The sequence below is a fragment of the Erpetoichthys calabaricus genome, chromosome 6, assembly GCF_900747795.2.
Source record: "Erpetoichthys calabaricus chromosome 6, fErpCal1.3, whole genome shotgun sequence".
Lineage (NCBI taxonomy): Eukaryota > Metazoa > Chordata > Cladistia > Polypteriformes > Polypteridae > Erpetoichthys > Erpetoichthys calabaricus.
The window spans coordinates 11,158,798-11,447,155 of NC_041399.2; the positions used below are offsets into that span (position 1 = coordinate 11,158,798).

At 41.5% G+C, this 288,358-nt stretch overlaps 3 protein-coding genes across 8 annotated transcripts; 2 read left to right on the forward strand and 1 right to left on the reverse strand.

Moving 5' to 3' along the window:
* Positions 1-21,759: 21,759 nt before the first annotated feature.
* LOC114653206 (inositol monophosphatase 1-like) lies at positions 21,760-63,632 on the forward strand. 3 transcript variants are annotated; one of them, XM_051929300.1, is made up of 9 exons: positions 21,760-21,869; positions 26,450-26,537; positions 39,324-39,457; positions 48,707-48,811; positions 56,421-56,466; positions 56,928-57,036; positions 59,737-59,845; positions 63,208-63,359; positions 63,460-63,632. In XM_051929300.1, the coding sequence occupies exons 2-9, from the start codon at positions 26,475-26,477 to the stop codon at positions 63,588-63,590; spliced, it is 849 nt and encodes a 282-aa protein (XP_051785260.1). In that variant the 5' UTR covers positions 21,760-21,869; positions 26,450-26,474; the 3' UTR covers positions 63,591-63,632. The 3 variants fall into 3 exon arrangements, with proteins under 3 accessions (XP_051785260.1, XP_028659225.2, XP_028659224.2); XM_028803392.2 differs by having other exon boundaries at positions 21,786-21,805; positions 26,451-26,537; XM_028803391.2 differs by lacking the exon at positions 21,760-21,869 and adding an exon at positions 21,972-22,101 and having other exon boundaries at positions 26,451-26,537.
* Positions 63,633-70,095: 6,463 nt separating this feature from the next.
* Positions 70,096-118,797, forward strand: impa1 (inositol monophosphatase 1). Its single transcript, XM_028803395.2, has 9 exons — positions 70,096-70,326; positions 79,977-80,057; positions 83,669-83,802; positions 84,487-84,591; positions 86,444-86,489; positions 91,583-91,691; positions 98,005-98,113; positions 105,224-105,375; positions 118,403-118,797. Exons 2-9 carry the CDS (start codon positions 79,995-79,997, stop codon positions 118,516-118,518), a joined length of 834 nt encoding a protein of 277 aa, XP_028659228.1. The 5' UTR covers positions 70,096-70,326; positions 79,977-79,994; the 3' UTR covers positions 118,519-118,797.
* On the reverse strand, positions 118,658-195,855 carry LOC114653207 (E3 ubiquitin-protein ligase RNF31-like). 4 transcript variants are annotated; one of them, XM_028803393.2, is made up of 18 exons: positions 195,698-195,850; positions 180,837-180,918; positions 177,777-177,842; positions 168,295-168,458; positions 162,224-162,341; positions 161,305-161,415; positions 151,097-151,188; positions 148,888-149,082; positions 144,876-145,052; positions 140,557-140,655; positions 138,461-138,550; positions 138,263-138,377; positions 135,826-135,944; positions 130,195-130,308; positions 130,043-130,097; positions 122,590-122,686; positions 120,378-120,537; positions 118,658-119,119 (listed from the first exon to the last, which is right to left on the reverse strand). In XM_028803393.2, the coding sequence occupies exons 1-18, from the start codon at positions 195,740-195,742 to the stop codon at positions 119,042-119,044; spliced, it is 1,977 nt and encodes a 658-aa protein (XP_028659226.1). In that variant the 5' UTR covers positions 195,743-195,850; the 3' UTR covers positions 118,658-119,041. The 4 variants fall into 4 exon arrangements, with proteins under 4 accessions (XP_028659226.1, XP_051785215.1, XP_051785216.1 ...); XM_051929255.1 differs by lacking the exons at positions 168,295-168,458; positions 195,698-195,850 and having other exon boundaries at positions 180,837-180,856; XM_051929254.1 differs by lacking the exons at positions 118,658-119,119; positions 120,378-120,537; positions 122,590-122,686 and adding an exon at positions 124,581-124,817 and having other exon boundaries at positions 195,698-195,855.
* Positions 195,856-288,358: the final 92,503 nt, after the last annotated feature.

Consider the following 288,358-nt stretch of genomic DNA (forward strand, 5'->3'; position numbering starts at 1 on the left):
TTCCAGAAGCTCTCTACAGCGTATTCATCGTCATGCATCGTCATGCTTACAAAGTTCAATTGAGTCAAGAACTGAAGCCTACTGATCACGCACAGCAAAGAGAGTTCGTTGAATTGATTTTGGAACAACAAGTGAATGCCGATTTTTCGAACAAAATCATCTTCAGCGATGAGGCTCATTTTCATTTTGATGGCTTCGTTAATCGTAAAAATTGTTGCATTTGGGGTTCAGAAAATCCATGAGTGATTGTTTGAAGTCTAAGGTTTATGCCATCAAGCCCACGACCACCCACACCTTGAAGGAGGAAATTGAGCGCTGTATCAACGAAATTCAGCCACATTTATGAAAAACGGTCATGGAAAATTTCGACAAAAGAGTGCGTATGTGCCAGCAAAGCCGTGGAGGCCATTTACCCGATATGCTATTCCATACATAACCTTATACTGTATACTTTATGAATCAATTAAAAATGTACAATTTTTAATTAAAAACCTGTGTTCTCTATCAAAACTACTTCTTGCGTGAATTTTGGGACACCCTCCCTATTTGGATTTCTCTTTGTTATAAAAGGAAATCCTGAGACAAGACGAGACGATTTCCAAGAGATTTTTTCCAAGTCCCGCGAGACGAGGGATGAGACTTTGGCCATGAGATTTTTTCAAGTCCCGCCCTCCTCTCAACCATTTTTTCAACCACGCCCACGGTCCTCTCACCTCTCATTCGTGTGAATGCTTTTGTCAGACACAGTTCCTGTTCTCTCAGCTCTTATAAATTTTTACGTTTTCCTCACTTTAAGTTCCCAATTAAAGAAGACGTCATATGTCCAAATCTTGTTGAAGAATTTCATCCTGAAGGGTTATCAACAGAAGAAATGAGTACACGGGCAATCCTAGCACAGAGAAACAATTAAGTTAAACAAATTAACGCGAAAATTGTCGATCGGTTACACAGCAAATTGGCTAAATGCGTATGAATAGACTTTGCTGAAACAGTTGGTGGTGATGGTGCGGAAGATGAAAACACCAACTTACAATATCACGAAGGATATCTACAACCGTTAACACCGTCCGGTCTTCCTCCGCATGAATTACTGTTGAAAGAAGGACGTATCCAAGAAAGGTAATGCAGTACATCTTCAGGGGATAACATTAGACACCAAAGGAGATCTTGATATGCCATTCGGATTAAAATGTTAACAGTTTCCCGTTAGAAGAGCTTTTGCAAAGACAATTAACAAATCACAGGGACAAACATTTGAAAAAGTTGGTATATTTATTAGAGAGAAAGAAACGATATTCAATCACGGGCACTTATATGTTACGTTGTCACGATGAAAGTCCAAACACGGAATCAAAATTCAATACGATATTGATGAAAATTTAATTCAAAAAAATGTTTTTACTGAAGTTTTACAGTAAAAGTGTAAGTTTAAAAAGTATTTGCGTGTTAATTTCAAAGCCAAACAGAAAGAAATTGTATAACGCAATGAATAACCTTAACGCAACATGAAGCATAATTGACTTTCAAAATATTACGTTTTACTATTTTTTAATATGGTTAATTACTCACTGTAATGTACAATAGTTCTATTATGCATAAGTAACAATTCCCTTGAAAATAAAAATCTGTTTAAATTGTACATCCGCATCCCCATATGTGAGCGGCAGAACTGCAAAGAGGCTAGCGTGTAGCGCAGGCCCAAGGGTTGGTGAGCGAAGCGAGCAGGGGGCAGAACCCCTCGGGTTTTTATAAATTTGCAAATCTTTCTGAAAGCACGTTTCCACTTTGTCATTATGGGATACTGGGTATAGACTGATGGGCAATTGTATCCACTTAAAATTAAACCTACAACACAATAAAGTGTATAGAAAGTGAAGGCTTTCTGAATTCACTGTAGCTTACGTTTAAAGCAACAGCAGTGTTGTGGGTTTGATTTTCACGTCTGGATGCTTGTAATAAGAGGTCTGTGGTGAAGCGTGATTTAAATCAATAATCGAGTCCTGGAGCTTGTAGGTTTCTAAGCAGGTGCCACTCTGAGGTTGATTGGGGTGTTTGGCTGATTGCACATTCACATGCCAATGCGAGCAGGTCAGTCAAGTGCTTCATTCACACCTCAGAGTAGGTGGACGGCAGCTCCTGTACCTAATCAGGCAGTTCTGTATATACAGTGGTGTGAAAAACTATTTGCCCCCTTCCTGATTTCTTATTCTTTTGCATGTTTGTCACACAAAATGTTTCTGATCATCAAACACATTTAACCATTAGTCAAATATAACACAAGTAAACACAAAATGCAGTTTTTAAATGACGGTTTTTATTATTTAGGGAGAAAAAAAAATCCAAACCTACATGGCCCTGTGTGAAAAAGTAATTGCCCCCTGAACCTAATAACTGGTTGGGCCACCCTTAGCAGCAATAACTGCAATCAAGCGTTTGCGATAACTTGCAATGAGTCTTTTACAGCACTCTGGAGGAATTTTGGCCCACTCATCTTGGCAAAATTGTTGTAATTGAGCTTTATTTGAGGGTTTTCTAGCATGAACCGCCTTTTTAAGGTCATGCCATAGCATCTCAATTGGATTCAGGTCAGGACTTTGACTAGGCCACTCCAAAGTCTTCATTTTGTTTTTCTTCAGCCATTCAGAGGTGGATTTGCTGGTGTGTTTTGGGTCATTGTCCTGTTGCAGCACCCAAGATCGCTTCAGCTTGAGTTGACGAACAGATGGCCGGACATTCTCCTTCAGGATTTTTTGGTAGACAGTAGAATTCATGGTTCCATCTATCACAGCAAGCCTTCCAGGTCCTGAAGCAGCAAAACAACCCCAGACCATCACACTACCACCACCATATTTTACTGTTGGTATGATGTTCTTTTTCTGAAATGCTGTGTTCCTTTTACGCCAGATGTAACGGGAGTGGTGGCTCTGAGGCTAGTGATCTGCACTGGCAATCGGAAGGTTGCCGGTTCGAATCCCGTAAATGCCAATAGAGACTCTGCTCTGTTGGGCCCTTAAGCAAGGCCCTTAACCTGCAATTGCTGAGCGCTTTGAGTAGTGAGAAAAGCGCTATATAAATGCAAAGAATTATTAATTATTATTATTTGCCTTCCAAAAAGTTCAACTTTTGTCTCATCAGTCCACAAGGTATTTTCCCAAAAGTCTTGGCAATCATTGAGATGTTTCTTAGCAAAATTGAGACGAGCCCTAATGTTCTTTTTGTTTAACAGTGGTTTGCGTCTTGGAAATCTGCCATGCAGGCCATTTTTGCCCAGTCTCTTTCTTATGGTGGAGTCATGAACACTGACCTTAATTGAGGCAAGTGAGGCCTGCAGTTCTTTAGACGTTGTCCTGGGGTCTTTTGTGACCTCTCGGATGAGTCGTCTCTGCGCTCTTGGGGTAATTTTGGTCGGCCGGCCACTCCTGGGAAGGTTCACCACTGTTCCATGTTTTTGCCATTTGTGGATAATGGCTCTCACTGTGGTTCGCTGGAGTCCCAAAGCTTTAGAAATGGCTTTATAACCTTTACCAGATTGATAGATCTCAGTTACTTCTATTCTCATTTGTTCCTGAATTTCTTTGGATCTTGGCATGATGTCTAGCTTTTGAGGTGCTTTTGGTCTACTTCTCTGTGTCAGGCAGCTCCTATTTAAGTGATTTCTTGATTGAAACAGGTGTGGCAGTAATCAGGCCTGGGGGTGGCTACGGAAATTGAACTCAGGTGTGATACACCACAGTTAGGTTATTTTTTAACAAGGGGGCAATTACTTTTTCACACAGGGCCATGTAGGTTTGGATTTTTTTTCTCCCTAAATAATAAACACCATCATTTAAAAACTGCATTTTGTGTTTACTTGTGTTATATTTGACTAATGGTTAAATGTGTTTGATGATCAGAAACATTTTGTGTGACAAACATGCAAAAGAATAAGAAATCAGGAAGGGGGCAAATAGTTTTTCACACCACTGTAAGGAGCTTGTGGGGCAGAGAAGGGAGATCAAAAATGAAAAGAGTGAGGAAGAGAGAAACAACTGAATGGAGGTTAAGGAAGGGGAAAGAGGCAGAAGGGTGTGGAGCCAGGTGGTCATTGTATACCCCAAGTTATGAACAGAATCAGTGACAAAGGGCAGCCCTGGCAGAGTCCAACTCTCACCGGAAATGGGTTCGACCTACTGCCGGCAATGCGGACCAAACTCTGACACCGGTTGTACAGGGACCGAACAGCCCTTATCTGGGGGTCCGATACCCCATACTCCCAGGGCACCCCCCCACAGGATTCCCCAAGGGACACGGTCGAACGCCTTTTCCAAGTCCACAAAACACATGTAGACTGGTTGGGCGAACTCCCATGCACCCTCCAGGACTCTGCCAAGGGTGTAGAGCTGTTCCACGACTAGGATGATTACATTATATTATATGTATATTATATTTCAGGATGTCTTTCACCTTACACTCCAAGTCGTAACCTTAGATCTTCAAATGAGGGTCTGTTTCGAATTCCAAGTGGTAAACTTAAAAGAAGTGGTGAGGCGGCCTTCTGCTGTTATGCACCTCAAATTTGGAATAGCTGACCGATAGAAATTCACCAGGCTAATACGGTGGAGCACTTTAAAAAAACTGCTGAAAACACATTACTCTAACATGGCTTTCTCATAGCTTCATTTTAGTTTAATCCTGATGCTCTGTATAGTCAATTAATTATCATTATTATTCATGGTGGCTCCAAAATCCATACTAACCCCTAATTTCTCTGCTGTTCATTTCTGTGGTGTTGATCTGCACCACCACCACCTGATCAGGGCATCGTGATGTCCCTCCATTGATGGATTAAAGGCCAGAGGACCACATGACCATCATCATCAAGTTCTTCCATGAGTGATTGAGGTCATTGATGATAGGTAGAATGCCCAGAGGGGGCTGGGTGGTCTCGTGGCCTCGGAACCCCTGCAGATTTTATTTTTTTTCTCAAGCCCTCTGGAGTTTTTTTGTTTTTTCTGTCCTCCCTGGCCATTGGACCTTACTTTTATTCTATGTTAATTACTGTTCCCTTATTTTATTCTTATTTATTTTGTCTTTTTTTCTCTTTCTTCATCATGTAAAGCACTTTGAGCGACATCATTTGTATGAAAATGTGCTATAAAAATAAATGTTGTTGTTGTTGTTCCTCTAGAGTGCCTCTTTCTCTTTACATGATTTGGCTCAAAAACTAATCAGCACATCGTCATCTCATAACAAGTGTCACACACGTGCAAGTAGGAGACAGCTAAAGGGTCTGAATAATGGTAATAAAACATCCGACCAGGGGGCGGCGGAGTGCGCTGACTGTCTTTCTCAGTTCCCTACAGACCTTTCCCTGGAAATCCTGCAAGGTTCCGCCGCCTCAGATGACATCACTTCCGGAGCCTGGCCCCTTTGCTGACATCACTTCCAAAGCCAGTCCCTTTGCTGACATCATTTCCGGAGCCGGCCCCTTTGCTGACATCACTTCCAAAGCCAGCCCCTTTGCTGACATCACTTCCAAAGCCGGTCCCTTTGCTGACGTCACTTCTGAAGCCGGCCCCTTTGCTGATGTCACTTCAGGAGCCGACCCCTTTGCTGACATCACTTCTGATGCCGGTCCCTTTGCTGACATCACTTCCGAAGCCAGTCCCTTTGCTGACATCACTTCCGGAGCCGGCCCCTTTGCTGACATCACTTCTGAAGCCAGCCCCTTTGCTGATGTCACTTCAGGAGCCGACCCCTTTGCTGACATCACTTCTGATGCCGGCCCCTTTGCTGACATCATTTCCGGAGCCGGCCCCTTTGCTGACATCACTTCCAAAGCCAGCCCCTTTGCTGACATCATTTCCGGAGCCGGACCCTTTGCTGACATCACTTCCAAAGCCGGTCCCTTTGCTGACGTCACTTCTGAAGCCGGCCCCTTTGCTGACGTCACTTCTGAAGCCGACCCCTTTGCTGACATCACTTCTGATGCCGGCCCCTTTGCTGACATCACTTCCAAAGCCGGTCCCTTTGCTGACGTCACTTCTGAAGCCGGCCCCTTTGCTGATGTCACTTCAGGAGCCGACCCCTTTGCTGACATCACTTCTGATGCCGACCCCTTTGCTGACGTCACTTCCGAAGCCAGTCCCTTTGCTGACATCATTTCCGGAGCCGGACCCTTTGCTGACATCACTTCCAAAGCCAGCCCCTTTGCTGACATCACTTCCGAAGCCAGTCCCTTTGCTGACATCACTTCCAAAGCCGGTCCCTTTGCTGACGTCACTTCTGAAGCCGGTCCCTTTGCTGACGTCACTTCTGATGCCGGCCCCTTTGCTGACATCACTTCCGAAGCCAGTCCCTTTGCTGACATCACTTCCGGAGCCGGCCCCTTTGCTGACATCACTTCTGAAGCCAGCCCCTTTGCTGATGTCACTTCTGGTTCCAGCCATTTTGATGACATCATTTCGTCTACGGGCCTTTAAAGCCTCCATCTTTGTCTATTGTAATCAGTTCTGTTGTGGACTCTGTTCTATGCACATTGTGCTTAAAAAACGTAAACTTTTGCAGCTGGGAAACCAATATACGGGTGGCTGCCCCAAATGTTTATGATGTCTATGGTGTATTATTGTCACACAGGCTTAAGTTTCAAGTTTGGTATTTTTCCGTCCAGCCATTTTAGCTCTAGACTGTCATCAAAAAACTGTGAAACACAGACACACAAACACAGACACACCCATCATCGAAATATGGATGCTTTTGGTATCAGGGGACTGAAAACCGAAGATTGAACTTTTTGACGAATCTAAAGCTTTCGCTCCTCCCCCCATAGACAATAGGTTATGGTCGGGGAGGGTGCAAAGCAAAAATACAGAAAAATCTTCGTAGGCTTTGTCAGACTTCTAGTTTTCAACATTCATTTCATATGCTGTTCTAAACTGGCCAATCAGAAACATTGGGGAGTCTGTCGCTGTCTTTTATTTTTTTTTCCAGGCTGGTATCAGCTCGTGTTTTGTTCTGGCAGTAGGTTTGCTTCCTAATTTGTTACAGTTACAATAAACACGAGAGACTGTTAGTCCTGTTGAGAAGTGAAATGCGGCTAATATGATATTGTCAAATCAACGATAATCCTGTCAGCAAAGTCTCGCACCTGTCAGAAATACTTCATTTGCATCTTGTTAAACTGACAGCATATTCACAGCAGAATGAAATGAAAAGCAGCTCTTAACTTGGACCGTAATGCATTTTCACATTGTAAGCCTATTACAGAGAGGGCTTTTATATTATTAAAAGCAGTTAAATGCTGATGACATTGATGATCTGAAACGTGTCTTGATCTGATTTACGGATGAAAAAACTCACTCAACACTGCAAGCTGTACTTGGAAGTGTGACCATTAATCGCAACACAGCATTAACAAGTCAGGTCACGTTGGGGAGCATACACTGGTGCAGCACGTCGCCTCACCCACCACACGACAAAACAGCTCGGGGTCCTGGTGGTTGGCAAAACCCCCCGGCAGACATGCAGTCCCATCCCACCACCTCCAGAAATGACCATCTAGCTTTTTTTTTGATCTGTCCTCCCTGGCCATCGGACCTCACTTTTATTCTATGTTAATTAGTATTGCCTAATTTTATTTTTATATTTTGTCTTTTTTCTCTTTCTTCATCCTGTAAAGCACTTTGAGCTACATCATTTGTATGAAAATGTACTATAGAAATAAATATTGTTGTTGTTGTTGTTGCCGCGGCCTTGGCCTGGTCCAGCCACTCAGCATTGAGGATCCTGTGATCCAGATCACCCTCGGGGAATCGTGTCACATGGCTGTAGTGCCGTAACTAATGCTCCTTCACAATGCAGGGAACGTGCCTCATTACGGACTCCTTGAGCAACCACTTGTTCTATGCAAAGTCAAACATTAGGGAAAATGTCCACAAGGCAGTTGTCAAGCACCTCCAAAAGAGATTTTGTTTCCGCATTTCTGTTAATTTGTTGGACAGACACTGTGTGTTCTTCATCTTGGATATTTATTCCATAAAACTAAACAAAGCTGTTTGAAAAACCTTGATAGTTGTGTTTTGCCATGCTAGAAATAATCTGTCAGAATAAGAAACTATCTCTTGGTGTTCGTCGAAAATACTCAATTAAGTATACTCTTTCCAGTGAATTCACAAGCATATAATATTAGATTAGACACCCTACCTTTTACCGTAGCAGATCAGTTTAAATACCTACGGGTAAATATCACAAGTAAACATAAAGCTCTTTATCAACAAAATTTTGCCGTCTGTATGGAAAAAATTAAGCAAGACTTGCATAGATGGTCAACCCTTCATCTCACTCTAGCTGGAAGAATTAACATTGTTAAGATGAATATCCTTTCTAAACTTCTTTTTTATTTCAAACCACTCCAATATATATCCATAAATCGTTTTTTAAGCAATTAGATTCAACTATAACCTCATTCATTTGGAACTCAAAACACCCACGTATTCGAAGAGCGACCCTACAGAGACCTCAGGCAGAAGGTGGCATGGCTTTACCTAATTTTCAGTTTTATTACTGGGCAGCAAACATACAAGCCATAAAAACCTGGACACAAATAAATGAACATACACAGGCTTGGTCTGCAATAGAAGTAAAATCCTGTAGTACTTCTTTATACTCCCTGCTCTGCGCTCCAATAAATGCAAGTTATCGCAAATATACTAATAACCCAATTGTGCTTTACTCACTCAGAATATGGAACCAAATTAGAAAGCATTATAAGATGGAAAATCTTTCATCTGTGGCACCTCTGCAAGAGAACCACCTCTTTCAACCCTCGCAAACATATCCAGTTTTTAATATCTGGAAAAGATTTGAGATTAAATTGCTCAGAGATCTTTATATAGACAATATCTTTGCATCCTTTGAACAATTATGTTCCAAATTTAACCTCCCAGCTACACATTTCTTTTACTATCTTCAAATTAGAAACTTTGTTAAACAGAAACTGCCTGATTTTCCTCATCTTGTACCCTCCACCATGCTGGAAAAAATACTGCTCAATTTCAAGGAATTAGACACCATTTCCAAATTATATAAAATCTTATTAGAGTCCCTTCCTTTCAAAGATCCAAGAGGACAATGGGGAAAAGATCTCTTAATTAATATATCAGAAAAGGAGTGGAAGGTAGCAATGCAGAGAATTCACTCGAGTTCTATATGCGCAAAGCATAGAATTATTCAACTAAAAATTATATATCGAGCTCATCTGTCTCGTTTAAAACTGTCCAAAATGTTTGCAGGGCAAGATCCAACCTGTGAACACTGCAATCAAGCTCCAGCCTCACTGGGTCACATGTTCTGGGCCTGCACCAAATTAACATCATTTTGGACCAAAATTTTTAAGTGCCTTTCAGACAGCCTTGGGGTCACAATCCCTCCTAACCCATTAACAGCTGTGTTTGGTGTTCTTCCAGATGGACTTGAAGTGGAGAAGGACAAGCAAACGGTGATTGCATTCACTACACTTTTGGCACGCAGACTTATTTTGTTAAATTGGAAGAATCCTAATTCTCCTCTTATAAGTCAGTGGGAAACCGATGTTTTATATTATTTGAAATTGGAAAAAATCAAATTCTCAGTTAGAGGATCTGTACAGATTTTTTTCAAAACCTGGCAGGATCTAATCAATGATATTTTAGAATAAGAAGAAATAATTATTTCCGCATTTCTTTTCCTTCTCCATTTATTTATTTATATATATATATATATTTTTTTTTCCTTTTTTTTTTTTGTTTATTTTTGCTCTATTTAAAAGCCCTACGGTGGCACAGTGGGTAGCGCTGCTGCCTCGCAGTTGGGAGACCTGGGGACCTGGGTTCACTTCCCGGGTCCTCCCTGCGTGGAGTTTGCATGTTCTCCCCGTGTCTGCGTGGGTTTCCTCCGGGCGCTCCGGTTTCCTCCCACAGTCCAAAGACATGCAGGTTAGGTGGATTGGCGATTCTAAATTGTCCCTAGTGTGTGCTTGGTGTGTTTGTGTGTGTCCTGCGGTGGGTTGGCACTGTGGACACTTTTTGTGACTGAAGACAGAGAAGAAAATTAAAATTAGTCAAAACCTTTTATTAATACATACCAGGCAAGGGTAAAATGTCAGAGAAACACAGTCCCAGGACACCGCGCTTCATCTGCCTCGAGCGCAGATGTCCTTGTTCTTTTATACCTTTCTAATCTCCTGATCGTTGACCATGTAAGCAAAAAATAGCATCCTGACTCATTGTACTTTTCCAGTTTTTGTAAAGTCATTACCCTAAAGGTATATTTTCTTGTCACACACATCATCAAAAGAAACTTCCAGAAAGTATACATGCTTTTTGTCACGTACGCAAAACACAAACAAGTTTCATCATTCTGTCCTATTTTCTATACACACATACATTTTGTTCAATTACATCTTTTTATGTTTTCACACTCCTCCCTTTTTGAACAAAAATGATGTGGGCAATATAATTCTATCTTGAAATGGTTGATGAAGGGGAAGGGGAAAAAGAAGTGGAAGAAGCTATATGAGACATGCGCTCATCATGTAGCACATATGCCCTTTCCATAGAGGCGGTAAAGTACTTAGATATTATATAGCGAAACAAAGGGATAATACAACAACCAACCAGGAGGAGGAGACAAAATGTCACAACCAAAGAAATAAAAACAGATCTTATCCATTGTCCCCAGGATCCGAAGGAGGATGCAAACCACTGATCCCAGGGATTTGTAATGCCAGAATTAGTGGAAAGTTCTTTAGAGAGAAAGCAGTGAGGCCTGCCAATGCACGAGTTATTGATCCATCTGGCGCGGTATTATTTGGAATATATGTACAACAAGCATCACCAAACATAGCACAGACACCTCCCTTTTCGGCAAGTAACATTTCCAAGGCTAGACGATTTTGCCAAGTCATCAGAGAAGTACGATCAAGCTGTTCATGTATGCCTTCAATAGCGTCTTTGGTGAAGTTAAGGAAACGTTGCTGGTTATAATAAAGATAATTAATCCAGTCTACATTCTTATTAATAGTAATTTGGGGTATGATAGATTCAAAACCGGCTGCGACTTGATTCCTAGCTTTAAATCTGTCTGGGACACCCCTAGGGACTCCAATAGCATCTATGTATACTCCAGGGCCATGTAAGGAGAGGGAGGTAAGGATAACTAATTGGATTGGAGCACAGGTACCAGACCAATTAGGGGGAAAGGTGGCAAATAATTTGGACCTACGACACATCCACCAAATATCTGATCTAGGAGTGGTTTGGGAGAGAAGAAAGAAAGACAGAACGGTGTTCAGAGAAAAGGTAACCTGAAAAGTTTGAGAACAGAAAGAAAATGGTAATTCTCCTACCCATGTCGTTCCATAAGATTTGAAACATGTATAATTTCCTTCGTGAGTTTGAAACATAGGGGTATCCATGTGACGGGTGGGGGAAAAAAGAATAGATAGATTAGAACACTTTGAACTAGAGAGGGGTTTCTTGGAAGTAGTGAATAAATACAGAAGGCAGGGCAACCCCACGGGGTCAGAAATGTTAGATAATGGAAAAGGGACTGTAGCTAAATGGGGACGGGCTGCAGCGCACGCATAACAATGAGAACGATTAACTTGCTTAGCTGAATAGAGAACCCACTGCAACCATCTATTCTGATCCCCATAACCAGTTTTCTACTGAAAAAATGGATGAAAAGGTGGAAATATTCATAATCTTAACAGGAGAAAAATCTGAACCAAAAGTTGGGGAGATGGGTGTGTGTGCCAGAGAATGAGGGGTGTTAGTAACAGGATTGTCAATCTTAATTAGAAATCTCCCCAAAGGGTCTGTTCCAGATACATATACCCCTAATACATAAATACCTGAGTTACAATGGTTGTCAGCACATTCATGAGAGGCATGTCCTTTTATGATAGAAAACCGATTTTTCAAACCGTATTTTTGGGCCTCAAAAGGTTGATAACCCCAGTCCTCAGTTCCAGTGTTAGCAAAAACCCATTGCCAGTTGTCGCAGTCACTTCCCCTCATACACACGTATTTGTCAGATCCGGTCCACTAGGCTTGTCGACCAGTCCCACAGTTGATAATAGAGCAGAAATCAAACTGCACTGATGTGGTAATTCCCAACGGGAAAGTCAAGGTGACCAGGGCAGTAGACAATTGAAAAGAAAAGCATAGTAGCACAGCAATCAAGGGTGCCATCTCTTGCAATTGTGAGGCGTGAATCCCGGCAGGCAGTCCTTCAACTTTCACGGCGTGTGGTGTGGATAGAAGAATTTGGAATGGTCCTCTCCACCTAGGCTGATGCCAGTGTTTCCTCCGAGTATCTCGAACCAGGATCCAGGTGCCCAAAGGAATTGGTAAATCCTTGGAAAGGGGGCTAGTCCTCCAGGTTTGAGTAACCTGCCGGTGGATTTCCTTCAACGAGGTTCGCAAACCTGCAAGACTAGAGAGAAAATCATTGGGAGAAAAGGTTTGTTAGTGTGTTTATGAGTCCAGACTCCATCAGAGAGGGACCCTTCTTTGGACCATTTTCTCCTTTCGATATCCGTGGCTGCATTCTGTAAAGAAATAATTTGATTATCAGGGTCCTGGTCATTTCTCTGTTGGAATAAAGAAATTGGTGTGTTATTATATGCAGCCTCTTTAGCAAAGTGGTCAGCTAATTCATTCCCTTTGCTAGCAGGATCCTGTTTTCCTGTGTGAGCTTGACATTTAACAATCGCTAGCTCCGATGGTTTGGTTATAACTTCTAAAAGGGATTCGATCAATTTCTGATGTTGGATGGGTTTGCCAGTACTGGTCTTAAGTTGTGCTTAAAGGTTATTTATGCAACATACTTAAACGCGTCTTTTCCTTCATGCTTATTATTAACAAGGAAAACATACGTGCTGGAACCTTTATTCGTATCAAGTGTGCTGACCACTGCGTCACCATGCTCTTCCTTTATAGTACCTAAAATACACAACTTCCATTCATATCACAATTTAGACACACATTCATATCACAATTAGACACACATTCATATCACAATTAGACACATTCCGCTTATCGCCAAAAAACTTGTCTCCCTTCTCATGTATTATTAAAAGAGCATTTTCCCTTCAAACTTGATCAGGGTTTAAAAGGAAAAATACTTTTGTATATTTACAAGCCTTAAACAAAAGTGGAGACAATTCATTTGCGCTAAACCAATTACACAAATCGATAATTATCTTTTTCAGTTTTTAGTTAGAGCTCTCCAGGACTGGTCTTAAATTCCCTTAGTTTCCATAGTGTTCCATGATCATGGCAGACTCCAAAAGCATACCTGGAATCTGTATAAATTGTTACGATCTTCCCTTCGGACAGCTGACATGCTTGAGTGAGTGCTACGAGTTCAGCTGTTTTGTGCACTTAGCTTGATGAAATTTGATTTGCTTCCAGCAGGCGGTCCCCTTGGACCACTGCGTAACTGGTTGAGGGTGCTCCATTTTTTCAATTGTAACATTTGACAAAGTACAGAGTACATTCTGATACTCATAGGGATCCCTTTTAATACACTCTATAACACACAAAATCACCCAAAGCATTTTCAACACACTTCACCCCAGTATTATTCTATATTTACACTATATTTGGAAACAATGCAGCAAAGGAAACAGAAACAAATGGACTCTTAACTCAATACACACGTCACAAGAAAAAAGAAAAGGACAGAAGAAATTTCATGAGAACTACATCCGTGCTTGCTAATACAGCTTCTGTTGTTGCAGCCACAGCACGAAGACACGGAGGAAATGCTGCGGCCACTGGATCCAGTTTTGTTTTAGAAAAAATAAGTCACCGGTCTTTGTTTATCTCCATGTTGTTGCATCAGTACTGAATTCATAAATCCCTGCTTTTCGTCCACGAACAAAGTGAATGGACGAGAATGATCAGGCAAACCTAGCGCGGGCGCAGATAAAAGAGTAGCTTTGAGGTTACAGAGCCTTCTCAGCCAGTTGTTGCAACGGCTGTGCTCTTTCAGTAAAATTTAGAACCCACTGTCTGTAGTAGCCCAGAATACCTAAAACAGACATAACCTGTTGTTTTGTTTAGCTGCAGCTTAACCTTAGAAACTTTATGGCCATTTTCCCACAGAAACAGCAACAATTTCTGGGTGTCTATTGTACAATTTTCTTCCGTCGCGATTTCCATCTACATACTGTTTTCCGGCCAAACGCCGTTTAAATTTACTACTTCCGGCCAGACGCCGTCCAAATTTTTGGGCAAGAGCTTAACCAGAAACACAAAGGGCTTCTCTGTATCCCTGAGGCATGACGGTCCATGTCCATCGGCGGTACCGCGTTTGACGAGATCGGGATGTACGGCGGAGATGCCAGCCTCTGCTTCGGGAGACAAAGGATATTGGGCACGGTGCGGGCGGAAGGAGGATTTCGGGTGGATCACCAGAGGCTCACAGTGGGCTATCCTTTGAAACACTACTTTAGTTATTAAATGGTCAGGAGTATCAAAAATACCCGGAGTAATTTGTAACCAGTCTGTTCTTTCAAGGCATTTTTCCACCCATGGCCCTGTTTTCTCCCATTTAACAGTGTGAGATTTAGCGAAGGAAAAAATATGAGGCACTATGCCGCCAAGATAATATATGTGCTGTGAGCATGTAAGATGAACAGAAGCAGCTGCCTTTGTGGATGAAATAAAAACACAGTAGATGTGAAGGGTTTCGGGGCAAGTACCAGAAGTAAGGAAAGATTCTAGCCAGGTGGTGTCTACTTCTATAGGGAAGTATTGGGCAGTACAGTGTAAAATGTCAGGGGCCTGTAAATTGGGAAAAAGACAAGGGGAAAAAGAGTGTAGGGCTTTGAGGAGAATGATGTGTGGGGAAATATCTAAAGTCCATGCTGCAAAAGAGGGTTTGGGATAAGGGGTAATTTGACACAACAACTTGGGGGTTGAACAGAAAAAACAAAGCTGATTCAAACTTGAAAAAGGTGAGGTTGTCCAGAAGCAGTAAGCACAGTAACAGTTTCGTTCGAAGCAGGGACCTTTGCCAGCTAGCGAGTAGATCAAGTGGCACCAGTGTCGATTAAGAAAACAGTCTCAGTGCCATCAACGAACAATGTCAGTAAAGGATCAGTCTCTGAATTATGAGTGAGCAAAGGTAGTTGAAAAGAGTGGCTGGAGGTCCCAGCGTTTTCCTATGGCCAGTATTGTTAGTCAGGGGTGTCAGAGGAAACAGATGGAATAAGGGGAGGTGGGGGCTGTTGCTGTCTGTGAGGGCACTCCCGACGAAAATGTCCAGTTTCACCACAGGCGTAGCAAGAGAAGGAATTAGCATTGGAATTAAAGGGAGAGGGAATAAAAGGATTCTTAGTGTGGTCAACAGGAGGAGCTCTAAAACCACCTCGTCCTCTTCCTCGTCCTCGTCCCCTTCCTCTAAAGCCATATCCTCGACCTTGGTCAGGAGCATTCCTGGTATAATAGTTCATCTGTGCTGCCAATAATTTGGCATGAGAGTTCGATTCGGCCTGTTCAGCATGTCGTTTGACTTCATCAAACGTGGCACTTTCCCACTCAATACAGGAAGTGCAGACCTTGTTTTGTATATCAAAGCGCAAACCGGAAACAAAAGGTGGAACTGCAGCTCGGGTGCGGTCATCAGCATTTCCCAAGCCCGAGTGATTAGCCATCAGGTCTTGAATCCTATGTGCCCATTCATCAACTGTTTCGTCTCTCTTTTGTTTTGCAGCAGAAATAAATTCGCCTTCTCCACCTATCCCCTGTCCTCGAGTTAAAGCTGGGTTCCATACCCATGGAATGTCATTGCGGACACCCCTGCTAACAGTGGCCCATGTGGTCCCAAACTTTCGACGAAGTACCTGGGTCCATTCAGCAGCATTAGGCTTATACATGCTATCTAATTGATCAAGTTGTTCAACAAATTTTAGTCCTCCTACTTCCTTTGGATCTGGAAGTGTATTCACGACATCTTTTAGTTCTTGGATGTCCCAATTCCGATTTATCATAACTGTTGTGGGATTTTGGGGTCCAGCTGGATGGGCAGGGTTATAATGGGGATTGGGAACTTCTATTAAAGGGCAAGTAAGTGAAGGATTAGAGGAGAAAAAAGTTGGAGCTGGTCTGTGAGTGGAGGTTTGACTTCGAGTGCATTTGGAGACGGGGGTTTGTCTAGTACAGGGTGGGTCATCACGATGGGTTGAGGGGTCATAGTGATCTGTGCCTGGGGAATCATCAGGGGAAACTTCTGCTAGTTGTAGTGCAGGGGGGGGGCAATCGGAATGGGGAATAGAGGAGGGGATAATAGAGGTGTCTGAGGTCGGTTCTGAGGAGGGGAAAAAAATAATAGGATAAATCTAAACCTGTCTTCTTTTCTATAAATTTTCTAGGAGACCCATTTTTACGGGGCGTCTGTTGATCCTCCGAAAATAATCCCTCCAGCACTAATGATTTTGATCCCCCTGTGCGGCGATTAACAGGCTTACTGTTATAAGTTCCCATTTTGTTCCCTTGCCCTCCCGGGTTCTGTATTTAATTTTCCAACTATATACTGATTCGCCTAATCCCTTGTACGTATGAATCAGCAAGGCATTAAGTGTGCCACTCACTAAACCTAAACTGTTCCCTTCTTAGTTCCAAGGGGAGACACCTAACTATCAACTGATCCAGTTCCCAGGAGAACACGGTTTTGTTGCTTCTTCCGTATGTAGATTTATTTATTCCTTCCTAACAGCAATCCTGCAATCTGTGCTCTTTTCGGTTTATATTTCCATACCACCCCGTTACTCGTCCCGTTAGCCTGTCCGCTCACATCCCTGGATTCCAGCTCAGGTGACTTCGTGTCCGATTCGGTTCAAGTCTCCATCACCTTAAGCAACCCGTTGAGATATGAGTATGACTAGACGGTCAACAGGAAACTCGCCCTCCCGTTATTTAGAAAATAAAAAATATTCGGAAATCCCCCGGTGCTTACCCCAGCCTGGAAGTGTGCAAGCTCTGTCTGGAAATCCGTTCAGTCACCGTGGATGTAGCAAAGAGGAGACCAGGGGCTCCTCACGCAAGAACTGTTTCAGGACAGGGCAGTCCTAACTTTTGCCGGAGCTGCATGCTCTGCTGCCGGATATCTCAAGTTAACGGCAGTCCGCTGTTAAGACGGATCACTGAAATGGTCTCGCCGGAGGAGTCGACCGGCCGTCTCTTGCCCCACGTCCGGGCGCCAAAACTGTGGACACTTTTTGTGACTGAAGACAGAGAAGAAAATTAAAATTAGTCAAAACCTTTTATTAATACATACCAGGCAAGGGTAAAATGTCAGAGAAACACAGTCCCAGGACACCGCGCTTCATCTGCCTCGAGCGCAGATGTCCTTGTTCTTTTATACCTTTCTAATCTCCTGATCGTTGACCATGTAAGCAAAAAATAGCATCCTGACTCATTGTACTTTTCCAGTTTTTGTAAAGTCATTACCCTAAAGGTATATTTTCTTGTCACACACATCATCAAAAGAAACTTCCAGAAAGTATACATGCTTTTTGTCACGTACGCAAAACACAAACAAGTTTCATCATTCTGTCCTATTTTCTATACACACATACATTTTGTTCAATTACATCTTTTTATGTTTTCACAGCACCCTGCCCGGGATTGGTTCCTGCCTTGTGCCCTGTGTTGGCTGGGATTGGCTCCAGCAGACCCCCATGACCCTGTGTTCAGATTTAACGGGTTGGAAAATGGATGGATGGATAAAAAGCCCTAAGCAATTCTCCTTTGGCCATGCTCTCCTTCTCAAGGGTGGGGTTTGACTTGTCTTCAATTCTTTTTTGTATTAATTGATCTATTTGTATGGAATGATTACAATAAAATTAATAAATAAAATTGAAAAAAATACTCAATTAAAATAACTTCAGGTTCTGTTAACTGTCTAATGACTACTACCAATCAGGTTACACATATGCCATAACACCACCTTATGTATTTATTTATGTATGCAGTAGTAGGTTGTTGTGCCGTGTCAGCCATTATGGATGTAGTGAGAAGTCAGGCAAAATACCCTTTTATAGGCTGACTAAAAAGATTACAATATGTGAGCTTCAAGGCAACTCAGGCCTCTTCTTCAAGCAAGATGTAAGTTTAGGGGTCTGAAGAAGAGGACTGAGTTACCGCTAAAGCTTGCATATTGTAATCTTTTCAGTTAGCCAATAAAAGGTGTCATTTTGCTTGACTTCTCACTTTAATTATATATTTATGTATGTATGTATGCATTGAAAATTCAGTAAAGCAAAGGGATTTGACATTCTACTTCAGAGCCTAAGGTATGATAAAACGAAATTTAAAATTTCATATATAATAAACTGATTGGCGGGGCCTATGACCAATTAGGCTGTGTCGTGGTGAGACATTAGCGTCAAGCACTGCGCCACTATACCATTCTTGTTTGGCACTGGATTTAGCCGACAAAGAACTGATAAATTCCTAGAGAGTACATCCCATGCTGGAACTCACCTGCTATGTCACGTGTTTCCTGTTGGTCCGCTAACACCCTGCCACATAGACATAGAATTACTAGACGCCTCATGACCAGCAGCATCGTACATCAACGTCGCCGCCATATTGCGAGTGGCACTGCTGTGGAGTGAAGTAATGGATAAAGATGCCTCACGCATGTGCTGCTTGGGATTGTACAAACCGCTGTACGCTCCAAACCACATCACAGGGATTACATTTCATAGGTAAAGCTGAACAATTGTTTTGGTTATATTTGGCCATTAGAAAATCCCGTTTTATAATCTTAACTTTAGCTACGCCAGGCTAAGCTAGCAAAGCTATGCATTTATGTGCTCAAGTGAGCCTCCAAACAACGTTTTGGCTTAACGTATTTTGTCACTAACTATGTAGATTGTTGTTAGCTGTTAACATTTCTCAAATTTTGAAGGTTTCCCAAAGAAATCCACCTCAGGAAGCAGTGGGAGGTAGTAGCCCTTAGATGGGATTTTGAGAAAGCTGTCCTGTGATGTGTGCCATGCTAGCTTGGTAACAGATGCTGTACCGGCATCATATGATCAAAGCTACCACTCGCTCACATTAAAAAAAGAAAGGAGGTTTGGTGATTCCTTCTGAGAGTCCAGTCAAGGTGGTCAAATTAGCTGAGCGTGTTATCCGACAGTTGACATTAGGACAAGCTGTCAGTGGATCTTTGATTAATCAGTTTGTTCGGGCTGAGATTGGTTCAGATGTGTTTGTTCTCAAGGAGCTCATTGAGGAAACACAGTTTGAAATTGACAACCATCATTTTATGCTCATGTCTTTAGTTGTGTCTGTCTTCCACAAACTAAGGCTGCACCATATTGCCAGACTGGATACTCTCAAATTACAGAGTGGCAACACACGGAAAAAGCTATAAGACGATCTGTTTCATGGATTTTAGATCCTGTCCTGTATATATTTAAGTAACCACATTGTGTGTGTGAGAGAGAGAGAGAGAGAGGAATGAGTGAAATGTTTTTAGAAATTATTAAGCAATTTTGTATACAATAACATTGTTTCTTTTTGTCATTGAGTGTATCATTTCACAGTTAAAAGAAAGACAAACAAAGATAACTGGCAGTAACAGTACAAAATTCACAATTGGTATGTCAGTTTGAAAAGATAAGTTTTGAGGGCAGTTTTAAAATGTGTTATTGAATCAAGCTGACGGATATGAGACAGAAGAGAATTCCCGAGTTGAGGAGCACAATGAGAGACGCTCGAGCTCCCATAGCACTGAGTCTGATGTGCGGTACAGAAAGTCGAGCTGCAGATGAGGATCTAAGTGAGCGAGAGGAGTGTAAGTCTGGAGGAGATCAGTGAGCTTTAAACGTTAAGAGCGGTATTGTGTATTGTATTCTGTAGTTAACAGGGAGCCAGTGAAGTTGAGAGAGAATCGGTGTAATATGTTCAGTGGATTTAGAACAGCAGGTTATTATCCTGGCAGCAGAATTTTGAAGAAGTTGTAAGTGATGGATAAGTTTTTGTGGGATATCAGATAGAATAGCATTACAGTAATCTATACGTGAGGTGACTAGAGCATTAACCGATACTTCAGTACTGTGTTGCGTAAGAACAGGACAAAGTCTAGAAATGTTTCAGAGATGGAAGATGGCAGTCTGAGAAATGTTACTTACATGGGAGGAATTATTTAATAATAATAATAATTATTATTATTATTTAATAATTGTCATTATTAGTGTATAAATGGATATAAATAATTGCATTTAATAATTATTTATATTTTTATTTTTATATTTTATATTATTTCATAATATATATTTATAATATTTATATGTATTTATATAATTATATATAAATACATTTATTTATTATTTCTTTATATATTTATATTTATATGAAATAATAATAATATTTATCCAGATGGAGTATCGCCACGACTGTTGAAGGCCTGTGCGCTGGAGCTGGGGAGTCCTCTTCAACCTGAGCCTGGAACAGGGGAGAGTCCCGAGGCTTTGGAAAACATCTTGCATCACCCCAGTCCCAAAGGTATCTTGTCCTAGTGAGCTGAATGACTTCAAGCCTGTCGCTCTGATGTCACATGCGATGAAGACCATGGAGCGGCTGCTGCTTCACCACCTGAGACCACAGGTCCGCCACGCCCTCGAACCCTCTGCAGTTCGCATATCAGAAGAAGGTGGGAGTGGAGGATGCCATCATCTATATGCTACACCGATCCCTCTCCCACTTGGACAGAGGCAGTGGTGCTGTAAGAATTATGTTTCTGGACTTCTCCAGCGCCTTCAACACCATCCAACCTCTGCTCCTTAGGGACAAGCTGACAGAGATGGGAGTAGATTCATACCTGGTGGCATGGATCGTGGACTATCTTACAGACAGACCTCAGTATGTGTGTCTTGGGAACTTCAGGTCTGACATTGTGGTCAGCAACACAAGAGCACCACACGGGACTGTACTTTCTCCGGTCCTGTTCAGCCTATATACATCAGACTTCTAATAGAGAATCCACTGCATCCACTAAACAGGATCATCTCCAGACAGAGGAGCAGCTTCAGAGACAGACTGCTGTCACCGTCCTGCTCCACTGACAGACTGAGGAGATCGTTCCTCCACCACACTATGTGACTCTTCAGTTCCACCCGGGGTAGTAAACGTTAACATTATACAAAGTTATTGTCTGTTTTACCTGCATTTTTATTACTCTTTAATTTAATATTGTTTTTTGTATCAGTATGATGCTGCTGGAGTATGTGAATTCCCCTTCGGATTAATAAAGTATCTATCTATCTATCTATCTATCTATCTATCTATCTATCTATCTATCTATCTATCTATCTATCTATCTATCTATCTATCTATCTATCTATCTATCTATCTATCTATCTGTCTCATTTAAACGATTCGCCAAAATCTGTTGTATATAAACAATACTGTTTTAAACGTTATTGTTTTTTCATCAGAAAACCCGGTTTCCACGTTTACCAGTAAGTTTAAATGGCACTTTTGCCACTCGCAATATGGCGTACGCGCTGACGTATCGTGTCGACTGGGCAACACAGTGAAGCGGCGTCTATCTATATACAGTATGTCTCTGCCCTGCCGTGCCGGCTCGCTGCTGTTCGCTGGGTGTCGCTGTCTGTCTCTCACTACCCGATCTATCGAGGAGCGACACCGCCGTTCGCAGCTATCCGCGTGCAGGTAGGCGGGTCTTACGACGATGCGCGTGCACACGGCATACCGGCGTCCGCCTTTCGTGTGGTTGACGAGCTTGCTGGGCACCGCTGCTTCGGGTGAGTCCGGCGAGTATCGAGTGACGCTGGCGTGTGAACGTCGACCTGCCGCTGCTTGTCATCGGATAACACATTGTCAGAATAACTGGCCAGAAGGTGTCAGTGTGTCGCCCTTTTCTCCTTGCTGTTCCTGTCACACGTTGTCTCTATCCGGTTTATTCCGCTATCCAATAACACTTAGTTAAGGTCAATTGGTATTTCTAAATAAGTGTCGTGTCGAGTGCACGCACCCTGCCAAATTACACGAGTACGCTAGTGTTATCCAAATAAAAGGTTATTATCGAATCTTTCGTAAGGTATGTAAGTACTATTGATTTATCCTTTAATACTACTGTATTAGGATAGGCAGTAGCGATCGTAAGAGCGCATTAATTTGTATTGTTCGTGTAACTTGATGCTTGCCTACGGGATAGTTAGTGAGTCAGCACCTGCGTATAGGGAGAGAGTGGCGAGGTCTGCCAGTGAACAGCGGCTAGTGATCTCAGTCAACACTCTTTTCATGTGTAGCTTGTAGTTGGGGTGACGAGGCTGCCCATCAACATCCGAACCGCTGACACCCTCAGTGTGTTTAAGAAGCGATTGAAACCCCTGCTTACAGTTCTGTGAATATCTGTCAAATTGTTACTGAATGTTGTTAATTTTAAAATTTTTGTTATGCTAGATTTAGCTTTAGTTCTGGTGATTAACCCTTGTTCAAACCAGTCCCTAGACTGATGAGACTTGATTAAGTTGACCTCCTTATTCCTTGCATCAGGAATGGGCTGGAGGAGGAGTATAGGGACCTAATCAATGACTTTGTTAAATGGTGCGACTCAAACCACCTACAACTGAACACCAGCAAAACCAAGGAGCTGGTGGTGGATTTTAGGAGGCCCAGACCCCTCATGGACCCCGTGATCATGAAAGGTGACTGTGTGCAGATGGTGCAGACCTATAAATATCTGGGTGTGCAGCTGGATGATAAATTGGACTGGACTGCCAATACTGATGCGCTGTGCAAGAAAGGACAGAGCTGGTTATACTTCCTTAGAAGGCTGGCGTCCTTCAACATCTGCAATAAGATGCTGCAGATGTTCTATCAGACAGTTGTGGCGAGCGCCCTCTTCTACGCGGTGGTGTGCTGGGGAGGCAGCATTAAGTATAAAGACGCCTCACGCCTGGAGAAACTGGTGAGGAAGGCAGGCTCTATTGTTGGCATGGAGCTGGACAGTTTAACATCTGTGGCAGAGCGACGGGCGCTCAGCAGGCTCCTATCAGTTATGGAGAATCCACTGCATCCACTGAACAGAATCATCTCCAAACAGAGGAGATGCTTCAGCGAGAGACTGCTGTCACCGTCCTGCTCCACTGACAGACTGAGGAGATCGTTCCTCCCCCAAACTATGCGACTCTTCAATTCCACCCGGGGGGGGGGGGGGGGGGGAGTGTAAACGTTAACATTATACAAAGTTATTGTCTGTTTTTCACCTGCATTATTATCATTCTTTAATTTAATATTGTTTATTGTATCAGTATGCTGCTGCTGGAGAATGTGAATTTCCCATCGGGATTAATAAAGTATCTATCTATCTATCTATCTATCTATCTATCTATCTATCTATCTATCTATCTATCTATCTATCTATCTATCTATCTATCTATCTATCTATCTATCTATCCTTTGCAAGGCGCTTTGGATCAATGTGTCTACTAAGTAGATGTGTTAAAGTATTCAGTGTTAGGTGATATTATTTCTCTGCAGCTGTAACAGGATTTTAGGATGTCACCCCAGCTGACGTAACCTCCCCTTCCCCCCTCCAGACTGACAGATTTTTTCTGCTGTCACCTACTAACAGTGAATTTCCCCTTGGGATTAATAAAGTATCTATCTAACGTGTACATAATGCCCTAGAAATTTAATGACTGTAGCTAAACCACTGACAGTTTTAGGTAGGGGGAATTAAGTTTGCAAAACACTTGACAGTTAATAACAACAACAACATTTATTCCTATTGCAGAGTTTTTCATACAAAGCATGGAGCTCAAAGTGCCTTAGAACATGTTACAGAAATAGTTACACGCAAGGAAAAACACATTAAATTTGGATAATAATAATGCGTACATAATTTACAAAAGATAAATAAATAATGCACACTTAAAGCTTATTCAGTTTGTTTGGGTTGAAATAAGCTATGGGAATAAACGTTAGAAAACATGAGGAGCTCTCTGCCATTTTCATTTTGTAAAAGTAGCTCTCAGGGGAAATAAGGTTGGAGAGCCCTGATCTATGGTATACTTGTAATACGGTTGTCTGGAATACGTGTGTGTGTCACTGTGAGTTTGCACCTTTCCCCATTCCTGATAATGGTGGAATGGCTGAATGTGTAAGGCCAGCCAATGGTACATGGGGAGGGGAGCACATGACTTGGAGGCCCAAAGAGGCTGTAAGGGGAGGAGCCAATGGTATATAAATGGGTGGCGGGAAAAAGGTGAGGAAAGAGAAGAGAGCGAAGAGCCAAAGGAGAATAAGACGCCATAAAAGGATGAGGCAAGAGGGGAAGCTATTCACCCCTCATGGAAAACGTTAGGGAACCCAGGTTTATTTCAGGACAAATTATTTTTCTTTTCTGGTGAATGAGGTGAGGCCCTCCCTGCGTGGAGTTTGCATGTTCTCCCCGTGTCTGCGTGGGTTTCCTCCGGGCACTCCGGTTTCCTCCCACAGTCCAAAGACATGCAGGTTCGGTGGATTGGCGATTCTACATTGGCCCTAGTGTGTGCTTGGTGTGTTTGTGTGTGTCCTGCGGTGGACTGGCGCCCTGCCCGGGATTGGTTCCTGCCTTATGCCCTGTGTTGGCTGGGATTAGCTCCTGCAGACCCCCGTGACCCTGTGTTCGGATTCAGCGGGTTGGAAAATGGATGGATGGATGGAATTAAGTTTATGCAAAGAGTCAATATTTGCAGTGCTGGCCCTTCTTTCTTTTTGAAGACCTCTGCCATTCACCCTGGCATGCTGTCTGTCCATCAACTTCTGGGCCTAATCCTGACTCATGGCAGCCCATTCTTGCATCATCGATGCTTGGAGTTTGTCGGAATTGGTGGGTTTTTGTTTGCCCACCTGCCTCTTGTTCACTACAAGTTCTCAATGGGATTAAGGTCTGGAGAGTTTCCTGGCCATGGACCCCAAATTTCAACATTGTGTTCTCCGAGTCACTTAGTTGTCACTTTTGCCTTATGGCCCGGTGCTCCATCATGCTGGAAAAGGCATTGTGGGTCACCAAACTCTTTTTGGATGGTTGGGAGAAGTTGCTCCCGCTGGATGTTTTGGTGCCATTCTTTATTCATGGCTGTGTTGTTTGGCCAAATTGTGAGTGAGCCCACTGCCTTGGCTGAGAAGCAACCCCATGTGACATGAATGGTCTCACTGTTGGCATGACACAGGACTGATGGTAGTGCCGCTCATCTTTTCTTATTTCCGGATGCCCCAAACAATCAGAAAGGGGATTCATCAGAGAACATGACTCGACCCCAGCAGTCCAATCCCAGAATATCAGTCTGTCCCTGATGTTTTTCTTGGCTTCTTTCCTGCCTTTCTTGACGCCCACCAGGCCATCCTCCAAAAGTCTTCACCTCCCTCACACCTGCCTTCTGCCATTCCTGAGTAAGCTCTGCCCTGCCGGTGGTGTCCCAGTCCCCCCATGAATCAACTTTAGGAGACGGTCCCAATGCTTGCTGGACTTTCTTAAGCCTTCTTCACAACAGCAGTGGAAATGGATTTTTTGGGATTAACTTCATTTTCATGGCAATGGGGGATTTTGCAATTAATTGCAATTCGTTTGACCACTCTTCAGAACATTCTGGTGTATATGCAAATTGCCATCATAAAAACTGAGGCAGCACAATTTGTGAAAGTTTAATATTTGTGTCATTCTCAAAACTTTTGCCCCGACTGTGTGCTAACACAGTAAAGCTCAAAAATCACAATGATAGATATTTATTTTTCAATTCTTGGTAACATCCCGTCCTTTGAACACCTGACCACAAGAGGCTCCAGAAGAGGTGTACGTCTACTGTAGTTTCTGCCCATGGATCTCACTAAGTCCTGCAAACTTCTTTGGTCTTCTACTTCACTTTAGGAGTTTGTTCTTCTCCATTAGGCTTCTTGAGTTCTCCGTCTTTTTCTTATGACTTGCCCGGTGCTTCTGGCTTTTGCCTAAGGGGAAGACAGGCCAATATGCTACAATACCACAGATGATGCTGTATGCATCTATGGTATTAGAGCACTGGTGTCAAGTGCCAAAATGGTTTCTTTTCTTTTTAGGCAGCTTGCAATTCTTAAAAGGACAGCTCACCGTGGACACGTTAGGTGGAATTCATTTTGTGACTTTGCAGGCTTGCCATTTTTATAGGCTTCCCTGCAGGTAGCTCTGAAGCTGCTCATGTGCATGATGGAATGCCAGCTTGAACTTTTGGTATCCCTGGTTGGTAAACCTTTGTCAGCTCTGTTACAGAATAGTCACTGAAAGTAGCAGTTGCTGAAGATAAATGTCAGAAGCCTCAAGGGTCCCACAAGAACTGAGCCCATGTGTGTTTCTCTTAATTGAACTGGGAAGAACTTTATAAGCACATCAAAAGTAAAAAAAATAAATAAAAATGTTCTTTCTTATAGGATCTTTGAAAAGAATACACAGAGATGGCTGATCCCTGGCAAGAATGCATGGATGTTGGCATTGAGATTGCTAGAAATGCAGGAGCAGTAAGTCAATGTTAATGTTTGTCTTTCTAAATTTCTTTGTGGTGCTGGTGATTTTCAAGTGTGGAATTTTCATGGTCTCCCCTTCACTTCATGCAGGGTTTTTATTTGTGTACACAGAGTTGGGTAAAATCCTTACTTGCATATCTTAAAGCACACACCACACGTAACCACTCTCCAGCGCCTTATCGGTGAGTAGTACTGCCTTACCTTGGTGCTTCTGTCTTCCTTATTCAGAGACTTTCCTTTATGTGAAATAACTACCAGCTTCTCAAAGTTTGAATTCAACTCAAGTGTCAAGAGGTTTTTTTTATTGTCATCCTGTCCATACACCATATTGCAGCATACAGTGTCACAAAATATTTGTTCCCCAGGACCGCAGTGCAATATATACATAAACACAGGACAGGTAAATAACTTATAGATAGATAAATAAATAATAGGTAACTGAACAGATAGAGAGATGTCCAAGTTATTACTCTCTCTCTCTCTCTCTCTCTCTCTCTCTCTCTCTATATATATATATATATATATATATACAGTGGTGTGAAAAACTATTTGCCCCCTTCCTGATTTCTTATTCTTTTGCATGTTTGTCACACAAAATGTTTCTGATCATCAAACACATTTAACCATTAGTCAAATATAACACAAGTAAACACAAAATGCAGTTTTTAAATGATGGTGTTTATTATTTAGGGGAGAAAAAAAATCCAAACCTACATGGCCCTGTGTGAAAAAGTAATTGCCGCCCTTGTTAAAAAATAACCTAACTGTGGTGTATCACACCTGAGTTCAATTTCCGTAGCCACCCCCAGGCCTGATTACTGCCACACCTGTTTCAATCAAGAAATCACTTAAATAGGAGCTGCCTGACACAGAGAAGTAGACCAAAAGCACCTCAAAAGCTAGACATCATGCCAAGATCCAAAGAAATTCAGGAACAAATGAGAACAGAAGTAATTGAGATCTATCAGTCTGGTAAAGGTTATAAAGCCATTTCTAAAGCTTTGGGACTCCAGCAAACCACAGTGAGAGCCATTATCCACAAATGGCAAAAACATGGAACAGTGGTGAACCTTCCCAGGAGTGCCGGCCGACCAAAATTACCCCAAGAGCGCAGAGACGACTCATCCGAGAGGTCACAAAAGACCCCAGGACAACGTCTAAAGAACTGCAGGCCTCACTTGCCTCAATTAAGGTCAGTGTTCACGACTCCACCATAAGAAAGAGACTGGGCAAAAACGGCCTGCATGGCAGATTTCCAAGACGCAAACCACTGTTAAGCAAAAAGAACATTAGGGCTCGTCTCAATTTTGCTAAGAAACATCTCAATGATTGCCAAGACGTTTTGGGAAAATACCTTGTGGACTGATGAGTCAAAAGTTGAACTTTTTGGAAGGCAAATGTCCCGTTACATCTGGCGTAAAAGGAACACAGCATTTCAGAAAAAAGAACATCATACCAACAGTAAAATATGGTGGTGGTAGTGTGATGGTCTGGGGTTGTTTTGCTGCTTCAGGACCTGGAAGGCTTGCTGTGATAGATGGAACCATGAATTCTACTGTCTAACCAAAAAATCCTGAAGGAGAATGTCCGGCCATCTGTTCGTCAACTCAAGCTGAAGCGATCTTGGGTGCTGCAACAGGACAATGACCCAAACACACCAGCAAATCCACCTCTGAATGGCTGAAGAAAAACAAAATGAAGACTTTGGAGTGGCCTAGTCAAAGTCCTGACCTGAATCCAATTGAGATGCTATGGCATGACCTTAAAAAGGTGGTTCATGCTAGAAAACCCTCAAATAAAAGCTGAATTACAACAATTTTGCAAAGATGAGTGGGCCAGAATTCCTCCAGAGCACTGTAAAAGACTCATTGCAAGTTATCGCAAACGCTTGATTGCAGTTATTGCTGCTAAGGGTGGCCCAACCAGTTATTAGGTTCAGGGGGCAATTACTTTTTCACACAGGCCATGTAGGTTTGGATTTTTTTTTCTCCCTAAATAATAAAAACCACCATTACAAACTGCATTTTGTGTTTACTTGTGTTATATTTGACTAATGGTTAAATGTTGTTGATGATCAGAAACATTTTGTGTGACAAACATGCAAAAGAATAAGAAATCAGGAAGGGGGCAAATAGTTTTTCACACCACTGTATATATATAAAAAATCCAACGTCTGTTTGTCTGTCTGGCCACTTTTCACGAGAGAATGGGTTTAGATCGGGTTTTTTCCTGTAATTTGCTTGGTCAGTATAACGGCCCACCTGTCTACTGTCAATAACCCTGACGGCCTGAATAATGGACTATGCCCAGCTGTAATGCTGCGCTGTTCTACTCTCTAAATCTTCCTCTCCACTGCCATAGAGGCATATTCCCGAAAGGCCACTACATTTATCTGGAAGCATGTTGGCATATACTGTATATATATATACTGTATATATATATACAGTTAGGTCCATAAATATTTGGACAGAGACAACTTTGTTCTAATTTTGGTTCTGTACATTAACACAATGAATTTTAAATGAAACAACTCAGATGCAGTTGAAGTGCAGACTTTCATTCAGTGGGATGAACAAAACGATTGCATAAAAATGTGAGACCACTAAAGCATTTGTTTAACACAATCCCTTCATTTCAGGGGCTCAAAAGTAATTGGACAAATTAAATAACTGGAAATCAAAAGTTCATTTCTAATACTTGGTTGAAAACCCTTTGCTGGCAATGACAGCCTGAAGTCTTGAACTCTTGGACATCACCAGATGTTGGGTTTCCTCCTTTTTAATGCTCTGCCAGGCCTTTACTGCAGCGGCTTTCAGTTGCTGTTTGTTTGTGGGCCTTTCTGTCTGAAGTTTAGTCTTCAACAAGTGACATGCCTGCTCAATTGGGTTAAGATCAGGTGACTGACTTGGCCACTTCTTTGCTTTAATAAACTCCTGGGTTGCTTTGGCTGTATGTTTTGGGTCATTGTCCATCTGTATCATGAAACGCCGCCCAATCAATTTGACTGCTGTATTTAGCTGGATTTGAGCAGACAGTATGTCTCTCTGAACACCTCACAATTCATTCGGCTGCTTCTGTCCTGTGTCACATCATCAATAAACACGAGTGTCCCAGTGCCACTGGCAGCCATGAACGCCCAAGCCATCACACTGCCTCCACCGTGTTTTACAGATGATGTGGTATGCTTTGGATAATGAGCTGTTCCACACCTTCTCCATACTTTTTTCTTGCCATCATTCTGGTAGAGGTTGATCTTGGTTTCATCTGTCCAAAGAATGTTTTTTCCAGAACTGTGCTGGCTTTTTTAGATGTTCTTTAGCAAAGTCCAATCTAGCCTTTTTATTCTTGAGGCTTATGAGTGGCTTGCACCTTGCAGTGCACTCTCTGGATTTACTTTCATGCAGTCTTCTCTTTATGGTGGACTTGGATATCGATACGCCTACTCCATGGAGAGTGGTGTTCACTTGGTTGGCTGTCGTGAAGGGGTTTCTCTTCACCATGGAAATGATTCTGCGATCATCCACCACTGTTGTCTTCCGTGGACGTCCAGGTCTTTTTGCGTTGCTGAGTTCACCAGTGCTTGCTTTCTTTCTCAGGATGTACCAATGTGCCACTCATAATATTGTAGCAATTTCTCAGAAGGGTTTTTTCTGTTTTCGCAGCTTAAGGATGGCTTCTTTCACCTGCAAGGAGAGCTCCTTTGACTGCATGTTGTCTGTTCACAGCAAAATCTTCCACATGCAAGCACCACACCTCAAATCAACTCCAGGCCTTTTATCTGCTTAACTGATAATGACATAACGACGGACTTGCCCACACCTGCCCATGAAATAGCCTTTGAGTCAATTGTCTAATTACTTTTGAGCCCCTGAAATGAAGGGATTGTGTTAAATAAATGCTTTAGTAGCCTCACATTTTTATGTAATCGTTTTGTTCACCCCACTGAATTAAAGCTGAAAGTCTGCACTTCAACTGCATCTGAGTTGTTTCATTTAAAATTCATTGTGGTAACGTACAGAACCAAAATTAGAAAAAAGTTGTCTCTGTCCAAATATTTATGGACCTAACTGTATATATATTGTGGACACTGGGGGCATTGTTGCCCCGTGAAACCCAACAGACAGATACTCTGGACACAAGTTTCAAAACACCAAGAAGATTTTTAATCTTTTTCTTCACTATAGTGCCTCCAAAGCACCACATCCACAATGCACATAGTAATCAACACAATACGTTTCCTCCTCTCCTCCCAGCAAGCTCTGTCACACTCCCTCCCAACTTCAGCTCGCTTGCTGGGTCTCCACCAGTCCTTTATATAGTCCTTGACCCGGAAGTGCTTCTGTCCTTCCGTCCCCATGACTTGGGAGAACTTCTGGGCTATATGGGAAACAAAAATCCTGTGTCTCCCTGCAGAGCCACCTGGCGGCACCCATGGTGCCCAGCCAGAACACCCCTCTACACTATATCCAGGGGGAGCAGTCATGGACACTGCAATACCCCCCCTGAACACTAGATAGCCTCCCCCATGGGGTGGAGCAGTGCCTCGGTTTCCCACTGGGCTCCCTGGGAATTGGAGTTGGGTGCAGCCCTGTTGGGTCCTGCAGGCACCGTGGGGGGGTGCTGTGTTTGGGACTCCTGAGCCCTTGTAGGCAGCATATACATCACACCCGGAAGTGCAGCCGGAACTCGGTGATCAAGCACCTGGAGCACATCCGGGTGAACTATAAAAGGAGCCAGCGACCACCACTCAGGGCCAGAGTCGGGTGGAGGAGGACAAGGTTACCTGGGAGGAGTGGTGGTGCCAGAGAGAGAAGAGTGCTTGGTGATACTTGGTGTGCTTTATTTGGGACTGTGTATTGCCTGTGGGACACGGGGAAGACATGCGCCCACAGGGGAAGAAAATAAAATAGTTTTTGTTTATTTTACACGTGCCTCCCGTGTCCAATCTGTGTCGGGTCGGGCGCTATACAGCGTCCATTCTTACAATATATAGGGTGTGTCAAAATTATGTTAACACTTGAATGGTGGAAACAATTTATTCACAAAACATACTTCATATGTGTCAGATAATAATTCATTAATAATAATTCATTACATTTATATAGCGCTTTTCTCAGTACTCAAAGCGCTGTCCACACAGGGAGGAACCGGGAAGCGAACCCACAATCTTCCACAGTCTCCTTACTGCAAAGCAGCAGCACTACCACTGCAACACCTGAGATGATTTAAGGAATGTCTCAACCTGTTTGCCATCATGTTCAACACATGTAAGCATATGTGGCACATAAATTGTCCACAAAAAATGTATATAAGTACGAGGGGCGTTCAGATATAAACAGGAATTTTTGAGCTGCACATTATTTATTGAATACAGTGAAATGACTTACAGTACACACTATTTTTCTATGTTGTCTCCTGCCACTGCAATCCACTCTATCTATCTATCTATCTATCTATCTATCTATCTATCTATCTATCTATCTATCTATCTATCTATCTATCTATCTATCTATCTATCTATCTATCTATCTATCTATCTATCTATCTATCTATCTATCTATCTATCTTATAGTACCTTTCATATTTATCTATCTATCTATTATATAGTGCCTTTTCTATCTATCTATCTATCTATCTATCTATCTATCTATCTATCTATCTATCTATCTATCTATCTATCTATCTATCTATCTATCTATCTATCTATCTTATAGTACCTTTCTTATCTATCTATCTATCTATCTATCTATCTATCTATCTATCTATCTATCTATCTATCTATCTATCTATCTATCTATCTATCTATCTATCATCTATCTATCTATCTATTCTTTCTATCTATCTATCTATCTATCTATCTAGTCTTTTCACTGCATGATGACCTATTCTTGCACAGCATCAATAACCTCCTCATTTGGCTTGAATTTCATCCCTCCTAAAAATTCCTTAAGTGGACCGAAGACATGATAGTCCCTCTCTGAATGACTTGTACCAATCATACATTGTAGACTGAGAGAGACACTCATCCCCAAACTGATTTTTAAGTCTGGAATAAATCTGAGATGGAATGACTCCTTCATTTGTCAAAAGTTTAATAATAATGAGCTGCACAACACTACTGTGTACCTCCTGCTCCGACATATTGATTACAACTGACAAGAAGGGGGGAAAGAGCAGCTAGCACCAGTAAGGACAACTTCAAACATGCATGTGTTTGTGCAATGAGTCATGTCTACCTTGCACTCTTTATAAGATCAGAGCATGAAAAGTCCTGTTTATAATTGAATGCCCCTTATATATACATAGCAGTACCATTAATGTTAACATCATTTTCACTCACCCTGTATATATACATACAAGGTATTTTATTTTCATTCAACTTCAACAATTTGAACTACAGTGAACCCTCGTGTATCACGGTTAATCCGTTCCAGACTCTACCGCGATAAATGAATTTTTGCGAAGTAGGATTCTTTATTTATAAATCAAATATTTTCGCAGTTAGAGTATAGAAAAACTGTTTACGACCTTCTAAATACGTTTTTTAACATTATTAGAGCCCTCTAGACATGAAATAACACCCTTTAGTCACCATTACACTCGTATTACCCAATATATTAGACAAAATAAGAGAAAATAAGACATATTAGACGTTACAAATATCATATTATTATTATTGTACTGTACATTTAATTACACACACACACAGTTCTTACACACAACCACTAACCTATGAAGGCACGAGCTCAGTAGGAGAGTCTTCAGGTGGTGCAGTATCTTCAGCAGGTGCGTCGTTGTCTTCTTCCGCTGAAGGAGTACTAGGAGTAGGCAGTGGATGTCTGGGTGTGCGGCTGAAGAACATCTTGATAGGCAGTTGCTGGCGCTGTCTTTTCATATGCGTGAGGAGGCTTTTGTAGGGTATTGCCATCTTTGATCATATCCAAGAGTTTCACCTTCTCCTGGATGGTAAGCATCTTCATCCGGTACTTAGTTTCATTGTCAGAAGGCTTAGAAAAAGCAACACGTTTAGGAGCCATCGTGGGGCTTAGATAAAAGTTCTCAGAAAGCACATGCGTAGTGACGTAAGCGTGTATGAGAAAAAATCGCGATAGAGTGAAGCCGCGAAAGTCGAAGCGTGATATAGCGAAGGATCACTGTATATTGATAAGTCCATTGCGTAAAAACCAAATGAATGTCCAGATTTTAAGGCAAACAAAATAGGACAAACACTGCGGGGACTAAATACTTTCTCAAAGCACTGTATGTGACAGTGCAGGATGGCTAAAGACTCTTTGTATTTCTGTTTGCTTTTCTGTTTGCGTTATTCATGTCTGGAACAGAAGGCAACTGTGTGCCAGTAATATATTAAGCTGGCTTCCCCACCATTTGTAGTAGTCCTTTCAGTTGTGCCCTGAATAAGCACTGAAATAGAACGTGATGTGGCTCATTGATGTCACTGATGAGGTCAACACCAGTTTTTGGAACCCTTTCTTTGGCTGAAAATTAAGAAATTGAAGATTAGTTTGTCCTTTAAAATTCTGAGCAATTAGTACTAAAGAGTGGTTCTTTTGTCTAAGTTTTGCACCAATGGGGCCATGACTTTAGGACATTAGAGCAATTTAGATGAGAACAGGCCATTCAGCCCTATAAAGGTTGCCAGTCCTATCCACTTAATTCTTCTAAAGTAATGACTTTTGAAGGTCCCTGAAGTCCTACCGTCTACCATACTACTTGGTCACTCATTCCATGCGTCTGTGGTTCTCAGTGTGAAGCAAAACTTTTTAATATTTGTGCGAAAGGTCCCCTTAACAAGCTTCCAACTGTGTTTCAATGTTCTTGATGAATTCCTAGTAGTGTTGATCCACTGACAAGTGGCAGACATACAGTGCTCAGCATACATAAGTACACCCCCTTTCAAAATTAAGATTTTTTTTTATTCATTTCTCAGTGAACACCAGAACAAATAGCAGAATTTTGACAAAATTGAATATTTATTAAATATTTATTTTATTAACAACATAAACTCTTGGTCAACAACATCATTAGGTTCAGAAAATAATTCATTTTATTCAAATGAGGTGTTGTAAAAATTAATTCACCCTACAACAAATTCCACCAAATCTAATTTTTTATATGGCCTCCATGATTTTTAAGAACAGTACCAATTTTTCTAGACATCTGTCTTTCTCTATTCTTCAGATCCTGGATGCTGGATGGAGAGTGATGCTCAACCTGTCTTTTGAAACTGACCAAGTATTTGGCACCCATCCTTGTTTATTCTGTATTTAACAAAAATAAGACTTTGCTTTAGAGTTTGAATTCAACAAAATATTTCAAATAATAACGCAAAAGTAAATGGCATGGACAGAAATGATGGGACCCTTAATCTAATACTGTATTTACTTGCACAACCTTTAGAGTTTGTAATCACTACACACAAGCGATTCCTGGAGTTCTCTATGAGACTTCTGCAAACTGTCCACAGGTCGTTCGGCCCACTCGTCCTGAACAAACTGCTCCAGCTCGGTCAGCTTTGAAGGGGTCTTCTCCAGACTGTATGTTTCAGTTCTTTCCATCGATGTTCAGTAGGATTCAAATTAGGGCCCATAGAAGGCCACATCAAAATAGTGCAATGTTTTGTTCTTTGCCATTCTTGGGTGATTTCATCTGTGTGTTTTGGCTCGTTAACCTGTTGAGGTTCTTGGCACTGGGCAGGATGTAACATTATCAACGCATGCTCCCAGCCTCTCTCTCTCTGTCTTGCTGAACACTCAGGTATTGGAGTAGGCAACTGAAGAAGGTCAGACGAGTACCAGAGCAAAGAAATAGGGATCTGGTAAAAGTTAGTAAACTGCAGTTTAACTTCATACCCTTGTAAAGACACAGTAGACTTGATCTTAGTTGTGAGAAATATGCAGACAAGCTGTCTTAACATATTTTTAAATGTTATGAAGGTGTCTGAAAGCGTGCTGGTGTGGGTGTGGATGATTCTTAAGTGTTTGCATTGATACCAGTCTCTGTGGAAGACTGGTCAGGACAGCAGTTGATGATAATGATGAATGTGCAGTGAAAATAATGCTTCATCAGGAATGGGGCTCGACTCTGTTGGTATTTGCTACAGTGGTGGTGGTGAAAACCAGAGAATTGTTTCAGGGACTACAGGTGGGCGGCACGGTGGCGCAGTGGGGTAGCGCTGCTGCATCGCAGTTGGGAGACCTGTGGACCTGGGTTTGATTCCCGGGTACTCCCTGCGTGGAGTTTGCATGTTCTCCCCCGTGTCTGCGTGGGTTTCCGCCGTGCGCTCCTGTTTTCTCCCACAGTCCAAAGACATGCAGGTTAGGTGGATTGGCGATTCTAAATTGGCCCTAGTTGGTGCTTGGTGTGTTTGTGTGTGTCCTGCGGTGGGTTGGGCACCCTGCCCGGGATTGGTTCCTGCCTTGTGCCCTGTGTTGGCTGGGATTGGCTCCAGCAGACCCCTGTGACCCTGTGTTCGGATTCAGCGGGTTGGAAGATGGATGGATGGGTGGACTACAGGTGGCAGCTCATTTATCTTCATGATCTTGTGGGAGTAAACTGAGCAAGTGGTAAGGAGACCAGGGTAAAGCGGTACATCGGGTAAGCTGAATTTTGTGTTTCTATTTAACAGAATCAAGTTATGTATTTTAGTACATTCTTGTTTATCATGGAAGGACCCCTTACACCCCTCACATGGACTTTTCACACTTCTGCCATCCAAGAGAAGATACTGCAGCATCACAGCTAGATCTGCCAGGCTGCAGGAGAGTTTTTTACCCCCAAGCTGTCAGACTCCTTAACACCATGCTGCCCCCTGGGATCTTCCACACGGCCTCCACCACCTTTAAAAACAGAACTTTTATACATGTGAGCCACTGTCCTGTAAAGACGAGTGTGCAGGTAGAAAAGAACTGAAGATCTCATACTGACCTTTAAGGATTTTGCACACTGCACTTTGACATTCTTTGATATCCTTCTGCTGTGAAACATTCTGACCTGCCATTGTTTACACGTCTTAAACAACTATTATCATACACTGATCATTTCTGTATTATCTATATCTATTATTTATTTATTATAGTACATATTTATTGACTATATGTATCTGGATTGCATAATACCATACATTGCATCAATGTTCATATTGCTTACTACACGTTAATATTGCTGATACTTCTTTGTCTTGTCTTTGCACAATGTCTTGTTTGTGTTTTAATTTTAAATTTTTAATTTTTATTCTATTTTTAATTTAATTTAAATTTTTTATTTGCACTTCGTGTTGTTACACTGTGGACCCTGAGCTTCACAATTTCGTCTATCTGTATACTTGTACAGTCATATGAAAAAGTTTGGGATCCCCTCTCAGCCTGCATAATAATTGACTCTCCTTAAACAATAAAGATAACAGTGGTATGTCTTTCATTTCCTAGGAACATCTGAGTACTGCGGTGTTTTCCGAACAAAGATTTTTAGTGACGCAGTATTTAGTTGTATGAAATTAAATCAAATGTGAAAAACTGGCTGTGCACAAATGTGGGTCCCTTGTCATTGTGCTGATTGAATGCCTGTCACTGCTCAATGCTGATTGGTTGGATGAGGTCATTAAGCCTTGAACTTCATAGACCAGTGTGTCCAATCATGAGATATAAAGGGGATTTAAGGTGGTCAATTACAAGTTGTGCTTCCCTCCCCTTTGACTCTCCTCTGAAGAGTGACAGCATGGGGACCCTCAAAGCAACTCTCAAAAGATCTGAAAACAAAGATTGTTGAGTCTCATGGTCTAGGGCAGGGGTCCTCAATCACGGTCCTGGAAGGCCGCAGTGGTTGCAGGTTTTTGCTCCAAACCAGTTGCTTAATGAGAAGCACTTATTGCTCAAGTAACACTCCTGCATCACTTTAGTTGTCTCGCTAGAATTTGAACCCTTACTGCTTATTTTAGTCTTAAACAGCTGTATTCTTGGTTTTTAATTGCTCCTAATTAGCAATAACAATGCAAATGACAAAAGAGACAAGCATTTCTCCATTGAGCTTGTTTCCATTTACACCTTTGTGTTTTTATCATGCACTGTTTGATTTAATTAAATACTTGGAAGGAAAGCCTTCAAATCATTTGGATGATATCCTTAGAAAGGGGAAGAAAATCTAGGATATGAGAATGACCTGACACAGCAGAGTTAAAACACTAACAAGCCATGAAATTAAATTATTGGCAAGATTGCTTTCTAATTAAGCAATTGGGTTAGAACAAAAACCTGCAGCCACTGCGGCCCTCCATGACTGTGATTGAGGACCCCTGGTTTAGGGGAAGTCTACAAAAAGCTATCTCAGAGGTTTAAACTGTCAGTTTCAACTGTAAGGAATGGAATAAGGAAATGGAAGGCCACAGGCACAGTTGCTGTTAAACCCAGCAGGTCTGGCAGGCCAACAAAAATACTGGCGTGGCATATGAGCAGGATTGTGAGAATGGTGACAGACAACCCACAGATCACCTCCAAAGACCTGCAAGAACATCTTGCTACAGATGGTGTATCTGTACATCGTTCTACAATTCAGCACAACTTGCACAAAGAACATCTGTATGGCAGGGTGATGAGAAAGAAGCCCTTTCTGCACTCGCGTCACAAACAGTCACTTGTTGTATGCCAATGCTCATTTAGACAAGCCAGATTCATTTTGGAACAAAGTGTTTTTTACTGATGAGACAAAAATGGAGTTATTTGGTCAGAACAAAAAGAGCTTTTCATGGTGGAAAAAGAACACCGCATTCCAAGAAAATCACCTGCTACCTACTGTCAAATTTGGTGGAGGTTCCATCATGCTGTGGGGCTTTGTGGCTAATTCAGGGACTGGGGCCCTTGTTAAAGTTGAGGGTCAGATGAATTCAACCCAATATCAACAAATTCTTCAGGATAATGTTCAAGTATCAGTCACAAAGTTGAAGTTACGCAGGGGTTGGATATTCCAACAAGACAATGACTCAAAACACAGTTTGAAATCTACAAAGGCATTCATGCAGAGGGAGAAGTACAATGTTCTGGAATGGCTGCCACAGTCCACTGACTTGAATATCATCGAAAATCTATGGGATGATTTGAAGCAGGCTGTCCATCAAATTGAACTGAACTGGAGAGATTTTGTATGAAGAATGTTCAGAAATACCTCCATCCAGAATCCAGACACTCATCAGAGGCCAAAAGGAGGCTCAACTAAGTATTGATGTCATATCTCTGTTGGGTACCCACATTTATGCACCTGTTTAATTTTGTTATGATGCATATTGCATACTGTATTTTCTGTTAATCCAATAAACTTGTCACTGCTGAAATCCTACTGTTTCCATAAGGCATGTCAGATATTAAAAGGAAGTTGCTACTTTGAAAGCTCAAGCCAATGATAAACAAAAATCCAAAGAATTAAGAGGGGTTCCCAAACTTTTTCATATGACTGTATATGGCTGAGATGACAATAAAGTTCACTTTGACTTTGAGGTTGGAGAGTGATCACATGTTGCATGTTGTTCGGTTGCGCAAGTAAGAATTTCAGTGTACTCTATACACGTGACTATGCTAGTACTTATACTGCTGCTGCTGCTGCTATTGAAGGTGAAAACAATGAAGTTTAAGGAAATGATTCCAATGTCATTACGGAAGGACTGGAGGTGTGATTCATTAATGTTTTAAAAGTTATTTCGAGCTGTCTTTAATGTGCGAGGTGAAGTAAGTGCATTTTAAAATTGATTTTGTTTTTTTCTGAATTGAATTGCAGCTAATCTGTGAAGCCCTAAGAAATGAAGTATCTTTTATGACAAAATCCTCCCCTGTGGACCTTGTAACTGAGACTGATAGAAAAGTTGAAGCAATGATTATTTCTTCAATAAAGAAGAAATTTGAAACGCACAGGTTTGTCGCTAAAATTCCTTTTTGTATTGTTACCAAATTAGCAACCTTAATTTTATGTTGCAACTTTATATGGTGAACATCATACCAAAATGCTCAACAATTACTGAGATTTATTTAATGGACATCTTATTGGAGGCCACCTAAGCAGCATCAGGTAGGACCCCTTTTTACCAGCAGAACAGCCTCAGTTCTTTGAGACGTGCATTAAGAAGCTGCTGGAAAAATGTTTTAAGGATTCTGGTCTATACATATGGAGGAGTATTTTAGATAAAAGTAGATAAATAAATAAGCACCCATCTCTCTATTATATAAAAAAAACCTACAACAAGACAAGACTTTTTTGAAGAGATTTTTTCAAGTCCCGCGAGATGAGACTTTTGCCATGACATTTTTTCAAGTCACTCCCTCCTCTCAACCATTTTCAAACAAGACCACGGTCCTCTCACCTCTCATTCGTGGGAATGCTTTTGACAGACACAGTTCCCGCTCTCTCAGCTCTTATAAATTTTAACGTTTTCCTCACTTAAAGTTCCCAATTAAAGAAGATGTCCAAATCTTATTGAAGAATTTCATCACAAAGGGTTATCAACAGAAAAATATTCCAAAAATTTCGATTGGTTTCACGGCAAATTGGTTAAATGCGTATCAATAGACTATGCAAAAACATTTGGTGATGATCATGTGGAAGATGAAAACAACAACTTACAGTATCCTGAAGAATATCTACAACTGTTAACACTGTCTGGTCTTCCACCACACGAATTACTGCAGAAAGAAGGATATATCCAAGAAAGGTAATATAGTACATCTTCCGTGGATAACATTAGACAACAAAGGAGATCTTGATATGCCTTTCGTATTAAAACGTTAACAGTTTCCCTTTAGAATAGCTTTTGTGAAGACAATTAAGAAATCTCAGAGCCAAACATTCGATAAAGTCATTTTATTTAATAGAGAGAAAGAAACGAAATTCAGTCATGGGCAGTTATACGTTGCGTTGTCACGATGAAAGGCCAAACACAGAATCACAATTCAATGCAATATTGACGAAAATTTAATTCAAAAAAATTTTTTTACTGAAGTTTTACAGCAAAAGTGTAAGTTTAAAAAGTATTTGCGTGTTAATCTCAAGGCCAAACAGAACGAAATCGTATTATGCACCGAATAACTCTAACACAACATGAAACATAATTTACTTTCAAATTATTACATTTTACTATTTTTGAATATGGTTAATTACTTGCTGTAATGTAAAATAGTTCTATTATGCATATGTAACAATTCCCATGAAAATAACAATGTGTTTAAATTGTACTTCCGCATCACCATACGCAAGCAACAGAACCGCAAAGAGGCTAGAGCATAGTGTGGGCTTGGGGGTTGGCAAGCAAAGCAAGTAGGGGTCAAAGCCCCTTAGTATAAATAAATGAATTGTGAAATGTGACAATCTATATATATATATAATATATATATATATATATATATATATATATTCTAAAAAGATATCTCCTGTTCTGGAAAGCAAAATGCAAGTCTACGATACGTGATAATCTCGAAAGACATTTTAAAGACCCGCGACACCAAGGAGACTTGCCACGGTGTGTCTCGCGGGGACCGTAAACATGAGACTTGGTGCCAAGAGATTGTCCCAGGGCCGAAGCAAAAAGGACAGCGGCTGTACAGGCTTTAAAAAGCGCGACAGCTGCTATCCCAACCGAACGCAAGCAGCGTTATACATCCTGTAAGAAAGAATTCAGCCACGCCCGCGGCCAGAAATAAAAGACAGGCATTGCTTTTACAACGTCATGCGAGACCAGGAATCGAGCCATCATTTAAAACAAGTCAACAGACCTCTAGGCTAGCAGTTGTTGGGCTGCTTTTGGCAGGCAAGCATCATGTGCTCCGAGCTCTTAAAACAACGACATGCGACAGGCAGAAGAGGCAGATAGCAAGCAGCAAAAAGACAGCAAATGATCCAAAGGCATATCCTTAGCGTACGTTCAGCCACAACACCCTTCACAACACGAGCAGTATTATACGTCTGGAAAGGAAGAGATGTAACCTCACGCGGGGCAGGAAATAAAGAAACAAGTATTGTTTTTACAAAAGTTTATAAAGTAAAAGTGAAAATAATGCATATGTAACAATTCACAAGAAAATAACATTCTCTTTAAATTGTAGATTGCCTGCCTAAGGTAAAGTCATCCCTGATGAATGGGGACGTGGGAATGAGGGGTCCTTTCATCGGATCAGCGCTATTTCAGATGTGGAATGGCAAAATGGGGGAGACAGCTTGATGAATGAGGTCTCCAGGACTTAAAACAAATCCAAATCATATTATGTGATATCATCCATCCATCCATTTTCCAACCCGCTGAATCCGAACACAGGGTCACGGGGGTCTGCTGGAGCCAATCCCAGCCAACACAGGGCACAAGGCAGGAACCAATCCTGGGCAGGGTGCCAACCCACCGCAGGACACACACAAACACACCCACACACCAAGCACACACTAGGGCCAATTTAGAATCGCCAATCCACCTAACCTGCATGTCTTTGGACTGTGGGAGGAAACCGGAGCGCCTGGAGGAAACCCACGCAGACACGGGGAGAACATGCAAACTCCACACAGGGAGGACCCGGGAATCGAACCCAGGTCCCCAGATCTCCCAACTGCGAGGCAGCAGCGCTACCCACTGCGCCACCGTGCCGCCCAATGTGATATCATCTAATGTGAAATTCTACTCCGTACTTCTAGAATTTTTATTTTTATGCTGTATTGAGGATTTATTCTGTTGTATGTATTGTACTGTACGGCTCAGAATTAAAAGACAATGAGTAAAATGACAAAGTAGAACTTCATAAAGACGTTTACAAACATTGACGCTAAACACATGCAGAGCAGGTTAGAGACTATGAAACCAGTGAAATTAGAAAGGCTCAAAAAAAAAAAAACGACGCTATACACATGTGGGGAAAGTTAAAGGATATGAGAGTAGGAAAATTAGAAAATTTAAAAAAAGAAAGTAAAGATCGCAGTAGTGCAAACAAACAAACTGCCTCGTTTAACTATGCACCAGTCTAACTTTGGTTTTGCACAATAATTACTACACTATTGCACCTTAACACTTAATTCTACGTTATTCACATAATTTTACTTCTTTACTATGTTCTACTATACTGTTATCTTTCAGTCTATGACTTTTTGTTAATTTAACTGATATTCTTCTAACTTTGCACAGTTTTTGATAAGCGGATCAGGATGCATTTCACTGCGTGTTGTCCTGTATAACTATGCGTGTGACAAATAAAGAATCTTGAGAATTTCAAAAACGGAGTTTACCGCACATGCATTTATTGGTTACTTTGTTAATGTATATATATTTATCTGTCTGCTTATTTAAAAAGCTACATTTACCCCAGGAGTCAAAAACGTTCTGTCTATCCCTTGTACAAAAACCTAGAGAAAAGCTGGGGTATCACCTTGGTAACCCCATGTACTTTTGGAACTGTGAGAGGAAAATAGCACGACTTTACAGACAGGAGTCCAATGCAGAACTCTACTTACTTTTTTACTTTGTAAAAAAAAAATTATTAAATGCTGATGATGTCGATCGTTTTGTCTGTGCTGAAATTCCAAACAGAGAAACCTGTCCTGACCTCATTAAAAAGATTCAGCATAATTGGGACTCGCAAGATTACAAATATTGTGTTTACAGAAGTTCTGAAATAAAAGTGAAACTAATGAAATAGCAACAATTCAAAGAAAAAAAAATCTTAAAAGTGTGTATCCGGAAAACCAAACACGGGGGTTGGCGAGCTAAGCAAGCAGGGGGCAAAGCCCCCTAGTATGTATGTATATATATATATATATATATATTGTGGAATGCATACCCCCGGTCACAGACAGACAGACACCAGAATGTCCAAAACACACTTCTTTTATTTCTTTCCGCACCACAATGCCTTCCTCATCACACTCTTTCTTCTTTCTCTTTCTCTTTCTCTTTCTCACCGCCTCTCCCCTCCTCACAAGCTTCGTCTCCTTCCTCCCAACTCTGGCTCCTCTTCTGGAGGGAGGCGGTCCCTTATATACTGACCCGGATGAGCTCCAGGTGCTCCCCTTGATGACACTTCCTGGTGTGGCGGAAGAGTCCAGAGGGTCCCTGGAAGCACTCCGGGTGCTCCTGGGAATTCTTCCGGCAGCACTTCCTGGTGTGGCGGAAGTGCTGCCATCTGGGACTTCACAACTGTCTGGGCGCCCCCTGGTGGTGACCACGTCCTCCGGTAGGGATAAATGTCCGATGTCCGGTCCAGTGGCCCATAAGCAAACCCGGGCGGCTGCCCCCCTTGTGCCCCAGGGCAAGTATTGTCCATCACGGGGGACCATCCAGGCGTCCCGGCTGGGTAGGGTCCTCATCCATCTGGGACACTGCCCCAGCACCAGCTGAAGCCCGTACGGCAAAGCGGCCTGTCCCGCGAGGGCTATGTGTTTCCCATGGCGGCGTACCGGCATACCATCGTCCACGGTCCGGTCCTGCAAAAAATGACACAAAGGAGGCAGAGACGTCGTCCCGACTCCGCCTACTGGCGTACGGACAACGTCTCCACAAATGACCGGCCCCATGGCACTTGTAACATCAGCGGCCCCCTTGCCTTTCCGGTGCCCCTCCGGACTTGAAAACAAGACGGGAACGCCCGTGCCTGTTTCTCCTCAGTTTGGTTTGGGACTACTCTCCACCGCCGTGGAGAGAGCTCTCTCACCACCTGCGAGCTCTCCGGACCCCGAGTCTTCCTGTCGGGAGACCCCCCCTTCTTTCTCCGGGGCCTCCCGTTACTCTGGGGTGCTACAACAGCCTGGATCCCCTTATGGGACAAAGGGGGACCCTTTGCTGTTTGCACTCCTCTCGATCGAGTTCCGAGCACTACGGCTTCTTGGAGCGGGGCGGTTTGGGTGCCGACACATACAAGCTGGCACCGTCCCCCCGTCTCTTCTCCGGCTACTCGCCTAGTACTCGTTCCCCGATCTACTGTGGGACGCCCTGCTGTTCGACTCCGGTCACTAACGTCACGGGTCCCTTCGCTAGGGCTTCCCCTTTCCTTTACGGTGCCAGTAATAGTTACCGGCACCGCATCAACACTCTGGCTGGAGAATCCCACGGTGTACTTACCTCCCCACTGCTTTATGGTCGTCAGGGAAGCCTCCGTTTTCTTCTCCAGCCCGTCGATCACCTCTCGCATCAAGCACAGGACCTGAAACAGCGACTGTACGGGCCGAAGGGCTTCCTCCAGCTCTCGTACAGCCGCCAGCAAAACCAAAACATCAGCCGGCACGGAACTTACAGTTTGTTCAGTTTTCCCGTCCGGCTGGGAGCCATAGAGCTCCTGCGCCTGCTCAGTTGGGCCTTCGACCGTCCCAGGATTGACATTCGTTAGTCCCGCCTTCGAACACTCACTGGCGGGTACACAACACACTCCGTCCAACTCTGTGCCTGTCTCTGGGAGGGACTTCCGGTCCTCCAACGCTCCCTCCACCCTATGAGTGGACTCGGTCAGGGAAGAGTCTTCCGGGCAGCTTCCGCCCCGCAGCCCTTCTGCAGTTAGCAGTGGATCCTCTTCGTCTCCTGTCGCCGTCTCTCCATCGCTCCATGGGTCGGCGTGCTTCGGCCACAGACGCGGATCCGGGCACTCCCCTGCTAAAAAGCAAGACCAGGAGACCGCAGGGTAAGCCCCGCCAAGTGTATCGTCGGCATACGCAAGGCTTACCTCCCGAATCCCGTCTGTTTGAGCGTGCAGTGGCTGCGTGGCCTCTTCCATTGCTCCGCCGACCCGTGCATCCGCGACGACGATGCGGGGTACAGGCGTCGCTGCCTTCAGGGCGTTTTTGCCCTTCTTCCTCCCCATTGTGCTGGCCGTCCGGTCCTCGGCAAGCCTTTTCAAGAGTTGTAGGCCCAGGAATGCGTGCCGCGGTAGACGTGTGTCTTCGTCCGCTGTGCGGGCAGCCTCCACAAAATTATTTTTCGAAAACGGGGTCCCCTCCTTTTAGCAGGAGGAGGGCCCCACGTTGGGCGCCATTGTGGAATGCATACCCCCGGTCACAGACAGACAGACACCAGAATGTCCAAAACACACTTCTTTTATTTCTTTCCGCACCACAATGCCTTCCTCCTCACACTCTTTCTTCTTTCTCTTTCTCTTTCTCTTTCTCTTTCTCACCGCCTCTCCCCTCCTCACAAGCTTCGTCTCCTTCCTCCCAACTCTGGCTCCTCTTCTGGAGGGAGGCGGTCCCTTATATACTGACCCGGATGAGCTCCAGGTGCTCCCCTTGATGACACTTCCTGGTGTGGCGGAAGAGTCCAGAGGGTCCCTGGAAGCAGTCCGGGTGCTCCTGGGAATTCTTCCGGCAGCACTTCCTGGTGTGGCGGAAGTGCTGCCATCTGGGACTTCACAACTGTCTGGGCGCCCCCTGGTGGTGACCACATCCTCCGGTAGGGATAAATGTCCGATGTCCGGTCCAGTGGCCCATAAGCAAACCCGGGCTACTGCCCCCTTGTGCCCCAGGGCAAGTATTGTCCATCACGGGGATCATCCAGGCGTCCCGGCTGGGTAGGGTCCTCATCCATCTGGGACAATATATATTTATATATATATATATATATATAAAATAGGATGAATGCCTGTCTGCATGTTCCCTGTACACTCATATACCCTTTGAGCAATCTGGACCAAATTTGGCATAGTTTCTCTCCAGGGTCATACGGACAAGGTAGACTAGAATGGAACCTAAGTTTTTCACTGTGGGGGTCCCATTGAGCTTTTATTTTTCGTTTATGTTACGGTTTGCATACCAACACCACCTGCTGGCTCAGAGCAAGTATTACAATCTTACACCCTATGACCGACCAGGACCAGATTTTGCATAGTTGCCACTCTACAGCCATACGGACTACTTTGCAACCCAAACTTTTGACCCCAGGTTTTCCAGTGGGGTATATTCCCCTTCGTCCTACAGTTTGCACACCAGTCCATCCTGTTGACTCACAGCAAGTAAAATATCCAAATGGACTGAAGTCAGACTAGCACACAAAATGTCCAGAGCTTAACATTACTTACCCGGAAATGTTTCTTCTCTCTAGTATAATATAAAAAGGAGCATTGCGTGCTTTTACAGGGAGATGTTGGGTGAGGCTTGATGGGGATTGGAAGTGCAGCACAACACAAAAAAGAGTCAAAAGCTTGTCATTTATTTCTGCTTTGTTGGCTTTTCTACATAATCTAAGCACTATGAACTGTCCAGTTTGAAATAAGAGGATGAGTCAGACATGACAGTGTTCATTGCTATAACCCAACAAGGAGTTACTGCAATTCTGGAATCCAGTTGGACCCAAAATGAACAAATTCTTGATTCATGAGAGAAGAGACATTAACAGAGAGGTAGTGTGGATGATGTCCGGGACAGCTAGCAATAACAACAAGGTCTCCATTTAAAAAACACATACATCTTTACAATTTATCATTAACCCATTATGCAAATATATCTTAGCAATAACACATTGTTCAGCTAGTAAATAAATAAAACACAATATTTAAATGTGTCATAAAACTTGTTTTCTTTCTTTCTTTCTTTCTTTCTTTCTTTCTTTCTTTCTTTCTTTCTTTCTTTCTTTCTTTCTTTCTTTCTTTCTTTCTTTCTTTCTTTCTTTCTGTGACACAGCATGAAGCATGAAGCATGCAATGAAAACAGAACGATCATTTTAACTCATCAAAGTTGATATGGTGAGCAGTAGTGAGTACTGTTTTTTGACTGGTGAATTGTTGGTGCTCAAAGTTGTGACTGTGAAAGAAAATGTTGTCCAGAATTACTGCTCTAATTCAAGAAGCTCTGAGTTCATCCTCAGGAGTCTGCATCTGAATATATACAGTATATATTATTTTACAACTATACATGCAAGATAAATGACTTGCTCAGTGTGAATTAAACCTTGGAGACCCGCCACTGCCTTGTCCTGTGTGGTTCACATGTGTCTGCATTCAGAGCACACTTAAATTTGACATCTCCCATTTTTATTATCCGTATCCTTTATATGCTATTTGAGGTGACAGTGGGCGTCACAGCCTGTCCTCTTTTGAACCGACCCTTGGAGTGCACATTAGGCCATCACAGTGCATACAAGAAAACGCCCACCAGCACAGACACACTGGGATGATTAAGAGATGCCTGATATACCATATATAAGGGTGGAGTGCCCTCTCAGGGTTGGTAGCGAGATGCTGCCCCAAGTGGAGGAGTTCAAGTATCTCGGGGTCTTGTTCACGAGTGAGGGAAGAATGGAGCGTGAGATCGACAGGCGGATCGGTGCGGCGTCCGCAGTAATGCGGGCGCTGCATCGGTCTGTCGTGGTGAAAAAGGAGCTGAGCCGTAAGGCAAAGCTCTCAATTTACCAGTAGATCTATGTTCCTACCCTCAAATATGGTCATGAGCTATGGGTAGTGACCGAAAGAACGAGATCGCAAATACAAGCGACTGAAATGAGTTTCCTCCGCAGGGTGTCTGGGCTTTCCCTTAAAGATAGGGTGAGAAGCTCAGTCATCCGTGAGGGGCTCAGAGTAGAGCCGCTGCTCCTCCGCATCGAGAGGAGTCAGATGAGGTGGCTCGGGCATCTGATCAGGATGCCTCCTGGACGCCTCCCTGGTGAGGTGTTCCGGGCATGTCTAACCAGGAGGAGGCCCCGGGGAAGACCCAGGACAAGCTGGAGGGACTATGTCTCTCGACTGGCCTGGGAACGCCTTGGGATTCTCCCGGAAGAGCTAGAAGAAGTGGCCGGGGAGAGGGAAGTCTGGGCATCTCTGCTCAAACTGCTGCCCCCGCGACCCGACCTCGGATAAGCGGGAGAGGATGGATGGATGGATGATATACCACTAAATTATGAGAGTAATTTGAAATATGCAAGTTAGAGGCTGTCCACAACACACTTGTTTTCATACAATACTTACAAAAAGCAAATTTTTGAAAAATGTTACTCCTCCATTTTTGTGTGGGTTTCAGTTGGTTCATTACCTTAATGTGTTAATGCGTTTCAAAATTTTAATGAGCTGGAACTTTTTATCTCACTATGTGGTTACAAAAATATTTTTAACATGTCCAGATGCTGCTTTGCATTGCACTGAACTCTATGTCAAACCTTCACATTCAAGTAATCACCACAAAAAAAGTCACCGAAAAGCACGCTGAATCAATGCCTGTTTTAGTTTTATTGCAGAAGAATCGGTTGCTGCTGGGGAATCCAGCTTACTGACTGACGAGCCTACCTGGATAATTGATCCAATAGATGGGACTACAAACTTTGTGCACAGGTTTGTTTAATATTTACTTATGTCTTGCATGTTTTGTAAGTAGTTTTCTATGAAATCATCGGCTCATTACAAGTAACTGACTGGATGTCAAATAGTGGAGTGAGGGTTAAACCAACAATTTTCATTCTCTCCTTCACTACTACCTGCAGGTGGGTTGAAAGTGTGTGCCATAACTGTGCCTGCCTCTTTCATCCTTTACAGTGTTGTTACCAGCCCAGCACATCATAGTGTAGAAATTCGCACTTGCCATCACAAAGTTTTAGGACATGTGAAGGGCGTCACTACCCACATTAAAGGAGCATAGTTTCCTAAAAGAAAAGAGTGTGCTGTCCCCCTTTTTATATAGTTGTTCTGTGGTACTAGACCACTCCAGGCTGTCATTGACCTGAACCCCCAGGTACTTGCAGCAGTACACCACCTCTACATCTACTCCCTGAATAATGACAAGCATAGAAGCTCTTCATTGTGGCAAAAGTCAAAAACTGGTTTCTTGGTCTTGCTGATATTAAATTGCAGACCATTAATTTTGCACCGAGAAACAACCTTTACCTGATTCCTCTCCTCTGTCTTATCCCCCTTGTCAAGTCACCCCCATAAGTGCAGAATCATCTGAGAATTTCTAGAGGTGACCTGACCTGCTGTTATATTTGTGGTCTGGGGAGCACAGTGTGAAGACAAAAGCAGACAGGCCTGTTCCTTGTGGTGCTCCTTTGTTGCTCTCATGGTCCTTTTAGAGAGAGGTGGAGGTAGAGTTTCTTTATATTTTGCCTTTTTGTGCAGAGTGTCCACTGTGTCAGCTGGTCAACTAATCACATTCAGGAATCAAGAACTCCATGTGTATATCCTGTGGACAACAGCCCGGACACAGATAGACAGACACCGAAGGTTTAAGCAACACACACGCTTTATTCATATTTCACTATTTACAAGTATCACGCACAACCCAGTGCCCCTGCACCACACACCCTCAAGTCCAGGCCTCTCACAATGCCTCTCTCTTCACCGCCTCCACTCCTCTCCTCCGAGCTACGTCCACTTCCACCCGACTCCAGCTATTGAATGGAGGGAGGCGGCCCCTTTCATGTTCACCCGGACGTGCTCCAGGTGCCTCCCAATGAACTTCTGCCAGCACTTCCTGGTGTGGCGGAAGTGCCAGCTGAGCACCTGGATGCACTCCGGGTGTCCTTTGTATTCCTTCCACCAGCACCTCCGGGTGTGGCGGAAGTGCTGATGTCCAGGACTCTTCAGGCTTTCAGGCCCCTATAGGGTTGACCTTCCATGCTCTGTTCCCGTGGTCCCCATACCAACCATGGCGGCTGCCCCCTCGTGGTCCGGAGGAGGCTTCCAGTCCTTCCGGGCGTCCCGACTGGGTACCTCCCCCAGCTGCTCACCACAATCCTTAAACTTCTGATACTGCTTTTTTACTGTTTTATTTGCTTTTGTATCTGTTCTCTGAATTTAATAACACCTAACTGTCTCCACTTAATGTGTTGTCATATACACATGCCTAAGTCAAATGTAGATATATACTTCACAACAACAACAATATTTATTTCTATAGCACATTTTCATACAAATGATGGAGCTCAATGTGCTTTACATAATGAAGAAAGAGAAAAAAAGACAAAATAAATAAGAAAATAGAATTGGGAAACACTAATTAACATACAGTAGAATAAAAGTAAGGTCCAATGGCCAGGGAGGACAGAAAAAACAAGATGGCTGGAGAAAAATATAAAATCTGCTGGGGTTCCGAGGCCACAAGACCACCCAGCCCCCTCCAGGCATTCTACTTAACATCAATGACCTCAATCAGTCCTCATTGTATTCAGGGTTCACATGGAAGAACTTGATGATGACGGTCATGTGGACTTCTGGTCTTTAATCCATCAATTTAATCCATCAACATATGGAAATTAGTTCTGGTTGTTCTCTTGCCATCTTTATGTATACGGTTTTTAATTAGAAAACAATATGAACCTGTTTCTGATATGAGTGAAGGTTTGTTCTGCTCTGTAGTGTTTAAATTTTGTTTAACAATGCCCAGGTTGATTTTCTATTTAGTATGTGTAAATTTATTAGAAATGGCATCCTTATTCATTTTCACAAAGTTTGCTGCCACAGTTTTTATGAAGGCAATTTGCATTGACTCCAGAATGTTCTGAAGAGGGATCAGATGAGTTGCAATTACAGTCGACCCTTGACATACGACCGGCCTGACATGCGAACAACTTGCTTTACGACCAAAATTTTTGTTTTGAATTACGACCAACATCTTGCGTTACGACCCGAATGCGGTCAAGTGTATCTGCTTGTGCGATTGTAAACAAACAGCCGAGAGCGTTTGTAAGGGTCAGTCGGAGCCCAGATACATGTGTTTGTGGATGTAATTTCGGTCAGTGCAGTGATTTATATAATTTATTTCGATAATTGCTAAGGAAGGAAGCGAAGGTAACGAAGGTAAAGAAAGCGATCACAATCGAAACGAAGAAGGAAATTGTGTGGAAATATATGAGAGTGGCGTTCGTGTGACCGATCTCACTAATATGTACAGCATGTCGAAATCCACCATCTCGACAATTTTACAAAGAAAAGATTTGTATAAGGAGGCTCCTTCTAAACAATAACCACCTTCCATTTCATTCTCCTCCTCCTTCCTTCCTGCAAGCCAAAGATGTCAACTTAAATGGTGAGTATAGTATGAAATTGTTGTTTCTGGTAGGCTAGGCACTTTTTATAACTTTTTGGTTAGTACATTAGAAAGATTATTGGTGTTTTTGGTAAATTATGCACATTATACAACCCTTTTGTATTAAAAAAAGTTAAAGTGTTGCTGTGGGAGGTTCAGAACACATTAAGGGCATTTCCATTATTTCTTATGGGAAAAATAGTCTTGACTTACAACCAACTTGAGTTACAACCTCGCAAACGAATTGAGTTTGTAAGTCAAGGGTCCACTGTAATTGTAAAGTCCCTCTTTGCCATGAAGAAGAACTTAATCCCAAAAAACCCATTTCCACTGCTTTGCACAAAAAGGGCTTCGCAGCCAAGGAAATTGCTGCTAGTAAGATTGCACATAAATCAACCATTTATCTGATCATCAAGAACTTCAAGGAGAGGTTCAATTGTTGTGAGGAAGACTTCAGGGTACCCAAGAAAGTCCAGCAAGCGCCAGGACCGTCTCCTAAAGTTGATTCAGCTGCGGGCACCACCAGTGCAGAGCTTGCTCAGGATTGGCAGCAGGCAGGTGTGAGTGAGTGGCCTGGTGGGTGTCAGGAAGGGCACCAAAGAAGTCAACAAAACATCAGGGACAGACTGATATTCTGCAGAAGGTACAGGGATTGGACTGCTGGGGTCAAGTCATTTTCTCTGATGAATCCCCTTTTACGATTGTGTGGGGCATCTAGAAAAAAGAAAAGGTGAGCGGCGCTACCATCAGTCCTGTGTCATGCCAACAGTAAAGGATCCTGAGACTATTCATGTCATGTGGGGTTGCTTCTCAGCCAAGGCAGTGGACTTACTCACAGTTTGCCCTAAGAACACTGCCATGAATAAAGAATTAGACCAACACATCCTCTGAGAGTAACTTCTCCCAACCATCCATGAACAGTTTGGTGACCATCAGCGCCTTTTCCAGCATGATAGAGCACCAGGCCATAAGGCAAAAGTGACAACTAAGTGGCTCGGGGAACAAAACATCAAAATTTGGGGTCTATTGGCAGGAAACTCCCCAGACCTTTAATCCCATTGAGAACTTATAGTCAATCCTCAAGAGGCGAGTGGGCAAACAAAATCCACCAATTCTGACAAACTCCAAGCATTGATTATGCAAGAATGGGCTGCTGCCATCAGTCAGGATTTGGCCCAGAAGTTGATTGACAGACGGCATGCCAGGGTGAATTGCAGAGGTCTTGACAAAGAAGGGCCAACTCTGCAAATATGGACTCTTTGCATAAACTTCATGTCATTGTCAATAAAAACCTTTGAAACTTCGGAAATGCTTGTAATTCTACTTCAGTATACCACAGAAACATCTGACAAAAAGATCTAAAATCACTGAAGCAGCAGATTTTGTGAAAACTAATACTTGTGTCATTCTCAAAACTTTTGGCCACAACTGTAAATGTATGATAAGGTGCTGCAGTCATATGAAAAAGTTTGGGAACCCCTCTCAGCCTGCATAATAATTGACTATCCTTTCAACCAAAAAGATAGTGGTATGTCTTTCATTTCCTAGGAACATCTGAGTACTGCGGTGTTTTCCGAACAAAAATTTTTAGTGCAGCAGTATTTAATTGTATGAAATTAAATCAAATGTGAAAAACTGGCTGTACAAAAATGTTGGTCTCCTTGTCATTGTGCTGATTTGAATGCCTGTCGCTGCTCAATGCTGATTACTTACAACACCAAATTGGTGTGATGAGCTCGTTAAGCCTTGAACTTCATAGACAGGTGTGTCTATCATGAGATATAAAGGGATTTAAGGTGGTCAATTGCAAGTTGTGCTTCCTTCCCTTTGACTCTCCTCTGAAGAGTGACAACATGGGATCCTCAAAGCAACTCTCCAAAGATCTAAAAACAAAGATTGTTCAGTCTCCTGGTTTAGGGGAAGGCTACAAAAAGCCATCTCAGAGGTTTAAACTGTCAGTTTCAACTGTAAGGAATGGAATCAGGAAATGGAAGGCCACAGGCACAGTTGCTGTTAAACCCAGCAGGTCTGGCAGGCCAAGAAAAATACATGAGTGGCATATGCGCAGGATTGTGAGAATGGTGACAGACAACCCACAGATCACCTCCAAAGACCTGCAAGAACATCTTGCTGCAGATGGTGTATCTGTACATCGTTCTACAATTCAGCGCAATTTGCACAAAGAGAACATCTGCATGGCAGGGTGATGAGAAAGAAGCCCTTTCTGCACTCACGCCACAAACAGAGTCGCTTGTTGTATGCCAATGCTCATTTAGACAAGCCAGATTCATTTTGGGACAAAGTGCTTTGGACTGATGAGACAAAAATGTAGTTGTTTGGTCAGAACAAAAAGCGCTTTGCATGGTGGAAGAAGAACACCGCATTCCAAGAAAAACACCTGCTACCTACTGTCAAATTTGGTGGAGGTTCCATCATGCTGTGGGGCTGTGTGGCTAGTTCAGGGACTGGGGCCCTTGTTAAAGTCGAGGGTCAGATGAATTCTACCCAATATCAACAAATTCTTCAGGATAATGTTCACGCATCAGTCATACAGTTGAAGTTACACAGGGGTTGGATATTCCAACAAGACAATGACCCAAACACAGTTGGAAATCTACAAAGGCATTCATGCAGAGGGAGAAGTACAATGTTCTGGAATGGCCGTCACAGTCCTCTGACTTGAATATCATCAAACGTCTATGGGATGATTTGAAGCAGGCTGTCCATGCTCGGCAGCCATCAAATTGACATGAACTGGAGAGATTTTGTATGAAGAATGGTCAGAAATACCTCCATCCAGAATCCAGAAACTCATCAGAGGCTATAGGAGGACAGTGTCTAGAGGCTGTTAGATTTGCAAAAGGAGGCTCAACTAAGTATTGATGTCATATCTCTGTTAGGGTGCCCAGATTTATGCACCTGTCTAATTTTGTTATGATGCATATTGCATATTTTCTGTTAATCCAATAAACTTAATGTCACTGCTGAAATCCTACTGTGTCCATAAGGCATGTCAGATATTAAAAGGAAGTTGCTACTTTGAAAGCTCAACCAATGATAAACAAAAATCCAAAGAATTAAGAGGGGTTCCTAAACTTTTTCATATGACTGTATATAAATAAAGTTATTATTATGTAAATAGGAAATCTTACTCGATCTGTCCTGTCAGGTACACAAAACATAGTAAAGATCACCCATATACAATATGACAAAACAAGTGGAAGACAGTACAAATACACTACAAACGTTAAGTCAAGTAGCTTTACTGTCGTATCATCTAAAAAAAAAGGAGACAGGACTGTTGCTTACATTCGTATCAGAGATGCAGTCCTCAAGTCTGCCAGACAAATAGTCTTTTATCCAGAACACCAATGGCTCATCCACCTGCTTATCTCTGAGCTTACACTTAACAGGGATGGCTGAATAGCATTGATGGGACAGGAAAAATCAACAAGCATTATCTTCACAATGCTGCCAGGCTTTGCCCAGCTGGTACCAAGCCTTGTGAAACAGACAGATAATCACATCTTCCACTCCAGTCTTTGTCTGATAGGCAAATTTCAGTGGGTCCAGGTAGCCTACCACAGGAGGACTTATATGGTCCAGGACCTCTGGTCTGTAGTCATCAGTTGAAGAGGTACCTTCTTGCTTTGGAACATGAACAATTCAAGATGTTTTCCACATCAGCAACACTTTTTCCAGCCTTTCCAGTGACAGATTGAACAAGCAACAGAAGACACCACAAAGTTGGTTAGCATAGGCCTAAACTACCCAGAGACTGACTCCGTTCGATCCTGTAGCTTTTCCTGTGAGTCCTGTATGGACTCATCAGTAGCTATAGCAGTTTCTGTGAACATTTGGGGCATGGAAGAGCGTGCAATCATGCTAATGGAGAAATAGCATTGTGATTGTTTTTTTACTTCTACAATTGGAGCTCTACCAGGTGTGGACCACCAGGGGGCATACCAGCCACCCTACCCGACACAGACTGGCAGACACAAGTTGTCACACAGCACACATGTTTATTTATATTTGGGGAGTGCTTTATCCTGCTCCCCACAGCACTTTTTCTTTCCTTTCCTTTCCTCTTCTCTTCTCTTCTCTTCCACCTCCACTCATCCTGGCAAGCTTCGTCTATTTCCACCCGCCTCTAGCTCCTGGAGTAGTGGCTGCTGGTTCCTTTTATAAGGCACCCAGAAGTGCTCCAGGTGCTCATTGACCCAGTTCTGGCAGCTCTTCCAGGTGTGGCAGAAATGCTGCAATTAAGGGCTCAGCAGCTCTCTAGGCACCCCCTGGTGGTGGCCATGGGCCCTAACAGGGTTGAACTTCCATGCTTCAAACCCGTGGTACCATCGCACTCCAGAGAGGCTGCCCTCTAGTGCTTTGGGGGAGGCAATGCTGTGGAAACACTCCTTTCCATGGTCCTTCTAATGCAGAGGCGCCCCGGCCGTCCACCACACACGTTTGAGTCACAGAGTTAGTGAGTTAGTGTTGAAGTGAGCGACCAACGTTCTAATATTCACTCCATTACCTTATGTTTTTGCCTATATTTCCTACCCAGTGCAAACATGTAGCATGTGCAGATATTATTTTTAAATACTGCTTTAATTTTTAGCATGAATCAATGCCATTGAGTTGCTAAGAGGTATTGAGTATTCAGTAATGCCACTGACATGGCAGGAACGGCTCTGCAGTTCATACGGCAGTTTTTTAAAGTTCTTGCTCCTTAGCTGGATAATTGTAGAATCACTGTAGTTTTTATGTTATCATTTTATAAATCTAGAAAGCAATATCTCTTGTTTAATGCTATTTGATACCTGGCAACTGTACCAGCTGAAATGACATTTATCTTGACACAGTTCACTTTTCCATCAAGTAACATATTTTCTATTGTCAATTTTATTTATTTTTTTCTTTCAGATTCCCATTTGTGGCAGTATCCATTGGCTTTGCTGTCAAAAAAGAGGTAATTTTATTCTCACAAGATGCCCATGCAATGGTGACAATGACACACATTAATGTGGTAGCTTCAAAGCACACAAGCATTTTTTTTCCTTTATATAATGTGCCTTGAAAAGTATTCAGTCCCTTGATTACTTTTATAATTATACTGCATAAATCCTGCAATTAAATTTTGTTCTCTCTGATATATGCCATTTAGTCAGTTATTTTCTAACCTACTTAGTCCTGAGGAGGTGCTGAGGCCTATCTGGGTGCATGGCAGGAACAAACCCTGGACAGGGATCAGTCCATCGCAGAGCGGACACAGAAACACACGCACCTCTTTGCACCATTGTGGAAATGAATGATTTTATCATTTTTATTGTGCCTTTGCTATCAGACCAAAGCAGTTGTGTATGTGTTTGGGGTCATTTACAGAATGATTTAACTTGTCCATTCATTTAATTGTCACATTTTTCTTTTCAGTTGGAGTTTGGAATCATTTATAGCTGCCTTGAAGATAAAATGTACACTGCAGGAAAAGGCAAAGGGGCCTTTTGTAATGGAGTGCAACTGAAAGTCTCAGAGCAAGAAGGTGGGTCACAAAAGAAGATGCTTTCTACTAGATTGAGTCAGCATTATGAAAGTAATCAGCATTTTCAAAGGTGCATGCCATGTTGGGTCACCTACACCCTTTTCTACAAGTACGGTTTGTAAAGCTGCTTTTCAAGTTCAGGTTTATTCTTACTTGCATGTCTCCTCGGAACAATGATATGAGTATAGTATCAACAAAAAGACACACGCAAATCAAAAGGATAAGTAGATAGAGTGAAACATATACTATTTATACAATATATACCCTATATTCTATACAGGTGCTGGTCATAAAATTAGAATATCATGACAAAGTTGATTTATTTCAGTAATTCCATTCAAAAAGTGAAACTTGTATATTAGATTCCTTCATTACACACAGACTGATGTATTTCAAATGTTTATTTCTTTTAATGTTGATGATTATAACTGACAACTAATGAAAGTCCCAAATTCAGTATCTCGGAAAATTAGAATATTGTGAAAAGGTTCAATATTGAAGACACCTGGTGCCACACTGTAATCAGCTAATTAACTCAAAACACCTGCAAAAGCCTTTAAATGGTCTCTCAGTCGAGTTCTGTAGGCTACACAATCACGGGGAAGACTGCTGACTTGACAGTTGTCCAAAAGACGACCATTGACACCTTGCACAAGGAGGGCAAGACACAAAAGGTCACTGCTAAAGAGGCTGGCTGTTCACAGAGCTCTGTGTCCAAGCACATTAATAGAGAGGCGAAGGGAAGGACAAGATGTGGTAGAAAAAAGTGGACAAGCAATAGGGATAACCGCACCCTGGAGAGGATTGTGAAACAAAACCCATTGAAAAATGTGGGGGAGATTCACAAAGAGTGGACTGCAGCTGGAGTCAGTGCTTCAAGAACCACCACACACAGACGTATGCAAGACATGGGTTTCAGCTGTCGCATTCCTTGTGTCAAGCCACTCTTGAACAAGAGACAGCATCAGAAGCGTCTCGCCTTTGGACTGCTGCTGAGTGGTCCAAAGTTATGTTCTCTGATGAAAGTAAATTTTGCATTTCCTTTGGAAATCAAGGTCCCAGATTCTGGAGGAAGAGAGGAGAGGCACAGAATCCACGTTGCATGAGGTCCAGTGTAAAGTTTCCACAGTCAGTGATGGTTTGGGGTGCCATGTCATCTGCTGGTGTTGGTCCATTGTGTTTTCTGAGGTCCAAGGTCAACGCAGCCGTCTACCAGGAAGTTTTAGGGCACTTCATACTTCCTGCTGCTGACGAACTTTATGGAGATGCAGATTTCATTTTCCAACAGGACCTGGCACCTGCACACAGTGCCAAAGCTACCAGTACCTAGTTTAAGGACCATGGTATCCCTGTTCTTGATTGGCCAGCAAACTCGCCTGACCTTAACCCCATAGAAAATCTATGGGGTCTTGTGAAGAGAAAGATGCAATACGCCAGACCCAACAATTCAGAAGAGCTGAAGGCCACTATCAGAGCAACATGGGCTCTCATAACACCTGAGCAGTGCCACAGACTGATCGACTCCATGCCACGCCGCATTGCTGCAGTAATCCAGGCCAAAGGAGCCCCAACTAAATATTGAGTGCTGTACATGCTCATACTTTTCATGTTCATACCTTTCAGGTGGCCAACATTTCTAAAAATCCTTTTTTTGCATTGGTCTTAGTTGATATTCTAATTTTCCGAGATACTGAATTTGGGACTTTCATTAGTTGTCAGTTATAATCATCAACATTAAAAGAAATAAACATTTGAAATACATCAGTCAGTGTGTAATGAATGAATCTAATATACAAGTTTCACTTTTTGAATGGAATTACTGAAATAAATCAACTTTGTCATGATATTCTAATTTTATGACCAGCACCTGTATGCTCTAATTACACACCTAATCTTTAATGAATAAAGAGGAAAGATTGAATATATTAAGGTGTGGCTAGTGTTATGTCTGATAGGTAAGGCAAGTGAGTTTTTATATGAAGGGTTCCAGGAGGAGACCTAAAGCTGTTATGCAAAGCTGAAGTCTAAACCCAAAATCAGTCCCATCTTGCACCAAAACCCAGAGATTAAAACAAAAAATTCTCTCAGAAACACAAAGCACAGAGATCTGTTATTCAAGGCGAAAAATGAAACAGTGCACACTACAGTAAGTTAAGTTTATATCCACAGACTTGATAACCAGGAATTGATTAGATTGGACTTTTGTACTGTGGTCTGATGACATCACAGGTCACGACTTTTGGTCATCACATGGTGACAATCATCCTAGCAACAGCACACAAAGAACTTAAAAAAATGGCAGAAAAGATTTCAGCCCTTTCAAATGGAGTTCAGAGCTAGATCAGAAAGGGATTCAGCAGCCGATCTAAACTATCATTGTGCATATGGAATCCCAAATAAAGTTTAAAAAACATGGAAAAAAGTTAAAATCAAAATCAATTCAAAACAGCTTTCAGGCAAAGAGAAGTAAAACAAAATCCCGTTCTGTGCCGATTGCATCTAATCTTGCCCATTTGGTAATGTATTTGCTCCCTGGACATTTCAAGAGCACGTCATGATGCATTGCAGACAGATACACTGATGATCTTGAAAGAAAGTGTTGTTGATATTTAAGGTCTGAATTTTTGTTTAAACATTCATACAGTTGTGGAAAGAAATAAGCCATTATTTTATGCTTAAATAAAGACGTGTCTTCTACAGATATCACTAAGTCCCTTGTAATAACTGAAATTGGATACAAACAGGATCCACACATTATGGAGCTGATGCTTTCAAATATGGAAAGAATTCTGGGCATTCCAGCTCATGGGTAAGTTGTGTATTTTTTTCTTTTGAAATAATAATGCTGCAAGTTACAATAATATGTGTAAAGAATAATGAGGAAAATGTTAAATGGTCAGTCTCTCATCCTTTCACCACCTAATAGCTCATGTGTGTTGAGTGTACTGGTGCAAATATAGCTGCTGTCACATCATCCAAATGGATGCTACACATTAGTGGTGGTTGAAGTGGTTCCTCTCCGTCTATGTAAAGCACTGTGTTGTGAGAAAGCTGCTGTGTACAGTGGGTACGGAAAGTATTCAGACCCTTTGCTCAGTATTTAGTAGAAGCACCCTTTTGAGCTAATACAGCCATGAGTCTTTTTGGGAAAGATGCAACAAGTTTTTCACACCTGAATTTGGGGATCCTCTGCCATTCCTCCTTGCAGATCCTCTCCAGTTCTGTCAGGTTGGATGGTAAACATTGGTGGACAGCCATTTTTAGGTCTCTCCAGAGGTGCTCAATTGGGTTTAAGTCAGGGCTCTGGCTGGGCCATTCAAGAACAGTCACAGAGTTGTTGTGAAGCCACTCCTTCGTTATTTTAGCTGTGTGCTTAGGGTCATTGTCTTGTTGGAAGGTAAACCTTCGGCCCAGTCTGAGGTCCTTAGCACTCTGGAGAAGGTTTTGTCCAGGATATCCCTGTACTTGGCCGCATTCATCTTTCCCTCGATTGCAACCAGTCGTCCTGTCCCTGCAGCTGAAAAACACCCCCACAGCATGATGCTGCCACCGCCATGCTTCACTGTGGGGACTGTATTGGACTAGTGATGAGCAGTGCCTGGTTGTCTCCACACATACCGCTTAGAATTAAGGCCAAAAAGTTCTATCTTGGTCTCATCAGACCAGAGAATCTTATTTCTCAGCATCTCAGAGTCCTTCACGTGTCTTTTAGCAAACTCCATGCGGGCTGTCATGTGTCTTGCACTGAGATATGTGTGGAGACAACCAGGCACTGCTCATCACTTGTCCAATACAGTCCCCACAGTGAAGCATGGCGGTGGCAGCATCATGCTGTGGGGGTGTTTTTCAGCTGCAGGGACAGGACGACTGGTTGCAATCGAGGGAAAGATGAATACGGCCAAGTACAGGGATATCCTGGACAAAAACCTTCTCCAGAGTGCTAAGGACCTCAGACTGGGCCGAAGGTTTACCTTCCAACAAGACAATGACCCTAAGCACACAGCTAAAATAAGGAAGGAGTGGCTTCACAACAACTCTGTGACTGTTCTTGAATGGCCCTGCCAGAGCCCTGAGTTAAACCCAATTGAGCATCTCTGGAGAGACCTAAAAATGGCTGTCCACCAACGTTTACCATCCAACCTGAGAGAACTGGAGAGGATCTGCAAGGAGGAATGGCAGAGGATCCCCAAATCCAGGTGTGAAAAACTTGTTGCATCTTTCCCAAGAAGACTCATGGCTGTATTAGCTCAAAAGGGTGCTTCTACTGAATACTTAGGACCATGTGATATTTCAGTTTTTCTTTTTTAATAAATCTGCAACAATTTCAAAAATTCTTTTTTTTGTCTGTCAATATGGGGTGCTGTGTGTACATTAATGAGGGAAAAATTAATTTAAATGATTTTAGCAAATGGCTGCAATATGACAAAGAGTGAAAAATTGAAGGGGGTCTAAATACTTTCCGTACCCACTGTAAATGTAATGAATTATATATAATGTTCAAAAAAATTAAAGGAACAGTTTTTAATCCGAGTATAGCATCAAATTAATGAAAACTTCTGAGCTATTGATCTGGTCAGTTCAGTAGCAGAGGGGCTTGTTCATCAGTTTCAGCTGCTTTGGTGCAGAAAAGGGGCAACAATGAGACGACCCCCAAAACAGCAATGGTTTAACAGGTGGAGACCACTGACATTTTTCCCTCCTCATCTGTTTTTTCACTCGTTTTGCATTTGGCTACAGTCAGTGTCACTACTGGTAGCATGAGGCCATACCTAGACCCTACAGAGCTGGCACAGGTAATCCAACTTCTCCAGGATGGCACATCAGTACATTTGCATTGTCAGAAGGTTTGCTGTGTCTCCCAGCACAGTCTCAGGGGCATGGAGGAGACTCCAGGACACAGACAGGCAGTGACTCTAGGAGAGCTGGACAGGGCCCCTCATAGAAGGTTCTTAACCCAACAGCAGGACCCACCGGTCTCTGCTCCTTTGGGCAAGGAGGAACAGGATGAGCACTGCCAGAGCCTACAAAATGACCCCCAGCAAGCAGGCCACTGGTGTGAATGTCTCTGACCAAACAATCAGAAACAGACTTCATGAGGGTTCCCTGAGGGCCCGATGTCCTCTAGTGGGCACTGTGGAGCTTGATTGGCATTTGCCATAGAATACCAGAATTGGCAGGTCCACCACTGGCGCCCTGTGCGTTTCACAGATGAGAGCAGGTTCACCCTGAGCACATGTGACAGACGTGAAAGGGTCTGGAGAAGCCGTGGAGTACGTTATGCTGCCTGTAACATCGTTCAGCATGACCGGTTTGGAGGTGGGTCAGTAATGGTCTGAGGAGTCATATCCATGGATGGACGCAGAGACCTCCACAGGGTAGACAACGGCATCTTGACTGCCAATAGGTATCGGGATGAAACCCTTGGACCCATTGTCAAACCCTATGCTGGTGCAGTGGGTCCTGGGGTCCTTCTGGTGCACGACAATGCCCGACCTCATGTGGCAAGAGTATGCAGGCAGTTCCTGGAGGGTGAAGGAATTAATACCACTGACTGGCCCCCACACTCACTCGCCTGACCTCAGTCCAATAGAACACCTCTGGGTGGGACATAATGTTTCGGTCCATCCGATGCCACCAGGTTGCACCCCAGAGTTTCCAGGATCCAGATCTGGGAGGAAATCCCCCCCAGATCATCGTCTCGTTAGGAGTGTGCCAAGCACCCCCCACGACGACTTTGTCAGGCATGCATACAAGCACATGTGGGGGGCATACAAACTATTGAGTACAATTTGGAGTTGCTGCAATGAAATTTCGGCCAAATGGACTCACCTGCCTGCCTGCCGCATCATTTTTTCCCTTTGATTTTCAGGGTGTCTTTGAATTCAGCCCTCTGTAGGTTGATCATTTTCATTTCCATCAAACGATGTGGCATCCTTCCTTTCCTAACACATTACCATATCAGTCCACATCTGAAGAGATATCCAGAAGGATTTTTTTTTCCTATTGAGATCTGATGTGTTTTCAAAGTGTTCCTTTATTTTTTTGAGCAGTTTATTATTATTATCACTGCTTAAGAAGTCTTTGGCCCCAAAATAGATAACAGATAGCAGATTTGATAAAATGAGTAGATGAAATTAATGCTTTGCTATCAAAGATTTTCTTTCATTTTAGTATTCGGGCTGTAGGGACAGCAGCAGTTAACATGTGTTTGGTGGCCTCCGGTGGAGCTGATGCTTATTACCATATTGGGATCCACTGCTGGGATATGGCAGCAGGTGTCGTAATTGTTACAGAGGCCGGAGGTGTTGTCCTGGACATAACTGGTAATCTGCAAACATTCTCTCTCTTTTTATCTTTCAAGAATTGAACTCAAATCAATGTGCAGAAGTCTTAGTAATGCACTCTGCTTGAATTTCTATTCAGGAGGACCGTTTGATTTGATGTCCAGAAGACTGATTGCAGCAAGCAGTAGGGCGGTCGGAGAAAGAATTGCCAGGGAAATTCAAGCCTTCCCTTGTGGAAGAGATGACAGACAGAACAACCTGTCAAACTGATGGCTTATTGATGAAATAAACATTTTATTTATTGTTGTCCAAGCGCAAGCCTCTAGCTTTCTTCTTGCAGTCTCACGCAGCAGATTGACAACATCTGGTGGCCACATTTTTAAAATGTGCATAGGTAAGTCTGTAGTAGTAGAGTGATGTACCATGTTAGCCATTTATGGGCACAATGAGAAGTGAGGCAAAATGGCACATTTTATTGGCTGTCTGAGTTAGCCAATGAAAGGTGTCATTTTGCTTCACTTCTCATTGCATAGGTAAGTCAAAAGATGTTTATTTTATGTATATAAAATGTTTCTTATTTTTATTTGCAATTTTCTCAACTCTGGTGCTCTCATTTAAGCCTGGGTAAAAATACAGATTTTCCAATTAACCATTATCTCAAAGACTTAAGGCCGATCTTGTGAATCTCTATCCTGCTCAAAGTTCGCTGACGACACTGCTATCGTGGGCTGCATCAGGAATGGGCTGGAGGAGGAGTATAGGGACCTAATCAATGACTTTGTTAAGTGGTGCGACTCAAACCACCTACACCTGAACACCAGCAAAACCAAGGAGCTGGTGGTGGATTTTAGGAGGCCCAGACCCCTCATGGACCCCGTGATCATCAGAGGTGACTGTGTGCAGATGGTGCAGACCTAAAAATACCTGGGAGTGCAGCTGGATGATAAATTGGACTGGACTGCCAATACTGATGATCTGTGCAAGAAAGGACAGAACCGACTATACTTCCTTAGAAGGCTGGCGTCCTTCAACATCTGCAATAAGATGCTGCAGATGTTCTATCAGACGGTTGTAGCGAGCGCCCTCTTCTATGCGGTGGTGTGCTGGGGAGGCAGCATTAAGAAGAAGGACACCTCACGCCTGGACAAACTGGTGAGGAAGGCAGGCTCTATTGTTGGCATGGAGCTGGACAGTCTGACATCTGTGGCAGAGTGACAGGCGCTGAGCAGACTCCTGTCAGTTATGGAGAATCCACTGCATCCACTGAACAGGATCATCTCCAGACAGAGGAGCAGCTTCAGAGACAGACTGCTGTCACCATCCTGCTCCACTGACAGACTGAGGAGATCGTTCCTTCACCACACTATGCGACTCTTCAATTCCACCCGGGGGGGTAAACGTTAACATTATACAAAGTTATTGTCTGTCTGTGTACCTGCATTGTTATCAATCTTTAATTTAATATTGTTTTTTGTATCAGTATGCTGCTGCTGGAGTATGTGAATTTCCCCTTGGGATTAATAAAGTATCTATCTATCTATCTATCTATCTATCTATCTATCTATCTATCTATCTATCTATCTATCTATCTATCTATCTATCTATCTATCTATCTATCTATCTATCTATCATATAGTGCCTTTCACATCTATCTATCTATCTATCTATCTATCTATCTATCTATCTATCTATCTATCTATCTATCTATCTATCTATCTATCTATCTATCATATAATGCCTTTCAGATCGATCTATCTATCTATTATATAGTGCCTTTCAGATCTATCTATCTATCTATCTATCTATCTATCTATCTATCTATCTATCTATCTATCTATCTATCTATCTATCATATAGTGCCTTTCAGATCGATCTATCTATCTATTATATAGTGCCTTTCAGATCTATCTATCTATCTATCTATCTATCTATCTATCTATCTATCTATCTATCTATCTATCTATCTATCTATCTATCATATAGTGCCTTTCACATCTATCTATCTATCTATCTATCTATCTATCTATCTATCTATCTATCTATCTATCTATCTATCTATCTATCATATAGTGCCTTTCACATCTATCTATCTATCTATCTATCTATCTATCTATCTATCTATCTATCTATCTATCTATCTATCTATCTATCTATCTATCTATCATATAGTGCCTTTCACATCTATCTATCTATCTATCTATCTATCTATCTATCTATCTATCTATCTATCTATCTATCTATCTATCTATCTATCTATCTATCTATCTATCTATCTATCTATCTTAAAAGTTTTTTAGTCCTTTTCCTATTCATTTTTATTATAAAAGTCTACTTAAATGGCCCTAATCTTAAACTAAATATTAACCCTAATTTCACTTTTTGTACTTTTAAAATACCTGGATTGAATTTTTTTTTTTAGAACTTATATTAGATGCTTATGAAAAATTATTTGTTTTAGTACTTTATAATCAAATTTAAGATTATTTAAAAATATTTTTGAACTCTCTGTTATATTGTTGTGTAACGGCCGGCCCCTTACCCAGCTGGCAGCCACACTACCAGGACCCGTGGCCTGGATAAATTACTGAGCAGAACCTACTTATACCAAGCCGTACCTCTGACAAATAATACCCCCCCCCCCCCCCACCCCCAATCGATGGTTAAACACAAGCTAAAAATATCCTTCCATCCATTATTCAACCTGCAATATCCTAACTACAGGGTCACGGGGGTCTGCTGGAGCCAATCCCAGCCAACACAGGGCGCAAGGCAGGAAACAAACCCCAGGCAGGGCACCAGCCCACCGCAGATCTGATTACTTGGTAAGCATAATTAAATTGTGTTATTTGTTCATTGTTATAATTTTTTTTTCTCCTGTTTGTTTCTTAATCTAATTTAAAACCTTGACTTTTACATATTTATTAATGTTTGATAATTAGAACATTAGGACAATCTAGACGAGAACAGGCCATTCAGCTCCTTTGCAGCTTTCCTCTTTTATCCACTTAATTCTTCTACACTAACATCAAGTTGAGTTTTGAAAGTCTTACAGTCTACCACACTACTTATTCCATGTGTCTGTGGCTCTCAGTGTGAAGAAAAACCTCTTAATGTTTGTGTGAAATTTACTCTTAATAAGTTTAATAATAATAGTGCATTTTTTAATGTAGCGCCTTTCCCATGCTCAACTGTGTCCCTGTGTTCTTGGTTATCTCATTTTAAAGTCACCGTCTATATCCACTGCACTAATTCCCTTCATGATTTTAAACACTTCAGTCAGGTCTCCTGTTCATCTTCTTTTGTTTAAACTGTAAAGGCTCAGCTCTTTTATTCTCCCTCATAACTCATCCCCTGTAGCCCAGAATCAGCCCAGTCGCTCTTCTCTGGACTCTTTCTGGTGCTGTTATGTCCTTTTTAGTACCCACAGTACGGCTAGTTATTGGTTTAGTTTAGTATATTAGTTTGTATCCTGTGTTATGAATGTCATTTTTGCTTTTGTTCCTGTTGTATTCCTCTGAAAATCTGTGAAGTGCATTGAGCATTCAAAAGGTGCTGTTTCACTAAAATGTATTATTATTCCTATTATAATTATTACTACAGTTACACAGCGCCATGAGTTCAGGTTTGATTGCTAGCCTGGTCAGTGTGTTCATGGAGCTGACATGTTCTCCCCATGTGTAAGTAACTTCAGATATGGTTTAATAGCTGCACGCTCACCGGCCACTTTATTAGGTACACCTGTTCAGCTGATTATTAATGCAAGTCACATGGGAGCAACTCATTGCATTTTGGTGTGTAGACCTTGTCAAGGAGACCTGCTGAAGTTCAAACCGAGCATCAGAATGGGGAAGAAAGAAGTGACTTTGAACGTGGCATGGTTGTTGGCGCCAGACGGGCTATTCTGAGTATTTCAGAAACTGCTGATCTACTGGGATTTTCATACACAACCACCTCTAGAGTTTACAGGGAATGGTCTCAAAAAGGGAAAATGTCCAGTGAGCAGCAGTTCAATGGGCAAAAATGCCTTGTTGATGCCAGGGGTCAGAGGAGAATGGCCAGATTGGTTCAAGCGGATCGAAAGGTGACTGGAACTCAAATAAGTACTCGTTACAACCGAGGTATGGAGAAGAGCATCTCTGAACACACAATACGTCAAACCTTGAAGCAGGTGGGCTATAGCAGCAGGAGACCACAGCGGGTGCCACTCCTGTCAGCTAAGAACAGGCAACTGAGGCTACAATTCACACGGACTCACCAAAATTGACAATAGAAGATTGGAAAAATGTCACCTGGTCTGACGAGTCTTGATTTCTGCTGTGACATTCAGATGGCAAGATCAGGTGTCGATGACATGAAAGCAGGGATCCATCCTGACTTGTATCAACGGTTCAGGCTGCCAATTGTGGTGTTATGGTGTGGAGGATGTAAAACCGAGGCCCTGACTCTCTGCGATCATAAAAGGTAACTGGGCATCCTTCATAAAGAGCAGGGTGTATTCCAATGTCCTGAATAAATTGCCCACCACAGCCTAGTCATTCTGGCCCCCTAATCATCCCCTCTCTCTAACTGGCTATCTGTCTCTTACCACTTCATCACCTAATAGCTAATGTGTGGGGAGTGTACTGGCACAAAATGGCGGCCCTCGCATCATCCAGGTGGATGCTGCACATTAGTGGTGGCTGAAGTGGCTCCCCACTCACTGAAGCGCTTTGATTAGTGAGAAATGTGTTATATAAATGTACAGAATTATTATTATTATTATTATTATATTGGAGCAAAGTTGCAGTTTGATTCTTGCATTTTTTATGACACTGAAAGCTTTAAACTGTTATATTATCAGGAGAAAATGGAGTTCTGTCGCAGACTGTAAAACTGTACGCTCAGTCACGGTCCTGGAGGGCCGCAGTGGCTACAGGTTTTCATTCCAGCCAGTTTCCCAATTGGACCTCAGTCTTTGCTGATAAGGAAACTTGGTGTTTAACTCTATGGCTTGTTAGCACTTTCATTCATCAAAGACAAATTTAATTACATTGTAGATCAGAGATCCTCAATTACAGTCCTGGAGGGCTGCAGTGGCTGCAGGTTTGCACTTCAACCAATTTTTTAATTAGAGTCTATTTATTTACTACTAAAGCAATATGTTTTTTGGGCTTAATCTTAGTTCTCTTGCCTGTTACCGTTCAGAACCCTTTACTGCCTATTTTAATTTTAGCAGCCATATTTAAAATTTTAATTGTTGCCTGTTTTGTTAATCAGACATTAGTTAATAATAAAATGCAGATAAACAATAAACCAGTAGCTCTCCAGCCAACGTGCTTCCTTTAAAACCTGTGCATATGCACCATTAAATGATAGATACTTTATTAATCCCAAGAGGAAATTCACATACTCCAGCAACAGCATACTGATAAAGAACAATATTAATTAAAGAGTGATAACAATGCAGGTATAACAGACAATAACTTTGTATAATTTTAACGTTTACCCCCCGGGTGGAATTGAAGAGTCGCATAGTGTGGTGGAGGAACGATCTCCTCAGTCTGTCAGTGGAGCAGGACGGTGACAGCAGTCTGTCGCTGAAGCTGCTCCTCTGTCTGGAGATGATCCTGTTCAGTGGATGCAGTGGATTCTCCATGATTGACAGGAGTCTGCTCAGCGCCCGTCGCTCTGCCACGGATGTCAAACTGTCCAGCTGCATGCCAACAATAGAGCCTGCCTTCCTCACCAGTTTGTCCAGGTGTGAGGTGTCCTTCTTCTTTATGCTGCCTCCCCAGCACACCACCGTGTAGAAGAGGGCGCTCGCCACAACCGTCTGATAGAACATCTGCAGCATCTTATTGCAGATGTTGAAGGACGCCAGCCTTCTAAGGAAGTATAGTCAGCTCTGTCCTTTCTTGCACAGATCATCAGTATTGGCAGTCCAGTCCAGTTTATCTTCCAGCTGCACTCCCAGGTATTTATAGGTCTGCACCCTCTGCACACAGTCACCTCTGATGATCACGGGGTCCATGAGGGGTCTGGGCCTCCAAAAATTTAAAAGTGTGTGTTTAAAAAAAATTTTTAGAAATAAATGAAAGGAGCGTTAAGTTGAATTCTGTTCTGGTCCACAAAACACATGGATAATGCTTTCAGGTTAAGAAACTCTACAGCACAATTACGATTTCTCTTGGATGAATGAAAGCACTAACAAGGCCAAGGAAAACCTGCAGCCACTGCGGCCATCCAGGACCACGCTGTACGGTACAAGTTGACAGGTACAACACGAATGATATACACTTTCATAAAGAAATGTGTGTTTTAACACATGGAAAACTGTGTCTTTGTGGATATTTTTGGTGAGTAGTACAAAAGTAAGAAAGCGTAACAAAAACAAACATTTATTTGCTGAAAAAACGAAAATTAAATAAAAACAATAACAAAAAAAGAAGGAAAAACTAACATTAGAAAATAGCCAAAAATTAAAACTAAATAAAAAATAAAATCAAAAAACTCATTAAAAACGAAAAGTAAAAAGAAATCTTAAAAACTAGAAAAGCACGGGAGGAGAGGGGGATCTCGTGCCGGTAAAAAAAATAAAAAAACGTGATGTGATGTTTTCAAAGTGTCCATAAATTATTCTTATATGCGCACAATAACAGAACGTTATTTTACAGTGCGTCCCGCACCCTACAGTCTATCATCAATTGAAACTGACGGCTTCCACGAGGGGCATGCGCGTTTTGTTTGTTTTAACTTATAAATAAAGTTCATTGAAAGGATGGGCTTACGCTCATGACGTCACACGGCATTAACCCTTGTGAGTTTTCCCCTTTTAAGTTAAATCACAGCGTAGTTTGCAGTGGTTAGTCAATGGTTTCCCTTTAACCCCATTCAAGTTTACGACTCCATTCAGGCACTCCCCCCCCCACCGAGGTTAGGTTATGTTATGATATTTCAGTGTAGGTGACACCTCGGCCAGACGTATTTCAAGTGGACGCGGACAGGTCGGCGGCAGAGGAGGGCACAGGTATGGCGCTTGACTTTTCTTCTCATCATCTTGTATGTCAGTGCACACGTTTAGAGATCGGCGTTTAGTCCTCGCCATATGAAACGTTTGTGATTTTGTGTCGTTAATTTAGACGAAAAAAAAATACGCCTCGTTGTTGTTCCATCGTTCCTCTTAGGTTTAAAAACTCTGAAGAATTTGAACATTAAATATAAACTGGTTTGAAAATTGATAGGTAATGTTTATTATTATTTTTATAATTAGACCATCACATAAGGTTTAGAAAGCCTGCCGTGTTTGGCCCTGCCTTATTCTTGCTATTTCCGCATTGAGCAAAGCTTCGGGGGCGCGGCGGGGGTTTTTACGACAGCAGGGCACGTACATTGATTTTGATCGACTCTATTATGTTAGATTTTATACCAAACAGTGTCGTTTTTGCACCAGGATTCGAGAAGTGCTAGTTTCGTAATACTCATGTGGCCATCAGAAAGAAGGCATTCGGTTCATGAATCGATTTGTCAGGCCTTCATCGGGTTTAAGGGGTAGAAAATGAACTGTGAACGGGGTGTGCAGGGTACAATCACACTGATTCTGGGCTGATTTAGAATATGGAGTTAGAGTGTTGAAGAAAACATACTCAACAATAGTATTTTGATAACAGTTAGCCACACTGGTACTTGAATGATAAAGGATTCCTTAAAACTTCTTATGAAAAGAATAATCGTGTTATGCATTTCTACATGAAATTAATAGTACTAGGGTGTTGTACCGTGTTAGCCATTATGAATGTAGAGAAAAGCCAAGCACAATGACACCTTTTATTGGCTAACTAAAAAGATTACAATATGCAAGCTTTCGAGGCAACTCAGGTCTCTTCTTCAGGTAAGATGTAAATACAGGTGCTGGTCATAAAATTAGAATATCATGACAAAGTTGATTTATTTATGTAATTCCATTCAAAAAGTGAAACTTGTATATTAGATTCATTCATTACACACAGACTGATGTATTTCAAATGTTTATTTCTTTTAATGTTGATGATTATAACTGACAACTAATGAAAGTCCCAAATTCAGTATCTCGGAAAATTAGAATATTGTGAAAAGGTTCAATATTGAAGACACCTGGTGCCACACTCTAATCAGCTAATTAACTCCAAACACCTGCAAAAGCCTTTAAATGGTCTCTCAGTCTAGTTCTGTAGGCTACACAATCATGGGGAAGACTGCTGACTTGACAGTTGTCCAAAAGACGACCATTGACACCTCGCACAAGGAGGGCAAGACACAAAAGGTCATTGCTAAAGAGGCTGGCTGTTCACAGAGCTCTGTGTCCAAGCACATTAATAGAGAGGCAAAGGGAAGGACAAGATGTGGTAGAAAAAAGTGTACAAGCAATAGGGATAACCGCACCCTAGAGAGGATTGTGAAACAAAACCCATTCAAAAATGTGGGGAGATTCACAAAGAGTGGACTGCAGCTGGAGTCAGTGCTTCAAGAACCACCACACACAGACGTATGCAAGACATGGGTTTCAGCTGTCGCATTCCTTATGTCAAGCCACTCTCGAACAAGAGACAGCATCTGAAGCGTCTCGCCTGGGCTAAAGACAAAAAGCACTGGACTGCTGCTTTCTGATGAAAGTAAATTTTGCATTTCCTTTGGAAATCAAGGTCCCAGAGTCTGGAGGAAGAGAGGAGCGGCACAGAATCCACGTTGCGTGAGGTCCAGTGTAAAGTTTCCACAGTCAGTGATGGTTTGGGGTGCCATGTCATCTGCTGGTGTTGGTCCATTGTGTTTTCTGAGGTCCAAGGTCAACGCAGCCATCTACCAGGAAGTATTAGGGCACTTCATGCTTCCTGCTGCTGACGAACTTTATGGAGATGCAGATTTCATTTTCCAACAGGACCTGGCACCTGCACACAGTGCCAAAGCTACCAGTACCTGGTTTAAGGACCATGGTATCCCTGTTCTTGATTGGCCAGCAAACTCACCTGACCTTAACCCCATAGAAAATCTATGGGGTATTGTGAAGAGGAAGATGCAATACGCCAGACCTAACAATTCAGAAGAGCTGAAGGCCACTATCAGAGCAACATGGGCTCTCATAACACCTGAGCAGTGCCACAGACTGATCGACTCCATGCCACGCCGCATTGCTGCAGTAATCCAGGCCAAAGGAGCCCCAACTAAAATATTGAGTGCTGTACATGTCTCATACTTTTCATGTTCATACCTTTCAGTTGGCCAACATTTCTAAAAATCCTTTTTTTGCATTGGTCTTAATTAATATTCTAATTTTCCAAGATACTGAATTTGGGACTTTCATTAGTTGTCAGTTATAATCATCAACATTAAAAGAAATAAACATTTGAAATACATCAGTCTGTGTGTAATGAATGAATCTAATATACAAGTTTCAGCACCTGTATTTACATCTTGCCTGAAGAAGGGGCCTGAGTTGCCTCGAAAGCTTGCATATTGTAATCTTTTTAGTTAGCCAATAAAAGGTGTCATTTTGCTTGACTTTTCTCTACATTTAAATTAATTTAGACAGACATACCAAGCTTAGAGAAGTGGTGCTTTTTTTAGGCACAACCCTAGTCCCAGAATTATGAAATCTTTGTTCACAAAGCTCTTTAGAAAACAAGCTTAAGATTGAGTCTGATCATCGTGTGGCCACACAGCTAATCATCTTCTTCTGTCCGCTGCTCCCGTTAGGGGCTGCCACAGCGGATCATCTTTCTCCATATTTTGTGTGGCCACACAGATAATAGCAATGATAATCCATTTTATTTATATTGGGCCTTTCCCATGTTCAGTACACTTCAGAAAAATTAAAGATATACTCCACCCAGAAAATGATTTTTTTGTGTGCAGTTTATAGTGGTGGCTGAGAAAATAATAATAATTTGTGTTTTTATGGACAATCTACATAAAAGAGAGTCTCCTAGAATGGCTGTAAGTGATGATGAACGTCATGGTTATTATTGTCAAATTGCGTTCGGCACCAGTTTCTTGGTGATTTTAGGATGCTGCCTGTAAACCAGTAGTCAAATGTCACTTCTGTCCATAAAATTTGGATGTGGCTGATTTGGAAAGAGAGGCTGCCTCAGTTTGCTTTTTCATCCAGCTCAGCATTTGACATGTGGGAAGTGCGTAGCTAGGCAGCCTCTTAACAAAGTGCCAAATGTTTCAAATAGCATTATGTGGGGCTTTTTTTTTGTATTTATAATCTGTAGCTAGCGCCATCAATTTATTTTATCAACTAGGGGGCTTACCCCCTGCTTGCTTTGCTCGCCAATCCCCTTTGCCAGCGCTACGTGCCAGCCACTTCACGTCTCTGCCGCTCACGTTCTGAAGAGGGGGGCTGAACCGACTCCAAGGAGCGTTAAACCCCCTCTTAAACGGTGATACAATGGGAAACAGTTTTTTTTTTTTTACCTCCTCTTTGCTCGATCAGCTGCTGCTGCCTTGTCATGTGATCTGCATCTCGCACGGCGCTTCGAACATTTAAAAGCCTGCACAGCAGCTGTCTTTGTCATCTACTCTTTGTCTTTTATTTCTGGCTCCAGGTGTGGTTAAATCTGTTGGCACAAAGTCTCATCTCGTGGGACATGAGGTTTTGATATTTTTTAGTTTATAATTTAAAAACGTAATAAGAATCTGAAAATCTAACAACATTACATTAAAGTTCGATAAATAATGAAAAGATTGATACCAAACATATACAGTATATGTAGGTTTTAAAATAAGCCCAATTTAAAGTGTGACAAAAAACATGACATAAAAACGTTATAAAAATTGTTGCACTTTTAGGCTTAGGATTTTATATATATATATATATATATATATATACAGTGGAACCTCGGTTTGCGAGCATAATTCGTTCCGGTAACGTGCTCGCAGTCCAAATCACTCGTATATCAAAGTGAATTTCCCCATAAGAAATAATGGAAACTCAGATGATTCATTCCACAACCCAAAACTATTCATATAAAAATGATTAATACAAAATATAAAGTAAAAATACATAAAACAAATTAACCTGCACTTTACTTTTGAAAAGAATCATGGCTGGTGTGAGTAAGTTTCTAAACTCTTGTGGGATTCCACCCAACGGGACAACACATGGAAGAGGGTCCCAAAGCAATCACAGTCTCCCAGTGCTGTAGCAGTTCGCCGTAAAAGCGAATCCGAAAAGATTGTGGACATGCTATAAGTGCCTGCGGTCGATGGGTGATACAAGGAACAAGGAACATTATAAATGCACAGGGCACAGTACTTCTTGGCCACGAATCCTGCCCGACTGCTGTGTCTGTGTATAGGAGAGCAGCAGATTCCGCTACAATGAATAACCGCACTGTTGCTGTTTCAAGCTGAATAAAGCTGGTGTTACTAAAGTGCTGAGACTCAGCTTCGTGTTTTGGGGTGCATGACAGGGACTCGCACGTCACAGCACACGCACACACACACACACAGTCACAATGCTGTAGTAAACAGTATACGCTCGTACGGATGTTGACTATATGAGTGAGGCACGCCGACTCAGACGGAGAAGAGGAGACGATTGCCCACAATCCCGCAGTGAAAGAGAGAGAAGAACCATCAGCTCAGTTGTGATCACATGACGCTCAGCAGACAAACCGTATACATATTACTTGCTCGTTTATCAAGTCAAAATTTATTAAAAATTTTAGCTCGTCTTGCAAAACACTCGTAAACCAAGTTACTCGCAAACCGAGGTTCCACTGTATATAGCGTAGATAATTCAATCTTGTACTTCGTTAGTACTGTACATACACAACACTTGCCACCTTAGAAAGAGGTTGGGAGAAGGCACTAATAGCGTGTGGCTGCACCCACCACACGATGATCTACCTGGATTGGGACCCGAGTGCAGTGGGTGACACCTCAGCACCACATTGGAGCAGTGTGAGCTGTTTTGTTTTTTTTTTATAGTGGCTGGAGTGCCAGTCCCGCCCCACAAGCACCCTGTAAGTTGGAGGACCTGTTTGCAGTGCTGGCTGCAGATTAACGTCATAGCCAGGACAGAGCAATTGCAGGTTAAGGAGAGCCTTGCTCAAGGGCCCAACGGAGTAGAGTGACTTCTGGCATCTACAGGATTCAAAGCAGCACCCTTCTGATTGCTGGCGTAGATCCCTAGCCTCAGAGCCACCACTCCGTGTCCTAGGAAGGCAGTCGGTATATTTGAAATACTCAGCCTCCCCGCACAGCCACAGGCCTTTCTTCTTATCCCTTCCTTCTGGCAAGCAGTACAGGGTCATTGGCACGCACCGCAGTGTACTTAGGGGCTGCTTCTACCCACAAGTTATAAGTTTGTTAAATAGGTAATCTTAAGAACAAATATATGCCTGCTATATATTGTTTTTATATATTTACTCTGGTTATATTGCTCAGCTGTTCTAACGAAACATGCAAGTAAAAATTTCATTTTACCATGTGCAAATGATAACAAACCTGACTTGATCAAATGTCTATGATTCATAATATAAGCAGTTAAGTATTATATCTTGGAGGAATTAAGAAGACAGTTTGTGACCTCTTTGATGAGGTGTTTCATTTTTATATAATACTAGACAAAGAGCCCGTTTCGACAACGTAAGATGAATCAGGCACGAGTGAAATAGTAGTACGAGGGTTGTCTGGGTTCCATGCGGAATCACTCGAAATAAGTAGCCAAGGATATTTTTTTTCTGTTTTTCTCATGCACTTCGATCCTTTTTAAACTTTTTCCAAGTATTCACCGTCAACATCAATGCACTTTTGGGCTCTTCTTTTTTTTTTTTTTTTTTTTTATATTTTTATTTTATTAATTTTCATTGTAATCATTCCATACAAATAGATCAATTTATAACCCAACAAAATTGAAGACAAATCAAACCCCCACCCCTGAGAAGGAGAGCTTAGCCGAAGGAGAATTGCTTAGGGCTTTTTAATAAGACAACATTATACAAAAGAAAGGGAGAAATAAATATATATGTAAATAAGAGATGGAGAAGGGGATTAAATGCGGTAATAGTTATTTCTCTTATTCTAAAATATTATTGATTAGATCCTGCCAGGTTTTGAAAAAATTTTGTACAGATCCTCTAACTGAGAATTTGATTTTTTCCAATTTCAAATAATATAAAACATCGGTTTCCCACTGACTTATCAGAGGAGATTTAGAATTCTTCCAAATTAACAAAATAAGTCTGTGTGCCAAAAGTGTAGTGAATGCAATCACCGTTTGCTTGTCCTTCTCCAATTCAAGACCATCTGGAAGAATACTGAACACAGCTGTTAATGGGTTAGGAGGAATTGTGACCCCAAGGCTGTCTGAGAGGCACTTAAATATTTTTGTCCAAAATGATGTTAGTTTGGTGCTGGCCCAGAACATGTGACCCAGTGAGGCAGGAGCTTGGTTGCAGCGTTCGCAGGTTGGATCCTGCCCTGGAAACATTTTGGACAGTTTTAAGCGAGACAGATGAGCTCGATATATAATTTTTAGTTGAATAATTCTGTGCTTTGCGCATATGGAGCTCGAGTGAATTCTCTGCTTTGCTACCTTCCACTCCTTTTCTGATATATTGATTAAGAGATCTTCTTCCCAATGTCCTCTTGGATCTTTGAAAGGTAGGGACTCTAATAAGATTTTATATAATGCGGAAATGGGGTTTAATTCTTCGAAATTGAGCAGTATTTTTTCCAGCATTGTGGAGGGTGCGAGGTGGGGGAAATCGGGCAATTTCTGTTTAACAAAATTTCTAATTTGAAGATAGTGAAAGACATGTGTAGCTGCATTGGGTGCATAAACATTTATCAAAATCATTTTACTGTTATACAAGTTGCCCATAACCATCACATATCTCCCTTCAGGGTCCGATACTACATCTGATGCTACAAATGGAACTTTTGGGCTCTTCTGACCCACGCCGCAAAACACTTGCAAAAGGCTGTCTTTGGGAGGTTGTCCAGCTGTTCTTTGACAGCTGCAATCAGTTCCTCTCGAGTTTCGAAGTTGTGGCCTCGCAGGGGTTCTTTCACCTTCGGGAAGAGCCAAAAGTCACATGGTGCAAGATCGATTGGCCATTGTTGAACTTGTCAAGGAAAAACTTGCACCATTCCACGCGAGCTTGCTTTTGTTCCACAGTCAGCAGCCTTGGAACCCATCAGGCACATTTCTTTGTAAAGCCAAGATCTCGTCGAATGATGGTGTCGATAGCATACCGGGTCATCCCAAGTTCCAGGGCAATTTTCCTGATGGTCACACGACCATCTTCTTCCAGGAACTCCTTCACACGATTAGCATTTCTGCCATCAGTCGAACTTCGCGGTTTCGGTTCACGTTCTTCATCATCAAAGTTGAAGTGGCCTGTGCTGAAGCGCTGGAACCACTTAAAAACCATCGTCTTCTTTGGAGCATTCTTCTTGAAGATGCGAGAAAGTTTTTGGCAGCACTCTTTAGCTGTTAAACCATCAGAAAAGTCGTAAAAAATCATCACTCGAAAGTTACGCACGCACGGAGTCGGGAGCTTCGCCGCTAGCGCCGGCTGTGCACTCTCAGTTTGTTTGCTTCTCCTGTTCATTCTGAAGGAAGAGAGGGAGCAAAAACATGCTACCACTTGAATAATCCCTCTACACAGCAGAACAGGTTTCGACAGGCTGACACTCAACAAACGATAAAATTCCACGCGGAACCCAGATAACCCTCGTAAGTTTAAGCACCACAGACTTGATATAGGTGTATTGAATGAATGCGTAATTAGGCCTCGAGCTGTAGTTGAAATCGCCTTTCAGGCCTCTAGAGCTTTAATTGAAGTCTCCTTTCTCTTTGAATTTTCGCGGCCGTAAATCCGCCGCCTACCACGATGTTGGTCTCGTAAGGTTTTTCGGGCAGCTGCGCAGAAGGCGACTGCGCATTCAGCTTCGGACGGACGTGAGTGAGTGAGTGAGTGAGTGAGTAGGCTGGCGAATTATATATAAGATAATTCCTGTTAATAAGGAATTGTCACCTCCTTGTTAAAGGAATATTCCCCCCAAAATTATACAATTGTGGCCAAAAGTTTTGACAATGACACAAGTATTAGTTTTCACAAAGTCTGCTGCTTCAGTGTTTTTAGATCTTTCTGTCAGATGTTTCTATGGTATACTGAAGTAGAATTACAAGCATTTCAGAAGTTTCAAAGGCTTTTATTGACAATGACATTACGTTTATGCAAAGAGTCCATATTTGCAGTGTTGGCCCTTCTTTGTCAAGACCTCTGCAATTCGCCCTGCCATAATGTCTGTCAATCAACTTCTGGGCCAAATCCTGACTGATGGCAGCCCATTCTTGCATAATCAATGCTTGGAGTTAGCCAGAATTGGTGGGTTTTTGTTTGCCCACCCGCCTCTTGAGGATTGACTACAAGTTCTCAATGGGATTAAAGGTCTGGGGAGTTTCCTGGCCCTTAAATTTCGATGTTTTGTTCTCCGAGCCACTCAGTTCTCACTTTTGCCTTATGGCCCGGTGCTCCATCATGCTGGAAAAGGCATTGTGAGTCACCAAACTGTTCTTGGATGGTTGGGAGAAGTTGATTTCAGAGGATGTTTTGGTCCCATTCTTAATTCATGGCTGTGTTCTTAGACCAACTTGTGAGTGAAAAGCAACCGCACACATGATTGGTCTCAGGACTTGATTTTAATATTTATATAAATATTAATATGTTACTTACCCCATGTAGTTTGTAGTGATGGTCGAGGCAAAAATGTAATCCCATGTTTTCTGGCAGAACAGAGATCAGATTTTTTCTGATCCAGTATAAGTCACTGGTGACCAAGTTAAACAACAGCAAACAATATCAAACTTGTTTGGAAAAAAATCTTGCATCACTTGTGTAACATAATCCACATGTGAAGTCATCCAGTTGTATGTTCACAATGCCATAAGCGCATGTAATTTTTACTGAAATATTGTTTTAAAAAGTCACTTCTGGAAAACATTTTTGTTTTAAAACAGAATGCATTCAGATGTGAATGAACATTTGATTTGAAGACCTGAATTCAGGAGTGAATGTACATCCTAGCAGCATTAGTGCCAGGTGGTAAAACCATCTGTAGAAAGGGCACCAGTCCTCCTGCGCACACACACACTTACTTACAGTCACATGGGGCGAGTATTGTTTCAAATTGCCAGCAATCCGAACACGGACGACTTTGTAGACATGTGGAGAATGTGCATACCCTACAGAGACAATGACCATACACGCGATTTGAACCCAGGGCACTTGATTTGTCAGCCAGTTGGGGTAACTGTCATGTAAATTAAGCTTTTACATACTTGGCCATGCTGGGTTTCATGCATACTGGGTATGCCTATGAATATATAGCCACAATACTAATATTTTGTATTTTATTATATCCTTTATTTATATATTACTGAGTTTAATTGTTGGAGGGTAAGTAAGCATTTGTAGGGTTTGGGTTTTAAAAAGGCTTAACCTTTAATTTTATTTCTGACCCATTTATTCTTCAATCAGTTGCCAAAAGCACTGTTTTATTAAAAACAGTATTTTAGATCTAAACCAGAATCATTCTTTAATAAATGCTTTAATTCTGAAATATTAAGCAGTAAATGTTGTTTCAGAAAGGATTTATTTTTCTTATTCAATTTTATTTTATGTGCAGCTGACATAAACTGAGACAATGGAAGATCCGTGGCAAGTATGCATGGATTATGCAACACATGTAGCTAGGAAAGCTGGTGAGGTAAGTTTACTCTTTTTATTAGTAAATTTAGATATAACATCAAAGGAATTCTCCACTCAGAACTGATCTTTTTTTGTGGTGTTTGTAATGCTTGCTGAGAAACATTTGTAATTTTGTTTTTTATTGAGGATGTAGATAACATTCTTCTCAGACATGAATCTCCCAACTTGGACAACAGTAAACCAATACCCATGAACAAGTCTTACATTACGTTAGGGGTGGGAATCTGCAAAGACCTCTTGATTTGATATCACAACCATTTTTGCCTGCCGATTTGCTATACAGTCATATAAAAACATTTGGGATCCCCTCTCAGCCTGCATAATAATTGACTCTCCTTTCAACAATAAAGATAACAGTGGTATGTCTTTCATTTCCTAGGAACATCTGAGTACTGCTGTGTTTTCTGAACAAAGATTTTTAGTGACGCAGTATTTAGTTGTATGAAATGAAATCAAATGTGAAAAACTGGCTGTGCAACAATTTGGGTCCCCTTGTCATTGTGCTGATTTGAATGCCTGTCACTGCTCAATGCTGATTACTGCAACACTAAATTGGTTGGATGAGCTCATTAAGCCTTGAACTTCATAGCCAGGTGTGTCCAATCAGGAGATATAAAGGTATTTAAGGTGGTCAATTGCAAGTTGTGCTTCCTTCCCTTTGGCTCTCCTCTGAAGAGGGACAGCATGGGATCCTCAAAGCAATTCTCCAAAAATCTGAAAACAAAGATTGTTGAGTCTCCTGGTTTAGGGGAAGGCAACAAAAAGCCATCTCAGAGGTTTAAACTGTCAGTTTCAACTGAAAGGAATGGAATCAGGAAATGTAAGGCCACAGGCACAGTTGCTGTTAAACCCATCAGGTCTGGCAGGCCAAGAAAAATACAGGAGTGGCATATGAGCAGGATTGTGAGAATGGCGACAGACAACCCACAGATCACCTCCAAAGACCTGCAAGAACATCTTGCTGCAGATGGTGTATCTGTACATCGTTCTACAATTCAGCGCAATTTGCACAAAGAACATCTGTATGGCAGGGTGATGAGAAAGAAGCCCTTTCTGCACTCACGCCACAAACAGAGTCGCTTGTTGTATGCCAATGCTCATTTAGACAAGCAAGATACATTTTGGAACAAAGCGCTTTGGACTGATGAGAAAAAAATTAAGTTATTTGGTCAGAACAAAAAGCGCTTTGCATGGCGGAAGAAGAACACCGCATTACAAGAAAAACACCTGCTACCTACTGTCAAATTTAGTGGAGGTTCCATCATGCTGTGCGGCTAGTTCAGGGACTGAGGCCCTTGTTAAAGTCGAGGGTCAGATGAATTCAACAAATTCTTCAGGATAATGTTCAAGCATCAGTCACAAAGTTGAAGTTACACAGGGGTTGGATATTCCAACAAGACAATGACCCAAAACACAGTTGGAAATCTACAAAGGCATTCATGCAGAGGAAGAAGTACAATGTTCTGGAATGGCCGTCACAGTCCCCTGACTTGAATGTCATCGAAAATCTATGGGATGATTTGAAGCAGGCTGTCCATGCTCGGCAGCCATCAAATTAATTTAACTGGAGAGATTTTGTATGAAGAATGGTGAACAGTACCTCCATCCAGAATCCAGACACTCATCAGAGTCCAAAAGGAGGCTCAACTAAGTATTGATGTCATATCTCTGTTGGGTGCCCACATTTATACACCTGTCTAATTTTGTTATCATGCATATTGTATATTTTCTGTTAATCCAATAACCTTAATGTCACTGCTGTAATCCCAATGTTTCCATAAGGCATGTCAGATATTAAAAGGAAGTTGCTACATTGAAAGCTCAGCCAATGAGAAACAAAAATCCAAAGAATTAAGAGGGATTCACAAACTTTTTCATATGACTGTATATTGCGATTTTTAAAGTATTGAAATTTTCTGTGTCTTGCGATTCAATATTGTGATTTATTGCCAATTTGTTTTATTGAAAAGAGATGTTCTCTCCAATTTGACACTTTTAAGTGATTGTGTGTAAAACAATTAAACATATTTTAAAAGAAAGTATTTTTATTGAGTCAAAAAGTAACTACATAACCAAATCCAGAACAATGGCAGTACAAGCATGTATACTTTTGGAGCAGCATGCATTACATAAGAACAAGTAAAAATAAATCCAGCATGAAATATAACATTCTGCAGAAATGCGAAATCCTGCTTTCCATTCATGTCAGGTGCTGTGTAGTAAATGGTAATCTTTACACTTTCATTGTAAAATAAGGCAGACAGAATGGGGATGGAGAACAAAACCTTTTATCGAGTTGATAAATGTTGCTATGGGGCGGCACGGTGGCGCAGTGGGTAGCGCTGCTGCCTCGCAGTTGGGAGACCTGGGGACCTGGGTTTGCTTCCTGGGTCCTCCCTGCGTGGAGTTTGCATGTTCTCCCCCATGTCTGCGTGGGTTTCCTCCCACAGTACAGAGACATGCAGGTTAGGTGCATTGGTCATTCTAACTTTGCCCTAGTGTTTGCTTGGTGTGTGGGTGTGTTTGTGTGTGTCCTGCAGTGGGTTGGCACCCAGCCTGGGATTGGTTCCTGCCTTGTGCCCCTGTGTTGGCTGGGATTGGCTCCAGCAGACCCCCGTGACCCTGTGTTCGGATACAGCGGGTTGGAAAATGAATGGATGGATGTTGCTATGAGTCTGTTTTGTCTTAATTTTAAAGTATAATAATATTATTATTACTTATTGTTTGGCTGATGCCTTTATCCAAGGTGACTTACCGCAGGTCCATCTCCTATTAAATGCATGTCTGATATTATTCTCAATTCACAGTAGACACCCATTTCATTTACACAAGGGCACAGAAAGAATGACCGCTCAACAAACAGAACACCATATTCTCACCAGCCGTGATGCAGCCATTTATACACACAAGGCAGCTATACAGATTTGTTACACACAGAAATAAAATGAAAAGTACACTAAAAAGGCACAAACTAATCAAAGATTAATAAACCTACATAAAAAACTGCATGTCAATTGGTTCCTTGACAAAGACCTTTTCTGCCCGTTTTTTTTTTTTTTTTTTTTGCTCTTTATTTCACGACAAAAACATTTTTAAATCTGCTACTGTTCTGAAATGATTTTGCAGCTAGTTCTGCACCACAGTAAAACAGATATCGAGAACAATAAACCACTCTGACTAAATATGTAGGCAAAACAGGACGCTACATCACCCGTGGTGCCTGGCACCATCTCAGGTTTGGTCCAGATTTCTTGGTTGCATCTGAATTTAATACCAGGGAAAAAGGGAGAGTGGCATCAATAGAAGATGATCTACTGTGTGCTTTGTCCCAACTTTTTTCCCATTTGAACAATCATATGAAAATGATCTATTTCCACAAATTAGAGGAATTAATTTAGTTAGTATTTTCTTATGTAAATGTATTTTCCAAAATATTTGTGTGCATTTATATGCTACATGTAATAATTTCTGTTTTTCTCATCCTGTATGCATTTATAAATTTAAAAATGTATAGTGAAGATACAGTATCTCTAGTGTCAATAATCTAATTATTTTAAAAAAATGCACAATTATATATATGTTAAAATAATTGTTTGTTTTATATTTCAGATGATTAGAGCAGCATTAAAAAATGAAATGACTGTAATGCTTAAGAGTTCTCCAGCAGACCTTGTTACTGAAACTGACCAGAAGGTGGAGTCAATGATCATCTCTTCTATTAAAGAGAAATTTCCTAGTCACAGGTGACTAAAGTTCAGTGTGCTATTAACAGAATGATATCATAAGAGAGGAACTTTAAGGAAAGATGCAATTAACTTTTTTTCATACACCGTTGTATATTTTTTGGGAATTATTTCTGCAGAGTTTTCAGCTTTTCTAAATTATCACCCAGATCTTTGGATCAATTATGGTTAGTCAAAGTCTTCCTCTTCTTCGTCTTTCGGCTGCTACCGTAAGAGTTCGCCACTGTGGATCATCTGTTGTTGTCTGCATATTGATTTGGCAAAATTTTTACACCAGATGCCCATCCTGACATAACCCTCCCCATTTATCCGGGCTTGGGGTCGGCACGAAGAAACACACTGGTTTGTGCGTCCCCTGTGGCCGAGTTAATCCTGGTTAGTCACAGTGTCTCTCCTAAGTGTTTGTGAATTCAGATAAAGGATTGTGCCCAACCAATTTAATTGTGTTTGTGTGTAATGTGTATAATTAGACAGTAGTGCAGTTGCTAGCATATCACTAAACCGGCACAACAAATCTGCACACACTGCTGGAGTAATTTCTTTTTCCCTGACCTTATTTTGTACTTTTATCCATTTTGCTAAATTTGTTTTATAATTTTGTTAGAAAGATTAACAAAATGTAAAGGTAATTGTTCTTAGTGGTGACAGCTTTATTAAACAAATGTCCTTATCTATGTATTTTAGTTTTATTGGGGAGGAGTCTGTTGCAGCTGGTGTCAAGAGCACATTCACAGATAACCCCACTTGGATAATCGATCCCATTGATGGAACTACAAACTTTGTGCACAGGTGAGTTTTTTATATATATATATATGTCAGGAGTGATTTGTGACAGACGGGTATAAGCAAGAGTGAAAGGGGAGGTCTACAGAGACCAGCTATGTTATATGGGTTGGAGACGGTGGCACTGACCAGAAAGCAGGAGACAGAGCTGGAGGTGGCAGAGTTAAAGATGCTAAGATTTGCATTGGGTGTGACGAGGATGGACAGGATTAGGAATGAGGATATTAGAGGGTTAGCTCAGGTTGGACGGTTGGGAGACAAAGTCAGAGAGGCGAGATTGCGTTGGTTTGGACATGTGCAGAGGAGAGATGCTGAGTATTTTGGGAGAAGGATGCTAAGGATAGAGCTGCCAGGGAAGAGGAGAAGAGGAAGGCCTAAGAGAAGATTTATGGATGTGGTGAGAGAGGACATGCAGGTGATGGGTGTGACAGAACAAGATGACAGAAAGATATGGAACAAGATGATCCGCTGTGGTAACCCCTAACAGGGGCAGCCGAAAGAAGAAGTGTGGCAGTGTAGCTAGTGGCATCATTTTTTAAGTAAATGGAAATGCTTCAAATGTGGGAAAATATTGGAAAGGTTTGAGTTGCAAGCATGTGACTAGATGTGTATTTGTTGATTTAAGCCTCGGTTTTATGTATAAAATCTCTTTAGCTTTTTTCACTTATGGCAGCACAGTGGTTCAGTAGTTAGCACTGTTGCATCATAAATCTCATGCCTGGTCACTACCTTTGTGAAGTTGATTTTTCCCCTAACACTTCCATATTTGGTTTAATTGCTCTCAAGATGTTCAGCCTGTTTATTTTTGGATGCTGCCTTACAACATTAGTTTTGGCCATCGTGACCCTAAGTTCTATTAAGAATGTATATATTTTTTGTTATCCTGCTAGTACATCCATATGATAATAACATGCTGTCACCCTCCTCATTTAGCAATGTGCCTCTGCCAAGTCGTCTTAATCCTTGCCTCACCTGAGTAAAACTGCCATATGTGTTTGTCCGTAAACAATCCCTGTACCACAAGTGAGTTACACTGCACGCTCTTTTACAACATATACCTGTCGTACATGGATCAGACACATTATGCTAGTCTGTCATCTGTTTACACTGTCTAATAATCAAGGCAGGGAGATTTTATCAGTACCAGCCAGACTGCTGTTTTAGGTCTCAACAAGTTGGGACATCTCATCTTCTTATTCTCCTATATTTATTCATGTTGTTTATTTATTTTTTTTAAAAGATATCACTAGATCAACTCTGATAGTATTGTCATAAATAACTTTACTTTCATCTGTGTGTTTTTTTTTTCCTTTAGAAAATCTATTTAGGCTTTGTGTCCAATTCAGGTGCCTTTTAGAGGGGGGAAGTGGGTAGAAATCAGCTGAAATTTTGTCAGGTGCAGCCGGGAGGAGGAGGAGGAGGATAAAAATATGGCGGGAGTGACCTGAAGCAGGATTGAAAAATCAGCACCGTGTAGATCTTTGGCTTGAGGTTCTGACGTAAACCCTTGTAAACATTAAAACGAGCCCACAAAGTTTTTACTCTCTCTCTGATTGGGGCCTGTAAATGGTGGTAATATAAATTGAAATAAGACTGTATGATGTGAATTCCCCTTGGGATTAATAAAGTGTGTGTCTGTCTGTCTATCTGTATCTGTCTATCTTTGCTTTTGAACCAGATAAAGGAACATTCTGTTTGGTACAAAGTGTCTCGGTGCCTCACCTGACTAAGATTGCAGTGAATATTGACAACTCAGTCATTGGTTAACTTGTTATACATTTCCAAATGTGATTAACTGTCATTCATGCTTCTTCCTTCTTTTGTAATTGCGCAAACAGTACATATTTTTTCATTGTAGATTTCCATTTGTGGCTGTGTCGATTGGCTTTGCTGTCAAGAAAGAGGTACCACAATACTATTAATAATCATAAATAATAATGATGAAGAGTAAAGTTCATTACAGCTGTTTCAGCTCTGCACAACTTTGTATTTTTAAAAATGCAATCAAGTTCATATTGTGAAAACATGACATACAGGTGCTAGTCATAAAATTAGAATATCATGACAAAGTTGATTTATTTCAGTAATTCCATTCAAAAAGTGAAACTTGTATATTAGATTCATTCATTACACACAGACTGATGTATTTCAAATGTTTATTTCTTTTAATGTTGATGATTATAACTGACAACTAATGGAAGTCCCAAATTCAGTATCTCGGAAAATTAGAATATTGTGAAAAGGTTCAATATTGAAGACACCTGGTGCCACACTTTAATCAGCTAATTAACTCAAAAGCCTTTAAATGGTCTCTCAGTCTAGTTCTGTAGGCTACACAATCACGGGGAAGACTGCTGACTTGACAGTTGTCCAAAAGACGACCATTGACACCTTGCACAAGGAGGGCAAGACACAAAAGGTCACTGCTAAAGAGGCTGGCTGTTCACAGAGCTCTGTGTCCAAGCACATTAATAGAGAGGTGAAGGGAAGGACAAGATGTGCTAGAAAAAAGTGTACAAGCAATAGGGATAATCGCACCCTGGAGAGGATTGGGAAACAAAACCCATTCAAAAATGTGGGGGAGATTCACAAGGAGTGGACTGCAGCTGGAGTCAGTGCTTCAAGAACCACCACACACAGACATATGCAAGACATGGGTGTCAGCTGTCGCATTCCTTGTGTCAAGCTACTCTTGAACAAGAGACAGCGTCAGAAGTGTCTCACCTTTGGACTGCTGCTGAGTGGTCCAAAGTTATGTTCTCTGATGAAAGTAAATTTTGCATTTCCTTTGGAAATCAAGGTCCCAGAGTCTGGAGGAAGAGAGGAGAGGCACAGAATCCCCATTGCGTGAGGTCCAGTGTAAAGTTTCCACAGTCAGTGATGGTTTGGGGTGCCATGTCATCTGCTGGTGTTGGTCCATTGTGTTTTCTGAGGTCCAAGGTCAACGCAGCCGTCTACCAGGAAGTTTTAGGGCACTTCATGCTTCCTGCTGCTGACGAACTTTATGGAGATGCAGATTTCATTTTCCAACAGGACCTGGCACCTGCACACAGTGCCAAAGCTACCAGTACCTGGTTGAAGGACCATGGTATCCCTATTCTTGATTGGCCAGCAAACTCGCCTGACCTTAACCCCATAGAAAATCTATGGGGTATTGTAAAGAGGAAGATGCAATACGCCAGACCCAACAATTCAGAAGAGCTGAAGGCCACTATCAGAGCAACATGGGCTCTCATAACACCTGAGCAGTGCCACAGACTGATCGACTCCATGCCACGCCGCATTGCTGCAGTAATCCAGGCCAAAGGAGCCCCAACTAAATATTGAGTGCTGTACATGCTCACACTTTTTATGTTCATACCTTTCAGTTGGCCAACATTTCTAAAAATCCTTTTTTTGCATTGGTCTTAACTGATATTCTAATTTTCCGAGATACTGAATTTGGGACTTTCATTAGTTGTCAGTTATAATCATCAACATTAAAAGAAATAAACATTTGAAATACATCAGTCAGTGTGTAATGAATGAATCTAATATACAAGTTTCACTTTTTGAATGGAATTACTGAAATAAATCAACTTTGTCACGATATTCTAATTTTATGACCAGCACCTGTATAGGGGAGCTACTTAGTGAATTGTAATTTTTGTTTGTTCTCATTGCAGCTGTGTCATGTGCTTTAGCGAAAAAAGAAAGGAATAAAAGAGCGAATATTCAGTTTAAATACAATTTTTAAACCTTCTCTTGAGTTGTTTTTTGTACATTACACTGATGCAGCCATTAGCTCAGCAACCTTTCTTATGGTGGTTGTTGCTGTTTATTAAACATTTAAGGGATGGAAAAGTATTTCATATGTTACAGTTATGGCTTTCAATATTTTTCATATTATACAATAGCTATTTGACAGATTAATAAATACATTTTCTGCATTTTTCTTAAGGCCAAACAAATTCTTAAAAACAATGTAGGTTGTCATTTCCCTAACAATATTGAGATAAAAGAGTCCATATCTTTACTTGTCAATCTTCTCATTCACTTTCTGAAGCTGCTTATGCTGATGGTTGCGTGCTGGAGGGCCAGAGTCTTTACTGGCAGCATTTGACACTCGTATACTCCAAACTAGTTTAGCATTACCAGTCAGCCTAACCTTCATATCCTTGGAATGTATGTGGAAATTTAGAACTTCTCAGCGAAAACCTAAACATGGCGGAGTCTGCATACTGCACACAGATGGTGCTCAGTCCAGGGAAACAACCTCAGATACGGTTAGGATTACCTGGAATCCTCATCCTATTCAGAAATGTTTAGGCCTAACATTTAATGGTCATGGCTTTGTGGAAAAGGATTTGAAATGTAAAGATAGCTACTTTATTAATCCCAAGGGGAAATTCCCATACTCCAGCATCAGCATACTGATAATAAACAATATTAAATTAAAGATTGATAACAATGCAGGTATAACAGACAATAATGTTAACATTTAACCCCCCGGTGGAATTGAAGAGTCCCATAGTGTGATGGATGAACTATCTCTTCAGTCTGTCAGTGGAGCAGGACGGTGACAGCAATCTGTCGCTGAAGCTGCTCCTCTGTCTGGAGATGATCCTGTTTAGTGGATGCAGTGGATTCTCCATAATTGACAGGAGTCTGCTCAGCGCCCGTCACTCTGCCACAGATGTCAAACTGTCCAGCTCCGTGCCTACAATACAGCCTGCCTTCCTCACCAGTTTGTCCAGGCGTGAGGCGTCTCTCTTCTTTATGATGCCTCCCCAGCACACCACCACATAGAAGAGGGCGCTCACCACAACCGTCTGATAGAACATCTGCAGCATCTTGTTACAGATGTTGAAGGACGCCAGCCTTCTAAGGAAGTATAGTCGGCTCTGTCAAAGCACAATGTTGCTAGTTTCATTCCTTTCCACTGATCACATTTGGCTGTGAGTAGATCAAGTAGCCTTATGTTACTCAAATTGCATTTAAAACAAATCAATAAGGAATCCTGGTTCAATTGGCAGGTACGGCACATTGATATAATGTTCATGCAGTCAGTGTCGTGTGTTAATCTTCTTCCAAATATGCTCTTGGTCCGTGTAAAATAAGTTGCTTTTATAGGAACCCACCATTAAACCCAGATGTGAAATCCACATTTTGTAAAAATGGTTTGCAGGAAGCTGGGTGGAATTTTGACACAAATGTGATTCCATTGCAACACACACATGCACTCCCAATTGTGAAGTTAGCATATCCAGTTAGCCTTATATGCATTCTAGCAGAATATAAATTGAAACAAGACTAACCAAAGGAAACCCCATATACAGGGAATTCAGAAAGTATTGAGACCCCTTCACTTTTTGCACACCTTGTCTTGTAGATTTAATTTTGAATGGATACTTGAGCCTTTTTTGCCCATTGATCTGCCCTCTACAACCTATAATGATAAGAGTGAAACCCTGTTTTCAGAAATGCTTGCAAATGTATTTAAAAAATCAAAAATTAAAATCTGTCATTAATAAAGTATGCAGACCCTTAATTCAGTACTTTGTAAAAGCTCGATAGGTTTAGAAATAGATTTACACCCTTGCTTTGTTCTGTGACTCGCCAGGAGGGCTACGGAGAGTTCTTTGGACTTCTTAACTTGGTTTATGTCCTGACTTGCAGTTTGAATTGTTGGACCTTGTATACTCGGGTGACATTGTGGCTTTCTAAATGATGTTCATTCAGTTCAGCTCTTTAGATGCCAATCGGTTTGTTACAGGTGCACTCCAATCAAGTTCACACATCTCAGTGAGAAATAAAGCAAACCGGAGACACCTGAGCACAATTTGGAGTGCCACAGCAGTGGATCTGAATCTGAATTGTTACTGTATGTAAAATGAGGTTTCAGTTTTTGATTTTTAAGAAGTTTGCAAACCTTTCTGAAAACATGATTCCACTTTGTCATTATGGGTTATTGAGTGTAGATAGATAGGCAAAAATGGGGATTTAACACATTTAAAATTAAATCTACAATACAATAAAATGTGCAAAAAGTGAATGTCCAGTTAGATGTGGAGAAAATGTGCAGTCTCCATAAAAATGATTGGTAACAGTAAGTGGCTGCGTGTTGGTCCCGTGTCACTAGAGCATGATGCAACAGTGATAACAGAACTTCATAACACTTGTGCAGAGTTCCTTTTCATCATCTTTGTACTTCGGCTCAGACATTCAACATCTTAACTCTTGATTATAAGTCAATTTCATCACTCCTGAGAAAACATAACCGTTCAAGGCACCAAGATGTACTCTACATTCAACAGAGGTACTGATGGAGAGTAGAAGAGGAAAGAAAGTCTACTCCAAAGATAAGAAAAAATGAATTCTGCTCATTAGTGAATTTACGCCAAGCACAAACTACTTCAATGGGCAGAGTAAATAAAAGTTCCATCCGTTATCCAACCCGCTATATCCTACCTACAGGGTCATGGGGGGTCTTCTGGATCCAATCCCAGCCAACACAGGGCGCAAGGCAGGAACAAACCCCAGGCAGGGTGCCAGCCCACCACAGGGCACACAAACACACACATTAGGGACGATTTAGGATCGCCAATGCACCTAACCTGCATGTCTTTGGACTGTGGGAGGAAACCCACGCAGACACTGGGAGAACATGCAAACTCCACGCAGGGAGGACCCGGGAAGCAAACCCAGGTCTCCTTACTGCGAGGCAGCAGTGCTACCACTGTGCCACCGTGCCACCCTAAATACATTTTTTCCATTGCAAGGTAAAAAGATACTACAAAGATTCATATAAACTACAAACATTTTCAACATTTATCAAAGACAAAGTGGTGTACCAGCTACCAAGAATGAAAATCTTACTTGCCGATTGGCAACATATTTACCGAGCCAAAATTTACAAACTGATCAGAGGAAAATCTCATCTCTGATCTAAAATATTCTAGAAGCCCATCTTTCTTTTTCTGTGAAATTCTTAACATTCTTTGCTTTTATTTTCCAGTTGGAATTTGGCATTGTTTATAGTTGTGTTGAAGATAAGATGTACACTGGGAGGAAGGGGAAAGGAGCCTTTTGTAATGGGCAACCCTTGAAGGTGTCGGAACAGCAAGGTAAACTACAACTGGAGACTTCTGTTAACTCCTTTTATTCATTTTTATTTTAAACTCTATATATGTATATAAGTATCAGTATTATGTATATGAAGTCCCATGAGCAGGGCAGTCTTCTATCTGGACTATGTGAATCTATTGAAGTTAATCTTCATTCAAGTTGTAGCAAAAAAGAACCTAAGAGAAGATTTGACAAAAGTAGGTTATTCATCCATCTATCCATTATCCAACCCGCTATATCCCAACCACAGGGCCACGGGGGTCTGCTGGAGCCAATCCCAGCCAACACAGGGCGCAAGGCAGGAAACAAACCCTGGGCAGGGTGCCAGCCCACCACATGTAGGTTATTCAGCTCAACCTAACTGTCTCTTCACAGAACTCTTTCAGTAAACCATCTACAGTAGTTTGAGATTTGAAAGTCAAAGTTTTAGTTTGTTACCCTGCTTGGTAACTTATTCTAATGTATTTATTGATTATTTGTGTGAAAGAGTACTTTGTGATGTAAAAACTACCTTTAACCTAGTGCTGGGAGGTATACCGGTTCATACCGAAAACCGTTTTTATTTTTGTTACGATATGGATTTTTCTTATACCGCAACACTGGTTTAAATAAATAACGTTCGGAACGTGACATAGTGGGAAACTGTTTGAGGGGGAACCTTTTTCACTGCTGCACCGCTAAACACGCATGCAAAGGAGTACATGCATTAGTGGAGGTATTGAGTGGTGAAAATGGACAGACAACATTCTGAAACTGAAGCTGTGTCAGACGATAAAGTTGAACATGATGACACAGAAGAACTTTTGCCGAAAAAAGGAGCCATGTCTGTTGTCTGGCGATACTTTGGTTTTAAAATGGTCGGATATGGACTAAACAATTATTTACTGCAAATGCTGTCGAGCTAAAGTTGTCAACACAAGCAATTTGCTGCACCACCTTAGCCGCAAACATGCTTTGGAGTACCATGAATGTATGGAACTAAGATTGGCAACCTGCACGTCCTCAGGTAAAACTGAAAAAGCGAGAGGACACTCGAGTCAGACGTCACTTGTAGACACGTTTGCTAGAGGTACAGCCTACGACAAAACCAGCAAGCGGTGGATCAAGATAACCAACGCCATTATAATCCATGTAGCTAACGGTTCAGTGGACAGATATTGTTAATATTAACAGAAAGTGTAGTTGGTTTACGGCAAATATTTACTATTTATTCCTTTTCTAAGACATGTTCGGTGCAATGCAACTTTTGACAAGCACCCCTGGATATTTTACTAAGTCTAAATGCCTGTTTGGATGGTTGAAAATATGTTGTCCAAATTATAGTTTAAGTTGTTTGCAAAATGTGTTCAATAAAAAAAAAGTTCTATATTTTGACTACAACTGTCATGCAATGTGATTGCTTCTCTTCATTAGTGCCACCCCCTTGAAAACTATCACTTTATGGGGCCACGCAAGCCTGGATTAATACTTGTGTGCACAGTAAAATGTTTTTTTGTGCAATTTTACAATTCTCATGACAGTGGAACAGGTTATTCTTAGCCAGACTACTGCAGTAATTGCAGTGGAAAATGTGGTAAACATCCACTCATTCATGGGGAAAAAAATTGAATACCGTGAAACCGGTATACAGTAATCCCTCCTCGATCGCGGGGGTTGCGTTCCAGAACCCCCCACGAAAAGTGAAAATCCACGAAGTAAAAACCATATGGTCATATAGTTATCTATAATAATAAAAGGCAAAGCCCTCACTGACTGACTGACTGACTCACTGACTCACTCATCACTAATTCTCCAACTTCCCGTGTAGGTGGAAGGCTGAAATTTGGCAGGCTCATTCCTTACAGCTTACTTACAAAAGTTAGGCAGGTTTCATTTCGAAATTCAAAGCGTAATGGTCATAACTGGAACATATTTTTTGTCCATACACTGTAATGGAGGAGGCGGAGTCACGTATCGCGTCATCACGCCTCCTACCTAATCACGTGAACTAAAAACAAGGAAGAGATTTACAGCACGAGTCACACGCGGGAACGAAGGTAAATGACGTTAATTTTTGACTGTCTTTTAATACTGTGTAAGCATACATATTAACACATGTGCAATTAAACGTGTGCATTTACGGGGTGATTTCTCAGGCTTAAAAGCTCACCTTTTATCAAACGCGGGAACAAAGGTAACTGACGTTGTTCACTGTCTTTTAATACTGTGTAAACCATACATATTAACACATGTGCAATTAAACGTGTGCATTTACGGGGTGATTTCTCAGACTTAAAAGCTCGCCTTTTACTAAAAAGGTAAATGCAAAACTATTTTCAATCAGTTTATTGAAACGCTCCCGTTAAGGTTTGCAATAACATATTCGCGAGATAAAAGAACGAAGTAGGGGGAAATGGAGGAAAAGCCGCGAACAGCTAAGAGCAAAAAATTAATTAAACAATTGAGAACGGAGCGAGTTAAGCATACAAGCATGTTCATAAGGGAAACAAAGCACGGTGTAAAACGTAAGTTTAAATTAAGTTTATAGAAACGCTCCCGCTGCGGATTGCAATAACATATTCGCGAGATAAAAGTTTAATGAGAACACACGAGGTATAAACGAACCACACGCCGTGGCGCAACGTTAGGGGCAACAGTTTCAACCATTCTATGATCTGCTTCTCGCAACTGAAAGACGGCACATGGCGGATGTTAGCCGACTTGCTGACCGCAACGTTAGGGGCTTCAACTATGGCGCTGACGCCACATCTCAGTGCCAACACTTTGCAGACTGTACTTAAAAGACACGCCCTCCTCACTGGACAGTTAAAAACACCAATCAAACTAACGATGACATCAAGTATTACCCAATCAAAAGTAGGAAAGGAGGCATCTTCATAAAATGCGTGTGGGATGATTTGCATGAGACGCTGCTTTAAAAAAAAAAATGATAAAAAAAAATACGGGATAAATCCCGTCAAGTATTGATTCAAAACGGGACGCGCAATTTCATTCTCAAACGCGACACGATTCCGTATTTTAAAAGACGGGTGGCAACCCTACAGTGCCAGGTAACCACCCATACAATCAGATTGTGATTCAGACTAGGAATGCAATGAATGTAATTACCCCGATCTACATACAAGGCGAAAGTCTTGCAACATTCAAAGATGATGGTTTGGGATAATTAGTATTTATTAAGTACACCATGGAACATAAAAGAGCTTATGAAGCCTTGAACCGAAAAAAGCAAGATCTCAGAGATCGTAAAAAAAAAAAAACGAGGTAATGTCGTTTTACTCGCTGTAGATTTTAGTCAAACATTACCAGTTATTCCACGAGGTAGACCAGCAGATGAACTCAACGCGTGTTTAAAATCCATGCTTCTCCCACGGTCGGTTATATGTCGCGTGTTCTCGGGTAGGTACACCAAAAAATGTATACATTTAAGCATGTAATGGGCAAACAAAAAATTAGGTATACCCGAAGGCACTGCAGTAGTACTCAATGTAACTTTACTTCTTAAATGTTAATGTTTTACTGTTTAATAATTTATACGCTTCTTATATATTGTTCAAATTCTTTTATCAAAATACCAGTGACAGCGCAATGCACGATAACATGGAGTGAATACACCATACGCATCTGCCCACGGCCGCCCTGGTGTGCGCAGATAGGAGTTGATTCTAAAATAAAATAAACATAAAAAGAGTAATACAATCATCACCCATAAAGCGGATAGCAGACGTGACGTATTGTATGTGTACCACATTTCAAGTCAATAGGTGAAACGGTTTCCAAGCTACAGGTGATTTTAAATCCTGGACAGACCAACGAAAAGCCACGGTAGCAAATTATAGAAGAAGATTTTACTGTTTAATAATTTATATTTATATGAAATGTGCTTCTTATATATTACTTCATATTCTCATATGATAATGATGTTAATGTTGTTTATATTGATTTCTATGTTATTGTAAGTGCATCTATGTGTGTATATGTATGCATGTATGTATGTATGTATGTATGTATGTGTATATATATATATATATATAAAAAATATATGTGTATATGTATATATAATATATCTGTATATGTGTGTATATGTGTAAATATATGTGTATATGTATATATATATGACAGCAACACTCATAACAATGACAACACAATTACATTGACAATCATGTTACGTTATTTTTAAAATGTTTCCTTTACTTTTTCATAACCTCTTTAACACACTACTTCTCCGCTGCGAAGCGCGGGTATTTTGCTAGTTTTTATATATTTTAAGCCCTTATGAACTCTCCCACACTATTATAAACATTTCCTGCACAATTATACAGCATAAACCCTTTGGATTCTCTTAGATATTAGGTAAGATTCGTTGAAATTATGTACGTATGTAAACACACTGTTTACATACAGTAAAACGTAAATATTATTTTAGAGATATCGAGCGTCTCCGATATCACATATGTTACAGCCATTACGACAGACAGGCCACCAGCAATAAATACGTACAATGCAAGAAAAATTGTATACAGTAAAATGTGTGTACAGTGACACTAAACTATGTACATGTAATAAGTACTGTATGTAGATAATTAATTATGGTTACTCACCAACAATGACACGACGACTTGTCCGATAACGATGAGTTTAATTTTACTGCACAACAAATGAGAGCGTTACAGCTCTTCTAAAGGAGCCTCTTGTTCTTCTTCTTCCGGCAGTCTTCAATCCAAATCCCTAAAGCAGATTCCATCCAGACTACTGCCTTATTACATCCACTTACGAGTCGTTTTGCACCCTGGTTAAAGAAGACTGCGGCCGTAGATCTTGTATGCTTTTCCTCCTTTTTAGATAAAAAGAATTGTGGACTCAATTGATGCCGTAATGGCGTCCTGCAGCGGTGTAGCCGTTCCCTGCCTTCAACATATCCAAAACTTTTTTTCGGCAATCGTTAGCATCTTCCATTTGCGCTTGGGTACGGCCCCTGAAGCAGTAGCAGGAGCAGATCGTTTTGTAGCCATAACAAAGGACTTGACTATGCACAAAGATAAACAAAAAAGAGCACAAAAGTCAACTCTTTACACAGCGAAACATGTTGATGCTGAATGAGCGAGACGAGACTTCCTGGTTAACGCAGCGGAATCGAATTCAGCGTCGCTGAGCCAGTCAGCACACAGGAACTTAACTGCGTGCTCTGATTGGGTAGCTTCTCAGCCATCCCCCAATAGCGTCCCTTGTTTGAAATCAACTGGGCAAACCAACTGAGGAAGCATGTACCAGAAATTAAAAGACCTATTGTCCACAGAAACCCGCGAAGCAGCGAAAAATCTGCGTTATATATTTAGATATGCTTACATATAAAATCCGCAATAGAGTGAAGCTGCGAAAGTCGAAGCGCGATATAGAGAGGGATTACTGTAATTTTGAAAAATACCGTGATGTAGAATTTTGGTCATACTTCCCAGCACTACTTTAACCATCTTGTGTCTCTGGTTTCTTGAAGATTTTCAAGTAACGGTACGCTAATTCTCTTTATAATTGTGTGTAAAAGTTAAAGATTAATCTTGTAATAGACCCAGGTAATTTCAATGGATTCACCTAACCAACATTTTTGATTACAGTTTATTTATAGGGATCCAGAACTCCACTCTTAACTCTGCAAACAATAACATCAAGGCTCAAAAAAGAATAGAAACGCCAATAACAAAAAAAGCTTTGATGCAAATAAACTAACTTGTACCTCCATATCTCAGTGAATGTCTTCATCCCAGGCTGCAGAATTATTTCAGATTCATTGCATTACTTGTGCTGCGTCACCTAGGATTTATCAGATGTATCTTGGTTAGGTGCCATGTCCAGATGAACAGTTCAAGAGGAAATAAATAAACACTTTAATCCTGCAGGCAAATTCACGTTGTTATTACTAAGCTCCTCACTCAGACGCATGACACTACAAGTTAAAGACAATGCAACTCAATGCATGGATGACATTATTATTTTTTTAATGATAAGACTTGTTTTCCTTCCTTATTAAGTTAAACCATGAGGGACTGTTTTTTAATAAGTATGATTTCTTCAGTTCTGCTCTAAAACTTATGCCCTTATTGTCTAACCTATTAATTCTTGATTATTATTCTCTTGATGATGTAAAATAAACAGTATTGCTAACGGTTCATTCTTGAGTTTTCATAGTATGGTTCTGGACTCAAAGGGATATCTTGACATTATTATAAATCTATCAAATGTTGAACAAGTTACTCATTTTGGACGCCATTTTTCTATGTTAGCCTAATCTCTGGTTATATTTGTTTGTTTTTCTAGATATAACTAAATCCCTTATACTCACTGAATTGGGTTCTAGTCGAACTCCAGAAGTAATGAAAACAATACTGTCCAATATGGACCGGCTGCTGAGCATTCCAGTTCATGGGTAAGTAGTTTGGTTCAGAGGAAACCTGTTAAACGTCTGATAAAATGGCTCTGAGGCTAAGGATCTGTGCTGGTATCCAGAAGGTTGCCGGTTCAAATCCCCGTCACTGTCAAAAGAGATCCTACTCTGCTGGACCTTTGAGCAAGACCCTTTACCTGTAATTGCTCCAGGGGTGCGGTACAATGGCTGACCCTGCGCTCTGACCCCAAGGGGTATGTGAAAATTAACAAATTCCTAATACAAGAAATTGTATAAGGTGAAATAAAGATAAAAAAAAAATATATATATATATATATATATATATATATCTGAAAATCTGACTGGCGTGAGTTTAGCAAAATGCAATACAATGTAATAAGGTGATGAGAATTGTATGAATATATTTTGGCTAATGAGTGGTCTTTTTTGCATTGCCTTTGATACTCCCTAAGAATGTTAAAGGCTAATCCGTTTTTTGTAGATTCAGAATTTAAACTTGATTATTATATTGATCATACTAGGACTGCAATAACAAATTGATATTGATATATAAAAAATGAGTTTGGTAGTCACGTCACACATAGACTTACACTTTGAGTGAGGGAAACACATTGGTAAGCAGGAGAGGTTCAGGGTCATGTATGACTCGGTCTGTCACAAGTATAGGAAAGTATTTTATGTAGACATCTCTGAAGATTTTTTTTATAAGAAAATGTGCTGAGGTAAACTTGGGTGGGACGATAATATAACACCTGAAGAGAAACCCACAACATTGGTGAATTTATAGTGTTAAAAATTATAGTACATCCCCAGCTCCAAAAAAAGTTGGGGCAGTGTGGAAAATGCTAATAAAAAAACACATTTTTAAATTTACTTGTCCATCCATTCATCCATATCCAACCCGCTATATCCTAACACAGGGTCATGGGGGGGTCTGCTGGTGCCAATCCCAGCCAACACAGGGCAACGTATAAAGAAAAGTTATTTCATGTTTTACCTAATCAGCTACATTTGTTTTTTTTTTCTTTTGAAGATCTCTGTTAACTCTGAAATCAATGTCTGCAACACGTTTAAAAAAAAAAAAAAAAAATACGGACAGAGCAGTTTAGGACTAATAATAATGTGACAACTTAGAATAACAAGGTGGTGCAAAACAGGTGGGACAGTTTGTGTTGTAGCTCATAAGGAGTCTCTAATGGCTTCAGGAGCAAGGATAGGACTGGGCTCACCAGTTTGTAAAGTAAAAAGAAAAAACCCAATACATCAGTGAATAACTCGGCACTTTAAGAACAACAAATTAGCAGAGTTTTGGCCATTTCACCCTCTACAGTGCACGATATTATTAAGATTCAAGGAATTAGATCAAATCTCGGTGCGTAAAGAGCCAAGTTGAAAACTACTTCTAAATGAACTTGATCTCCGATCCCTTGGACGTCACCATCTTAAAAACTGTCATACATCTGTAATGGACATCTTGAGACGGGCTCCTGGAATCATCATCATCTTCTTTCGGCTGCTCCTGTTCGGGGTTGCCACAGCCAATCATCTTCTTCCATCTCTTCCTGTCCTCGTCATACAATATAATACAATTTATTTTTGTATAGCCCAAAATTACACAAGGATTGTGTGACAGGCCCTGCCTCTTGACTCTCTAAGAAGACAAGGAAAAACTCCCCAAAAAGACCCTTGTAGGTAAAAAATGGAAGAAACCTTAGGAAAGGCAGTTCAAAAAGAGACCCCTTTCCAGGTAGGTTGGGCGTGCAGTGGGTGTCAAAAAAGAAGGGGGTTAATACAATAATTCATCTTGCTCTGTCACACCCATCACCTGCATGTCCTTTCTCACCACATCCATAAATCTTCTCTTAGGCCTTCCTCTTCTCCTCTTGCCTGGCAGCTCTATCCTTAGCACCCTTCTCTCATTATACCCCTCATCCAAACCAACGCAATCTCGCCTCTCTGACTTTGTCTCCCAACCGTCCAACTCACATGGGTTCCTGGAATACTTTGGTAAATGTTTTTGGTCACTACTAGGGCTGGGCAATATGGCCTAAATAGAACATTTATGATTTTTATCAACCTACATACGATTTATGATTGAGTCCAATTTTGAGTTTCTTTTTCTTTCTTCTTCATAAAAAGCAAATACATTATTCAGATACCTTTTATTTTAACAATAAACACACTGAAGAACAGCACACACATTTTTTGAAGTTGTCTTTAGAACTGGAATTGTTTCTGGGTGCTTTTTAGTGGCTACTTGCGATTCTTAATAGTTTGCAAACAATTAATCTCTCATTAAGGAACAATGAAGTGCAAATCCAAGTAAACAAATTTGGGAATAAATAAATGTAGTACTAGGGTGTTGTACCGTGAGCCATTATGAATGTAGAGAAAAGCCAAGCAAAATGACCCCTTTTATTGGCTAACTTAAAAGATTACAATATGCAAGCTCTTGAGGCAACGCAGACCCCTTCTTCAGGCAAAGATGTAATCATCTTGCTTAAATCTTGCTTACATGTCGCCAGAAGAAGGGTCCTGAGTTGCCTCGAAAGCTTGCATATTGTAATCTTTTTAGTGAGCCAATAAAAGGAATACAGTAATCCCTTGCTATATCATGCTTCGACTTTCGCAGCTTCAGTCCATCGCGGTTTTTAAATGTAAGCATATTTAAATATATATCACAGATTTTTTGCTGGTTTGCGGATTTCTGTGAACAATGGGTCTTTTAATTTCTGGTACATGCTTCCTCAGTTGGTTTGCCCAGTTGATTTCATACAAGGGACGCTATTGGCAGATGGTTGAGAAGCTACCCAACCAGAGCGCGTATTACGTATTAAATAAAACTCCTCAATGATATACGATATGCTTCCCACACGGTGCTTCGCATACATGAAAGACCGAACAGCACGTATTGATTTTTGATTGTTTGGTTTTCTCTGTCTCTCTCACTCTCTCTGCCATTCTCTGCTCCTGACGGAGGGGGTGTGAGCAGGGGGGCTGTTTGCACCCCTAGACGATACGGACACTCGTCTAAAAATGCTGAAAGATTATCTTCACATTGCTCCCTTCCTTGCAGCTACTTTGTCATGCTTCCTGCACAGTGCTTCGCATACTTAAAAGCTCAAATGGCACGTATTGATTTTTGATTGTTTGGTTTTCTCTGTCTCTCTCACTCTCTCTGACATTCTCTGCGCCTGACGGAGGGGGAGTGAGCAGAGGGGCTGTTCGCACACTGGCCTGGAGGATAAGGATGCTCCTCTAAAAAATGCTGAAAGACTACCTTTACATTTCTCCCTATTGATTTTTGATTGTTTGCTTTTCTCTCTCTCTGACATTCTCTGCTCCTGACGCGCACTCCTTTGAACTTGAAGATATGTTTGCATTCTTTTACTTGTGAGATGGAACTGTCATTTCTGTCTTGTCATGGAGCACAGTTTAAACTTTTGACTACAGGGTGTTATTTCATGTCTAGAGGGCTCTAATAATGTTAAATGTATTTAGAAGGTCGTAAACAGGTTTTCTATACTCTAACTGTGAAAATATTCGATTTATAAATAAAGAATCCTACTACGCGGAAATTCATTTATCGCAGTACAGTCTGGAACGGATTAACCGTGATAAACGAGGGTTTACTGTAAGTAAATAAAATGTCTTGTATACCTGGTCTTCTTTTCAAACAACACATATTTGCAATTTGCAAACAAATAATAAAACAGGAGGTGCTTTTCATGTCCTTAGTAGTGGTTGCAAGAACACAAGCCTGGCTACTGCCTTTTGCTTAAGGCAAGCCCTATGCCATGTTACAATGCTGGCCCCCCACAATGAAGACCTTCTCTGATGGGGTACTTGTAGCAGGGATAGAGAGAGATTTTATTTGTCATCTGAATGAGCCCTTTTTGTTTCCACTGTATATATGGGCACCAAATAAATATAAAATGTCGCTGCATTTGTAATTTCTTTCCAGTGGGGTCTGTTCCTATCATATGGAATGCAACATGAAGAGGTTGCTGCTGTTGTTACCTGCTTTTTATTTAGTAGGCTTTTGACAGATGCCGCCAGCTTGTTTGACACACGGAGCTACACACTCCTGCCACGTGGCTTTGTGGTTCTGTCTGAGGTGCTGAAATAAGTTATTTGTGCTGCTACCTTTAGTGGCCACAGGTTTCAGATGAACTTTACAGCGGACAGTGGATTGTTCTGTGATGGACTTTGCATAACCTAACAATGTTCAAAAGACGGTGGAGATGTTGCCAGTTTTGGAGACAAGCTCTTCACTCGATGTATGAGCTGCCATCTTGCTATTGTGTGTTGGGGGGGGGTGGGGGGTATGCTGTAATTTACAGAGCCCATCTATACATCTTTTTTCCTATCAAGTTGCGGGTGGCGAAACGAATCCCGGAACGACAAACACAAGGCAAGAACTGTCCTTGGGTGGGGCACCAGCCCTGCAGAGAATTTACACAGGCCCTGACTTAAAATAAAAACTTAACGCATAGGCTATAAAGATTATTGTGTAAACTTCGCAGTTTGTGTGTAATTTAGCTAGTTTATAGTGAATCACAATTTTCATTTTGCACATCGTCCAAAACAAAAAAATTAAAATGAATCCATAAAATCAATTTACCGCCCAACTCTACAACATTTATTTATAAAGCACATTTTCATACAGAAAGTAGCTCAAAGTGCTTTACATAATGAAGAAAAGAAAAATAAAAGACAAAATAAGAAATTAAAATAAGACAACATTAGTTAACATGGAAAAGGAGTGGCCAGGGTGGACAGAAAAAACAAAAAAAAACTCTAGAAAGCTGGAGAACAAAAATAAAATCTGTAGGGGTTCCAGGCTACGAGACCACCCAGTCCCCTCTAGACACCACCATTCATTGCTGCATCCAAAGATGCAAGTTAAGGTTTTAATATGGAAAGTAGAAGCTGTATGTCGCCCAGAAAAGGCAGCACTGCTTCGATCTCACCTGAGGCAGAAAGTAGCGCAGCGGAGTAGTGTGGTTTAGTTCAACAAGTGAACATTTCAGTTATATCTTGGGTTCAAGTGGAAAAGTTCTTGATGACCCCCCCCCACACACACACACACATTTTTCAGCAATGCAAAGAGAAAGTTTTTGACTTTTTTTAATCCATCCATCCATTTTCCAACACGCTGAATCCAAACACAGGGTCACGGGGGTCAAAGCAGGAACCAATCTTGGGCAGGGTGCCAACCCACCACAGGACACATTTTAATGTTAACCAAAAACAACAGAAAGCGAGAATAATGAACATGTAAAACATTTTCTAGGAAACTAACCTTGCTTTATGTTCTGTGTTATTAAACGTGTCTCTCTTTAGCAATTTATGGTTATTAATTTATCAAAGGGGTTGACTCTCAATCATGGAATGTCATCCAAATGTGCATCCCCATTACCAGTCAAAGCCCATATGTAGTCCTGGTTGGGGCGATTGTTTCTCCACTTGGTGTTCGAAGCGCATGGTCCTTGGATTACCAAAATGGCTCCCCTCAATGGCAATAGCGCATACATACATGAAGGTCTGGAGTGTGCGTCGCATCAGTTACATAAACAGCGCCCCCTGGTGTCCGGGGCATGTGCCCCTGGCGGAAAATGGAATTACTGGCCCTGTTTCATATGAGACTTATACTGTTGTACAATAAACATGCTTTCAGAAGGTATGCAGAACTCTTCACTTTTTATACACTTGTGGTTCCAACCTTGTGCTAAAATTGTTTGAATTCATTATTCCCCTCCTGAAACAACACTCAGTACCTCAATGTCAAGGAGGAAACCGAATGTCAGGAATCGTTTTGCAAATTTATTAAAAATAAAACCTGAAATATAGAAAAGTAACTGTTAGATTAGGCAATGCAAATCACTGACTTGTGACTTATAATGTGTCTCTACACAATATAGTATTATTTTTTTTTTATATGTATTAAATATTGAGGAGATAGATAGATAGATAGATAGATAGATACTTTATTAATCCCAATGAGAAATTCACATTCTCCAGCAGCAGCATACTGATACAATAAACAATATTAAATTAAAGATTGATAACAATGCAGGTACACAGACAGACAATAACTTTGTATAATGTTAAATGTTAACGTTTACCCCCCGGTGGAATTGAAGAGTCGCATAGTGTGGTGGAGAAACGATCTCCTCAGTCTGTCAGTGGAGCAGGACAGTGACAGCAGTCTGTCGGTGAAGCTGCTCCTCTGTCTGGAGATGATCCTGTTCAGTGGATGCAGTGGATTCTCCATGATTGACAGGAGTCTGCTCAGCGCCCGTCGCTCCGCCATGGATGTCAAACTGTCCGGCTCCGTGCCTACAATAGAGCCTGCCTTCCTCACCAGTTTGTCCAGGCGTGAGGCGTTCCTCTTCTTTATGCTGCATCCCCAGCACAACACCGCGTAGAAGAGGGCACTCACCACAACCGTCTGGTAGAATATCTGCAGCATCTTATTGCAGATGTTGAAGGACGCCAGCTTTCTAAGGAAGTATAGTCGGCTCTGTCCTTTCTTGCACAGAGCATCAGTATTGGTATTGGTAAAATGGAGTAAATATTGGAGTTAATGAAGAGATAACATTCATGCAGTTCCCATTTATCATACACATGCTTATTTTCCCCAAACACATGCGCCAGCAATCCTTAAAGGTTAAAGATTCAAGTTTTCAGGTCTTCCAAGGATCCAGCACATCACAATGTCAGTTAAAGCAGACCTCAATAAAGTCTGAGAGCATGTCAACCAAAAAAATTGCCTGTTTCCAAAACCGGCCTTTTCTGTTTCAAGGCCCGAGCAGCTGAATTCAACCCCAGCAACGACGAGGCCACCGCAGGCGGAGGCTAGGGATCTGCGCTGGCAATCAGAAGGTTGCCAGTTCGAATCCCGTAAATGCCAATAGGGACTCTGCTCTGTTGGGCCCTTAACCTGCAATTGCTGAGCGCTTTGAGTAGTGAGAAAAGCACTACATAAATGCAAAGAATTATTATTATTATTACCTTGATAGGTTTACCAGAGATGTGCTGTTCAGTTTAACTGTAGGTTGACTTCACTACTACGACTTTAAACTATTCTGTGGTCCCCCCGTAACATCTGACTTATTTATTCTTCAGACTTCGAGCAGTTGGCTCTGCAGCGGTTAACACGTGCCTTGTGGCCACAGGGGCAGTCGAGGCCTATTATGAGATTGGAATCCATTGCTGGGACATTGCAGCAGGAGCAGTGATTGTTCAAGAAGCAGGTGGAATTGTTCTGGATGTAAACGGTAAGTCAAAATAGTGCACTTCAAGAAGACATTTTCTGGTTAGAGTTTGTGGGGTTTCTCTGTTATTCACTCTGTTTGACCTTATAATCACCATTTACAGACTCCCCCACTTTATTCCATTTTCTTCATATCTCATTTATCTGTGAATCAGTTTTGGTTGCATAATGTGCAGGTGTACTTTCTGTTGCGTCAGTGTCTCCTATCCTGCTGTGTAATGAATGCTTGGACTTCATGCTTTTAACCTCCCAGGGTTCATTTGTTTAATGTTAGGCCAGTCTAGGATCGCTAGAGACGTGGTCTTACAGGACGCGGCTGTGGTACTTTAGGAGGACTGCACACTTTTGAGAATTAGACACTAGGGGTGCTGAAGTAAACAGGTAGGTGTTTGGGGGTATGTCATGGAAGTCCCCTCCACAGCCTACACTGGCCCTGTACGGTATGTGTTAGGGTAGAGCTGTGCTGCAGTCCGCACTGGTGGAGGCACTTAGAGGCCTCTCTGGTGGTGACCAGTGTTTTCTGCAGAGCATTTCCTGGGTTCGCTGGTGACCTCATTCAACAAATTTCTTCCTGGAAATTTATCATAGGGCCGGCTTAGGCAAACACTTTAAGCCCATGATGCTTTGTGAGGCTGGTGTGACATCACAGAGCCATATCGGGTAATGCAAAAGGAGATGTAACTACCTGATTTGGGTCACGCACACCTACTCTTAAACGTATTCCACCTGTCACTTTGTGTGATCCGCTTTGTGACTACATGAGTGATATATGGCAGGGGTCTCCAACCTACAAAATGAAATTGGCCGAGAGCTCCTCCTGTTTTCTAATGTTTATTCTCATCACTTATTTCAACCCAAACAAACTGTATAAGCTTGTTTGGCCTGAACATTTACAAAATGTTGGTGCCCACAACTCACATTTTGCATTAAAACATCACAAAAAAATATTGAGTTCACCTGCAAGTGCATTTTGTACGTCTGTATGCATTTTCTAGTGTATCTCTCACTATTGAATTAAAACATGAATGCTGTCAAAACAAAACAATGCAATTCCAAATCCACAGATCTGACTTGTTCATTTGTCATTTTGTCACATGTCACTGTGTCACTTTATTCACAGGTCCAGTCGCATGTGTGATGTGTTTTTTAGTTAGTCAGATGACTGGCACTGAGGTGTGTGGTGGAGTGGAGCCCCTGAGGTTCACTCTGATGGAGTCATTAAAATGTCCGTCTGTCAGTCTTGTTCTGAACTTTGACTTCATGACATTCACGTCGGACTCACTGAGGTATGGAGACCCAAACAAAGCAGACATTTTCAGAGGTGAAGATTCTTACAGTTATCTGACTGTACTAAGCTCCAGAAATGCTGTTGAGACTTTAACTGCACATTATTTTGAAGGTTTACTAATATATAATATAGAAAATCCAATGTCTGTCTATCTGTATGTTCACTTTTCACGAGAGAACTACTTCACGGATTTACATCGAGTTTTTTTTCTATAATTTGCTTGAACATTCTGGTTGATTTTGCGACTTCTCTCATTTCACTGTGTATCAGAGTTCGCTTGTGGTACCGATTTTATTTGCACAAATCCAAAAAACATGCAGCGGGCCGAGCGGAGGGGCCTTCCGCACTCACTCGCCAGCGTGTACCTTAACTCCGCTTAGCTAGCGAATGAGAGACCAATTGAATTCAACTTTGTTTGATATTGAAAATAAAATGTTACTTAGGTCTTAAGGAGTTTTAAGTGTATGCCACATTGAAAAGATTGATTGCAGTTCAGATTGTGGATCGTGATTTTGTGGATCGTCCAGCCCTTAATTTGACTAATCAAGTTTTCAAATTTATGTAGGATTCATTAACCCTTTGGTGAGCTACTTGGAAAGGGGTTGGCGAGTTACCGGTAGCTCACGAGCGACGTGTTGGAGACCCCGATATACGGTGTAGACACGCTTGCGTGATGTCACAACCCAATTGGTATTCCAGCCAGATCTAGATTTGTATACCCCACCTGTGTTTTTTTTTTAATAAGTAATTTTCAGTAGAGGGGTGCATTAGCTGACCTGAATGAGAATTTTGTAAAAATACTTTATTATTCTACATAGATTTGGTTGTAAGCTGTGTCTTGGTCATGTTCTGCTCCTCTGATTGTAGCACAGATCGTGTAGTGACAGGGACAGCAGCTAAACGCTGATCCTTGCATCATAAGCTCTGCTGATATGTGTTAGTGATTGAGAGAGGAGCTCAGGAGACGAGGAGAGAGATGAAGGACTTAGGAGTATAGGGGTGGACTTGGGGTGCTTCAGTGGTTATCACTGCTGCCTCACAGCTCAAGTCACATTTTTGGCCACCATGATCAGTCCAGCATAGTTCACAAATGCTTCCCTGTCCTTCAGGGGCACTTCGAAGACCATCACGACATTATAACCCACTCAAAACCTGTCCAGCTTCTTTGTCCACATTGACTTCAGTGCATTTTGCCGAATTCCCAAACATTTGAGTTTTTGCCAAACTCGAGGCAAAGCAAATTCAGCCGAGTTGGCTCATCATCAGTGGCGACTCCATTGCTGTGTTAGCAGGATGTTTAACTGACATGATGGTGACAGACGTTGGTACTTTTCATAAGCAGCATGCATGAAAGGAAAAGTGGATATTTAAGATGGTTTGACATGACGTGTATATGGCTTGGTGTCCTGAAGAAGTTGTAAGACCAAAAACAAAAGACTGTAAGAAGACCAAAGCAACACAATGGAGTCAACTTCACATTATCATCCCAACAACTGAATTCACATAAAGCCTCAAGCAGTAAAAACCAAAACGTACCACAGCACCTGTTTTGAATGCTGGGAGGTGATTCTGTACCTGCGGTGCTGCCAGACTCAATAGTAGGTGATAGATATAAATAAATAGAACATATAAAGATATTTCAAGGCTGTGTATTCTATTACCTGGATGAGGGAGGGGTTCTGAAACCTGCCCCCTCAGCACTGGTGCAGAATTGGAACTGATCCTAAACTGGGCACTTGAGTGTCCTCAACAGAAAATAAATAAATGAACGAATGCAGACATTTCAAGGATGTGACAAATCCAGAAGGTAAATGAACTGACAATCAACCACAAGTGCTGAACATCAGCGAGCCTCACAAAGCCATACACATAAAACAAATTCTTTGCATTTACAGTGCATCCGGAAAGTATTCCCAGCGCATCACTTTTTCCACATTTTGTTATGTTACAGCCTTATTCCAAAATGGATTAAATTCATTTTTTTCCTCAGAATTCTACACACAACACCCCATAATGACAACGTGGAAAAAGTTTACTTGAAATTTTTGCAAATTTATTAAAAATAAACAAACTGAGAAATCCCATGTACATAAGTATTCACAGCCTTTGCTCAATACTTTGTCGACGCACCTTTGGCAGCAATTCCAGCCTCAAGTCTTGTTAAATATGATGCCACAAGCTTGGCACACCTATCCTTGGCCAGTTTCGCCCATTCCTCTTTGCAGCACCTCTCAAGCTCCATCAGGTTGGATGGGAAGCGTCGGTGCTCAGCCATTTTAAGATCTCTCCAGAGATGTTCAATCGGATTCAAGTCTGGGCTCTGGCTGGGCCACTCAAGGACATTCACAGAGTTGTCCTGAAGCCACTCCTTTGATATCTTGGCTGTGTGCTTAGGGTCGTTGTCCTGCTGAAAGATGAACCGTCGCCCCAGTCTGAGGTCAAGAGCGCTCTGGAGCAGGTTTTCATCCATGATGTCTCTGTACATTGCTGCAGTCATCTTTCCCTTTATCCTGACTAGTCTCCCAGTCCCTGCCACTGAAAAACATCCCCACAGCATGATGCTGCCACCACCATGCTTCACTGTAGGGATGGTGCCAGGTTTCCTCCAAACGTGACGCCAGGCATTCACACCAAAGAATCTTTGTCTCATCAGACCAGAGAATTTTCTTTCTCATGGTCTGAGAGTCCTTCAGGTGCCTTTTGGCAAACTCCAGGTGGGCTGCCATGTGCCTTTTACTAAGGAGTGGCTTCCGTCTGGCCACTGTACCTGATTGGTGGATTGCTGCAGAGATGGTTGTCCTTCTGGAAGGTTCTCCTCTCTCCACAGAAGACTTCTGGAGTTCTGACAGAGTGACCATCGGGTTCTTGGTCACCTCCCTGACTAAGGCCCTTTTCCTCCGATCGCTCAGTTTAGATGGCCGGCCAGATGTAGGAAGAGTCCTGGTGGTTTCAAACTTCTTCCACTTATGGATGATGGAGGCCACTGTGCTCATTGGGACCTTCAAAGCAGCAGAAATTTTTCTGTAACCTTCCCCAGATTTTTTTTTTGTTGTTCTTTATTTCGCCTTATACAATTTCTTGTATTAGGAATTTGGTAGTTTTCGCATACCCCTTGGGGTCAGAGCGCAGGGTCAGCCATTGTACAGCGCCCCTGGAGCAATTACAGGTTAAGGGCCTTGCTCAAGGGCCCAGCAGAGCAGTGGCCTTTTTGGCAGTGACGGGGATTTGAACCGGCAACCTTTGGGATACCAGCACAGATCCTTAGCCTCAGAGCCACCACTCCGCACAAATCCTGTCTCGAAGGTCTACAGACAATTCCTTTGACTTCATGCTTGGTTTGTGCTCTGACATGGACTGTCAACTGTGGGACCTTCTATAGACAGGTGTGTGCCTTTCCACTTCATGTCCAGTCAACTGAATTTACCACAGGTGGACTCCAGTGAAGCTGCAGAAACATCTCAAGGATGATCAGGGAAAACAGGATGCACCTGAGCTCAATTTCGAGCTTCACGGCAAAGGCTGTGAATACTTATGTACATGTGCTTTCTCGATGTTTTTATTTTTAATAAATTTGCAAAAACCTCAAACTTTTTTTTCACATTGTTATTATGGGGTGTTGTGTGTAGAATTCTGAGGAAAAAAATGAATTTAATCCATTTTGGAATAAGGCTGTAACATAACAAAATGTGGAAAAAGTGATGCGCTGTGAATACTTTCCTGATGCACTGTATATAACACTTTTCTCACTACTCGAAGCGCTCAGCAATTGCAGGTTAAGGGCGTTGCTCAAGGGCCCAACACAGCAGAGTCTATTGGCATTTATAGGATTCAAACCGCCAACCTTCCGACTGCCAGAGCAGATCTCTAGCCTCAGAGCCACCACTCCGCCTTCAATACACACAAAAACACCATATAGGTGCACATTTACACAGGAAAGTGAATTTGTGAATGTACAGGAGCAGCTGTGGCATCGTGGAGTGGCACAAAACTGAAACTGCAGTCAAAGTCTGAAAAGTTCAATGACTGAAGCATCATTTAAACAAACCTGCAGGGTCTTCACAGAGGAGTTTGCAATGTCGCCGAGTGTTTTGCTGTGGACTCGCTCTGTGAAACATCTCGGAACACAGAGGTGACCTGCTGAAGGTCGTCTGTGGCCCTGCAATGATTAGCTCAGGGGAAAAACGGCAGTGTAGAGAGGGGCAAAGCTGATGGAAACACAGACACCTCAGGGCTGCCGTTTACGAAGTAGTGTCTTGATGGGAGTGAATATTTGGCATGACCCGTTTTTTTTTACTTTCTTGTATACGAAGTTTTGTAATCGTCCAAAAATTTGATGTCGAGATTTTGATGAATCTCGTCGTTTTAGACCTCCCTGACTTTTTCGATTACGAAGCTTAGGGAAAGTATTTGGAATTGTCCAAAAATTCCATTTTGAGATTTTGATGAATCTCGACACTTTAGACCTCCCCAAATCTGAAAATACCATTTTTGGAATTACGCGCGCGTGTGTGTGTGTGTGTGTGTGTGTGTGTGTGTGTGTAAACACGATAACTTGAGTTTGCCTTCACTTCGGTCAACCAAATTTTGCATACAAGTATCAGGTACAAAAACTTTAGGTGTATTTCCACTAACCGAAAGTGGTACTTTACCTTTTATTCATGCAGCTGCCACTTTTCTTTTATAATAGTTGTTCAATATATTATTAATTTAATTTGATTTGTTGTTGAGGGTTCCTTAATGTACATAATATAAAACTTGAATCTTTGCCCTGCGGTTTACTCCTCAAATATCCATCCCCATCTCTGAGAATACGAACAAGACGGCCGAGGGGAGAGCACTCCCTGTGCTTCATTATTATATAACAGTAGACCTTTACCTTTTATATCTTCATAATTTCATTTTTTTATTAAAAATAGTGTGAACTGGTTGATAGTCACCAGTCATAGTACCAGCATTTCATTGTTTGGTACCAACAGCAGTGACATGTCACAATACCAGATACCACAGCAGAATGAGAAATCCTAGTCAGCCGCTTTCTGTTAAAACTACCTCCACTATTAAAGCGAACAATATGGTGCCATTTTATTTACTAGAATGTACATTCATTTATTTGGCTGACACCTTCCTTATAACATCTGACATCCCACTGGTTCCATTGCTGCTGTTTTTCCAGTTGGATCAGAGACTGGTGATGTGACCTGCCAGCGCTGCTCACGTTTGAACCCCAAAGCCTTAACTGCTGCCTCCCACTACCACTGTTGTAAGAGCAGCTTTACAATACTGGTACCTCCCATTTAGGTAAACTAGTACTGTGCTGCCATTTCTAAATATCAAAATAGAATACAGGGTTTGAATTTTAATGTGTGATGGACGGGGGGCTCTGCCAGTGTAACACACAACAAAAGAGATGGGGGGGGGGGGGAGAATGGTATAATCCTGAGGGGCTTTCAGCGCAGGGTTTATAACAATTTATGTTACCACACACACACATTTATTCTCTGACATATTTTGTATGGTAACTGGAAAAAATACACCGCTTATTAAACATAAACTGTACAGATATAACAGTGTTTGAATGTTTAACTAGTGAACTCCAAGATAATCCGAGTTTTTAATAGAAAAACTGTTTAAATCTGTAATGTTTTTTAAATCTGGTTTGTCAGAGAATCCCACTCTGTGATGTGTAACATTTGCTATTGTAAGATTTACTTTGGTTTTTAGCCAGCTAGTGATACAAACTAAAGAGTAACGGACGAGTCAAACTGATTCAATTTTCAACTCTCACAAAACTCCAGAACTTAAAGTTAATAAATCTGTCCCTCCTTTTATTATTTTTTTTTTTTTTTTGTCACACTTGTCCAAAGTTTTAATTTCTTGCGTGAAATCAAACCTGTCAGCTTCACAGTAATCACTTCTGTCAGATCTTGTGTTCTGCTCCCCCAAATACAAACCTGCTCTGATTTCTGCCTGTCGTTGTGGAGCGGACCCTGCGTCCATGACAGGTAACAACCAATGACCAGGCCCTCTGACACACGTACAAGCTGTGACCCAGTGTTTCCCACCCTCGGTCCTGTGGCCCCCCCCGTGACTGCAGGTTTCTGTTCCTAATCCGGCGCCACCGTGAGTGGCAGCCTTTTCAGCAGCTCTGTGTGTGACTGTATATGTATGTGTACTTTTCTACTTTTATTTTTCTATTTTTATTTATTGATCACTCCTACCACTTTATTTTATGTGGATTCGTTCCCTGGACACACTTACTTTTACAACGTGGGCATGGATTTTAACACGCCGAGACTCGCCTATTCAAGTACTCAACTTCGGGCGCTGAGAACAAATGCCAGTGCCGGTGTGGTTCCATATTTACCCGACGAGGTAAGAAGGCGGTATCGTGGCAGCAGAGCCGGCACTAAGCTAAAAAAGAAGCGGCTTGCGAGAAAGTGGCGTTTCAAGCCTTCGGTGCCTTCTGTGATTCTGGGGAATGTAAACTCAATCTCAAATAAGATCGACGAACTGGCTGCGCTGGTGAAAAATGTAAGGACCTACAGAGAATGCAGTTTGTTGTGTTTCTGCGAAACGTGGCTAAATAACACCATCCCAGATGCCAACGTGGAGCTACCCGGGTTTAGCACAGTTAGAGCTGACAGAGATGCAAGTACCTGTGGTAAGCACAAAGGAGGAGGACTCGCTCTCTATATTAATACACGGTGGTGTCACTCTGGACATGTTAACGTCAAAATCTCCACTTGCTGCAGGGATATCGAACTGTTGGCCGTAAGTGTACGTCCCTACTACTTGCCCAGAGAGTTTGGACATGTCATTGTTGTCATCGTGTACATTCCTCCTCGGGCAGACGTGGAGTCAGCGAGTGACATCATCCATTCCGCTGTTGCTAAGTTACAAACGCAGCACCCTGAGGCGCTTGTGCTAATCGCTGGAGACTTTAACCATGTGACGCTGGACAAAACATTGCCTGCATTCTCCCAGTATGTAGACTGTAACACCCAGGGAAATAAGACTATTGATTTACTGTATGCAAACGTTAAAGACGCATACAGCGCCACCCCGCTGCCTGCGCTTGGGAAAGGAGATCATAACCTGGTTCAGCTTCAGCCTCACTATAAACCAAAAGTTAGAGTCCTACCTGTAACCACACGATCATTCAGGAAGTGGACCCCGGAGGCTGTGAATACTCAGAGAACTTTTTGGAACTACAGACTGGGATATCCTGCAGGGATCTCATAATGAGAACATTGAGGAAGTTGTTGACTGCACTACTGACTACATCAACTTCTGTATGGACACTGTAGTTCCAGTAAGAACAGTACGCTGCTATGCTAACAACAAGCCATGGATTACAAGTGACATCAAGGGCCTTTTGAATCAGAAGAAAAGGGCTTTTAAAGACGGTGATCAGCATGAGCTCAAGCGTGTGCAGAAGGAACTCCGAGTCCAACTCAGGGCGGCGAAGGAGCAGTACAGGAGAAAGCTGGAGCAGAAGTTGCAGAATAACAGCATGAAGGAAGTGTGGGATGGGATGAAGATCATCACTGGCTGCAGCTCGAAGCAGGGTACCACCATTGAGAGAGACGTGAAGAGAGCAAACCAAATGAACAACTTTTTTAACAGGTTTGACCACCCTAACCCACTCTCACTCTCACCTCGGAGTACTGCACCCTCCACACATCCTTCTGCTGATACCAGCATAGGAAAAACATCCCCACCCATAATAACAGCGCAAGTGAGCAGAGAGCTGAGGAGACTTCGTGCCAGCAAAGCAGCGGGTCCAGATGGAGTATCGCCACGACTGCTGAAGGTCTGTGCATCGGAACTAGGGGGTCCTCTACAGCGCATCTTCAACCTGAGCCTGGAACAGGGGAGAGTCCCAAGGCTTTGGAAAACATCTTGTATCACCCCAGTCCCAAAGGTATCACGTCCTAGTGAGCTGAATGACTTTCGGCCTGTTGCTCTGACATCACATGTGATGAAGACCATGGAGAGGCTGCTGCTTCACCACCTTAGGCCACAGGTTCAACACGCCCTTGACCCTCTGCAGTTTGCATATCAGGAGAAGGTGGGAGCGGAAGATGCCATCATCTATATGCTACACCGATCCCTCTCTCACTTGGACAGAGGCAGTGGTGCTGTAAGAATTATGTTTCTAGACTTCTCTAGCGCCTTCAACACAATCCAACCTCTGCTCCTTAGGGACAAGCTGACAGAGATGGGATTAGATTCATACCTAGTGGTATGGATCGTGGACTATCTTAAAGACAGACCTCAGTATGTGCGTCTTGGGAACTGCACGTCTGACATTGTGGTCAGCAACACAGGAGCGCCACAAGGGACTGTACTTTCTCCGGTCCTGTTCAGCCTATATACATCGGACTTCCAATACAACTCGGAGTCCTGCCATGTGCAAAAGTTCGCTGATGACACTGCTATCGTGGGCTGTATCAGGAATGGGCTGGAGGAGGAGTATAGGGACCTAATCAATGACTTTGTTAAATGGTCCGACTAAAACCACCTACACCTGAACACCAGCAAAACCAAGGAGCTGGTGGTGGATTTTAGGAGGCCCAGACCCCTCATAGACCCAGTGATCATCAAAGGTGACTGTGTGCAGATGGTGCAGACCTATAAATATCTGGGAGTGCAGCTGGATGATAAATTAGACTGGACTGCCAATACTGATGTGCTGTGCAAGAAAGGACAAAGCCGGTTATACTTCCTTAGAAGGCTGGCTTCCTTCAACATCTGCAATAAGATGCTGCAGATGTTCTATCAAACAGTTGTGGCGAGCGCCCTCTTCTACGCAGTGGTGTGCTGGGGAGGCAGCATTAAGAGGAAAGACGCCTCACGCCTGGACAAACTGGTGAGGAAGGCAGGCTCTATTGTTGGCATGGAGCTGGACAGTTTAACATCTGTGGCAGAGCGAAGGGCGCTCAGCAGGCTCCTGTCAATAATGGAGAATCCACTGCATCCACTAAATAATGTCATCTCCAGACAGAAAAGCAGCTTCAGCGACAGACTGCTGTCACTGTCCTGCTCCACAGACAGATTGAGGAGATCGTTCCTCCCCCAAACTATGCGACTCTTTAATTCCACCAGGGGGGGTAAACGTTAATATTTAACATTATACATAGTTATTGTCTGTTTTTTTTTTCACCTGTATTATTATCATTCTTTAATTTAATATTATTTATTGTATCAGTATGCTGCTGCTGAAGAATGTGAATTTCCCATCGGGATTAATAAAGTATCTATCTATCTATCTATCTATCTATCTATCTAATCAGTGACAAACCTGATGATAACGCTGAGCTCATTTAATTAGCTGGGATTATTCTTCTCTCTTATTGTACATTCAGAAAAGCACAGCAATAGAATTTTTACATTTATAAGACATCTTTATATATAATCTTCATTTGGATCTTGATCTTTGTTTGTCCGCGAATTCCACGCATGCGTAGACAACCTTCCAGTTTAGTACGTTGTTGTTACTCACGGAAGTCAACAATGTGCCGGAATAATGAAAGGGGTGGTGGACAGTGTTACGCTGGTTAGCGAATGAGATTGCCGAAGATAAAAGGTACGTGCCTATGTAACATAAGAATGAAAGAAAGACAGTGGGTAAAATAATTGACAACGTAACAGCACGTTCCGGAAATTATTATTGTTACGTTGTAGCCAGCGAGTGCTGCGCGTCTCACAGTTGTACCGTGGCTTGCTCACATGTCAGTTAAGTGATCCCAATTTATGTTTTAAAGAGCCTGGATACCTATGTGTCCCCCTTTTATAACCATTGCTCTGTGTATATTACCTTACTCTTTGGATTGCCACAAAGCAACCTGCGAGATTGGAGAAAGGTTGAGAAGAGATTGTGAGAGGAAACGACAGCGTCGTGAAAACGAGACGGACTGTGAACGGAGAGAAGCAGAAATGCTCCTCCACCACCACATAATTACTATTCGGACAGTGATTACGAGTAGGCCGTTCCTATCGAATCAATGTCCAAGGGTTTTGTTTTGTAATTTTGTTTCCCTTATAAGAAATCATAATGCTGTGCGACGAAGGGCCCAGTTCACGACTGGCAGCCGCGTTTAAACAGGGAGCCCTTCACAGACAACTTTAACACGCACAATGTAGTTGGGCGCACATGGCTAGTATATAAATATTTCTGCTTTTGTTACAGATTTAAATGCTAAACTCTCTTTTCTTGATTCTATTTCCCCCTTTCTCTGTGCAGTTTCCCCCCTTCGTTGTATCTTATTAATGACAATTAAAAAGGAGCAGAGCAGACACGCAGGCCAACAACACGGAATCATCAAAGGCTGCAGCTACGTTAGAGTCGGACCCACTGATTAGTAAATAATGGATTAATTAAACAGAACACCTAGAAAAGTAGAACGAAAATCAAGATGAAAATATTGTTAAAAAGAAAAAAATATATATATTATTCCTATAGAACTACTTGATACAGTTTAATATCTATCTTCTTATATAATACTCTACTGTGGCTGTCTGTTGAGGATTTTAAATCACCTGTCGCTCACAAACCGTTTCACCTGTTTGACCTGAAATTTGGTACACATATACTACGTGACGTCCACTGTCCACTTTAAGGGTGATGATTCACCGCCAACGTTATTCCTCTTTTTATTTTATTGTAGAATCAACTCCAATGGCCATGCGGCGCATGCGTACAGGCGCCGTTCTCATTCCCTACCACCTTCGCCGTCACTTCTCCTAACTCTTCATATCTTAAAATCATTCTTGAGGCAGATTGAACCCTTAAGTGCCAGCTTAAGTGAAAAATTAAGGAAAACATACCAAGTAATTGCAACACAAACACTGACTTTATCAGTTTTAACATGAAAGATGCCAACGAAAGAAGAGAAGAAGCAGTGGGCCGCTAGGGTGGAGAAAAGAAGAGCTGCTCAGGAAGGGGCAAGAGCATCAACCTCTGAGCAAACGAATAATAAACGTACAGAGAAAGAGGATGAAAACTACAAGTCAAGTGTATTCGCTGCACAATTGCAGTGTGCCGTTACTGATATATTTATTTTTTAACCAAACTTAGTTTTCTCATTTCTATATTGTTCCCAAAACACAGAATCTGGGAAATAACAGTTCACTTAATTAGCTCAGGAATCCAATTAAAAACAGAAGCTGGTGGGAAACAAAAACCTGCAGCCACAGGGGGGTCCCCAGGACTAGTTTGGGAAACACTGGCGTTACGGACATCACAAACAGAACAGAAGCTTGTCTGTCTGATGTCTCGTGTTTTACGTACCATGACAGAGTGGAACAACATGGGCATCAGTGGTGGCTCAACTCTCTCTCTACCTGTTAAATCTTCATACGCCACCAGCGCCATTGGACCACACATGCTGTCAGAGAAAGGTTCAGGTTTATCTGTGCTGTAAAGTCGACACACCCAGGTATCTTCAGTCATGTAAACTGACATGGTCCAACAGCAAGATCAGCAACACTCCTATGATGTGACATCAGCTTAAGGTGCTGCTCCTCACTACAACTGCAACCAACACACTCGAGCAGTGGGGGGACTACAGTCGTACTGAACCGAGATCTACAGGGCTGGGGGCTGAAACTGAGCACAGACTTGACTGCATGACCCTGGGCAGCTAGCTGAACCGACTTGCCGTGGCATCTCTGTGAGGTCTGCTCCAGTAACTAAATGCACATACAAATAGTGCTTGATGTTTTGTTGTTCTTGTTCCAGGTGGACCACTGGATTTGATGTCCAGAAGAATAATAGCAGCCAATAGCCAAGCCATTGGACAACGAATCGCTAAAGAGATCCAGGCGTTTTCATGTGAGAGGGATGATGCAGAATAATGGGATCATTTGAGATTTTGCAATTAACCGTAACGAAAATTATAAAAACCACATCAGAAATAAAATGCACGGCCTCAGGTAACTTACCGGCATTCAGTCCGGCTTGTGGTCAAACAATTAGAAGAAAATCCTCCCCATGTCAATTTTTGCCACTTTTATTTATAATAAAAGTATTTGTTTTTAATTCATCAGATTCACATTTATTTATCAGTTGTAAACTGTCAATGTCTGTCATGTATTTTTATATTAAAATTACAAATATACCTTTATTACAAAATTGAGATGCTGCATTGTTTTTCTCTTTTGCAAATTCATCGTGGGAACAAACAGCACAAGAACGCATCACAGGGTCGTGGAGAGAGTTGTGTTGAGCAATGGAGGCTTAAAACACGGCGACAGAAGCTGTTAGGAAAGGTCGCTTCACATCATTACAGGCCTACCGTGCTGCTCATTTCCACGGTCGTCGTAGCTCCCAGCGTCCATCTTGTCCCTTCCTGGTTTGTGCAGGAGTGCTGACTTGGTGTCAACTTGGCCCAGTTCCTTGAGCTTTGTTGTGTTGATGTCCGTGTTCTGGACTCAGCGTCACTGAATCAGTCAACACCTGCAGTGGAGGGGGACAAAGAAAATAACAGAAAATATTTGTGATGTCTAAGATCAAACATACAGTGGGGTATAGAAAAGAACCCCCCCACCCTTTGAAATATTCCCATTTCTTTTTTTTCCTTTATAGTCTTAGATGAAGACACACAAACTTAATATTTCTTCCCAGTAGTTTTCCAGCCAGCCTCTTTCTACATACCTGATCTTGACTCAAGAAATGTTGGCTAAGAAAAATAAAAAACAGACTGGCACAAGGCGCTATACACTAAGGTGCTCTAGGATATGATGCTTATTTTCATATATGCAAATCACCAACTTTAAGAATATACTTTTCTATATTCCCCACCCCAATAATACCTGCAGGCTTTATATGCTGAGATGTGGCCACGTGATTGGCTGTTTAGGTGGAACAGCCATTAAACACCAGCAAAGTGACCAGCAGAATGTATCAACGAAGGCAAAACCTCACAAACGTAAAAGTAGAAAAGAACCCAAAGAGAACCGTAGGTTAGGAACGATGTCGCAGGGGTAAAGGGCGATGTTCAGCTGTAAACCTCTTTGCTAGGAGGAATGGTAGACTTGTTGACTTGACGTCTAATTCCTGTGTGAGTAGCATAGAGTGAAAAACGTCTAGGTTGGCATCGACATCGGGCAAGAAAATGAAGCAAATGTGCAAAGCAAAATTTTCGGTGCATGTTATTTATTTACTTTTCATATTATCGCCGAATCAAACTCTGACTTATTGATCTCCGAATCTGACGCAAGTGATCTGGACACAGGAAACTAAAGTGAGGTACCTGCATCGGCTGATCATCGGGCTGAACCCGCTCAAGCTGCTGATGTGCGTATCACAACGTTCACCTGGAAGGACCACTCAGACAAGGGCTGCCTACCGGACTTCGCCAATGCGAGTGGACACCTGACGCTCCACTACGTCAAGCTGCTTTGTAGTTTTTTGCCAGAAAGAGCCTTTCAACAAGCAGGTATGTAACATGTTTGTGAATTTACATACCGTAGAGGCTCATGGAACCTAAAGCAGAGTGACCTAAGGTCGGAAGTATTTGATATTGATTGATGTGTGAAACTATTACTTTGTGTGCTTTTTAGAAAACAGATTTTTTTGTAAAACTATTCAGCCCTGGGACAAAAGGGAAAAAAATAATTAGCCCTAAAAGAGTTAATGTGTTAGGAAAAACTTAAAAATCATAATCTGTGGTGATTTCAGGTTTAAACTCTCTTAAGATAAGTGCACCACCTACTTTTCGAAGAGACTGTAAATCTGCTTCTTCCTTCAGGTGCTGTGTTATCGAGATCTTCCACCGATGAAATTCGCTGAAGATTTCTTCTTTGCTGTAGAGAGCCGCAGGGTCGAGGCAGGACTTGTTTATAACTTCAATTAAAAACTCCTTGTAATGAAACCTGGAAAACAAAAAACAAAATGGTAAAGGCCGCCATGTGCGTGTTGACAGTTTTTTTAATCCACAAAAAGGAGCCAGCATGGTAGCTCACTGAGTAGCAGTACAACGATGGGTTTGTGACTCTAAGAAGAGACTCGGGAGCTCAACATGTCTGACTGTCTGCACTCAGAGGGGTGCTTCCCAAAAATCAGTTTGTGTGCCAACTCCTCAGGCCTACATGTGGACCAAATAAAATAAATACGTGATAACTGTAACACAGAACAGGGCGTCCTCACTGAAAAAGTGGAGACTTTGAGAAGCAAAGCATTAGAGATGAAGGAACACCACCCAACACCGGAGGTGTTTACTTCAAGTCGGGGCACATCAGCTTCGCCCTGTGGAGCAAGGCCTACCATAAGTGTCTGCGTGTGTGTGTGTGCATTAAATCATAATAAAATCGGGAGTGCAAACCTCTCGACTTTCTCATATACTCAGATATGGGGATGGATATTTGAGGAATAAACCGCAAGACAAGGATTATACTTTTACATTATGTACATTAAAGAACCAACAACAACAACAAATCAAATACAATGAATAATATATTGAATAATTACACTGGTCTACAAAAAAATATTTTTTGTTTGCTACTGGGAACTTCCGAGCAGCTCTTTATTAAGTTTTTTACGCTCATTCTATATATGAAATCAGAATTAAGCTAGCAGGTCAGGTTTTTGAAATACACATCATTGACGTTTTGACACTTTTGAATATCAATATAATATATCAACATGATATCTGGAGTTTGGACTGTGTCCCACCAAAATTGTTCTGATGTGCTTATTCTGAAAACAAACCAGATGACGATACCAGAGACACGTTAAAGTATATTTATGTCAATTTACCTCAATATAAAAATGAGGTCAGCGTTCCCAAAAATGTTGGAGGCCCTCGCTTTTGCGCTTGTACTGCACATCCGTCTCTCTTTGCAAGAACCAACAGTCGTCACCCATCATGCTCGGAGTGAATTTTCCCCGATATCAATTTTCCATCACCTTTATATCTTGATGAAATCTTTCCCTATACTCATTGATGACATCAATTAGATTTAGTGGAAAAAAAATCAAGATGAGAATGTAAAAAATGCATCTTCAGTGACATTCTGGCTCCCATAAGCTGATATACGTCCAGCATGTTCTCCACAAGCTCAGCGTTATTCTCTCCTCTGTGACTGCTAAGACAATTCTTGACAACCCGCACGAATGAGGGTGCTGATTCAGTGTGGGCTTCAGTTTCCTTCTGAACTCATCGTCGAGCATCAGTTCACGGATTTCAGGGCCAACAAAAACACCTTCCTTAATTTTGGCTTCACTTTTCTTGAGACCAAACTTATTTCTTAAATGCTGAAGCGCATCGCCTTTACTGTCCAGTCACACTACCTATCCAAGACCTGGAACATTGTAACTAAAAAATGGGACGTGCTGCGGGATGAAAACGGTTGTCAGATTTGGAGTCAGCAAGTGAAATTTGTTAAAGTACAGGTGAAAGAATCCCAGTAGCAAAATGCTTGTTGACCAGTGTTGCTATAAAAGTAAAGTGGAATAAATCGGACACTGCAGCTGCATAGCGGAAATAGCCCAAAAGTTGATAGAAATCTACGTTTTGTACCTAATATTCATATGCAAAATTTGGTTGACTTAAGTGAAAGCGTACTCAGGTTATCATGTGCGCACACGCACGCAGACATAATTCCAAAAATGGTTGGTCTAAAACGTCAAAATCTCAACATCTAATTTTTGGATGATTCCAATGCTTTCCCTACAACAAAGTAAATCAGACTTGGAGAGGCCTAAAACGTCGAGATTCATTCAAATCCTGTCATTGAATTTTCGGACGATTCCAATGCTTTCGTTACACCTCGTATACAAGAAAATAAAAAAAATAAATAAAAATAAAAAAACGCAGTAGTTTCTGTATCAAATGGTATTTAAAAAATCTACAATGGTGAAACTGAAAATCTGCACGTTTGGAGGAGTATTAAACAATGATCCTTAATAACAGTAACAGTGCTTACTCGCAGTGACCTCCATATTCAAGTGGTGCGGCTTTTCCACAGGGAATTTCTACAAAGCCACTTGGATATTCTCGGTTTTCCAGGACACCACACTTTCCTGAAACATAAAGACAAGATTAAAGCAGAGAAGCTGTTTAAAGGACAATTCAGATTTATATTTAATAGGAAGGGGCTCAATTAGGAAGTCTAATAGGTGCCAGGATAAAGGAACGACTTGGCCAGGAGGCCATAATGGAAGGACTGGGGTTTACCAGGAGCAGGCCAGCCCCCCTCACGACAGGCGACAGTATTCCTCAGGGCTGAGCCTGATTGGGATGCCCACAGGGTGGCATGGCAGTAGCCCTCCAGGATGAGAGTTGGAGGCCCTAAATCAGGGGTCACCAGCTCCAGTCCTGGAGGGCCGCAGTGGCTGCAGGTTAACTCTTTCCTTAATCTGTGCATTTGCTGCTAATTAACTTATTTTGTCTTCATTTTAATTATCTTTTTTTATGATTCAGTCCCCCGTAAAAACAAAAATGAGATGTGAGCTGACAGATGGTCTGCTAAGTCACGACCTCAAACTCAAACCAGTTTGTTAATTAGAAGCCAATTGGCTTGGATCTCATTGAGCTTGTTATTTAATTCCATGGCTTGTTGCTGCTCTCATTCTGCCACAGCAGACAGTTTCACAGCGGTGGGTTTTCTTCCTTTCTTTTCTAAGAACTTCCACCCACGACCATCAGAACGTTTTGTGAACCTGAGCAGGTCGACATTACAGAGACCTTGACCTTTCTTTATTTTCAGAAAGTGAATGACGAGTGACATCCAGGGGGGTGCACAGAGTAGAGCCGCTGACCCTCCGCATTGAGAAGAGACAATTGATGTGGTTTGGCCATCTGACACGGATGTCTCCTGGATGCATGACCAGCTGGGAGGAGAAGGCCTGGAGCTCGAAGGGAGGATGGCCTGGGATGCACAGTACAAGATGGCAAGTGTGGCTTGGGTGAAGGAACATATGGGCCTCAATGCCAAGCCTTCTGCACCCCCACGACTCAGCTTCAGATACAGTAAGTGGTGGAAAATGAACGAATGAATTAATGAATGATGGACACAGGTTGCTGGTCATGTGTTGGCTCATTTTGTATCTCGTGATTGTTTGGCTGCTAAACAAGGAAAAAATAAATAAATAATTAAGGGGTCTGAGTCTTAAATAGCAAGTTAATTAAAATGAAGGGGAAAGAGTTAATTAGCAGCAACAAAACTGGTCACTAATTAAGAAACCCTGCAGCCAGCCAGCCACAGTAGCGCTCCAGGACCGGAGTTGGAGACCCCTGGCTTAGAGACCCGATATCGCTGAGCACAGATTTGGCAAAGGCTACGAACAAATGTCTGCAGGGTTGAAGTTCTCAAAAGCACAGCGGCCTCAACAGTCGTTGAATGGAAGACGTTTGGAACCAACAGGACTCTACTGACAGATGGCCCTTTGACCATGATTGTTTTGTTTGGCCTCAGTAAGATTGGGAGGGGGTGGGGGCCAACCATTGCTGCACCGCTCCACCAAAGTGGGCTTTATGACACAGGGGCCAAGTCTCTCCGCAGTAAAAGACACATGGAGGCCCACTTCTAGTGTGCAAATAGGGACTCTCGTACTGTGAGAAGCGAGACTCTCTGGTCTCATGGGACCAACATTAGTGTCACGTCTGGTGGAGAGCAGGCACCGCATGTCATCTGCACAATGCTAGTAGAGAAAGATGAATGGAACAAAGTGAAGAGATAACAACTTAACCTTGTATGACATAAGGGGAGAGAGGGGGGGGGGGGGGTCTTAAAACCTTTAAATTGGTATCTCAAAACACAAAGTGTTACCTTTGACAGAATCGGAATCCATCAAAGTTCTGACCGTAATAACCATCTGTTTGATAACGGATTGTGGCTCCCCCCCCCCCCTTCCACATATCCTTACGTAAAAACCAACCTGCTCCGGAGTGACTGGGCATCAGACTGGGTGGGCAGAAATCAACTCTTAAACACAAAGCAAAGACAATAAGTGAGGGGGCTTAGGGAACGACTCTGGGAATGTCCCTGTGTGGCCCAACAAGAGCCCAGACTTGAAGCCATTTGAGAGACCTGAAAATGCAGCAGTTGACCACCAACCCAACAAAGCTTGAGAGAACCTACTGAGAATTCTCAAATCCAGCTGTGCAAAGCTTGTGGTTTCATACCCAAAAGACAATCCCAAGCTGTAATCACTGCAAAGGGGTATTCAACAGAGTACTGAGTTCAAGGGTCTCAGTACTTGTGTTACATATACAGTATATATTGTCACACACGTGTGCCATGGGGACGGCTTAAAGCGGGGTGTCGAACTCCGGGCCTGGAGGGCCGCAGGTTTTCTTTCTAACCATCTTCTTCATTAGTGCTAATTAACTTCTTTTGCCTTCGTTTTAATTAACTCGACTCAGACCCCTTCGTTTACAGATGTCAAACTCCGGGCCTGGAGGGCCACAGTGGCTGCAGGTTTTCATTCTAACCCTTTTCCTAATCGGTGATCAGTTTTCACTGCTAATTAACTCCTTTTCCTTTCATTTTAATAGCCCTGTTTTTAAGGATTCAGTCTTCTGGATTGATTATTTTCTTCATTAAATGACAGCCAAACAGAAATGAAATGTGAAACAAGCTAACAAATAGCCACCTAAATTGGGGCTTCAAACTCCAACCAACTTCACTCCAATCACTTTCTTAATGAGAAGCCAATTATTCTTGCTGTTAATTAAACTCGTTATTTAATTCCATGGCTTGTTGCTGCTCTCATTCGGCCACAGCAGACATTTCCAAAATGGTTGTTTTTTTCTGTTTTTACTAAGGACACTGTCAAGATGTTTTGGCGACCTGAGAGATCAGCCTTACTGAGACCTTCACCTTTCTTTATTTTCACATACTGTGTGATGGACACAGGTAAGCTAGTCTTTGTTTTCTGTCTCACTGTTTTTCCTTAATTAGCAGCCAGACAATAAACAAGGGGCCGGAGTCAAGTTAATTAGGGCTAAAGCAAAAGAAGTTAATCAGCAGCAGAAAACTAATGAAGAAGATGGTTAGAATGAAAACCTGCAGCCACTGCGGCCCTCCAGGACCCGAGTTCGACACCTGTGGCTTAAAGGGTGGTAATTCCTTGCCGATCCACAAGATAATAATAATAATAATAATACATTTTATTTATACAAGGGCGCCTTTCAAGGAACTCAAGGACACCGAACAACAATAAATAAATAAATAAATAAGTAAATAAATAAATAAAAGACACAATTATAAAAAACTTAAAACATCAGAAAATCTAGAAATTAAAACCAAACAAAACCATTATAATCAGGAGGAAAAAGAAAAAGCCATTTTAAACAGATGCGTTTTAAGTTTACATTTGAAGGATGAATATGATTTGATATTTCGGAGATCCGCAGGCAATGAATTCCAGAGCTTGGGAGCAGAACAGCTGAAAGCTCTGCTCCCCATGGTGGTTAGACGGGCGGGAGGGACAGTCAGATGGGTGGAGGAAGAGGATCTAAGGTTACGGGATGGAATGGCAACATGAAGAAGGTCAGACAGATATGGAGGGGCGAGGTTATGGATGGCCTTAAATGTTAATAGTAGAATCTTAAAATCAATACGAAACTTAATCGGGAGCCAATGAAGCTGCTGCAAGACAGGAGTAATATGGTGAATAGATGGGGTTTGAGTGATGATACGTGCTGCAGAATTCTGGACTAACTGAAGCTTATGAAGAGATTTATTCGGGAGACCAAAGAGGAGTGAATTGCAGTAGTCCAGCCGAGAAGTGACAAGACTATGAACAAGAATGGCAGTGGTGTGAGGAGTGAGGGAGGTGCGAATGAGATTAATATTACGTAGGTGGAAGTAAGCAGATCGGGTGATGTTATTAATGTGAGATTGGAAAGATAGAGTACTGTCGAGGATGACACCCAGACTCTTGACCTGAGATGATGGGGAAACAACAGAGTTATCAATAATGAGAGAAAGATTATTGGTTTTGGATAATGATGACTTTGAACCAATGAGGAGAACCTCAGTTTTGTCACTGTTTAATTTAAGAAAATTCGAAGAAAACCAGGATTTAATTTCAGCAATGCATTCAATAAGCGAGGGTGGTGGAAAAGAGGAGGTGGGATTACCAGCAAGGTAGAGCTGGGTGTCATCAGCATAACAGTGAAAATTAATGTTATATTTGCAAAAAATATTGCCAAGGGGAAGAAGGTAAATAATAAAAAGAAGAGGCCCCAGGACAGAGCCCTGGGGCACACCAGAAGTAACAGCGGTGGGTTGGGATGTGAAGGTTTTAAGTTGTATGAACTGAGTGCGGCCTAAGAGGTAGGATCTAAACCAATCAAGTTGAGTGTGGGTAATGCCAATCAGAGATAGTCTATTAAGGAGAGTGGTATGACAAATAGTATCAAAGGCCGCACTCAGATCAAGGAGGATGAGAATAGTGACTAGACCAGAATCAGCAGCCATAAGGAGGTCATTAGTAATTTTAACAAGTGCCGTTTCTGTACTATGAAGGGGGCGAAAACCAGACTGGAACTTTTCATATAGATTATTGTGAGATAAATGGGTGTGAAGTTGGATAGCTACTATTTTTTCAAGAATTTTGGAGATAAAGGGCAAGTTAGAAATGGGGCGAAAATTATTGAAATTAGTAGGATCAGCACCAGGTTTTTTTAGTACTGGGGTTATAGCAGCAGTTTTAAAAGATGAGGGAATAATACCAGTAGTGAGAGAAGAGTGAATGATGGCAGAAATGAGAGGGACTAGAGAGGGAAGGCAGGCTTTAACCAGAACTGTAGGCAGGGGGTCCAGCTGACAAGTAGATGACTTGGATTTGCAGATGAGATCTGAAATTTCAGAGGAAGTGGGAAGCTGGAAAGAAGAGAAAAAGTGAATAGGCGAGTGAAGTTCAGAAGGAATACAGAGAGGATCTGGACCAAGGTGCTGATGTATCTTTTGGCACTGTTTACCGATGCCTCTTCTCTTAACCCTCTACAGACCGGATGATTGAAAGCCCCACCCCCTCTGACATCACTTCCTGTACCTGTGCACCTGGACCCACCTCTTCCTGGCTGGCCTGTCCTTAACCGGAAGTGTTGCCATCTTGGAGCAGGCACTTTGAGACTCGCATCTTTTAACACTTTTTCCAATGCATTTATTTTCAATTACACAGGGTTTGCCTACGGGTGCCCCAAAACTTTATGTTTGTCTGTGTTTTTCGTTACAATATATATTTTAAATTTGGAAAAAATTTTTAAAATGTTCACATTGTCATTCGTTGCCTAATGAGAGAAAAAATGAATTTAAATGACAGTAGCATAAGGCTGCAACATAACAAAATGTGTAAAGAGTGAAAGGGTCTGAAGACTTTCTGAAGGTGCTGTAAATCAAGGGAATCCCGTTGTCAAAGTCAGGCAGGAAATCTAAAAGACTATCAGTCCTCTGCCAGTCAGATCCAAGAAATGAAGAAAGAATACAGAGCACCAAATCATAAAACAAAGAAAAAACAATGGATGAAGTGGCTGGGAAATCTGTGACAAATATTCTGGACAGGGTGGTCCAGATCTAATTATGCAATTATCATTACGCTATAACTTAAGTTTATTATATAGAGAATTCACAAAAAAATTCATTTTGTTGCCGATAGATGGCAGCACCTGCCCTGCATTCGTTTATTACAAGATATTTTGAACAATTCTTTTGTTTTGCGTTGTTTTCCGGCATTGCATTAAAAGTTGCATAATTAGATCTGGACCACCCTACAGTGCATCCAGAAAGTATTCACAGCGCATCACTTTTTCTACATTTTGTTATGTTACAGCCTTATTCCAAAATGGATTAAATTCATTTTTTTCCTCAGAATTCTACACACAACACCCCATAATGACAACGTGAAAAAAGTTTACTTGAGATTTTTGCAAATTTATTAAAAATAAAAAAACTGAGAAATCCCATGTCCATAGGTATTCACAGCCTTTGCCATGAAGCTCAAAATTGAGCTCAGGTGCATCCTGTTTCCCCTGATCATCCTTGAGATGTTTCTGCAGCTTCATTGGAGTCCACCTGTGGTAAATTCAGTTGACTGGACATGATTTGGAAAGGCACACACCTGTCTATAGAAGGTCCCACAGTTGACAGTTCATGTCAGAGCAAAAACCAAGCATGAAGTCAAAGGAATTGTCTGTAGACCTCCGAGACAGGATTGTCTCAAGGCAGAAATCTGGGGAAGGTTACAGAAAATTTTCTGCTGCTTTGAAGGTCCCAATGAGCACAGTGGCCTCCATCATCCGTAAGTGGAAAAAGTTTGAAACCACCAGGACTCTTCCTAGAGCTGGCCGGCCATCTAAACTGAGCGCTTGGGGGAGAAGGGCCTTAGTCAGGGAGGTGACCAAGAACCAGAAGGTCACTCTGTCAGAGCTCCAGAGGTCCTCTGTGGAGAGAGGAGAACCTTCCAGAAGGACAACCATCTCTGCAGCAATCCACCAATCAGGCCTGTATGGTAGAGTGGCCAGACGGAAGCCACTCCTTAGTAAAAGGCACATGGCAGCCCACCTGGAGTTTGCCACAAGGCACCTGAAGGACTCTCAGACCATGAGAAAGAAAATTCTCTGGTCTGATGAGACAAAGATTGAACTCTTTGGTGTGAATGCCAGGCGTCACGTTTGGAGGAAACCAGGCACCGCTCATCACCAGGCCAATACCATCCCTACAGTGAAGCATGGTGGTGGCAGCATCATGCTGTGGGGATGTCTTTCAGCGTCAGGGACTGCGAGACTAGTCAGGATAAAGGGAAAGATGACTGCAGCAATGTACAGAGACATCCTGGATGAAAACCTGCTCCAGAGCACTCTTGACCTCAGACTGGGGCGACGGTTCATCTTTCAGCAGGACAACGACCCTAAGCACACAGCCAAGATATCAAAGGAGTGGCTTCAGGACAACTCTGTGAATGTCCTTGAGTGGCCCAGCCAGAGCCCAGACTTGAATCCGATTGAACATCTCTGGAGAGATCTTAAAATGGCTGTGCACCGACGCTTCCCATCCAACCTGATGGAGCTTGAGAGGTGCTACAAAGAGGAATGGGCCAAACTGGCCAAGGATAGGTATGCCAAGCTTTTGGCATCATATTCAAAAAGACTTGAGGCTGGAATTGCTGCCAAAGGTGCATCGACAAAGTATTGAGCAAAGGCTGTGAATACTTATGGACATGGGATTTCTCAGTCTTTTTATTTTTAATAAATTTGCAAAAACCTCAAGTAAACTTTTTTCACGTTGTCATTATGGGGTGTTGTGTGGAGAATTCTGAGGAAAAAAATGAATTTAATCCATTTTGGAATAAGGTTGTAACATAACAAAATGTGGAAAAAGTGATGCGCTGGGAATACTTTCCGGATGCACTGTATATTGTGGGCTTTACCTGAGACATTCTGTTGGAGAGTCTCCCTCGTGCTCAAGTCTGCCATATCGTATAGCTAAAAGAAAAAAAAAGAAAGAAAGCAAGCTGTAATGTAGATCTGCACCTCCTTGTGGAGTACCATCTACTACCAAACTCAGTGTACAGCACTGTACGTTCAGCAGATGCTGCAGTCTTTTCACATCCCAGTCACGAAGAAAATAGAAGCAGTTCCTCGGGTGGTGTGCATGTAGGCCTTTAGTGCGACAATCTTCTGAAAACCTACAGACCTACAAAAAATACACAATTTAAACGTTAGAGCTTTGACTCTTACAATACTCAAACAGGTCAGACTATAGAATAGAGTGACTGTATACAGGGTTGTGAAAAAGTGTGTGCACCCTGCCTGTGCTTTGTGTTTTACACAATGAATGGCCTCAGACTTTACCTTGCAATATTAGAGAAAGGGAGCCCAAGTGAACACACTGTGCAGTTTTTAAAATCAGGGCTGACTTCATCCACGGAACAAAGTAATCCAACACACCCCTCACCCTTGTGATAAAGTCGTCATCCCCACAGGTTCAGTACCTGGTTACCGCACATTTAGCGGCAGAAATCACAGCAAGCATGCCCTAGAATTTCACACGGCCCGCTCCTTTCTACAGAGCTGCTCTAACTCAGATACACTGGTAGGTTTGTGAGTGTCAACTGTTCGTTTCCAGTCCTGCCACTTAGACTTGAGGAGGAGCTTAAAAACGTTTGAACTACAGTTGTGCTCTTCAAGATTACATACCCTGTCAGAATTTACAACAATCTGGACAAGGACTGGCCATCAGCCCAACAAAACTCACCAGTCCTGTCCACCTAATTCTTCTAAAATAACATCAAGTTGAGTTGTGAAAGTCCCTAAAGTCTTACTGTCTACCACACTACTTGGTCTCTTATTCCAAGTGTTTATCATTCTTTATGTAAAGAAAAACTCCCTAATGTTTGTGTGAAATTTTCCCCTTCACAAGTTTCCAACTGTGTCCCTGTGTTCTTGATGAACTCATTTTAAAGTCACAGTCTCGATCCACTGGACTAATTGCCTTCGTAAATTTAAACACTTCAATCAGGTCACCTCTTACTCTTCTTTTGCTTAAACTGTAAGATGTGCAGCACACTTTAAGGAAAAGATGACTGACTGGGCAAAAAACATCTCATTTACTTTTAATGGAATCCAAATTAAACTATTAAGGCGTCACAGAACAGCAGAACCGTTAAACAAATCATAGCAATAAGGAAAATACTGAGATGTCCCTTAGTTCTTCCTACCGTTTATTAGCCCCTGTGGCACCATTGATGGCTTGCAGTCTTTTGTGCTCGTTGTGGATTAGGCCCTTGATTATTTGCTCAGCTGATAGAGCTGCACATTCTTCTTGTCGAAAAGCCTCCAGGTCCCCTCAACTCTTGGGTGGTCTTGCATGAACTGCACGTTTGAGGTCAGGAGACGGTCACGGCCACTCCTGTAGCCATAAAGGGTTGACTTGGCCTTGTGTTTTGGATCATTGTCATGTTGGAAGATCCAAAGTGTGTCCCACGTGCAGCTTCTGGCCTGATGGATGCAAGTTGTCCTCCAATATTTTCCAGTAACATGCTGTATTCATCTTGCCATCAATTTTCACAAAGTTGCCTGTGCCGCTGTGGTTCAGCCCCAACCCCGCTAATCAGTACTGATGGTGTACTTTCCATCTTGGGCCATTTCGTGTCCTTTCCAAAGACGGTGTTTACAGTTGTGACCATCAAGTTCAATTTTGGTCTCATCGCTCCAAAGGACTTTATTTCAGAAGTTTTGAGGCTAGTCTAGACGCTGCTTGGCATATTGTAAGTGGGCTGCTTTGTGGCGTTGGCACACTCGACCATGAAGCCCATTTTTGTTCAAGTACCTCCTTATTGTACATCTTGAAACAGCAACACCATTTGTTTACAGAGGTGCCTGGATCTCAACTGAAGTGGCTTATGGGCTTTTCTTGGCAACTCAACAAACGATCCTGGCAGTTGTGGCTGAATTCTCGGTGGCCCGGTAACAACAGAACCCCTAACTTTCTATTTTCTTTTTTCTTAATCACAGTCTGAACACTACTGACAGGCATTTTCAGATCTCCAGCTATCTTTTTATCTCTTTTCACCGATTTATACAAATCACCAACCGTTCCTCGCCGGTCCTTTGACGGTCCTTTTGCTTTTGCCATGGCTCAGTATCCAGTAAAGTCAGTGCAGCTCTGCATGAATTTAAAGGAACTATATATACACAGACACGGATTACAGTCACAGAGGTTACAGGTGTGGATGCTCGCCCTTAATTTGAACCCGTGTGTGCCAACCCCAACATTCAAGAGGTACGTAAACTTTTGATTAGGCCCGTTTGGGTGATTGCACTTATCATTATGATTTAAAAAGGGCCCACACAGTTATGTGATAATAAATTGCCTCACCTGGGCACACTACCTAATTAACAGGAATGCTTTCTGCACGATTACTTATATTTTCCAGACAGTGGCCAATATGTCACAAATTCTGCCAGGATATGCAAACTTATGAGCACAACTGTACATCCGTTTTTCAAGCCAAGAAGACACGAGTATAGACTGGCGGCTCTAAATTGGCCTGTGTGTGTGTACCCTGCCATGGACTGGTGTCCTGTCCAGGAATGGTACCTGCCTTGTGCCCTTTGTGCTTGCTGGGATAGGCTTCAGCCCCCCCGGTGACCCTGCTCAGGACAAAGCAGGTTTACAAAATGCTACAGTGTGCTATGCAACACCTCAATGGTGATCAACCTCAAATGGAGCCTCTGTACTAGGGTGTTTCATTTTCTAAGGCAAAAAATAAAATGTAAAATTTTTGCAGGCTTTGCTTACACCCCGAGTCTCAGTGATGTAAAAGACATATATGCCAAATTTCAAGAAGACTGGATAATATTTAGAGGTTGCACACTTTGATCAATTTTGTAAAAGTAGGCAAAAAATACAATTTTTCAATGTTAATTACTTTTATTGGGAAAACTAGAAATCACAAACTTAAAATAATATTAAAACTAGACACTAAGATTAATAGGTAGTATGCAAAACTTGATGCAATCCCTTCTTTTGTTCGTTTGGTGACGACTTTTCTGTGATGCTTGACTACCCTCAACAAGAATCGTTTTTGTTGTTCGTCCCTGACCGATTCGTTAAACTTTTTTATCAGAGCAATTGCTCTTTCAGCGGTATCATTGACCACCTTAAGAGCGTTCACATGGCTTCTTAGAGAGTCACTGCAGTATTCTGTCACGTCATGGATCCCAAACAATTCAAAGAACGTCTTTGTTTTATTAGTAACGAAATGGCTCAGGTCTTTTCCTTCAAAAACTAGGTTTTTACCCTCTAATCGTTTCATTTCCTTTTTCTTTGCAGGTTTGGTTTTAAATTTTTAGTCATATTTTCCTTTTCAGCCTGAGTAATACGTTCGTCCAAAAAAGCCAATCCTACATTTGTTTCTGACAGATACCAAAGGTGTCTCTTAGCAACTGTGAGAGCACTTTTTTTGAAGTCTGCATCTGGGTAAGTGCTCAGAAGCTGTAGCATATCCAATCATTCTTTGGAGCCCATCGACTTACAATTGCCTCCTGCCAAAAGCGAACATACAGTGCATCCAGAAAGTATTCACAGCGCATCACTTTTTCCACATTTTGTTATGTTACAGCCTTATTCCAAAATGGATTAAATTCATTTTTTTCCTCAGAATTCTACACACAACACCCCATAATGACAACGTAAAAAAAGTTAACTTGAGGTTTTTGCAAATTTATTAAAAATAAGCAAAGGTACTGTTTATAAGGTTGGGGAAACCTGCAGTCAATTGAGACTGAGGAAGAGACTTGGATAAGTCTCGAAATGTTTCTCCCACTTAAAAACTTTGTCCAGATGAACAGAATCAAATTTCTAGGATTATTAAAAATAAGAAAACTGAGAAATCCCATGTACATAAGTATTCACAGCCTTTGCTCAATACTTTGTCGATGCACCTTTGGCAGCAATTACAGCCTCAAGTCTTTTTGAATATGATGCCACAAGCTTGGCACACCTATCCTTGGCCAGTTTGGCCCATTCCTCTTTGCAGCACCTCTCAAGCTCCATCAGGTTGGATGGGAAGCGTCGGTGCACAGCCATTTTAAGATCTCTCCAGAGATGTTCAATCAGATTCAAGTCTGGGCTCTGGCTGGGCCACTCAAGGACATTCACAGAGTTGTCCTGAAGCCACTCCTTTGATATCTTGGCTGTGTGCTTAGGGTCGTTGTCCTGCTGAAAGATGAACCGTCGCCCCAGTCTGAGGTCAAGAGCGCTCTGGAGCAGGTTTTCATCCAGGATGTCTCTGTACATTGCTGCAGTCATCTTTCCCTTTATCCTGACTAGTCTCCCAGTCCCTGCCGCTGAAAAACATCCCCACAGCATGCTGCCACCACCATGCTTCACTGTAGGGATGGTATTGGCCTGGTGATGAGCGGTGCCTGGTTTCCTCCAAACGTGACGCCTGGCATTCATGCCAAAGAGTTCAATCTTTGTCTCATCAGACCAGAGAATTTTGTTTCTCATGGTCTGAGAGTCCTTCAGGTGCCTTTTGGCAAACTCCAGGTGAGCTGCCACGTGGCTTCCGTCTGGGCACTCTACCATACAGGCCTGATTGGTGGATTGCTGCAGAGATGGTTGTCCTTCTGGAAGGTTCTCCTCTCTCCACAGAGTGACCATCGGGTTCTTGGTCACCTCCCTGACTAAGGCCCTTCTCCTTAGATCGCTCAGTTTAGATGGCCGGCCAGCTCTAGGAAGAGTCCTGGTGGTTTCGAACTTCTTCCACTTACGGATGATGGAGGCCACTGTGCTCATTGGGACCTTCAAAGCAGGAGAAATTTTTCTGTAACCTTCCCCAGATTTGTGCCTCGAGACAATCCTGTCTCGGAGGTCTACAGACAATTCCTTTGACTTCATGCTTGGTTTGTGCTCTGACATGAACTGTCAACTGTGGGACCTTATATAGACAGGTGTGTGCCTTTCCAAATCATGTCCAGTCAACTGAATTTACCACAGGTGGACTCCAATGAAGCTGCAGAAACATCTCAAGGATGATCAGGGGAAACAGGAGGCACCTGAGCTCAATTTCGAGCTTCACGGCAAAGGCTGTGAATACTTATGTACATGTGGTGTCTCAATTTTTTTATTTTTAATAAATTTGCAAAAATCTCAAGTAAACGTTTTTCACGTTGTCATTATGTGGTGTTGTGTGTAGAATTCTGAGGAAAAAAATGAATTTAATCCATTTTGGAATAAGGCGGTAACATAAGAAAATGTGGAAAAAGTGATGTGCTGTGAATACTTTCCGGATGCACTGTATATGAGGCTGACAAAATGTGCAACCCGTTTCATTCCTTTCAATTCTCGTTGAGAAATATTCAACTGTTTAGTGAAGAGGACAATTTTAAGTGCATATATTGCCTTTGCCATCCACCTTGCTTGATGCAGAGCCCCTGGGATCCTTTTTAGTTTGAAATAAAAGTGATCAATGTGTGCAACCCCTAAATATTATCTAATCTTCTTGCAATTTGGCATATATATCTTTTACATCACTGAGACTCGGGGTGTAAGCAAAGTCATATGAAAATCACATCTTTGGAAAAATGAAACACCCTACTCTGTACACACCAATTCAGAAATGAATGTCAAGTCTGCTCAGCTCAGTCCGACAGGACACCCTCACTGTACAGTTACTTCTGATATAATAGATAATCTGATTCATACTTCTCCAGACAAAAACGGCTTTCTGCATCCTCCGCAAAACTCGTGTTGACATTGCGTGCATTTGAAATGCAGGCAGCCCCCTTTGGAGAGGTGAAATCGAACTCTGCAGTTGGGGCAATCTGGAAAAGTAAAAGTCGTATTTAGTCATATCAAACCAAATGATTAATTATTGATTAATAATGATATAGTGATTTATAGTTTATGTTCTCGGAATCAAAAAATGAACAAATAAAGCAAAATTAACTCTGTAAAATAATTACCTCCAACTTGTATGGTGCCTAGCAAGTGATGGGTCAAAAGTTATATCTCACAGCCGCACATTATAAGCTGTGCTGCAAAACTCTGCCATTTTTAGTCATTACATTAAAATGAACGTAAATGACTTAGGCGGATATTCCAGTAAAGCTTACAAGAATATTAATGTTCTTATTTCCTATCAAAATAATGAAGCCCTTCCAAAATTTTTGAATGTGCACCAGCATTAAAAAGTTTGCAATCACCAAGAAATGTTCATGGTTTTGATAGAAATTGACCCTCTTTATCAAGAAACCATTACAATGATTTAAAAATAAAGCCAAGGCATTAACTAGTGTGGCTAATGGCTCCTTACTGCTTGAAATGACTGATTTGTAATTTATCGTTCACATTTTCAGCAGCCGCTCCTTCAGCGTCCTAGTAGTTAACTCTCTAAGCTTATCCTTAATGAGTCACGGATAAAGGCTCATCGGTTATTAGAGAAACTTTCTGTCATTAGCACCGGCATTCTATTCGCTTGGGTTTCAAGGTGCTGCCAATTCCTAACGTACAAAATAGCCAAAATTAAACAGCTTTACCCCCCAAAAAATGCTAATCTATTATTATTATTTGTGTGTGTGTGTGTAGAATGACGGTTATTCCATGGAACAGAGGAGCAAGAGACTGAAGACTTCAAACAAAGGTAACATACGGCAACGTACAGTATTCATCTTCCTCAGGATCAATAGCTGGAGGGGGGGAAATGAATCATCAAAATAAGGAGGGTATGGGTTCCCTTGTATGGGACGTATGCACAGCTCTGGTTCAGGCAACCCAAATAAACGCACTGATGGGTGCTTTATACAATTTATTTTTGTGTAGCCAAAAATCACACAAGAAGTTCCGCAGTGGGCTTTAATAGGGCCTGCCTTCTGACAGCCCCCCAGCCTTGACTCTCTAAGAAGACAAGAAAAACTCCCTGGAAGAAACCTTGGAAAAGGCATTTCAGAGAGAGACCCCTCTTCAGGTAGTTTGGACGTGCAGTGGGTGTCAAAAACAAGGGGGTCAATACAATACACAGAATAGAACACACGTAATCCTCAATACAATATGAAAGTACAATAGGATCATTACAAGTACAGAGCCGAATCCAACAGTAGATGATATCACATCATAGGATTTGGGTTTGCTCAGAGTCCTGGAGATCTCGGCCATCAAGCTGCCTCCCCACACTGGCCCTATTTATGTGTGGAGATCTGGACCACTGGAGTAAGGACTGTCTTTAAAGGCGAGATCAGCTTTGGGCAGAACATGGCAGAGGGAGAGGACATAGGGCTATCCCTTTTAATGACCACCCAGTCGCCTAACCAGCAACCCAAGCTAACCAAGTGTCACATGCTACGTTCTTGATGTCCAATCCTTTCAGATAAGACTAAGGGGGCTACAGAGCCCAAATCATCACAGGCATCTAACTTGTCCTCGTTTGTCTCTTTCTGCTAAACTTGGGGATCCAACCGTATGCTTTCTGGTGGATAGCGTGGCTACAAAATCCATCTTGCGTTCGGAGAACTTTCTGGGTGCTCCCGATTCTGTTACATTCATTGGAGTTGAAGGTTTGCCAGTGGTATGTCCTGTAATGAATGAATTGCTTATTTCTGCAGGTCCCGTGCAAGATCAGCACGTGTTTTTATTATCACGTGGCACTCCAGTAAATTCGCTAGGGAGAGGTCTGTTGTGCATGTGGGGAAGAGTTGCGATGTACGCCTAATGGAGTCTCCTTAGATTTTCCAGAGACCGCACCTATAATACACACTCAGTTTTGTCAAGCGTTACACGAGTCACTGTTATATGAATGCGTCCTCGATAGCAGTGATTATGCCTCACCAATGTTACATGAAGCCGGTACAGTGATCCAACTACCGGTTATTAAAATATTACTTGAACAGCACAATCTGCTAACGTACTTATACCTTTAAGAAATCCTCATTGCACAGCGAACATTTGTATAGTGGATGACCAATATGTACATCTGCCGTTCTTCCATGTTGGTCAGAAATCATCGCTGCATGTGGCACTGAAGTGGCTGCCAGTCTAAATAACACCCAGTAACCCTCATTTCCTAAGTGCTGTGCACCCACCCCAATATTACAGCCTTCTTTCTATGGACAGCTGGTTCTGCCATTACGGCTCGTTCTGTTCTTACCTATGCCATTTCTGCTGTAAAGATGTTCGAGCTGAGCATCTTGGTATCCTAGGCTGTTCTTGTTTTGCCAGTCTATAAACTGCTCACAACTTATTCCCATGTGCTGAGGCAGCCACTGCATAAGAGAAGACAAAAATGAGCGCTAATAAGAGTTAAAAACAGACACCATGAGAATTGTCAAGCATCAAGTAAGCTCACTGGTCTGCGACATTTGAAACAGGTGCTTCTCCCACAGGACGGGCAGTCCATTCGTAAACTCCGAGATTCGTGAAGAAGTCCGAATGAACACTAAAACAGAAAAAAAAGATTGTGTTAATGCCAAATATATTAAACTGTTTTTTTCAACAATCAGGTAATTTGCAAATAACACAAAAGAAGTGCTATATGGGAAAAGTACTGCACTGCAGAAGGAAAGCTTAGTATCATTTAAAACATTACATAAAACATACTAAAAATAAAAAAATCGGCAGTGGTCTCTCCTCGACTTTCTCGTATACTGAAATATGGGGATGGATATTTGAGGAGTAAACCACAAGACAATGACTTTTATATTATGTACATGTATATTAAAGAACCATCAACAACAACTCAAATCAAATTAATAATATATTGAACTATTATTGTAAAAGTAAGGCTGAATAAATCCAACCCTGCAGCTGCCTGAATAAAAGGTAAAGAACCACTTCCAATTAGCGGAAATAGCCCAAAAGTTTATAGAAATCTACGCTTTGTACCTGATACTTGCATGCAAAATTTGGTTGACCTAAGTGTACTCAAGTTATCGTGTTTACACACACATACTGACAGACATAATTCCAAAAATGGTATTTTCGGACTCTAAAACATCAAAATCTCAAAATGGAATTTTTGGACGATTACAATACTTTGTATACGAGAACGTAAAAAAGGAATTTAATCCCACAAAAAAACATTGCTAACTTTCAGGGTGGAGACAAAAGGGCAGAAACACCACGTGAAAAAGGAGTTTTCACTTTACAGTAACCAGATCATCATCAGAAATATGTTGGAAAATTGTGTGTCCTTTCAGGTTGACTGCCAAATATTAGTGTGCAGGAGGGATGACATTTATGCTTTGGTATGTGAGTTTTCAAACCATCATGGGGTAAATAACAACAGTTCCAAAAAGCCTACACAGTCATATGAAAAAGTTTGGGAACCTCTCTTCATTCTTTGGATTTTTGTTTCTCATTGGCTGAGCTTTCAAAGTAGCAACTTCCTTTTAATATCTGACATGCCTTATGGAAACAGTAGGATTTCAGCAGTGACATTAAGGTTATTGGATTAACAGAAAATATGCAATATGCATCATAACAAAATTAGACAGGTGCATAAATGTGGGCACCACAACAGAGATATGACATCAATACCTAGTTGAGCCTCCTTTTACAAATCTACCAGCCTCTAGACGCTGTCCTCCTATAGCCTCTGATGAGTGTCTGGATTCTGGATGGAGGTATTGTTGACCATTCTTCATACAAAATCTCTCCAGTTCAGTTCAATTTGATGGCTACTGAGCATGGACAGCCTGCTTCAAATCATCCCATAGATTTTCGATGATATTCAAGTCTGGGGACTGTGACGGCCATTTCAGAACATTGTAATTCTCCCTCTGCATGAATGCCTTTGTAGATTTCCAACTGTGTTTTGGGTCATTGTCTTGTTGGAATATCCAACCCCTGCGTAACTTCAACTTTGTGGCTGATGCTTGAACATTATCCTGAAGAATTTGTTGATATTGGGTTGAATTCATCTGACCCTCGACTTTAACAAGGGCCCCAGTCCCTGAACTAGCCACACAGCCCCACAGCATGATGGAACCTCCACCAAATTTGACAGCAGGTAGCAGGTGTTTTTCTTGGAATGCGGCGTTCTTCTTCCATCATGTAAAGCACTTTTTGTTCTGACCAAATAACTCAATTTGTGTCTCACCAGTCTAAAGCATTTTGTTACAAAATGTATCTGGCTTGTCTAAATGAGCATTGGCATACAGCAAGCCACTCTGTTTGTGGCGTGAGTGCAGAAAGGGCTTCTTTCTCATCACCCTGCCATACAGATGTTCTTTGTGCAAATTGCGCTGAATTGTAGAACGATGTACAGAAAATCCAGGGTCAAAAAGGTTAATTTGTTAGGCCAGTTCTTTATTAACTGACCACTGGCTATGGAAACAGCTGCATGTTTGACTTTTTAGGATTGTTTGCAAAAATCAACTGTAAAACCATTCAATGCTCCAGAAACTCAAACAAACATTAATATTGTAATTAAAGTTGCCTTACATGCGCACACCAACAAAAGTCGGGCATTTGCAACAGAGCTCTGTCACGCAGTTTTCTCTGGAATAACTCCTGGATCTCTTCTCCCAAATAATGTCTAATCTGTGGGAAGAAAGAAAGAAAGAAAGAAAGAAAGAAAGAAAGAAAGAAAGAAAGAAAGAAAGAAAGAAAGAAAGAAAGAAAGAAAGAAAGAAAGAAAGAAAGAAAGAAAGAAAGAAAGAAAGAAAGAAAGAAAGAAAGAAAGAAAGAAAAGATTAAATGGTTTGGAAAACATTATTTGAATTTGACGTCACTACTAGAAATGAGTAAACGATTGCGTCTTGACGTCGTATTCTTCGTACCAGAAGTAGCATTTCCGTCAGCTGCTGACTTTTACACAAATGAAAAGTCAGCACTGATAGAAAGCTGAAAATACTCAGCCACACATGGGTCAAGGTAGGCAGATGTTTAAAGGAACATTCCACCCAAAAATATATACTTACCCCATGTAGTATGGTCCCAGAAAAATTTTAATCTCTTTTTTGGAGAAATTACACATTGAAGATTCAAACTCAATGAGACCCTGCTGTAACTAATTCTGGATAGCGGCAAATGATGTGAAAAATTCAGTGGACAAAAGGTAAAAAATATTCTGATGTAACTCGTGTCACGTGATCCACATGTTGGTTTTTCCATTCGTATGGTCAAAATGCGCGAAATAATGGGTGCCACACTCTTGCGCATGGGCGGCAGCTAAAGGGCTTGAATGAGGGAAATTCCGAGCCAGACCGGGATGTGGCAGAGTGCACAGATTCTTTTTCTTGTTTCTCTGCAGACCAGTTAGGGGGATCCCCCCTGGCCCTGTTGATGTCACTTCTGGGTCCAAACCTATGGATGAAGACCCTTCCGGTCCCGGCCCCTTTGACGTCACTTCCTATACTGGCCTTTAAAAGCCTCCACCTTTCCCCTATCCTCTCAGTTCTGTTCGGGATTCTGATCTGTACACTTCAGTACATCAATTTATTCAATTTTGCAGCCAGGAAATAATATACGGGTGGCTGCCCCAAACCTTGCTATGGCTCTTTATCGAGTTTGTGACATGGGCTTTCTCCTTCATTCATTGGTCAAGAATCCTGTTTTCAATTCAAACGCACAGTATTATGGGAATGACTTCTTTCCTGTTAATCTTCAAAGCCAGGTTTTCAGGAAGTAACTTAATAAATATCCATCCATCCATCCATTTTCCAACCCGCTGAATCCGAACACAGGGTCACGGGGGTCTGCTGCAGCCAATCCCAGCCAACACAGGGCACAAGGCAGGAAACAATCCTGGGCAGGGTGCCAACCCACCGCAGAACTTAATAAATACTTTACCAAAAAAAAACAAAAACTGCACGATTTGACCATACAAATCGATAACAGACGTGGTTTATACAACAAGTGTAACATGACAATTTTTTTTTGTTTTGATGAACATAATCGAGTAAACTGTGGGGACTGTTTGGGAACAAGGGTGACAGGTCAAGGGGACAAAAACGATCATCACAAATGAAGAGTATGGAACAAAATACAACTGAGTGACAATTCCAAGATTACAAGAAATGAACAGGTTTAGACAGAAATTCACCAAACAAGAGAGTCTTCAAGTGCTTCTTGACCACACTGAGGGAGTCTGCGCTGCTAGTGGAGGTTGGCAGCTCGTTCCACCAGCCAGGAACTACACATGAAGAGTCTGGAATAAGATTTGATACCACGCACAGGTGGCATCACCAGATACTATTCAACACCAGGACTGTGTGGCCAAGAAAGAGCTTTTTTTTTTTTTTTATTAAGTGATTTTGAATCCTTTATTCACCACATACAAATCTGAATCTTCAGGTATAATTTCTCCAAAGATAAAAAAAAAATAGATTAAAAAATGTTAGTGACCATTATTACAAACTACATATAAGAAAATGGAGTACTGTATTACTTTAATGAAAAAGAAATTATGAAAGCAAAAAAATTCAAAATGTGTGTTTTCCTCTTGTTAAAGATTACAGAAACCCAATGAGGAGACTGGTTTGGGCAATAAATTTGTCAAAAAAAAAAATAAAAGCTTAAAAGAAAATTTTGATTCTGCCCAAACTGTTGAATAAAATTATAAATACACCATTTTTGTATGTGATTTCACAAAAGGTAGATGTAATTTAAAGCACATTTATATTTTCAACAACATCAGTGTAAACTGCTCAAAAAAATTAAAGGAACACATTGAAAACTCATCAGATCTCAATGGGGAAAAAAATCCTGCTGGCTCTCTCTACTGATATGGACCGATATGGGGATGTGTGAGGAACGAGAGGATGGAAGTGAAAATGATCAGCCGACAGAGAGAGGGCTGAACTCAAAGACACCCCAAAAATCAAAGGGAAAAAATGATGCGGCAGGCAGGTGGGTGAGTCCATTTAGATGAAATTTCATTGCAGCAACTCCAAATTGTACTCAGTAGTTTGTATGACCCCCCACATGCTTGTAGGGGGAGGGGGGCAATGCTCTTAATGACAACAACGGATGGTGTCCTGGGGGATCTCCTCCCAGATCTGGACCAGGGCATCACTGAGCTCCTGGACAATCTGAGGCGTCAGATGGACTGAAACATTATGTCCCACCCAGAGGTGTTCTATTGGATTGAGGTCAGGTGAGCAGTGCGTGGGGGCCAGTCAGTGGTATCAATCCCTTCATCCTCCAGGATCTGCCTGCATACTCTTGCCACATGAGGCCGGGCATTGTCGTGCACCAGGAGGAGCCCAGGAGCCATTGCACCAGCACAGGGTCTGACAATGGGTCCAAGGATTTCATCCCGATACCTAATGGCAGTCAAGGTGCCATTGTCTACCCTGTAGAGGTCCCCATGGATATGCCATCACTGACCCACCACCAAACCGGTCATGCTGAACAATGTTACAGGCAGCATAACGTTCTCCATGGCTTCTCCAGACCCTATCACATCTGTCACATGTGCTCAGGGTGAACCTGCTCTCATCTGTGAAAAGCACAGGGTGCCAGTGGTGGACCTGCCAATTCTGGTATTCTATGGCAAATGCCAATCGAGCTCCCCAGTGCCGGGCGGGCAGTGAGCACAGGGCCCACTAGAGGACATTGTCGGGCCCTCATGAAGTCTGTTTTTGATTGTTTGGTCAGAGACATTCACACCAGTGGCCTGCTGGAAGTCATTTTGTAGGCTCTGGTAGTGCATATCCTGTTCCTCCTTGCCCACAGGAGCAAATACTGGTGGGTGCTGCTGATGCGTTAAGGACCTTTAACGAGGGGCCCTGTCCAGCTCTCCTAGAGTGACTGCCTGTTTGCCTCCTGGAATCTCCTCCATGCCATTGAGACTGTGCTGAGAGACACAGCAAACCTTCTGGCAATGACACGTATCGATGTGCCATTCTGGAGAAGTTGAACTACCTGTGCCTGTTGGCCTCATGCTACCAGTAGTGACACAAACCGTAGCCAAATGCAAAACTAGTGAAAAAACAGATGAGGAGGGAAAAATGTCAGTGGCCTCCACCTGTTAAACCATTAAACCTGTTTTGGGGGTCGGCTCATTGTTGCCCCTCTAGTGCACCAAAGCAGCTGAAACATTTCCCTAGCACCCCTGCGGGTGTCCCAATTGGATTCTCACACGAGGACCACTGCCACCTAGCACCACTCCCAAGTTCCGGCTTTCACTGGTCCATTCATCGTTTTGTACACAATTATCTTTCCGCCCAGTCGGCCAATCCATCTGTCGTTCCTATTGGGCCTCCCGTCCAGGTAATAACCCAAGTTCCTGCTTGGCTAGGATGCCCGTTCTACTCCTACATTATATATGTTGGTTCATGTACTGCATGTTATGTGTGGGTATTTTGAGTATAACTTAAGTATGTTTTATTACGATTGTGGTTTTGTTAAGTGTATATATAAAACGTATGGCACCTACCAAATCCACATACCTCAGTTCTAGAAGAAGTCTAATTTTACAAAATACTAATCAATGAAAAAAAAAAAAAATGACATATCTGTAATCCAGTTAAAATTAAGTCAAATAAATTTCTCAGTATGCTATGCTATGTGTCTGAAACATTCAGGAATTCTGAAAAGTACTAAACCATACAACATCTACAGCTAAACAGAAATTTGTACTCTTCTGTTAAATAAAAGCGAGTTACACATTTTAATACATTCTTGTTTATCATGGTGACCGAGGACGGTGACATGTTGCATGGTGATTGATTATTCAAGTAAAAATTTCTTTGTACTCTCTACACATGACAATGCCAATACTACTTGTATTCTTGTATTCTTTTTGCCCACTTTACCTGAGTATCCAGCAAGTTGAAGTAATCCATCACCTCGGAGCCCCCTGCTTTTATGTCTGGCTTTCCGCATAAAGGGCACACAACATCTACAATACTTTTTTCTTTAATGACGATTGAGAAATAGGCCCTGAAGCAGACTTCACAAAAAGCACAGGAACAGTGAGTCATGGTGACAATCTGGAATGATATAAAATTTTATAGAAGTTATTGCAGAAAGTCCATGCAATATGAGGCTACACCCAGCACTACTATGTTTTTGTTTAGATACGCAGACGTTGGGTCTCCTTTTGTCCACACTACCCAGAAGAATTAACGGATGAAAACTGAAAATACTTTCCTGAACACGCTAGCACAGTGTTGCAGTGCGAATTGGTGAAAACTGTACCTGCCAAATAATACAAAGAGTACATGACACATGTTTCGCCCTAATTGGGGACTGTCAGGGTGTACGCATCTTTGCTTCTCCTACGGGGATCGAACCTCAGACGTCTGAGAAGAAGCCTCTGATGTTGCACCGCGGTGGCTGGTTAGCTTACTTGACAGCTTGAAGACTGGAGGATTACATTCACAGGTCAGAACTGAGACGGATTATTCTGGATGGTTACCTACCAGGGAATGCTTGTGGTTGGTCTGCCAGTCTGCAAATATATATATATATATATATATATATATATATATATATATATATATATATATATATATATATATATATATATATATATACACATACATATAATTTCATACATACACATATATATACTGTATATACACACATACATACAGTGCATCCGAAAAGTATTCACAGCGCATCATTTTTTCCACATTTTGTTATGTTACAGCCTTATTCCAAAATGGATTAAATTCATTTTTTTCCTCAGAATTCTAGACACAACACCCCATAATGACAATGTGAAAAAGTTTACTTGAGATTTTTGCAAATTTATTAAAAATAAAAAAAATTGAGAAATCACATGTACATAAGTAGTCACAGCCTTTGCCATGAAGCTCAAAATTGAGCTCAGGTGCCTCCTGTTTCCCCTGATCATCCTTGAGATGTTTCTGCAGCTTCATTGGAGTCCACCTGTGGTAAATTCAGTTGACTGGACATGATTTGGAAAGGCACACACCTGTCTATATAAGGTCCCACAGTTGACAGTTCATGTCAGAGCACAAGCCAAGCATGAAGTCAAAGGAATGGTCTGTAGACTTCCGAGACAGGATTGTCTCGAGGCACAAATCTGGGGAAGGTTACAGAAAAATTTCTGCTTCTTTGAAGGTCCCAATGAGCACAGTGGCCTCCATCATCCGTAAGTAGAAGAAGTTCGAAACCACCAGGACTCTTCCTAGAGCTGGCCGGCCATCTAAACTGAGCGATCTAAGGAGAAGGGCCTTAGTCAGGGAGGTGACCAAGAACCCGATGGTCACTCTGTCAGAGCTCCAGAGGTCCTCTGTGGAGAGAGGAGAACCTTCCAGAAGGACAACCATCTCTGCAGCAATCCACCAATCAGGCCTGTATGGTAGAGTGGCCAGACGGAAGCCACTCCTTAGTAAAAGGCACATGGCAGCCCACCTGGAGTTTGCCAAAAGGCACCTGAAGGACTCTCAGACCATGAGAAAGGCAATTCTCTGGTCTGATGAGACAAAGATTGAACTCTTTGGTGTGAATGCCAGGCGTCACGTTTGGAGGAAACCAGGCACCACTCATCACCAGGCCAATACCATCCCTACAGTGAAGCATGGTGGTGGCAGCATCATGCTGTGGGGATGTTTTTCAGCGGCAGGAACTTGGGAGACTAGTTAGGATAAAGGGAAAGATGACTGCAGCAATGTACAGAGACATCTTGGATGAAAACCTGCTCCAGAGCGCTCTTGACCTCAGACTGGGGCAACGGTTCATCTTTCAGCAGGACAACGACCCTAAGCACACAGCCAAGATATCAAAGGAGTGGCTTCAGGACAACTCTGTGAATGTCCTTGAGTGGCCCAGCCAGAGCCCAGACTTGAATCTGATTGAACATCTCTGGAGAGATCTTAAAATGGCTGTGCACCGACGCTTCCCATCCAACCTGATGGAGCTTGAGAGGTGCTGCAAAGAGGAATGGGCGAAACTGGCCAAGGATAGGTGTGCCAAGCTTGTGGCATCATATTCAAAAAGACTTGAGGCTGGAATTGCTGCCAAAGGTGCATCGACAAAGTATTCAGCAAAGGCTGTGAATACTTATGGACATGGGATTTCTCAGTTTTTTTATTTTTAATAAATTTGCAAAAACCTCAAGTAAACGTTTTCACGTTGTCATTATGGGGTGTTGTGTGCAGAATTCTGAGGAAAAAAATGAATTTAATCCATTTCGGAATAAGGCTGTAACATAACAAAATGTGGAAAAAGTGATGCGCTGTGAATACTTTCCGGATGCACTGTATATATATGCAGTGCATATATATGTATTATACATACATACATACATACATACACTAGTCGTTCCCCGCGGATTCGCCTGCGTATTAGTAAAATAGGACAGTGAGGAGGGCCCCGTCCAGCGCAGCATCTCTCTCGGATTAGCACAAATATATCGCTCCTGCAAGCGAACTATGATTCTTAGCGCAATGAAAGAAGTCGCAAAATCAACCGGAATGTTCAAGCAAATTATAGAAAAAAAAAATCTAAATCCATTCAGTAGTTCTCTAGTTCGCTAACGAAGCAACAACAACAACATTTATTTCTACAGCACATTTTCATACAAATAATGTCGTTCAAAGTGCTTTACATTATGAAGAAAGGGAACAAAGACAAAATAAATAAGAAAATAGAATTAGGGAACACTAATTAACATAGGATAAAAGTAAGATCCGATGGCCAGGGAGGACAGAAAAAACAAAAAAAACCCGAGACGGCTGGAGAAAAAAATAAAATCTGCAGGGGTTCCAAGGCCACAAGACCACCCAGCCCCCTCTAGGCATTCTACCTAACATCAGTGACCTCAATCAGTCCTCATGGTATTCAGATTTTTCATGGAAGGACTTGATGATGACGGTCACATGGACTTCTGGTCTTTAATCCATCAATGGAGGGACATCACGGTGCTTTGATCTGGTGGTGGTGGTACAGATCGCCACCACAGAAAACCAGAAAAAGATCAGAAGAGAGAGTAAGGGTTAGTACGGAGTTAAAGTTACGCCCCAAGGCAGATGTGTGAGTGAGGATGAAGCCTGATGAATCTCTCTCAGATTCGCGCTAATAAATTGGTACCACAAGCGAAGTATAGTACTTAGCATAATGAGAAAGTTGCAAAATCAACGGAATGTTCAAGCAACTTATAGAAAAAACCCCGATCTAAATCTTTTAAGTAGTTCTCGTGAAAGTAGTTCGTGAAAAGCAGACAGACATACAAACGGGTCTAAAAAAACTATAAATTTCGTGCTTGGACCATAAAATTTTTAAAACCGTTTCTTAGCGAGCACCTATGGGCCAAGGGTAACCAACATTCCAAATTTGTCATGGTTCGGGAGATTTTGTGATGAGTGAATCAGTGGTATTTGGCTTACACATGTGTGTATGTATATATGCATATATGTGTATATCTATATATATAAAACCAATAACATAATGTGTCATCCATTCTGTGGTTTTGCTTCAGATGCAGAGACCTCGATAGTTTCGAAGTTTAGTAAGTGGTGAATAAACAGGCCTCTAAACTACAAATTCCACAGGTTTGACAGCAGGAACTAAAAGGAATTGAAATCGATATGACGGGTATGCAATATGGGCGTCAGCACACCGGCGAAACATGGGGTGTGGCTTTTGGAAAGTGGGCACAGTCAAAGAGATGCCGCTGGCAGGGGTGTCATCTTATGGGGCTCAGCATGTCTCCGGTTGCTGAATCGGTCCGAGGCTTCAGACTGTCTCACCTGCAGCTGGACTCTCTTGAAACTATATCCTGATAATGAAATACGTGAGAAGTTGTACATGAGAGATGGGAATTGAGAGGAAGAAAAAAAAAAAAAAATCCCTCACCTTGCTGAAAGAGACTTGATTGTTACAGATTGGGCACTCGTGTGAGAGATACTTGAGCGTAGACTCATAATCCTTGTTATGCTCAATGGCCTCTATAATATCTTCAACGGTGAAACTCCTTTCTTCAAGAGTCAAAAGTCTTTGAAAGATATTAGACTTGTCCTCTGGTATGCAAGAAGGAACCAAGACATCTTTCTAAATTGTATGAGAATTATTTTTATTAGGTGATTGGGTTTTTCAAAGCCCCATTAGCATTCTTATTATCACAAGCATTTCAACAAGCACATCATGTACTGTAGAAGGATAAACCTTTTAATAAAACAACTGATATGATCATGAACACAGGATGGAGTTCTACAGATTATCTAATCAAGAAATTAGACAGCCAGTTTGTACAAAATTTAAATTGCTTTGAAAAACAGCATCTCGGTTGGGGATTATGCCCCTGGGGTCTAACACACTTTAATTTTAGGCCTGTTAAGAAACAAAACAGGAGCAGAAGTTGTGAGCCACTATTTCTATAAGCTGCAGTTTGGTAATGAATGTTTGGTGGTAAAATTGAACATGCATTATTTAGCATACTAAATCAGTCTATGCAGTGTTATAATTTGTACTTAAAGACAGTATTAAGAAACAAAGTTTGATTCTGGATTTCTACAAGTAAATGTTTGTGGAAAGGCAACATTTTTTATCATCATTATCACTGCACAGTGAAGCCTACCAGAGTTGACACCTCCACCAGAAACAATGGCCGAAAGACAGAAAGCAGCGGTGGAACACTAGTGCACTGCACAGGACATTTACACAATATTCACTCACACCAACTAACCTTAGGAACATGGTGGAAAATTAACAAAAATACAAGAACAATATGTGAAATCTACATAAAAGACAACAAAGCAGAGAAGGAGGCAGCCACCGTGAAAATGAATACCAGTACCAAAAACAAACGTAATTGTAAAATTAGGCGGCACAGTGGCACAATGGTAGATTCTACTCCCTTGCGGTAAGGAGTCCAGAGTTCATAGGCTGGGTCCCCCCTGTGTGTAGAGTCTATGCGGGTTTCCTCTGGGCGCTGTGGTGTCCTCCCACAGAACAAAGACATGCAGGACAGGTGAACTGGCAATGTTAAATTGGCTCTTTTGTGTATTTGGGGTGGGTGGGTGGGTGTGTTCACCCTGTGATGGACTGGCACCCTTGTCCAGGGTTTGCTGGGATAGGCTCCAACCCCCACACATATGACCTTGGGCTGGATTAAGCAGGATAGAAAATCATATGCCATGACTATTATAAAATTGTGAGTAATGTAAAATTCAAGTTGAAGGGAGTGTGTAGGTGTGGTGCATCGATTAGCCCTGCTGTCTAAAAGTGTCCACAGTTCAACTCTAGGCTCAATTACTATTATTGTGTAATTCGGTCATTCGCCCTGTATATGTAACACAATGAGTTTCTCCTAAACACCATATATCTCCAATTTGGGGATAATACATTGTACCTTGACCTGGGGGCGACTCTACAATACACAGAGTGGGCATTTGTTTTAGTGGCCTGTGTGGTGGGCCCTGGCCAGGATGCTCCTGTAATGGAAGGACCGGGGGAGGGGGCATTTTCAGGAAAATACCTCCCACCGGAACATGAGGGGGCAACCCCCTAGCTCACAGCAGGGCCACGGGTTTGGAGCTTAGAAACTCAACCCTGCTGGGGCCCCGTGGCCACCGCCAGGGGGCATCTGGGCAGTTTCTGAGCCCTCCTTGCGCCACACCTGGAAGTGCTGCTGCAAAAACATCTGGGAGCACCTGGAGCACTGGTGGGTGCCTTATAAAAGGGGCCACCTCACTCCATTCGAGGAGCCAGAGTCGGGAGGAGGTGGACGAAGCTTGCTAGGAGAGGAGAGGAGGCGGCAGAAAAACAGAAAGGACAGTGTTGAGATACCTGCTGTGCACTGTGCTGTGTAGTGGGGAGCAAAGGGCATAAACGGGAATAAACGTGTGTGCTGGATTAAGGATTAAGGGGGCCCCAGGTTCCATACCTGATATTTTAAAGTTCCAGCTCCTACTATTACAAAAATAACTTCACAGGTTTTGTGAATTACTAAAATTATCATCAATCACCCCAGTCCCAGTTCCTGGTTTCTTTTATAATTTTACTTAAAGTATATCTAGGGAATTATTCTTTGTTAAAAATTTATTTCAACAGAAAATGATCTTACCTTGATGTTTTCATACTTCTTTATTTGTACGGGAAAACTGAGATTATTCACAGTAATTATATGTTCATCTTGTCTGGCAACTTTATCTGCAACTGATACAGCAACAACATAAAGAGTAATTAACCACTTGAGATTACAAAACAGACGCATGGGCAAAAATGTAGTTCTGTACATCAGTTTCAAGTGCAGAAGGGAGATAAAAATACGGAGTATGTGTATTGTGGGGGCAGCACGGTGGCGCAGTGGTAGCACTGCTGCCTCGCAGTAATTAGACCTGGGTTCGCTACCCGGGTTCTCCCTGCGTGGAGTTTGCATGTTCTCCCCGTGTCTGCGTCGGTTTCCTCCGGGCGCTCCGGTTTCCTCCCACAATCCAAAGACATGCAGGTTAGGTGCACTGGCGATTCTAAATTGTCCCTAGTGTGTACTTGGTGTGTGTGTGTTGTGAGAGTGCGCACCCTGCGGTTGGTTGGCACCCTGCCCGGGGTATGTTTCCTGCCTTGCGCCCTGTGTTGGCTGGGATTGTCTTCAGCAGACCCCCGTGACCCTGTAGTTAGGATATAGCGGGTTGGATAATGGATGGATGTGTATTGTGCTAGTAGTTCGAGTACCATTATACACACAAGCTCTCATGGTCACTCAGCTTCAATCTTCAGGCGATTATAATTTGTTGATGTTAAATAAAAGTACAGGCAGTCCCCGGGTTACGTACGAGATAGGGACTGTAGGTTTGTTCTTATGTTGAATTTGTATTCAAGTCAGAACAGGTACTTTATTTTAATAAATGCTGTTGTTGACCAGGGCGGCACGGTGGCGCAGTGGGTAGCGCTGCTGCCTCGCAGTTGGGAGACCTGGGTTCGCTTCCCTTGTCCTCCCTGCATGGAGTTTGCATGTTCTCCCCGTGTCTGCGTGGGTTTCCTCCAGGCGCTCCGGTTTCCTCCCACCGTCCAAAGACATGCAGGTTAGGTGGATTGGCGATTCTAAATTGTCCCTAGTGTGTGCTTGGTGTGTGGGTGTGTTTGTGTGTATCCTGCGGTGGGTTGGCACCCTGCCCGGGATTGATTCCTGCCCTGTGTTGGCTGGGATTGGCTCCAGCAGACCCCCGTGACCCTGTCTTCGGATTCAGCGGGTTGGAAAATGGATGGATGGATATTGTTGACCGACTGTAATCAAGTGCTCTGCCAATGAATGATGAAGTTTCAGCTCTCTCTGACCTTTTTATTATTCCTACTTTATTTTCCATGGTGATGTTTTTTCTCTTCTTTACTGTATCACCAGCACTTGCATCAGATTTGTGTTTCAGAGACATTCTTGAAGGGTGAAGACAAAAGATTAAGATGAGCTCTTCTGCACAGCACTGGACACGCGATCACAGCAGGAAGACACGTCTGGTGTACTGAAGAGAGACAACTTCCTGCTATGTGTTTAACAGTACAAGCTGGCTTGCTATTGAGAATGAATGGGGGCGGCGAGGGGCGGTTCACCACCCGCCCACCACACAGTCACCTCCATTTGCATACAGTATGCTGCCTGCAGCGTCAGCCCACCGAAAGCGAACAGGGTGCGGCCAAAGGCAGGTAGTGAATCGCCTACCACTGCCCCCATTCAACAGGCAGCCACCCGAGGCACACTATAATGCTAACCCCCGCCGCCCCATTCACCCTCAATGGCCTCTGTTCAGCCACAACTGGGTCACTGCTTGCAGCATCACCAGCCGCCCACCAAGAACAAATGGGGCAGCCTTTCGAGGGACACTGCAAGGCTATGTGGTGGGCATGCAGCGAAACGCCCCCCTCTGCCCCATCCAGCCTCCATCCAGTCAGGAGCAGTAGCTGCAGCGGCGTGGGACACGACACTGTGTGAGCAGCGAAACCGCCCTCCCCTCCAGCCACCGCTTGCAGCATCCCCAGGCCGGAGATGACGGAGCGGCAGTTACTGAGGAGCTTGTGTCGCATCCCTCAGACAGATGAAGGAGCAGTTGCGGCCTCGTTCGTAAGTCGGATGTTGGATATCCATAACTCGGGGACTACCTGTAATCTGAACACACACAGCTATGAGGCGGTGTTTCTGCCTTGACTTAAGACGACCTGAGTTTGCATCCCTGAATGGAGTTTACATGTCCTCCTCACGTGTGTGTGGGCTTCTTTCTTGTGCTCCGGTTTCCTCCCACAGCCCAAAGACATGCGAGTTTCGTGAATTGGTGACGCTAAATTGGCCTTAGTCTGTGGTTGGTGTGTGTGTGTTCACCCTGCGATGGACTGGCGCCCTGTCCAGGGCTTGTTCCTGCCTTGTGCCCCATGATCGCTGGGATAGGCTCCAGAACCCCGTGTAACCCTGTTCACGAATAAGTGAGTGAGAAAATGACTGACTGACACACAGCTATGATTTATTACTTTCACATCATGAAGAAGACTTGTAGTGAGTTCCTCTTAACGTAAGATGAGGAGCCTGGCACACACGTGAATCTCCTACTCTTAGGAAAAACTAATTCTATAGGGAACTTGAACCAGACAGAACCTTAGCCCCAATTTGATCCCCTTAGATAGAGATGTCCTTTATGTATTTAAAAAAGGAAATAACCACCCAAACAATTAAGTTAATTAAACAAACAAGAATATATATTATAAACAACCTTTAACCAATCCTAACCAAATCCGGAACAAATAAACAAATACTAATTAATATGACCGCCCCCTTGAACCCCCCTATAATGCACTCCCCAAAAAATGGCGAAACAGAAAAGAAAGAAATTTACAGAGAGCACAAAAATATTCACAACATATACAAACATAAATTAGAAATACATGCTCCCCATGCGTTCTCCAGTCCCTTTTATATCAACTTTCTCTTAGCTTTGAATCCAACTGATAAATCCAGTGTACTAGCCAAAGTATCCCACTGACTCGTTAGATATAAAAGAAGCGATCTTACCGGCTGGACGACTACTCTTTTATCGAATGCTGAAGTCCGCCTCACCCAGGTGTATTGGTGTTAACGTCCCTCCATGGCAGACATGAGCGTCACAAATACAAGGTAAAGCCGTGCGCTCTGATGACCTTTCCTGTTTAGCCAGCACTCTCTTTTTTCCGTGCGCCCGAACCGTTCTTGTTACGGAGCCTTATTTGCTTTACAGATCGCTTCCTTGCTAATCCACCTTCTCAGCTCCTTCTCAAGCAATCCTCCTTTTAAAATGCGCACCTCCTTCTTACGACATTCACCGGCGCGTTTAGGCAAGGACCCACAGGCGTGGTTTGGCCCCCTGCTCCCCTTAAAGAGATATCCTCCAAGACACTCATTCCCTCGGACATCTATTTCAAAGGGAGCAAGCGGCAGAAACAGATAAAAGCTCATAAAATATGTAGCAACCGTTACAAACTTTATCAAATCATGCCTACTGGTTTAATGACTCTGTGTGTTACTGTATGTATCTAATGTAGAATAATGTATTATAAAAAATTCACAAAAAGTATGATTCTATCACATTACTGGGTCAGGAGGGCCAAAGCCCATTTTAGCATTGTAATGGAGAATAATATCTAGCATAGAGTTTGATCATTTTTTTTTTAATCATTTTTATGCAAAGAAGCTAAAAGTAAGCCATTGTAATTCCCTCACCACAGAATTTTAGGAATTTGATTACTGATAAGAATGTCTTGCTCTGGTAATCTGTGAAGGGGGAGAATTAACAAGAGAGGGAAAATGAATGTCCTGCATAACCTTACTTTCCTGTTTCTTTGAAACTGCAGAAAATGCTGACGCGAGCACAGGGTATTGTGCCTGAGCTGTTTCATGGGTTAGCAGCTGAGGAGGGATGCCTCCAACAGAAAGTAACGCAGAGAGCAGGCACCTGCTTTAAGGATTGGCACAGGTGTAGCTCAACAGTTTGGGCTGCTAGTGCTCAGCTAGTAAGTCTCTTTGCTTGAAGTATCTGCCCTTGTGAAGATAAGCAGATATATTAGTTCTTTGACGGATGAATATTTTTTCCAAAAAACTCGTTTTCTGAAATGCTTTTCAAAGCAATGGTTTCACACATACAGTTGGGTCCATAAATATTTGGACAGAGACAACTTTTTCCTAATTTTGGTTCTGTACATTAACACAATGAATTTAAAATTAAACAACTCGGATGCAGTTGAAGTGCAGACTTTCAGCTTTAATTCAGTGGGGTGAACAAAACAACTGCATAAAAATGTGAGACACCTAAAGCATTTTTTGAACACAATCCCTTCATTTCAGGGGCTCAAAAGTAATTGGACAAATTAAATAACTGGAAATAAAATGTTCATTTCTAATACTTGGTTGAAAACCCTTTGCTGGCAATGACAGCCTGAAGTCTTGAACTCCTGGACATCACCAGATGTTGGGTTTCCTCCATTTTAATGCTCTGCCAGGCCTTTACTGCAGCGGCTTTCAGTTGCTGTTTGTTTGTGGGCCTTTCTGTCTGAAGTTTAGTCTTCAACAAGTGAAATGCCTGCTCAATTGGGTTAAGATCAGGTGACTGACTTGGACATTCAAGAATTTTCCACTTCTTTGCTTTAATAAACTCCTGGGTTGCTTTGGCTGTATGTTTTGGGTCATTGTCCATCTGTATCATGAAACGCCGCCCAATCAATTTGACTGCATTTAGCTGGATTTGAGCAGACAGTATGTCTCTGAACACCTCAGAATTCATTCGGCTGCTTCTGTCCTGTGTCACATCATCAATAAACACTAGTGTCCCAGTGCCACTGGCAGCCATGCACGCCCAAGCCATCACACTGCCTCCCTCCACCGTGTTTTACAGATGATGTGGTATGCTTTGGATAATGAGCTGTTCCACGCCTTCTCCATACTTTTTTCTTGCCATCATTCTGGTAGAGGTTGATCTTGGTTTCATCTGTTCAAAGAATGTTTTTCCAGAACTGTGCTGGCTTTTTTAGATGTTCTTTAGCAAAGTCCAATCTAGCCTTTCTATTCTTGAGGCTTATGAGTGGCTTGCACCTTGCAGTGCGCCCTCTGTATTTACTTTCATGCAGTCTTCTCTTTATGGTAGACTTGGATATCGATACGCCTACCCCCTGGAGAGTGTTGTTCACTTGGTTGGCTGTTGTGAAGGGGTTTCTCTTCACCATGGAAATGATTCTGCGATCATCCACCACTGTTGTCTTCCGTGGATGTCCAAGTCTTTTTGCGTTGCTGAGTTCACCAGTGCTTGCTTTCTTTCTCAGGATGTACCAAACTGTAGATTTTGCCACTCGTAATAATGGAGCAATTTCTCAGATGGGTTTTTTTTGTTTTCGCAGCTTAAGGATGGCTTCTTTCACCTGCATGGAGAGCTCCTTTGACCGCATGTTGTCTGTTCACAGCAAAATCTTCCACATGCAAGCACCACACCTCAAATCAACTCCAGGCCTTTTATCTGCTTAATTGATAAGGACATAACGACGGACTTGCCCACACCTGCCCATGAAATAGCCTTTGAGTCAATTGTCCAATTACTTTTGAGCCCCTGAAATGAAGGGATTGTGTTCAAAAAATGCTTTAGTTGCCTCACATTTTTATGTAATCGTTTTGTTCACCCCACTGAATTAAAGCTGAAAGTCTACACTTCAACTGCATCTGAGTTGTTTCATTTAAAATTCATTGTGCTAATGTACAGAACCAAAATTAGAAAAAAGTTGTCTCTGTCCAAGTATTTATGGACCTAACTGTAAATCAACATAAAACGTCTGTTGCTGCGTGCTGTGGCTGCTGTTAGCATCTCTGGCAGCAGTGGCAGGGCGGGTCGATGGTTGGCCGGAATGCCCAGCGGGGCGGCCCGAAGGTCATGCGCCCAGTAGCTCAAAGGTCAGCCAAAATGAACGACAGGGCGGCCTGAAGGTTGACCAGAATGTGCGGTGGTGGCAGTTGCAGTGCAGCGCAATCTGCTTTGTAACTCATGTCATCATTAAGTGGTGGTCCTCCCATGACATCGTTGCCATAGGTGCCTCAGCTACACCAACATGTTCAGCACCACAATCAGCTGATGCTGGTACCTCACTTTCTTTTTCGATCTCCATCTCCAGACCACTTGCATCAAAATCAGAGTTCAACAAGTCAGAGCCAGATTCAGCGATAAAGCTCAAAATGTCGTCCATGGAGTATTTTGCTTTGTGCATTCTCTTTGGTCTCTCGCCACATTTTGATGCCATTTTAGAGGTTGTTTGCTCTTCGAGGTCAGTTCAATAAAGCTAACATTCCTTCAGGCACAAAGAGTCAAACTAAAACGTAATGGTGACTTTTGTCGCAGTTTACAGCTGATTACAGTCCTCTCTACTCCTGAATTTCGACAAAACGTCAAGATCCACCCAGAAAGAGTTCAACAACTTTAAGGCAGGAATTAACCTCATATGGGACACCAGTCCAACACAGGGGACAGATTTGTTTGGTTTTGTTTAAACAAAATCAATTAATATAAAACAAAATCTGTGTTAGACACAGGTTTCCAGTTCAAAAGAAGATACTGTTTTGTGTTTGAGAATACAACTTGAACATCTGGTGATATGCTTTTAAAAATTTTTGTATCAATTATTTACTGAAAAATTTCAAAAATAGCAAATTAACCAAAATTGTGCGGAATATTTATAATGTTGAGAGAAAAATAAACTGATACTGCAAAAAAAAAAAAACAAAAGTACTGTTACATTTTTTAAACTTTGGTGCAAACTTGATATCAAAGTACTGGTTTTGGTGCCATCCTTACTCTAGTCTACTTCCAATAGTCTCATACTGTACACAGCTGCAGGGGCCAGGGGTAGATGCCAAAGTTATCTTGATAGGTTTCTCTTGATTTGAGAAGTTGTCGCTGTATTCCAAAGTCCTACCAGGATGTTTAGCTTCTTACTGTTAAAAACGGGATGAGGTTCCTCACCCAGACCTCCTGTACTATTTGCCTTTACTCCTCCTACATCCACCTGTTGCTATGCAACACCAATTATCTAGCAGTTCTATAATTGGACAGGAAAGGAAATAAAAAGTACAGCTTGGAATGTACTGCTGTTCTAGGATTTTGTACTTTCTACATCTGTAAAGCTGCCATTCAAGCATTCCTGTGCTTAGTACTTTCATTATCGTACCTTCTGACTTGCCTCTCGGATTGTTTGATTTTCAAAATCTATCTAGTGCTGCTGTTACTGGTTTTATATTCGGTGTTCCTGTCTTCTACATTTTGGACACCATCAGGCTGATGTTTGTCTCATTTATGATCTTTTTCTTGTTCTTTCAATTAATCTTTTGAGATATTAGTCTTTGTGAACGAACATCGTTGCTTTCCTTTTTCACTACGCCTCTTTTCAATTCAGTTATTTTTGATCTGCACTCTAACCAGGACATCGTGCCATCAGTCATGCTGTTGTCCACATGAGTCTGTATTTCCTCTGGAGAAGCCAGTATCTGGGGCGTGTTCTGGTGTGGAAAATCTTCAAACTGTTTAAACTAAATTTTAAAAATTCTGCTCAAATGAACCAAAAGGAACCGAATTTCCAGTACTTGCAGGCAGTGCACGCATCCTTTTGAACTGTACTAGTGATTTGTGCATTTGTTCCAGTCAGCTTCTTTTTCAGTTACTTTATTATCTAAGCACATACCACAGAACCTGCTTTAATTAATTTTACATGGAAAGACACAGTAGGACTAGGGATTGCAGAATTAGTTTTCAGCTTGGGAAAAGAAGGAGTATGGAGGTACTTAAAAGATCAAACACTTCGATTACAGTCATCCAATCAAATGTGTGCAATGCCACATGTCCTGAAACCCCATGCGTACATTTTCACTTAATTATGGCTCATCTGACAGCAAAAAAAAAAAAGAACAGGAAGGAAAATAACGACAGAAGGGTGATATCAGATCAAGAGATCATCTGATCTGGACGTCAGAAAACCTAACTATGAACAACACCGACTGCTAAACCAAAAGCCATCCAGAATATCCACTCCTTGACACTTTTGATTTTCAGGAAGCTTTTTTAAGACTATTTAAATCCAGCCTTTGCTATCTATTTTTTTTTCTATTTAGTACTGTTATTCATTAAATACATACCATGGTGCTTTTGGGGTCTCCAACCCCCCCCCCCCCCCCCCCCAGAGAGCTACTTTTACAAAATGAAAATGGCCGAGAGCTACTCATGTTTTCTAATGTTTATTCTCATAGCTTATTTCAAAACAAAAATAAAAAATTAGCTTGTTTTGCCTGAACATTTACAAAATGTTGGGTGTCCACAACTCACATTTTGCATGAAAACATCACAAAAAATATTTAGCTCACCTGCAAGTGCATTTTGTATATCTGTATGCATTTTCTAGTGCATCTCACACTATTGAATGTAGTACTAGGGTGTTGTACCGTGTTAGCCATTATGAATGTAGAGAAAAGCCAAGCAAAATGACACCTTTTATTGGCTAACTAAAAAGATTACAATATGCAAGCTTTCAAGGCAACTCAGGCCCGAATTCAGGCAAGATGTAATTTCTATTACGATGCAGTTTCTGTATTATATCTTGCCTGAATTCGGGCCTGAGTTGCCTCGAAAGCTTGCATATTGTAATCTTTTTAGTTAGCCAATGAAAGGTGTCATTTTGCTTGGCTGTTCTCTACACTATTGAATTAAAACATGAATGCTGTCAAAACAAAACAATGCAATTCCAAATCCACAGATATTCCTTATTCATCTGTCATTTTGTCACATGTCACTGTTTCACTTTATTCTCATGTCCAGTTGGATGTGTGATGTGTTTTTTAGTTAGTCAGATGACTGGCACTGAGGTGTATGGTGAAGTTGACGCACTGTGGTTCACTCTTCTGGAGTCATTTCAGTGTTCGTCTGTCAGTCTTGCTCTGAACTTTGATTTCATGACATTCACGTCAGACTCACAGAGGTAATAATAATAATAACATTTATTTGTATAGCACATTTTCATACAAAAAAGTAGCTCAAAGTGCAAAGGTATGGAGACCCAAACAAAGCAGATATTTTCAGAGGTGAAGATTCTTTTAGTTATCTGAATCTACTAAGCTCCAGAACTGCTGAGAATGCTGTTGAGACTTTAACTGCACATTATTTTGAAGGTTTACTAATATATAATATAGAAAATCCAACATCTCTCTCTCTGTCTGTCTGTCTGTCCGATTTTCACGAGAGAACTACTTAACAGATTTAGATCGTTTTTTGTTTTTTTTTTCGATAATTTGTTTGAACATTCCGGTTGATTTTGCGACTTCTCTCATTTCGCTATGTATCATAGTTCGCTTGCGGTACCGATTTATTTGCGCAAATCCGAGAAACACACAGCGGGCCAAGGGAAGGGGCTTTCCTCACTCACTCGTCAGCTTCGGGGAGTGTACCTTAACTCTGCTTAGCTAGAGAACTTTGTTTGATATTTAAAATAAAGTGTTACTTAGGTCTTGATGACTTTGAGTCCGGATATTCTCTTAAGTCTATGCCACATTGAAAAGAGAGATTGCAATTCAGATTGTGGATCGTGATATGATTTTTTGGAAAGATCGCCCACCCCTAAATGGACTAATCAAGTTTTCAAATTTATGTAGGATTCATTAACCCTATGCCGAGCTACTTGGAAAGGGGAAATATAATACACTCGCGAGTGATGTGTTGGAGACCCCTGATCTAGAGTGATTGAAATAATAAATCGGTACCAAGTGTGAGTTTGATGCTACATATCCCATTCATATGGGATATCAAGGCTACTGCGCTCGCTTCTCAATAATTGGAACAACTGCAGTAAAAGCATGACATAGTTTGGTTAATAAGTAGCATATCATCAAAAGAGTTGCATTTTTCTGTATATTGCAATGACACCCGCCTGTTTGTTAGAGCTGGTGATAGTGAAACCCCATATTGCAAATCTTATTGTGGAGTGACTAGCATTTGGCACAAAACTTTGTCTGGTTATGATCGCTATCTATATGCCTGTGTGTGTGTGTGTGTGTGTGTGTGTTAATCTTCAGGGGACAGAGTAGATGAACTCCAAAAACGTTCCTTACAAGTTACACAAATTTCACAATAATACAGTCTGGCCATGACTAGCAGGCATGTGACACTGACACTCACTCTGTCATTATGACTAAGCCAGTCTAACTCTGACTGTAAACAAGGAATTTCTACATATAGTATTTAGGAAGATATTCAGGCATAATCACTAAATTTTATTCTTTGCATACAAATTAAAGACATCTACCTTGTTCCTTTTTCTCCAACTTATACGTGGATAAAATATTGTCAATGTGTAAGGACTTAAAGAGATCTTCAAAATTTTCAGGTCTTTCGTTCTTCGCAGTATATTTTGAATCTAAGAAGAAAGGAACAAACAATGAAATGAGTTAAGTTTCTGAGAGAAAGAAGCTTTTACTGCACTTTTAACTGTCAGGCTGTGTGGAATCCAATGTGAATCCTGAGCCCTTCAAAAACGCTGCTCACACTAAAGCGGCAGGATTTCTTGTCCTAAATAGTAAGCCCTCTTAGATCTGTTCAACATCCCACAGAAGAAATGTTGCATCGATGAGCCCCACTTGGCTTTATAACAGAACTTGCCATCTGTGGAACTGAACGACTACAAGAGCTTTTATCAAAAACACGACATCCACCTGTGAATGCTCATTACAGATTCCTTGTATGACAGCAAGACATTTGCTTCATTTACTTGACCAAACTGCACATGCACCAGAAAATAAGATTGTTACCAGGAGATGAAGTAGCAAATGAAACATTTCAAATAACACTACAGACATTTTCTATGATGTATTGTAAACATTTTGAATAACCCTTCTAACATTGCATTTGTGTGTATTTTCTAAGATTCCTTCTGACTTTTATTAAAATGGTATCAGATGCATTTTCAGTTTCCTTCTGTTTTTTGCAGGTGTTATGTTTGGTCGTACTGCAGCGATCTACTGTATAACTCTCACCGTATTGTAATGTGCTGTGCAGCAAAAAAGTGCCATTTTAAATGGTGCTAGTTATTAACAGGGCTATGAAAAAATAATAATAGAAAAATGATAGAACCCATTGACCAATGAAAAACAGGAAGGTGAACATATTTGGAATCAAATGATAAAACTAATCCTGGAATCGACTATTAATATTTAAGGAACAGTTACCTTGTGAAAGGGGTGGTGAACATACTGGCTGTACATAAACTGGTTTGGAAAACAAAGGCGTCTCTCTTTGAAATGCTGCCCTCATCTCTTGTAAGAGTCCGAGAAGATGAGATGATTCCTGTAAGAAACACAAAATATTGGAAAACGAAGTTACTAGCAAAAAAAATGTAATGTTCTTAAAGAATACCCGAATTCACTAGTTACTGTAACAATGCTATTCTACAAAACACAGTATGCTCTTTTTACTGACCTCTTATTACCTTAAACAATTATACATTAAGCTGTGTAAGCCTGTACTGTAAAATGCCCAGGGTCCTACAAACTATTGAAATCATCAGAAAAAAATTGAAATGTTGAGATGTCAGGTAGTTGAAAGGAACTATTCTGGGCATCTCTCTACTAGGAGGATTTGTATTGCCGATGTGCTCGCCTCGCTTGTGTATTAGTGGCTAAGTGACGTTGTCTTTCTTCTGAGGTTTCATTTTGCCAACGTGCTCGCCTCGCTTGTGTATTAGCGCCGGGACGAAAAGTAAAAGGGATACCATTCTTTCTTTTGAGGTTTCATTTTGCTGACATGCTCGCTTGTGTAATCAGAAAAAAAAGTTTAATGTCATTGTGCTCTGTATAATAAATAATTTATAAATCCACTCACATGTACAGGCCAAATTTAGCACACAGGGGCTCATGACAGACAGACAGACAGACAGACAGACAGACTGACTGACTGACTGACTGACTGACTGACTGAATTAAATTAGAAAGGGACGACGACGAAAATGGTCATTGTACCATTTCTGCATGTTAAAGATGAAACTGAATCCTCTCCTTGCCTTGTTTGGAATGGCATTATTTACCTAAGTAAGGGCCTGCATGTGGAGAACACAGTATAAAAGACTTGGACAGTAGCCAAACACCTCGAAGCCAGGTACAGATTCGTTATTTTTGGGAAGCCGCTTGTAAACTGTTTGGGTACCCAACTTGTATAACTTTACGGACCCCCAAGTCATCATGCACTATATGGCATGTGCAGCTCCCATAGTTGATATCCAAATAGGCCGCAACAGCGGAAACATAATCCATTGATCTTCTCTGATGAAGGCATTCATTATGTTGATGTGGGCTTGTGTGTGCAATGTTGATGGATGGCCAGATTAGGCTTCATCCGTTACACTTGTTCTTCCTGCTTTAAACCTTTCTACCCATTCATAAACTTTTTGTTGAGTCCTGCTGTTTTCACTTCTGTACTGAGATAACATCCTTTGGTGAATTTCAGCAGGTTTCACTCCTTCTGCCTAAAGACCCCTTTACTATATGGTGCAATCTAGCTGCAGAGAATCAATATTTGTTTGACCTCAAATAAACTAATGGCAGAGTGCTGTGCTGTACATATTCCAAATACCAATAAGCCATTGTGAACATGATGCATTGTGTGTAATTTTGAAATTGCCTTTACTTTTGATTAACCCTCAGAATTAAATGTATATTAGTAAGCAGTTATTACGGACTCACTTGGATATTATTGTCCAGCAAGCGCTAGGAGGACCATGTATTGTCTGCTTTGTTAGAGACCAATTATCAAGGGAGTAAAAAATAGCCAGACATCTCTGCCAAAACGTTTCATCACATGATGCAAAAGGATCTACATGAAGTTACACAATGACCCAAGCCACACAACTGACCAGCTCAGAAAGAAAATACGCCATTGGAAGCTGACAAACACACTGCAGTTGGAGTGATTAACATGAAGAGATGAATGTTTTCAAAGTCGGTGCTGGTGCGAGGTTATTTTGAACCCTAGGCCAAGCTTAGTGTGCCAACCGACTGTTCAGTAGCTAACCCATGTGGATGGTTTCCCCACCGCCCTTATGAATCATCGCTCCAGGCAAATGCCTAATCCGGCCTAACAGTAGTGCCAGGCCTGTTCAGAGTATTGCAGTGTATCCAATTTACCTTCCACCCCAGATAAAAGGGGGTCAGCAGTGTCTACTGAGCAGTCAAAACAAATCTTAATTGTTGCTGCCAGATACTGTACTTCCATCAATGGTGGGGTAAAACTCTGAGAAACTCAAAGAAAGTGAAGTCTTTATAGACTGGAGATGATGTCCACATCTACAACAAGCCTTTCATTTGATGATTTTCAGGACTATGCTAGATGAAGAAACATGATTGGTAGTTGGGAATTTAAAAAAAAAAAAAACGTTTAAACATTTAGTCAATTTGAGGTTGAAAACTATTTAGGGAATTTAAAAAAAATGGTTAGGACCCGACCCAAACCATACCCCCACCTTTACTCTCAATCAGACTACAGTGATCCCTCGCTATATCGCGCTTCGCCTTTCGCGGCTTCACTCTATCGCGGATTTTATATGTAAGCATATTTAAAAATATATCGTGGATTTTTTGCTGGTTCGCAGATTTCTGCGGACAATGGGTCTTTTAATTTCTGGTACATGCTTCCTCAGTTGGTTTGCCCAGTTGATTTCATACAAGGGACGCTATTGGCAGATGGCTGACAAGCTACCCAACTTACTTTTCTCTCTCTCTCTCTTGCGCTGACATTCTCTGATCCTGACGTAGGGGGATTGAGCGGGGGGGCTGTTCGCACACCTAGACGATACGGACGCTCGTCTAAAAATGCTGAAAGATTATCTTCATGTTGCTCCCTTCTGTGCAGCTGCTTCGTGAAGCGACATGCTACACGGTGCTTCGCATACTTAAAAGCTCGAAGGGCACGTATTGATTTTTGATTGTTTGTTTTTCTCTGTCTCTGTCTCTCTCTCTCTCTCTGCTCCTGACGGAGGGGGTGCAAGCTGCCGCCTTCAACAGCTTTGTGCTGCGGTGCTTTGCATACTTAAAAGCCAAACAGCCCTATTGATTTGTTTGCTTTTCTCTCACTTTCTGACTTTCTGTGCTCCTGACGCGCACTCCTTTGAAGAGGAAGATATGTTTGCATTCTTTTAATTTTGAGACGGAACTGTCATCTCTGTCTTGTCATGGAGCACAGTTTAAACTTTTGAAAAAAGAGACAAATGTTTGTTTGCAGTGTTTGAATAAAGTTCCTGTCTCTCTACAACCTCCTGTGTTTCTGTGCAAATCTGTGACCCAAGCATGACAATATAAAAATAACCATATAAACACTAGTTTTAGCCTATAAAGACTCCTTTTTAAACTGCATGTTTATTCTATAAATGTACACAACTGAATCAAATCAAGTGTAATAACAAAGTAGCATTTGATAGACCGACGTAAATAATACAGGTTTTGGGACCCTTCATCGGTCCACCTCATCGTGTGCGCTCCAATGACATGCACAATCAGAATCAGAACTTGATACAGTAATTCACTGGCACTGCGCCTTTCATACACACAGGCAAGGAAGCAGCAGTAAGGTTATAGACAAGTAGTGATCAAAGAATGAAGAGAGGAGGAGACCGAGATACTGGCGTGTGTAGTATGGGTGTTCACACTAAGAAAACAAGTCTCAGCATTTTCTTTTATTCAGGATACAATATGGTGAGTATGATAGGGAATGTTTACCATCATTTATAACAGCTGTTGATGTTAATGAGCTCTTGCTGCTTTATCCATTATAAGCACCAATGGCATTACTTGCAGTTACAGTAGGTCTCTTATTCAGCTTACAGGTGTGTTAATAGGCAGAGAGGTTCAGACACAGACAAGTTTGTCAGCCCCCTTACAGTTCACTGAAAAAGTGTTGTATGCCTTGTGAAAAGTGATTCAGTGGAAAGCCATTATTCCCTGAATACCTGCATGCATCTGATATGTCATCAAGTAAAGAAAAGCAAACTCAAGTATTGCTTATTCTATAAAGATCTTCTAAAATGGCCAGGGCACATTTGTTGGTACCCCTAGAAAAGATAATAATTAACTAGATTTGAGTTATTTTTCAAACTAGCCGTTTTCTTGAATTAGTATTACACACATTTCCAATAATGAAATCAGCCATTCAGACTAGTTAAAATGGCGAACAGTGTCACTTTACTGTTTGGTATCACTGAGTGTTCCACACTGATGATGGACCAGAGAAAACAAGAGAGACGTCGGAGGAGATCAGAAAGAAAATCGGAATAATAGACAAGCACATTAAAGGCAAAGGCTAGAAAACCATATTCAAACAGCTGTGACAACACTTGCAAATATTATTAAGAAGATTAAGGTCCACGGGACTGTAGTCAAACTCCCTGTATACAAACACAAGAGGAAAATCGACCCCAGAATGGGCAGGAGGACAGTGACAATGGTAGACAAAAAGCCAAGGACAACTTCCAAAGAGATCCAAGCTGAACTCCAAAGTCAAGGTCCATCACATTGTCTTACCACACTGTCTGTCTTTTATCGAGTGACAGTGGACTCAATGAAAGAAGATCCAGGAGGACTCCACTATTGAAAAGAAAACCTAAAAATGCATACCGATACTGGTATTTAATTGCAAAGTTGAAGAACATGAGCGAAATGGTCTATTTAAATTAAATAATTAGAAGGATCTACAACATCAGAACCATCTTGACAAAAACAGGCCATTCAGCCCAACAAAGCTCACCAGTCCTATCCACTTAATTCTTCTAAAAAACAACAAGTCGAGTTTTGAAAGTCCCTGAAGTCCTACTGTCCACCACACTACTTGGTCACTTGTTCCCTGTGTCTGTGGTTCTGTGTGTAAAGAAAAACTTGCTAATGTTTGTGTGAAATTTACCCTTAACAAGTTTCCAACTGTGTCCTTGTTGAACTCATTTTAAAGTCACAGTCTTGATCCACTGTACTAATTCCCTTTATAATTTTAAACACTTCAGTCAGGTCGTCTCTTAATCTTCTTTTGCTTAAGCTGTAAAGGCTCAGCTCTTTTAATCTTTCCTCATAACTCATCCCCTGCAGCCCTGAATCAGCCTTGTTGCTCTTCTCTGGACCTTTTCTTGTGCTGCTGTGTCCTTTTTGTAGCCTGGAGACCCAAACTGCACACAGTACTCCAGATAAGGCCTCACCAGTGTGTTATAAAACTTGAGCAGAACCTCCTGTGACTTGTACTCCACACACCAAGGCGCCACATAACCTGACATTCTGTTAGCCTTCTTAATGGATACCAACACTGTCTGGCAGGTAAGAGTGTGGAGTCCTCTACGACTCCTAAATCCATCTCATCAGCTGTGCTTTTAAATTTTCAACTACCCCAAGTTGTGTATTCAAACCTAAAATTTTTACTTCCTACATGTAATACTTTACATTTACTTACTTAAATTTCATCTGCCACAAATCTGCCCAAGACTGAGTTATTTCAGAGGGACTTGGACATCACACAATGGACTCTCCATTATTTGCCAATCCACCTAGTTGGTATCATCTGCAAACTTAACCACCTTGTTATTTTTATTCCTATCAAAATCATTGATATCTATTAAAAATAACAGTGGCCCCAGCACTCACCCCTGCTGGTCGCCACTCTTAACGTCAACCAATTCCAGCATCTCAGCCAGTTCTGTGCCCACGTATACACCACACCCTAAATTGCCACTTCTTGTAGTTTGATGCCCACCCCCTCAAGTGGCACCTCATCAAATCCTTTCCGAAAGTCAAGATAAATAATATCATAAGCTCCACTCTGGTCATATCCTTTTCTTGCTTCCTCATACAATTCCAGCATGTTCGTAAATCTGTCCAGTTACTTGTTTTTTTGGCTTTTTGAAAAGATCGATTTTGAGAAGAACTATATACAAGTAAAATTAATAAAAAAATTCATATTGCAATAAGGCAATGTGTAGAAATGTCAAAAACATAAATAAATTTCCTGTAAATGAGAAAGGCTTTAAAGCAGGGCATGGCTCATCATACCTTTAAAAGTATGAAAAAGTTTGCAACAGTTTAACAAAATATCAAAAAAATAAATAAAAATAAACATTCTGAATTAAACACTTTTTAGTGAGTTAAAATGAAGCTAATACATACCGAGGACTTATAAAAGTAAAAGTGTATTTCAAATATCATTCAAATTATATGTTTAAAGATAAAAATTATTTTAAAAATTAAAAAAAAAAATATTCTATTTTATTTTTACTTACACGTTTCCAGTTATCAAGATAAGGTAAATTCACAATCCCATTGCGATCTACATACTTTCCTACATTTATGGTCATATTACATGTTGGCTTCACAAAGCACTTTGGAGGATGACTTGGATGAGTGTTATGCAACCAAATGCAAATTGGTATATTATATGTTTCACCTATAACACACACAAAAAAAAAAGACATAAATCATACTTATAATATAGAGAATGTATAGTTTTTAGGTAGTATATCCATAGCCTTTAAAGATATATATATATATATATTTCATTACTGTCAGGCCAGAAACATACTAGGCTACTGGGTATAGCAGAGTACTAGCCTTAACTGGTCTTATGAAAGACAATCTCGTATGTAATTTTCAACCATTTTTTCGTTTCTTTCCTTCACTTTTCAGATTTCTTGAATTCCCACAAGGGATATAAAGCTCTCCTACAACCCGTATCAGACAGCTGTTTAAATCAATTTAAATGGACTATGGAGACACTTTGCCTATTGGAGTGTTCACACCACTTTCACCATTATAAACATATAAAGTACACCTGCTAAGTGTACCAGCATTTGAAGATTCATTACCATGCATTATGTAAATGAACGCTGATAAAGAAACATCACAATGGGTGCTTTATTACTACAGCAACTTTTTCCAGGAACCAGGGACTATTTAGAAACTCAGGAACGTCTGTGATTATTTCAACGCTGTAATGTGTAATCAAGAGTCCCCGGTTCGATTCCCACTCACTCCTATATTTGCCGTTTTCAGTAGTAAGCTGCTCTTTTTGTTAATATTATAAAATACACACATTCACTTGGTTTGCGTCTGTACTTGTGCTGTTACTGAGAGTCAGATCGAGGGGAGGGGTGATGTTAGAGTACGTGAGCTTATTCAGTGCAGCAGGAACAATGCACATGTTGATCTTATTTTTTCTTTCAGTACATGTGCCTTCCCTGTTTATTTATATACTAGACAAAGAGCCCATTTTGACAACATAAGATGAAACGGGCACAAGTGGAATAGTAATAAGTATAAGCACCACAAACCTGATAGGCCTATAGGTGTATTGAATGAATGTGTAATTAGGCCTTGAGCTGTAGTCGAAATCGCCTTTCAGGCCTCTAGAGCTTTAATCAAAGTCGCCTTTCTCTTTGAATTTTTGCAGCCGTAAATCCGCCGCCTCCCGCGATGTTGGGGTTGGATGTCGGTCGAAGTCACCTTTCTCTTTGAATTTTCGCGGCCGTAGTCGCCTTTCTCTTTGAATTTTCGCGGCCGTAGTCGCCTTTCTCTTTGAATTTTCGCAGCTGTGAATCCGCCGCCTGCCGCGACTGCGCATTCGGCTTCGGACATGCACAGAAGGCGACGTACGCAGAAGGCGACTGCGCATTCGGCTTCGGACGGACGTGAGCGAGTGAGTGAGTGAGAAGACTGGCGAATTATGTATTAAGATCTAGTGACTTCTCTGCCTGTCTGTCTCTCTATTACGCAGTGCTCTGTCTGTCTGTGTGTTATGGATCTTAAAAATAACAGTTATAAGGACAGTTGTTCATGTTAATTGCAGTTTCAATTGTTAAAAAAATATTTTAAAAGGAGCATCCCACATGAAAATATAACAATCTCATTAACTGACAGTGCATACCAATTTATAAATTTTATGTCCGTTTGAGGTTAAAAAGACAAAAATAACACTTTATCCCCAACGGGGAACCGAACTCAGGTCTGTGAGGCACGGCAAGGCTGCTGCGCTCTGAGAGGCAAATTTTAGCGCGCTACGCCACGGAAACTGTTGTGTCATCCTTGAACCTTTTGTGAAAGTGTTTATTTGATCTTTGGAACTCAGGCTTTACACATTCTATAGTTTTTGCCTATATTTTGTAATATTTATTACTAAAATATGAAAAAGTTTGTTTTAACAATGTGTTTACACAGATTACTGTAGAAACGGAACACACATGAAATGCGTGTGTTCCAAATAACGATCTATTATTTCCACTCTAAAACTCCACTTCACTCCCAGATAATCAATCAAGGCATGAGCTGGGAGAAGTTTGTGCACATTCTAAGTCAGTGGGGGGATGGAATAGCCGGCTGCTGGCAGCTTGTCTTTATCAACACATTTAGATGACAAAAGACGCTGGAGGAGAGGTGTGAATGGATTTAAGGTGGGCCGAATCTACGAGTTTTTTCGTAGGCTCTGGTAATTCTAGTGTTAAGAGAGTTATTTGTGACAATGAAGAGCCTGACTTTGCACTTCATAGCCACCTCCTTTGTGCTGCGCAATGCACCACATTGAATCAATAATCTCTCCAGTGAACTCACGATTGCTTTGAAGCAATAAGGTACAGTGGTCTCCCCTATAAACTCTAGATCATACTGCACTTCGCACTGCATCACTCTTTACAGCCGCCTCCCTGTTGCTCCATATCATGCACCACTTCAAAGCAATAATGCCCCCCAGTGAAGTCGAGACTGTGTCAGAGCAATTATGTCCCCCTGTGAAGTATAGACCATGTTGAAGCAATTGTGTCTCCTGTGAACTCCTGAACATGCCTCACATCAAATGGTATCACTCTTCTTCACATGTCACACATTTTTCATAAAAGTTACAGTTCCTGTTGTACAGTGGGAAAACGACACATTAAAGTGGCCAGTGCCTACATCGCAAAGCAAATCATTGGTTCCCGAGGTGGGAAAACAACTAATAGTGCACTAGACCAGAGGATCTCAACAGGGGGAACCACATCAGGAGACCTGCAAGATGAATGAAAATAATTATAAAATAGCTGTAAAATACTGAAATCGCAAACAAATCAAGCTACAACAGGACTATCTAACTTGTATTTTTTTTTTTTTTTTTTTAAAAAGACGACTGCTTCATCAATATTGAAAATACTGAAACAGCATAGCCACTGTGGGACACTTGATATGATGAGGGAGGCAGAGAGCACCACGTAGGGCTGCCTGTTATGTAAATCAGAGCAACATGAAAAAGACAGGCACTAGGAGGAAATATGGGGTCGAACCAGAAGCAGGTGGAATAAAAAGGGTGGGAGGCATTTTTTTGGGAAGTATGGAGGGTGAGGTGGTGAGCCAAATTGAAATGGTGTGCAGAGAAATTAGCAGCCATGTCACTGTTGACTGAGAGAGAGCTATAATAACTATATATAATCAAATTTTATTCTACACTAATTAGTATACTATATAGTACCATTCATGTCTATTATATAGTACCTTTTTGCGCCCATCTATCATAATGTCAGATTTTTTTCTCTGTTTTTTGGGGCTGTCCACATAAATTGCATACTCTCACTTTGCTTGCTGTTCTTATGCTGTGCCTATTTAACAGCTTTGTCAGCAGATACTAGTTTTTCTGCATTTCCCTCAAAACAGGTAGGTGGGGCCCAAACAATGGTTCAACCCCAGGCCTCCATACCCTCCAAGTCGATTCCTGTAAAGATTTTTAGTATTTCAGCATGATGCCAAAAATGTGACAGTCACATGAAAGATATTTGCAAAAGTTTGGGCACTCTTTTAGGTCATTTATTGGGTGTGGTTTAGCTTGACAGATGTTAAATTTAGTTAACATTATCATTTTAGTTAAGAATTACCATTAGGAATTGTCAGCGGATTACAATTTCAGAGGCTGATTAATTCTTTGACTCTCAAAAATTGTATAGCCTCTTTTAAGCAAATGATGACCGAGGATCTGAAAATTAAACTAAGTGATTGAAGTGGCTCTACACTCACTATGTAAAGCACTTTAAGTAGTGATACAAATATATATAAAATATAATAAAACACAGAGGTAGACTGACTTCCTACTTTGACATCACGCTTCCCCTTCTCCTCGGCCTACAGCCTCTGTCTCAGAGTAGCGTGAATATATCGCTCCTGCAAGCGAACTATGACTCTTAAAACGATGAGCAAAATCAACTGAAATGTTCAAGCAAATTCTAGGAAAAAAAACCAAATCTAAATCCGTTAAGTAGTTCTCTCATTTGCTAGCTAAGCTGATGTAAGATATGCCCTGAGGCTGATGTGTAAGTGAGGAGGGCCCCGTCCCCCCTCCCCTCAGCCCGCTGTTTCTGTCTCCGATTCGTGCAAATAAATCAGTACCGCAAGTGAACTACGATACATAGCGTAATGAGAAAAGTTGTAATATCAACTGGAATGTTCATGCAAAGTATAGAAAAAAGAAAACAATCTAAATCCGTTAAGTAGTTCTCTCAGGAAAAGTGGAGAGACAGACAAACAGACATTTGATTTACTTATTTATTTAATATATATATATATATATAACCATCCATCCATCCATTGTCTCCCGCTTATCCGAGGTCGGGTCGCGGGGGCAGCAGCTTGAGCAGAGATGCCCAGACTTCCCTCTCCCCGGCCACTTCTTCTAGCTCTTCCGGGAGAATCCCAAGGCGTTTTATATATATATATATATATATACAGTGGAACCTCGGTTTACGACCATAATTCGTTCCACAACTCTGGTCGTAAACCGAGTTGGTCGTGAACCGAAGCAATTTCTTCCATAGGATTGTATGTAAATACAATTAATCCGTTCCAGACCGTAGAAACTGTATGTAAATATATACATTTTTTCAGTTTTTAAGCACAAATATAGTTAATTATACCATAGAATGCACAGCGTAATGGTAAACTAAATATAAAAACATTGAATAACACTGAGAAAACCTTTAACAACAGAGAAAACTAACACTGCAATAGTTCGCGCTATAGTGCTAGGAACCGCTCTCGCTAAAAACACTTTTTTTAATGAGTTTTAAGCACAGGGGAAAAAAGGAACATTTGAAAAATCCGTAATTTAATAAACCACCAAGAAAAGTAACACTGCAACAATGCAGGCTACGAACCGATCACCGGAAACATAACTGAAAACAAAAACAAGCCTTCTCTAACTTATGAGTCCCTCAATCGCTCTGTGTGTGTGTGCGTGCGTCTCTCTTTTGCGAGCCTGGAGCACTCCTGTGTGTGCGCGCGTCTCTCTCCTACCCCCCCCCCCCAGCCTGTGTGTGTGTGTGTGTGTGTGCGTGCGTCTCTCTTTTGCCAGCCTGGAGCACCTGTGTGTGTCTCTCTAGCACGCTCCTCTCTCTCTCCCCCGCCTGTGTGTGCGTGCGTCTCTCTTTTGCGAGCCTGGAGCGCCTGTGTGTATTGTCACGCTTGGGTCACAGATTTGCACAGAGACACAGGAGGTTGTAGAAAAAAGGAACTTTATTCAAAGCACTGCAAACAAACATTTGTCTCTTTTCAACAGTTTAAACGTGCTCCATGACAAGTCAGAGATGACAGCTCCGCCAGGAGCACAGATTGTCTGAGAGAGAAAGAAGGAGAAGCAAGCAACCAATTTAACAAACTGAAAGAAGCCCGTGCAGGCTTTTTAAGAAGGCGGAGCACCGCACGAGAGGCATATTAGGCGACAGAGCCGGCAAGAAGGGAAAGGAGGAATGTGAAGGTAGTCTGTCCATGTTTCTTAGGGGTTTTCCCAGGGGCGTCTGTATTCTCTGGGGGTGCGATCAGCTTTGCAGCTCACAGTGTGTCTGTCTAGAGTGCTCCTGTGTGTGTGCGCACACGCCTCTCTCGCGCGTGTTCCTGTGTGTGTGTGTGTACAGCCCTCTGTCTCTTGCGCTGCCTCTCTCTGTGTGTGTGTGTGTGTGTGTGTGTGCGTGCGCGTGCTCTCTCTCGCTCGCTGCACAGGAAATGCACAGGGAGAGAATGAACATCAACAAACCGAAAGGGAACCTGGCTTGTTTGTAAACCGAGTGTTTGGTCGTGAACCGAGGCAAAAGTTTGGCGAACTTTTTGGTCGTAAACCGAGTTGTACGTATACCGAGACGTTCGTAAACCGAGGTTCCACTGTATATATATATATATATATATATATATATATATATTGTTTGTTAATTTATTTTTAAAGTTGTGTTTTTTTTAATTATATTTTTCTCAAATAATTAAAAAAAAAAAAAAATTTTCCTCCCAGGCAACGCCGGATATTTCAGCTAGTACACAACTTTATATATATGTAAATACTGTATATATATTGTGATATGTGGCCGGCTTTTCATTCCGGCCAATACCCCCAGGCCGCCAGGTGGAGCTTTCCCTGCAGCGTGGATGTGCCCCGAGTTCCAGCAGGGACTCATGGACTATGTAGTTTTTATGCACAGCCCTGCTGGATGCCTTGGGGACCACCAGGAGTCGCTGTAGGGAAGCCCGTGGACTCTTATATGCCCTATAACCCGGAAGTACGTCATAATCCCAGGACAGGAGAAAACGGTGTACTTCCGGGTTGAAGAAAAGGACTGTTTACCCTGACCCGGGAGGAATAAGGACTTGTGGGTTGTGCCAGGAACCACTTCCGGGTCAGGGAGTATAAAGGACTATGGGAAAGCCCAGTACGCCGAGCTGAGCTGGGAGGTAGGGTGGCGACGTGTCTGGGAGTGGTGGTTAGTGTATTGATTATTGATTTGTTATATATGAGTGTTGTAGAGTATAGGGTGCTTGGTGCACATATTTGTCTAAATAAAAGGAATATTTGGACTTTTATATGGTGTCTGACGTCTGCTCAGAGGGTTCAAGGGGTCACGGAGACCTCAATCTTTCACTATATATATATATATATATATATATATATATATATATATATATATATATATATATATATATACATATATATGTTTTATATATATATATATATATATATATATATATACTAGCCATCCCCTGCAGCTTCGCCCTCGGAGTAGTGAAACAGGACAGTGAGGAGGGCCCGGCTCAGCTCTATGCTACCCCTTCCCCTTGGCCCACAGCCTTTCGGATTAGCAAGCGAACTATGAGAGAAGTTGCAAAATCAACCAGAATGTTCAAGCAAAGTAAAGAAAAAAAAAAAGATATAAATCCGTTAAGTAGTTCTCTCATTCGTTAACTAAGCGGAGTAAAGGTTACGCCCCGAGGCAAATGCGTGAGTGAGGAGGACCCTGCACACCCCCACCCCCCCCTCCCCCTCCCCACCCACCACAGCCCGATGAGTCTCACTCATGCCAATAAATAGGTACCACAAGCACACTATGATACTTAGCGCGATGAGAAAGTCACAAAATCAACGGAATGTTCAAGCAAATAACAGAAAAAAAACTAAATAGAATCTAAATCCGTTAAGTAGTTCTCTCGTGAAAAGCGGAAAGACATACAAACAGGTCTAAAAAACTATAAGAAATTTCACGCTTGGAAAACTACATTTTTAAAACTGTTTCTTAGTGAGCACCTATGGGCCAAGGGTAACCTACTTTGCAAATTTCAAGTCCTAAGTCCTCATGGCTCGGGAGATTTCGTGATGAGCGAGTCAGTGGTATTTGGCTTTTATATATATGGCCCTTACAGTCTTGAGCATCTTTGAAAATCTGTGGGTAGACCTTAAACTGTTCTGTGCATGCAAGACAGGCCAAGAAAGTCTCACAGCTGGAATCGAACTACGATGAAAAATGGGGGAAAAATTCCAAAACAAGAATTCAAAGACTCACAGCTGGCTATGAAAAACATTGGCAAGCTGTGATTTTCACCAAAAGGTATGTTTCTAGGAAGTGACCTAGTAGGTTGCCCACCCTTTTGCAAATGTCACATTTTTTTAGTTTTTCTTAATTCATCAAATAAATTGTTATTTGTACGTTAACAGTTACAGTACATAAAAATGTTGCTTTGGTTTGCTCTGCAGTCGAACCTGTATTTACTATATTTTACTTCAAAAGTCAACAAAATATGTAATTTGTAATGTAAGGTGTTAAAACTTTTGCATCAAACAAATATTTTAATTTTACACAAACTAATAGAAAGTAGGGTGTGCCTTTAGTAAAAGGTTTAATCTTTTAGAAAACAGAAACACACTGGCATCAGGAAATGACACTGCATTTACAAAAACAGCCTATTCCCCTGCCATAACAACATAACCAAAGGTCACCCACCACTATTCATCATCACAAATAATAAAAAAAAATTGCAATATACGGTTTAGAGTGTGACCCCTGAACACAATAAAAGAATATTACACGTCAAGTGGCACTTCCAGGAGCACTGCACACATCAAAGGAAAGAAGAAAGGATTACCTCTAGCTAAACTTGAAACGTCACTTGCATGTGCCGAGCAGTCTATCCAGTTTTCATGACAGTCACATGAGACAGGCCAGCAGCAGGTACAAGAAGAGCAATTTCAAATGTAGTAAGCATTCCTCCTGTCCATAAGGCCTTTCTTTAGCTAGTCTCTTATAATAATACTAAGCTCCCCCACACTATGTGACTCTTCAATTCCACCCAGGGGGGTAAAAGTTAACATTATACAAAGTTATTGTCTGTTATACCTGCATTGTTATCACTCTTTTTTAATGTTGTCTTTATCAATATGCTGCTGCTGGAGTATGTGAATTTCCCCTTGGGATTAATAAAGTATCTATCTAACACACTATGTTTATTTAAGTAGTATAATTAAATTAGAATTTTGCTTTTTCAGGTGGTTTTATAGAAGAGTACTAGGAAATGTTTAAATGGATTATAACCATACTGTCATTTGTTATTTCTGTTAATCACAGTCCAGTACAAAATTATATTTTTGGTAATTATGAAATCTGTTGCATTATTCATCCATGTGGTGAATTCAAAAGTATCAAAAAGCAGCAGTCTAGTATGACTCAGATTTCTCCCATATCACTTCTCAATTTCAATTTACATTAATAATACAGTCAAAATTCTACAGAAGATGTATTTTAATTTCTGTTTTCAGTTAAGTCTTTATTTTCTTCTATAATACGCTACCGTGGCTGTCCGTTTGTCTGTCCAGGATTTTAAATCACCTGTAGCTCGCAAACCGTTTGAACTATTGACCTAAAATTTGGTACACATATACTATGTGATGTCTACTGTCGACTTTCGGGGTGATGATTGACCTCCAAGGTTATTCCTCTTTTTATTTTTATTTTATTATAGAATCAACTCTCGGCAGTGGGCAGCAGGGCAGCCGTGTGGATGTGTACAGGCGGCGTTCTCATTCCCTCCCACCTTCACCATCACTTCCCCTACCTCTTTATATCTTAAATCATTCTTGAGGCACATTGAAGACTTAAGTGCCAGCTTAAGTGAAAAATTAAGGAAAACGTACTAAGTAATTGCAACATAAACACTGACTTAATCAGTTTTAACGCGAAAAGATACTGACAATGAAAAGAAGCGGGCCAATAGGGTGGAGAAAAGAGGTGCTGCTCAGGAAGCAGCAAGTGCATCAACCTCTGAGCAAATGAATGCTAAACGTACAGAGAAAGAATGAAAACCATGAATGCTCAAGTCATGTGTATTCACTGCACGTCATCGTGTAGTGCGCCGTTACTGGCAATAATAATAATAATAAAAAAACAACTTACCTGCAAACAACCTACAATTATTTCATTGTCACACAAAAAGTGAACCTGCTTACCTTTATACTGTACTGCAATGGTGCCACTCATATTCAGCAGTTTCTTTATGTCGCCTTTAATGTTAGCTGTACAACACAAAAAGACACACATCTGATTACAGCCGGAGTTCCTACTAAATTTTAGTGCTACAATAAACTGTACCTAACATAACCACCCCCTGCAGGATAAATCCTCAAATTAATACTTACATTAAGGTGATTTTGAGATACCAATTGAACCTGACAAGTGAGAGAATGAGAAGACCTTGGAGGTTCTATACAGAGTGCAACGACAAACCCCTCATTGAACGTGTGGTGTAAGGGCAATAAAAATATCTAACCTTCATCTGTTCCATTAAGTACAGATTCGCACACCCTACTTGATATACTGTTTAAGATTGCAAACATCTCTACACACATATATTCCAATATATTTTCAAATCAAATTTGACCTTTCATACAAAAATATAATAATAAAAAGAATGGGTAAAATGGCTGTATATTAATTAGGGTTATGAATTGAAAGCCTGGCTAAGTCTGGCCATCATCTTTGCAGAGTTTACATGTTCTCCCCATGACTGAGTAGGCTTTTACATAAGAAGTCTGACAAATGAGAATGTTCACTCCTTCCAGCTTGCTTAGCTAATTAATTTGATACAATATCTCATCAAAATACTTTTTAAATAATGGCCAGATATGTTGAGCAGTTCTGAAAGTCTTACCCTGACTGTCAGGTGGTCTCCACTTATAGACTTCCTAGGGCTCCACTTTCATCAATGCCTATTTTAGATGTTTCCTTCCAACAAGTTGGGTTCGATACTGTCATCCCACTCCCTAAGTGTATATACTCGTGCCGATTGATTACGCGACACGATAAGGAAAGGGAACAGGTTTACAAGGGAAAAAAAAATTTTTATTGCTGAACTGGCAGGTACAAACAGAAGATCTTATCCAGAAGGAGTTTGTCAAAAGCAGAAAAGCACACAGGCAGCAGTTGTCAAACATGGTGGTTCAGCTCCCGTCTCCAGGTCCATTCAATAAATGCACATAAGGGTTCATAAGACCACAATTTTCAATAAATGCATTTAATAAATGCCTTTTTTCTCTTTCAATAGCAATCCAGTTATACAGTAATCCCTCGCTATATCGCGCTTTGCCTTTCACGGCTTCACTCACATCGCGGATTTTATATGTAAGCATATTTAAATATGTATCGCGGATTTTTTGCTGCTTCGCGGGTTTCTGCGGACAATGGGTCTTTTAATTTCTGGTACATGCTTCCTCAGTTGGTTTGCCCAGTTGATTTCATACAAGGGACGCTATTGGCAGATGGCTGAGAAGCTACCCAGCTTACTTTTCTCTGTCTCTCTTGCACTGACTTTCTCTGATCCTGACGTAGTGGGTGTGAGCAGGGGGGCTGTTCGCACACCTAGACGATACGGACGCTCGTCTAAAAATGCTGAAAGATTATCTTCACGTTGCTATCTTTTGTGCAGCTGCTTCCTGAAACGACATGCTGCCCGGTGCTTCGCATACTTAAAAGCTCGAAGGGCACGTATTGATTTTTGATTGAAAAACAAACTCTGTCTCTCTCTCTTTGTCTGCTCCTGACGGAGGGGGTGTGAGCTGCCGCCTTCAACAGCTTTGTGCCGCGGTACTTCGCATACTTAAAAGCAGCCCTATTGATTTGTTTGCTTTTCTCTCTATCTCTGTGACAGCCTGTGCTCCTGACACGCACTACTTTGAAGAGGAAGATATGTTTGCATTCTTTTAATTTTGAGACGGAACTGTCATCTCTGTCTTGTCATGGAGCACAGTTTAAACTTTTGAAAAAAATGTTTGTTTGCAGTGTTTGAATAACGTTCCTGTCTCTCTACAACCTCCTGTGTTTCTGCGCAAATCTGTGACCCAAGCATGACAATATAAAAATAACTATATAAACATATGGTTTCTACTTCGCGGATTTTCTTATTTCGCGGGTGGCTCCGGAACGCAACCCCCGCGATGGAGGAGGGATTACTGTATTCAAAAATAAAGTGTAGGATCTATCCATGCTTAGACTAAAATCACATGTACAATTATCTGGGTCCCCACATCAACAAAACAAAACAAAAATCTTCCAAATTCAGCCCCTACTGTCAACAATTCTCCTAGTACTTTCTTCCTCTCAGCTTGCCACTCATAAATTGGCATGGGTGTGGGTGTGTGTGTTGGGGGCAATGGTGGTGATAGCCCATATACACAACAAGCGGTCTTCAAATTACATTAAAAATAAAAACTTCCACATAATTAAAATTTTGGCAAATCAAGCCATGAATAGGCCTTCCTTTAATAACCGTTTTTTATTGTCCCCTGTATTTCCAAACCACACATACCCAGCCTCACTTAAATGAATAAATGCCAAAATCTCTGAATAAATTAACTGCTACTTAACACTGGGCGGCACGGTGGCACAGTGGGTAGCGCTGCTGCCTCGCAGTAAGGAGACCTGGGTTCGCTTCCCGGGTCCTCCATGCGTGGAGTTTGCATGTTCTCCCCGTGTCTGTGTGGGTTTCCTCCCACAGTTCAAACACATGCAGGTTAGGTGCATTGGCGATCCTAAATTGTCCGTGGTGGGTGTGTGTGCCCTGCGGTGGGCTGGCACCCTGCCCAGGGTTTGTTTCCTGCTTTGCACGCTGTGCTGGCTGGGATTGGCTCCAGTAGACCCCCGTGACACTGTGTTAGGATATAGCGGGTTGGGAAATGACTGACTGACGTTAACACTTACCAGACATCAGTTTCTATCCTCTTCTTTATATATACATACATAAACACACACACACACACACATTGTATGTTGAGAACAATGCTTGTCTAAACACTATTTGCTGGCAAAAATTGGGGGTGGCTGTGGGAAGAGCCTTTCCAGCCACAGATTTCACCACTGCTCAGCACCCAAATATTTGCGATTTGTCCCAAGATGTGTGTTCTCGCTCGAGAATCACATCTGGCCGTGCAATATTACAAAATCCATGCTTTTGAATTTAGGGAAGAAAAATTAAATTCATTAAAGGAAATAATTAATCTGAATAAATACTGTACCTAAATAAAGATGAAGGTCTGTGTATACAGATTTCACACTTCTAACATCAATATAGACTTCATCTGGATACAAGTAGTTACACTGTAAAGAGAAAAGCAGTGAAGGGAGATTATTTTTGCTTCATTAATATATTCAGTATACCCCCTAACAAAACTATCTTGTATTGTGGAAGAAAAATAATAAAAGGCTTTAACAAACTCCACAGTTAAGGCAATGAAAAGAGCATGCCATTTGAATGAAATGATTTGGCTATTCCAGCACTTCCAATAATCTTTCTTTCATAACGGATGCAAGAAAACCAGAAGATATCTGATGCAAGTAATAAATTCAACAGACCCTTACTAAATCTTCAGTGCCCTTACTCAGTAAGGTTCGACCTCAAATTCAATCTGATTTTCCCTATGAGAGTTGCAGTAACAATAGAATGACTTTGTCATTGCAGTTACAGAAGTGATTTCTTCAAGTAGACTACAGTGACGATGTCAAGGGATGTATTTATTATTGTTGTAATTGTTGGGATTATGGCATGAAGGCAGGGTTTGAGAAGCGGGTGGGGGGGGACAGAATCCAGTACACATGTAGCATGTCTCATCTAACAGACCTGGGGCCTCATATACCTCGTGTAAAATTCACACTAACACATGGCACACACACGGGTTCCGCTCCATGCTCCCGTCTTGCTTCTGGGAGCTCTGAACCTGACACCATTGGTAATGTCACCGATGAGCTGGACAGTGAGGCACATCAATTACGCAAGGGGATGGTGCAAAAAGTGCAAAGGTGCTTTTATTAAAACAGTCAAAACCAAAAACAAATCCTGGAATGGAAAGCAAATGCAAGGCTACGATACGTGATAATCTCGAAAGACATTTTAAAGACCCGCAAGACCAAGGAGACTTGCTACAGAGCGTCTCACGGGGACCGTAAACATGAGACTTGGTGCCAAGAGATTGTCCCAGGGCTATAGCAAAAAGGACAGCGGCTGTACAGGCTTTAAAAAGATCGAAGGACAGCGCGACAGCAGCTACCCCAACCGAACGCGAGCAGCGTTATACATCCTGCAAGAAAGAATTCAACCACGCCCGGGGCCAGAAATAAAAGACAGGTATTGCTTTTACAACGTCACACGAGACCAGGCAGTGAGCCATCATTTAAAACAAGTCAACAGACCTCTAAGCTAGCAGTTGTTTAACTGCTTTTGGCAGGCAAGCATCATGTGCTCCGAGCTCTTAAAACAACGACATGCGACAGGCAGAAGAGACAGCTAGCAAGCAGCAAAAAGACAGCAAATGATCCAAAGGCATAACCTTAGCGTACGTTCAGCCGCAACACCCTTCACAACAGGAGCAGTATTATACGTCTGGGAAGAAAGAGATGTAACCTCACGCGGGGCAGGAAATAAAGAAACAAGTATTGTTTTTACAAAAGTTTTTAAAGTAAAAGTGAAAATAATGCATATGTAACAATTCACAAGAAAATAACAATCTCTTTAAATTGTAGATTGCCTGCCTAAGGTAAAGTCATCCCTGATGAATGGGGACATGGGAATGAGGGGTCCTTTCATCGGATTAGTGCTATTTCAGATGTGAAATGGCAAAATGGGGGAGACAGCTTGATGAATGAGGTCTCCAGGACTTAAAACAAATCCAAATCATATTATGTGATATCATCTAATTTGAAATTCTATTCCGTACTTCTAGAATTTTTATTTTTATACTGTATTGAGGATTTATTCTGTTCTATGTATTGTACTGTATTGTATTGACCCCCTTCTTTTTGACTCCCACTGCACGCCCAATCTAACAGTAAAGGGGTCTCACTTTGAACTGCCTTTCCTGAGGTTTCTTCCATTTTTTCCCTACAAGGGTTTTTTTGGGAGTTTTTTCTGGTATTCTTAAAGGGTCAAGGCTAGGGGGCTGTCAAGAGGCAGGGCCTGTTAAAGCCTATTGCGGCACTTCTTGTGTGATTTTGGGCTATACAAAAATAAATTGTATTGTATATCCGGTAAACCAAACACAGGGGTTGGCGAGCGAAGTGAGCAGGGGGCGGAGCCCCCTAGTCTGGAAAAAAAAGTCCTTTTAAAAACAACGAGGTTAAAACAATGGCTGGAAGTAGTCTTTTAAAACAAAGTCCGGTGCCTTCTTTTACTGGTGACTCCCCCGCTTCGCCCATCCAGACTATGCGCCAGGGGAGTCACCCTACATGCAGCTGACCTTCTTCACAGTAGTGGTCTGGTGGCCTTCTGATCCCTGGCTCCAGTTCTGCTCCCCCAGACCGAGACTTGGGCTCCCCAGAGACCAGGACGCTCACGCTGGGGCTTCTACTTCTCAAGTTCCCGACTGGACAAAACTAGAAATAAGCGTATGCACAAAAAAACTCAGATACATAAAAGTGTGAGCAAGCAAAATTCTGCGCACGTTCCCTTTATAAATCCCAATCAGTATGAATTTTAACAAATAAGTATGAGTCTTCAGCCCCACCCCGACTCCCCCCAGAGTTTTGTATATCTGAATTTGCACATCAATATTAATAGTCCCTTCCATTCAGTGTTTTGTTAAAAGATAATGGCAAAAGCATGTGTAAGAAAGAAGTCCTGCTCAGTGAAGTGGAAGCAAGGAAAAATGTAAAATTTGGTGGCTTAAGCAGTGGTATAAACAACACAAGGACATTGATGGAGTGGCACAGTATGGCAGAGGTACTCAAAAGTTCAAGTTCAGAAAGTCGCACAGTGCCCAAAATAAAAAAAGAAGTGGTCAGATATCAAAGTCGATGTGAAAAGGGAAGTCGCATTCTACCGTCTGAGTGTCAACACCACTGGAGGAGGTAGCAGAATCCCCGGGCTAACACCGTTTGAGCAGCGAGCTGCTGCAATTATTGGCAAGACACTTATATACTGTATCTCGCCACAACATTAAAGAGACGCATTGTCGCATCACAGATCATTTTCACATTAATAGAGTGACAATGCTTTCTGTTTCCATCCATCCATTTTCCAACCCGCTAATTCCGAACACAGGGTCACGGGGGTCTGCCGGAGCCAATCCCAGCCAACACAGGGCACAAGGCAGGGAACCAATCCTGGGCAGGGTGCCAACCCACCGCAGGACACACACAAACACACCCACACACCAAGCACACTTGCTTTCTATTTACATAAGTAAAATCATTCTCTGAAGGAGCCTTTATAGCGATGTGCATGCAGTCAATCTTTCCGATTACGTTTGGAAAACCAAACATTGCTGAGAATTGCACTTTGATGTTTGCCTGTTCAACCACAGTATAAGGAAATCTTATATATCTGGATGACAAGCAGATAATACCATCCCATTCAGCTGGCATGGCACGACTCAGTGATGACTGAGGAATACCTGATCGGTCAGCCACTTCACACTGGAAAGCTCCCTGTAGCTAAAAACTAAAGGGTGAAATGAACTTGCAAAGGAGCAGGTAGAGCACAATTCCTCAAAGTCTGCCTTTATAAAGCTGGCCCCAGTTCAGCACACAAGGGGAAATTTACTTAGAAGACAGTCATCAGTGGATGAAGAGGGAAGACAGGGAAAAATACAAAAGGAGGACAAACTTGTATTAGTTAGTTAGCCACAGCAGATCATCTTGTTCCATATCTTCCTGTCCTCGTCGTCTTGCTCTGTCACACCCATCACCTGCATGTCCTTTCTCACCACATCCTTAAACCTTCTCCTAGGCCTTCCTCTTCTCCTCTTGTCTGGCAGCTCTATCCTTTACATCCTTTTCCAAATATACTCAGCATCTCTCCTCCCCACATGTCCAAACCAACGCAATCTCGCCTCTCTGACTTTGTCTCCCAACCGTCCAACCTGAGCTAACCCTCTAATATCCTAATTTCTAATCCTGTCCATCCTCGTCACACCCAATGCAAGTCTTAGCATCTTTAACTCTGCCACCTCCAGCTCTGTCTCCTGCTTTCTGGTCAGCGCCACCGTCTCCAGCCCATATAACATAGCTTGTCTCACTACCGTCCTGTAGACCCTCCCTTTCACTCTTGCTGATACCCGTCTGTCACAAATCACTCCTGACACTCTTCTCCACCCATTCCACCCTGCCTGCACTCTTTTTCACCTCTCTTCCACAATCCCCATTACTCTGTACTGTTGATCCCCAAGTATTTGAACTCATCCACCCTCACCAACTCTACTCCTTCATCCTCACCATTCCTCTGACCTTCCCCTCATTTACATACATGTATTCTGTCTTGGTGGTCCTACTGACCTTCATTCCTCTCCTCTCTAGAGCATATCTCCACCTCTCCAGTGTCTCCTCAACCTGCTCCCTACTCTCTCTACAGATCACAATGTCATCAGCAAACATCATAGTCCACAGGGACTCCTGTCTAATCTCGTCTGTCAACCTGTCCATCACCATTACAACTAAGAAAGGGCTCAGAGCCGATCCCTGATGTATTCCATCTTCCATGTTGAATTACTTAGGTTTTTAAATTGGATCATAGACAAAGTGAAGGAATTTTTCACAGTGGAAGAAACGATCGGGACAGATGCAGGTTGAAGTAATTTAATAACTACTGAGAACAAAACTCTCAGGTTATCCTACATGCTCTCAATTAGTGCTGGCAGGTATACCGGTTAATACCGAAAAACGTTTTTTATTTTTGTTATGATATGGATTTTTCTTATACCGCAACACTGATTTAAATAGCCTAAACAACGTTCGGAATGCAGCGCAGCGGGAAACTGTTTAAGGGGGAACCTTTTTCACTGCTACACCGCTAAACACGCATGCAACGGAGTACATGCGTTAGTGGAGGTATTGAACAGTGAAAATGGGCAGAGAACATTCTGAAACTGCACCTGTAGTAGACGATAAAGTTGAACATGATGACACAGAAGAACTTTTGCCGAAAAAAGGAGCCGTGTCTGTTATCTGGAGACACCAACTATTTACTGCAAATGATGCCGAGCTAAAGTTGTCAACATGAGCAATTTGCTGTACCACCTTAGTCGCAAACATGCTTTGGAGTCCCATGAATGAATGGAACAAAGATTGGCACCCTCCACGTCCTCAGATAAAACTGAAAAAGCGAGGGGACACTCGAGTCAGACGTCACTTGTAGATGCGTTTGCTAGAGGTACTGCCTACGACAAAAAAAGCAAGTAGTGGATCGAGATATCGAACGCCATTACAATCCATATAGCTAATGGTTCAGTGGACAGAGATTGTTAACATTAACAGAAAGTGTAGTTGGTTTACAAAACATATTTACTACTTATTCCTTTTCTAAGACATGTTCAGTGCAATACAACTTTTGACAAGCACCACTGGATATTTTACTAAGTCTAAATGCCTCTTTGGATAGTTGAAAATATGCTGTCGAAATTATAGTTTAATTTGTTTGCAAAATTTGTTCAATAAAAAGGTTCTATATTTTGACTGCTCTCATCTCTGCTATTTGCGGATGACATGGTTCTGTTGGCTTCATCGGACAGTGACCTCCAGCTCTCACTGGAGCGGTTCGCAGCCAAGTGTGAAGCGGCAGGGATAAGAGTCAGCACCTCTAAATCCGAGGCTATGGTTCTCAGCCGGAAAAGGGTGGAATGCTCTCTCTGGGTTGGGAACACATTACTGCCTCAAGTATCTTGGGGTCTTGTTCACGAGTGAGGGAAAAATGGAGCGGGAGGTCGACTGACGGATCGGTGCGGCATCCGTCGTGGTGAAGAGAGAGCTGAGCCAAAAGGTGAGGCTGTCGATTTACCAGTCGATCTACGTTCCTACCCTCACCTATGGCCGCGAGCTTTGGGTAGTGTCCGATCGTGGATACAAGCGGCCGAAATGAGTTTTCTCCGCAGGGTGGCTGGACTTTCCCTTAGAGGTGGGGTGAGGAGTTCAGTTATCCGGGAGTCGCTGCTCCTCCGCATTGAGAGAAGTCAGCTGATGTGGTTCCCCTGGACGCCTCCCTGGGTGGGGATGTTCCGGGCATGTCCCACTGGGAGAAGGCCACAGGGCAGACCCAGGACACGCTGGAGGGATTGTATCACCCGGCTAGCCTGGGAACACCTCAGGGTCCTCCCAGAGGACCTGGACGAGGTGGCCAGGGAGAGGGAGGTCTGGGCTTCCCTGCTTAGGCTGCTGCCCCCGCGACCCGACCTCAGATAAGCAGTGGATAATGGATGGATGGATGGATATTTTGACTGCAACTGTCATGCAATGGTGATTAGAGCCACCGTCTTGAAAACTATCACTTTATGGGGCCATGCAAACCTGTATTAATACTTGTGTGCACATTAAAATGTTTTCTTGTACAATGTACAATTCTCATGACAGTGGAATAGGTTATTCTTAGCCAGTCTACTGCAGTAATTGCAGTGGAAAATATGGTTAACAGCCACTCATGCATGGGAAAAAAATACCATTGAATACCGTGAAACCGGTATAATTTTGAGAAATACCGTGATATAGAATTTTGGTCATACTTCCAAGCATTACTCTCAATTATTCTGTTGTAGTGTGCATTTTTTTTTTTAACTTGCACTGCATTTTTATTGCTCTTTAATTAATACAGTAATCCCTCCTCCATCGCGGGGGTTGCGTTCCAGAGCCACCCGCGAAATAAGAAAATCCGCGAAGTAGAAACCATATGTTTATATGGTTATTTTTATATTGTCATGCTTGGGTCACAGATTTGCGCAGAAACACAGGAGGTTGTAGAGAGACAGGAACGTTATTCAAACACTGCAAACAAACATTTGTCTCTTTTTCAAAAGTTTAAACTGTGCTCCATGACAAGACAGAGATGACAGTTCTGTCTCACAATTAAAAGAATGCAAACATATCTTCCTCTTCAAAGGAGTGCGTGTCAGGAGCACAGAATGTCAAATAGATAGAGAAAACAATCTCTAGCAAACAAATCAATAGGGCTGTTTGGCTTTTAAGTATGCGAAGCACCGCGGCACAAAGCTGTTGAAGGCGGCAGCTCACACCCCCTTCGTCGGGAGCAGGGAGAGATAGAGAGAGAGAGAGAGAGAGAGAGAGAGAGAGAGTTTGTTTTTCAGTCAAAAATCAATACGTGCCCTTCGAGCTTTTAAGTATGCGAAGCACCGTGCAGCATGTCGTTTCAGGAAGCAGCTGCACAAAAGATAGCAACGTGAAGATAATCTTTCAGCATTTTTAGACGAGCGTCTGTATCGTCTAGGTGTGCGAACAGCCCCCCTGTTCAATCCCCCTACATCAGGATCAGAGAAAGTCAGCGCAAGACAGAGAGAAAAGTAAGCAATCTAGCTTCTCAGCCATCTGCCAGTAGCGTCCCTTGTATGAAATCAACTGGGCAAACCAACTGAGGAAGCATGTACCAGAAATTAAAAGACCCATTGTCCGCAGAAATCCGCGAACCAGCAAAAAATCCGCGATATATATTTAAATATGCTTACATATAAAATCTGCGATGGAGTGAAGCCGCGAAAGGCGAAGCGCGATATAGCGAGGGATCACTGTATTTTCTTTATCAGTATGCTGCTGCTGGAGTATGTGAATTTCCCCTTGGTGATTAATAAAGTATCTATCTATCATTCAAGGCTGCAATTAGTGCATCTCTGCAAGCCGGACAGTGAGACCAGTCTTACGTGAGACACTCTTTAGGAGTCAGCCAGCTGCCTTCATAGATTATAGCGCTGGATTATACCGTGGACTTGAACATTTAAAGGAGACCTCCTTGTGTTTTAAAGGAATATTTTATCTAGGGCTGAGTTATAACAGTCAACAAGACTATACAATTTGGATTGAAAAGGGCAAGGCAGAATAAGATCAGAAATGTAACCAACCAGGATAGAGGAACAGATATTTTTAAGGTTTCTGAAAGAAATTTGACATTTACTGGCAAGCATTAAATAGTGCTGCTTAAAGGTCAGACAGGCCCACATCAGTGCTGTGAGTGTTGCCAGCAAATACAGCACCTTGCGAAAGTATTCACCCCTCTCGGTGTTTGTCCTGGTTTTTGTCGCATTACAATCTGAATCTAAAATTGATTTTCATTTGGATTTTATGTAATGGACATAATATAGTCCAAATTGTCAAAGTAGAATGAAAATAAAATATCTTGCATTTATATAAAAAAAAAAACCTGAAAAGTTGTGTGCCTATGTGTGCCAGGAAAAAAGCCACTGTTTAAAGAAAACATTTCTGGAGCTTGTCCAACAGCATGTGGCGAACTCCACAAACACACTAAAGAAGGTTCTCTGGTCAGATGAGACTGAAAATGAACTTTTTGGCCCTCAAGGCAAATACCATGTGCTGCACAAACCCAACACCTCCCCATCAAGCCGAGAGCACCATTCCCACAGTGAAACATGGTGGTGGCAGCAACATGCGGTGGGGATGTTTTTCACCAGGAAAACTGGTCAGGATTGAAGGAAAGATGTATGGCACTAAATACTGTGCAATTCTTGAGGAAAATCTGTTTCAGTCTGCCAGAGATTTGAGACTGGGATGAAGGTTCACTTTCCAGAAGGACAATGGATGACCTAAACATACCGGTAAAGTGACACTAGAGTGGTTTGAAGGGAAATGTCTTGAAATGGCCTCACCAAAACCCATACCTTCTTCAAATGAGAACCTGTGACAGGACTTGAAGATTGCTGTACACCAACGCAACCCACCTAACTTGAAGGAGTTGGAATAGTTTTGCCTTGAGGAATGGGAGAGACATTCAACAAGAGATTTGCAGCTGGGAATCGCAGAAAAAAGGTGGCTCTACAAAGTACTGACTTTGTACACTTAGTATTTCTGTTTTGTTTTGGTCTTAATTATCATTTGTGTCGCGATAAATATTTTTACACCTTCAAAGTGATAGGCATGTTATTTAAACCAAATGGTGCTAAACATCCGAAAATCCATTTTGATCCCAGATTGTAATGCAACAAAACAGAGCAAACACCAAGGGGGATGAATACTTTCGCAAGGCCCTGTAACACTAATGTACAGATAATGTCTAATATGTGACCACCAGGGTGTTGGTATAACCTCACTTCTGTTCTCAGTGACTACATGTAATGTCAAATAGATTACAAAAATATTAGTTCTTCATCGTTAACATTATAAACTGAAATTAAGTTCAGCATTTACTTTATTCAGTCAGTCAGTCATTGTCCAACCCGCTATATCCTAACACAGGGTCACGGGGGTCTGCTGGAGCCAATCTCAGCCAACACAGGGCACAAGGCAGGAACAAATCCTTGGGCAGGGCGTCAGCCCACCGTAGGACAAACACCCACACACCAAGCACATACTAGGGACAATTTAGGATCACCAATGCACCTAACCTGCATGTCTTTAGACTGTGGGAGGAAACCGGAGTACCCAGAGGAAACCCACGCAGACACGGGGAGAACATGCAAACTCCACGCAGCGGGAAGCAAACCCTGGTCTCCTTACTGCGAGGCAGCTGCACTACCACTGCACTACCATGCCACCCCTTTACTTTATTCAATTAATCGTTATTTTAAATAGTGCCTTTCAAAGCAAGCACTATCATAATGCCTCTTTACCTAACAAAACTAGATGGTATCTATATTTCCAGCAACACCTGACCACCAAATTACTTTTTTACGTTTTTCAAAGTGGAAACCTACAACAAAACACGAGATGAATGGCTCTGTGGTATTACAAATAGAGATGGGACTGGACTGGCGATATAACCTCAGGGACCACTGGTCCAAACGTGCAATGTCCTGTGGTGGGTTTGGACAGGTTATGCCTTGTGATAGGTACAGTACTTGCTCCTGCAAAGTTTTATTCATTTCTGTGATTACCAGAAGCAAATCCCAAGAGGGTAGCCAGGCTATAACCCCACGTCTAAAATACAGCCCCTGCTTGATATTGTGGAACCAACATATAAATAGTTTTATCGGCCTGGCCGTGATTTGTCTGTGGATGAATCAATGATCAAATACATTCTGCCAATATATGCCAGACAAGCCCACAAAGTATGGCATAAAGGATTTTGTACTGGCAGAAGCAAACACTGGTTTCTGCCTGAAAGTAATTACATATACAGGAAAGTATTTCTTTCAAAGAGAGAACTGTCCCTTGACAAGTCAGGTTGTGCTGGGGCTGCTACAGGGATATGAACATTTGGGAAATGTGTACATGGACAATTTCTATACATCACCTGAATTGTTCATGGAGTTACAGAACAAGGGAATTAGAGCATGGGGCACAGTGAGGGTGAAGAGGAGATACATGCCTTCACAACTGAAGCCAGACAGGCTTAAAATGAAAAGAGGCAACAATTCTGTTTTTATGTGGGCAGAAAACTTGATAGCATGATGTCAAACGGGTGACTTGTCGCTATACAGTACACACCAACAATTCATGTGAGAAAGTAATTCGTCAGAAGAGAAACCCAGAAGGTAGAAAGCTGGACAAGCCAGCTGCAGTGGAGGAGTATAACTGTAAAAAGGCCGGAGTTGATCAACTGGATCATACGGTTACGGCCATAAGTCCACCAAGTGGTACCACACTGTGTACCATCGCATGCATGAGGTTGCACTGGCAAATGGCTACATATTGTTCAAGCAGGAAAAAAACACTGACCACACCATGACTGTGGCAGATTTCCACAAGAAGGTGGTCGATGGCTTGCTGGCAGAGTATGCTGCCATGCCTTTGGCAAAGAGAGGAAGGCCATCACAAAGGGCAGTGCCAGACCGGCTGACTGAGCGCCACTTTCCTTCAACATACGAGGACAAAAAGTTCAAACCTGACTGTGTTGCGTGCAGCAACAGACAACTGAAAAGGAGGCACCAGTGCAACACGTATTGTAAGCAGTGCAACGTGGCAATGAATGCAATTGGCTGCTTTGAGCGTCATCATACTTTGCTGCGTAACATGTGTGTGAGATGTATGTGAATTCACATAGTATGCAGGCTCAAACAACATGCAAGACAGTGACATTTGTCAAAATAATTTTTTTTTGTTGATTGATGTGTTGATCCATTGCTTTGTGTTCTTTTTACAGAAAAGTGAGTTTTTGGAAAAATATTCAGCCCTGGGAGAAAAGAAACAAAATTTTTTTTAAAAATCAGCCCTAAAAGAATTAAAGGCTGTAGCGATGCTGCTGTGGCTTTTTAAATACAGTGGTACCTCGGTATACGTCTTTAATCCGTTCCAAATCCTTGGACTTATACCAAACAGGACTTAATACCAAACAAATTTTTCCCATAATAAATAAAGGGAAAATGATTAATTCCGTTCCCATGAAAAAAAATTCTATTGTTATTGGCATATTATACATTGATGGGGTTGTATAAAATAATTTAAACACTGCTTAATACTTCCATCCATCCATCCATTTTCCAACCCGCTGAATCCGAACACAGGGTCATGGGGGTCTGCTGGAGCCAATCCCAGCCAACACAGGGCACAAGGCAGGAACCAATCCCGGGCAGGGTGCCAACCCACCGCAGGACACACACACACAAACACACCCACACACCAAGTACACACTAGGGCCAATTTAGAAACGCCAATCCACCTAACCTGCATGTCTTTGGACTGTGGGAGGAAACCGGAGTACCCGGAGGAAACCCACGCAGACATGGGGAGAACATGCAAACTCCATGCAGGGAGGACCCGGGAAGCGAACCCAGGTCCCCAGATCTCCCAACTGCGAGGCAGCAGCGCTACCCACTGCGCCACCATGCCACCCCTGCTTAATACTAAAATACATAAATACAAAAGCAATTAGATGAAGTAAATGAAAGTTTAACCTCACTTTACCTTGCTGAGAAGAGTCGAGTGCCTGCTAAGACTGCTCTTTCCCATCTTTTAACCTTCTTTATCGTCCTCTTTTCCTTCGATCCATCTATGCCCCCGTTCCTGGTGCCGACCCGTATATATACATCCACCCGCGCCTCCGTGGGCGCAGTGCCTTAATCACATGCCGCAGGAAGCCAATGAAGCAGTTGAGAACGATCGCACCCACACGTGCAGGTGCGACTCGCTCCACCTACCTCATTAACTCCCTGCGATCATGCAATCACGCCCACGGAGAACGACACGGCTATACGGATTTAAAACCTGGCCCTTTATTTTGAAGCCGCAGACCCGCTATACCACAGGCAGTCTTGGCTTTGTCTCGAGAAAGGTAAACAAAGGTAGCATGTAGTGTTCTAGCACGCGAGTTGTATTCCAAACAAAGGTTGTATACCAAGCAAAATTTTTCGCGTCCAAACAGGACTTCTACCAAGTTGGACTTATACCGAGGTACCACTGTATTATTTATTAAACTATATTTACAAGATTAAACTATACTTACAAGATTAAGATTTGCTGAACACCAGCAAAACCAAGGAGCTGGTGGTGGATTTTAGGAGGCCCAGGCCCCTCATGGACCCTGTGATCATCAGAGGTGACTGTGTGCAGAGGGTGCAGACCTGTAAATACCTGGGAGTGCAGCTGGATGATAAATTGGACTGGAATGTCAATATTGATGCTCTGTGCAAGAGAGGACAGAGCCGACTATACTTCCTTAGAAGACTGGCGTCTTTCAACATCTGCAATAAGACGGTTGTGTCGAGCACCCTCTTCTACGCGGTGGCGTGCTGGGGAGGCAGCATTAAGAAGGAGGACGCCTGGACAAACTGGTGAGGAAAGCAGGCTCTATTGTAGGCACGGAGCTGGACAGTTTAACATCCGTGGCAGAATAAGATGAGCATCATCAGTATATTTTTTTCTGCACACACTCTCATTTGATCTTTTTGTCCTGTAAATTGTTTTCTTAACAATTAACTTCAGAAAGCTTTGAAATCACTTTAGTTTCTTTATTTGCACAGCACCTCCTGACTCACCCGTATGAGAAAATCAAGAATTATGATGTACCTCTTGACTAATCTTGATGTCTAGTTATGAAAGATGTCAAGTTTTTTGGGGTCCCCCCATTTTTGGCCCTCTGGACTCTAATTTAGGCTACTACTGGACAATATTTTGTGCAGGAAATTACACCCTTATGATAAAGGGTAAGCCAATAGCAGTCTTACATCAAAAATGATCGAAAGGGCTTGAAGCTGTGCAGGCCACGTCAACTCACCCCAGGTATTCACCACCTAATGGGATGCAAGGGGTCAAAGTCAATCCTTTTCACAAAACTTTTAAAAACAGGGACTCAGTAATATAGGTAGAGTGTCATTTTTATGACATTTTGAGGTCACCAATCATGAATGAATATGATAAGATGTTTGACATTTCATTCTTTACCAGTGGTCCTATCCCTCTAAGAGCCTCTCCCAGAAGGCAAAACATGGAAAATTTCAAACAAACATATGTGGGGTATCTTTTTAGACTATTTCAAGGTCAGTGATTACAAATATTTTTTGATCCGTTAGTAGAGATCTGGCCCTCAGTGGACCTCCATCAGGAATTGTGAAAAATGACACATTTCTATTGCAATCGAGAATATTCAGACTTTAAACATTTAAATTGTGGAACGCATTTTAACATTTCAAATATATGAAGAAAATATTCTTGTTTATTAAGTTCTTCTACCACACTAAGTAAATCAGTACATTTTGCATAATTTCCTTTCATGGATTAATAAAGCATTTCATCATCATTATCATTTACATTTTTCTTCTTTTTTAGTCATTCTGGTATGTGATCAGACCATAGTGTGTGTGTGGATATATTTATATCTCTCTCTGTTTATTTATTTATTTATTGAGTGTCAGTAAAAAGCAACATTTCCCTAGGGCAGCGTTTCTCAACCTTTAAGTATTTGCGACCCGAGTTTTCATAACAGTTTTAATCGCGCCCCCCTAACATTTTTTTTGAAAGGAGCCCACTAATACCAATTTGTTCTTTTTTAATTAATGGTATATCATAGATGCATATTTTATTATACCTACTTAACTTTTATCGACATTTATCTAACTCTGTATTTATTTTTCTAGTGTCAGAATGTAGTTTAAGTTAATTTGTTTTGGTTTCAATAGATGTATTTTTCATATTTTCGATTCTTATTCTAGGGGGGCCCACCCCACAGTTTGAGAACCACTGCCCTAGGGACAAAATAAAGTTCCATCATCGGAACAAATCCACATTTGGGGTGCTTAGGCAAATTTTTACCTTTTTCACATTTTAAATGAAAGATTAATTAAATAAACAACAAATTCTTCTACAGTCAATCAAATACTGTATGTGATATGTTGGATCAGTTAAACTTAGTTATCCTGCAACATAAATACATCTTCACTTGGCTACAAGAAAATGATAAGATTGTGACAGCAGTGATCATTAAGTGGCAGGCACCAGGTCATCACAGACACCGTCAGGACAATTAAGGCCCTTTAACTACCCTTAAAGCACATTTTCTGACTGCGATACGAAATCGGGGAGCCTATTAAAAGCACGGATCACTACATAAATAAGGGACAGTACTAGGCACCGACATCGCACAACCCTCAAAAAGACACGGTTTCTACGACATTTTGATAATCCACTCATCTCGTATTTTTTTAACCGATACGTTCTTGTCCACCCTCTTTTTTTTCGAGATAACGTGAATTATAGCTATAGAAATCCGCAAAAGGCAGCCCTGTGACGAATTCCGGGAGCTCGAGTGCAGACACACTCCTCAAAATCTCACATTCTCAAGTAGCAGCCACTTTCCTATTCATGTGAAACTTACACATTATAAAACTAAATGTTGTCAGACGTCATCGCTCGGTTTATTTTCTTGACGGGTTGCCTGAACTAACAATGTCAGTTCCGCGTATCATATACAAGACCTCAATGCATTTGCCGGGTTCAAATAACAAACCATATAAACACAACTTATTAAATAGAAGTTTCCGGCGGGAGGACCGGTCAGTTTGCTCACCTCTGACAAAACTTTCCTCAGGTTATTATCATAAACTCTGGACATTTTTATATCCCCCTTCCGTTAGAAGAATTCATATAAACAGTTCACGTACACCAGACAGCAATGTTCTTCACACGGACTCAAACGCGAACGGACCCAAGTTTGCCGCTTGCCCCTCAAAAGGTGTGGTTGTGACCTTGGCGCATGCGTCGAGCTGTAAATGGCAAGCTGAGTCTGCCATTTTGGGAGTGGCGTAAGCATTGCCGGTTGCCATAACCATAGACATAGAATTACTAGACGCCTCATGACCAGCAGCATCACACGCCAACGTCGCCGCCATATTGCGAGTGGCACTGCTGCGGAGTGAAGTAATGGATAAAGATGCCTCAAGCATGTGCTGCTGTACGCTACAAACCACATCACATGGATTACATTTGATAGGTAAATCTGAACTATTTTTGGTTATATTTGGCCATTAGAAAATCCCATTTTATAATCTTAACTTTAGCTACGCCAGGCTAAGCTAGCAAAACTATGCATTTATGTGCTCAAGTGAGCCTCCAAACAACGTTTGGGCTAAACGTATGTAGTCACTAACTATGTAGATTGTTGTTAGCTGTTAACATTTCTCAAACTTTGAAGGTTTCCCAAAAAAATTCACCTCAGGAAGCAGTGGGAGGTAGCCCTTAGACAGGATTTTGAGAAAGCTGTCCTGTGATGTGTGCCATGCTAGCTTGGTAACAGATGCTGTACTAACATCAGATAATCAAAGCTACCACTCGCTCACATTAAAAAAAGAAAGGAGGTTTGGTGATTCCTTCTGAGAGTCCAGTCAAGGTGGTCAAAGTAGCTGAGCGTGTTATCCAACAGTCGACATTAGGACAAGCTGTCAGTGGATCTTTGATTAATCAGTTTGTTCGGGCTGAGATTGGTTCAGATGATGTGTTTTTTCTCAAGGAGCTCATTGAGGAAACACAGTTTGAAATTGACAACCATCATTTTATGCTCATGTCTTTAGTTGTGTCTGTCTTCCACAAACTAAGGCTGCACCATATTGCCAGACTGGATACTCTCGAATTACAGAGTGGCAACACACGGAAAAAGCTATAAGACAATCTGTTTCATGGATTTTAGATCCTGTCCTGTATATATTTAAGTAACCACATTGTGTGTGTGTGTGTGTGAGAGAGAGAGAGAGATTGAGAGGTGAATGAGTGAAATGTTTTCAGAAATTATTAAGCCAATTTGTATACAATAAAATTGTTTCTTTTTGTCATTGAGTGTATCATTTCACTGTTAAAAGAAAGACAAACAAAGATAACTGGCAGTAACAGTACAAAATTCACAATTGGTATGTCAGTTTGAAAAGATAAGTTTTGAGTGTAGTTTTAAAATGTGTTATTGAATCAAGCTGACGGATATGAGACAGAAGAGAATTCCCGAGTTGAGGAGCACAATGAGAGACGCTCGAGCTCCCATAGAACTGAGTCTGATGTGCGGTACAGAAAGTCGAGCTGCAGATGAGGATCTACGTGAGCAAGAGGAGTGTAAGTCTGGAGGAGATCAGTGAGGTTTAAACGTTAAGAGCGGTATTGTGTATTGTATTCTGTAGTTAACATGGAGCCAGTGAAGTTGAGAGAGAATCGGTGTAATATGTTCAGTGGATTTAGAACAGCAGGTTATTATCCTGGCAGTACTGTGTTGCATAAGAACAGGTCAAAGTCTAGAAATGTTTCGGAGATGGAAGAAGGCAGTCCGAGAAATGTTACTTATATGGGAGGAATTATTTAATAATAATAATTATTATTATTATTATTTAATAATTGTCATTATTAGTGTATAAATGGATATAAATAATTGCATTTAAATGATTCGCCAAAATCTGTTGTATGTAAACGATATTGTTTTAAACGTTATTGTTTTTTTATCAGAAAACACGGTTTCCACGGTTTACCAGTATTAGTTTAAATGGCACTTTTGCCACTCACAATATGGCGTACGCGTTGATGTATCGTGTCGACTGGGCAACACAGTGAATGCGGCATCTATCTATATATGTCTATGGCTATAACAGCCTAGGATTCCCTGGAAGTCGGCTTGCAGCATCGCTGCAGAGTGAACCGGTTTACTTGCGGGAAAAGTTCTCTTCTTTTTGTTTTGTAGTATTAATTTCAAGATTGAATTTTTAAACATTTATGCACTGAAACATTGTCTGTATTTTGTTGTATATCATCAAACTTTAGATAGAGATTCTAAATGAGGTGTTTCTATTATTAGTATTAACATTTTTTTAAAAGAAATGTTACTGTCAGTGTCAAATATTGATATAATTTATGGAAAATATTTGTATTTTGAGTTATTTTTTTTTATAGTCTGACCACTGATCTTCTCCTGGCTGAACTACTACCAGAAGCTCTTGACTGCACCTATGGCTCGACGTGGCAGTTGGGCCACCAGACACAAAGTTTGCCTCATCACAGAAACATATCTATCTATCTATCTATCTATCTATCTATCTATCTATCTATCTATCTATCTATCTATCTATCTATCTATCTATCTATCTATCTATCTATCTATCTATCTATCTATCTAAAGACAGCCACGATAATAAATATATTTAATACACTTCATGCCTGTCAGTGAATCACAGGAGTGCATGGCGAAGGTCGCAGCCAGATGAGGCAAAGTAGATAAGATCATCTGGATAAAGCAAACAGTGCTACCCTTGGCCTCCGCAACTGGACACCCTAACATCCTTGGCTGCACTTTGTTATCCTGCTCATGAAAACCACAAACAGAACTGGTGACACAAATGTACTAAATTTATATTCAGTCAATTCTTGTTATCTGTGGGGGTAGTGCCGGCGCTAGGTTATTTTGCACCCTAGGCCAAGCTCATTAGTGCGCCAACCGACTGTTTGGGAGCTAACTCGTGTGGCTGGGTATCCCCCTTATCTGCACCCTAATTCACCTTAAAGGTGGCGCCGGCCCTGTACGGGGGTTGCATTCTTAAAAAACACAGCAACAATGGAAACCACGGACAATAAAGCATTGACCCAATAGGAGAAATTGAGTTAGGTTCCAACAGAGCTTGTTCACAATACCGTTTTGCTACCTGTTACCATAAACACATAATTTCGTGTACGGAAATTCAACGTGTCCTGTCCTGTGCACCCTCTGGGAGAGGGGAGACAAACAGGATCAGGACTGGCAGGAGGAGTTGGGGTCGGGCTGACACACTGGCACCTTTGAGGCTTGGTAATGTTCACCTACAGCACTATTTCTCAACCTTTAAGTATTTGCGACCCGAGTTTTCATAACAGTTTTAATCGCGCCCCCTTAACGTTTTTTTGAAAGGAGCCCACTAATACCAATTTGTTCTTTTTTAATTAATGATATATCATAGATGCATATTATATTATACCTACTTAACTTTTATCGACATTTATCAAACTCTATATTTATTTTTCTAGTATCAGAATGCCACAAATTACAAATTACAAACTAAGTTTGGTAGATTTTTATTAAAATGTAATAAGCAAGTATATGGGTGTATTATCGTAGTATTTCCTTCCACTTACCCTTTACCTGTTTTCTTCAAGGATAAGTGTACTTATCAGTGTACTTATCAGATTTGTTACCGGGTTGGTCTACTGTTGCACCTTAAGATTACTATACTTTAGATTTACTATACTTTTTTAGAAGGCTGGCGTTCTTCAACATCTACAATAAGATGCTCCAGATGTTCTATCAGACGGTTGTGGTGAGCGCCCTCTTCTACGCGGTGGTGTGCTGGGGAGGCAGCATAAAAAAGAGGGACGCCTCACGCCTGGACAAACTGGTGAGGAAGGCAGGCTCTATTGTAGGCATGGAGCTGGACAGTTTGACATCTGTGGCAGAGCGACGGGCATCGATGGAAAGAACTGAAACAAGCAGTCTGGAGAAGACCCCCTTCAAAGCTGACCCAGCTGGAGCAGTTTGCTCTGAAGAGTGGGCCGAACGACCTGTGGACAGGAGCAGAAGTCTCACGGAGAGCTCCAGGAATCGCTTGTGTGCATTGACTGCAAACTCTAGAGGTTGGGCAACAAAATATTAGTTAAAGGGTCCCACCATTTTTTATTTGTGTTATTATTTGAAATGTTCTGTTTAATCAAAACTCTAAAGCAAAGTCTGATTTTTGTTAAACGCAGAATAAACAGTGAGGGGTGCCAACCGTATGTGTCCATTTCAAGTTATTTCAGAGACAATTGAGGGTTCTTCTTTATTCCGTGAAGGGATACCAACACATTTGTCCCATGTCCGTATCTTGGTTATTTGGGGATAACATCTGTGTATCTTTTTGTGAATCTCAAAATACTTAGAGTCATAAGAAATTAATTATAAAAAAAAAACAGTTTTTGCAACACTTTACTGTACGCATTACAGATGTCATCAGTTTCAGAATTAATCAGGGAATCAAGAAGCTAAGACAAGTGCTGACAATGAACTGCATTACTCTTCAAGCATGTCGATAGTTACTCACCATCTGGGTAGAAGACTGCTGTCCTGCTGCAACACTTTGTCAGTTCCAGAAGGTCCTGGATGTTCATTTTTCAAAACCATCTGTATGTTGGGGCCAGTTTTCAATAAATATGTATGAATATCAGAGGTTTACAGTAACAAAGTACAACTGCTTTGTTACTTTACTTATATACATTTGTCAGATATTTGTATTTTATGTGGGTATATTTAGTGTATGGCTACTTTTACTTTTAACCCTTTACATTTTTAGATCTTCATTACATTTTCCATCATGTCCTTATTGCTCATTGCATAGTCCTAACTATTATAAATTCATGGAATCTCTCTTCTGCCTTTCGACACGGTCAACCACAACATGCTTCTTGCTACCATCTCTGACCTTGGCATCACTGGGACTGCACTCAGATAGTTTGATTCCTACATCTTGGGCAGATCCTACAGCATGCCCTGGCGAGGAGAGTTGTCAAGGGCACATCAGACATACACAGGGGTTCCCCAAGGACTGGTGCTGGGTCCTCTGCTTTTCGCACTGTACAACACCTTGCTGGGCTCCGTCACCAAATCCCATGGGTTATCTTATCAGTGCTGTGCTAATGATACACAGCTATACCTGTCGCTATCAGCTAGAGTCTCTGCATGTCTTACTGATACTGTATCTCAGCCTGGATGATGGGCCATCATCTACAGCTCAACCTGGCAAAAACTGGACTTCTTGTGATGCCAGTGTGGAAGAATAATTTTAGGGGAACATACAATACAATACAATACAATTTATTTTTGTATAGCCCAAAATCACACAAGAAGTGCCACAATGGGCTTTAACAGGCCTTGCCTCTTGACAGCCCCCCAGCCTTGACTCTCTAAAGAAGACAGGGAAAAATTCCCAAAAAACCTTGTAGGGAAAAATGGGAGAAACCTTGGGAAAGGCAGTTCAAAGAGAGACCCCTTTCCAGGTAGGTTGGGTGTGCAGTGGGTGTCAAAAAGAAGGGGGTCAATACAATACAATACAATACACAGAACAAATCCTCAATACAGTATAAAAATAGAAATTTTAGAAGTACGGAGCAGAATTTAACAGTAGATGATATCACATAAGAAGATTTGGATATGTTTAGAGTCCTGGAGACCTCATCCATTAAGCTGCCTCCCCCTTTTGGCCATTCCACGGCTGGAACAGTGCTGGGCCAGCCAATCCAATGAAAGGACCCCTCCTTCCCATGATTCCTGCGATCCTCCATCAGGAATGACTTTACCTTAGGCAGGCAAAACAACTTGACAGGTAGGCTGTGGCACCAAGTGCCACATTTGAGTACTGAGAACATGGCATTCATCTTAAAGAAATAGCTTAAAGGGTTAATAAATGACAGAAACCTGTTCAGGCACAGCAGGAAACCAGGTATAAAGGTCAAGTGAACAACAAAATGGACACTGAAATATAAGAAATGGTTTAGGGAAAATACTGAGATGGTCAAGTAAATAATGTACCAGAAGAAAGGCTGATGTCTCTCTATATCATAAAAGGAAATCTTGGGATGAGACATTCTCTGAGATAATTTCAAGTCCTGCAAGATGAGACTTTTTTGCCATTTAAAATTATGCCCACGGTCTACTCACCTCTCATTCGTATGAATGCTATTGTCAGACACAGTTCCTGTGCTCTCAGCTCCAAGTGAGTAGAAGACAAAGTAGAACGTCGTAAAGAGGTTCAAAAACATTGGCGCGATACACATGCAGAGCAGGTTAGAGATTATGAAAGTACTAAAATTCAAAAGTCTCAAAAAAATGATAGTAAAGATCACATTAACGCTAACAAATGGAAATTATTACTCGGTGAAATAACGGAACAGCGAAAAGAGATCGAATATATTGTTCGGATTTAAACTGTAAGTCGGAGACTTGTAGATCATCTAATTTGTGTTGCCATCAGGGAAAAGTAGTGTTTCATCCCAATGAAGAGGCCTATCTGTGAGAATTAAAAGATTTGTTGTTTGGTGAAAGTGAAATCCACATAGGCGAGCGGCAGAGATGCGAATTTGCTAGCGCATAGCACCCACCCCGGGGGTTGGCAAGCGAATCAAGCAGGGGGCAGAGCCCCCTAGTAATATACAAAATGTACTGAAGGATGACTAAGAGATGACTAAGAAATCAGCAGATGTCCTATAAATGAGAATGGACAGTTGTTATATGCACAGAAATTTCAAGGGTGGAGGTGCAACTCAAAGGTATAAGAAGAACCAGAATATGATATAATAGACTTTTATTTTATACTAGCAAAATACCCGCGCTTCGCAGCGGAGAAGTAATGTGTTAAAGAGGTTATGAAAAAAAAAGGAAACATTTTAAAAATAACGTAACATGATTGTCAATGTAATTGTGTTGTCATTGTTATGAGTGTTGCTGTCTTTTATATATATAATATGCACACACACACACACATAAACATATATATACATAAACATATATATATACATATCTACATATACACATATCTACATATACATACGTATATACACATCCACATAAACATATATATACATATACAAATTTACATATCTACATATATATATATATATAGACATAGATATATACATACATACATTCACATATATATATATATATATATATATATATATATTACTGAAGAAAGAAAAAAAAAATTAAACAGCCAAATGGGGCTATGCATATGAACTTAAAAGGTTTAAATAAAACAGAAATATATATTTTATTTTTACTTGGTTAACTTGTGGAGGGTGTATCCTGTAGCAAAGCCCTAACTGTTTTCGTGAAAGCCCGTTTCAGTCAATAAGTCTTATGTGTGTGTTTATGTATGTGTGTATATATATGTAGATATGTGTATATGTAGATATGTATATATATGTATATGTATATAAATGTTTATGTGTGTGTGTATATTATATATATAATATATATATATATATATAAAAGACAGCAACACTTATAACAATGACAACACAATTACATTGACAATCATGTTACGTTATTTTTAAAATGTTTCCTTTTTTTTTCATAACCTCTTTAACACACTACTTCTCTGCTGCGAAGCGCGGGTATTTTGCTAGTATATATATATATATATATATATATATATATATATATATATATATACACACATACATGCAGTTTCAATAACATAGAAATCAATATAAATATTAACATCATTATCATATGAGAATATGAAGTAATATATAAGAAGCACATTTTATATAAATATAAATTATTAAACAGTAAAATCTTCTTCTGTAATTTGCTACCGTGGCAATTTGTGTGTCTGTCCAGGATTTTAAATCACCTGTAGCTCGCAAACTGTTTCACCTATTGACTTGAAATCTGGTACACATATAGTACGTCACGTCAACTATCCGCTTTATGGGTGATGATTGTATTAGTCTTTTTATGTTTATTTTATTTTATTGTAGAATCAACTCGTATCTGCGCACACCAGGGCGGCCGTGGGCGGATGCGTATGGTGTATTCACTCCATGTTATCGTGCATTGCGCTGTCACTGGTATTTTGATAAAAGAATTTGAACAACATATAAGAAGCGTATAAATTATTAAACAGTAAAACATTAACATTTAAGAAGTAAAGTTAGATTAAGTACTACTGCAGTGCCCTCGGGTATACCTCATTTTTTGTTTGTCCATTACATGCTTAAATGTATACATTTTTTGGTGTACCTACCCGAGAACACGCGACATATAACCGAGCGTGGGAGAAGCATGGATTTTAAACACGCGTTGAGTTCATCTGCTGGTCTCCCTCGTGGAATAACTGGTAATGTTTAAATAAAATCTACAGCGAGTAAAACGACATTACCTCCTATTTTTTTTTTTACGATCTCTGAGATGTTGCTTTTTTCGGTTCAAGGCTTCATAAGCTCTTTTATGTTGTATGGTGTACTTATCCCAAACCATCATCTTTGAATGTTGCAAGACTTTCGCCTTGTATGTAGATCGGGGTAATTACATTCATTGCATTCCTAGTCTGAATCACAATCTGATTGTATGGGTGGTTACCTGGCACTGTAGGGTTGCCACCCGTCCTTTAAAATACGGAATCGTGCTGCATTTGAGAATGAAATTGCGCGTCCCGTTTTGAATCAATACTGGACGGGATTTGTCCCGTATTTTTTTTATCATTTTTTTTAAAGCAGCGTCTCATGCAAATCATCCCACACGCATTTTATGAAGATGCCTCCTTTCCTAGTTTTGATTGGGTAATACTTGATGTCATCGTTAGTTTGATTGGTCTTTGTAACTGTCCAGTGAGGAGGGCGTGTCTTTTAAGTAGAGTGTGGAAAGTGTTGGCACTGAGATGTGGCGTCAGCGCCAGAGTTGAAGCCCCTAATGTTGCGGTCAGCAAGTCGGCTAACATCCGCCATGTGCCGTCTTTCAGTTGCGAGAAGCAGATCATAGAATGGTTGAAACTGTTGCCCCTAACGTTGCGCCACGGCGTGTGGTTCGTTTATACCTCGTGTCTTCTCATTAAACTTTTATCTGGCGAATATGTTATTGCAATCCGCAGGGAGAGCGTTTCTATAAACTTAATTTAAAGTTACGTTTTACACCGTGCTTTGTTTCCCTTATGAACATGCTTGAATGCTTCACTCGCTCCGTTCTCAATTGTTTAATTAATTTTTTGCTCTCCGCTGTTTGCGGCTGTTCCTCCATTTCCCCCTACTTCGTTCTTTTATCTCGCGAATATGTTATTGCAATCCTTAATGGGAGCGTTTCATTAAACTGATTGAAAATAGTTTAGCATTTACCTTTTTAGTAAAAGGCGAGCTTTTAAGCCTGAGAAATCACCCCGTAAATGCACACGTTTAATTGCACATGTGTTAATATGTATGGTTACACAGTATTAAAAGACAGTGAACAACGTCAGTTACCTTTGTTCCCGCGTTTGATAAAAGGCGAGCTTTTAAGCCTGAGAAATCACCCCGTAAATGCACACGTTTAATTGCACATGTGTTAATATGTATGCTTACACAGTATTAAAAGACAGTCAAAAATTAACGTCATTTACCTTCGTTCCTGCGTTTGACTCGTGCTGTAAATCTCTTCCTTGTTTTTAGTTCACGTCATTACGTAGGAGGCGTGATGACGCGATACGTGACTCCGCCTCCTCCATTACAGTGTATGGACAAAAAATATGTTCCAGTTATGACCATTACGCGTATAATTTCGAAATGAAACCTGCCTAACTTTTGTAAGTAAGCTGTAAGGAATGAGCCTGCCAAATTTCAGCCTTCCACCTACACGGGAAGTTGTAGAATTAGTGATGAGTGAGTCAGTCAGTCAGTGAGTGAGTCAGTCAGTCAGTCAGTCAGTCAGTGAGGGCTTTGCCTTTTATTATTATAGATAAATCATTTGGGTGTAAACCAATGAACCAACCAGAGTAAAATGTATGTATTGATTAACGCTGTATGTAAATTCAATAGTTTATAAAATAAACCTCTATTCTTTGTTACTCTCACCATTCTGACCAGACGGTGACAGACTGCTTTTGATGAATGCTCCCTCTAAGGCATTTTGTTGAGGAGTAATTTAAAGATACCATGAACAGCTCTTCTCCTGTCTGATTACTGAATTGTCCTGTTCGAGGATGTTTCTTTCTTTAATAAGATGTTAAATTTCGACCACACCAGCCAGCCAGTCTGTTCAAAGCCCCATCCCTGTACAGCCTGGCTCATTGTCACTGACACCTGCCAAGTCAGTACGCAACCCTGAAGTGGTGATTGATGAGCAGCTATCTTTTCCTGACCACATTTCTGTTGTTTCTCATTCATGCAAGTTCACGCTGTACAACATTCACAAGATCAGACCTTATCTGACAGAATATGCAGCACAACTTATGGTCAAGGCTCTGGTCTTGTCACGTCTGGACTACAGCAACTCACTTCTGGCAGGAGTACCCGCATGTGCTATCAAGCCACTGCTCCAGATGATCCAGAATGCAGCAGCCTGTCTTGTATTTAACCAGTCGAGACAGGCACATGTCACTCCTCTCTTCAGGTCACTACATTGGCTCCCTGCAGCAAAACACATTAAGTTCAGGTCTCTGATGCTTGCCTACAGAGTAGTCAATGGGTCAGCACCTGCATGTATAGAGACACTGGTGAGGTGCTATGCTCCTTCTGACCCACTCAGCTCTGCCAGGGAACAGGATATGGTGATGCCTCCTCTACATGGTACCAAGTCTCAATCCAGACTGTTTTCCTGTGAAGTTCCTTATTGGTGGAATGAACTGCCTGCTGCCATCCATGATGCTGTGTCTCCTGAGACAAAACACCCCAGTGTTCTCACAAGGGTCTCCTCTTGAGTTTCACCAAAAAATTCAGCAAAGTCATACAGTGTCCAAAATTGTCCAAGTAGTGTCTTGACATATTTTTTTTTTTACAATTTGAAAGTATTTGCGTTGTGTGCTCAGTAGTATGTGGTGAAAGGTGTGGAGAGTTGTTTGTGGTAATAAAACACTTTACTAGGATTACAAAACTGTAGTCCTTGCTTCTGAATAACACTACTAGTTGCTCTAATTTATATTATTAAAGCACATTCATCCTAGAAGAAAAGGCAGGCAGTGTGGCATAGTGGCTAAGACTATGGGCCTCAAACTCTGAGGCTGCAGGTTGAAATCCCACCACTGACCATGAGCAAGTCACTTCATTTACCTGTGCTCCAACTGAAAAAAACAAAAGAAATGTAACCAGTCGCATCTCAAATATTAGAAATGTAACCAAGGATAACGACATCTGTCCAAAGATAAGAAAAATACGAACTTTTGAAAGAGATTAAAACAAGATTAGTAGGAGATCTTACAAAATACACCACGCTTTTCAAACCAAATCCTCAGCTTTCCCAAAGGAGAAATGTACTGCTCAAAGGTTGACCTTTGATGGCTCATGAGACTTCACAGTGGTTCTCATTTGTGTTTCATTTAAGAATCATTTTTGCCAAATATGTTTCTCCTAAAGAGTCATAGCTTTAGACAAAAAAATGAGACATGAGATACAACTGAGGTAAAAGGGGTCAAAACTGAGAATTTGGTTTGAAGAGCATGTGATGTTTTCTTTTTCCAATCTTGTTTTAACCCCTTTCAAATTCCATACCTTTTACTTTATTTTGGACTGATGCTTTTATCTAAGGTGACTTACAGCATCTATATACAGTACTGTGCAAAAGTTTGAGGCAGGTGTGAAAAAATGCTGTAAACAAAGAATGCTTTCAGAAATATAAATAATGATTGTTTATTGTTATCAATTTACAAAATGCAAAGTGAGCGAACAAAAGAAAAATCTAAATCAAATTAATATTTGGTGTTACTACCTTTTGCCTTCAAACCAGCATCAATTCTTAGAGGTCCACTTGCACAAAGTCAGGGATTTTGTAGGATTCTAGTCAGGTGTCTGATCAACCAATTCTACCAAACAGGTGCTAATGATCAACAATGTCACACGTAGGTTGAAACACAGTCATTAACTTAAACAGAAACAGCTGTGTAGGAGGCTTAAAACTGGGTGAGGAACAGCCAAACTCTGCTACCAAGGTGAGGTTGTGGAAGACAGTTTCATGTCATGGCAAGATTGAGCACAGCAACAAGACACAAGGTAGTTATACTGCATCAGCCAGGTCTCTCCCAGACAAAGATTTCAAAGCAGACTGGGGTTTCAAGATTTTGAAGAAGCACAAAGAAACGGAAAACGTTGAGGATTGTAGACGCAGTGGTTGGCCAAAGAAACTTAGTGCAGCAGATGAAAGACACATCAAGCTTATTACCCTTCGAAATCGGAAGATGTCCAGCAGTGCCATCAGCTCAGAACTGGCAGAAACCAGTGGGACCCTGGTACTCCCATCTACTGTCTGGAGAAGTCTGGGCAGAAGTGGTCTTCATGGAAGAGTCGCAGCCAAAAAGCCATACCTCCAACGTGGAAACAAGGCCAAGCGACTCAAGTATGCACGAAAACTTAGGAACTGGGGTGCAAAAAAATGGCAGCAGGTGCTCTGGACTGATGAGTCAAAATTTGAAATATTTGGCTGTAGCAGAAGGCAGTTTGTTCATCGAAGGGCTGGAGAGCGGTACAATAATGAGTGTCTGCAGGCAACAGTGAAGCATGGTGGAGGTTCCTTGAACATTTGGGGCTGCATTTCTGCAAATGGAGTTGGAGATTTGGTCAGGATTAATGGTGTTCTCAATGCTAAGAAATACAGGCAGATACTTATCCATCATGCAGTACCATCAGGGAGGCGTATGATTGGCCCCAAATTTATTCTGCTGGGATTATGAAGGGATTGTGTTCAAAAAATGCTTTAGTTGCCTCACATTTTTATGCCATCGTTTTGTTCACCCCACTGAATTAAAGCTGAAAGTCTGCACTTCAACTGCATCTGAGTTGTTTCATTTCAAATTCATTGTGGTAATGTACAGAACCAAAATTAGGAAAAAGTTGTCTCTGTCCAAATATTTATGGACCTAACTGTACCATCTTTTGTGGCGTCTTTTTTTTTTGCAACTTCTCAACAGCAACATAATGTACAGCGCTGTATTTGAGCCACTGAGAAAAAAAATTAAGGACATGGTGAAAACGTGTATTTTGTGATTAAAGTGGAAATTTCGGCTTGAATCTCGAAATGTCCACTTTAACCTCGTAGTTTAGTTTATCGTTAAAGCAGACCATCGTAAACATCATCTCAGTTTTTAATCGCTACAGCAAGCAGCAACAGATCACCACACAGAACACATTAAATGTATGATATTTCAACTCTCTGCACATTTAGAATCTTTAGATTTATACTTGATGTCACTTTCATGATGAAATGCATTAAAGTGTGCATGTTACATTTTACAGATAAATCATTAATTTCATTTAAATAATGAATACTGTTAATAATTACACACATGGGGGTGACGCGGTGGCAGAACGGTAGCACTGCTGTCTCGCAGGGAGTCACGTTGCTGATATTCCCTGCTTGGATTCCACACTGTGCTCCAGTTTCCTTCCAAAGATATGCAGATTTGGGGATTTGGTGCCACTAAAATGACGCTAGTGTGTGTGTGTGTGTGTGTGTGCTTGTATTCACCTTGTGATGAGCTGAGGCCCTGTCCAGGGATTGTTTCTGCCTCGTGCCCAATGCTTGCTGGAATGGACACATCCCTGGATTGATGGATTTAATCATTAAACATCCTTTTCAGATATATTATGGTAAGGTGTCATCGGAATTTAATGGGTGTTCCAGGAAATTCACAACACAGAGAAGCTAAACATGTTCTCACTGTGATAATATCTCGCACTGCCACCTGCTGGATTCCTCCAGATTTACATAAAGGACGTGCGCAAGTATAAACACTACAACGCTTGCGTAGCAGGAGTGTCCGTTGCAGCATACATCGCGTCGCGTGAAGTATAACCCTGGCCTCATGCTACCAGTAGTGACACTGACCGCAGCCAAATGCAAAACTAGTGAAAAAACAGATGAAGAGGGAAAAATGTCAGTGGCCTCCACCTGTTAAACCATTCATTCCTGTTTTGGGGGTCATCTCATTGTTGCCCCTCTAGTGCACCAAAGCAGCTGAAACTGATGAACAAGCCCCTCTGCTACTGAACTGACTAGATCAATAGTCCACAAGTTTCATTGACTTGATGCTATACTCTCATTCAAAAGTGTTCCTTTCAATTTTTTTGAGCAGTATATGTATAAAATCTGTCTCTCTGTATGTATGTATGTTTGTCCGCTTTTCACGAGAGAACTACTTAATGGATTTAGATTGGGTTTTTTTTCTATAATTTGCTTGAACATTCCGGTTGATTTTGCGACTTCTCTCATCCTGCTAAGTATCATAGTTCACTTGAGGTACAGATTTATTTGTGCGAATCCGAGAGAGAGGCTGTGGGCCAAGGGGAAGGGGATGGGACCCTCCTCACTCACTCACATGCCAGCCTCCATTCAAGTCGCTCTACCTCTCGCCACGTGTTGGAGCGTACATTGCCCCTGCTTAACTAGCGATACCTATTTGTTCAGCAGACATTATCATCTACAGATTGTTAAAGAGTAACATTTGACGTTTTTGAGAGATCAGAGCTATGTGTGTTTTAGAGGGTAACTGCTGATTGGCAGAGAGATCACGGCCACGTGCTTTTCTCTCCATGTGGGGGATGCTCTCCCATCAGAACCGAACATTTTTTATTTCTTTCTGGTCTCATTGTTGTCTACAGTTATAAATACCTGGGACTGCAGCTGGACGATAAATTGGACTGGACTGCCAATTGTTCTGTGCAAGAGAGGACAGAGCCGACTATACTTCCTTAGAAGGAATCATATAGTGCCTTTCACTCTATCTATCTATCTATCTATCTATCTATCTATCTATCTATCTATCTATCTATCTATCTATCTATCTATCTATCTATCTATCTATCTATCTATCTATCTATCTATCTATCTATCTATCTATCTATCATATAGTGCCTTTCACTCTATCTATCTATCTATCTATCTATCTATCTATCTATCTATCTATCTATCTATCTATCTATCTATCTATCTATCTATCTATCTATCTATCTATCTATCTATCTATCTATCATATAGTGCCTTTCATATATCTATCTATCTATCTATCTATCTATCTATCTATCTATCTATCTATCTATCTATCTATCTATCTATCTATCTATCTATCTATCTATCTATCTATCTATCTATCATATAGTGCCTTTCATATATCTATCTATCTATCTATCTATCTATCTATCTATCTATCTATCTATCTATCTATCTATCTATCTATCTATCTATCTATCTATCTATCTATCTATCTATCTATCTATCTATCTATCTATCTATCTATCTATCTAAACAATTCACTTTGCCACAGGTGGACTTCATGCTAGGTCTCAAAACCTCTCAATCATAAATGCAAACAGCAGGCACCTGAGCACAATTTTGAGTGCCATAGCAAAGAGTCTGAATCCTTCTATGAGAGAGAGATTTCAGTTTCTATTTTTGATTCAGTTTTACAAACCTTTCTGTGAACATATTTTCAATTTGTAATTATGGGTTATCAAATGTAGATTGATGGGCAAAAATGGCAAATGCATCCATTTAAAATGAAATCTGCAACAATACAATACAATACAATACAATACAATACAATACAATACAATACAATACAACACAATACAATACAGTTTATTTTTGTACAGCCCAAAATCACACAAGAAGTGCCTCAATGGGCTTTAACAGGCCCTGCCTCTTGACAGCCCCCCAGCCTTGACTCTGTAAGAAGACAAGGAAAGACTCACCAAAAAAAACCCTTATAGGGAAAAAATGGAAGAAACCTTGGGAAAGGCAGTTCAAAGAGAGACCCCTTTCCAGGTAGGTTGGGCATGCAGTGTGGGTGTCGAAAGAAGGGGGTCAATACAATACAATACAATACAATACAATACAATACAATACAATACAATACAATACACAGAACAGAACAATGAAGTGTGCAGAAAGCAAAGGGCTCTCAATACTTTCTGAATCCACTGTATTTCCATATAACAGTCTTCACTGAGTACAAACCTAAAATGCTTTCACTAATAAACTAGAAGAATGAGGTGAACTGCCCAGATCTGGAAGACTCTAAGCTGGGATTGTAAGAATGTTGAATTGTACATAATTTTTTAGTGACATACAGGTTAATTCTTGTAAAACAACAATGTGCATACTTATCTTTTTATCTTTTGTCTGTCACCCAGAATCATGGGACGGAATATTAGGATGAAATGTGGCCTTCACAAAAAAAATTTCAATCTAAAGACATTTAGAGTCCAGTTTATTGCTACTGGTAGTCAAGCTGTTTAGCCAAAAATATTTTTTTACTTTATAATTTATCATAAACTTAAGCCAATGTAAACAGTAACATCTTATTAAATGTCACCGTAGGATTTTGAAACAGAAGACATTAAGTTCAGCAGCTCTGAGAAATAGAACATTTGGCGTGGCATTAGAAACCTGAAATATTTATTTAAGTTAACTTCACCTAGAAGAAAAAAAAAAAGGTAAAATTAAGCACATTTGCACAAATTCCCCAGGATTTTATGGTTTAAAGCTTGGCTCAAATATAGGGAAATGCTTAAAAAACATTAACAGATGGTCTGAGCATCTTGGCGAAACCAACAAGTTAGAAACGCAGTATATTAGAGGCCTAAAGCTCAAAAGCGATTCCGCTACGCCTTTCATTCAAAGCACCCACAAAGCAGCTGTCACACTGGCACCTCTGCTCGCAGCAGAACGTGTGACGACGATACGGTGACCAGGGCCAGCCATCACCTCTAAAAATGCTCAGTCGGAAAAAAGACTGATGAGAAGCAGAATAGAACAGCTGTGGCTCTCCAGAAGACGTGCACATCCACACCAGCCATGGAGTCATGGACAGCAGAACGAGAAATTAAGACGTGCCGAGCATCATCATCATCATCATTAAATGTTTGCCGCCATTCACTCACTTATCCATCCGCCCATTTTATTCAACTGATTCTCTTAACTGAGGCTGAGGTCAGAAATTAAAATTATTTTAGTTTCTTTCACATCTGTTTATCTACCCATCTATCACTTACTGTATACAGTTAGGTCCATAAATATTTGGACAGAGACAACTTTTTTCCTAATTTTGGTTCTATACATTACCACAATGAATTTTAAATGAAAAAACTCAGATGCAGTTGAAGTGCAGACTTTCAGCTTTAATTCAGTGGGGTGAACAAAACGATTGTACAAAAATGTGAGGCAACTAAACCATTTTTTGAACACAATCCCTTCATTTCAGGGGCTCAAAAGTAATTGGACAAATTAAATAACTGGAAATAAAATGTTCATTTCTAATACTTAGATAGATAGATAGATAGATAGATAGATAGATAGATAGATAGATAGATAGATAGATAGATAGATAGATAGATAGATAGATAGATAGATAGATAGATACTTTATTAATCCCAATGGGAAATTCACATTCTCCAGCAGCAGCATACTGATACAATAAATAATATTAAATTAAAGATTGATAATAATGCAGGTGAAAAACAGACAATAACTTTGTATAATGTTAAAAGTTAACGTTTACCCCCCCGGGTGGAATTGAAGAGTCGCATAGTTTGGGGGAGGAACGATCTCCTCAATCTGTCAGTGGAGCAGGACGGTGACAGCAGTCTGTCGCTGAAGCTGCTCTTCTGTCTGGAGATGATACTATTTAGTGGATGCAGTGGATTCTCCATAATTGATAGGAGCCTGCTGAGCGCCCTTCGCTCTGCCACAGATGTTAAACTGTCCAGCTCCATGCCAACAATAGAGCCTGCCTTCCTCACCAGTTTGTCCAGGCGTGAGGCGTCTTTCCTCTTAATGCTGCCTCCCCAGCACACCACCGCGTAGAAGAGGGCGCTCGCCACAACTGTCTGATAGAACATCTGCAGCATCTTATTGTAGATGTTGAAGGACGCCAGCCTTCTAAGGAAGTATAACCAGCTCTGTCCTTTCTTGCACAGCGCATCAGTATTGGCAGTCCAGTCTAATTTATCATCCAGCTGCACTCCCAGATATTTATAGGTCTGCACCATCTGCACACACTCACCTCTGATGATCACGGGGTCTATGAGGGGTCTGGGCCTCCTAAAATCCACCACCAGCTCCTTGGTTTTCCTGGTGTTCAGTTGTAGGTGGTTTGAGTCGCACCATTTAACAAAGTCATTGATTAGGTCCCTATACTCATCCTCCAGCCCATTCCTGATGCAGCCCATGATAGCAGTGTCATCAGCGAACTCTTGCACGTGGCAGGACTCCGAGTTGTATTGGAAGTCTGATGTATATAGGCTGAACAGGACCGGAGAAAGTACAGTCCCCTGTGGTGCTCCTGTGTTGCTGACCACAATGTCAGACGTGCAGTTCCCGAGACGCACATACTGAGGTCTGTCTTTAAGATAGTCCACGATCCATGCCACTAGGTATGAATCTAATCCCATCTCTGTCAGCTTGTCCCTAAGGAGCAGAGGTTGGATTGTGTTGAAGGCGCTAGAGAAGTCTAGAAACATAATTCTTACAGCACCACTGCCTCTGTCCAAGTGAGAGAGGGATCGATGTAGCATATAGATGATGGCATCCTCCGCTCCCACCTTCTTCTGATATGCAAACTGCAGAAACTTTCAACTTGGTTGAAAGTCCTTTGCTGGCAATGACAGCCTGAAGTCTTGAACTCATGGACATCACCAGATGCTGGGTTTCCTCCTTTTTAATGCTCTGCCAGGCAGGGTTCGGTCCTCCCTGCGTGGAGTTTGCATGTTCTCCCCGTGTCTGTGTGGGTTTCCTCCGGGTGCTCCAGTTTCCTCCCACAGTCCAAAGACATGCAGGATAGGTTCATTGGCGATTCTAAATTGTCCCTGGTGTGTGCTTGGTGTGTAGGTGTGTGTTTGTGTTTGTGTGCACCCTGCAGTGGGTTGGCGCCCTGCCCAGGGTTTGTTTCCTGCCTTGCGCCCTGTGTTGGATGGGATTGGCTCCAGCAGACCCCTGTGACCCTGTGGTTAGGATATAGAAGGTTGGATAATGGATGGATGGATGGATACTAAAGACAGCATTTGATCAGAGATGTTCTACATTAGGGCTGCTTTGCTGCATCAGGGTCTGGGCAGCTCACCATCACAGAATTCAGTATGAAATCTTCATTGTACCAGAGGGTGCTTGAGGGATAATCTTTCAGAAGATTGAGCTGAACCAAATGTGGACTTTGAAACATGACAATGATGCTAAACATACCAGTTAATCCACCAAAGAATGGCTGAAAACAAAGAAATGGAGGGTTCTAGGATGCTGAAGTTAATGTCCAGATCTGAATCCCATCGAGGTATGGAGGAGTGTAGCCAGAGGTCTTAAGTGTGCCCCTGTAATCTGTGAGGGTTATTCCATACACATCATTTTATTTAAAACGGGCATTTGCTGAATCCACACAAACCAGCTGACAGAGAGATGGGAGGACACAAGGGGAAGATGATCAGGCAAGTTATTTAAAATGGCTGATGTACGGTGTTTGGCGACAGGGGCCACCGTCCGCAGAAGCCATACGTGATTCGAGCAGGTGCAAAATAAGTGCTGTTTGGATCTTAGAAAAGCACAGCTCAGATGGCAGTTACCCATACCTGGCAATTTTCATAAACAGCTAACTAAATATGCAAAATGTGTCAGTATTTATAATGGAGAGGATTCATCCAGAAGCCAGAAGCCATCCAAATGCTGCCTTGCACTCTGCCAAACTGGGCGTACATTCATCAGCACTCCCTACTGAAGAACTGGATGATGACTGCACTTTTCCAATGGCTTCTCTTCATCTTGGTATATGTGTGTAAATAATTATATTACATTGCATATTGGGAGTGAAGTTTGAAACACAAATGTGAACAAGATGGTCGGTTCCTGGCTTATATACCGTATATACTCGCATTTAAGTTCTCCCATGGATAAGTCAGGAGTTGATTTTACTGTATAATTTCTGATATTTTATAATGTTGGTTGTATAAGTCGAATGCGGAAGACTCCCGCTATTGGTCCAAGAGAGTACGATATGCTAACACCCACCTGAGAGAGTCACTATGGAGCACACGGCCTTTTTATTTCTATGTATTGTGCCTACGTGACCACACGGTAATACCTGAACTATTCCGAGGCAACATTTGCACTGTTTTGTAGCTCACACCCTCATACAGATTTATCGTAAGAGCATCCCTTATCTACGATGGGGCGTCCGATCAGAAGAGAATATGAAGCTGGTTTTAAATTAAAAGTCGTTGAAGTGGCGAAAGAAAAAAACCCAATCTAAATCTGTTAAGCAGTTCTTAATGGATCCGTTAAGCAGCACTTTCTATGTATTGTGCCTACGTGACTTCACACACTTCAAAGACCCCTGATATTCTATATGGTGTTCCACAAGGTTCTATCCTGGGTCCGCTGCTCTTTTAGATCTCCATACTTCCGTTAGGTCAGATTATCTCGGTGCATAACGTGAGCTACCACAGCTATGTTGATGACACACAACTGTACTTATCAATAGCACCTGATGACCCCGACTCTGTTGTTTCACTAACACAATGTCTTACTTGTGTTTCTGAGTGGATGAGAAGTAATTTTCTCAAGCTAAATAAAGAGAAAACTGAAATTTTAGTGATTAGCAATAATGGATAGAATGAGGTTTTTAGAAATAAACTTGATGCATTAGGATTAAAATTCAAGATGGAGGTAAAGAATGTAGGGGTAACTGTTAACTGTGACCTGAATTTTAAATCACATATTAATCAGATCACTAGGACAGCATTTTTTCACTTAAGAAATATAGCAAAAGTTAGACCTCTTATATCATTGAAAGATGCTGAGAAATTAGTTCACGCGTTTGTTTTCGGTCAACTAGATTACTGTAACGCACTCCTCTCAGGACTATCCAAAAAAGACATCAATTGATTGCAACGAGTGCAGAATGGAGCTGCTAGAATCGTAACTAGGAAAAGAAAATCCGAGCACATCACTCCAGTCTGAGCGTCACTACACTGGTTATCTGTGTCATTTAGAATTGACTTTAAAATACAGTGATCCCTCCTCAATCGCAGGGGTTGCGTTACAGAACCCACCGCGAAAGGTGAAAATCCGCGAAGTAGAAACCATATGTTTATATGGTTATTTTTATATTGTCATGCTTGGGTCACAGATTTGCACAGAAACACAGGAGGTTGTAGAGAGACAGGAACTTTATTCAAACACTGCAAACAAACATTTGTCTCTTTTTCAAAAGTTTAAACTGTGCTCCATGACAAGACAGAGATGACAGTTCCATCTCACAATTAAAAGAATGCAAACATATCTTCCTCTTCAAAGGAGTGCGCATCAGGAGCAGATAATGTCAGAGAGAGAGAAAAGCAAACAACCAAAAATCAATACGTGCTGTTCGAGCTTTTCAGTATGTGAAGCACCGTGCGGTTAGCATATCGCTTAACAAAGCAATCACAAGTAAGCCCAGCAAGGAAGGGAGCAATAATGGTAGTCTTTCAGCGTTTTTTGAGGAGCAGCCGTATCCTCTAGGGGTGCGAATATCCCCCCTGCTCACAATATATTTGAGGAGTTTTATTTAATACGTAATACGTGCTCTGATTGGGTAGCTTCTCAGCCATCTGCCAATAGCGTCCCTTGTATGAAATCAACTGGGCAAACCAACTGAGGAAGCATGTACCAGAAATGAAAAGACCCATTGTCCACTGAAACCCACGAACCAGCGAAAAATCCGCGATATATATTTAAATATTGTGAATAAGGAACTATATAAGCGTCCGAACCGGCACAGATTCACACTGAGGCACGTATAAATTGTACACAAATCTTTTTATTTTCTCTTCAGCCATGGGGCACGTCTTCCCCGTGTCCCACAGGCCCAACACAGTCCCACAAGCACTTAACACAATCAACACAAATAAATCTTTTTCTTCACCTGTGGGGCATGTCTTCCCTGTGAACCCCACAGGTATAACACAGTCCCAAAGTACCTCTTTATAATGACAGCAATCCTTTCGTTGGCACCACCACTCCTCTCAGGTACCTCGTCCTCTTCCTCCCGATTCTGGTCCTGAGTGGTGGTGGCTGGATTCTTTTATGGCCCTCCCGGGAGTGCTCCTGTTGCTTGCTCACCTGTTCCCAATTGCATTCCCGTGTGGGGCCCATGATTAGACCAGCTGGGCTTAACTATCTCTGCCTCGCCCCCTGGCGGCCATCCCAGGTCCCCACAGGGTTGGGAAGAACTCCATCTCCCATGAAACCCTGTGGGAAACTGAGGCATCATCATTAACCAGGGAGGCTGCCACCAAGCGTCCCAGGGGAGGTATTGAGGAGTCCATGGCTGCTCCCCCGGAATACAAGTAGAAGGGACGTCTTGGCCGGGCATGGACCCTGGCCGTCCTCCACAATATGCTTACATATAAAATCCGCGATAGAGTGAAGCAGCGAAAGTCGAAGCGCGATATAGCGAGGGATTACGGTACTGCTTATGGTTTACAAATCCTTAAATAATCTGCTCCATCTTATATATCAGAATGTCTGACATCTAATATAATTGTAACCTTAGATCTTCAAATGAAGGTCTGCTTAGAATTCCAAGAGCTAAACTTTAAAGAAGTGGTGAGGTGGCCTTCTGCTGTTTTGCCCCTAAAATCTGGAACAGCTTGCCAATAGGAATTCGCCAGGCTAATACGGTGGAGCACCTTAAAACACTGCTGAAAACACATTACTTTAACACGGCTTTCTCATAACTTCATTAGTTCTAGGGTGTTGTACCGTGTTACCCATTATGAATTTTTTACATTTAAAATTTCTCATTTAAAGATTTACCAATGTTGTTTCTTGTCCTAGAATGTGTATATAAACACAGGGAACTCCAGTTTCTATATTACATCTTTGCCTGAAGAAGGGGCCTGAGTTGCCTTGAAAGCTTGCATATTGTAATCTTTTTAGTTAGCCAATAAAAGGTGTCATTTTGATTGGCTTTTCATAACTTCATTTTAGTTTAATCCTGATGCTCTGCATATTCAATTAATTATCATTACTATTCTTGGTGGCTCCACAATCTGTACTAACCCCTACTTTCTCTTCTGTTCTTTTTCCAGTTTTCTGTGGTGTTGATCTGCGCCACCACCACCTGATCAAAGCACCGTGATGTTCCTACATTGATGGACTAAAGGCCAGAAGTCCATGTGGCCATCATCATCAAGTCCTTCCATGAAAACCCTGAATACAATGAGGACTAATTGAGGTTGTGGATGTCAGGTAGAATGCCCAGAGGGGACTGGGTGGTCTCGTGGCCTCAGAACCCCTGCAGATTTTATTTTTTTTCTCCAGCCGTTTGGAGTTTTTTTTGTTTTTTCTGTCCTCCCTGGCCATCAACCTTACTCTTATTCTATGTTAATTAGTGTTCTCTTATTTTAATTTTTTACTTTGTCTTTTTTTTCTTTTCTTCATGTAAAGCACTATGAGCTACATTATTTGTATGAAAATGTGCTCTAGAAATAAATGTTGTTGTTGTTCTTTGACTTTCATTGGCACAGCTCTTTTCCTCAAGTTGAACAATGGCCACTACAGACTCCAAAGTGTAGAAGCAGGCCGATGCATTTTATGAAGCCATGAAACCCACCTGAGGAATCACAAACATCTGTGATGCCAATTGTCCCAAATATTATGGTGCTCTGAATTGAGGGGTTCCATGTAGAAACGTGCTGTGTGAGTGAAATGTGTGCAAATCCCCATCAATGAAAGTCTGCAGTGTGCACTTTAATCACAAGTCACAATCATTGGATTTGGAGTTTCAAACTGTGGAGCAGAGGGAGAATCCAAGGGAAAAACAAGTGTCTCTGTCCCAAACATTATGAAGGGCACTTTATTCCCCCACCTCTAAAAGACATTCATATTTTCAGTGTTGATAAATAACCAGGCATGTTGCATATCCTATTTTAAATTAAAGCCCCTTTCAATATGCAAGGTGAAAGCAAAGCAAACTGAGAGTCTGAGATGATCACTCGTCGATGCTGTTAAGGGTGACTGGATAAACCCTGAAAGCTCTCAGACTTCATCTTGTATTTATTAGAAGTGTCACCGTCTCTAATGGAAAACAGCGTCACTGTGTCTATATAGCAGGTCCTTGGGATTAGCCTTGTTATTCAAGCACCTCATTATATGGTTATTGTTTAATAATAATTCTGACACGGATTTAATATCCAGAACAGACACTCCTCATGGCCACTCTGACTGCAGCTTATGTCTCCGACATGCAGAAAATGATAAAGAGTCAGCAAAAACCAAAGTCACCTAAGACCTAAAAAAATATTTGATATCTTGTAGCAGCCACCTCAGCAACCTTCTTCACTAATTGCACTTTCATACTTTTTTTATACTTTCTTGATGTGATGTGCATCTGGGATGTGGATCAGCACCTTCACGTCTCTGGTCCTGGTTCTTCATATTGGAAAAAAAGAGGATTGCTGTCTGCAGATGTGGGGGGGGAAGCAACGCCCTTAGCGGAAGAACTCAAGCATCTTGGGATTTTGTTCAGGAGAGAAGGAAAAAGGAAACGACGAGCAGATTGGAGAGGAAGGAGATGTTCTGTGGGAGTCCGACCAGACTATGGCAGTAAAGTGGGAGCGAAGTCTAAAGACTACAGTCAGTCTACGGCCCTGAACTCACCTGTGACCATGAGCTGTGACAGGCAGCAAACCGGGCATTTTACTGAAGCTCTTTAAATAAATACATAGATAGATAAAAATATATACAGTGATATGAAAAAGTTTGGGAACCCCTCTTAATTCTTTGGATTTTTGTTTCTCACTGGCTGAACTTCCTTTGAAGTTATTTATTTATTTTATTTTATTTATTTATTTATTTATTTGAAGTTACTTATGACATGCCTTATGGAAACAGTAGTATTTCAGCAGTGATATTAAGTCTATTGAATTAACAGAAAATATGCATCATAACAAAATTAGACAGGTGCATAAATGTGGGCTAGCGCTGCTGCCTCGCAGTTGGAAGACCTGGGGACCTGGGTTCGACTCCTGGGTCCTCCCTGCGTGGAGTTTGCATGTTCTCCCTGTGTCTGCGTGGGTTTCCGCCCACATTCCAAAGACATGCAGGTTAGGTGGATTGGCGATTCTAAATTGGCCCTAGTGTGTGCTTGGTGTGTGGGTGTGTTTGTGTGTGTCCTGCAGTGGGTTGGCACCCTGCCCGGGATTGGTTCCTGCCTTATGCCCTGTGTTGGCTGGGATTGGCTTCAGCAGACCCCCGTGACCCTGTGTTCAGATTCAGCGGGTTGGAAAATGGATGGATGGATGGATAAATGTGGGCACCCCAACAGAGATATGACATCAATACTTAGTTGAGTCTCCTTTTGCAAATCTAACAGCCTCTAGACGCTGTCCTCCTATAGCCTCTGATGAGTGTCTGATTCTGGATGGAGGTATTGTTGACCATTCTTCATACAAAATCTCTCCAGTTCAGTTTAATTTGATGGACAGCCTTCTTCAAATCATCCCAGAGACTTTCGCTGATATTCAAGTCAGGGGACTGTGACGGCCATTCCAGAACATTGTACTTCTCCCTCTGCATGAATGCCTTTGTAGATTTCCAACTGTGTTTTGGGTCATTGTCTTGTTGGAATATCCAACCCCTGCGTAACTTCAACTTTGTGACTGATGCTTGAACATTATCCTGAAGAATCTGTTGATATTGGGTTGAATTCATCCGACTCTTGATTTTAACAAGGGCCCCAGTTCCTGAACTAGCCACACAGCCCCACAGCATGATGGAACCTCCACCAAATTTGACAGTAGGTAGCAGGTATGTTTCTTAGAATGTGGTGTTCTTCTTCCACCATGCAGAGCACTTTTTGTTCTGACCAAAGAACTCAATGTTTGTCCCATCAGTCCAAAGCACTTTGTTCCAAAATGAATCTGGCTTGTCTAAAGGAGCATTGGCATGCAACAAGTGACTCTGTTTGTGGCGTGAGTGCAGAAAGGGCTTCTTTCTCATCACCCTGCCATACAGATGTTCTTTGTGCAAAATGCGCTGAATTGTAGATGCACAGATACACCATCTACAGCAAGATGTTCTTGCAGGTCTTTGGAGGTGATCTGTGGGTTGTCTGTCACCATTCTCACAATCCTGCTCATATGCTGCTCCTGAATTTTTCTTGGCCTGCCAGACCTGCTGGGTTTAACAGCAACTGTGCCTGTGGCCTTCCATTTCCTGATTCCATTCCTTACAGTTGAAACTGACAGTTTAAACCTCTGAGATGGCTTTTTGTAGCCTTCCCCTAAACCAGGAGACTCAACAATCTTTGTTTTCAGATCTTTTGAGAGTTGCTTTGAGGATCCCATGCTGTCACTCTTCAGAGGAGAGTCAAAGGGAAGGAAGCACAACTTGTAATTGACCTCCTTAAATACCTTTATATCTCATGATTGGACACACCTGGCTATGAAGTTCAAGGCTTAACGAGCTCAGCCAACTAATTTGGTGTTGTAAGTAATCAGCATTGAGCAGTGAAAGGCATTCAAATCAGCAAAATGACAAGGGGACCCACATTTGTGCACAGCCAGTTTTTCACATTTGATTTCATTTCATACAACTAAATACTGCGTCACAAAAAATCTTTGTTTGGAAAACACCGCAGTGCTCAGATGTTCCTAGGAAATGAAAGACATACCACTGTTATCTTTATTGTTGAAAGGAGAGTCAATTATTATGCAGGCTGAGAGGGGATCCCAAACTTTTTCATATGACGGTATATATATTTATACAAAACACTCAATGGTCTGAACACACACAGGATAACTAAAAAGAAAGAAAACTTCTCACTTGGCAATCCCAGATCAATAGAAAGATAAGATAATTTAGCATAGTTGGAAGGATTACATAGATAGATAGATAGATAGATAGATAGATAGATAGATAGATAGATAGATAGATAGATAGATAGATAGATAGATAGATAGATAGATAGATAGATAGATAGATAGATAGATAGATAGATAGATAGAACTTGTGCCTTTATTCCATAGTTCTTCAGTTACCAGGCCAGTCCAATATTTCATTGATGTGGACCCCAAGTACTTGTACGAGCGGACCACCTGTCCATCCAGTCCATGAATACTGATAGGTTGTTGTGGCTCTCTGGTGCGATGAAAGCCTCTAAACAGTTCCTTGGCTTTGCTGATGTTATGAGTAATGACTAAATACAGGAGGCTGAAATGAGGTTTCTTCACAGGGTGGCTGGGCTGATAAGCTGAGAAGCTGTTTGACTCAGGGGAGCCTCAGAGTAGAGACGCTGCTTCTCTGGATTGAGAAGGAAACACTCCAAGCTTTTGAAATGCTTTTATCCCCTTGTCCTGGTCAGTGTCTAACTACAATTTAATCCCTGAGATCTTTAAAAAACTGTAGAAAACTTCTCGGACTTTGTGGTTTGGTTTTTGTCTTGACATGCAGTGTGAATTGTTGGCTCTTCTATACACGGTGCCTTTCTAAATGGTGTCTAAACACTTCAGTCTACCACAGGCGGTAAGTTTTGGACACATCACAAGAATTAAAGCAAAACAGAAGGCAACTGAGCACAATTTCAGCATCACAGCTGAATAAAAGTCTGACTACTTCTTTCAGTTTTTGATTTTTTTACAAGATAGCGAAATCCTCTGAGTTTAGACTGACAGGCAAAAATAGCAAATGTATCCATTTAAAATAAAATCTACAACACAAAAAAGTGCACAGAGAGTGAAGGGGTCTCAGTACTCTCTGAATCCACTGTGATTCCATATAACGGTCTTCAGTGAGAACAAACCTAAAGTGCTTTCACTAATATACAAGAAGAATGTGATAAACTACCCAAATCCAGGAGTGCAAAGTTTGTAGAATTTTACCCAAGAAGACCGGAAGCTGGAATTACTGTCAAAGGGGCTTCTAAAAAGGGAATTCAGGGTCTGAATTCTTCTAGGAATGAGAGATTTCAGTTTTATATTTTTTAACAAATTGTCAAAAACCTTTGAGGACATATTTTTATTTTGTCATTATGGGTTATTGAGTTTAGATTAATGAGCAAAAATGGCAAATGTATCTATATAATATGAAATCTACAACACAATAAATTGTGTGGAAAGTGAAGGGGTCTCAATAATTTCAGAATCCACTCTAATTCATTTTGAGGATGAATACCATTATTAAAAAGAAATGCTGAACAGTACAATACAAAAATAAGTTTCAATACTTAAGATGAGGTCTCACAACTACATTAAATGCACTGAAAATACTCCCTTGTATCTTGCCCTGATTGCAAAGTCTTAGGTAACCCAAAATCCCATTCACATGTTTAAACACATCTGTGCACTGTCTGGATGTGAACTTTGTCAGCTCCATCATGACTACAAAGTCTTTTTTCCTGTAGTTTAGATTCCTTTACCTTGGCTGAGTGTGTGTGGTCATATTTTTCAATAAGGTAGCACAAATAGATGGCCATAACTATCAATTTCTGCTATGGTAGTACAATTTGACAAAGCAGGACAAATCGATAAAACACCGGCCCTCCCCTTCACAGACAAAAACTAGACTGGGATTTGAACCCAGTTTATTGAATCTATACATTAAAATAACACATTTAAAAATTCTTTTGGAACTACTCGTGCATAACTCAGTTAAAAATGAAAAACAAAACTAGTTTGGTAAAAATTTGGGTAATGTAGTAATTTCAATATTCCAGGAGATGGCAGCATAACCAAAGGATAAAAGTAGAAGGTCAACGCTGTAAGCAGGCAGACTCTGTTGAGGTTTGGAGTCACTCAGTGCCAGAGACAAATGCAAGCAAATGTGATCTCAGGCGCACACTTTGATTTAAAAAAATAAATTAACTAATTAAAAGGTTAATAAGAAAAATATATATTTTTTAAATGTCCTGGTTACTCACAGCTTCAGAGGGCTTCATTCATATACTGGTCTGGATATCGTTTGTGTGAAGTCTGCTCTTTCATCTACGGTCTGTGTTGGTTTTCTTCTGATTCTTCGTTTTCCTTTAAAATTCCACATGCAAACTGTACCTGCATAAAAAAGTACGGGCGTGTGAATATACGGTGTATGGCCAAAAATACGCGGCGCCTCTTCCAAATTACTGAGTTCTGGTGTTTGAAATCAAAGTTTTTAGTCAAATGCAAATTATACATTCAGTGTAATAAGTAGGAAAATACTTAGTTGTTTAACTCCTATGTTCTGAGCCTTTTAAAAGAATATTAAAGAACAACAGCAATAAGTCTATATAGTGCCTCACTGGGACTGGGACTGCCAAGTCAGAACGTTAGTTGATTTTGAATTATTATTGTGATGTGTGTTTAGACCACATTGTATGTATGTAAAGTATATATATATATATATATATATATATATATATATATATATATATATCCATCCATCCATCCATTTTCCAACCCGCTGAATCCGAACACAGGGTCACGGGGGTCTGCTGGAGCCAATCCCAGCCAACACAGGGCACAAGGCAGGAACCAATCCCGGGCAGGGTGCCAACCCACCGCAGTATATATATATATATATATATATATATATATATATATATATATATATATATATATATATATATATATATATATATATATATATATATATGCGGGCGGCATGGTGGCGCAGTGGTAGTGCTGCTGCCTCGCAGTTAGGAGACCCGGGTTTGCTTCCCGGGTCCTCCCTGTGTGGAGTTTGCATGTTGGTCTGCATGGGTTTCCTCCCACAATCCAAAGACATGCAGGTTAGGTGGACTGGCGATTCTAAATTGGCCCTGGTGTGTGATTGGTGTGTGGGTGTGTTTGTTCTGCAGTGGGTTGGCACCCTGTCCGGGATTGGTTCCTGCCTTGTGCCCTGTGTTGGCTGGGATTGGCTCCAGCAGACCCCCATGACCCTGTGTTCGGATTCAGCGGGTTGGAAAATGGATGGATGGATGGATATATATACTGTAAAGATATTCTGTAAAAAGACCAACTTCTCCCTGGAGACAAAGATCTATCTATCTATCTATCTATCTATCTATCTATCTATCTATCTATCTATCTATCTATCTATCTATCTATCTATCTATCTATCTATCTATCTATCTATCTATGATAAACAGTGGTGTAGCAAGGTCTGGTGGCACCCGGTGCGGAGTTTAAACTTGTCACCCCCATGTCCACCAAAATATAAAATGAAATTTATTGAGAAAGCAATTTTTTTATTCAATTGGTTAAGTAAAGAGGGCATAATGTTAATTATTTTGTAAACAATTTTTTATGAATAAAAAAAAAAAGTAAAATGCCTTTTTATTAATAAGCCAGTTTAATGTACAATGTAAGAAATCTTTTTTCATAGTGATAGTACCTAGTGCATAACTTTATTATTATTATAATACAACTTAATGAAAACTCAGTTGTTTACAAGTTTCGTTCTCTAGGCTCTAATGCAACAAACTGAACTTTAACATGATACTTGGAATCTCTTCTTTCTAACTTTTTGTTCTGCAGATTTTGGAATTGCGTCATCAAAATAGATACCTTCAGCTACACTAATTTCAATTGACAAAATGGCTAAGCTAGAGAGTCGTGCTTGGTTCATAGTGGATATGAGATAATTCTTAATTAGTAAGTTTCGAAAAACTCCTCTCACATGATGCAACAGAAACACATAAAGTTAAGAAAAATCTTAATGCTAAAGTGTCTAAAGTCTAAAAGTTCATATTCAACCACAAACTCTAAGAATCTTAAGGAAGTCCAACCAAGAGACTCTTCTTTTGGAATTTTGGCAGCTTTTAGAAATCTTCTTAGGTGTGGAATTTCTGTAAAAAAAAAATGATGCCAAATCGCTAATTAACCAGAATTGTGACACATGATTTTGTTGTGTGTCCCGGCTCGTATATATATATAGGGTCCTTAAGATAGTGGGATGGGGAGGGAGATATTGTCCGTTCGCTTGTAGAATAATCCTAAAGTAAATACTTTATGGTCGGTTCTAGAGCGGACAATACCTACCCACCCCACTGTCTAAAACGTTTTGCGCCGACTATATTATTATGATGTTCAGGTTAAAAATATCATCTTGTTGCACAGAACGACTTGGGACGATGATATATTTGTGGCAGGGATGAGACAATGAGTCACAGGACCAGTTGTTTGTTTACTTGAGCACCTCACTGGGAGTTTTCTTTCTTTACAAAGTTTTTCTTCCCTTTTAGTCATTCTGGTGTGTGTTCAGACCAAAGTCTGTCTGTCTGTCTGTCTGTCTGTCTATCTATCTATCTATCTATCTATCTATCTATCTATCTATCTATCTATCTATCTATCTATCTATCTATCTATCTATCTATCTATCTATCTATCTATCTATCTATCTATCTATCTATCATATAGTGCCTTTTATCTATCTATCTATCTATCTATCTATCTATCTATCTATCTATCTATCTATCTATCTATCTATCTATCTATCTATCTATCTATCTATCTATCTATCTATCTATCTGAAAGGCACTATATAATAGATAGATATTATGTTTTAGTGAGTAAAACCTGAATTTGATAATTTGATTACATTTTATTTCCATCACCCTCTCACCCTTTCCTTTTTTTCCTGCTTTATGTGAAAACCGCAGTCAAGCTAATAAAGACCTACATGTGCTCCTAATTTAGTTTGACAGAGGAGTGCTGTTTTGGGATATAATTGCATCACGGAAGGAGCCTTTTAGTCAAGTTTTCCACTTATCTTTTGCTCCTCTGCTAAAGGGCAGCATTTTGGTGTAAATTCTAATTATTTTTGTGTTTTGATTTCTCCATAAACGCAGGATCCGTTGCTTTTGAATCTTCACAGTGTGTGCTCACAGTGCAGTTTCTCTCTTGGCAAACCCATGCCTGCCATTTGAAATTTCAACGACTTCTTATCTTTTTTCACTTGAACTTCAAATAATGCCCGGAACACATTTTGCAAATCTTTATTGGAGGCGTCATCAACAAATGTTCAAAGGAAGCTGATATCTGTTCTATTATTAATGATGGCATGTAAATAAAGCTCTATTATGCCATTCCCCAGATTTTGTTCTTATATCAAGCCCAATATAATATACAGTATAATACTATAATTAGAATTAGCAATGCTGACTCTAATATTTTTTTCCTTCAGGCTTATTTTTGTGTTAACGGTGTGCAATGAGGGTGACAAGTGGCACAGCAGTTCTGTTGCTGTCTCAGAACATTTGGACGCTGGTTCCGCTGTTGACTGGAATGTCAGTTGCCATCTGGCACATAGATGAGATCTTTTTGAACAGATAAGGCAAAGAGGGAGCTGCATGGTGGTGCTGTGGTTCGTACGACTGGCTCCTGGTCCAGTGTCCTGCATTTGTACCTCATGGTTGCTCAGTGTCTGCATGGGCTTTCCTTTGTCATTTCCTTTCAAATGGTTTATGGAAATCAGTGCCTATATAAAGTGGCAAAAGACTACAACAGGCACCAAATGCTGCTCCTGCTCCTGGAACCTCAATTTGAACCAAATACATTGAGCACACCTCTCCTCAAGTGTCTTTCCAGTATTAAATTACTTTTGAAATTCATTGACTGACATACTAAATTGTAATTTTCAATACCCTAAGGATCCCTGTGACCAGGGCTTCATGCAACAGAAACCTGTGAAACTCCAGGAATGCTTAGATGTTCATTTTCATGATATCCCATAGCTTGATTTTAAGATTTTTGTTGACCAAAACATTCTCATACCTGCTTAATGTAATTCAGGATTGAGAGACACCAAAATCTACCACAAGATGGAAGGCAGGAAACAACTCTGGGCAGGCCACCAGTCCATCACACACACTTGCATTTATGGAATGGTCAGATTAAAGTCACCAGTTAACCTACTTGGCTTGACTTAGGCTTGGAATTCTATGTAAATACGATTATTCTCGAGTCAGACTCTGGGTGATGTGTAACGATCCACTTTACAGTGTTAAGCCTGAGTAACTCTCAGGGCAGTATTCTCCTGCCATCATGTGGATGAAATGACATCATACTGCAAAGAAATTATGAAGATTTCTATGCATTTCAGTTTGAACGTCTTCAGGTGAGGTAGATGGAAACTTTTAGCATCTGCACCTAACTTCAATACCACTTAGCAAGACATTTCTATCAGATTGTCATTTCCTTTTTCCCAGGAGCCCACCACATGGACTCGCAAGAGGCAAATTTAAAGTCACTGGTATGGAAGAAGTCAATTCAGAGTTATTTATAAAAGCACATTTAAATCAACAGATGCCGAGCCAAAGTGCTTCACAACAGGGCAATAAAATAAACAATACAAACAATAGTGTAAAAAACAAATCAATAAAACAATGAAGACCATACCCACAACATTACACACAAAGTGGGTCTTTAAAAACCTCGATAGAGGAAGAAGACCTGCAGTGGAGAGGCAGATCATTCCAAAGCCTCGGAACAACAACTGAGAAGGATCTGTCACCCCAAGACTTCATCCGAGATCTTGGAACTACGAGGAGATATTGTCCAGGAGACCTCAATGCCCTCGGTGTTGAGTGGGGATGAAGGAGATTGCAGATGCATTTTATTTAATACAAGAGAAAGAAATGTAATCAATATAATTAATCACATTGAAGAACCAGGCAGGAGGAAGCTTGTCATCTGTCTTTATTTCTAAAGGGAGATCCCTGCAGTTAACAAAGTAACAGGAGGGACAGTAACTGAATAAAGTGTGTAGGCCTTATTTATGCACTCAGCTTACATCACAGATTTGCAGATCTCATTTAATAATATTAAAGAATACATCTTACTGGCTACACAAATAGGGCATCTTGATAATACTTCACTGACTTGATAAACCTCAAAAATCACATCTTACACACTTTATCTCCTCTATTCTAATTAGTTAACTCTTTTAGGGCTAATTTTTTTTTTGTTTCTTTTCTCCCAGGGCTGAATATTTTTCCAAAAACTAACATTTTTTAAAAAAGAACACAAAGCAATTGTTTAACATATCAAATCAATAAAAAATATTTACTTTTGACAAATGTTACTGTCTTGCATGTTGTATGAGCCTGCATACTCTATGATTTCACATACATATCACATACATTTTACACAGCAAAGTCTGATCTCGCTCAAAGCAGCCAATTTCAGTCATTGCCACATTGCACTCCTTACAATACGTGTTGCTTCAGTGCCTATTTTTCAATTGTCTGTTGCTGCAATTTCTCACATATATTGTTAGTGTGTACTGTAGAGAGACAAGTCACCCATTTGCCATCGTGCCATGCCACTGCCACCAAGTTTTCTGCCCGCTTGAAAACCGGATTGTCACCTCTTTTCATCTTCTGAAACTTTATGAACTTTATGCATAATAATAATAATAATAATTCATTACATTTATATAGCGCTTTTCTCAGTACTCAAATGGCATTATAGCCTGGCTCACCCCATGGGATTTGTTTCTGTTTATTACAGAAGTGAATAAAACTTTGCAGCAGCACGTACCTAAGCCACCAGGGGACAAAGCACGTTTGGACCAATGCTCCCTGAAGTTATATCACCAGTTCTGTCCCATCTCTATTTGTAATGCCACAGCGTGCATCATCTCGTCTTTTGTTGTGGGTTTCCACTTTGAAAAACGAGAATGCGATGCAACCGCAGCCCGCGATTCAAAACATTTCTCTGCCTACCTGTTTGTCTCGTCTGACAGTAGCTGAAAAGCAGCATCAGGAGAGAGCAGCCTGAAGTACAGCAGCTGGTGATCTGTCGTGTCCAACAGCAAGCCATGCCGTCTTGTAAACTCCGGTAGGTAGATCGGCTCTCAACGGATCAATGTCTGGGTATTTATCCCACGCGAACCTTGCCGTAGATGCATCGGCTGCGCAAAGGCGCTCAACTGGCACCGGATCAGCTGATGTGGCATCGGCTGGTGTCTGAACAGCTGATACCGGCTTCTCACTCTCTTGCTCGATCTCCGGATCACTGTCTATGAAATCCGACTCTGAAAAATCAGAGTCTGACTCCGCGATAATGCGCAAAACATCGTCTGCCGAGTGTTTTCTTTTCTGCACTCGCTTTGCTCCCTTGTCACATGTCGATGCCATCTTGCCATTGTTTACATTTCGCAACTCACGCACACGCAAGGATTAGTTGCCGAGTCAACAAGTCTAGCATTCCTCCAAGCACAGAGAGAATGCCTGTGATGTGACAGTGAGATTTGTCACCATTAACAGCTGATTGTCGCCCTCTATCCCTGGATGTCGACTTTTGTCAACATTCGCCCTCAACCCCTCCTGTCGACAAAAGTCGACATCCGCCCTAAAAGAGTTAAAGTCCATTCCCCATACAGGACACTCAAACCTTGGCAGCACCTCACATGGGCACATACACACCTGCTGGCTTTTCCTTGTCAGCTTGAGGTCCGTGTGTATGAAATTTACAAGCCTACACCTTCTCCAGAGCTGTTCACATGAACCCTGTCTTGTGTACGTGCTGTGACCCTGAATCAAGTGCATCTCACAGCTGCAGCCCTCCTTCTCCCGAAGAACTACTTTTCTGAACAAGGAACCATTTTTTAACCAGTTAACTCTTTGGCTCCCACACTGGTCAGCCTCCTTGGTGTTAAACTTGAGCATCACTTAGGCCAGGACTTCTAAGTAAATACGGTTATTCTCGAGTCAGACTCGGGGTGACATGTAACAACCCACTTTAGAGTTAAGCCTGAATAAATCTCAGGGAAGAATTCTGCTGCCATCTAGTGGATGAAATAATATCCTACTGCAAAAAAATCATGAAGACCTCTATACATTTGATTTTAGACGTTTTCAGTCAGAGTGGATTGAAACTTTTGCCATCATCTGTATGCTGTGACTTCATTTGTAGAGAAGTAAAATCAGAACTAGAAAGTTTATCATCAGAGAAATTAGCCAAGATAAACACAACTGCCCCTTTTTTCTCCCAACTTTGAAATAAGTATGAGGTAAAATGCTTCATTTTTGACGCGTTTTAATATTGGATGTACACAAATAACAGGTATACATGGTGTACATGTCGATTGGAAAATCTTACTTTTTGCATTTTTATTAGTTGGGGAATTATCCTCTAAAAGTACTAGCTTGCCATTTATTATGCATTCTGGGTAATGGCTCTGTTAATGTACTGGAGCAGATGCGATGCAGTTAAAAAAGCTGTTTCCGCGGTTACCTCAGTGATGCTGATGCCACGGCTGCCAACGAAGATCATTTTATGGCTTTCCGCAGCAGAGCTATTCTGACTAGTAAAAAGTAGCCAATCAAGGTTTTTAATTAAGATGCATAGGCAGAAATATGAAAAGTGAACAAGGAGGCACAACTCCAGGAGGGACTTTAGTTTTCTCCACACTTTGCCTCCTCACTGACTCATTGCTAATTCATTTAGAGGCGCTAAGTGCAACAGATAGATGTGAAGATGTGGAGACGCAGTAGTCCGACAGATTAAAAGCGTCATTGATCGACGGGGAATAAGCATAAAGCAGGACGTCTGATGAGTAGCAGGCATCAGAGCACCATGCAGTGCTGAACGTTGGGAGCTGCTCTGCTTCTTCAGTCTTTAGTGAAGTCACCTGAGCTTTTAATCGGTGATCGTGTCTCCTCTGAGATGGGAAGCAGTCATCGTCTCCTTTTCAACTCATTTTCTATCTGTTTGTTCTGGATAAGTGTGACGATGCGGGTCCTGCTCCATGCTCCCACCTCTCTTTTGGGAGCCTCTCGAAGCCAACACCGTCGGTAATATAACCAGATGAGCTGTGCAATGAGGACAAATTATACTGGGAGCCAAGGGATAGTGTAAAAGTGTCCAAGTGCTTTTATTAAGAACAATCAAAAAACCAAAACAGTTTCCACAGTGCAGTGCTTCCAAAATTAATAAATAAATAATCCATAAAAACGACAAGTGGTGGTTAAAAAAAATCCAATAGATATTCCCATTAAAATGAGGTTAAAGTCAACAGGCTGGAAACAGTTTTAAAAACCCAGTGCCTTCTTTCTTCATCCTGGTGGCTCCCCTGCTTCTCCCATCAGGCTTTGCAACAGGGGAGTCGCCCTACCTGCAGCTGCGGCGGATGTTCTCCTGCTGGTCCATCTCCTGGCTATGCACCACTCCCGCCGGACCGAGACTCGGGTTTCCTAACGGCCAGGGTGCTCAACTCTTCCAAGCCCCCCTGACTATCGCTACGTTCTTGGCTTTACGTCATGAGCCGACCATGGTCCTAGTCACTCCTGCTCCTCTGAAAAGCTCAGCAGGAGTGACTCAATCCATCTTCCCCGAGTGTCGGCCAAACAGCTGCCTGCCTTTGCTCAAGTAAGCCTGCTGTGTCACTTGCTCGCTTGCTCCCACACTGGCTCTTACACCTTCCTGCTTTATTCTCTCTTAACCTCCGTCCTTCTCTCTTTTCTCTTTACTTCTCACTCCTTCTACTTATAATGGGAACGTTGCACAGGTGTGGCGATCAGCAGCTCCCGGCATCAGTTATGGACACAGGCGATCCCACACCCGTGCACTTCAGTGCAGAAACACCTACACTCGTATCACACCTGGGAACCGCTCTGGACACACTACCCACGCCCCCTCATTAAGCCGTGAGTGTGGCAATTATTTATTTAAAAACTAAAAAAAAAAACTATAGACCCACTATATCACAATAAGGAAAAAAAAACACATACAATTATATGAAAAGTTTGGGAGCCCCTCTCAGCCTGCATAATAATTGACTCTCCTTTCAACAAAAAAGATAACAGTGGTATGTCTTTCATTTCCTAGGAACATCTGAGTACTGCAGTGTTTTCCAAACAAAGATTTTTAGTGACGCAGTATTTAGTTGTATGAAATTAAATCAAATGTGAAAAACTGGCTGTGCACAAATGTTGGTCTCCTTGTCATTTTGGTGATCTGAATGCCTGTCACTGCTCAATGCTGATTACTTACAACACCAAATTGGTTGGATGAGCTCATTAAGCCTTGAACTTCATAGACAGGTGTGTCCAATCATGAGATATAAAGGGATTTAAGGTGGTCAATTACAAGTTGGGCTTCCTTCCCTTTGACTCTCCTCTGAAGAGTGACAGAATGGGATCCTCACAGCAACTCTCCAAAGATCTGAAAACAAAGATTGTTGAGTCTCCTGGTTTAGGGGAAGGCTACAAAAAGCCATCTCAGAGGTTTAAACTGTCAGTTTCAACTGTAAGGAATGGGATCAGGAAATGGAAGGCCACAGGCGCAGTTGCTGTTAAACCCAGCAGGTCTGGCAGGCCAAGAAAAACACAGGTCGGCATATGTGCAGGATTGTGAGAATGGTTACAGACAACCCACAGATCACCTTCAAAGACCTGCAAGAACATCTTGCTGCAGATGGTGTATCTGTACATCGTTCTGCAATTCAGTGCAATTTGCACAAAGAACATCTGTATGGCAGGGTGATGAGAAAGAAGCCCTTTCTGCGCTGACGCCACAAATAGAGTCGCTTGTTCTACACAAATGCTCATTTAGACAAGCCAGATTCATTTTGGAACTAAGTGCTTTGGACTGATGAGACAAAAATGAAGTTCTTGGGTCAGAACAAAAAGCGCTTTGCATGGCGGAAGAAGAACACCGCATTCCAAGAAAAACACCTGCTACCTCCTGTCAAATTTGGTGGAGGTTCCATCATGCTGTGGGGCTGTGTGGCTAGTTCAGAGACTGGGGCCCTTGTTAAAGTCGAGGGTCTGATGAATTCAACCCAATATCTACAAATTCTTCAGGATAATGTTCAAGCATCAGTCACAAAGTTGAAGATATGCAGGGGTTGGATATTCCAACAAGACAATGACCCAAAACACAGTTGGAAATCTACAAAGGCATTCATGCAGAGGGAAAAGTACAATGTTCTGGAATGGCCGTCACAGTCCCCTGACTTGAATATCATCGAAAATCTATGGGATGATTTGAAGCAGGCAGTCCATCAAATTGAACTGAACTGGAGAGATTTTGTATGAAGAATGGACAACAATTCCTCTATCCAGAATCCAGACACTCATCAGAGACTATAGGAGGACAGCGTCTAGAGGCTGTTAGATTAGCAAAAGGAGGCTCAACTAAGTATTGATGTCATATCTCTGTTGAGGTGCCCACATTTATGCACCTGTCTAATTTTGTTATGATGCATATTGCATATTTTCTGTTAATCCAATAAACTTAATGTCACTGCTGAAATCCTACTGTTTCCATAAGGCATGTCAGATATTAAAAGGAAGTTGCTACTTTGAAAGCTCAGCCAATGATAAACAAAAATCCAAAGAATTAAGAGGGGGTCCCAAACTTTTTCATATGACTGTAAAAGCACAGAAATATCCCACTGTGACACACCTCACCATAGTGAGAGGGGTCCGAGTATTGTTTGCAAGTTTTTACTGTGATGGGGTGACCTGAAACCCATACACCACCACTAAAGTGGCTTCTACTTACATCTTTCATTCACATCGACACAGAGGAGCCCATAGGATGGAAAAATCAAAAAAGAGATCTCCTTTATATCTTTTTGGTTTCTCCTCGACAACAATGAGATCAGAAAGAAAGAAAAATAATGGATACATTATCTTTTGTCTCCTCCTCCTCCAATTTTTCTCAAGAATGAAAATATCTCGGTATTCTCACAAGGATCTCCCCTTGAGTTTCAGAGGAGATCTCCGCAAAGTCACACGGCGGCTCAGATCTTCCAAGTAGTGTTGTGACATGATTTTTGCAATTTGAATGTATTTGGTGAGGTTTCTGAACTCTTTCAGGACCCCAAACTCCCCAATTTGACAACATAAGGTGTCTGTGGAAGATTGCTTGTCCATTGCCGGGGCAACCGCAGGCTCACAGTGCTTCAGCGAAGCACCACGGAAACAAATCTGAGCCGATCGCAGTCACACTATAAGCACCTGTCGTCGATGGGTAATGCAAGGAACATTATAAATGCAGGGAACATTAGTACTTGGCCACGAGCCTTCCTGCCTACTGTGTCTGTGTATAGCAGAGTGGGAGACCCCTCTACAATAAATAACTGTGATGTTCCTGTTTCAACCTGAATAAAGCTGATTTTGCTAAAGTACTGAGACTCAGCCTCGTGTTTTGGGTTGCAAGACAGGGACTCGTGCGTCAAAATTTGAAATCTGTGCTCAGTAATATATGGTGAATTAAATGAAGTAATAAAACACTTTACTGTGATTATAAAACTGTAGCCCTTGCTTAAGAATAATAATATTAGTTGTTCTAATTCATATAGTTGTGCTCCAGTTAGCCCATACTCATCCTAAAAGAAAAGGCAGGAAGTGTGGCGCAGTGGTTAAGACTTTTAAATCCTGAGGTTGTGGTTTGAAATCCCACTTCTGACACCAATGTGTGACAGTGAGCAAATCACATCTGCCCGTGTTCAAATTAGAAAAACAAAAGAAATGCAACTGACCATATCTCAGATGTTGTTAGGCACCTTGGATAAAGACATCAATTCAATACATACGTAAAAAATATAAAGTCTTGAAAGAAATATCACAAAATACACCATGCTATTTCAAAACAAATTCTCAATTTGGACTTCTTTTACCCCATTTGTATCTCATGTCTCCTTTTTGTCTAAACCTGTTTCCTCCTAAGGAATTTTAGGAGAAGCATCTGTGGCAAAGTTGACTCTTAAATGAAACATAAATGAGAATCTCTGTGAAATCCCAGGAGCCAGCAAAGATCAACCTTTGAGGAGTAAGATTTTTCTACGGGCACTACGACGCCTAAATCCTTCTCATAAGATGTACGTTTGATTTTCAGATCTCCCATCGTGTATTGAAACCTCATATTTTTACATTCCTAAGTATAATACTTTACATTTACTGACATTAAATTTCATCTGCCACAAATTTGCCTAACCCTATATGCCACTCGCCAACTCCTCCCAGAATTCTGCCTCTTTGAATACGCAAATCAGTATAAATAGCCCTTAAGCTCAGCGTTCTGTGAAAAGACAATGGCAAAAGCACGGGGGGACAATGGAAGAATTTCAGCGAATACCAAGTGGAAGCAAAGAAAAACTCAGTATTTGCTGGTTTAAATCAGCGTTTCTCAAACTTTAAGTATTTGTGACCCAAGTTTTCATAACAGTTTTAATCGCACCCTAATAAAATTTATTCCTATATTTTTTGCTGCCGATACACCAACACAAGTTTAAAATTTTCCTATGAATAGCAAAATTACGCCACATATGGCAATATTCGTTATGGGGGCACGCCCTACAGTTTGAGAACTGCTGGTTTAAACAGTGATATAATCAACAAAAGGAAGTTGATCGAGTGACATAGTGTGTCGGAGAAATTCGAAAGCTCAAGTTCACAAAGTCGCACAGTGCCCGAAATAAAAAAGGAGCGGTCAGATATCAAAGTCGCCGTGAAAAGGCGAGTCGTAGCCCACCGTCTGAGTGTCATATGAAAGCTTATTAGAGTACAGAGAAAAAAAAATAGGGACACAGTGAGAAAAAAGCACGAAATTTCAACTTTAATCTTGAAATTTCCACTTCAATCACGTAGTTTATTTTGTCATTAAAGTAAAACATCATAAACTTCATCTTAAAATCGTTTAATTTACTAGTTTCCCATCGTAACTAAAGTAGCACGTTGAATGCTTTGTTTTGTATTTGATCTTCTATGTGCTCTATGTGTGTGAATCACTACGTGCTTCCGGGCTTTCTCTTCCTCTGACAGGACACAGAATCCATCACATTCGTAATATTACAGCTCTCTGAATAATTTAAATACTGAGATGTGTACTTGATATCATTTTCATGATGATAGGAGTTTAAGCATGTTATTAAACATGGGAACATGGTGGCGCAGTGATAGTGACGAGCTGACTGTTCCTGCCTCCCACAAGATGCTTGCTGCACCGTGCACGACCTTCGATGAAATAATTTATTGTAGCAGTACTGTCTCTTTCAAACATAATAACCTCCAATTCCTGTCCTTCCTTTTCTTTCTCCAAGTACCCAATCGCCACACAATCGGCTCTGTAATAGACGTTACACCATCTTTAAACTTAGAACGTTGATTCTCAAAACTTTTAAGGAACTTTGAAATATCTTCATAGCACATGTTTAATTATTCTATCTATCTATCTATCTATCTATCTATCTATCTATCTATCTATCTATCTATCTATCTATCTATCTATCTATCTATCTATCTATCTATCTATCTATCTATCTATCTATCTATCTATCTATCTATCTATCTATCTATCTATCTATCTATCTATCTATCTATCTATCTATCTATCCTACCAGTGTCGCGCCAGCACCAGCAAGAATACACTGCGAGGCAGGAACAATCTGTGAACGGAGTGTCAGCTCCTCCCTGGCGCTGCGGCACCGTGTCCTCACATGTTTTTTTTTTTTTTTAAATTTTGATTCATTTTTATTGTAATCATTCCATACAAACAGATCAATTTATAACCCAACAAAACTGAAGACAAATCAAACCCCACCCCTGAGAAGGAGAGCTTAGCTGAAGGAGAATTTCTTAGGGCTTCTTAATAAGGCAACAATAAGCAAAAGAAAGGGAGAAATAAATATATATGTAAATAAGAGATGGAGAAGGGAATTAAATGCGGTAATAGTTATTTCTCTTATTCTAAAATAATATTGATTAGATCCTGCCAGGTTTTGAAAAAATTTTATACAGATCCTCTAACTAAGAATTTGATTTTTTCCAATTTCAAATAATATAAAACATCGGTTTCCCACTGACTTATCAGAGGAGAGTTAGGATTCTTCCAATTTAACAGAATAAGTCTGCGTGCCAAAAGTGTAGTGAATGCAATCACCGTTTGCTTGTCCTTCTCCACTTCAAGTCCATCTGTGAGAACACCAAACACAGCTGTTAATGGGTTAGGAGGGATTGTGACCCCAAGGCTGTCTGAAAGGCACTTAAACATTTTGGTCCAAAATGATGTTACTTTGGTGCAGGCCCAAAACATGTGACCCAGTGAGGCAGGAGCTTGGTTGCAGCACTCGCAGGTTGGATCTTGCCCTGGAAACATTTTGGACAGTTTTAAGCGAGACAGATGAGCTCGATATATAATTTTTAGCTGAATAATTCTATGCTTTGCTCATATGGAACTCGAGTGAATTCTCTGCTTTGCTACCTTCCACTCCTTTTCTGATATATTAATTAAGAGATCTTCTTCCCAATGTCCTCTTGGATCTTTGTTTAATTATTAACAATATAGATTATTTAAATGATGTTAACATTTTACCTGTACAATGTAATTAACATATTCTGCTGCATTTCATCTTAAAAATGATATCGTCATCAAATGTAAATACACGCTTTATAAAGTGGCTCAGGTTGTACAATATTAGAACTGTAGTGCAAGTTTACAGTAAGGTTATTGTACTTATAAGTACAAACAGTTCTACAAGGAGCACTTGATGGACTGTTTGAGTGTGTTTAGAGTTCTTGGGATGAAACTGTTTCTGAACCGCGAGGTCCGTACAGAAAGGCTCTGAAGCGTTTGCAGTATGAGAGCAGTTCAAATAGACAGCATGGCTGAGGCAGTGTGTGCTTGATGCTGTATACTGATAATTCTCTTTCCAATCAGCTGCTGTAGAACTGTGATTCTACACTCAGATACAGTGATATAAATACTCCAAGTGGTGCAGTGAGAGTAATATGGAAAAAGATGATCCGCTGTGGCAACCCCTAACGGGAGAAGCTGACAGAAGAAGAAGGTGCAGTGAGAGTAACAACGCTAAAGCAGTTATGGTATTTAGAATAGTTTGACCATTCTGTGCACCATTATATTGTTACAGGTTAATGAGAATCAGATGCATTAAATTTATGAACGATATGAGGTTAATTTCAGTGTATATGATAAAGCCGCGTCAGGGATATGGATCTAAAAAAGAAAGGGAAACCCCACAGGAACAGTAGCACTACTTTGATGCTGTGCCTTTTGAGTTTTCTTGGTTTATAGTCATTCCAGTGTGTGTTTAGACCAAAGTGTGTGTGTGCAGATTTATTTATTTACTTACTTACTTATCTACATAATTTAGATATTTATTTATTTAAAGAAGTCCTGTAAAAAGCCAAATTTCCTTTTGAGGAGAAATTAAATTCTATTCTATTCTATTCTATTCTATTCTATTCTATTCTATTCTAATCTAATCGATTCTATTCTATCCTATTCTATTCTAATCTATTCTGATTTAATCTAATCTAATCAATTCTATTCTATTCTATTTTATTCTATTCTAATCTAATCTATTGTAATCTAATTTATTCTATTCTATTCTAATCTATTGTAATCTAATATAATCTAATCTAATCGATTCTATTCTATTCTAACCCGGCATCTATTCTATTCTATTCTATTCTATTCTATTCTATTCTATTCTATTCTATTCTATTCTATTCTAATCTAATCTAATCTAATCTAATCTAGTCTAGTCTAGTCTAGTCTAGTCTAGTCTAATCTAATCTAATCTATTGTAATCTGATTTATTCTATTGTATTCTAATATATTATAATCTATTCTAATCTAATCTAATATAATCCATTCTATTCTATCCCAGCATCTATTCTATTCTAATCTAATCTAATCTAATCTAATCTAATCTAATCTAATCTAATCTAATCTAATCTATTCTGTTCTATTCTATTCTATTCTATTCTATTCTATTCTATTCTATTCTAACCCGGCATCTATTCTATTCTAATCTAATCTAATCTAATCTAATCTAATCTAATCTATTCTATTCTATTCTATTCTATTCTAACCCGGCATCTATTCTATTCTAATCTAATCTAATCTAATCTAATCTAATCTAATCTAATCTAATCTAATCTAATCTAGTCTAGTCTAGTCTAGTCTATTCTAGTCTAGTCTAGTCTAATCTAATTTATTCTATTCTATTCTAATCTAATCTAATCTAATCTATTCTATTCTATTCTATTCTATTCTATTCTATTCTAACCCGGCATCTATTCTATTCTAATCTAATCTAATCTAATCTAATCTAATCTAATCTAATCTAATCTAATCTAATCTAATCTAATCTAATCTAATCTATTCTATTCTATTCTAACCCGGCATCTATTCTAATCTAATCTAATCTAATCTAATCTAATCTAATCTAATCTAATCTAGTCTAGTCTAGTCTAGTCTAATCTAATCTAATTTATTCTATTCTATTCTGATGAAATCTAATCTAATCTCTTCTACTCTATTCTAATCTAATCAATTCTATTCTATTATATTCTAATATAATATAATCTATTCTGATCTAATTTAATGTAATCTAATCTAATGATAAAAGACATAAAGCCTCAGGTTTGTTTGCCAGCTCCCAAACCATAAAGACAATTGGCAGCTGGCTGCACGACTTAACCGTATTGCACCAAGTGACAGTTGGCATCCTGTTTGTTGGGTGCTCTCTATTGTGAGACAAGGTGGCTGACGCACCCGGCCCCCTTTATCATATCCAAATACCAGATTCTCCGAAGTCTTGGCTCAAATCAAACGGCATACTGGTGATTTACTTTCCCTCGTACACAGCTTGGAGTGTCTTTATGCATTTCTCTTTGCATTATTGGCGAGCCTCCACTTTGAGGACACCAATACGCATTATTCTCCTCAGGGCCCGTTCGATATCTGTGCCTCTATCTGTGCCTGACTCATGGTTTTATCTCTGAAACCCCTGATTAGTTTTGATAGCTTATTTAGGAGGCATTGCATGAGGGATCCTCATAGAAATGCCACCAGGGTGGGAAAGCAACACTCGCCACACTAACGCGTGTTTAAATTAGCTGGCTGTTTCAAGTCCTAAACGCTCTCGTCTCCAATGACAGACACCGGAGGAATGAGAATAAGAGCTGGGAAGAGGAGCATCCCTGGAATACGAATCAAGAGAAAGATGCTGCAGTTGACAGAAAGATGAAAGATGTGCCCATCTTGGTGTGTAACATTTTTTTTTATTTGCTCTATTTTTTTCCCATTCAGGGAAAACCGGGTTATTTAATGGAATACAACCAGAGAAGTAAAGATTCAGAAAAGAGCATTTCTACACCAACATTGTGTCTGCTGTTAAAAGGATTTGAATAAATTTCAGCTTTGATTACATCTCAAAAAGGCATGGAAGTAAAGAGAAGCTGAAAAGTTTGAACAAATAAAACCTATTTAAGGCAGATGGGTGTGCATTGACTTACACATCAGACCTCAAGCCATAAGGATGACGTTGAAGTTTGTGTTGAATGTAATTATCTGTCTGCTTCATGAGGCTTATTATCACCTGGACAAAGCAGGCAGCACTGTGAGGGTGTTGTTTTTGGATTTTTCCAGCACCTTCGATACCAGCCTGCCATCCACCCTGTAAAGGGGTTAACTCAGAGGTTTGCAGGTGGATGAGCCTACTGGTGGTCCTGGATAATGGACTGTGTGTCAGGCAGACCACAGTTTGTGAGACTCAAGGACTGTATGAGCCACGCTGGAGCACCACAAGGAACAGGCCTGTCTTCTCTTCTCTTCACCGTGTACACCTCAGACTAGAAATATAACAGCAGGTCAGGTCACTTACAGGAATCCTCAGATGATTCTGCACTTATGGGGTGTATAGATAAGGGGGGATGAGACAGAGGAGAGGATGTGAGACACACTGGAGCACCACAAGGAACAGGCCTGTTGTCTCTTAGCTCTGTTCACCTCAGAGTATACAGTAAATATAACAACAGGTCACGTCACTTACAGATCTTCTCAGATGATTGTGTATGTGACGGGCGGCCGGGTCCCATGCCCGGCCGAGACACCCCTGCTGCATATGTTCCGGGAGAGCAACCATGGGCAACTCAATACCTCTCCCGGGACGCTTGGTGGCATCTTCCCTGGCCAATGGTGATTCCCCAACCTCCCGCAGGGCTCCATGGGAGATGGGAGTCCTCCACAGCCCGGTTGGGAGCTGGGGTGGCCGCTAGGGGGTGCTGCCTGGATTTCACAGCCTGGCTGGACAAATCTTCAGCCCCACCTGGAAGTGCACTTGGGACCAGGTGGTCAAGCACCTGGAACACTTCCGGGTGGGCTATAAAAGGGGCCAGCCACCATCACTCAGTGGCAAGAGTCGGGAGGAGGAGGACAAAGCTTCAACAGAGGACATCCTTCACATCTTCTACAACTCTGTGATGGCCAGTGAGATATTCTACACTGTCACAGAGTGTGCTGGTCTGATGGTAATATCACTTCAAGAGAGGACCACTGCATCAATAAGGCTGATTAAAAGAACAGGATAAGTCATGGGAGACACTCTGGACGCCCCTGGAAGACATAGAGGAGGAAAGAATGAAGACAAAACTGAGTGCCTTTATGAACAATGCTACACATCAACTCTCTGACACACCAACACTGAGGACTTTCAGGCAACAAATTATTCAGTAGAAGTGGGTCAAGAAACATGACGGGGGCTCCTTAATACTAGCAATACATCTGTATAGCGCCTCACTGGGAGTTTTCTTTCTTTACAAAGTTTTTCTTCCCTTTTAGTCATTCTGGTGTGTGTTCAGACCAAAGTCAGTCAGTCTATCTATCTATCTATCTATCTATCTATCTATCTATCTATCTATCTATCTATCTATCTATCTATCTATCTATCTATCTATCTATCTATCTATCTATCTATCTATCTATCTATCTATCTATCTATCTATCTATCTATCTATCTATCTATCTATCTATCTATCTATCCTGCCTACTGCACTAAAGTTAATATCTATCTATCTATCTATCTATCTATCTATCTATCTATCTATCTATCTATCTATCTATCTATCTATCTATCTATCTATCTATCTATCTATCTGTCTGTCTGTCTGTCTGTCTGTCTGTCTGTCTGTCTGTCTGTCTGTCTGTCTGTCTGTCTGTCTGTCTATGATTAATATAGTGTCTTTCACACTTATGTATTATACAGTTCTTTTCCTATCTATCTTTATTTATAGACTAGCTGTACCCACATAGTAGTGAAACAGGACAAACTTTAAAAATTAATAAAATAAAAAATGGTTTGTATTGAGAAGAATTTATATTGATAGTTTTTGTATCCGAGAGCCTCTTGATATACAATATTTTTGGTTTTGCTATCAAGGGCGAGAATGTAGATGTGATCTACAGTTTGCAAGGTATCTCTGGTCAAGCAGAAGGTAGGCACGCTCTAACGCCTAATGCTGCCACTGTATCTGATCGTGTTCAGCTCTGACGGGAGAGCGTCCCCCGTGTGGGGAGAAGAGCACATGGCCATGATATCTCTGCCAATAAGCAGCTGCCCTCTAAAACACACATAGCTCTGATCTCTCTCTTAAAAACATCAATGTTACTCCTTAACAATCTCTAGATCATAATGTGTGTTGAACAAACAGGCATCGCTAGCTAAGCGGAGGCGAGGTGCGCTCCAACACGTGGCGAGAGGTACAGCAGCTCGACCAGAGGGTGGTGTGTGAGTGAGGAGGACCCCGCCTGCCTCCCTACTCTTGAGGTCTTGCCTCCCCCTCCCCTTAGCCCACTGGAGATGATCCAGGACAAAACACATTTCTTGGATTCGCGCAAATAAATGGGTGCCGCCACCAAACTATGACGCTTAGTACGATGAGAGAAGTCGAAAAATCAACCGGAATGTTCAAGCAAATTATAGAAAAAAACCCGATCTAATTCTGTTAAGTAGTTCTCTCATGCTGCGGTGGATTGGCACCCTGCCCAGGATTGGTTCCCTGCCTTGTGCCCTGTGTTGGCTGGGATTGGCTCCAGCAGACCCCCGTGACCCTGTGTTCGGATTCAGCGGGTTGGAAAATGGATGGATGGATGGAGTTCTCTCATGAAAAGTGGGCAGACAGACAGAGAGTCGTTGGATTTTATGTATACAGAGATGTGGACAAATGTGTTGGTCCCATTACACCTTATAGAGAAAGTGTTTTATGTCCCCTGAAAAGTGATCCATCCATCCATCCATTATCCAACCCACTATATCCTAACTACAGGGTCACAGGGGTCTGCTGGAGCCAATCCCAGCCAACACACGGCACAAGGCAGGAAACAAACCCCAGGCAGGGCGTCAGCCCACCGCAGGGCACACACACACCCACCCACACACCAAGCACACACTAGGGACAATTAAGGATCGCCAATCCAACTAAACCTGCATGTCTTTGGACTGTGGGAGGAAACCCACACAGACACGGGGTCCTGAAAAGTGATGAAATGAAAAGCCATTGTCCCCTGTGCACCTGCACGCCTTTGATATGTCATCGGGTAAAGCAAAGCAAGTGTGACAGGAGATCAAGTGTTGCTTATTCGACAAAGATCTTCTTAAAAAGGCCTGAACACATTTGTTGGGACCCCTAGAAATGATCCTAAAGTATTGGACTCAAGCGATTTTTCAAACTCACTGTTTTCTTGAATTCGTATCACAGATGTCTTCAAACATGCCAGCTGGTGAAGCCCCCTATTTAAAATTTAAAAAGTTAAACATTTGTAGACTCAAACATTCAGATTTTACTAAAGCTGCAGCAAAGCAACAATATGAGGTTGTTATGCAAATTTTTAGGATTCATGTATTGGTAAGTTCTTGTGATACCCAGGTTGCCTGTGGCTGGCATCATCTTGAATAGTCATGACTGGGATGGCAAGGGCAATGAGGACACCTAAATGGTTTTATTTCAGCGTCCAAATAAATAATAATGCAGTACAATTTCATCCATGAATAGGTCAATAAATAATCCAATAAAACCAGCAAACCGTGGAAGATAAAACCAGCAATAAATAATCCTTTCATATATTTAAAATCAGGAATAAAACCCTGAAGAGCATCATCTTCACTTGCTTAAGTCGCAGAGCTCCATCACTTGTCCCCCCTGTACTCAGCAATTGCAGTTAGCTTTGTCCTGACTCCTGTCCCGACCACCACCCTTCAGTGTCCATCAACACCATCGCTGAGGCCCATCTTCAGCCTCCTGCCACCTTCCAACAGAACACGCAGGTATCTGGGAGAGCACAATCTCCTCAATCTCAAAACCCGGGACTGCCGTTACCCCCAATATTGGAGATTTCCAAGACTTCAGTGCTTCATCACCACAGCACTGGCTGGTCCAATCCTGTTCTCATTCCCTTGGTTTCTCTTTCTTCTGGCCCCCTTTTGATCTCTCACTTAGACCCCTTTTATTCCCCAGTGAGTTCAGGTATGCCAAACGAGCCACGGAGCATCAATCAGAGGACTGGCTTAACTGATTGGGCCTCCACATGCAAATATGATTAGTCAGTTTGCTCAGGAACCATTCAGGGACCACACAGCTGAAGCACCATGCACCCCTTATGCACTTCACCACAGTTTTGTTAAGTACTGTTAAATAAAACTTAAACCATTAAAGGCTTTATATGTTAGAAGAACATTTTCAAAATCAGCCTTAAACATGACTGGAAGCCAATGCAAAGACGCAAGAGCAGGGGTTACATGGACCTACTTCATAGCTGTAGTGAGGATTCAGCAGCAGCAGTTTGTATTATTTGAGAGGTAAAAACAGAATGATTCATACAGCCGATTAAAAGCACATTACATTTGTCAGCAGGGCCGGATTAAGACGAAATTGGGCCTGATACTGCAGCACAATAAAGGCCTATTTTTTCTCGACATGCGCACTCAGACCGACCAAGGAGCCTTAATTGCTTGTGACGCAACCAGCCAGCCTTTATTGAACATGAATAATAATAACGACGTAGTATCGTAACAACTCGAGATTAACATCAAACTATGATAACATCAACATTCAATAGCAATTGTCTGAAAAGTGCACTTAATGCAGAAAACCTAACAATGAAATACGCAAAATTTTGCAATTCTCTTACGAAACAGAGTAAGAAAAAATATGAATTTGCAGAGACATTGGGTCAATGTGACTCAGTTCAGGTTCTTGAGGGTAAAAATTTCTCCACAATTTAAATTTCATAATAGACCAGAATCCTGTCGAGGATTTAAAAAATTCTAAACATCCATGCCGGGGCCCGTGGGCCAGCTTTTAGTTTTACCTTTACAGATAACCATTTAAATAGCCATCGATTTTTACTGTACAACTAACTTTCAAGGTGAAAAATTTACTATGTGGCACTTACCGAACAATAATAAAGTGGCAAGAAACCCCAAAAAATACAGCTAAATTACTAAGTAAACTGTTTAACGTAAAATTGATAACATTAACTTGAAATCTTCAGTTACCAATAAATATGACGTTATAGTTACGTCACAGCAACAAAGAACAAGTAACTAGTAACTGTATAATACAGTATAATAACTGTATAATAAGTAATGCTGTGTCTAGGCGTCCGAAAGTTGGGCTCCAAATTTCATTCTAAGAATTATTTTGAGGTTAATATAGCAAAGGAAAACTGTTCAGCTTCCGGAATATTCTCGTCTGTTTTCATCTGGGCCTATTTCAGGAATGGGCCTAAAGCTGCAGCATCAATAGCACCCACCTTAATCCGGCCATGTTTGTCAAGTCTATTGGAATATCAAACATGCGGCATTAGCAATCTCCATCCAAGAAAATGTCTTCATTATCTTATAAATTTTAAGACAAGGAGGCTTTACATTGTGTTGTAATGCAGTGTGTGTGTGGTAAAAGAAAGAGAAAGAGAAGAGAGAGGTTAGGAGCAGACGCTGAAACAGCACAGTGCCACAGCCACCACATGACAAACCAACTCACAATCCCAGATTAGGACCCGAGTGCAGCCGTGCAATGGGTGACACCTCAGCACCACACAAGTTTAGATGGAATGGAACAGGGTGAGGTTTGTTATGGTGGCTGGAGTGCCAGTTCTGCCACCAACCCCCAGGTTTTTCCCTGCTTGCAGATGCTGGATGAAGATTAACGTCACACCCAGGACAGAGCATTTACAGGTTAAGGGTCTCGCTCAGGGGCCCAACAGAGTAGACTCACTTTTGACGTTTACAGGATTTGAACTGACAGCCGTCTACACTGATTACCAGTGTAGACCCCTAGCCTCAGAACCACCACTCCACCCTCCACCCTGGTAAAAGACTGCTGTTTAAGACAAGGCTCAAATTGGGTGCTGATTCAGTAACACTGGGACCTGCTCAGTGCACTTTAGTTTAAGTTTAATGTCATGTCTACAGAGTACAGTGAAACTCTTGTTATCTATCAGGTGACGTGGTTTTATTGCTGTCTGCACCATTTACAGCAGTTAGTAAAACTTCAGGTTTTTTGTCTGTATTTAAAGATAAGCAGTAATGGCTTATACACTCTTCTGTCTCATGGGTCAATTAATTAAGGACTTAACAGGAGAAACAACATTTGGTCAGAAGGAAAGATAAACTGCATGTATGAGTTCTGGGAGGAAGAAGAGCATAACCAGGTGTGCAAAGCTTGTAGAGGCCAAGATGACTCAAAACTGTGATCACTGCCAAAAGGGGCTTCTACAAAGTGCTAAAATAAGGGTCTGAATACTTCTAGGAGTGAGAGATTTTAGTTTTTGATTTGTAATAAATTTGTAACCACTTCTGCAACGTGTTTTCCTTTTGTCATTATGGGTTATTCAGAGTGAATAGATAGGTGAAAATGGCAAATTTATCAGTTTAAAATTAAATAAATAAAAAAACAAAGTGTTCAGAAAGTGTAGGGGTTTGAATACTTTCTTAATTCATGATAGATAGATAGATAGATAGATAGATAGATAGATAGATAGATAGATAGATAGATAGATAGATAGATAGATAGATAGATAGATAGATATGAAAGGCACTATATAATAGATAGATAGATAGATAGATAGATAGATAGATAGATAGATAGATAGATAGATAGATAGATAGATAGATAGATAGATAGATAGATAGATAGATACTTTATTAATCCCAAGGGGCAATTCACATACTCCAGCAACAGCATACTGATAAAGAACAATATTAAATTAAAGAGTGATAACAATAACTTTGTATAATTTTAATGTTTACCCCCCGGGGTGGGACTGAAGAGTCGCATGGTGTGGGGTAGGAACGATCTATTTAATATATATAATAATATATAATATATATATACAGTAATCCCTCGCTATATCGCGCTTCGCCTTTCGCGGCTTCACTCCATCGCGGATTTTATATGTAAGCATATTTAAATATATATTGCGGATTTTTCGCTGCTTTGCGGGTTTCTGAGGACAATGGGTCTTTTAATTTCTGGTACATGCTTCCTCAGTTGGTTTGCCCAGTTGATTTCATACAAGGGACGCTATTGGCAGATGGCTGAGAAGCTACCCAACTTACTTTTCTCTCTCTCTTGCGCTGACTTTCTCTGATCCTGACGTAGGGGGATTGAGCAGGGGGGCTGTTTGCACACCTAGACGATAAGGACGCTCGTCTAAAAATGCTGAAAGATTATCTTCACGTTGCTATCTTTTGTGCAGCTGCTTCCTGAAATGACATGCTGAACAGTGCTTCGCATACTTAAAAGCACGAAGGGCACGTATTGATTTTTCACTGTTTGTTTTTCTCTGTCTCTCTCTCTCTCTCTCTCTGCTCCTGATGGAGGGGGTGAGAGCTGCCACCTTCAACAGCTTTGTGCCGCGGTGCTTCGCATACTTAAAAGCCAAACAGCCATATTGATTTTTGACTGCTTGCTTTGTTCTCTCTCTCTCTCCTGACACGCACTCCTTTGAAGAGGAAGATATGTTTGCATTCTTTTAATTGTGAGACGGAACTGTCATCTCTGTCTTGTCATGGATCACAGTTTAAACTTTTGAAAAAGAGACAAATGTTTGTTTGCAGTGTTTGAATAACGTTCCTGTCTCTCTACAACCTCCTGTGTTTCTGCACAAATCTGTGACCCAAGCATGACAATATAAAAATAACCATATAAACATATGGTTTCTACTTCGCGGATTTTCTTATTTCGCGGGTGGCTCTGGAACACAACCCCCGCGATGGAGGAGGGATTACTGTATATATATATATATATATATATATATATATATATATATATATATATATATATATATATATATATATATATATATATAATAATACCTAGTGGCATGGATCGTGGACTATCTTACAGACAGACCTCAGTATGTGCGTCTTGGGAACTGCAGGTCTGACATTGTGGTCAGCAGTACAGGAGCGCCACATGGGACTGTACTTTCTCCGGTCCTGTTCAGCCTATATACATCAGACTTCCAATACAACACGGAGTCCTGCCACGTGCAAAAGTTCGCTGATGACACTGTTATCGTGGGCTGCATCAGGAATGGGCTGGAGGAGGAGTATAGGAACTTAATCAAGGACTTTGTTAAATGGTGCGACTCAAACCACCTACACCTGAACACCAGCAAAACCAAGGAGCTGGTGGTGGGTTTTAGGAGGCCCAGACCCCTCATGGACCCCGTGATCATCAGAGGTGACTGTGTGCAGATGGTGCAGACCTATAAATATCTGGGAGTGCAGCTGGATGATAAATTAGACTGGACTGCCAATACTGATGCTCTGTGCAAGAAAGGACAGAGCCGACTATACTTCCTTAAAAGGCTGGCGTCCTTCAACATCTGCAATAAGATGCTGCAGATGTTCTATCAGACAGTTGTGGCGAGTGCCCTCTTCTACGCGGTGGTGTGCTGGGGAGGCAGCATTAAGAATAAAGACGCCTGACGCCTGGACAAACTGGTGAGGAAGGCAGGCTCTGTTGTTGGCATGGAGCTGGACAGTTTAACATCTGTGGCAGAGCGACGGGAGCTCAGCAGGCTCCTATCAGTTATGGAGAATCCACTGCATCCACTGAACTGGATCATCTCCAGACAGAAGAGCAGCTTCAGCAACAGACTGCTGTCACCGTCCTGCTCCACTGACAGATTGAGGAGATCGTATCTCCAACACAAAATACGACTCATCAATTCCACCCGGGGGGGGTAAACGTTAACATTTAACATTATACAAAGTTATTGTCTGTTTTTCACCTGCATTATTATTATTATCAATCTTTAATGTAATATTATTTATTGTATCAGTATACTGCTGCTGGATAATGTGAATTTCCCATTGGGATTAATAAAGTATCTATCTATCTATCTATCTATCTATCTATCTATCTATCTATCTATCTATCTATCTATCTATCTATCTATCTATCTATCTATCTATCTATCTATCTATCTATCTACATAATAATAATATCTATATAATAGATAGATAGATAGATAGATAGATAGATAGATAGATAGATAGATACTGTAGATGTGAAAGGCGCTATATAACAGACAGATATTGTAAATTCCAAAATGACAGTCAATTTGTCTTACTCAGCCCCGATGCCCCACAGTAAGTCTCCCTTACACATGTAAGTACGTCGTGTTCTGCCTTTTTCTTGCGCTCCGCTAGCATTTGAGCAGTAGGGTGCACTGAGGTGTTTTATGATGTGGATGGTAGAATTTGTGGCGTTCATAAATATTTACTGTGTAGCTAAAACGTATTAATTACTTTAGGAACGCATCGTCCTTCAGCGTGTCCTTCAGTGTTGATTTTACATCCTGCCTTTTCTGTCGTTAGAATTTCACTGCTAGCAGAAATCCACTTCATTCTTTTCTCCACAGACTAATCACAACTGAAATTGTCTTTGAGACAAGAATTTTATTCAATTTGAAGTGGAAAAGACATTTGTGATTCCATTTTTCTTCAGCTACATGTATAAACTTCATTCGTTCATATTTTTGTTTTACAGTATGCACTGCACACATGCAGTGGATTCTTCAGGAAGCATTAAGACTCCTTTCACTGTCTGCACTCTTTTTATGTTTTGTGGATTTCATTTAAGATGGATACATTTGCCATTTTTCCAATCAATCTAAACTGAATAGCTCATAATAACAGAGTGAAAACATGCATTCAAAAAGGTTTACCAATTTAATAAAAATTAAAAACTGAAGTCTCTGAAAATAATTAGACAGGGAAAGCAATTATGTAAGCATACATAAGACTGAATTGATTGAACTAATATCTACAGATTGTTATTGTAAAGACCCGACGTTATCAACCTGCAGCTAAATGGAGTTTGAACTCATTAAAAACACGGGAGAGGTGCAGCTGCCCTGACTGATAGAAACACAGGACGGGTGTAAAAAGGGTACTGCAGTACATAAGTGGGCAGAACATCTGACCTGCTGGAAATAAAACAAGGACCAGGCGAGCCGTTAAAGCAAGGACAGGTCAGGATTACAGTTTACACCGAGCTGATTGCTTAGCGGCATAACGTACAGCAGAGTGAGTGTGCGTTACAATTTTTCCCTTTCAGAAGAGTTGCTTTACTTTCCGTGTTTGCAATGACCCCTCTGCTCCTACTCTTACTAAGGCTTATTCTTACCAGGGCAAAGCGGGCAGCACTGTGAGGATTCTGTTTTTTGATTTCTCCGGTGCCGTCAATACCATCCAGCCATCCCTGTTAAGGGGTCAACTCAGACCTATGCAGGTGGATGAGCCTGTGGTGTCCTGATGATGGACTCTCTGTCAGGCAGACCTCGGTCTGTGAGACTCAAGGACTGTGTGAGCACCACAAGGAACAGGCCGGTCTGCTACTCTCTTCACTCTGTGCACCACCTACCATAAATATAACAGCAGATTAGGTCACTTGAGGAAATCCTCAGATGATTCTGCGCTTATGGGGAGTATTGATAAGGGGGGATGAGACAGAGGAGAGGAGTCAGGGGGAGAACTTTGAGAATTGTCTGCAACTTAACATCAGCAAAACCAAGGAACTGGTGATGGACTTTAACTACATCAAAGAGCCTCTGTGTCTGGTCACTAATCAGATCTATGGATGGTACTCCTACAAGTACTTGGGGGTCCACAGCAATGACAGGTTGGACTGGCCTCACAACACAGAGGAACTACAGAGAAAAGGGCAGAGCAGACTCTTATTACTTAGGAGACTGTGTTCCTTTAATGTGGGAAGTGACATCCTTCACATCTTCTACAATTCTGTGATGGCCAGTGAGATATTGTACACTGTGGTGTGCTGGACTGGTAACATCACTTCAAGAGAGGCCCACCGAATCAACAAGCTAATTAAAAGGGCAGGCTGAATTATGGGAGGCGCTCTGGACCACCTGGAGGTTGTAGAGGAAGAGAGAATGAAGATAATACTGATGATCCTCACTCTGACACACCAACACTAAAGACTTTCAGCCATTGGATTATTCAGCAGAAGTGTGTGAAGAAACACAAAAGGAGCTCCTTTATACTGACAGCAATACGCCTGTATAGCGCCTCACTGGGACTGGGGCTGACAAGGCAGGAGTTTTCCTTCTTTTTAATTTTCATTTGTTTTTAGTCAATTTGGTGAGTATTTAGATCATAGTGTGTCTGTCTACAATTGATTTATCTTTCCATTTATGTATTCAGTGATTTGCTTCTTTCAAAAACAGCCCCAAAGCATGATGTTTCCACCCCCATGCTTTACAGTAGGTATGGTGTTCTTTGGATGCAACTCAGCATTCGTTCTCCTCCAAACACGACGAGTAGAGTTTTTAGTAAAAAGTTCTATTTTGGTTTCATCTGACCATATGACATTCTCCTAATCCTCTTCTGGATCATCCAAATGCTCTCTAGCAAACTTCAGACGGGCCTGCACATGTACTGGCTTAACTGCAGGATTTGAGTCCCTGGCGGCGTAGTGTGTTACTGAAGGTAGCCTTTGTTACTTTGGTCCCAGCTCTCTGAAGGTCATTCACTAGGTCCCCCCGTGTGGTTCTGGGATTTTTGCTCACCGTTCTTGTGATCATTTTGACCCCACAGGGTGAGATCTTGCGTGGAGCACCAGATCGAGGGAGATTATCAGTGGTCTTGTATGTCTTCCATTTTCTAATAATTGCTCCCACAGTTGATTTCTTTACACCAAGCTGCTTATCAGTGGCGACTGCTCTAAGACTACAAGGGAAGCTCCGCTTCCTCTGCTATGTCAGGAAATAAATGCTCATATATGCATTGTCGTATTTATATTGGTTTTAATAAAAGTGCGCTAGAACACGTTCAACTTCATGACTAGCTCGTTCAAAATCAGGTATTTATTGTAGATTGTTTGACGTGATTTTCTTGTCATACATTTCCGTGCAGCACAGCGCGTTAAACCCTCCTGAAGCCCAGCTTCACTGGAGCTCTATGGACAAGCACAGAGGAGCTTTTTTCACTGCAGAAAAGCTGGACGGTAATTGGATAAATGCACCAAAATCGTCACTTCCAGGGAAGCTCAGCTTCTCTGGGACTGAATGGAGCAGTGGGCGGGCCAGGACGCTGGGCTGCTGCATGATGATTGGAGGAGCTGTTTAAAGGGTGGTACCCCTTTTTTGATTGACAGCATTTGAAAGTGTGCTGAAAAGTTATGGCCATTTCTTTGACTCAGGGAGACTGAGATCTGAACTTCAAGTACTATATTCAGATCATGACTTACAGGGGAGCAGGGGTAAGATGTGTGATTTCTTGGTGTATTTTAAAGACATGGAGTTGGATAGTGCAATGCCTCAGCTATACAAGCTGTTGTTGTTAGTGGCAACAATTGGCGCTACATCAGCAGGTGTAGAGAGGAGCTTCTCCTGTTTAATACAGGTCAATTCATACACCCGCAACACGATGGGCCAAGATCGTTTGAGCAACCTTGCTCTCCTGGCCATTGAGAGGAAACTGGTTAAGTCCCTGGAAAAGACGGCCAATTGGTACGACAGGGTCACAGACCATTTTCTGCAAAAGGAACGGAGGGCAGAATTTACGTACAAATAACATAATGAATTTTATGATGAAGGCCTAATATGAGACGGGCGGCACGGTGGTGCAGTGGGTAGCGCTGCTGCCTCGCAGTTGGGAGACCTGGGGACCTGGGTTCGCTTCCCGGGTCCTCCCTGCGTGGAGTTTGCATGTTCTCCCCGTGTCTGCGTGGGTTTCCTCCGGGTGCTCCGGTTTCCTCCCACAGTCCAAAGACATGCAGGTTAGGTGGATTGGCAATTCTAAATTGGCCCTAGTGTGTGCTTGGTGTGTGGGTGTGGGTGTGTTTGTGTGTGTCCTGCGGTGGGTTGGCACCCTGCCCGGGATTATTTCCTGTGTTGGCTGGGATTGGCTCCAGCAGACCCCCGTGACCCTGTGTTCGGATTCAGCGGGTTGGAAAATGGATGGATGGATGGGCCTAATATGAGCTTCCCCTGTTTCAAACGCTAGCAGCCATCACTGCTGTTTACCTATTGCAGATTCAGTCTTCCCAGCCTGGTGCAGGTCTACAGTTTTGTTTCTGGTGTCCTTTGACAGCTCTTTGGTCTTGGCCATAGTGGAGTTTGGAGTGTGACTGTTTGAGGTTGTGGACAGGTGTCTTTTATATAGTTGAGGTATACCTATGATGAAAATTACAGGCCTCTCTCATCTTTTTAAGTAGGAGAACTTGCACAATTGGTGGCTGACTAAATACTTTTTTGCCCCACTGTATATAAGGTACTTACCAGATTTTACCAGTTATTCTTCAGACTCCTTTGCCATTTATCACAGACTCCCAGGGGTCCATAGACCCCACTTTGAGAAACACTATTTATTTAATATGATTTTCTAGTTCAGGGACAGTAGGAACTGAGAGTCACTGAACACAAAGTAGGAACCGACCCTGGATGGGGCACCAATCCAGGGCACACTCAAGACCCATAAATTAGAGTCACCATATACTCCAATATAAGAGGATATAAAACAGAAGTAGCTGGATAAACGACACACAAGGAGAACTTGAAAAATTCCACACAAGCATCATCCGATTCAACTGCCCGACATGCAGATGTGGACAAATGTGTTGGTACACCTCATGAATAAAGCAGAACCCACCACCATATCTGAAAAATCTTCAAACTGACCAAAGTCATTGGTGCCCATCATTGTTTTTAGCGTATTCAACAAAAATCGGACTTTGCTTTAGAGTTTTGATTCAACAGAATAGTTCAAATAGTAACACAAATAAAAATGGTATGAACAAAAATGATGGGACCCTTCATCTCATATTTTGTTGCCCAACCTTTAGAGTTTGCGATCACTGCACACAAGTGATTCCTGGAGTTCTCCATGAGACTTCTGCACCTGTCCACAGGTCATGTGACCCACTCGTCCTGAGCAAACTGCTCCAGCTGGGTCAGGTGTGAAGGTGGTCTTCTCCAGACTGCATGTTTCAGTTCTTTCCATAGATGTATGAAGGGATTCAAATCAGGTCTCATAGAACAGTCCAATGTTTGGTTCTTTGCTATTCTTGGTGCTTTTCGCTGTGTGTTTTGGCTCCTTATCCTGTTGGAGGATCCATGACCTGTGACTGAGACAGAGCTTTCTGACACCAGGCAGGACGTTTCACTCCAGGATGTCTTGATAGTCTTGACATTTCATTGTTCTCTGCACAGACCCAAGACACCCCATGTCAGACACTGCAAAGGATCCCCAAACCATAACTGGGCCTCGTCCATGATTCACAGTAGCTATGGTGTTCTTTTCTTTGAAGGCTTAATTTTTTCATCTGTGGACATACAGCTGATGTGACCTGCCAAAAAGCTCCAGTTTTCTCTGTTCTGTCCGAAGGACATTTTTCAGGAAGCATTGTGTCTTGTCAGTATGCATGCATATCATTTTCATGTTTTTCTTTCAACAGTGGAGTCTTCCTTGGCCTTCTTCCATTAAGCCCACTGTCACTCAAAAAGCAATGGATGGTGTGACCAGACACTGATGAACCTTGACCTTGGAGTTCAGCTTGTATCTCTTTGGAAGTTGTTCTTGGATTTGTCTGCCATCCTCACTATCCTCCTGCCCTTTCTGGGTAGTGTTCTCATGTGTCCTCAGTGTCCTCATGAGTGTCCTCATGTGGCCATGTCCAGGGAGGTTGGCTACCATCCCATGGACGTTAAACTTCTTCAAAATATTTGAAACTGTTGTCACAGGAACATCAAGCAGCTTGGAGATGGTGGTCTTCTAGCCTTTGCCTTTCACATGCTTTCCTACCATTTTCTTTCTGAAATTTCTCCTCAGAGAACTCCCTCCTTTGCTTTCTCTGGTCCATATTCAGTGTGGGACACACGATAACACCAAACAGCAGAGCGACCGCTTTTACTCATTTAAATGTCTGATTGTGTGGTTGGTGACATGTGTGATATGAATTCTGGAAAACTGCTTGAATCCAGTTCTTTAGAATCTTCTATAGGGGTCCCAAACAAACATGTCCAGGCCATTTTTAGAAGATCTTGCATAAATAAGCAATACTTAATTTCTTGTCGCACTTGCTTTGCTTTACTCGATGACATATCAAAGGTGTGTAGGTACACAGGGGACAATTGCTAGTTATGTCGTCACATTTCAGGGGGCATACAGCACTTTTTCAATGGGCTCTAAGGGGAACAACACATTTGTCTGCATCTGTAGTTATGCATATGACGTGTGTGTGTGTGTGTGTGTATGTATGTATGCAGTATAAAAAAATCAGAAAAGATTTAATACGACAAAATCAAGTTAAGAGAGTACCAGCTGTTTTGCAGTTGAGCCACTAGATGGTGCTAATGACCTGATGTCAGATAAACATTTCACACAAGGTCAGGCTGAAAATGTCAAACCAATCTATAATTTTACCTGCCAAAAAGCATTGCCAAAGTGCAATTTCCAAATACTTCCCAATATTTATTCTTTCAGCTGTTTACTACTAGAAGTTACTGGATGTGGCTTACTTAAAGAAATGTGTAGCTAATCTCATTTTCACAGTCAGATAAAGTGCTCGTGAAGCAGCAGCAGCAGCAGCAGCACATCGAATGTGAGCTTCTGTTGATGCCTTGAATGCGGACAGTTCCTGATTAATGTGTGAAGGTGACCCCTAAGTTCAGGTATGGTTCTCTTAACACATAGAACAAACACGACAGAATTGCATTAAATAAATAAACTGACGGAAAATCATTTTCCACTCTTATTGAAGGTTGCGGGCACGTGGCAAGTTCTGTTTTTGTAGGCTCTGCCTTACCTTTTCACTCTTCCTATTTAGTCTGTGAGAAGAAGTCTGAATTAAACAAAATAAATTCACTTTTAATACTCAGAATTGGATGAACACTTTGCTATTTTTGTAAAATCAGAAGGCACTATGGCAATGAGGAGCATGGCAGAGTCAACACCATGCCCAGAGCATCGGCTGGACAAAAGCGCAGGGCAGTTTACGATTAGGAAGGGTGGTTGAATAAAATTAACAAATAAAAACTACAAGATTGGAGAAATGGAAGGGTTAATAAATGCAGGGGATTCGGTAAGCATTGAGATCTTCTGCACACCTGTGCTGTAGATTTCATTTTAAATGAGAAAGTCAGCCATTTTTGCCCATCAATATATCTCACAATGACAAAGTGAAAACTTGCCCTCAGAACCGTTTGCAAAAGTTATTAAAAATCAAAAGCTGAAATATCTCATTCATAAAAGTATTGGGACCCTTCATTCAGTACTTTGCAGAAGCCCCTTTGGCTGTGGGCAGTTTACTCCATTCTTCCTGGCAGTTCCTCTCAAGCTTCATTAGATTGTCTGTGAGCTGCCATCTTCAGGTCTCTGCACTGATGACCTTCCATCCATCCATCCATTGTCCACCGCTTACCCGAAGTCGGGTCGCTGGGGCAGTAGCCTAGGCAGGGAAGCTCAGACCTCTCTCTCCCCGGCCACCTCCTCCAGCTCCTCTGGGAGGATCCCAAGGCGTTCCCAGTCCAGCCGGGAGATTTAATTCCTCCAGTGTGTCCTGGGTCTGCATTTGGCCTTCTCCCAGTGGGACATGCCCGGAGCATCCCCCTAGGGAGACATCCAGGGGGCATCCTGACCAGATTCCCAAACCACCTCAACTGACTCCTCTCAATGCAGAGGAGCAGCGACTCTACTCCGAGTATCTCCCAGATAACTGAACTCCTCACCCTATCTCTAAGGTAAAGTCCAGCCACCCTGCGGAGAAAACTCATTTCGGTCGCTTGTATCCACGATCTTGCTATTTCGGTCACTACCCAAAGCTCGTGGCCATAGGTGAGGGTAGGAACGTAGATCAACTGGTAAATCGACAGCCTGGCCTTTTGGCTCAGCTCTCTCTTCACCGCGACGGACCGTTGCAGAGCCCGCATTACTGTGGATGCCGCACCGATCCGTCTGTCAACCTTCCGCTCCATTCTTCCCTTAGTCATGAACAAGACCTTGAGATACTTGAACTCCTCCACTTGAGGCAGTGATGTCTTCCCAACCTGGAGAGAGCATTCCACCCTTTTCCGGCTGAGAACCATGGCCTTGGATTTAGAGGTGCTGCCTCTCATCCCCGCCACTTCACACTGGTCCTTGGTGTCAAAAAGGTTGGGGACCACCGTGCTAACACATGCCCACAGTCCTGCCAGAACAGAGCTGCAGTAGTCCAGATTGTTGTGCTATATACTCAGTCAGATATGGTCTGAGCTAGTGGGTGTTATAAAGAATTGAATCTGCAGTGTTGAGAGACAGTTGCACTGTGATCAGTGAAGGATAGCTGATCATCGATCACCATCCCAAGGTTGTGGACTGGCTTGGAAGGTGTAAATGATGATAAGCTGAACTGAACAGAGATGGGGTGAATATAAGGTCTGGCTGGGATAACAAGAAGGTCCATCTTTGCCAGGTTGAGTTGGAAATGGTGCCCCTTCAGCATGGTTAAGATATCAGTGAGACCTGCCGACATTCTAGTTGACACCATGTGGTCCTATGGAGTGAACCACAGGTACAGGTGTAGGTCATTGGCATTGCACTTATATGAGAGACCGTTGGACTGGATGATAGGGCCTAGTGAGGTGGTATATACTGATCCTTGGGACAGCCCATGCCTGGCGTCTTTCCTGGCTTGAACACACGGTAGGATCTGCCTGAAAAGAAGGATTCGGACCATCTGAGAGCCAGTCCTAGTGATGCTAAGGGGTAGAAAGAGTGTGCAGGGGCATCTGATGGTTGACTCAAAGTTGAAGACAGAGGAGAGATTTAGAAGGTTGAGGATGGATGAAATGTTGGTCGCTCTAGCCAGCTGTGACGTGTTGACAACAGTGAGTAAAGCCATCTCAATTAAATGTCAGTCATTTTCCAACCTGCTATATCCTAACTACTGGGTCACAGGAGCCAATCCCAGCCAGCACAGGGCACAAGGCAGGAAACAAACCCCGGGCAGGATGCCAGCCCACCGCAGGGCGCACACACCCACACACTAGGGACAATTTAGAATCACCAATGCACCTAATCTGCATGTCTTTGGACTGTGGGAGGAAACCCACACAGACACGGGGAGAACATGCAAATTCCACGCAGGGAGGACCCGGAAAGCGAACCCGGGTCTCCTTACTGCGAGGCAGCAGCGCTACCACTGCGCCACCGTGCTGCCCTCAGTTAAATGTCCCCTTTTGAAAACCAAATGATTAGGATCAAGTAATCTGTTTTATTAAAGGAAAGATGGAAACATCTCAAAGGGATTACGTGGCACTAATGTAACAGAGCTAGACGTGTTTCAAGTATTCAGACCCCTTCATTTTTTTATGCATTTTTGTTATGTTGCTGCCTTGTGCTAAATTATTGTTTCCCTCAACAAGCAACACTCAATATACCAGAATGACAAAGCAAAAGAAGTACTTTGGACATTTTAGAACATAAAAAAACACAAAAAAAACTGAACTATCACATTGACACAAATACAGGGTGGCACACGAAAAAGTGGCCCGCCTCCACCGAGACGGCTCCTGTGTCGCCTGCCTTGCGTACCTGCTGTCTGACCCCTGGAAATCACTTTTGTAGTGGCAGTGTACTGAAGAACAATTGCCGGACAATGAATAGTATATCTAGCAAATCTATGGCTACTGCTCGGGAGCCTTTCCTTGACGAAAGGACTATTAGCAAGGGTTTATGGCCACCACGATCGCCTGACTTAACAACGTGTGATTATTTCTTGTGGGGTCATTTAAAGGGCTGCATGTATGAGATAAATCCGCAGACTGTAAATGAACTGAAGTTGAACATTGAAAATGCGATACAGAGAACACTGCACAACAAAGCTTTTGCTTCTTGAACACTGTTGGGTGTTTCTTATAGATTTCTGGGTGATGATCACGAATATCACATCAAAATGTACTCATCACGTACCGTTTCAGTATTGTCATGATTTTTTCTTATATTTCTATCCAAACATTTTCGCTCCTGTAAGTGACTTATCAACAAGGGTTTGTGCAGCCTGGGCATGTCCCTGGCATGACCCTGACCAATCAGAGGTCAGGCTGGAAGCTGTTCTGTGGAAGTTGACATCCTGGGCAGATCTGAACAAGCTTGACGCTGTCTCAGCATGCTATAAAGGTGACTTGCATACACCGATCCTGCTCATTTGGTTAATATAGATAGTCAGTGTGTATGTATGGTATCAGTATAGTAAAGTATAGTATCTGTAGCAATATAACAGTAAGTAAGCTTGATGTTGTAGACGTTTTGGTGTCGGGCGATATGTCTCGTCGATGTCGTAACAGCCGCGATACATTCTGCTATATCTGTGGCGAATATACACTTGCGCCTCAGAGACGTTGGATGACCATGTGACAGACTGTTACTTCTGTTTGACTAATGTGTAAAAACAAGAAGTCAATTGAATATCCTAATCTGCCTTCAGCAATGAGACCCATGCCACATGATGACAGTCTTCCAATTTTGAAACCACCTGAGGATTGGACCTTAGATGACCCAGATGAAGAAACTGCAATGCAGGGTACTGGCAGTGACATTGACCCGGATTTTGACCCATGCTCATCAGGCGATCCACATCAGATAACACAGTCTGAATTGAACGATTTGGTCAGAGATTTGGGTCTGTCAAACGCAAAAGACGAGCTGCTGGGTTCGAGACTGCAGGAATGGTGTTTGCTGTCACCAGGTACGAAAAATTTCTGTGCTTCAAGGCCGACATCATGATATAACCAAATTTTTTGTCGACAGTCTCTGTTTCTGTTGTGACATTGAAGGATTGTTCTCTGCCTTAGGATGTGATCACATTCCGGAAGAGTGTTGTCTCTTCATTGATTCGTCAATGTTAAGCATGAAAGCTGTTCTGCTACACAAGGGCAACATTTATCCTTCAGTACCTGTTGGCTATGCAGCACACATGAAAGAAACATATGAGAATATGGAACTGTGGCTGAAGCACGTCCAGTATAGCAGGTACAACTGGAATATCTGTGGAGATCTTAAAGTCGTTGCTCTGTTACTAGGACTGCTCAGCTATACAAAGTACTGTTGTTTTATCTGTAAATGGGACAGCCGTGCCAAAGAATCCCGCTATTCTCGACAGAATTGCCCACTCCGTAAAAAGTTAGTCGCAGGACAGGAAAATATGGCACATGAATCACTTGTCGACCCGGCAAAGATATTTTTGCCTCTTCTTCACATAAAACTGGGATTGATGAAGAATTTCGTGAAAGCATATGAACAAGGAAGGCGAAGGTTTTCGTTATTTAAGACAGATGTTCCCAAGAATAACTGACGCCAAGATCAAAGAGGGCATTTTTGTTGGCCCCCAGATCAGACATGTTATGAGTGACAAGCAGTTTGAAGATCTGTCAGTTGGTCTGGAAAAAATTGCCTGGAAAGCCTTCAAAGACGTTGTTGACAATTTTCTGGCCAATTACAGAGCCCCAAACTCCATTCAGCTGGTAGACAAACTTCTCAAAGCATACAAGACAATAAAGTGCAACATGTCACTCAAGATTCATTTCCTCCACTCACTGTAAGGACTTCTTCCACGCAAATCTCAGTGCTGTCAGTGATGAACACGGTGAAAGGCTATGATGGAGAGACGATACCAGGGCAACTGGAATCTGTCAATGCTTTGCTGACTACTGTTGGACACAGCAAAGTGATGCACCAGACATTGAATACAAAAGAAAATCAGGAGCAAAACACTTTGAATTCTGTTGAATTTAATAGCTTATGCGTAACATAAACGTGACTAAATACGTTATTGTCAGTAAACATAAAAATGTCTGTTTCTCAGAAATAATATGTGATGCAGTAAAACCAAAACTATATTTGTGCATACCCAGTAGGTACCTGTCACAATCAGCAAAATCTTTTCAGGAAGCAAGAATTTTCAAAAATATTGTTATGCAGTGGAATCGATCCAATGACTTTGCAAAGAGTGTCCATTAACCTGCTGAAACAGGCACAGAGAGGTATTAACACACAAGGAGATCACTTTCATCATGTTCTGTAAATGTGAGCACCAAATTTGATGATTTTTCTCTTCACAACGTAATGCAGTTGTCTTGGTGGAGGCGGGCCACTTGTTCGTGGGTCACTCTGTATTTCAGAGGTGGCCTTAGGGGTTTGTGGGGTCTAGGGCTTACCATCCCCACCTGAGGCCGGTTACGTCAAACACTGTTTCTGATATGTGTGGACTGTATAAACTTGCGTGTGAATTTAATAAAAATAATGTTCACATACACCGGATTTTCTCATTACAGTATTCAGCTAAATTTTTGCAAGGTAACACGCAGACTTTATCAAAATATAATGATAACTATCTATTATAAAAAAAAACTTGGGAGGGAGACTAGGGAGACGAGACATGATCTTCTCGAAAGACAATCTGACATCCAGCGAGAGACACTTTAACGTCACTTGAGACAAGGCAGTGAGACAACATTTAAAACAAGTTCACGGACATCCTGCCATGTGCAAAAGTTCGCTGATGACACTGCTATCGTGGGCTGCATCAGGAATGGACTGGAGGAGGAGTATAGGGACCTAATCAATGACTTTGTTAAATGGTGCGACTCAAACCACCTACAACTGAACACCAGCAAAACCAAGGAGCTGGTGGTGGATTTTAGGAGGCCCAGACCCCTCATGGACCCCGTGATCATCAAAGGTGACTGTGTGCAGATGGTGCAGACCTATAAATATCTGGGAGTGCAGCTGGATGATAAATTAGACTGGACTGCCAATACTGATGCTCTGTGCAAGAAAGGACAGAGCCGACTATACTTCCTTAGAAGGCTGGCGTCCTTCAACATCTGCAATAAGATGCTGCAGATGTTCTATCAGACAGTTGTGCCGAGCGCCCTCTTCTATGCGGTGGTGTTCTGGAGAGGCGGCATTAAGAAGAAAGACGCCCCACGCCTGGACAAACTGGTGAGGAAGGCAGGCTCTATTGTAGGCACGGAGCTGGACAGTTTGACATCTGTGGCAGAGCGAAGGGCTCTCAGCAGGCTCCTATCAATTATGGAGAATCCACTGCATCCACTAAACAGGATCATCTCCAGACAGAAGAGCAGCTTCAGCGACAGACTGCTGTCACCGTCCTGCTCCACTGACAGTTTGAGGAGATCGTTCCTCCCCCAAACTATGAGACTCTTCAATTCCACCCCGTTAAATGTTAACATTTAATATTATACAAAGTTATTGTCTGTTTTTCACCTGCATTATTATCAATCTTTAATTTAATATTACTTATTGTATCAGTATGCTGCTGCTGGAGAATGTGAATTTCCCATTGGGATTAATAAAGTATCTATCTATCTATCTATCTATCTATCTATCTATCTATCTATCTATCTATCTATCTATCTATCTATCTATCTATCTATCTATCTATCTATCTATCTATCTATCTATCTATCTATCTATCTATCTATCTATCTATCTATCTATCTATCTATCTATCTATCTAACCTAGCAGTAGTTGGAATGCTTTTGGCAGACAGACATCATGTGCTCCCAGCTCGTAAAACAATGACAAGCAAAACACGCAGCTCGCCAGCAGCAGCAAGTCAGCAGATGATCCAACCGCTTCTCCTTAGTGTGCGTTAAGCACAACCTCCTTCATAACGTGAGCAGCAGAGACGTGAATTGGCAAAAGGACAGCTGCTGTACAGGCTTTTAAATGATCGACGCGCAGCACGACAATCAGAACACGCAGCACACCAGCAGCAGAAACCTAGCAGATGATCCAACTGCTTCTTCTCAGCGTGCATTCAGCCGGGCCCCCCTTCACAATGCGAGTAGTGTTATACGTCCTGCGAGAAAGAGATTTAACCACGGCCGGTGCCGGAAATAAAGGACAAGTATTATTTTTACAAAAGTTTTAAAGTAAAAGTGAAAATAACGCAAATGTAACAATTCCCATGAGAATAACAATCTCTTTAAATTGTATATCCGGTAAACCAAACCTGGAGGTGGGCGAGCGAAGCGAGCAGGGGGAGGAGCCCCCTAGTAATCTATTAAAAAAGTGCAATTCATAATTCAAGACAATACCACGACAATGTGAAATATGATACGGTGTCATACGGAAATTAGCAGGGCCTCTTCTAGAAAAGTACCCAAACTGCAAGCATACTCTGAGTCTCGATATGCAGGATGTCATAGTCATAACTCACGTTGACATCATGTCAGCCGGTTATCATTACCAATACATGTTTTTATGCATTAATATTCGGACATGTTTATGGCCTACAAATAACATGTGAGTTTCAGTGTTTCGACAGGAAGTGTGAAATTAACGTTGACCTTTCCAGGTTCAGAGACGAAAATCCACTTTTCTTGCCTTCCTATTGGAAAAGTCGTAGATGACATTTTAGTAAACTAATCTGGACGCAATGTCTTTTTCTGTAGATAGGATCGTCGGACCGCAAAGCCTGTCTTGGGACATGGTTGATCTATACTGGAGAATATAACTTGACAAATCTGCTAAAAAGGGGACATGCAGACCTCAAAAGCGGGAACCCCTTTGGCGCAGGGCCTAGGGCGGTCCCCCAACTTGCCACCCCCAAACGCCGCTCTTGCTGTATTTGGACGGTTTAACTCAATCGTTCCAGTTTTGGCATGGAGTCTTCTTTGGTTTGACGTAACAAGCTTCGCACACCTGGATGAGGGGAATTTTTTGCCATTCTTTTCTGCAGGCTCACTCAGGCTCTAACAGGTTGGATGGAGACCATCAGTGGATGTTGATTTTCAGATCTCTCCAGGAATGTTTCAAGTCAAGTCAAGTCACATTTATCTATAAAAGCACATTTAGAACAGCAGAAGTTGAGCCACACTGCTCTGTAAAGAGGCAAAAAAAACCAGACACAATACAACCAACAGTATGAAAACAAGAAGTTATCGTCTACAGTATGTTAACAGACATAGATCTACCTTTGAGAAAGGACTCAGCCTTGAATGCCGACTTCTTACTCAAGCTGTTTTAACAGAGCCCCATGGTCCACCGTGTCAAATGCAGCACAAAGATCCAACAGAACAGACTCCACAAGAACCCGAGTCCAAGGTGAATAGAAAATCATTTTCTCCTTCAACAAAGCAAATTCTGTACTATGAAGTTTCATTGGGTGGAAGTCCTTGCTCTGGCTGGGAGACAGCAAGGACATTCACAGAGCTGACCCTAAGCAACTCTGTTGCTCTCTCTTTCTTTTGTGATTAGTGTCATTGTCATGGTGGAAGGGTGAACCTTTCAACCAGTGTGAAGTCTAGAATGACCTGGAGCAGGTTTTCATGAAGGATATACAATACAATTTATTTTTGTATAGCCCAAAATCACACAAGAAGTGCCGCAATGGGCTTTAACAGGCCCTGCCTCTTGACAGACCCCCAGCCTTGACTCTCCAAGAAGACGAGGAAAAACTCCCAAAAAAACCCGTGTACGGAAATAATGGAAGAAACCTTGGGAAAGGCAGTTCAAAGAGAGACCCCTTTCCAGGTAGGTTGGGCAGTAGGTGTCAAAAAGAACAGGGGGTCAATACAATACAATACACAGAACAGAACAAATCCTCAATACAGTATAAAAATAAAAATATTACAAGTACGGAGCAGAATTTAACAGTAGATGATATCACATAATAGGATTTAGATTTGTTTATAGTCCTGGAGACCTCAGCCATTAAGCTGCCTCCCCCTATTGGCCATTCCACAGTTGAGACAGTGCTGGGCCAGCCAATCCAATGAAAGGTCCCCTCTACCTGATGATTCCTGTGATCCACCATCAGGGATGACTTTACCTTAGGCAGGCAAAACAACTTGACAGGTGGACTGTGGCACCTAGTGCCACATTTGAGTACCGAGAAGAGAAACAGAATAGGTGAGGATTACTAACAAATTATAACTATACTTATGTTATAGTGCTAATGACTAACAGCAGAGATGCAGTCTGTACAGTTAATCAGCAGCTCTAGTCAGGGTGTGCTAAACTGTAGTCGTGAGTCTTCAGCCGGGATTTGAAAGCTGAGACCGAAGGGGCATCTCTTATAGTAGCAGGCAGACCACTCCACAGTTTAGGGGGTCCTGTAACTAAAAGCTCGGGCTCTCACTGTTATTTTATTAATCCTTGGAATCATAAGCAGACCGGCATCTTGAGATCTTAATGTATCCCTATGATATCCCTATACTTTGCTTTGTTCGGGTTTCCCCCAACCATGTCCAATCTACCAGTCCCTGCTGCTGAAAAACAACCCCACAGCATAATGCGACCATCACCATGCTACATCATTGCATTGACATTGTGCAGGTATTGACTGGTGACTGGTTTCCTCCAGATGCTTAGAATTAAAGCCAAATAGTTCAATTTTGGTTTCATCAGACCAGAAAATCTTGTTTCTCATAATCTGAGAGACCGTTAAGCACCATTTTACCAAGTCCAAGGAAGCATTTAGGTTATTGTCTGGCCAGTCTGCCAAAAAAGCCCAGATTAGTGGATTGTTGTAGTAGTGATTGATCTTCTGGAAATTTCTCACATCTTCACACAAGTTCTTTAAAGCTCACCCAGAGTGATTATTGGGATCTTGGTCACTTGTCTTACCAAGGTCCTTCTCCCATGATTGCTCAGTTTGTCCAGGCAGCAAGCTCTACCAAGAGTTGTCATTATTTAAGAATTATGGAGGCCACTGGGAACCTTCAATGCTGCACACATTTTTTGTAGCCTTTTCCAGTTGTGTGTCTCTGTACAGTCATGTCACTAACAGTATAAACTCACTGCTTTTGTTTTGGACCCGCCGGTCGGACTGAGCAATAATGCAAACTGTAAATAAAGTATGCATAAAATCATTAGTTTACTCATTGTTATAATTAAAGTATCATATTTTACCGTTAAATGGCGTATTGCCTACCCCAATGTTTTTCTTTCTTCCCTCAAAGATGGCCAAATTGCACCTGACCCCAGTATTGATTATGGCTTTTTTGAACATCTTGATCCAATTGTGTACAATTTGACTGACAGTCTCTTGTCTACTGAATGAGAGGTGTGCTTAAACTTTCAAATGACATTACATTCCAATAGTTTTGTTTTTTTTTCTTTCAATATTTCAGATTTTTTCTTTCAATAAAATGGGATGCACTTGACCCAAATTTCAAGTGTTACAGCAGTGGGTATGAAGACTTGTATTGATGTGATATTTCATCTTTATTTTTAAATTTCTAATAAATTTGAAAAAATCCTTTAAATCCGGTATCCATTTTGTCATACTGGGGTATTGTGGCGGAGGGATATTTTGTACATAAGTTGATAAACATTTTGTATGTCTTTATTTATAAGTCAGAAAAAGCAAATGTAATAATAGTGCAGCATTTCTCAATCTCTAAGTATTTGCAACCCGAGTTTTCATAACAGTTATAATCGCACCCCCCCTAACGTTTTTTTGAAACCCAAATAAAATTTATTCCTATATTTTTTGCTGCCGATACACCGCTACAAGTTTAAAATTTCCCTACGAATAGCGAAATTACGCCACATATGGCAACATTCGCGCTCCCTTTTTTGTTACGCCCCACAGTTTGAGAACCGCTGTAATAGTGTTTCAGGATTTCAGTGATGAGAACAGCAATGCTTTCATGTTTAGCTAACCAAGCCCCCCTAAGTCTTTACGACTGACTCAGGATGTGAATTGTATTGTAGGATTGGTGAGGGGGTTTTGTGGTTGGGTACCTCAAACTGGTTTGCCATCTCCCACCGGAAAGACATTAACTAAATAGCTGGCAAGTTTCAGCTCAACAAATAGTATCCAGTATTTGAGGGCAGCTATGAAAAGACAGTGTGAAGAATAGAGAATCAGACCGGCTTGGCAAGGGTCACTGTGTTTGGACTTGCAAGAATAACTGGAGAATGAGTTGTATCGGAATTCTATTGGTCAGAAATATGGCCATTTGGGATTGGTTTTGAATCAGAGGCCATTCTGTACCATGAGGCCCTATTGGCTTAAAGATTTGGACAGAGAATGTATAAATTTGGTCGCTTTACCGCAACCATAGCCATGAAGAGCACACACTGAGGAGCACAACTGGGCAGCCATATTGAGACAGGCATGAAGAAAGATGACTAGAAATGACCTTTAAGTAACTACAAGTCTGGGTGCCGCCTGAAACTACACATCTAGAATTGGTTGTATGGTTGTCAATATTCACATGTACTACTTCCTTATTATTATTTTATGAATAGTATCAATAATATATTATTAAGTTGTACCTTAACTCCTGCTAATCCTTGTACTCTATACTGTATAATTGCCTGAGGTTATAGATGTAGAAGAAAAGATGGGGAGAAGTTATAAAGTACACTACCTTATAAACAGTGGTAAGTCCATGGCATCTGAGGTATTCTGAAAAAGGCTACACATTAATAATACAAAAGGGGAAAGTAGAGTTACATAGGACTATGCCAAGACAAAATGGGCATGAAGTGCTGCTGGATGAGGTAAAGTTGTAGCATCGCTACAAAGAAAATGTGATGTGTTTGCTGCTTGCCTATCTGGTTTGCTTGTACGCCCATACACGCTGTTTTGGGAATAGGCAGGTGATTGACAGCAGCACCCCCGAAAGCTGGACAGGTGGCTATAGAAGGAATTTGCATAAAGTGTGCCATTTTTTGGAAAGGAGGAGTTCAAGTTCAAGTTCAAAGTTCAATTCTTTCTTTGCTGTCCACACCAAATGACAAAACCAACGTATAAAGATAAACATAAATAATAAGTAGCAGATAGATAATAAGTAACAGAGGCAGCATAAAGTATAAAAACAGAATAGAAATATAACGTGTAATGTGCAGGTAGGTGTGTCACGACCAAGTCAAACCCAGTTGTGTGAGGTCGATAGAATGAGGTGCACCACGGTTATAAACTCCAGTCAGTTATTTACGAGTCTAATGGCCTTGGGAAAGAAAGAGTTCTTTAGCCTGGAAGTCCTGCATTTCATACTCCAGTACCTCCTGCCTGAGGGTAGAAGTGTGAACAGTTCGTGTTGTGGGTGGGTGGGGTCCCTGAGGATCGAGGCAGTTCTCCTGTGGACTCTGCAGTCGTAGATGCTCTGCAGAGGGGGCAGTGGGGTTCTGGTGATCTTTTCAGCAGCCTTTACCACTCTCTGCAGGCGTTTGTGGTCCATAGCAGTAGTATTGCCGTACCACACGGTGATGCAGCTGGTCAAGATGCTCTCAACAATCCATCCATCCATCCATCCATCCATCCATCCATCCATCCATCCATCCATCCATCCATCCTCTTCCGCTTATCCGAAGTCGGGTCGCGGGGGCAACAGCTTGAGCAGAGATACCCAGACTTCCCTCTCCCGCTCTCAACAATTAAGCTGTAAATGTTACATACCAAACTTCCTTAGCCTCGTCAGAAAGTACATCCGCTGTTGAGTCCTCTTGACCAGCTGTGTCATGCTAAATGTCCAAGTGATGTCCTCACTGATGTAGACACCCAGGTATTTAATGCTGCTCACACTCTCCACTTCAAGCCCCCGGATGAACAGTGGCCAGTGAGGTCTCCTCTCCTTCCTCAGGTCCACTATCATCTCCTTCGTCTTGTCTGTGTTGAGGGTGAGGTTGTTGTCCTCACACCATGACGCCAGACTGTCCACCTCCCTCCTGTAGGCCGCCTCATCCCCTCCAGTGATGCGTCCAATCACTGCGGTGTTGTCTGTGAACTTTAGGATGATGTTATCTTTGTGGGAGTCGACACATTCGTGGGTGAACAGGGTGTAGAGGATGGGGCTGAAGACGCATCCCTGTGGGGTGCCTGTGTTTGTGATAATGGTGGCTGAAATCTTATTACCAATCCTGACAGACTGGGGCCTGCCAGTCAGAAAGTCTAGGAACCAGTCACAGAGGGTGGGGTGCAGGCCAAGTGCATACAGTTTATGGGGGATAACTGTGTTAAAGGCGGAGCTGTAGTCAACAAAGAGCATCCTGATGTAGGAATCTTTGTTCTCCAGATGGGAGAAGGAATAATGTAGTACGGCTGCGATGGCATCTGTTGGGCCGGTAGGTATACTGCAGGGGGTCCAGAGTGTCCTGTATGCTGCTCTGAATGAGGGCCAACACCAATCTCTCAAACACTACATGATAACTGGAGTGAGTGCTACCGACCAGTAAGCATTCAGGCAGGTGGGTGGGCTTTTTTTAGCAAGGGGGATGATGATCATAGTCTTAAAGCAGGACAGAATGATGCTCTGACTGAGGGAAAGGTTGAAGATGGAGCAGAGAACATCAGTCAGCTCGTTGGCACATGCTTTGAGAACCCGCCCAGGGATGTTGTCTGGTCCTGCTGCTTTACGATGGTTGATCTTGCTTAGTGCTTTGTGTACCTGACCTGATGAGACTGTTCGGGGAGGGGAGGGGGGTTGTGTGGTCCAAGTGTGTATATGCCTCCACTCTGTGCTGTTGCTGGATGTCTCAAAGCGGGTGTAGAAAGTGTTGAGATCATCCGACATACTGTCTGTGGAGCTGATTGTGCTGGTGGTGGTCCTGTAGTCTGTGATGTGCTGTAGGACCTGCCAGAGCCAGCAGTAGAATAGAAGCCCTCCAGCTTCTCCCTGTAGTGCCTCTTGGCTGCTGTGATGGCTTTTCTTACTTTGCAGCTTTGTACTCCGTCTCAGTGCCTGATCTAAATGCAAGAGAGCGGGCACGCAGCATGTGACGTGCCTGACTGTTTATCCAGGGCTTCTGGTTGGGGAACTTCCTGACTGGTATGTGGGCACAATGTTGTCAATACAGGTGCTAATGTACCCAGTCATGTACTCAGCATAGTCCTGTATGCTGATAGAAGGAGCACAGCAATCTGAGGAAAAAGATGGGAAAATTAGCTAAACAGATCAGCATCTGCATTGGCCAGGTGATGTACAGATGAGGCTGTACATCTATATGTCTAAAGAAATTTCACATTAATGACTAATTAGAAATACAAACATGCCATGACAAAATAGCATTACAGTGTTTTAACACATTGTATATCCATAGACCACAATGCTTATCTACGTAAGCGATGCAATTTTCACCGCTCAAAACACCCAAATCAACAAATCTACCTAATAACACCAGGAGATGTGTAGATGAGGCTGCACAACATTCATTGTCTGACTGCACATCTAAACAAATAACTAAAGAAATTTCACATTAATGTCTAATTAGAAATGCAAACATGCCATGACAAAATAGCATCACAGCATTTTAACACGTTGTATATCCATAGACCACAATGCTCATCTATATAAGAGATGTAGATTTCAGTACTCAAAACACCCGAATCAACAAGTCTGCCTGATGACACCAGCATATGCACAGATGAGGCTACACGTCTAAACAAGTAACTGTCTAATTAGAAATTTAAACATGCCACATTGTATATTCATAGCCCACAATGCTTAACTACAGTCTGTCTGCTATTTTTATGTCATATAGTGATGTGATTGAAAGATATCTTAGCAGACAAAATAGCGTCACAGTGTTTTAACGTATTATATATCCATAGACCACAATGCTTATCTACACTGGAGATGCAGATTTCAGTGCTCAAAACACCCGAATCTGTAAATCTGCCTAATGACACCAGAAGATGCACAGATGAGGCTGCACGTCTTAACAAATAACTAAAGGAATTTCACATTAATGTCTAGTTAGAAATTCAAACATACCATGACAAAATAGCGTCACAGCTTTTTAACGTGTTATATATCCATGGGCCACAATGCTTATCTACACTGGAGATGCAGATTTCAGTGCTCAATACACCCGAATAATCAAATCGGCCTAATGACACCAGAAGATGCACAGATGAGGCTGCACAACATCCACCGTCTGACTTCACATTTAAATGAATAGCTATAGAAATTTAACATTAAAGTCTAATTAGGAATGCAAACATGCCATGACAAAATAGCATCACAGCTTTACAAAATGTTATATATCCATAGAGCACAATGCTTATCTACACAAGGGATGCAGATTTCAGTGCTCAATACACCCAAATGATCAAATCGGCCTAACAACATCAGCAGATGCACATCTAAATGAATAACTAAAGTGAGTTTGACATGACCGTCTAACTGCAAATGTAAAATGCCTTGTAAGAATATATCCACTGTATTTTTGCACATTGTATATCCATAGACCATAATGCTTATCTACACAGGGGATGCAGATTTCAGTGCTCAAAACACCTGAATCAACAAATCTGCCTGATGACACTAGCAGATGCACGGATGAGGCTGCACATCTAAACAAATAACTAAAGAAATTTCACATTAATGTCTAATTAGAAATGCAAACATGCCATGACATGACAAAATAGCATTACAGTGTTTTAACATATTGTATATCCATAGACCACAATGCTCATCTATATAAGAGATGTAGATTTCAGTACTCAAAACACCCGAATCAACAAGTCTGCCTGATGACACCAGCATATGCACAGATGATGCTACACGTCTAAACAAGTAACTGTCTAATTAGAAATTTAAACATGCCACATTGTATATTCATAGCCCACAATGCTTAACTGCAGTCTGTCTGCTGTTTTTATGTCATATAGTGATGTGATTGAAAGATATCTTAGCAGACTGAAGCACTTCTAACACATGTGTAGCCCAGTACATGGTGGTCTGTGTGGGTGTCTGTCTCTTCTGTCGCAGCACTCAATACAACATATAAATTAATTATTAAGCTTCAGTTCTCTTGTGCTACTGAGCTCCTGAATGGATAACAGAAATTTAGGCATTTTATTTACAATGAGTGTCAAGTATTTTGCTCATTTTCTTTTGCTCCGTCATTTTTAATGGTTTAAAATTCACAGACTGGAGAAATTGGGGGCAGGTGTTTAAAGAAGAAGGCCTGTGGGTGGAGCCTTTGCAGTGCAGGATTTTGCCGCTAATCACTACACACTTTTTAACGGGTTGTTCCCAGACGTGTACTCTCATTTCAGAATCACGAGACTTCGTCACTATAAACAAATACACGGAAACAGACTTAGCTGTGATGACAGCAAATGGCAGCGCATTTTCCTTTTTAATTATTATTAAGTGGAGTGGTGGCTCTGAGGCTACGGATCTTCACTTGCAATCGGAAGGTTGCTGGTTCGAATCCCATAAATGCCAATAGGGACTCTGCTCTGTTGGGCCCTTGAGCAAGGCCCTTAATTTGCAATTGCTGAGCGCTTTGAGTAGTGAGAAAAGCACTATATAAATGCAAAGAATCTATCAATTCTCATCCATTGCTGTTTGCTCTTGAGACTAACCAGACCCAATCAAGGCTCACTTTTCCAATGAATTTAATCTGGTTTTTACTTTCTTGTGTACAAAATATAAGGAAAGTATTGGAATCGGCCGAAGATTCGGTGTCGAGATGTTGATGAATCTCAACGTTTTAGACCTCCCTGACTTTCTCATATATGAAGTATAGGGAAAGAATTGGAATACTCCAAAAATTCAATTTTGAGATGTTGACATTGAATCTCAACGTTTAAGACCACCCTGAATCAGAAAAAAATATTTTTTGAATTACGTCTGTGTGTGTGTGTGTGTGTGTGTGTGTGTGTATGTGTGTGTGTGCGTGTGTGTGTGTAAACACGATAACCGGAAGTGATACTTTACTGTACTTTTTATTCATGCATCTGCAGAGACCGATTTATTCAACTTTACTTTTATAATAATTGTTCAATATATTATTAATTTGATTTGATTTGTTGTTGATGGCTCTTTAATGTACATAATATAACAATATAATCATTGTCTTGTGGTTTACTCAAATATCCATTGTTACACATGTGTGATTAAGAGACAACTAAAAGGCCGGAATAATAGTAATTCCATGCCTGGCCAGGGGGCAGCGAGGTGCACTAATTGTCTCTCTCAATCCAATACAGACCATTCTTGGGAATTCCCGTCCTGTTCCAGTGCCTCTGATGATGTCACGTCCAGCCCTGATGACATCACTTCCTCCAATGGCATTTAAAGCCGCCATCTTAAGTCATCAGGGCAGACCTCTGATCTGTAAAGATGTTTGTTATTTTCAACAATTTACAAGCAGGTCACAATATTCAGGTGGCTGTCCCAAACCTTAATGATGTCTCAAAGTAATCATTATGACACCATCCCCATATCTCAGTATACTTTGTTAGTTGTGGTAATTATACTTCAAAGACACATGGTATTCCATATGGTGTTCCACAAGGCTCTATCCTGGGTCTGCTGCTCTGTTCGATTTACATGCTTCTGTTAGGTCAGATTATCTCAGGGAATAATGTGAGCTACCACAGCTATGCTGATGACACATTTATGTATTTATCAATAGCGCCAGATGACCCCGACTCTCTTGATTCACTGGCACAATGTCTTACTTGTGTTTCTGAATGGAGAAGTAATAATTTTCTCAAACTAAATAAGGAGACATTGTGATTGGCAATAATGGATATAATGAGTTTATTAGAAATAAACTTGATGCATTAGGATTAAAAGTCAAGATGGAGGTAAAGAATTTAGGGGTAACTATTGACTCTGACCTGAATTTTAAATCACATATTAATCAGATTACTAGGAAAGTATTTTTTCACTTAAGAAATATAGCAAAAGTTAGACCTCTTATAATATTGCAAGATACTAAGAAATTAGTTCACGCTTTTGTTTTCAGTTGACTAGATCACTGTAATGCACTCCTCTCAGGACCACCCAAAAAAGACATCAATCGATTGCAACAAATGCAGAATGCAGCTGATAGAATCTTAACTAGGAAAAGAAAATCTGAGCACATTTCTCCAGTTCTGATGTCACTACACTGGTTTCCTGTGCCATTTAGAATTGACTTTAAAATACTGCTTATGGTTCACAAAGCCTTAAATAATCTGCTCCATTTTATAATTCGGAATGTTTTACACCTTACACTCCAATTCGTAACCTTAGATCTTCAAATGAGGGTCTGCTTAGAATTCCAAAAGCTAAACTTAAAAGAAGTGGTGAGGCGGGCGGCCTTCTGATGTTATGCACCTCAAATCTGGAATAGTTGACCAATAGAAATTTGCCAGGCTAATACAGTGAAGCACTTTTCAGAACTGCTAAAAACACATTACTTTAACATGGCCTTCTCATAGCTTCATTTTAGTTTAATTCTGATGCTCAGTATATGCAATTAATTATCATTATTATTCACGGTGGCTTCAAAATCTGTATTAACCCCTACTCTCTCTTCTGTTCTTTTTCTGGTTTTCTGTGGTGTTGATCTGCGCCACCACCACCTGATCAAAGCACCGTGATGTCCTTACATTGATGGATTAAAGACCTGAGGTCCACATGACCGTCATCATCAAGTTCTTCCATGTAAACCCTGAATACCATGAGGACTGATTGAGGTCATTGATGTTAGGTAAAATGCCAAGAGGGGGCTGGGTGGTCTCGTGGCCTCGGAACCCCTGCAGATTTTTTTTTCTCCCTCCCTGGCCATCGGACCTTACTTTTATTCTATGTTAATTAGTGTTCCCTTATTTTAATTCTTATTTATTTTCTCATGGAAAGCACTCTGAGCTACATCATTTGTATGAAAATATGCAATATAAATAAATGGTGTTGTTGTTGTTGAGCCTGACAAGTCAGAGTTCAATTCGGCGTTGATATGAAAAACATCGTCCACAGATTATTTTGCTTTGTGCAGTCGCTTCAGTCTCTCGTTAGATGATGATGGCATTTTTGCCTTTATTAGCTCGTCCCTGCTCATGCGAGTGCAGGGAATCTCAGACAAACCAATGGAGCCAACTTTCCTTCTAGCAAAAAGAGTCTAACAAAAACGTAGTGGTGGGTTTTGTCACCCTTTACAGTTGATTAGCACCCTCAGCCCCTCAAAATTCGACATTTGTCCTGAGTTAAGAAAGAGTTTAAAATTCAAACCAATCAAAAAAAATAAAAATAACAAACAGTGTTCAAAAGTGCAGGCAACATCCATCAAATAGTCAATAAATAAATAATCCATAAAAGAGGTGAAATTCATCATCTAATAAATATATTCCATTAAGTTTAAAAATGATGGGCAGGAAGGAGTCCTTTACAAACTCATGAGCTTTGGTGCATTCATTTAAAACTAATGACTCCTCTGTGTACCCCGCATGTGATCTTACAGCAGAGAAGATGCCCAACTGACAGGCACAGCCCATCTTTTTCACAGGTTTGGGTCCCTGCTGTCCCACGGACTCCCAGCTCCTTCGACTCCCACTGGTGGCTCTAAAATCTGTCATAACCCCTAATTTCTCTGCTGTTCTTTTTCCAGTTTTCTGTGGTGTTGATCTGCACCACCACCACCCGATCAAAGCACCGTGATGATCCCTACATTGATGGATTAAAGTCCAGAAGTCCACATGACCATCATCATCAAGTTCTTCCATGAGAACCCTGAATATAATGAGGACTGATTGAGGTCATTGATGTCCGGTAGAATGCCTAGAGGGGACTCTGTGGTCTCGTGGCCTCGGAACCCCTGCAGATTTTATTTTTTCTTCAGTTTTTTGTTTTTTCTGTCCTCCCTGACCTTACTCTTATTCTATGTTAATTAGTGTTCCCTTATTTTAATTCTTACTTTGTCTTTGTTTCTCTTTCTTCATCATGTAAAGCACTTTGAGCGACATTATTTGTATGAAAATGTGCTCTAGAAATACACGTTGTTATACGAGAAAGTCTACGGGGGGACCACTCCCAATTTATTTATTTTTTGACAGCTTCTCCACTGCAGATGCCTGAACAGCCCTTGGGATGTCTTCCATTTGGGTCGAAATATTATCCTTTGTTGGGCCACAATTAAAAAAGAAGCAATTTCAATCCTCCTTTGTTTTTTAAACCAATGTGACATTTAATGAACTGCATCATCTGCTAAAGAGTGTTTGGAGTGATTAGACTGTGGATAAGTTGGGGAAGAGAAGGATAAGGTTCTTAATGATTTAGCAGACCCAGGGGTGGTAAAGCAGACAAACATTAAACAAGATGGAATCCACGGAGAGGTGCTGTTTTCAACAGAGCAAGCATCCTAATCTTGTGTAGCTGAGGCTGGAATCGCTTTACACGTTTTCGTGGATTACACCTGCTGAGCTGGCATGTGCTGAAAGCTGGATTAGCTGTAACAAGGCTTCAAAGTGCTGCTTTAGTCGAAGGAGAATAATGATATTCTGTCTAAGTGGCTGGCAGTCTCTCCTTATTTATTTAACATCAGCAGTCATTTGCCTTTCACTGTCATTTTGTTACATTACAAGTTTTGAACTCTTTGCTGAGGTTCGGAGCTGGAAACGCTCCAGCCGCTGATTATCGCTCTCAAGGGGATGCATTCAGTTATGACAGCCATTTTTTTTTAAATAAACTTGAACTTGAGACCCTGCAGATAATAGGAGCTCGTCCAGGACATTTGTAGAAAATCGAGAATCCTCGTCGCCTGAAGCCTAATGGCACGTCACTCTTTCAGGTCCCATATTCTGCTCTTGGTGGCATTAAGTTGCATTTGGGTGAGCCATCTGCTATTATTCGTATTCCATATACACTCACTGGCCACTTTATTAGGTACACCTTGTGTTCTGTTACAACTTTTTAAAACTGTTCATTGTATTAAGATTTGTGGTTTAGCACCATCTAGTGGGTGCTGCTGGTATTTTCCCTCCTTTCCCTAGCTTCCTGTCATGTGAGGTAATCAGGAAGTTAATTTAAGAATCAGGCATGTGCATGGAAACACACTAGTCACAGTCCTCTGTCATCTGTACTTATCTTCATGCTTGTGATAGCATCATCCGTATGTATTATTTTATTTTCATATTATCCTTCCCTTTATATATACAGTGGGGCAAAAAAGTATTTAGTCGGCCACCAATTGTGCAAGTTCTCCCACTTAAAAAGATGAGAGAGGCCTGTAATTTTCATCACAGGTATACCTCAACTATGAGAGACAAAATGAGAAAAAAAATCCAGAAAATCACATTGTCTGATTTTTGAAGAATTTATTTGCAAATTATGGTGGAAAAAAAGAATTTGGTCAATAACAAAAGTTCATCTCAATACTTTGTTATATACCCTTTGTTGGCAATGACAGAGGTCAAACGTTTTCTGTAAGTCTTCACAAGGTTTTCACACACTGTTGCTGGTATTTTGGCCCATTCCTCCATGCAGATCTCCTCTAGAGCAGTGATGTTTTGGGGCTGTCGCTGGGCAACACGGACTTTCAACTCCCTCCAAAGATTTTCTATGGGGTTGAGATCTGGAGACTGGCTAGGCCACTCCAGGACCTTGAAATGCTTCTTACGAAGCCACTCCTTCGTTACCCGGGCAGTGTGTTTGGGATCATTATCATGCTGAAAGACCCAGCCACGTTTCATCTTCAATGCCCTTGCTGATGGAAGGAGGTTTTCACTCAAAATCTGACAACACATGGCCCCATTCATTCTTTCCTTTACATGGATCAGTCGTCCTGGTGGTCCCTTTGCAGAAAAACAGCCCCAAAGCATGATGTGTCCACCCCCATGCTTTACAGTAGGTATGGTGTTCTTTGGATGCAACTCAGCATTCTTTCTCCTCCAAACACGACGAGTAGAGTTTTTTTCATCTGACCATATGACATTCTCCCAATCCTCTTCTGGATCATCCAAATGCTCTCTAGCAAACTTCAGACGGGCCTGCACATGTACTGGCTTAACTGCAGGATTTGAGTCCCTGGCGGCGTAGTGTGTTACTGATGGTAGCCTTTGTTACTTTGGTCCCAGCTCTCTGCAGGTCATTCACTAGGTCCCCCCCGTGTGGTTCTGGGATTTTTGCTCACCGTTCTTGTGATCATTTTGACCCCATGGGGTGAGATCTTGCGTGGAGCCCCAGATCGAGGGAGATTCTCAGTGGTCTTGTATGTCTTCCATTTTCTAATAATTGCTCCCACAGTTGATTTCTTCACACCAAGCTGCTTACCTATTGCAGATTCAGTCTTCCCAGCCTGGTGCAGGTCTACAATTTTGTTTCTGGTGTCCTTTGACTGCTCTTTGGTCTTGGCCATAGTGGAGTTTGGAGTGTGACTGTTTGAGGTTGTGGACAGGTATCTTTTATATTGATAACGAGTTCAAACAGGTGCCATTAATACAGGTAACGAGTGGAGGACAGAGGAGCCTCTTACAGAAGAAGTTATAGGTCTGTGAGAGCCAGAAATCTTGCTTGTTTGTAGGTGACCAAATACTTATTTTCCACCATAATTTGCAAATAAATTCTTTAAAAATCAGACAATGTGATTTTCTGGATTTTTTTTTCTCATTTTGTCTCTCATAGTTGAGGTATACCTATGATGAAAATTACAGGCCTCTCTCATCTTTTTAAGTGGGAGAACTTGCACAATTGGTGGCTGACTAAATACTTTTTTGCCCCACTGTATTTGCAAAATGGAAGTAACTCCTTCCATTTTGAAAGGTTTTCCCATTTCAGCAGGGGACTTTTTACGTTCTGTTAGAGTGGCCACTGGACTCTTAGTACCCTCCTTGCCCAGTTCCTCAGTTTGGTTTACGGTCAATGCTAGGAATAGTCCTCGTCATTCCAAATTTCTTCCATTTCATAATTATTGGCCACTATGCTCCTGGAAACACTCAAAGCTTTAGAAATGGTTTGATCCCCTCACCCTGATCTGTGCTTAACCGCAGGTCTACAGAGAGTTCCTTGGACTTCATGACTTGGTTTTGTCCTGACGTGAAGTGTGATTTGTGGGACCTTCGATACAGAAGTGCCTTTCTAAACGATGTCCGATTCGATTGGACTTAAATCAATTTCGAGAAACATCTCAAGGAGAATGAAAGCAAACGGGATTGCACATGAGCAGAATTTGGTAGTGCCACAGTGAAGGGTCTGAATACATCTAGGAGCAAACCATTTCAGTTTTTGATTTTTAAATTTGACAAATTTGCACACCTTTCTCAAAACATGTCTTCACTTTGTCATTATGGGTTATTGAGCATAAATCAATTTGCAAAATGACAGATTTATCCATTGTCACACACATGCACATGGGAGACAGTTGATGGCTCAAATATAGATGTTTCTCAGGTGGGCCAGGGATTGGCACCATCCTCTGATGCCATCTCTTTTTTTCCTTCTGTGGAACATTAGATGAGCCCATCTCATAATGACATCACTTCCAGCTCCCAGGATCGCTCCCCTTCCTGTTTTTTTCACTATAAATCCACCACCTCACTCCAGTGTGTAAAGACATTGTTATTTTTTTTTGCTGTTTTCAAGTATACTGAGTGGAATTCCCTAAACCATTATGCTCACCTTCGATTATTATTACACCATTTAAAATAAATTGAAATGCTGTCAGGAATGTGTGGCAGGCTGGCTGCCTTCTTGTGATGGGGTCGGGGTGGCAGCGGTGGTTGTGGTTGCATTGCAATGAAATCTGCTTTGTACCTCTTGTCATTCTAAGTGGCGATCCTCCCAGGTGAACATTACCATAAGCACGTCAGTTACACAAACATGTTCAGCACCCCGATCAGCTGGATTTAGTTGCTTGCTTCCTACAGCTTAAAGTCACAAGTAGACCTGTCCTGTGTTTGATCAACATGGGCATGCTCAAAAAGTACACGTGTAATGCTACGAAAAGTATGTGAGCAATGGTGCGAGAATGCAGTCAGACTTCTTTTTTGGGCACATACACCGTCCAGATCTAAACACTAGCGTGGAGAGTCGCTTGCGTACTGAAGAGTCTATAGCTGCAGGCATAGACATAGAATTACTAGACGCCTCATGACCAGCAGCATCGTATGTCAACGTCGCCGCCATATTGTGAGTGGCACTGCTGTGGAGTGAAGTAATGGATAAAGATGCCTCACGCATGTGCTGCTTGGGATTGTACAAACCGCTGCACGCTCCAAACCACATCACAGGGATTACATTTGATAGGTAAAGCTGAACAATTGTTTTGGTTATATTTGGCCATTAGAAAATCCCGTTTTATAATCTTAACTTTAGCTACGCCAGGCTAAGCTAGCAAAGCTATGCATTTATGTGCTCAAGTGAGCCTCCAAACAACGTTTTGGCTTAACATATTTTGTCACTAACTATGTAGATTGTTGTTAGCTGTTAACATTTCTCAAATTTTGAAGGTTTCCCAAAGAAATCCACCTCAGGAAGCAGTGGGAGGTAGTAGCCCTTAGATGGGATTTTGAGAAAGCTGTCCTGTGATGTGTGCCGTGCTAGTTTGGTAACAGATGCTGTACCGGCATCATATGATCAAAGCTACCACTCGCTCACATTGAAAAAACAAAGGAGGTTTGATGATTCCTTCTGAGGGTCCAGTCAAGGTGGTCAAATTAGCTGAGCGTGTTATCCGACAGTCGACATTAGGGCAAGCTGTCAGTGGATCTTTGATCAGTCAGTTTGTTCGGGCTGAGATTGTTTTTTTCTCAAGGAGCTCATTGAGGAAACACAGTTTGAAATTGATAACCATCATTTTATGCACATGTCTTTAGCTGTGTCTGTCTTCCACAAACTAAGGCTGCACCATATTGGCAGACTGAATTCTTACATTACAGAGTGGCAACACACAGAAAAAGCTATAAGACAGTTCTGTTTCATGGATTTTAGATCCTGTCCTGTATATATTTAAGTAACCACATTGTGTGTGTGTGTGTGTGTGAGCGAGATTGAGAGGAATGCGTGAAATGTTTTCAGAAATTATTAACAACAACAACAACAACAACATTTGTTTCTATAGCACATTTTCATACAGAAAAGTAGCTCAAAGTGCTTTACATAATGAAGAAAAGAAAAATAAAAGACAAAATAAAAAAATTAAAATAAGGCACCATTAGTTAACATAGAAAAGGAGTAAGGTCCGATGGCCAGGGAAAAAACAAAAAAAAAACTCCAGAAAGTGGGACAAAAAAATAAAATCTGTAGGGGTTCCAGGCCACGAGACCACCCAGTCCCCTCTGGGCATTCTACCTAACATAAATGAAATAGTCCTCTTTATAGTTAGGGTTCTCACGGAGTCACTTGATGCTGATGGTTATACAGACTTCTGGCTTTTAATCCGTCCATCATTTTTGGAACATCATGGTACTTAGAGTAGATGGTGGTGGCGCAAGCCACCACCAAAAGGACACCGGAAAAGGAAACAGAAGAGAGAATAGAGGTTAGTACAGATTTTAGAGCCACCATGAATGGTTATTATAATGAATTGGATATACAGAGTATCAGGATTTAAATTACAGTGAAGTTATGAGAAGGCCATGTTAAAGTAATGTGTTTTCAGCAGTTTTTTAAAGTGCTCCACTGTATTAGCCTGGCGAATTCCTACTGGCAGGCTATTCCAGATTTTAGGTGCATAACAGCAGAAGGCCTCCCGCCTCACCACTTCTTTTAAGTTTTGCTCTTGGAATTCTAAGGAGACACTCAGTTGAGGATCTGAGGTTGCGATTTGGAATATAAGACTTCAGACATTCCGATATATAGGATGGGGCGAGATTATTTAAGGCTTTATAAACCATAAGCAAAATTTTAAAGTCAATCCTGAATGACACAGGTAACCAGTGTAGTGACATCAAAACTGGAGAGATTAAGCCAATTTGTATACAATAAAATTGTTTCTTTTTGTCATTGTGTGTATCATTTCACTGTTAAAAGAAAGACCAGACTGCCAATTGCAGTCTTATTATTTTGACTTTCAGACATTGGTCAAGTTTTCATCTCAATAATTAATAATAATAATAATAATAATAATAATACATTTTATTTAATAGGCACCTTTCTTAATACTCAAGGACACCTTACAATAAAATTAAACAGTAAAATTAAAAGAAGAGAATGATAAATCAAAAAGCAATAATTAGCAAACAAACAAAGATAACTGGCAGTAACAGTGCAAAATTCACAATTGCTATGCCAGTTTGAAAAGATAAGTTTTGAGGGCAGTTTCAAAATGTGTTATTGAATCGAGCTGACGTATATGAGAAGGAAGAGAATTCCCGAGTTGAAGAGCACTATGAGAGACGCTCGAGCTCCCAGAGCACTGAGTCTGATGTGCGGTTCCAAAAGTCGAGCTGCAGATGAGGATCTGAGTGAGCGAGAGGAGTGTAAGTCTGGAGGAGATCAGTGAGGTCGTGGAGAGCTTTAAACGTTAAGAACGGTATTTTGTATTGTATTCTGTAGTTAACAGGGAGCCAGTTGAAGTTGAGAGAGAATCGGTGTAATACTGTATGTTCAGTGGATTTAGAACAGCAGGTTATTATCCTGGCAGCAGAATTTTGTATAAGTTGTAAGCGATGGATAAGTTTTTGTGGGATACCAGATACAGTTATCTATACGTGAGGTGACTCGGGCATTAACCAATACTTAAGTACTGTGTTGCGTAAAAACAGGACGAAGTCTAGAAATGTTTCGGAGATGGAAGAAGGCAGTCCGAGAAATGTTACTTATATGGGAGGAATTATTTAATAATAATATAATAATAATAAATAATAATAATTGGGAGGGTGGTATTGTGAATGCAATTGAGAGAATAAAACTGAATAAAAAAAACAAATATAAGCTTTACAAGTTTCATAAATTTACACCGGCTGTTACAGACTAAGATAGTAAGAATAAGAGCAGTTCACTTCTCAAAATGGACTCGCCCGGTCTCGAACCTGTGAAGTTTTGATTATCAGTCAACAGTTGATACCGTTGTGCCACCAAAGCGGTCATAGCAAATGCGTACCTTTTGTGAAAGTGTTTATTTGATCTTTGGACTTCAGGCTTCACACATTATATAGTTTATGCCAACATTTTGTCATTTACTACTAAAATATGAAAACGTTTCTGTTTTAACAATGTGTTTACACAGATTATTGTAGAAACGGAACACACATGAAATGCATGTGTTCCAGATAATGATCTATTATTTCCACTCTAAAACTCCAGCACTTCACTCCCAGATAATCAATCAAGGCATGAGCTGGGAGAACTTTGTGCACGTTCTAAGTCGGTGGGGGGATGGAATAGCAGGCTGTTTGCTGCTTGTCTTAATCGGCACATTTACAGGACAAAAGACGCTGACAGAGAGGTGCAAACGGATTTAAGGTGGGCCGGATCTACAAGTTTTTTCATAGGCTCTGGTAATTCTAGTGTTAAATAATTTGCTCCATCCTATATCTCAGAATGTCTTACACCTTACACTCCAAATCGTAACCTTAGATCTTCAAATGAGTGTGTGCTTAGAATTCCAAGAGCTAAACTTAAAAGAAGTGGTGAGACAGCCTTCTGCTGTATTGCACCTAAAATCTGGAATAGTTGACCGATAGAAATTCGCCAGGCTAAAACAGTGAAGCACTTTAAAACACTGCTGAACACACATTACTTTAACATGGCTTTCTCATAGCTTCATTTTAGTTTAATCCTGATATTCTGTATATTCAATTAATTATAATTATTATTCATGGTGGCTCCACACTCTGTACTAACCCATACTTTCTCTCCTGTTCTTTTTCTTGTTTTCTGTGGTGTTGACCTGCACCACCACCACCTGATCAAAGCACCGTGATGTCCCTACATTGATGGATTAAAGGCCAGAAGTACATATGACCATCATCATCAAGTTCTTCCATGTAAACCCTGAATACCATGAGGACTGATTGAGATCATTGATGTCATGTAGAATGCCTAGAGGGGGCTGGGTGGTCTTGTGGCCTAGAACCCCTGCAGATTTTATTTTTTCCTTTTTTCTTTATTTTGTCATGTAAAGCACTTTGAGTTACATCATTTTTATGAAAATATGCAATATAAATAAATGTTGTTGTTGTTGAGCCCGACAAGTCAGAGTTCAATTCGGCGATGATATGAAAAATATCGCCCACGGATTATTTCGCAGTGTGGAGTGCAGGGAATCTCAGACAAACCAATGAAGCCAACTTTCCTTCTAGCAAAAAGCGTCTAACAAAACCGTAGTGGCGAGTTTTGTTACCGTTTACAGTTGATTAGCATCCTCAGCCCCTCAAAATTCAACATCTGCCCTGAGTTAAGAAAGAGTTAAAATTCAAACCAATTAAAAAAATAAAAAATACAAAACAGTGTTCAAAAGTGCAGACAACATCCATTAAATTGTCAATAAATAAATAATCCGTAAAAGAGGTGAAATTCATCATCTAATAAATATATTCCATTACGTTTAAAAATGATGGGCAGGAAGGAGTCCTTTACAAACTCATGAGCCTTGGTGCATTTGTCTAAAACTAATGACTCCTCTGCGTACCCCGCATGTGATCTTACAGCAGAGGAGATGCCCAGCTGACAGGCACAGCCCATCTTTTTCACAGGTTTGGGTCCCTGCTGTCCCACGGACTCCCAGCTCCTTCGACTCCCACTGCCTCTCCTTGGCCTTATACGAGAGACCCCATAAGCATCGGGTCACTCCAGCTACTTCATAAAAATGTTCACCCTCTGTACGCTCCCCCTAAGGTAGGGGTGTCCAACTCCGGTCCTGGTGAGCCACATTGGTTGCAGGTTTTCATTCTAACCATCTTCTTTATTAGTGAGCCATTTTTGCTGATGATTAACTTGTTCTTCCTTCATTTTAATTGATGTGACTCAGACCCCTTAGTTGTTTCTTTTTCCATAATGAGCAGCCAAACAATAATGAGATACAACACATGACCAGCGTAACCTGAAAATAAAGAAAGGTGAAGGTCTCAGTCATGTTGGTCTGCTCAGGTCACCAAAACATCTTGACAGTGGTCTTAGAAAAAATGGAAAATCAGCAATCTGCTGTGGCAGAATGAGAGCAGCAACAAGTCCTGATATTCAATAATGGCTTTAATGAACAGCAAGAATCGACTTCTCATTAAGAAACTGGTTGGAGTGAAATTGGCTGGAATTTGACGTTCCAGCTTAGCTGGTCATTGGTTGGCTTGCTTCACATCTCCTTTCTGTTTCGCTACCCTTTAATGAAGAAACGAATCAATTCAGAGGACTGAATCCTTAAAAACAGGGCTATTAAAATGAAAGGAAAAGGTGTTAATTAGCAGTGAAAACTGCTCACCGATTAGGAAAAGGGTTAGAATGAAAACCTGCAGCCACTGCGGCCCACCAGGACTGGAGTTGGACACACCTGACCTAAGGGATCTCCTTCCAGCTCTAAGCTCTCCTTCTCTCCTACCGCATCCTGGCGTCTCCTATTCCTGCATCATTCTCACTCTCTCTCTCCTGTTTAACCTCCATCTTTTTTTCCTTTTCTTTCTATTTGTTCTTTTCCATTCCTCCAGTCTCATCCATGCATGCTCCTCTTATCTTAGCTTGATTGGGCGCAGACGTGACCCACCACCCACCCTGAGGCACAAATGTAGTACCTGACCGATCTGCTCGCTTTTGCACATGAGTATGCGTATGCAATCAGCCAAGTGCCACGATCAACACTGGAGCAGCGCCATCATGCACACATCTGCACCCACTCTGAGCCTGCACACTCTCGGGACGCTGAGTATTTATTAAAACCAGTCCTACTCCACGGACCATCTATCACAGAAGGGATCGGTGCACTTTCAGAATGCACGGTAAAACAGATTGAACTAACTTGTAATGATAAATTGAAATAAAATAAATGTAATAATTAAAATACTAGCAAAGATTGGGTAGTGAGTTAAACATAGGAAGAATAAACTTATAACAGTCCCGACCGTCCCCTACACGTTGTCTGACTTTGTGTGCCCTGACTCTGAACTTCGACTGTACTGTAGATGTCGCAGTCACATAATCAAAAGCACAAACTCATCTTCTTCAAAGAGGTGATTTAGGAGACTTGACACTTCTGTCTTGTGAAGCGAGACATGAAGGATGAGAGGGCCTTACCTCCTCGTACTTCCAAGGAGAAATCTAAGGCAAAGATACACAGGCATACGACGGTGCTAAGACGGCTTTATTTAAAGATTCTCCAGGTTCCCTGATAGAGAACCAGCTCTCTGAACTCCCTGTTTTGGCCACCTTGCCATTGATTTTCTTCGATGTCTTGTTTCCCATTTAACTTGCGGTGACTTCATTACTCTGTCAATACCGTTCCTATCAATCCACTGACACCAATTTTTCATTTGACAGCTCTCACTCTCAGGCCTCCAAGTGGTTGTCCATAATCAGTCAAAGTGGCTCCCAGGAAATGAACCGAAGTGAAGAATGAATGAAGTCTGCTGATGGAGGGCTAACCCTATCCTAGCTGGATCTCTCAAGTTATAGCCACAGCCAATTATT

What these genes read in the sequence shown, in the direction of transcription:
- LOC114653206 (XM_051929300.1), top strand. Translation starts at nt 26,475, where the DNA reads ATGGCTGATCCCTGGCAAGAATGCATGGATGTTGGCATTGAGATTGCT. An exon ending in GCTTTGCTGTCAAAAAAGAG is followed by an intron (nt 56,467 to 56,927) that starts GTAATTTTATTC and finishes TTTTCTTTTCAG; the next exon opens with TTGGAGTTTGGAATCATTTA. An exon ending in TGTTGTCCTGGACATAACTG is followed by an intron (nt 63,360 to 63,459) that starts GTAATCTGCAAA and finishes ATTTCTATTCAG; the next exon opens with GAGGACCGTTTGATTTGATG.
- impa1 (XM_028803395.2), top strand. Translation starts at nt 79,995, where the DNA reads ATGGAAGATCCGTGGCAAGTATGCATGGATTATGCAACACATGTAGCT. An exon ending in GAGAAATTTCCTAGTCACAG is followed by an intron (nt 83,803 to 84,486) that starts GTGACTAAAGTT and finishes TATGTATTTTAG; the next exon opens with TTTTATTGGGGAGGAGTCTG. An exon ending in CTGAGCATTCCAGTTCATGG is followed by an intron (nt 98,114 to 105,223) that starts GTAAGTAGTTTG and finishes TTTATTCTTCAG; the next exon opens with ACTTCGAGCAGTTGGCTCTG.
- LOC114653207 (XM_028803393.2), bottom strand. Translation starts at nt 195,742, where the DNA reads ATGTCCAGAGTTTATGATAATAACCTGAGGAAAGTTTTGTCAGAG. An exon ending in CATTGCAGTACAGTATAAAG is followed by an intron (nt 168,459 to 177,776) that starts GTAAGCAGGTTC and finishes TGTGTGTTATAG; the next exon opens with GTGAAACATATAATATACCA. An exon ending in TCTCCAACAGAATGTCTCAG is followed by an intron (nt 122,687 to 130,042) that starts GTAAAGCCCACA and finishes TTTATGTTTCAG; the next exon opens with GAAAGTGTGGTGTCCTGGAA.